The 284,370-nt window shown below is 40.0% G+C and overlaps 12 protein-coding genes and 2 long non-coding RNA genes across 39 annotated transcripts in view; 5 read left to right on the forward strand and 9 right to left on the reverse strand.

Moving 5' to 3' along the window:
- dmd (dystrophin) overlaps nt 1–54,677 on the forward strand; it is a 217,626-nt gene extending 162,949 nt beyond the window's left edge. For 2 of the 5 annotated variants that reach the window (XM_014998044.2, XM_088014602.1), the window contains 46 exons: nt 4–159; nt 283–453; nt 527–706; nt 813–935; nt 1,583–1,753; nt 1,862–1,984; nt 2,060–2,194; nt 3,506–3,658; nt 4,939–5,109; nt 11,385–11,507; nt 13,536–13,708; nt 13,889–14,024; nt 14,233–14,408; nt 14,502–14,649; nt 15,058–15,186; nt 16,069–16,218; nt 16,308–16,406; nt 16,810–16,909; nt 17,573–17,742; nt 17,880–17,997; nt 18,544–18,755; nt 18,859–19,013; nt 19,405–19,594; nt 23,034–23,206; nt 23,322–23,478; nt 23,982–24,093; nt 25,196–25,464; nt 25,595–25,741; nt 30,303–30,366; nt 30,868–30,928; nt 37,844–37,905; nt 37,995–38,069; nt 39,523–39,724; nt 39,807–39,892; nt 40,727–40,884; nt 41,906–42,072; nt 42,949–43,060; nt 43,858–43,994; nt 44,907–44,945; nt 45,583–45,648; nt 46,926–46,991; nt 48,638–48,796; nt 49,528–49,771; nt 50,749–50,863; nt 50,958–51,047; nt 53,107–54,677. In XM_014998044.2, coding sequence (XP_014853530.2) covers nt 4–159; nt 283–453; nt 527–706; nt 813–935; nt 1,583–1,753; nt 1,862–1,984; nt 2,060–2,194; nt 3,506–3,658; nt 4,939–5,109; nt 11,385–11,507; nt 13,536–13,708; nt 13,889–14,024; nt 14,233–14,408; nt 14,502–14,649; nt 15,058–15,186; nt 16,069–16,218; nt 16,308–16,406; nt 16,810–16,909; nt 17,573–17,742; nt 17,880–17,997; nt 18,544–18,755; nt 18,859–19,013; nt 19,405–19,594; nt 23,034–23,206; nt 23,322–23,478; nt 23,982–24,093; nt 25,196–25,464; nt 25,595–25,741; nt 30,303–30,366; nt 30,868–30,928; nt 37,844–37,905; nt 37,995–38,069; nt 39,523–39,724; nt 39,807–39,892; nt 40,727–40,884; nt 41,906–42,072; nt 42,949–43,060; nt 43,858–43,994; nt 44,907–44,945; nt 45,583–45,648; nt 46,926–46,991; nt 48,638–48,796; nt 49,528–49,771; nt 50,749–50,863; nt 50,958–51,047; nt 53,107–53,219 — 6,336 coding nt within the window. In that variant the 3' untranslated portion in view covers nt 53,220–54,677. Of the gene's footprint in view, nt 1–3; nt 160–282; nt 454–526; nt 707–812; nt 936–1,582; nt 1,754–1,861; nt 1,985–2,059; nt 2,195–3,505; nt 3,659–4,938; nt 5,110–11,384; nt 11,508–13,535; nt 13,709–13,888; nt 14,025–14,232; nt 14,409–14,501; nt 14,650–15,057; nt 15,187–16,068; nt 16,219–16,307; nt 16,407–16,809; nt 16,910–17,572; nt 17,743–17,879; nt 17,998–18,543; nt 18,756–18,858; nt 19,014–19,404; nt 19,595–23,033; nt 23,207–23,321; nt 23,479–23,981; nt 24,094–25,195; nt 25,465–25,594; nt 25,742–30,302; nt 30,367–30,867; nt 30,929–37,843; nt 37,906–37,994; nt 38,070–39,522; nt 39,725–39,806; nt 39,893–40,726; nt 40,885–41,905; nt 42,073–42,948; nt 43,061–43,857; nt 43,995–44,906; nt 44,946–45,582; nt 45,649–46,925; nt 46,992–48,637; nt 48,797–49,527; nt 49,772–50,748; nt 50,864–50,957; nt 51,048–51,336; nt 51,363–53,106 lie in introns of all 5 variants that reach the window. The other 3 variants (XM_088014614.1, XM_088014605.1, XM_088014608.1) reach the window with 3 other exon arrangements.
- Nucleotides 54,678–60,566: 5,889 nt separating this feature from the next.
- On the forward strand, nt 60,567–61,698 carry LOC148160769 (uncharacterized). The gene is made up of 2 exons (XR_015765812.1): nt 60,567–60,935; nt 61,167–61,698. It is a non-coding gene; the product is annotated as an uncharacterized LOC148160769 (long non-coding RNA).
- A 9,912-nt stretch (nt 61,699–71,610) lies between these two features.
- LOC148160770 (uncharacterized) lies at nt 71,611–72,414 on the reverse strand. Its single transcript, XR_015762396.1, has 2 exons — nt 72,141–72,414; nt 71,611–71,725 (listed from the first exon to the last, which is right to left on the reverse strand). It is a non-coding gene; the product is annotated as an uncharacterized LOC148160770 (long non-coding RNA).
- Nucleotides 72,415–73,505: 1,091 nt separating this feature from the next.
- Nucleotides 73,506–89,512, reverse strand: abi2b (abl-interactor 2b). 11 transcript variants are annotated; one of them, XM_014977933.2, is made up of 12 exons: nt 89,300–89,512; nt 85,855–86,022; nt 85,590–85,766; nt 84,615–84,632; nt 83,621–83,724; nt 80,620–80,766; nt 78,897–79,024; nt 78,523–78,729; nt 77,053–77,223; nt 76,293–76,379; nt 75,682–75,864; nt 73,506–75,401 (listed from the first exon to the last, which is right to left on the reverse strand). In XM_014977933.2, exons 1-12 carry the CDS (start codon nt 89,414–89,416, stop codon nt 75,226–75,228), a joined length of 1,683 nt encoding a protein of 560 aa, XP_014833419.2. In that variant the 5' UTR covers nt 89,417–89,512; the 3' UTR covers nt 73,506–75,225. The 11 variants fall into 11 exon arrangements, with proteins under 11 accessions (XP_014833419.2, XP_014833420.2, XP_087870763.1 ...); XM_014977934.2 differs by having other exon boundaries at nt 78,897–79,021; nt 89,300–89,511; XM_088014637.1 differs by lacking the exon at nt 78,523–78,729 and having other exon boundaries at nt 76,293–76,376; nt 89,300–89,508.
- A 294-nt stretch (nt 89,513–89,806) lies between these two features.
- On the reverse strand, nt 89,807–95,196 carry cyp20a1 (cytochrome P450, family 20, subfamily A, polypeptide 1). The gene is made up of 13 exons (XM_014977951.2): nt 94,886–95,196; nt 94,372–94,421; nt 93,944–94,110; nt 93,721–93,866; nt 93,480–93,647; nt 93,322–93,400; nt 92,524–92,636; nt 92,383–92,437; nt 92,167–92,287; nt 91,958–92,069; nt 91,814–91,878; nt 90,764–90,853; nt 89,807–90,679 (listed from the first exon to the last, which is right to left on the reverse strand). The coding sequence occupies exons 1-13, from the start codon at nt 94,955–94,957 to the stop codon at nt 90,526–90,528; spliced, it is 1,392 nt and encodes a 463-aa protein (XP_014833437.1). The 5' UTR covers nt 94,958–95,196; the 3' UTR covers nt 89,807–90,525.
- Nucleotides 95,197–95,508: 312 nt separating this feature from the next.
- On the reverse strand, nt 95,509–101,566 carry LOC106920557 (transmembrane protein 237B-like). Of its 2 annotated transcripts, XM_014991643.2 has the most exons (14): nt 101,373–101,565; nt 101,057–101,092; nt 98,838–98,869; nt 98,736–98,749; nt 98,592–98,660; nt 98,399–98,527; nt 98,229–98,322; nt 97,990–98,147; nt 97,190–97,322; nt 96,907–97,098; nt 96,243–96,316; nt 96,068–96,155; nt 95,860–95,981; nt 95,571–95,766 (listed from the first exon to the last, which is right to left on the reverse strand). In XM_014991643.2, the coding sequence occupies exons 1-14, from the start codon at nt 101,391–101,393 to the stop codon at nt 95,702–95,704; spliced, it is 1,227 nt and encodes a 408-aa protein (XP_014847129.1). In that variant the 5' UTR covers nt 101,394–101,565; the 3' UTR covers nt 95,571–95,701. The 2 variants fall into 2 exon arrangements, with proteins under 2 accessions (XP_014847127.1, XP_014847129.1); XM_014991641.2 differs by having other exon boundaries at nt 95,509–95,766; nt 96,068–96,316; nt 101,373–101,566.
- A 366-nt stretch (nt 101,567–101,932) lies between these two features.
- On the reverse strand, nt 101,933–114,210 carry mpp4b (MAGUK p55 scaffold protein 4b). Its single transcript, XM_088014677.1, has 21 exons — nt 111,763–114,210; nt 111,564–111,685; nt 111,399–111,476; nt 111,236–111,319; nt 110,477–110,608; nt 108,568–108,649; nt 108,064–108,149; nt 107,855–107,929; nt 107,574–107,770; nt 105,438–105,496; nt 105,324–105,341; nt 105,204–105,245; nt 105,059–105,079; nt 104,915–104,929; nt 104,696–104,737; nt 104,045–104,218; nt 103,849–103,929; nt 103,661–103,754; nt 103,472–103,580; nt 103,257–103,391; nt 101,933–102,576 (listed from the first exon to the last, which is right to left on the reverse strand). Exons 1-21 carry the CDS (start codon nt 111,818–111,820, stop codon nt 102,385–102,387), a joined length of 1,896 nt encoding a protein of 631 aa, XP_087870803.1. The 5' UTR covers nt 111,821–114,210; the 3' UTR covers nt 101,933–102,384.
- Nucleotides 114,211–114,344: 134 nt separating this feature from the next.
- On the reverse strand, nt 114,345–131,310 carry als2b (alsin Rho guanine nucleotide exchange factor ALS2 b). 3 transcript variants are annotated; one of them, XM_088014623.1, is made up of 34 exons: nt 131,131–131,310; nt 130,693–130,762; nt 130,272–130,417; nt 128,360–129,297; nt 127,473–127,815; nt 126,325–126,499; nt 125,639–125,735; nt 125,473–125,550; nt 125,182–125,388; nt 124,486–124,657; nt 124,225–124,414; nt 124,082–124,147; nt 123,825–123,987; nt 123,078–123,209; nt 122,872–123,000; nt 120,307–120,377; nt 119,846–119,912; nt 119,555–119,745; nt 119,411–119,476; nt 119,222–119,320; nt 118,808–118,972; nt 118,619–118,730; nt 118,459–118,536; nt 118,235–118,368; nt 117,985–118,149; nt 117,785–117,902; nt 117,045–117,202; nt 116,862–116,957; nt 116,570–116,746; nt 116,421–116,478; nt 116,277–116,338; nt 116,047–116,196; nt 115,601–115,697; nt 114,345–115,514 (listed from the first exon to the last, which is right to left on the reverse strand). In XM_088014623.1, exons 2-34 carry the CDS (start codon nt 130,710–130,712, stop codon nt 115,476–115,478), a joined length of 4,959 nt encoding a protein of 1,652 aa, XP_087870749.1. In that variant the 5' UTR covers nt 130,713–130,762; nt 131,131–131,310; the 3' UTR covers nt 114,345–115,475. The 3 variants fall into 3 exon arrangements, with proteins under 3 accessions (XP_087870749.1, XP_014847122.2, XP_014847125.2); XM_014991636.2 differs by having other exon boundaries at nt 116,841–116,957; nt 131,131–131,309; XM_014991639.2 differs by having other exon boundaries at nt 116,841–116,957; nt 127,518–127,815; nt 131,131–131,308.
- Nucleotides 131,311–132,203: 893 nt separating this feature from the next.
- On the reverse strand, nt 132,204–161,455 carry inpp4ab (inositol polyphosphate-4-phosphatase type I Ab). 7 transcript variants are annotated; one of them, XM_088014685.1, is made up of 28 exons: nt 161,302–161,444; nt 154,866–154,961; nt 152,004–152,134; nt 151,194–151,431; nt 151,032–151,076; nt 150,824–150,942; nt 149,550–149,666; nt 149,387–149,466; nt 149,139–149,250; nt 148,648–148,738; nt 148,242–148,389; nt 147,202–147,332; nt 147,016–147,120; nt 146,827–146,935; nt 146,555–146,572; nt 145,096–145,282; nt 144,796–145,011; nt 144,543–144,684; nt 144,226–144,381; nt 143,618–143,650; nt 143,184–143,356; nt 142,973–143,096; nt 142,822–142,889; nt 142,227–142,426; nt 142,044–142,141; nt 141,803–141,915; nt 141,569–141,723; nt 132,204–133,546 (listed from the first exon to the last, which is right to left on the reverse strand). In XM_088014685.1, the coding sequence occupies exons 4-28, from the start codon at nt 151,297–151,299 to the stop codon at nt 133,414–133,416; spliced, it is 2,979 nt and encodes a 992-aa protein (XP_087870811.1). In that variant the 5' UTR covers nt 151,300–151,431; nt 152,004–152,134; nt 154,866–154,961; nt 161,302–161,444; the 3' UTR covers nt 132,204–133,413. The 7 variants fall into 7 exon arrangements, with proteins under 7 accessions (XP_087870811.1, XP_087870813.1, XP_014847113.2 ...); XM_088014687.1 differs by lacking the exon at nt 152,004–152,134 and having other exon boundaries at nt 145,096–145,279; XM_014991627.2 differs by lacking the exon at nt 152,004–152,134.
- Nucleotides 161,456–163,037: 1,582 nt separating this feature from the next.
- LOC106920553 (sodium/hydrogen exchanger 2-like) lies at nt 163,038–170,936 on the forward strand. The gene is made up of 13 exons (XM_014991621.2): nt 163,038–163,574; nt 163,653–163,978; nt 164,082–164,219; nt 165,476–165,726; nt 167,435–167,652; nt 167,739–167,938; nt 168,142–168,231; nt 168,322–168,392; nt 168,468–168,635; nt 169,025–169,130; nt 169,858–169,974; nt 170,094–170,187; nt 170,279–170,936. The coding sequence occupies exons 1-13, from the start codon at nt 163,286–163,288 to the stop codon at nt 170,689–170,691; spliced, it is 2,481 nt and encodes an 826-aa protein (XP_014847107.2). The 5' UTR covers nt 163,038–163,285; the 3' UTR covers nt 170,692–170,936.
- A 16,923-nt stretch (nt 170,937–187,859) lies between these two features.
- LOC106920552 (inactive dipeptidyl peptidase 10) lies at nt 187,860–237,788 on the forward strand. The gene is made up of 27 exons (XM_014991619.2): nt 187,860–188,370; nt 194,956–195,070; nt 195,162–195,257; nt 204,327–204,421; nt 206,013–206,087; nt 219,118–219,170; nt 219,241–219,322; nt 220,543–220,663; nt 221,707–221,861; nt 222,429–222,526; nt 222,610–222,733; nt 223,714–223,752; nt 224,091–224,198; nt 225,083–225,174; nt 225,339–225,386; nt 225,473–225,591; nt 226,112–226,159; nt 226,807–226,905; nt 227,083–227,152; nt 227,882–228,010; nt 228,093–228,158; nt 228,566–228,620; nt 229,326–229,422; nt 229,666–229,724; nt 235,400–235,472; nt 235,633–235,706; nt 236,170–237,788. Exons 1-27 carry the CDS (start codon nt 188,125–188,127, stop codon nt 236,296–236,298), a joined length of 2,565 nt encoding a protein of 854 aa, XP_014847105.2. The 5' UTR covers nt 187,860–188,124; the 3' UTR covers nt 236,299–237,788.
- Nucleotides 237,789–242,043: 4,255 nt separating this feature from the next.
- Nucleotides 242,044–247,783, reverse strand: LOC106920551 (tubulin alpha chain-like). The gene is made up of 4 exons (XM_014991616.2): nt 247,642–247,783; nt 245,109–245,331; nt 243,894–244,042; nt 242,044–243,206 (listed from the first exon to the last, which is right to left on the reverse strand). Exons 1-4 carry the CDS (start codon nt 247,642–247,644, stop codon nt 242,232–242,234), a joined length of 1,350 nt encoding a protein of 449 aa, XP_014847102.2. The 5' UTR covers nt 247,645–247,783; the 3' UTR covers nt 242,044–242,231.
- An 8,535-nt stretch (nt 247,784–256,318) lies between these two features.
- LOC106920550 (nuclear receptor subfamily 4 group A member 2-like) lies at nt 256,319–261,314 on the reverse strand. The gene is made up of 6 exons (XM_088003959.1): nt 260,556–261,314; nt 259,664–259,793; nt 259,242–259,399; nt 258,950–259,149; nt 258,605–258,783; nt 256,319–257,012 (listed from the first exon to the last, which is right to left on the reverse strand). The coding sequence occupies exons 1-6, from the start codon at nt 261,312–261,314 to the stop codon at nt 256,747–256,749; spliced, it is 1,692 nt and encodes a 563-aa protein (XP_087860085.1). The 3' UTR covers nt 256,319–256,746.
- Nucleotides 261,315–263,672: 2,358 nt separating this feature from the next.
- Nucleotides 263,673–281,001, forward strand: gpd2 (glycerol-3-phosphate dehydrogenase 2 (mitochondrial)). 3 transcript variants are annotated; one of them, XM_088014709.1, is made up of 18 exons: nt 263,673–263,790; nt 266,927–267,033; nt 270,779–270,950; nt 271,032–271,156; nt 271,243–271,340; nt 271,417–271,580; nt 273,107–273,271; nt 273,357–273,501; nt 273,942–274,135; nt 274,213–274,347; nt 274,427–274,602; nt 276,273–276,404; nt 276,482–276,640; nt 276,733–276,845; nt 276,929–277,007; nt 277,091–277,189; nt 278,577–278,712; nt 280,179–281,001. In XM_088014709.1, the coding sequence occupies exons 2-17, from the start codon at nt 266,932–266,934 to the stop codon at nt 278,700–278,702; spliced, it is 2,184 nt and encodes a 727-aa protein (XP_087870835.1). In that variant the 5' UTR covers nt 263,673–263,790; nt 266,927–266,931; the 3' UTR covers nt 278,703–278,712; nt 280,179–281,001. The 3 variants fall into 3 exon arrangements, with proteins under 3 accessions (XP_087870835.1, XP_087870836.1, XP_087870833.1); XM_088014710.1 differs by having other exon boundaries at nt 278,577–278,708; XM_088014707.1 differs by having other exon boundaries at nt 278,577–281,001.
- Nucleotides 281,002–284,370: the final 3,369 nt, after the last annotated feature.

Here is a 284,370-nt window from a genome sequence, read left to right on the forward strand (position 1 = left end):
CAGAAACTGTACAAGACCCTGAGCGAAGTGAAGGGGGAGGTGGAGACGGTGATTAAAACAGGGAGACAGATCGTCCAGAGGCAGCAGACGGAGCAACCCAAAGAGCTGGACGACAGGGTGACCGCCCTGAAACTGCTTTACAACCAGCTGGGATCGCAGGTCTGCACACACACACTTTCAAAGAGAAACACAGTCCAGGAACTCTGAAGAAGAACATTTCACCTGAGCGACGTCACAACTTCACTCTGGTCAATACCGTCCCTTTTTTTCCTGACTTTTCAGGTGACTGAGAGCAAACTGGAGCTGGAGAAGAGTCTGAAGTTGTCCAGGAAGTTGCGTAAGGAGCTGAACGGGCTGACGGAGTGGCTCGCCGCTACCGACGCCGAGCTGACCAAGCGCTCTGCCGTGGAGGGAATGCCCGGTGACCTGGAGGCTGAGGTCGCCTGGGCGCAGGTACGCTAGACGCAGAGCAGCGTTACGGAAACGAAAACGGACGCTGACTCTCTCCTTCATCTCGCCCTCTCAGTCCGTCCACAGTGACATCGAGAGGCATCAGCCCCAGCTGCAGGCGGTGGTGGACCTCGCAGAGGCCCTCAAGGCGGTGTTGAAGGGCAACGGAGGCTTAGTGGACGACAAAGTCAGCCTGTTGCACTGCAACTGGATCGCTGTAACATCCAGGGCAGAGGAATGGCTCAACCTGCTGCTGGTCAGATATAAAACACATAATCCACAACATTATTGTCATTATTGTTGTGACACTGATGGGCAAGTCAAAAGTTCCCATATGTTTTCCTGTTTTTTCATCTCTTCAGGATTACCAGCAGCAGATGCAAAAGTTAGACGGAGAGATTAAGGAAGTGAATGAATGGATTGACGGAGCAGAGAAAAAGATGGACGAAATAGACAATCAGGGTCCCAATGATGCTGTGCTGAAGGTTGTAATCTTTAAATCCCGCCCCCATCCATCCTACACCCCATTCTTTATGCCATATGTAGTCTTGGAAAACGTTTAGGACTGAAAGAAATCTTATTTTTACAAATCCTACTTTATCTTCCATTTGGGACATTTGGATTGAGTGTGGGTTATGAAACGTGATCAGCTAAAATGCAGCTAATTGCATAATTCGTAAAGATTACTGAAAATTACAGTAATAAAAAAACTCATTTGCATCTTCTACTAGAAAATGACCTGCAAGGGTCATTTTAATGATCTTAATATTAACTCAGGGGAAAGTTGGGAAGATGATTGAATTGAAGGGGAGTGGTGACCACGGTTACCCCCAAGGGAAACCATCTTTGTGTCAAAAGATGGCGTTTTTGCCATCGAGCAAATGATATTTGCTGAAAACAATCCAAATCAGCCTTTTATTGAATCATCAAGAACTTTAAGACCAGAGGTTTGATAATTGTGAAGAAAGCAAAGAAAGTCTACGTGTCTCCTGAAGATGTCCTAGCTATGAAATTAGGTCGATGTCAGTGTAGAACTTGTTCAGGCAATGACAGCATGAACTAAAGTGGAAGTCATTTCCGTGACCAGCTAATGTCTTGTGTGGAAGGGTGACCGGCTGTTTGCCTCCTGCAGATGTTGCGTGCTGAGCTGGAGCTGACCAAAGGGAAGATGGAAGAAGTTAGAGAACTGGCACAGGAACTCATGTCCACCAGAGGAGAGAACTGCCAGGCTCAAGTAAGACCCAGAATGGAGCAGCTCAACCAGAGGTTCGACATCATCTCTCAACGGATCACCTCTGGTTTGGTACGGACTATTGTGCGGTCCTTTAAAAAGCACCGCTGACCTTAAAGATTCCCAGCAATGTTCATATCAGTTGATTTTACTTCAAACTCACTACATCTGCTTCTACAGACGGCAGTGTCAGCCAGGGAGCTTGAACAGTACCACAGCGAAGTAAGGGTCTGGCTTGAACTGCTGGAGGAGGAAGCCAAACAGGGAGAGAACCTAAAGGAGGAGGACTTCCAGGAGGACAAGGTTCCTTTCTGCCACTTTCAGCCGCTGCCAATGTGTTGTATGTTCACATTAAAGGCAACATGTGTTTGTGTGTAGAATTGCGAAGAGGGAGCAGTGCAAGAGTTGCTGTTGAAAGGAGAGAACCTGCAAAAGAGAGCCCCAGATCGAGACAAGCGAGAGCAGATAAGACAGAAACACAACCAGCTCAACAGCAAATACAACACTGTAAAGGTAACACACCCCTTAAAACATGTGACACCACCTGTGCTTTGCCTGCAATTAGAGATTGATTTTCAGAATTTACCAAATATTTGTCAAAATTATGAAGCCTTCTAATGGAATTTTCATAGAACTTACCGGATCTTTCTCTGAACTAAAAAGTTGCTTTACTGGAATGTGGAGGTTACTTCCCCCGAACTCACCAGGTTGTTTCTCTGAACTTGGAATTTTTTATTAACTGTGATTTACCAGAACCTTTAAACCCTTTCCAATAATACTTTCCAGTTCCTTCCCAGAACTTAGAGGCTACCATACCACAACTCAATTACTCTTTGTAACTTACCTGGTGTTTTTTGGAATTAATAAAGTAATTTTTTAAATCTTATCAGGATCTTTCCCTCAAACCGAGAAGTTACTTTTCTAGAACTTGAGATCCAGTTTCAGAACTTACAATGTACTTTCCTGAACTGCAAAGATACTTTTATGGAGATTACATTCTCATAACTAGAGGATACTTTTCTGGAACATAGCAGATACATTCCCAGAACTCAGTGGTTGCATTCCAGAACGTTTCTCCAATTCACCTGTACTTTTGAGACCTTTTTGTAGCCACAGAAATTTCTGGTATGTAACCTCTTAAATCCAGGAAACTACCTAATAAGATTTGAGAAAGTAGTAGTAATAGCTGCATAAGATTTCAAGTCAAGTGCCTGAAATTGCTTAGGTATTTTCTGGAACCTAGGTGGTATATAACAGAATTACTCATTTTGAAGGCTACAGCTTAAGAGGAAATGCTAAGCTACAAGTACTGCTTGCAGGTGCAGATGGCTGCCAGTAAATAAAATCAACCGTCAAGAGTTGCTAGTGTTTACCAAAGCAGTTGACTTGGACCAAAGGCTGCCCTCTGGTGTGCTATTGGTGTCCCATTAACTCTTGATCTTTGAGTCTGATCCGTCGCTATAGGCCCGTATGGATGACCATTAAAGTTTGCCTTAAACTGAAGGCATTTCCTCAAGTTTATCGATGGTTAGTGTGGCAGCTCTAATAAAAGTAGAAGGGACCCTTGAGGTTGGTGTCACTGACAAATGACTCTTTCAGAAAAGGCTCCGGGTAAAGACTCCGGTGTTGCAAAGCTCTGAGAGGCATTTCAATTAAATGTCTTTCAGCTGGTTGACTTGTAGTTTTTCATTGTAAAGACACATTTCTGAGGCCAGAGTTGTATAAAACTGTTCCTAATGAAAAGGCTGGTGTTTTTCTGTGTGCGTGTGTGTGTGTGGGTGTGGGTGTGTGTGTGTGTGTGTGTGTGTGTGTGTGTGTGTTTAGGACCTGCGTATCCTGAGGAATAGAAAGGCTCTGGCCATCGCTCCCCAGTGGTACCAGTACAGAAGGAAATCCCATGACCTGATGGCCTGGCTGGACGACATCCAGCGCAGTGTGGACCAACTTCCTGACCCACCCAAGGGAGAGCGGGTCAAGGTGAAAGCACGTTCAGAACCGTACACACACTTGTACACCTTGTAGATTTTTGTTCGTTTCAACATTTTTCTTTTATCATAAAGCTTCACCTTGAGTTTGGTTCTTCCTCCAACTCTTCTTCTCATGTCCTGTCCCAAATTTCTTTAACATTTTATCACTAATCTATCAAAAGTATACAACTGTTTTCTTTTCCTGTTTCTCTCCATTCTACTCTTTTTCAGCTTTGTGATGAAGTCTTTATACAGCTACAGCCACGAGAAAAGATGAACTGAGAATTAAAAACTACTCTTTAAAGTTCTTCTAATTAGATCATTGTTTCTGGTTGCTTATAAGTCAAACCAGTTTGTTACTTTGATAAATTCTTATTTCAGATTCTGTTATCGTAGCATGAGAATTTAATAAGACTCATGTCTAACATGCTGATGTTAAAAAGTGGTGGCATTTGGCTGATTTAAATAGTTTCGATCCGCTTTTGATCTGGGAAAGTTTATGTACTGCAAGCCATTTTTTTCCTCACAACTGATTGTTTTTTCTCAAAATTCAGGCCAATGCCGTTCACAGCAATGTCTGAGTTGCTTTGCTGCTAAATCAGTTTAAATGTTTTTAAATCAAACCCAGGCGCTTCGTGAGAGACGAAGCTTGGACTTAGCCGGTTTTCCAGCGCCTTCCTTCATCTGACTCTGTATATGTCTTTCCCTTTCAGACGATCACTATGACATTTCGCTAAGCGGAAGTGTCACCCGCTTGCCGTAGACTCACCTGTCATTTCCACAACTGAGATTTCCCTCAATGCCTGTCTGTGTGTCTGGCCATCTATCTGTTCTTCAGACCTGTCCATACAGCTTCTTGCTTCTGCTGAGCCGCTCATACAGCACTCATCCCCGATCTGTACTGGCCAGCGATTGTACTTTCTTTGTGAAAATAAAGACTTAAGGCAGCGTTTTTGTTTTTAATCGATAATTATCAATTTTTCTGGATCTATATTACATTTCTATTTATGTTTGATGCTGGCAAACATGATATTTTCTCCTTTTATTTAATGTGTTGTGAGTTTGTGCTAGTGGCTAAATAAATGTACTTCCTTTTTCTACGAAGGTTTTATTTTCCAATTCTGTAATGTCGCTTTGTGAGTCGGTGTTTGTGCGTAAATGTGTGTTTTGGTCTTTTTTTTTTTTTTCTTTTTTTTTTTTTTTTTGAGCACATCCACATGCCTCTTTGTGCTTAACCCAACCGGGTCCTAGCCAATGGCCAGTGACCTTTCGGTTGATTCTGTCCAATAGGAAATTGGCTCAGAGTTCGACAAGAAGAAGGAGGAGCTTAAGGAGGTGCAGGGCTTAGCCAATCAGCTCTCACAGGCTGGAGCCGCCAATCTAGTGGAGCCCCGCCAACTCCAGCTCAACACCCGCTGGGTTGAGGTGGAGGGCAAGTTCATACCCTTCAAAAGACGATGTGTGAGTCTCAATAGGCACTACTTGTACATTTGTAATACTAACAAAACTTACTGATGAGATAAGCTCAGAAAACTAACTCTTTAAGGATGCAACCTTTTAAAAACCAGTGTGTTTTCAGTGAAAGCATGAATCTAGAGTTTTTTTTTAAAAGAAGCTTGAAAACTTAGTCAAACATGACTAAACATGTTCTGTTGAGTCCCAGTGTAGAATGACTGTCGTGTATTTTCTAGATAGTTCAACCTTAAACCATTTAAAATACTGATTTAGTTAGGATTAACTAGTTAGGATTAAGTTTAAATGTCACCATGCCTCCCAAACTCACTTTTAACAACAAAAAATTAACACACTTAAAATTAAATTCAACATGGATGTCCTGCAGGTCTTTAAGAAATTATAAAGGGTTAATTTGATTAGGGTAAGTTGAGTCTTACTCCTGTTATCTAATTCATATCTGTAAACTTATTGCTAGTTTCTTTACTATGGCAAAAAGAAAGCTACAGCCCGACATGTTGATAGTTTTTGTTGCTATGCTAGCATGTCTAGTCGGTGAGCAGAACAATTGCTAATTTCTGATGGCTTATTGGTTAGTTTGTAATTTTCAGCAGTTTTCCAATCTCTGAGGTCCCTAAACCAGATGTCTGCAGACTGTATAATCATTTTTATTTGTTTTATTTACTGTGGTAAAAAGGAAGCTACAGCTTGTGCTAGCTTGTGTTACTATGCTAGCAAAACTAGTCTGTGAGCAGAACAAATGCTAATTCAAGAGTGGCTTATTGGTATTTAACTGTTTTCAGCAGTTTTCCAATTTCTAGATGTCTGTAGACAATGAATGGCTTACTTGAAATGAACAGTTCTAAAATTCTGCCTATGTCTCATGTAGCCTTCTTACTCTCTTTTCAACAAAATTTTACTTTTGCAGGGTATGCAGTGACACACAATAAATAAAAAGACATTTTCTTTGTCCTGACCCAGATAGATAATTCTCGAGAATATTGGTGAGCCATAAATAGGATTTGAAGCTCGACTTATGCAAACGACTTTCTAAGAAACAAACAAAGAAGATTAAAGCTTAAAAAGTGTTGTATAAAGTAACACAAGCACAGTTTCATTATCTCAGTTCTTTGGAAAGCAGGACAGCCTTGAGCCAAAGGGAAAAAGGTGTTCTGCAGCTTTAATAGAAAAAAGGGGCAAAGTCTAATAATCTATACTAAACTAATAAGAGGTCTTATGAAATACTGCTTGTAATAAAAATCAAACTATATCCAATGAAAGTCTTCAGAAAAACATTATCCTAAAATTGATACTAAACAACTACTATCAGAGCATTAGTTCAAATAATGAACTTCCAGTTTGCTTTTCTTGTGTTTCTTTGCTGCCATTCTTATTTACGTGTCTTGCGTGTGTCTGAGAGGAACACTCGCATGTCTCACTCAGTGGTTGCTGTGTCTGGCTTTGTGTCACGCATGCCCGCCTTCCCCTCCACTAATCATGTCACCGGCAGTCCGGCGATCTCCCAGCCACCGAAGATGTATGCTTTTTCGTGAGACACAAACACCCATCCATCCTCCACATGCCCTTCGCCCCCACTGGTTGTGGGGGGGTTTTGTATTTGGACTAAAACCCAACTGAATGGGAAGATTCCATGTATTCTCTGAGTTCAGGGTTCCTACACTGCATGTGGGAAAATGATTTTCCAAGTCTGGATAAGTATGGGAAGGATAACAGAGTTTGGAAATATATTTGTATTCCCAAACTGAGCGTATCATCTGTTCATGTATACATCCATCCGTCCAGACATCTTTTTTTCCAGCTTCCATTTTTCTAATCTGACCATTTTAGAAATGTCTACCATTAGTCCAAATTGAACTTGCATAACTTTGCTCTACAAAAAGATGACAAATTACCTCACACTGAGAAAAATAAAGTAAAAGTAAAAGTATGAAATTCGACTAATGTGTAGGAACCCTGTGAGAAGCACAATTGTAGATATTTTCTTACCTAAATGCTTGAGGACACTTGGACAGTAACTGTAAAGGAAGATCAGTGTGCTTCATTTTATTTAAGACACTAAGAAATGTGTAGAAAATAAGTGTTTCTGATTCTAGACCTGACTCGATGGGGGAAAAAAACAACAAAATATTAGCATTTATAGCAAGCTGAGAAGCAAATGCTAACTTAAGTGTGCTTTTTAGCTAACAGTTAACAAGTAGCAGTATTCATACGGTGCCTACAGCCCATTTATGTAATCAAACATTTTTTAAAAACTTTTGTAACCAAGAGTTGTCAACCAACCTGAAGAGAAGTCTTTTAGTCGAGTTCGTTAACACATCAGGGCGACTCTAGAACTTCCTCTCTTACTTCAAAATTTGAGTTTCAAACATAGTGATTGCAGGGTGTCAAGTTTAATGTTCACACCTTTCTAAGAAGGGCCGAGAGCGCTTCACTCTTTAGCAACCGGGGGGTTAGCATTACAACACAGACCTCACTTTGACGAAAAATAGAAAACTTTAGGAGGTTTATTGCAAACTTTTGCAAATAAATGTGACAACTCACACCTGGTTCCATGCTAACGTGACAAGGAAAACAGGAGCTACCAATGTGGAATTCAAACAATGAGAAAATCTTGAGGATGGCTAAAGCAGTACTAAGCTAGCAAGTCTCCCTAACATTATTAGCTTCTGTTTTCTTGTCATGTTAACATGGAACCGGGTGTGAGTTGTCACTTTTATTCACAACCATGGAGCCAAGTGTAATGTCTCACTCCAATTGGTCCACAGTCATCAGAAATGGAGACATGCAACTGCTACAGCAAGATACAAAACTGCTCTGCCTGCTTCAAAACAGCCTTAGAGTCCAAACGTTATCGGATACCATTTGTTTTACTCATGAATCACACTCTTCTTCTACTGTCCATTTTCCTGCAGTGGTTTTGATGCAAATAAATTCAGCCCAGGTGTGTTTTCAGTCCAAGTTACCAAAAAAAAAAAAAAAAAAAATTATTTTTACAAAAACAATAGGCCTTTGCAGCGCTTTCGCTGCTCGGGCCTAAGAAAAGGAGCAAAACTGGTCAAATGATGAGTTGGAACCAGGAGGTTGAGATTTACTGAGTAAAATTGAGTTTGCTGTATATTTATAAAGATATATCCTGAAGAATGAAGGATTATAATTTAATCTACACAACGGCCTGCTTCCTCCACTCATCATCACCTCCTGCTCTGCTCTTTCATCATCACAAACACTGTTAGAGAAAAATAATACAAGAAAAACCATGTTGTAGTGTGCTGCTGGCCTGAATTATTTTGGGCCTTTGGTACTGATCCATAAACTCTGGTGCATCGTAATGAATCAGCATACTGATGAATTTACTTCATTAATTTGATTTAAAAAGTGAAAGACAAAGTCAGTTGAGTAAACTGATTTCTTCTCAATCCATTTCTGATTGGATGGTGACTGAAAACGAGGAACGGCCCAGTTCCAGTTTTTGTCTACATGCTTTAGTTCACTTCCATTCCATTTTGTCTTCCATGTTTAATTCTGCACCATCTTTCCTTCAACTCAACTTTCCATCATTTGGGGGTTTCCATTGGCTGTAGTAAATATTTGGATGATATTCTGGTTTATTAAGGTGCACCTGCAAGTACTAGACATTTGTGCGTCTGTCACAATGATTTCAATCATTTTAAAACTTCACAAAGGGTGAAATTAGCAAAAACGTTGATTTATTTTGATCAAAAACTGAATAACACAACAATACTAATGATTAAAAAAAACTTTTAAAAAGTTAAAGTTAAACATTATTCATCTTCATCCTTAATTGTTTTAATTTCAGAGGAGCATTAGATGCCGATCTAAGTCAATTTTATGTGTGTTGACGATAATTTAGAAGTTAAAAGTGAATTTTGAACCATATTGAAACCAAATGTGACAGAAGCTTTCAGCAGAAACATGTTCTAGCAAACAGAGAATCTGAGGATGTGAACTCTCGTCATTCACTTCACCTCTCTCAATAAAACCTAGATTACATTTACCTGAGTGACAAAGAATGCTACATTATTATTTGCTGCATAAATTTTATAGTCAGTGTTGTAGATACCTTGAGTAACAATAATGTTCAGAACCCGTTCTAATAAGAATCATTTTTCTGTAAAACTCTGATTTAACTGCACAGACTACGACAGCAAGTTAAATCCCACTGAATTTGCAGTCGAAACTACAAATTTTACATACGTTGAATATAAAGACACATTCAACTTTATTTCTCACTTTATTTCTAAAGTTCAATAAAACCAAATGTCTCTTGTTTTACGTCAGACAGGATTACCAAAAGTAATTTGCTGATTCACCCCATCACCGATGAATCAGCTTTATTTTCCTACTTTTTGTTTAAGTTCATCAAGTAACATTTATAGGTGCATTTAAATTTTAGTATAATTGAAAAGTACATTTATTTCTACAATTCAATTTAACTTATTAAACCTCAGAAGCCGTTAGTGGTTGTACTTGACTGGTATATAATTTTTCCCTGTCGAGATAACGATTTAATTTCCTGATAGTTTTTTATTTTTTATTTTTTGGAGATAAGCTAATTTCCCATTTTCTCTAGAAAATGTGATTATTACCTGATGGTTTTCTCGGGGCGACTTATTTTTCCAATGGTTTTCTCGATGAGTTAATTTTCCATTTTCTCATGGTTTCTTTGAGATAACGAGCTAATTACCTGTTTTCTCGAGATGACGAGTTAATTTCATGGTTTTCTTTAGAGAACGAGTTAATCTTGAAAAAAATGAGATTGACTTGTTATCTTGAGAAATCCATCAGGAAATGAACTCATTATGTTAAGAAAACAAAGGGGAAAAGCATGGAGACAGTACAGATTTATTCCACAGAAGATGCTACTTCAAGTATGTTAACAACTATACATTATACTGTGCAGTAAAAAGTGACACACTTTTTACTGCTTTCATCTTGTACAAATATTTCACTCTCACTACTTTGATATAATCTAAAAACTTTCTGAGAAACGATGTCTTGTTTTGTTTAGTAGCCAAAGTTGTCAACAGTAGTGGGTGGAAGTCAATAAATGAGTTTCACTTTTTGCATTCCTTTTTCAATTTGAGGATACTCAAGTTTTTGTTTGTTTGAAATGCAGTTGTATTCTGTGTTGCAATAAACCTCAGAAATCAAATTTTTCCCAGTCAAATTTCCCAGTCTGACTGCATCATTTGAAAAACAGACAGACATAAACACAAATATGAAAAGAAAAAAAAAAAGAAATTAGTCTTGTTCTTGAAAAGTATGTTTGATGATTGGGACTGATCCGTCTGCTCAGTCTCACACGTTCGCAGTCGGCAGCAATCAACTCAGTGCGAGGTCGCTAATAACGCCATTATGACTGTTTCATCTGGGCCTGATTAAAAAGTCTCCTTTAATTGGAGGGCAACTGCTTGGCCTGCGATGAGAGCATAACAATGAGGTGAGACGAACACAGGCGAGTGTTTACATCCCAGTTTCTCTTTGCTGTAGCAACAAGCTTTGTGTGTCTTTCTGGGAAAAAAAAAAGATAAAAGTAGATTTCCATTTTAGTTGTAGTAATTTGAATACATTAAAGGTGTGATAAACTATATAAAACAGAAAAATGATGACATCTCAATCTAGGGCTTCACATTCAGTTCCTATAAAACTTCCTTCCTCTTATGAACAGTGGTAGTTTTTGATATGGGCCATTTGGGCAGTTGCCCAGGGTGGCAATAGAAAGAAGGGGTGTGCAAGAGCAACTAAAAAAAAAAAAATTCTCCTTTGAAATATCAACAAGTTTCCTATTGACTTTATTCCTGTGTTTTCAATGGAGAGTGGGCGCCCTCGTGTGTTGAGCGTGGTCCCTGCCTGCTTCTGAAACAGGAAGACAAGTTTTGTTTGAGATCAGTTCCTGGATTCTGATTGGTCTGGAAAGATTGCAGAAGGAGGGGCTCCCCAAGCACCAATGATTATTAGTAAACTTCTATTATAAGCAATAAAAATATGCATTCTGGTAGCTCCACATGTGATTAAATGTGGACTGAATGAGGTCCCAGATGAAAATGTCAGCCGTTACCTGCCCAGAGAATACCAAACATGACGTAACATATTTATCTATTTTTGGAGTCGTAACATTTCTGTGCTGTGTGTACTGTTGCCTGTGTGTGTGTGTGTGTGTGTGTGTGTGTGTGTGTGTGCGTGTGTGTGTGTGTGTGTGTGTGTGTGTGTGTGTGTGTGTGTGTGTGTGTGTGTGGAATCAGGAGTACCTGACAGAGCTCCAGGCGCTGCTGCGTTCGGTGTCAGAGACGGACTTCAAGCTGAACTCTCCTGAATACTGGCCTGCAGCGTATTATAACCTGCCGCAGCAAGAGCACTGCCTGAAGGTCAGCACTGCCACCGAGTTGGGGAAAAATAAAATATCAGCTGCATTTTTCAGAGGGTTAACAATACACATTCACTTTCTTTTTTTTTTTTTCTTTTTTTTTCTTTTAATAAAAGGCCTGCATTAAATGCTTCGTCTATCCGATTGTGTTCTTCCATCTACTAAAACGGCCTTGGAAAAGTTTTAATTTCCCTTTGGATCTTTTAAAAAAATTACATATTTGTTTCAGACTAAAGATCAAGTCAAAAAATATTCAACGATTTCAACAAATGTTTTATTTTCTCTCCAGGTATAGTTTAGGAGGTTTAAAAACTTTTTTTTTTAATTCTTTAAAATTAACCCTTTTGACTAAAAACACATATTTGTAATATTTGAAATGTGTTCCAACATAGCTTTGAGATTTTAGAATAGCATACTTATTGTTTATAGCAGTGAAAAAAACATGACATTTCTAACATATTCTGAGGTTCTATATCAAAATTCTAAAATCTTTTAGATATTCATCTACTAATACTTTTCTAACCCACCACAAAAATGGGATTTGTTTTGTCTGTTTTTCATTTGACCTCGCGATAAGAGTGTATTTTCTGCTACATAGTTTTCACAATGACTCTTTGTTGCTTTTTGCGATATCATATCTCATCTGTAACAGTGCGCCGTATTGTTCAAAGTCAACACATTCAATTTTAACATCATCCTTCTGGCTTCCCACAAAAAGGCTGATTCTGCTCAAGAGATAAAGGAAAAAAATGCTTTTGTTTAATGTTTAATTCAATCATGTCCTTGAGGTATCCACTCATTTATTCTTCCATACTCACTTCTAGATACTGATTTTGAGTCCAACATATTTTTGGGCCAAAAAACAGTAAATTGGCAACAATATAGCCAACTTGATCATTATAAAACAGAAACCTTGCACATCTGAAAAATAAACTTTGAAATTCAGATCCTAATTCATGATTTTTGTACCTGGATGGGTGCATATGTCGATTTTTCCTCTAATCGCGGCAGAGTTCAAAACCTGTCAAAATACAATACGTTGTTTTCTGCCTCTCAACCTCAAGGCAAGCATTCTCACAAACCGTAAGTGATGTTTATGGATTTTTTTTTATTTACTAGATTGAAGCTTAGACTGACTGTCAGGTTTCTAGTAGAAGGCCCCCAATGTTATCAGTCCCAACCAATCCCAGATCGCCTGTGGCTAAATATTTGCCATCACACCCTGAATCTGAACCTGAACCTGAACCTGGCCTGTTGAGGCAACATTGAAATAAATCGGTAAAGAAAATATGTTTTTCTTTCTGCAGTGAATGCCAACAGTAAAAAATGGCATAGAAAGAAAACTTTATGCATACACTTGTCCTTCAAATAAATCATATCTGGAAGTATTTCAGGTCTAGTTGAATTGTTAACTCTAGAAATTCTCCATTTCTCACTTTTGGTGCCTCTGGGAGGAGAGTGAAAGTGTGAACAGTTCCTGCTGTGGGAGTGTGGAGTCCTTGAGGTAGTTCTCCTGTGAACTCTGCGGTTGTAGAGGCTATGCAGAGAGATTTGGATTATGCTCTCATTACACGGCCACGGTGTTGCTCAACCACACGGTGACGCACCTTTGGCACGTTACCTCTTTTTTTGAACATTTAAACTCAAATTCTGAAGATTGTTTTGACAGAAGGTATTAGAAAACAGAATATGTAGGGTACCTTATCTAACTTAAGCTAAACAGCAAATCATTTTCTTCTCCTTGGCCATTGTGTCCAGGGCTGAAATTGTGGGAAATAAAAAAAAAATTGGCAGAGACAATGGATGCATGCCTTAATATGTGGAAGCCTTAATCCTTTTTTTAAAACCATAGTTTTATTTACCTTGACTGTGATACAAGACATGCTTATGTTATCCTCAAAGGTTGCCAATAACATCAGGTTTTGACTATAAACAGATATTCTTTGAATTCTTAAGACCTTTATTTGTTCGTTGGCTTTAGTTTTCCTGATTCTGAACTATTGTCTTTTGTGCGCTTCCTCGCATGCAGGACGTAAAGGAGAACATAGACAAGCTGCAGGGCCCGGTGGAAGGAGCTCTGGCCCGGAGAGAAGAGATGGTGACGGGTTCTCGACCTTTGGAAGGTCACAGGGTTCAGGAGACGGCTTCCCTACTCAACAACAACTGGGACAAACTAAACAAGCTCTACAAAGACAGACTGAAGTAAAAGAATTGGAGAGGAACATTCAGAAGATTTCTTTATATTTTGGTTGTTGTGGTTCTAGAAGCTACAAAACGGCTTTGGGATTTCTGTTACGTCCCAGGGTGTTAAACCTTATAGCTGATTGATTTTTGTACCCATTGTTTGCCACATGTAGAAATATCTGATCTGTCTTTGTCAAGGCGTTGGAAGGACTGTAACTCCAAGTGGCAGAGGTTTGTCTCGGACCAGAGGGAAGTGGAGGAGTGGCTGAGCAACGCCGAGAGCACTTTGAAACTGTCTGAGAGTGAGCCGGCAGCACACAGACAGCAACTCAGGGTAACGCCCGATCCTCCTCTTCCCTATTTGTCAATTACATCAAAACAAAAACATATTAAGATGTACCTCTACAGGATAACAATGTATTTTAATATTGAGCATCCTTTCTGTGACGATGAAACCTACGAAAACAATATTACCCATGAAGACCTGTCCGTGTACAAATAGTGAGGCAGGTGTGTGTGTGTGTCTGTGTGTGTCTGCACAGGACCTGGTGGACGACATACCTCACCAGGAGGTGGTGTTGGGCAGAGTGAACTCTGCAGGAGAAGTCACCAGCCAGATGAGCACACCAGATGATGCCTTACGCCTCCGGTCGCAGCTTAAACTACTCAACACTCGCTGGGCCAACGTCTGCCAGGAGCTCAGGGAGCGTAAGAGGAGGTGGGCGGGCCCCCATCCAACCTCACAGCTGTGATTTGACGATCACCATGTCCAACAACGTGCCACTACTAAGAGGAGACCTTGTGTCTGCAGGTCTGCCGAGGCGCGAACAGCTGGAGCAGAGTTTGAGGAGGACATGGGCTCGATGCTGGGCTGGCTGGATAAAGCGGAGGGTGTGCTGGCCATCCCTCTGCACCCCCCAGAACCACAGCACATCAGGGACACTTTGAGCAAAGTCCAGGTGTGGTAAAAAAAAAAATGGGGATGATATAAAGAATGATTATTTGCTCCCTTGTTTGAAGGTTATTATGGTCAACAAAGCTTTAGCCCTTCTTCTTAAGAGATGGAATCATTTATACTTCACAAGTTTTTTACCCTGTGCGGGTTGCACTGACCCCGTATGCGCTTTTAAGAGGATTTTTTGTGTGTGTAGTTTCGGGAACTGACTGTCTGACGGGATAACACCTAAAACCCTTTCCGCTTTTCAAAGTCCAACTCACAGCAGAAACCTTCTTTTACAGAGTACTGACACACTGGACTGTTCAGTAGAATGAGGCATAAATCTCTATTGCCTTGCAGAGGCAAACATTCTGGCCATTAGGAGCTGGTAAAGTCACATTAAATGAATATTTTCTGTTATCTGTCTAAGACGCGTGTGGAGGAGCTTCCCGCGAAGAAGTCTGCAGTGGAGAATCTGAACGCCAAGCAGAAGATGCTAACCCTTCTTCCTGCTGACAAGCACAAAGACATCAGGGGCATCAACACTCGCTGGGCTCAGGTAAGCAACTACCACTACTGATGTCACTGAGCTGTGGGGATGTGGAGTTACAAACCATCAGTTCAATTCAGAATACTAAATGTTGTGTGATCTGTTGCTGTATGATCATCATGCTAACGACTCAGTTTTCAGGCAGCAGAGACAATAATCCATACTAGCATGTTCTGGATGACTCCTTCAGTTGCTGCCGGCAAATGCTAATCCACCTCACTTGCTTTTGCTAATCCACTATAAACCAGGCAGAGAGATGTTGGAGTAGGGGATGCAAGCCTTGCTAATTTTGATCAATGGTTGAGACGGTTTTAACTTCATCCTTCTCTCTGATCTTTGGCCTCCTTTTCAAGTCCTCTGGGATTTGGGACGATGTCATGGTTACACATCATGACAACCCGAACATAAGAGAGAGAAGAAAAAAATCCTTCCAGTTCCCCTGCGTCTAAAGCCAGAGGAAATAATTCAACCTCAACCAAATAATTTTGAACAAAAGTCAACGCTGGGAACGAATGAGAACACGAGAATTTATTGAGCTTAGCAGGGCTCTCTGTATGTAGAACTACAGCATTTCAAGGAGGTTGAAATGCTGTAGACCAAGCTGCTTCAATGGTCCAGTCTTTGACTGGACCATTGAAGCCAGTCATTGACCAGTCAATGGTCAATGACTGGACCAATGAAGCAGCTTGATTATTTTCTATCACAGCCAGTCTCTTGTAAAGTCGTTGCTGTGTATGGGTTAATTGACCCATTAATGACGTTGGTTGGACAGAAGACAGAGCTGTTGTGGTCGAATCTTAACAAGCCCACATCATTACCCCTCCACTCCCATGCTTGCGCTTCTACTTTCATTAAAAGGGGGAGTACCTTTTCTTTATTTCTTTCCTTTAGGTGTCTAGGGCTCTGCCTGAGCGTCAGCTGGAGATCGAGGGTCTGCTGAAGGAGCTCCTGAAGATCCAGGGTGAGCTGGACGACCTGTCAGCCTGGGCGTCGAGCACGAGGGCCAAGCTGGAGCAGAGTCCCCAGGAGCCACCACCCAGAGTACAGCAACTTTTGTTTTCTTACTCATAATAACCGTATATTTAATTCTCTTACTTAAACGATGAATACTAAAGCATCGTGTCCAACAGCTAATTGAGGACGTTCAGCAGAAGAAGCCAGAAGTGGAGTTTGTTTTGGAGCGAGCCAATCAGATGTACAGGGAGACTCCCCCAGGACGGCTGGACAAGGTGAGCAGCAGCTGAACTTTAACTACACACTGACGTTTTCACAGCACGCTTCGTCTCTGTATAGATGATGTGAAGAAAAGTCTTCTGTTCCAACATCACGCTCACGTCTTTCATCTCACCACCAGGTTTTCTTCAACGATTTCATCACATTTTAGATCACCTTCTTCATTAATATAGGTCTCAGATCAAAGGCACGCTCTCCTGCTGAACTAACTGAACTCTTTTGATTGTATTTGTACGAGCTGAACTTGAACCCTTTGTTAGCCGAAATGTGAGTTGTGTGTGTGTGCGTGTGTGTGTGTGTGTGTGTGTGTGTGTGTGTGTGTGTGTGTGTGTGCGTGTGTGTGTGTGTGTGTTTGTGTGTGTGTGTGTGTGTGTGTTTTCCATGTGTTGATGACGGCAGGGGAAACACGGGAAGCTAAGAGAAGACTGGACGGTGATTCTGGAGCTGCTGCAGCAGCACAAAGAAAGGACGGCTGCTGCTCTCGTCTCCAAAAAAACCCGTAAGTTTTCTTTTGCAGAAACATCGTAACACTTCATATACAGTCATCACTAGAAAAACATCTGATGCAAGAAAAGATGCTAATGAGGCAACTAAATATGACGACAGAGCTGTTTCTGTCTTTAGTTAGTGGTGGGTTGAATGAAGCACAAGTAATTTATTGCTGTACATTTTCACATATCTGTATCATGTAAACCAACTTTTTTGAGTTTTGTTATAATGTTATTCACTAAGCAAAAACAGACCTGGAGTGCTGCCTAGATTTTTTTAAATACATTTTTGAGAAATCCTTTAATCGCCCATGGCAACCATTCAGCTGTACAAAACGCTGAGTTATTTGAATAGAGGGATTTTTTTATTTTTTTATTTATTTATTTTTTTTGTGTGTGTTTTGTTCTCAGACTAATTGGGTGTAAAGGATGTGTGAGAGAATTTTCAAAACATAAAACATTTTTATAGTTTAGTTTGTCCGCACTATGTTGAAAACCATCACAAGTCTTAATTAATAACAGGGATAAATAATGCCATATAATATTGAATTTATTATTTTTTTTAGTTCATTTGTCTTGTTTTTTTATCTTCAAAGTGTGACGCTGAACATGTTTGGAAAATTTCTGGAATTTTCCATTTCCTAGAACGTTTTCTAACATCGTGTGCTTCCCAGATGAAGGCCTGACAGGAAGTTCCCAGCCTGAATCTGCCGCGCTCCAGCAGTTCAACAAATCCTGGGCCGAGCTCACCGATTGGCTGAAGATGCTGGATAACATGGTGCAAAACAAGCAGGTGGTGGTCGCCGACCTGGACGACATCAACGAAAACATAAACCAGCTCAAGGTGACGATCTTAGCGCAGCTCAAACACAAACTTATGATCCAGCTAAGTGATGGTGACCACATGTGTGCACGATTTAGGCTTTGAATAATAATAATATTGCATGAATGGGAAGTTGAGTGTGCATTGCTTGCGTTCAGGGATCTCTACAGGAGCTCGACAAGCGGCGCCCCCTCTTGGAGAAACAAGTAACAGCAGCACAGAACCTGAAGAACAAGACCAGCAACCAGGACACACGCAACGCCATCACAGAGCGCAGTAAGCCACACACATCCTCACAAGCTGCACTTCCATTACAAATATACACAAAACTTGTGTTACATATATTCTAATAAGTTTTATATGGTCACCTTGAAAGGCACCCCATCCTAGTGGCAAAACGTTTTAACGAAATACGCCAATTTTTTTAAGAACTAAAGTGTTTAGTCTCCCGTGGCAACCAATCAGCTGTGCAAAACGCTTGGTGGAACTGGGCGTCACCTTCGAGGACGAAGCTCCTCCTCAGAACTGCAGCTTCCAAGTCTCACAGAGCACTTCACCCCTTCAGACTAGCTGGCAGTAATTAGCAAACATCTCATTATATGAAGTACTTCTCAGGAATTTGCTGGTAAAAATGTGAAAGGTTTAAAAGAGGAGCAGTGACCAATTTTTAAGGCATTAAACTATGAAGTCAAACATCTTTTAAGTCATATTCGATGTATCTGGTATTTTTATAACAACTGGAGACAATATAGCTACTTGACTGCTATAAAATGGCACTATGTACCTGGAAAACACACAGTTTTGTTTTTTCCTCCTCCACAGTCGACAAGCTTCAGACCCACTGGGAAGACTCTCAGACCAAACTCTCCGACAGGCTCAAGCAAATCCTCAACATGCTGCAGGACTCCACAAACTGGCTGGACGCAAAGCGGGAGGTGGACTGCCTCATCAAACAGGCCAGTGGGAGGCTGGAATCGTGGCAGGAGATCACGTACACAGCGGACGCACTGAAGAAGCAACACGCAGATCTGAGGGTGGGCACCAGAGATCCGTCTGCATGGCTGCATGACGACTGGCACTCCCAGATCTGTTGGCATGGCAACGAGAGCGAGCCCTTTGGTTTCTGATCCCCTGCAGGTCTTCATGAAGGACCTGAAGCAGTGGCAGGGACAGGTGGCTGAAACCAACGCGCTGGCCAACAAGCTGCTGACGCTGTACGCCAACGACGACACGCACAAGGTCACCCAGGTCAATGACAACATGCTGGCGACGTGGGCGCACATCAACAAACGGTAACCGCACACGCGACAATACCAACGTCCTTCGTTCAGGAATACAAGTCGCATTAGTCCAAAAAAATGGCATTAAACAGGAATAAAACGGGATAGTGCGACCGGGGCCTGGTATCGAGAAATAACAAATCACGTAATTTTTGTGACGACTTTCCATCAACGAGGTGCTAACATGAAATATATTAGCACCGTTCTGTAAGTCAGGACAGTCGTTTGGCACACAAGAGAAATTGTTGTTCAGAATATTAATGTGCATCTATTAATTCGTGAAAATCTAAAATAATTGGTGAAAGTGCCATGTGTCCAGGGTTCATTTTGGTTCAACTTGATAATAAAGCCTGAGTTTGGAGGCAAGTCCTTGGTTTCCCTCATCTCTCTCGCCCGTCTGCAGAGTTTCAGACCGAGAGGCGGCGGTGGAAGCCGGCCTGAAGCTGCTCCACCAGTTCTACCTGGACCTGGAGAAGTTCCTGAGCTGGCTGACGGAGGCAGAGACCACCTGCAATGTTTTAATAGATGCCACCAACAAGGAGAGGCTGCAGGATCAGCCTGAGGCGGCCAAGAGGCTGCTGGCCCAGTGGAAGGTAGGACACGGTTTAACACACACACATCCTCTTCATTAAGGCATGTAATCTGGCTCGTTTGAGGTGTAACTGCATGACCTGGTTATTTACCAGGGACAGAAAGTGCTGGATCTTAACAGGGAGCTCAGAAAAAAAAAAAAACTAAATTAGTTTCAGCTCTCCTGCCATCACAGTTCTTGTTTGATCCGTCCCCCCTTCCCTCACCAGGTACCAGTGGAACAGGATTATCCGTGTTTCTCACTCCACCTGTCAGACGTCATTAGACGATGACTGATTCCCTCATGTTTCCTCGCTCGCCGAGTCAGGATATTAATGCAACAGATTTCCTGTGTTTATATATAAAACACTGGCCCCTGCATGAATAATGGAGGAGCACTCAGCTTTGGAGCTGTGTGGGCAGAGAGTAAATTGTTTTCACAAGGACAGCAGGGCATAAGGGCAGAGCAGGTTTAGCAGAGAGACTTTCTTCTGCATCTTTCCTCATTTCGTTTCATTTTTTTTTCTATATTCATACAGAGTGATAGATTTTTAATGTTTATGTCTGCCTGTTTGAACGATTATGGCTCACGGCAGATGAAAACCCTAACTCTGTCTCTCAGGAATATTGAAATATTAAGTATTTTATTTGGGCCGAGATTTTTAAAACAAGCAGTGATGGCCTCCCGAAAAGTATGTCCATCTGCCGTGCAGTGTGTCGTCGTTTTCGGTGTCGACCACATGATTCATATGATGCAAAAAAAAAAAAAAGTGTCTCCATTGCAGTTTTGCGAAATACATCCATTTTGTTACAGCTGAAAATCTGCCATTTTTCAATTCAGCGAGTTTATTTTTGAAATTTCAGTTTGCACAAAACAACACAGCTATTTAAACCCAACTTTTTTGACAATTTTTGCGTAAATTTCGCAATAAATTTGCTCGACGATAAGTTGTCCCAGATATCATGATAAACAATATTACTGTGACGTGACGGTTCAGACTGCAGACAGCAATCAGATATATACCCAAATTAGTACCACACATCGGATTTTTTTTTCTTTTTCTTTTACGGGGGTAAAACGATCAGAATTGCGTCACTCAGACTGTGGTGAAAAAGTCGTCCGTAGGTCGCATGAGGCCATTTGAAGGTGAATGTTGTGGAGAATACCAAACCAAAATCTAATCAACATCCTGTAGCGAGACTTTAAACTTTCCGTCTCACTCCAGCCTTTTTAGATCTACAGTGTTTTTAATTGAGCTCACTTCAGTTTTTGTAAAGCTGACATCAAACGCCATCCCAGAAGATAACGTCCTCCTGGCTCAGCCCAGTGTTTGATTAACAAGTCGAAAATATAAAGAAAAAAAAAAAAAGAAAACACTAGCACAATTCCCTCCCCTGCTTGGAATGACAACAATGCTGATACGGCAGCATGAAGAGAGCTCATTGGCCGCTCCCGGTCTGGCGGACATATGGAAAAATGCCCCCCGCTGCATTGTGGGTGTTGAATGGTGGCCTCTGTCTGTGGCGAGGACACACTCTGACCCTCATCCTGCTCCCACTCGCTCTCTGTGTCGAAGCTCGGACACACTCGCATGTTGGAAACGGAATCTCAAATGCAAATTTCAGCTTTTATTCCCTCTTCTCACACACGCACGCACGCACACACACACACATGCGTTAAGAGTTGTGTCAGTCCAACAGGCAGTGCTGTGTGCAGCGCTGAGATAGTCTTCTGTGTCCAATTATTATGGCAGCTGTAGCACCCAGAGAAGTGCGCACACTCTCTCCGGGGCGACAACGCCACACGCAGATAAGGTTTAATTGGAAAACGAGCTCACTCATCGTTTTCCTCTTGCTTTCATGTCCTCTTTGCCTCTTTCCTCCTCCTATCTCTTCCTCGCCCCCCTCTTGTGTTTCCACCAACTTACCCGGCCCAACTTTGTCTCCTTGCCCTCCCCGTCCGTCTCGTCTCCAGTATCTGCCTCGCGTTTTAAACGGAGGGCATTTCTGTGCGGCCGCTGTGCGCGGGGAGCTCGTTTGAACAGAACAGAGGAAAAACATGATGGCGCTTCCTCTGCGACTTAGCATCTAGTTTCTTCTTTGGAGGATGCTGCGTAGGAAGGTCTACCAAGTTCAGGTTGGAACGTAAAATTCAAGCTTCGTTCTTTTGTAAAGCGGAAAAAAATCCTGTTATAAAAACAGAAAATACATGTACTGTCATTGTGTGTTTTACATGTTGTGGACGTCGTCGTTTTTAGAGTTTTGTCGTTAAAGTTCAGATGGATAAAGAACTTCTTTGTTTCACCGATGATCGTTGAGCCCATTGGATTCATGTGAAACTCTTCTCTTGTCATATTCATGTCTGACCTAATCTTTGGTTAAAGAGGCAGTGTTATGTGCTTTCTAGTCACAGAGTATCATTTACAGCACAGTCAAGTAATTATGTCAACTTCAGTGAAAATTTGACTTTGCGAGAAATTGGGCATTTGTGTCTTTAAGAAACTCCTGTTCTTTCTGAGACTCTGCCTTGAGGAAGTCATCACAACATGGCTCCTCTATTAACCCTTTAACAACATTTTACCAGTGTTACACTGAGAAGTAGCTCCTATAATGAGCTACCAGTTCCACCAGTTTTGCTAATTGCTAGTGGCTAGTCTGAAGGAGCTGCATGGTTGCCATGGGAGATTAAAGAATTTCTCAAACATGCATGAAAGAATCAAAGCAACACTCCAGTTATGTTTTTTGATGACATGGCGGCAATTTGTTTTGTAAAGTTCCTTGATACATTTGTTGAGAATTGGTGCTATATACATAAACTTAACTGAGTTGAATTAAAGCTCACAACAGTCCAATTTGCATAATACTTTTATCCCTTAAAATACAGATTTCTGTTGTCAAATTTTAATATAACACATGCACATACAAAAAGCAGTTTTCAAATGAGGATTTTATTAGCAGAAAAAGCCATCAAGATTTTGTTGCATTAAAGGGGCAACTTTCTTGAGCTTTACACCATGTTATAATGCTACTAAATTATCAAAAAAAAATAAAAAAATACCTGAGTGTTACTTTGATTCTGTCACGCATGTTTGAGTAAAGCATTTACTTTAATCCCCATAGCAACCATACAGCTGTGCAAAACTCCTGGGTACACCGAAGTGCAGATCTCCCCCAGGACGCCACTCGGCTCCTTCAGACTAGCCAGCAGCAATTAGCAAACACCTGGTGGAACTGCAGAGCTCATTATAGGAGCTATTTCTCAGTGCAACACTGGTAAAAATGTTGTTAAAGGGTTAATAGAGGAGCCATGTTGTGATGACTTCCTGGAGGCGGAGTTTCAGAAAGAACAGGAGTTTCTTAAAGAGACAGGCCCAATTTCAAGGCATTAAAATTACAAAACTAAATTTCTCTCAAGTCATATAGCATTTTTATTATAAATCCTTCCTGTTTGTGTTAAACTAGGACCTCCAGGCAGAGGTGGACGGCCATGAAGAGCTGTATCACTCCCTGGATGAGAACGGCCAGAGGATCCTGACCTCTCTGAGGGACCCTGAGGACAGGGTTCTGCTCCAGAGGCGTCTGGACAACATGAGGCAGCGCTGGAACGACCTGCGCAGCAAGACTCTCAGCATGAGGTGAGACACACCTGGACTGCAGACGGTCCAAAGAGGGAGAAATGCTTCAGTTTGGATCCAGATGATTTAAAAAAAAAAAAAAGGTGGGAGGAAAAAGCTTGTGCTTCTTTGGTAGGTCACAGCTGGACTCCGAGATGGCTCCCTGGAAGAGGCTCCACATGTCACTGCAGGAGCTGCTGAACTGGCTAAGGCTCAAGAGTCAGCAGCTGGAGCAGGAGAAGCCTGTAGGGGGCGATGTTCCCACCGTGCAGTCCCAGCTGGATACACACAGAGTAAGGGGGAAACATGACACAAGCTTATGTCTAAGATTAATAAGGAAATATGTGATGTTTTTTTCTGGCATAAAATTGTTTTAATTAAACTTTATTGGATTAAAAAAAAAGAAAATTGCTGTGTTTAGGGACAATAATAAAAGCCTAAAATGAGAAGAATCAGACTGGAAGAATCCATGACCTCCTGAAACTCACACTAGCATCATAATTTAATGTCTACATGCAGGGTTTGCCACCAAAAAATACAAAAAAACAAAATAAGTAAAGATTAAATATAATGTTCTGTCATGGTAAATGGTAAAACAGCCAATGAAATCGAAGAAAACCTTCAGTGTAGCTGACACTCGATTCCAAGCATCGTTTGTTCTGAGATCAAAGATAAGTGGAATGAGAGCTACCTCTGGTGTAAGTAGATAAGAGACTTGAACATGTGCGTGTGCATGTGTGTGTGTGTGCACGCGTGTGCGCGTGCGTGCGTGCGTGCGTCTGTGTGTCTGTCATAGGGGTTCAAAATGGAGCTCAGAGCCAAGGATCCGGTGGTGACCAAGGCTCTTGATGATGTGGGATTCTTCCTGTCCGAACTGCCTAGAGAGTCGCCATCACCTGAACTGAGAGGTAATACACAGACGCACACACACACACAAACTTCATTTATGTCTAAAACAGATTCGCTGACATAAATAACGCATTTATTCCTGCTTTATAATGTTTTTGTTTTGAGATCGTTCCTTCAAAGAACCATTTGACATTTATTTATTTATTTATTTGGTTATTTTATTCACTTAGAGCTTAAGATGAACATGCCACATGTTGACTTTAACAAAAGTTTTGACTTTTCCTCAAAGGTCAATTAACTACACCTTGAGTAGTCAAAGAAGTCTTCATGAAAATGTTGTTTACTACATTGTTTAATCATAAATTAAACGGTGATCTCCCACGTTTTAGGTTCAGTTTCACACACCCTGTACACTACCCGACCTGTAGAATGATGAACTTTTGGATTTGGAGGATGTAAACTCCTTCAGTTCTCAAATCTGACATAAAGGAAGGAGAATTAGCTTTCCCTCTCTCTTTGCTCATAAATTAAAAACATGCCTAGTGACAGCCTAGCGACGACTGCTTGTGGAGGTCGACATGGAAACGCAGTGCCAGATGCTTTACTGGCCATGCTGTTTGCACCATGGCAGCAACTTGGACTACAAAACAAGCCAAGCCTAAAGTGTGGTCTAATAAATCTGACAGGCTGCCAAATTGAGCAGGTTCAGAGAGGAAGAGGGGAATTCCAGCGTCTGCTCAGTCAGTGCTTCAGGCAGTAGCTCTATCGCCCTCATGTGGCTCTCAGAGTTTGGCCAAGTTTAATGGCCAAAATTCAACAACTTGAGGGACAGACACAAGGGTGTAAATACCTTTCTAAGGCACAAATATTTCTATGGTCTAGTCAAAATTTTGACCTAAATCCTATTGAGAATATGTGGCAAGGCTTGGAAATTGGGGCTTACAAGAGCTTTTTATCCAACCAGACTGAACTTGAGCTATTATGTGAAGAATAGGTGAAAGTTTCTAGAAACATACTAGTTGTACTAGAAACATACTAGTTGTACTAGAAACATACTAGTTGTACCTTCACAGAGGCACAACTGATCAAATATAGCTTAATAAATGAGGCTGTTGCTATGAGTTACTCATTTTGCCAGACCTGACTTATCCCAAACGTCAGACATCAGCCCGGAGGAGCGTGCTCAGAATGTGGGCCGAGTGTTGCGCAAAGAGGCGGACGACGTGGTGAGCAGGTGGGACCGGCTCAACGTCGACTCGGCCGACTGGCAGAGGAGGTTGGAGTTGGCCCTGGACAGACTGATGGAGCTCCAGGAAGCAGAAGACCTGCTGGACAAGCAGCTGAAGCAGGCAGAGATGGTGAAGCAGGGCTGGGAACCCGTAGGGGAACTGTTGATTGACTCCTTACCTGAGCACATCAGCAGAGTCAAGGTAACTCCAGAATAAACCAACAGAGAATAAACCAAGACTCTTTCTTCATAAGAGTAATTATCTGCATTGTCATTTTAATCTGAGTGTTTACAAATGTTTATATATATGTGTGTGTTTCCCTTTGGCTCAGGAGTTCCAGGAAGAAATAGCTCTGATTAAGGACGATGTGACACACATGAACCATTTGGCATCAACGTTCGATCCATCCGACATCCAGTTGTCTCCTAGCAACCTGGAACGCATTGAAGATCTCAACACGCGCTGGAGACTGCTGCAAGTATGTACCCTTAAACATTCTCGCGCACACACACGCACACACACACACGCACACACACACACACACACACACACACACACACACACACACACACACACACACACACACACACACACACACACACACAAAACTGTCTCCAACCTAAACCAGGGTACTAACCCTCCAATCTGGTTAGCTCCTGGTTCCCTAACCTTGCCGTTTTTAGTTATTTAACTACAATTTTACCTACTAAAATGCTCTCATTTGCAATCATGACCAGTGGATGACTAAATTCAGCTGTTTGAAGACATTTTACCTGTCATCGTAAAGGTCTCTTAACTTAATTTATATGTTCATGGATTGAGAGGTCATAGCTTTTACCTTATTAGCCTGAGTGCCTTCCATCAAAATGTTAAGGTGGCTGAAAAGCTGAAGCACTGAAAACACATGTAGGCAAAGCTTTTAAGGACGTTAGAGCAATGTTTGCACTCTATTAACCAACCAAGGCTGACATTGCTTTGACTAAATTTAGCCAAGACCTCAGCCCCAAACCGTGTTAAGTTTTCTTGCAAATACATTTGGTGAAGTGAATGACAATCCCAACTTTGGTGGTGTCATGGTTCATTAGGTACAGAGGTCACACACACACACACACACTTGCGGTTCCGTATTGGTGGAAAACCTGCCTCTTCACAGATTTATATTATAATCCATATCTGAAATATTTAAAACAAAATGCAGCTTGAGAAGCTGGACTCGCTAAGCGCAATGCTAATTCACACGCTATTGGTTGGTGTTTGCAAAACAGCCAATCGAGGAATGCCATTCGTTTTCCTTTATGTTGATTGGTTGTATCCCCCAAGAGCGGAGAAAAGGAAAATCATGGACGCTAGTTTCTGCGGTAGATGGTTTCTGCTTGGCACTACTGCTTTGTGAATTAATTCATATTAATTAACATTAGGAAGCTAATGAGCTATGCCTTGTTAGCAAGATTGAATTTAGCCTTAATGCTATCACTAAGCTAACTAAGGTTGGATACAAACACATTTGTTTCCAATCATAAAACTTATTTACTGTTCAAAATGTGTTCTTTATACAGCCGATAAAGAACACAAAGTTTGCACACAATGAATAAATTCTAGAACTGCAGTGCTAAAATCATGTGGAAGTAGCTGCGTTAAGTTAGTTCTGATTTGTTCCTTTGTGTATCTGCTGGTAAATCCTTCTGAAAGCTTTTCAGAAGGATTTGTGGCCAAGATAAATTAGATAATGTTAGAATCTAACCGAGTATTACCCCCAAAAAACTACTTTAATGGCTCAAACTTGAGCAAATTTTCATTTTTTAACACATTAATTAGTTGCATATTCAGTATGTAAAGCAAAATAAAATGTTGAAATGGTGAGTAATTACATGTATTTAATATGTAATAAAAGAATATATCATCAGGTTGTAGTAGCAGTAGCTGGCTGAACTAACATTTAGATTATAGACTGTACTCCTGAGACTACACCAAGTCTTTTATCACAACCAGCTTTTATGATCTGAGGGCTCTTCTAAATATTTTAGACATTTTGACTACTACTAAGATTACTATGATTAAACTGAGCTAGCTCAGCCTTCATGGTAGAATCCTTTCATAATGACGAGGTGCCAGTGATCAGAGGCAGTTCAGCCTCGGTTTGTGTCAGCAACAATAAACACCACCCTTTGTGTACTGGAAGTCAACCGGTGATCATAACAGGGTGTGACGGATAGAGCCAATCAGCCGGATGAAATGGACGCCTGGATGCAACAGCAGTGACAGGACCAGAAGGCTGGTCTTTCTGAAGTTCGGACCGGAGCAGATGCTTTGGCACCGACACAAACATCTGGCTTTCTTTTTTGCAACAATAAACCAAGGTGTTTCTTTGCTCGGCTTTAGCCATAACACACAGTTCACTACTGTGTGTTATGGCACCATGGGAACATCCTGTAATATCAGCTGGGTCTGCAAAAAAATGTATTTGATGCAAAAAAAACAAAAAAACAGTGAATAATAAAATGTCCATCAAAGAAGTTGGACCCTATCACAATAGAATCAGGACTCATCTCTACGGATGTATTAAATGTTTGCATATGGTTTAAGTGAGGCATCTCAAGACGTTTCTTATGTCTCAAACATACGGTTAAACCTTCAAGAACTTTTCAAGAGCATTGACCTGAGCTGAAATCCAGTGTTGGCCAGTGATGCAGTAGTTTGTTCAGTCATCACGGCAATCGTGGAACTGTACATTTTGAAGAATGCACTTCTGAAAGAAGGGGTGAACAACAAAACCTGCCGAACCAATGTGGAGTGTTTGACTGTTTTACTGATCTGATACCGAAAGCTAAAGTTGTAATTACTTTGGCTTCTCCTGTTTGTTTTTCATTGTCCTTTGAATGTTGCCTTTTAGAGTTTAAACTGGTTCTTAAAAACTTTTTTTAAGTCTTCAATCTAGGTATTAATGATTTGTTTAGATGGGATTATGCCTAAACTTAATTTTGTACATCTAATATATGTGTATGTCTGTGTTGGGAGGAGGGGAATAGCTCGAGATTCAGCTCTTTCAAGCGAGTTCACATTGTTCTTTTATGCCTAAAGGGTCGCAGGTGATGGTCAACATAGGCACAAAGTGCACTCTCGGTAATAGCAGCAGATTCTGCCTCAACAATCCTACACCGTCTCTTGTACAATTCTAATCAGGTTACCGTGGATACGGGAAAAAGCAACTCGGGCAGCAATGGACTGGATGAGGTGGACTCAAAGGTAATTTCAGTCCCTGGCTGCATAGAAGCAGAAAAACTGGGACGGGCCATCACTGTCACATCTTCTTCATCTCACATCGCGGCTCTCCTCCTCTCACTTCCTCTTTCCCATGCTGTGTCATCAGCTGCTTTGTCATTTGGGTAGCAGATGAAAGGTTGGATGTTTAATGAGCCAGTCTGTCCACAAAGATGGACTCTAACCCATCTCAGTCCAGCAGCTTGAGGACTTCAACACCCAAGCTCACACACATACCATGGTGCTTCCCCTGGGGATTTTAAAGATGTAGCTTCCTGGCAGGCGTTGACAAAGCAGCAAGAATCAGCTGAATTTCCATCATTTTCTATTAAGGAATGATATTTTGCCATGCATTTAATCTTCACAGACACTACTTTACTAAAAATAGTAAAGTATGTCTGTCTCGTGGCTCCAGGACTATTCACCCCTCCACAAATGTGTTCCTTCTGCTGGTAGATATTATTTATGGAAGTCATAAAACCACAAATTGAAATACAGACTATAGAAAATTATATTTAAGAACCATTTTTGACATTAGTCTTTTTAATTCTACTAAAAATAACATTGATAGGAAACCAATAGCAGTGTTGGCAAGGAAACAATCCACATTAACAACTAAAATTAATTACTGAAATAAATTAACTTTATGGTGATGTTCAAACCTATTGAAATGCCTGTGGGAAAGTCTCAACCTCATCAGGTTTTGATCCAACACAAACTTTTAGCAATCAGGCTAAACTTGTGCTTTTGTCAAGTTATCCAATATTGGGGGGCTACCAGATCATCCACAAGGACAACCCAGCTAGTTAAAGGACTTTAGCTGAAATTTTAGCAGAAATACTGGAACACTTTAGAATATTTTATTTCTATTTATCAAACAATGATCTTGTTGTCAGTCCTGTCCTTTAAAATCTAATTTAGAAAGTGTTTGTTTGTTTTTTTTTTGGCAGAAATGAACCTAACCCAAATGGTTCATAGATCCTGGTGGTATTTATAATAGTTTGAGTTAAGGAGGAAGTGAGTTGACAGGAGAGTGGGACTCCTGTTGTTTTGATACTTTTTACATTTCAGATAACATTTGTAAATGAAGCATGTAGACATGCCTCATTCAGACTGCATCACCCTGCAGGTCCTCGACTTCACATTCAGTCATCCTGTCCATGTTCATCTTTGTTTTCTTCACTCAGGCCACCAATGTGTTCTTATGTACACTTTATAATTATTTACAAGTGTCGATTTAAATGTATATAATTTAGATTTATTTTTGTTGATATATTTGGCTAAAATAACTTTTTTTCTTTTTACACACAAACCAAACGATGCAACTAAAACAAGTGGACGTAGCTTGTTAGTTGGTGATTAAAAATAACATCAAAGTGGAGGGAAAAACATACATCTGGAAAATGTAAAGTTGATCTATTCCATTACTTTTTTACACGCTGCAACCGAAGAAACTAAAGGCATAGTTCAGATTTTGCTGAAGTTGGCAAAATCTCGATAAATTAGTAGATAATTGGCAAGATTTAATTTATTCAAAATGAAGGGATATAACACAGAATAATACTCTGGAAAATCACTTTGATCAAATACATTTTAATTGTATGTATTGTATGAGAACAGCTCTTCTAAAACTCTAAACTATTCTTGTTAGCTTTTAGAATTATTGAATTGATTTGTGTTTTGGTCATAAAATGTATCTAAATGAACATCAGAGGGTCAGGCAATGAATAAAAATGTTTATTTTATTTTTCTTAGAATGGCTCCTGCTTTCTGTCTAACAGATATCTGTCAAAGAACATCTGAAGCAGCTGACAGACGCTCACACAGACTTCTGCCTTTCTCAAGGTGAGGCCCCGCCCCTCTCATATTCATTTCTATATGGCCAATAAAATAAAATGATGCTAAACTTTATGATTTTGCCAGGTTTTACTCTGTTGATTTTGGTAGCTGTGTGTTTTTTTTTTTGTTTTTTTTATCTAATGTAAACCCCTAAAATACACAAAAATAAATAAATGATACAGGAAAGTATTCAACCATAAGCCATAAAAGGTTATTAATGGAAAGTTAAGTGAAAGGAGGAAGTGTGTTAGGAAAAAAGAACAAGAAGCTGGGACAATTTTTTTTATATCTACTGAAAAACAGAATAGTTTACATATCAGGGTAAATTAAAGAGCAGGCTCGCTTTGCAACATCCTATCTTTGTAAAGGTCAAGTAACAAAAAGAAGATTAAAAAGAAGAGTATCTTGGGATTTGTTGCACCTTTTTCCCCCAGATAATGCATAAACTGTGTGAAAGTTCAGGTCTTTTGTTGTGACACTCCTCATCTGTCCCTGTGTCTTCTCCAGGATCGGTAGAAAGACCGTTCGAGCAGGGCATCTCTCCAAACAATGTGCCCTATTATATCAAGTAAGTGCAGATCTCTGGGTGGTGGGCCAGCTGATCCTCACATTCTCCTGCCCTTTGTGAAAGCAGCTCTGTTTCTTCTGTTCTGAGATAAACGGATTTCCCTTGGGAACTTTAACTCAACTTCATGTTTGTTTTTAACATATTTACCGCCTTTACTTCTTCTGTTTTGTTTTACATATATATGACGTATGTTTCAGAAACGACTAAAGCTTAGTGGTTTTGATCGATGTCAAGAGAAGGACAGTATATAGATAAATTCCTACATTTTGTGGTTCAATGATGTTAAAGGCTGATTTGGGACAAACTTATGAACCACTGTACATCAACCATAAGGGAACATTGTGACAAAGAGCTTTTGGAAGAATTGCAAGTCAGTTGTTCGTGCTTACTTCAAGTCCTTAACGCAGATTTCAGACCGCAAGCACGTCGCCGTCTGAAAACAGACCATAAGATGCTTAAGAGTCTAAAAAACCCTTAAACGTCACCATGGAAAGGTCAACGTTCTTGCTAGTGTTGTACAATCAGAAAGAGGCTGCTGAAGTTACAAAAAGAAGAATTGGAAGAATCTGATATAAATTATTTGGACACCAAAGCGGAGAACATGTTTGAACTTTTCCTTAAGAGGTCAACCTACGCCGCAGGGATCACGCGCTGCTGTAAAGTCTTGGACAAATTGTCAGCTTACCAGGAAAAAAGATGAGATGCTACAACTGAACACATGCTTCTGCATTTTAAATCAGCTGGAAGCTTTTCAGTAGCAGCTGTTCATGTTTAAATACCGGCGAGGATCTCCTGATGGATCCACATGTTTTCACTCTACAGTTGGTACTCATCAGTAATTGGGGGCATAAAATCCAGAGTGGATCGTCCGAATTTCTGCAGCTGTACTCGCATGGGCACAAACGGCTTTTGTTTCACTGCACACACACACACACACACACTCACACACCTCCACACTGTTCCAGAGTTAATGTAACAGTTGAGACTTGTCTGCACTTTTCTCCTCAATCCTGCAACACTGACTCCCAAAGCAGAGCTACTCCCCCCCACCTCCCCTCACCCTTCCTCCTCCATCTCAGCTTATCTCTCCTTTCTCACAAGTAAAAGACACTTTGCTCTCCTTCCCTCCTCTAGCTCTCTCCCAGCCGGCCTTTATCGTTCTCCCTCTGCTTCACGATGCCGAGTGCGAGTGGTGTTTAGCTCTCGCTGTCCGTCCTTCTTGTCAGGGAGGTGAAAACCCCCCTCAGATGATGTTCAGGCTCTTTTGCTCCCTGAAACAGCAGGAAGGGGGGGAAGGGATTCAGAGGCAGGGAGCCTGATCTCTGCCTGGTCTAGCAGAGCTGTGGGCCGATGCTGAGCGGCAGGCCAGGCTAGACAGGAAGTAAGCAGGTTTAATTTCAAAATAAAGATCTTCATAAAAAAAATTGTGGCTAAGTGTAAAAGAATACTTCAATCTTAGTAGCTAAGATCAAAACAGACCTCTAGAGTTTCAGAGCAACTCTCACCTGAAGTGACATTTTATACAATATTTTATACTGCTAATTGAAGAAGGAAATAAGAGGTTGGAGGTTGTGCGCCACCAATAATCTTCCTATGTCAAACACAAACTGAACGGGACACTTATATTTGTCAGTATAAATTAACGACAGACATATGAAATATAGAAATGGAAATGAAATCTACATTTATTTGAAACTATTTTAAAAGTTAGAATAGGTAATTATTTAGAATGAATACAAGTAAAAATAGAACTAAAGCAAAGGTAAATTCGACTACAAAAAATTTTTTTGATTTTGTTACGACAATGTATCTTACCAATTTACTGTATGAATACTGTAGAAAACCCTGTTTCTTTTCCTTAAGTGGTGCCGCATCATCAGAGTTGAGTATGTGGACTCTTCCCATTTAAAAAATAAATAAATAAAATCCTCTCTTCAAACAGCCCAACCTATGAAATTCTGGTGGCGTACCTGATTAACCCTGCTCTGTGGAGGCGGACATTGATGTCTGACATAGTTTGTTTCCTAAGAGAAGAGAAAGAATTCAGCTGCTGGTTGCTGAATCCCATCTGAACATCTGTCTGGATTTAAGTTAACCTTCAGTCACCACAGGCTTTGTTTTCCCACAGATGCTGCTTGTAAATGGTTTATATTGTTACTGCTTCATCCCCCCCCCCCCCCCAACACATTTTTATTTGCAAAACATAAGTTGTTTGGCATTGAAAAACACATACCAAATTTTGCTGCTCAAGCCACAAATGCATTTTTTTAAACAAATATGACAGAATTTAAGGGGATAGAAACAGGCTTTCCAACTGTAGGTGGGTGAAGTGTCTTAACCAAGGACATGACAGGAGAGGGGATTGGACTGGAACAACCCATTTGTCCCTCATCACCCCCTCAGCATGACAGTTGAAGCCAGATTCTTTTACTCTGTGTAAAAACACAGCAATGTTTTCCACTGCCTAACATTAAATCAGACTAAGTGTTTCCTTCCCAGACGATGATGTCACATTTGAGCTATTGGGAGGCACACCTTAAATATATCGCTTTATTGTATGATGTCACTGGACATTCCTAATGAATACTTAAAAATATAATTATAAAAATAGATTGTTAGGAATAATAGTTTATTTAAGAACACAAATGGTTACATAAAAATAACATAAAATAACCACATGGATTTACATATTGTCACCTTCTTAAACTAATGGTCTAATTTATTTTTGCCAAAAGTGATTTTGACTTTAAGACAAAAAATCAGCCCCTCAAAATTTTAGGAAGGTGACAATATTTAAGACATTGCAATCTAAGAACATTTTTAAATTAATCCCGATAATCTTAAATATGAATACAATGTTGCATGTGCACAAGTTTTACTAGTTAAATTGAATTACTCATATTAACTTTTGATGTTCTTATAATTTATTAAGACCCCCGGCCCCCTCCTGAGCCCAGTGTTTCAGAATCCTAGCTACGCCTCTGGGAGCATTGTTGACGACCTGAGTTAAACGCCTGTTATGCTGCTCGAAAGTAAGAGGAATTTGTTTCAGAGTGATGCCGAAGCCATAAAATAAGTGGTGAAACAAGTGGTTGCCGCTTTTATTTTGTCTGACCCAGCGGAAGTGTTCCTCCGCTGTATTCCCGCGACGTGTTAGCCTCCGCAGCCCCGTCGCTGCCGCTTGCAGAGAGGAACACACACCGACTCGCTTAGGCCCTTCACGGTAACCTCGGACGCCTCTCGCCGGTGTCAGGAGACGCTCCGTCCGCCTTGTCCTCCTCCTCTCTCCTCGCTGAGTCGAGCCATCACCTCTGGACTCGCAGGGCTGTGATTTGCGGGCGATGCGGGAGCAGTTTCGGAAGTGAGTAGCTGCAGAGGGGCTGGGGAATGTTTGTGGTGCTGATAAATAATGGGGATGGTGGTAATGCAGGGGAGCTTTTCACGCCGCTCGCACATCGACCGTGCGCTTTGACTGTCAGTCAATTATAACAGAATATTAAAGCGAATTGTCGGTTTTGCTGAGAAATGAGCGAGAAGCGCTTTTCCCTTTCTCCGCTAATGAAGTGGGAGGTAAATGGTTCTCTTTGGGAGTGATTTAACCCTTCCTGCGGTTGTTACCGGGGGAGCGAGGCGAGGTGTGCGGCCACTCGCGCCTCCTCGAGCCGCTCTCCTCCCCGCTCCTCTGCTGCCATATTGGAACATGAATCTGTATATATTCAGCCCGGAGCTGCGCCTGCATGTCAGCAGTATGTGATTGAATTTTGCCCACTGGGGAATACGTGGTAATCTCAACGCGTGTAATAGACAGACCCCCGCCGTCAGTGCAGCAGTGTTTGAATTCCTTCACACTCCACACACGGTCACCTTCCTGGCAAATCGGCGCTGAATTGTTGCACATTTAGTGCTGTTTTGCACCGATCCGATGATCCACTTATCGGTTTTCAGCATGGCTGGATAGGATGTAGTCTTTATGGGAATGGCTGCTTCCCATTTTTGGCACCCATGTGATTGCAGGTGTGTGTGTGTGTGTGTGTGTGGGGGGGGGGTGCTCCGACCAATTCACTTTTTAGTCCATGACTATTTGATTGACATGAAAAAAAGTCATGAAACAAATGTCAATTTTTAGAAAAGCATCAGCACTTGAATGAATACCAACATATCGAAACCAACCTAGTTTAGACCTTCTTAGCATTTCTTTTTAAATTAAGCAGCATCGTGGGGCATTTTGGACAGAGAATGGCTGTTTAAGGTCATGCCAAAGAATTTAATTAGTTTCTCAGCCTGCACTTTGACTAGACCACTCCAAAACCTGCTTTTATATATTTTTGTTGGCAAAACTGCTGGTTTGCTTCAGATTATTACCCTGCTGCATAACAGCAAACACGTGTTTAAGCCTAAAGTTCTTCTTCAGGATTTATCTCTGTTAGATTATGTCAATATTGTTAGCAACTAGTGCCTAGCTCATTGCTGTGCTTTCAAATTCTGTTATTCTCTCACCTTTTTTGAATAAGTACACATAGTCACTTAAATGTGCTAGAAGCTTAGAAAAAAGTTGCAATTTATTAATCAATTCCTCTCATTGCTACTCAAGAGCTACTTCTCTATAAGAAGAGTCTTAGTCATGCAGGGCATCGAGTGTGAAGCTCTCTCTGTCCTATCCAAGGGATAGAATAGCTTCTTTTTGAATGATACAGCAGCAAGAATAGCCCTTAGACTGTAGTGTGTTGAGAAGTACTGCGCTGCTTTACAATTATATTTCATGCCACAGATCCATGTGGTTTTACATTAGTTTTACTCTTTAAAACATCTCCCTTAGCCCTGCTGTGCCCCTCAGCTGTGACATCGGACCACCGTCTTTGTGCATTTTTTACTAGTCCTAGTCAAATACATTTGTAATTCAGTGCATTTACATATGTGTTTAAAAAAAAAAAAAAAAGGCCAATATTAAACCTCAGATATCGAAAGTGGGGAAAAAGTGGATCGGTCGATCTTTCAACCAGTACCAATGTTCTGGTTGAAACGCCAAAAATGAGATGAGGAATGTATATTGATAGCAAACATTTAACATTAGTATAATATTTAAATTTAACATTAATTTTCTTGACATTTTTCTCATATCTAGGTCTGATCCAGCCTCATACCTTGAATTATCTCTTTGATTTCCTTTTACAACTTTGTAATCAAAGTGTCGTTTTCAGCTGGTTGCTGAAAAAACGACAGCTGTTCACTGTTACATGAGTCAACGCTCCACGTTGGACAAACACCTCGCTTGACCTGCAGCCATTCTCGGTCCCGATGCGTTGCCGTGTTGCCGGTGAAAGCAGCTGCTGCGCGTTCATTCGGGGGCGTTTGTGTGAGCGGCGCTCTCATGACGAGCTGCTGTTTATCCACACTTTGAGGCTGAGGATTTTAGAGTAGCTCTTCACCAGGGGACCCCTCTCCTCATTATCGGGAGTGTGAGTGTGGGAGAGAGGCAAAACAAGCCTGCGGGCCGATTATTGTTTGTGCGTGCTTCAGAGACGGAGGTTAACTGCGGGTGTGCTCTCGTACAACCAGCTGGACCCACGTTGACCGCTTCCCAGCTGGACCGGGTTGCGTTTGTGCACTGCCGTGGCCCCAGGTAGAAACCGGACAGCTTGAAAAAGTCCGAGCTGCACTGCGTTCTTCTTCTCTTCTTTGTTTTGCTCGATGCAGTGGTTGAGCCACACCGCCCACTGTGTTCAGCAGTCACCCACTTTGCACACCTACTATTAAAGCCTGACCTGAAACATCCACCTGCACAGAGGAGAACACCAAGATATCATTTCACCTTTATCCCTGGCTTTATTTACTTCGAATACTAAAGTATGGCTGGAAAGGTTTTAAACTAGTAATGTGAAAAATAGCTTTTCATATTTGGACATTGTAACAGTGGTGAAAAATCCAAATAATATATAAAAAAATGTGCATCATATCTGGGGCCAGTTGAAAAAATAAGAATAAAGCTGAAGCAGAACTGGACATTGACCCAATATGTACCAGTATGTCAGCCAATCAGGGTCTGAGAGTGAAGAAATTAAGCTATAGGCCTAGTCAAAGCCCAGATTTTTCCTTATTCAGCAGCAATATCACATGAGAGAGAGATAGCAGTTGCTATAAAGCAGGTTTTAATTAATATTTAAATGTATTATTCATTTTGTGGCATTATTTCAAGATACCCTTAGCATCTCATATTAGCAATTAGCCCTTAATGAAGCTTACTGGAAAATGAGTTCAATACCAATACAAACAACCATGTAGGGAGTGGGATCTCTGTCAACAGTATGACGTCTTAAGTATTCCTCTTGCTCCAACTACAATTCTTAAACAGCAAAATGTCTGTGTCAAATCAGTGTCATCGTTCACAACTCCTGATTGGCCCAGTTTAAATCTCACTGGAGAAATCAGGGGGAATTGGATAGGAAGGCAAATGGCCGATCAAACTTCAGCGAGAAAATGGTTAATTATTTGCTTTCTGTAAAAACTGGATATGACATTCCTAAAACCACAAAAGTCATGACCAGGTTTCTAAAAACACCTAACTCCCCCCTCCATAACATGTTATGTATTATAAGCCTGGCGGGCCACCAGGCTGACCTTGCCAAAGGTAAAGCCTTGGAATTTGCGTTTACTTTGTTTTAAATACAGTGCGAAAAAGTAATGTAAGCTAGTTGATGCATTTATGGTGACCCCTGCCACCAGACGGGTCTGGGAGAAACCAGTCTCCACAACATTTTATTGCTGTTGGTTCCATTAGTTTGTCGATCAGATAATTGAGTTTCCAACCAGCAGGTCAAGCTAAGAACCCTCCAACTTCTGTTGCAAGCTGGACTTGAAAATACTCTTGAACTTACCAACAAAATATTTTAATCTTCCTCTGTTTTTGTCCCTTTGCAGCCACCAGACCCAGACGACATGCTGGGACCATCCCAAGATGACGGAGCTCTACCAGTCTCTGGGTAAGCGTCACCTCGGCGCCTTTTAAGGTGTTTTTAATGTTTTTTTATTGGAGGGTTTAAAACTTACAACGTAACATTTTACTCCTCAGCCGACCTGAACAACGTTCGGTTCTCGGCCTACCGCACCGCCATGAAGCTCAGGCGCCTGCAGAAAGCTCTCTGCTGTGAGTACGGTCGCGGTGGCTCCTCGCCCCGTCGCGACGCTGCGCCTCGTCCTCCCCATTCGCTGCTTTTCTCTTTCCCTCGTCTTCGTCCCGCCTCTCCTGCCTCCTCTGTACTATTAACCATCTGTCCCGTTCTGTTTCTGTTTCTGACGCATCATGGTGTCCATATGTGTGTTTACTCATCCCTCTCATCTTTTGCCTGTGGATCTGCAAAGTGGGAGCTGCCTACGTCTTTCTGTCAGGCTGCTGCGGCAGCACAGAGCAGAGGAATTATTTGTGACGCCAAAGCTTTTTATAAATAAAAGCAAAATCCCCCAGGAGTGGAGTTCTGGAGTTGAACTCCAGCCCTAAATTCAATCGCAATTGAATTTAGGGCTGGACTTTGACTGGGCCATGCTTGCTACCTTGGTAGCTCTTAGTGCATGTTTCAGGTGTTTTTCTGCTCTAGTCTCAAGTATTTGTATGCTGCATCCCCTACATGGCCTTCGGACAACTTTGACTAGGACTTTCTGTGGATTTGAATTAATGATATCAACAGTTTTATTTGTAATAGGATTAATTGTATGTCATGAAATCATTCCTTCTGAGGTTTGGAGGAATGGATGGCTCTACAGAGCTATGACGGTAAATTTAGCAAATATACTAAAAATACATTTATGATTATTCTTTTCTCCTTTATTTAGGATGGTTTGTTACAGTGGAATATCTTTCAAGTTACGCAGGAGAACCTTGGTAAAATTTCCTAACTTTTGCTTCAAGTACGCAGCTCTGAATTAAACAAAAAAAAAAAAAAGAAATTTACATTTTTTGTCTAATGCCAACAAGGAAGTAACTACTTCTGGAGGCAGTTCCTTACACTGAGCTCAACACAAATGTACTGTTTTCAGATGGCTGTTACACCATCTACGTCACTAAATAAAATATTTTAATCCGTTTAAAACTTTTGTGCCTGCTAAGGCTCAGAAACTTAAATGTTTCAAGACTTTTTGCAAATAACTAACAGGCTGTAGCTGATGATTGACCAGCGCCTTCGTCCTTCGGTTGTTGGGTGGCTTCAGTAGTGGTGTTCTCTGAGGCAACGTTGCTTAAAACTGTAACCTACTCAAGTGAATGTCACATGTAATTATCAACCAATTTTCTATTCCACCTGGTCCGTCTCAAGGCCTTGGAAAAACTTGAACGCAACTGAGACCAATCAACACCAATTTTGTTTTTCTTTGGACTGTAGAAGATGAGGTTTGCAGTCAACAAAATTTGTAGAACATTATTTTTGGCGTTCCACAAGGACCCATTCTTGCCTCTTTTCTCTTTGTTGAGGAAAAACTCACCAAAACCTCTAAAAGATGTTCCAAAAAGCCTGGAGAGCTGCTGATTCAAACCGCTTTTTAGGGATTTCAAGAATGTCTGGTGACTTGGAAGCAAAGCTCATCTGTGGTGGTGTTTCTTTTCTTAGTGGACCTGCTGAGCATGCAGACGGCGTGCGAGGTGTTCGAGCAGCACACCCTGAAGCAGAACGAGCAGCTGCTGGACATCTCCCAGCTGGTGGCCTGCCTTACCAGCCTGTACCAGCGGCTGGAGCAGAGCCACTCCCACCTGGTCAACGTCCAGCTGAGTGTGGACATGTGCCTCAACTGGCTGCTCAACGTCTACGACACGTACGTGAAAGCACGCCCCGACACGACCCCAGGAGTGTTTTCCCCCCAGAGCTAACCAGGTTCTGAAATGTTGCTTTGGCAGCGGGCGCACTGGGAAGATTCGGACTCTGTCGTTCAAAACTGGAATCATCTCGCTTTGCAAAGCCCACCTAGAGGATAAATACCGATGTAAGTCCAACCAGCTCGTACATAAAACTAGAGGTTAAAATTTAAGTTGATATCGATCTGATATTAAAACCTGTATTGGTCCTGATTCTGAAAACAATTCTAGATCTATTAAGTTCAATTCCATGCTTTGTGCTCTATGCAACATCATTATTATTTATTCTACAGTATATTTAGAATTCCTAATTATACTTTCTGTAGCATTTTAAAGGTTTGTTGCTGTTAATTGTTACATATTTGACCAATACAGTCAACCTATTGTTTTGTCAGTTTCAGGTTTTTTATTATTTATTTTACATGTGCTGTTACGCTGCTAATTGCACTGAGTGGCTAAATTAAAGTTGTTTTTACTTGTTAGCTTGTGAAGCTATGTGTGTATTTAAGTGTGATATACTTAAATTTGTAATTCAGTGCATTTATGTTTAAAAGAAGAAATGGTTTAAGTCAATTCAGCTGTTTTTCTGTATCAGCCGATACGAGACATCAGATATCGGTTTGGGAAGTGAAAACACAAAACATGATTAAAATCCATGCCTTGCACATTTTTGATTAATATTTGTTACTTAATGTTTGCTTTGTTTGAAAAATTATGAAAAATACATAAAAATAATTTTTAGAAGAAGAAATTTATATTTTGTAATAAGGATATATGATCAAAGTGAAAAATTAGAATTCATTGTAATCTTTTATAATTTTTTAGTGACACTATTATTTTGAGTCACAGTTTATTTTGTACAAGCTATCAAACTATTTTATGAGTTGAGTTATGAGTTATGATATTTATCCTTTTTTTAAGTTTTCATTTCTTTCTCTCTCTCTTCCCCTCTGCATCTCCAGTTTTGTTCAGACAGGTCGCCAGCGCCACGGGTTTCTGTGACCAGCGCCGCTTGGGCCTCCTCCTCCACGACTCCATCCAGATCCCCCGGCAGCTCGGCGAGGTGGCGTCCTTCGGCGGCTCCAACATCGAGCCGTCCGTCCGCAGCTGCTTCCAGTTTGTACGTGCCTCAGTCAGAACCGGTCGGAATAGACCTGGATGCAGACACAAGCAGTGGCTAATTCTGCGGGGTTACATGTGATTACTTGCCTTCTCATTTCCCCGCTGCCTGCCAGCCTGGCGGTGTGAAGGCAGCTTATCATTATCCAGATCAGTAGCTGGAGTCAACTTTGTAGTCTTGACTCTGCTGTCCTGCTTCTGTAGAGAGACGAAATGAAAGGGGAACATTTTCCTGCCTAACTCTTCTCTGTTTTTGTCGGGATTTTTAGTTGGTTTCTCCTCCCTGAAAAGACACTTTGAAAAATATGATGTTGTAAAATCGACTTTTTGAGCTTTACATCATGTTATAATGTTGTTCCCTCAACAAAAACACACCTGGAGTGTTTCCTTTGTTCTTTCATGCATGTTTTGAAATCCTTTAATCTCCCGTGGCAACCACCTTGGGGCAACTCAGTTCCTGCTTCGAGGTGATGCATTTGCAGTTTTCAAGATTTTAAGCTTCCGCCTCACAGAACAGAATCCTCCCCCAAATCCTCCACTCGGCTCCTTCAGACTAGACAGCAGCAATTAGCAAACACCTACTAACTTGTATTCATTATAGGAGCTACTTCTCAGTGCAACGCTGGTAAAAAACGTAGTTAAAGGGTTAATAGAGGAGCCATGTTGTGATGACTTGTTGAAGGCAGCGCAGTTTCAGAAAGAGTCAGGAGCTTCTTAAAGAGACAGAGACCCAATTTTAGGACGTTTTATTACAAAGTCAAATTTCTTTTAAGTTATATTTGATATATGTAGCATTTTTATAACAACTGATGGTAATTTATTTACTTTACTTTTAACAGCAATACATTGAATGATGCATCTGAATAAGTTCTGAACCTAAAATTTCTTTATTACTCCCAAATCTAAGTTTCTAAGAAAATTTCAGAAATGTGAGCATAGATGCGCTGATGCGCTCAGTACCTGGTTTGGGTTTCTGTCGCATTCATCTGAAGTTCTGTTTCTCTCTCTCTCTCTCTTTGCAGGCCAACAACAAACCTGAGCTGGAGGCCTCCATGTTCCTGGACTGGATGCGTCTGGAGCCTCAGTCTATGGTTTGGCTCCCGGTGCTGCATCGGGTCGCGGCTGCAGAAACCGCCAAGCACCAAGCCAAGTGCAACATCTGCAAGGAGTGTCCCATCATCGGGTTCAGGTGGGTGAATTGGTTGAAATCAAAACCGATCCAATATTAATATCTGTGCCTCGACCAGCCGATACTGTATCGTATTGGATGCAAAATAATGGATCGGAGCATCCCCAGTGATGCCATCCCATGTGATGAATTGGTCCTGATTTCCTTAAGTTTGGGATCAACTGATATCAAGGAAAATCAGAATCAGTAGGCCAGGCTTTTCAAAGATCAGTGATCGGCCAGAAAACTGCAATCACTGCCTCCATAATTCATTCCTCTTATTTCATATTTTGTTTTGTTAGATGTGTTATGTCGACAGTATGGGGCAGGAAAAAATCTTTCCTTTGCTCACAGCTGACTTCAACTGCTTTGTGTGCTGCCAGATGCCATGGTAACCGTAACGTGATGTAAACATGCCTCCATAATAGGACTGAGATCATAACTGACCCTGGTTATGACTCAGCTTATTTCTAAGAACAGTTAAGAGGCTTTTTCAGAATAAAGCCTCAGTCAGGTTTATGTCAGAGTGGTAGCCTGATGCATAAACAAAAATACTCTGTGAGCAACAAATGTCCTACATTTATTCATCTATTTTCTTTAGAGGTTTTTTGTCATGTACAGCTGACTTTAAAAGATAAAATCAAATAAACTGAAGTCGCCAGGTTACATGGATCCAGAAAAATAGAGAGGGGACACAAAGGAAAGAAAAGAAAAACACAAAGAAGGCAGAAGAGACAAAGGAGGGAAGGAAAAGTAAAGAAGAGAAGGAAAGGAGAAAACCAGAAGAAAACCCTTTTAGATAATGGATAACTGAGACTGGAAAAGATGGCTGGTGATCCTCTCCTCTCTTCTCATTTTTTCCTCTTATTAATCATGTAGTCTACTTTTCTTCTTCAGATATCGGAGCCTGAAACATTTCAACTATGACATTTGCCAAAGCTGCTTCTTCTCCGGCCGCGTTGCCAAGGGACACAAGATGCAATACCCCATGGTGGAATACTGCACTCCGGTACGTTTGGGCCGGATCTGAAAAACAATCCTGCAGCGTTTAAGAATCCAGCTGCCGTCTCTCCATCCAGCTAATAAGCCAACTGATTGTGCTTTGAATTATTTTCTGTTAGTGATGGTTACCATGTAAGACAAAGTGTGTTCTTTATTGCTTTTCATTAAAACGAATCTCAGTGGATTACAAGGTGGTGCTCCGCTCCATCTAGTTTAGAAATTTGAAGCTTAAATCTTGACACAGTGACCATAAACTTAATCGAATATATTCTAGTCCAGATTTTCTCCATGATTGCAACAAAAACTTGCCACCTTAAAAATTTCTTGATTTTATTTTTATTTTTTTGTACTTTTTCTTCAGTTACGTTTCAGATCATCAAAGTGAATTTTATATCAGAGAAAGAGAATCCAGTTTTCAAAGGATTTCATGGATTAAAGGGGAAACAAATCTAAACCAGTCTGTGTTTAAGCTTGTCCTCCATGTTAAAGGATGAAATAACTCCAGTGAAAATATATTTTGGTCAAATTTTACCATCTGTTGTTAAATAGGACCAGTCTGACAACATGAAGTAGGGTGCAGTGACACATCTGAGGAAATTCTCCAAAAGATGAGATTTTAGATTCCTCTTTAAGGAAGCACAAAGCATGACTTCTTACCATTACATTTATATTACTGAGTAATATAAATGTAAATGACTTTGAAAAACATAAGTCACCAACTCATTGTTTAAATTTAACATTTTGTTTTGATTTTTCCATTAAAAAGTGTCTTTTCTGAGCCTCTTCTTTGCTCCGTCTCTGCAGACCACATCAGGGGAGGATGTGCGTGATTTTGCCAAGGTGCTGAAGAACAAATTCAGGACCAAGCGCTACTTTGCCAAACACCCACGCATGGGCTACCTGCCCGTCCAGACCATCCTGGAGGGGGACAACATGGAAACGTGGGGCTCACACACAAACATACACACAAATACAGACAAGAGACACAAGTAATATTCTGACCTACAGAAGAAGTCTATACAACTTCTAAATTCGCGAAATTCGTTTAAAGCGGATTTGTGGAAAAAAAATAAGTGATGTGAAGGGGAGACCCTGTGGAACTCCCTTTTTAATAAGTCATCTGTGAAAAACGGCCAAAACGACCAAACGGGACATGAGGCCCTGAAATCATTTCCACATCGCTCCCAGTTTACCTGAATGAAAACAAAGATTTAGCATCATTTAATAAATGTAACATTAGCATGTTGGAATCCAAAATAAATGCATCTAAAATTTAATTTGTTGAATTTGTGTCAGCAGAACCAAATGAAGGCTGAAGGTCTCTAAAATATACCAAGAACAACAGCGGCATGTTTTCTATATTTGAAATATACTGCTCAAAAAAATAAAGGGAACATTTCACTTTAATTTTGTGTGTGGCTCCAAACCCAGGCCTCCATTGGTTAATAAATTTGATTTCCATTGATGATTTTTGTGTGATTTTGTTGTCGGCACATTCAACTTTGTACAGAACAAAGTATTCAATGAGAATATTTCATTCATTCAGATATAGGATGTGTTATTTGAGTGTTCCCTTTATTTTTTTGAGCAGTGTATATAACTATATAAAAACTCTCTGAAGCTGAATGTGTGCAATGGAATCTGGAGCTGGATTAATGTGTAACTGGACTATTTTCTTCTACCATGCTAAACAAACACATTATCACACCTTCCTTATGTTTAGCTTTTGTGTGGATGTTTAACTTCCTTTTACTCAATAAAACTCAGCTAAAGGTGCATCTCTGAACTTTGGAGCTTGCAGAATATTAGTAGAAAGATCCATTTGTAATGATGGTATGCTGTTTCTCTTCCAGTCCCGTCACCCTGATCAACTTCTGGCCTGTAGACCATGCGTGAGTATCTGACACACAGTCTCAGTCTGCAGCTTGTTTTGTTCTTCTGATGCTTATATAAACCTCTGTTTTTTTATCAAACCAAAAAAAAAAAACATGGCACCAAGCAAGTAGATTTTTCTTGTGCAGTAATTCATGTTGGAAAAGAAAATCTCATAAGACATAAATTAACACAGCAATCAGACCAGAAGTCTGTGAGCAGGAACCACAAAGATTTATCCTTAAAGCTGGTTGCAAAGAGTTTTAAAAATTAAGGGTTAAAATAACTTCCTTTTTTTTTATAGACATCAGTAAAAAATGATGGGCAACAAAAAGGTCTAGCTTAACCTCTGCCATCTAAGCAGATGGATGTTTGTGTCTGATGTTTAAAACTTTCTGAAAACTGGATTCCAGGTTTTCACTTGAGTCAATTTTCTATTTTAAATAAGAAAATAAGTACAATGCTGTGTGTAATCAGTCTATATTAGTCACATGGCAAATCACTGCAACTATTCAAGAATATTCAAACTTTTGAATAAATCACAGTATCATCAACGTAAAGCAGGATAAACCACTTTATCCGATGTCTGGGATTTCCAGCTGCGACTGTCCTTTCCTGTTTGACTCATGCCGTCTCATTGTCCTTTCTCTCTTTCAGGCCTGGATCGTCTCCTCAACTCTCTCACGACGACACACATTCTCGGATCGAGCACTACGCCAACCGGTAACACACACACACTCTGTATCCTTGCTTTCCTGGCATTAGGTGTTGCTAACATGACGTGGTGCAGCAGTCTTTACCACCCCCTACTTCTGTTTTTATTCCACTCACATTCCATGCTGCTGTCCTCAACCCTGGAAGTGTCCCAGCTAACGGCCAACAATTGCTAATTATTTTTAGTAATCTATGTCATATTTTGAGTTTTCCCTACTCGTTGTGTTGCATCTGGACACGAGGGGCTGAGAACATGCGTTGAAGGGGGCAGCAGGAGCAGGTCAAGGGGGGTTGTGTTTTTGGCAGTTGTGTCCGCTAAGTAACTCCACCAACTTCTGTTTTTATTGGCTGATATGATGATTTATTTGTTGTTTGCATAACCGCACACTCTAAGAATACTGACAAAGTTTGGAAAAATGGCCTCAATGTTGTTGTTTCTTTGTTCAAAATCTAGTTTTGAGGAGGTTGAGCAATGACTGTGATGGAGCCCAACACTAAGGGCTCAGCATAAATGTTTGATTCCCATTCCTAAAGGGGAGAGAGCAGGACCTTCCACACCATGTGATACAGAATTGGAAATCGGAAGGAAGATGATAAATGGTTTCCAACATAACTTCAGATCTGTCCTTTTCTGGAGGAGTGGCAAGAAGAAAGACACTAGACACCAATTGTAAGCTAACATGTTCTGGTCAGATGAGACTAAATTTTGTGGCTCTTTGCAACAAAATAGGCAAAGAGCAACACAGTTTGTCGACTCAAAAAAAACCCTGCTGGGCTTCTTTGGAACACACCGAAGAAGACATGACTGACCACTGGAACAGGAAGTCTTTGAACAAGAGTATTGTTGGTGTACAAAAGCCTTCAGATCTTCTGGTACACTGGGACACGCTAGCCGTCTTTACAACATATGCTAGCAGCCTGGAAGCTAAGCTTAAAGCTTCCAGTGTGGCTCAGCACTGACTAGTATTATCGTCTGTTCTATTTCCAAATTTAAAAAAAATCCCCAAAATAATTCCAATAAAATGTTTGACTTGTAAACTTATAAAGATCCAGAGCAGTTGTTGTATATTATGTCAAAGATAAAACAAGACTCAATAAGTGGTTCACTAAATGGGGGGAAAAAAAAAAAAAAGAAGCAGCAGTCAGTGGTCGGATCTCACTGAATGATCCAACCAGAACTTGACTTGTTCTGGACCTGATGGAAGCCCCTGAAGCTGACAGCCAGCTGTCGGTCTCTGGTCTCTTTGGTTTAAAGACTGACTGCTCTGTTTCTTCCCCCTCCACAGGTTAGCTGAAATGGAGAACCGTAATGGCTCTTATCTGAATGACAGTATCTCACCCAATGAGAGCATGTGAGAACAGCTTCTTGTTTTTTTTGTTTTGTTCTACCCTGTCCTCCTAACTCACTGACTGGCTTTCTGCGTGTCGGCTGCTTCTGTCCTCCTTGTTTCCACTGGCTGCCTGTGTTACTCGTCTGTAAATGTGTATTCTGGATTTAAGGTCAAATCTTTGACTTCTTTTCTTTTTCTTTTTAAATTCCCCCCTTGACTATCTGTTGTTCAGTTTTATTGTCCTCCTTCAATATTCTGTTGGATTAATTAACAAAACCCCAGAAATGTACATAAGAATACATATTTAAACTCATGACATGACCATGTTTTAAATAACTTTCTCTTACTTCCCTTCTAAAAAACAATTGTTTTTGTAGTTTTATCTACAAAGTCTTGAGTTTCATCTAGTCAAAGAATCGATAGCGAGGTTCAGAGAGAGGACAGTTGATGCTGCCCAATATAAACTCAACTATTAAAACTCACTTATCATAAACTTAATAAGTTTGTAGGAGTAAAACGAGCGTATTTGTTTGATTGTAGTCGATCTTTCTGAGACTTTGTTTTAGCACTCCTGTTGCTCTGTCTTCCTTACTCGACTTTATCAGAGAACAAGTAGAGGAAGTCCAATCACTGAATGTGAGTATGACTATCAACTGAGCAGAGCCAGTCCACAGAGTAAACATGTCTTCTAGATTGTTTAAGAAGCAAAAAAAAAAAAGAATTATTTTCTTGTTTTGTTTTGTTGTTCTGATAGGACAACAAAACAATTCAGGCAACATTTCCAGGACAGTGGTTGGCTGTCCTGATGGTGATGTTTTGGCCTGAGCCAGCTCTGTAGCCTCACCAAGTCAAAGTTCTGAGTTTTTGGCTTCAAAAACTAATTTTTGTTGCGGTTATGACGAGAAAAATGCATCATCAGTATACATTTGATAAGTGATGTTGCATCACTGAGCTATTTAATAAAAGTGTCCCGAGAACGGCGCCTTGAGGAACCCCAAAAGTTACGCAAGATCTGAGTCATGTAAAAATGATCAGAGCTTTCCATTTAGGATGGAATGTTTTTGAATCAGGTTAGAACAAATCTTTTTGTCTCTTAGTGTTGTGAGAAGTGATGCATAGTTTTATTTTTTTGTGTACAAAATGAAGGCATACAGGACAGACTTTCAGATGATGGCAGAAGTTTTTCCCAACCTGTGGGCCAGCAGAACAGATCCTGTTTGTGTTCCTTATCGTTCTTATTTTATTCTTCTTCTGTGCCAACATTTGGTTACATTTACAAATCTTAATGATGAATGATCCAGTTTAAGATTCAGAGAACTCTTCATGAATAGATTTTAGGTTGGACAGAAATCAAGTCAAAGATAAAGCAGCTCAGAGGCTGATCATTTATTGATAATGAACAAAAACAATGTTAATATTTTCAGCCAAACATTTTTCTGTTCCTCTCTCTGAGCTTCAGATTCTCCATCTGTGTTCAGTCCCGTTCTGCTGCTCCTTCATTCACCTTCTGCTTTTCTTTTTCTCCATTTTTTCCTGTGTGTGTGTGTGTGCGTGTGTGTGTGTTCACACATGCACGTCCATGCCACGGTGTCTCTGTGACCTTATGAATGTGTGTGTCAATCATTGGTGGGTATGTTTGATGTGTGTGTGTGTGTGTGTATCTGCAGCGATGACGAGCACATGTTGATCCAGCACTACTGCCAGTCTCTGAACCAAGGCTCTCCTCTCAGTCAGCCCCGCAGCCCCGCCCAGATCCTCATCTCCATGGAAACAGAGGAGAAGGGAGAGCTGGAGAGGGTCCTGGGTGACCTGGAGCAGGAGAACAGGTCAGAGGAGGAAAGCCATGTTTAATGGTCATTTGATTTGGAACACAAAGTAGCACATCATGGAAGGAGGTTTCAAAAACCTTTTATGATTTATGGAAAAGTTGATAGTCATAAATATCACGGTCACTGATTTATTTATTTTTTGTTACTTTTTAGAATTTCCATGTCCAAATAGTAAAAAATTCTGAGAAAAAAAATAATTTTTAGATTAAAGCAAGAATTTAATAAATTTTTTTAATCCCCCTTCTGTAATTACTTTTTAAGTGTGCTGTGAATTTTTATTCTGAAATCACTAAATAAAATCCGATGCATTCGCCTCCAGATATAACCAACACTTAAAATCACAAGTTAGAAAAATGAACAAAATGTAAAAAATGTCTTTATCTAACGGGCCTTTTTTTAATTCCAAATCAAAAAAGAATGAAAATCTTGTTGGTTTTTCTTATTTGTCTTGTCTCAGGTTAGATGTTTCTGTGATTGGGTTGGCCTTGGAATGAGGAAAAATTTAAGTAGGAGCAAAACTCACTTCCACATCCTAAACAAAATGTTTTCAGAACCACAAAGTAACTTTGCAACCCCAACAGTTAAAATAAAGCCTAAAATACGTAAAATCCAGTAGCCTTTTTTCCCCCCTGCATATGAAGGTACTATGAATAAAAAAACTGTCCCTGATTGTAACTAAAATACGCTTCTGCGAGCTCTGAGTGAAAACTCTGCGGTTCTCCCTACAGGAAGCTGCAGGCCGAGTACGACCGTCTGAAAAAAGCCCACGACAGGAAGGGTCTGTCTCCGCTGCCTTCGCCGCCCGAGATGCTGCCGGTGTCGCCGCAGAGCGCTCGAGACGCCGAGCTCATCGCCGAGGCCAAGCTGCTGCGGCAGCACAAAGGCCGCCTGGAGGCCCGCATGCAGATACTGGAGGACCACAACAAACAGCTGGAGTCCCAGCTGCACAGGCTGAGGCAGCTTCTGGAGCAGGTGATCATCTCGTCTCTTTAACTACACCAAACGCTGTGAGCTGGGCCAGAGAAAAGAGCTGACTCATCAAGACAAACTGAATATGGCCACCACGTTTAGAACTGGTTCTGCTTTTGATTTGCTAAATAAGCAACTTGGTTGTAAAACCAGCAGCAGTTTTTCCATATTAGATGTAAATAATTAGATAAATTAGACCATAATGAAAAAGTCCCGAGAAGAATGCCTTGAGGAACTCCATACGCAATTAACAAGTTTAAATGCCTTTTACTGAGGTAACAGTACCTCAGTAGTGGGACTGCTTTTTCTTTGTTGGTATCAAACTTTGTTGACAATTAGTCTTATAGCCAAAATTGCTACTTATGGAAGGTAGCCATTTTGAATCATGTCAATTATCATATCCTGTTTGAGTAATCAAACGTTTTGTCACTGATCATGTTGACAGACATTTTAAAACATCAGTACATGTGAATGAAACAAAAATATATATATTTTTTAAGGTTTAACGTTCCAAACTTGAGCTTGATGTCCAAATGGCTACATTCCAAAAAAAAATTATTTAGTCTTTCTAAACAAAAAATGCTCAGAAACACTAAATTTAGCCCAAGTTCAGTGAAACTCCGTAGACATCCAAACTATGTTGCCCGTCAAGCTCAAGTTTGGAAAGTCAAATATTCCAAATTTAAACCTGGAAATCTCAACATTTGATGCAAAAAAAACATTATTTTAGTTTCATTTAGTTTGAATAAAGTGAAAAATAGTCAGAAGTGTTGATGTTTTAAAATGTCTGTCAACATGATCGGTGACAAAACGTCTGAGGACTCAAATAGAATATGATAATTAACATGATCATTAATGTGAACTTCAGTATTTCTATGCAATGAACTGAGGCATCTGGCCAGTCATGGTCAGTTATCTCTGGTTCAGCAATGGTGGCAGTCGACGACTCACTCGTGTGTGTGTGTGTGTGTGTTTATCAGACGGATTCCAAGGTGAACGGCACGGCCCTCTCCTCCCCCTCCACCTCCTCCCAGCGCTCCGACTCGTCCCTGCCGCTGCTGCGTGTGGCAGCCAGCCAGACTACTGACACAATGGGTAAAGAGCCTTCACCCTGCAGCCAGTAGAGCAGGAAACGGTCGGTTACCTCCATTGATGTTTATAAACCATCAAACGATTTGTCGGTTTTTAGGCGATGATGAGTTTTCCAGTCCTTCCCAAGATGCATCTGGCCTGGAGGAAGTGGTGGAGCAGCTCAACAACACTTTCCCTCACAGCCAGGGTACAACAGACTTCACTTCCTGTACACAAATGTTCAATGTCGACTGGAACATCTTGATATGTGTCCGTTTTGTCCCTTTTCTAATCTCAGTTGTGAGGTTTAGTTTCAGGTCTGAAAATATTCCAAACTTTATTTCCTGTTTGTTACGTCTCATTCTTCTTTGTGCTCTCGTTCCTCCAAAACTTAGTTTGGAAACATTAATTTCAGTGTAACTCCTTCGACATCCAAACAGAAGGATGACTTTTCCCTCTTTCTTCATGTCTTTTCTTCCTTTTCCTCGTTGAGCCAGGCGGGAGAAGGGGACATCCATGAGAGGTCAGTCGCTCAGTGTTCCCTCTCCCCACCTCTTCGTCTCTAGAGCTTGTTTGCACCATGAAATAACCAAACTGGTAGCATGTCGTTTGCTCTGATCTTATTTGTAAGTTTGAAGAAAATATTTATTGTTAAATATTCTTCCTGAGGACATGGGATTTATTTTGCTAATTGACCGTTACTATAAAACAGCTGAAAGTAGACTGCAGTTACTATTTTCTGTCAGTAGGAGGCAGAGTTTCACCATTAAAGAGGTTTAACTGGAGGTTTGGTTGGATCAGTTCCGTCTACCAGAGTAAACATCCAGACTAATTCCTCTTATCTGCAAGAAAACACTTTGATATTCCGTTGAAAATTTGTACATTTGCAAAGATGAAATCAAAACTAAAATATTCTCTGACATTGTAAAGTCTTGCATCTATAAGAAAGAAAGCAAAACTCAAGTTTTCTGTGACATCTGCCATGTTGGAGCTGCTTCTTCATGGTGATTTGTCGATCTGATGAGAGGAAAGAAAACTCCTAGAAAAGATATCATGTCACTTCTCACAAATGTACAACTTTTTGACAGCACAGAATATCTAAGCTTTTAGGCAGAAATGTAGACGTCTGTCATACAACAATAGACCAAATGATTGTTCTATTGTTGTATTTGCCTCTGGAACTTCACCACAATTTACCTGATGATGCTTAAACTTTCTAATTATTGTTCACTTAAAATGCTATATAGTTTTAAAAATTAAAAAAATCTGAAAAGTGTGTCATGCAGTGCATCCTTAAATAAAAATAATCAAGTTTTGGCACTGATTTGCAACATGCTTTAGCTTTGTCCACTGCAAACATCAAACAGAACAGCCCAAAATGCCGATTTTACTCCTCCTCCCCTGTAAGAGGCGCTAAACACGGTGCCATACTCCAGTAAACACAAGAACAGCAAACAGCCTTTTCAGTCAGCTTATAGAAGATTTCTTAGTCTTCTATGCATGGCTAAAGCATATTGTTAATGATTAAAATACATTAAAATTCTCAGACAAAAGCGAGAGCTACTAAATTGAAAGAAAATTTGTTTTACATTTCACAAATGAAGAAACAAAGTTTTATCGCATTAAGGATACAATAACACCAGTTTTTTTGCTTTCCACTATCAATTTTGCCTGAAGACAAAATGCATGCCACACTTTTCAGTCCACACTAAACATTTTAAAACCAAGTTTTGCTTTTGCTATTTTCTGCTTTTTTATTGTGACAAGATCTGGAAAGTTCAAGCGGTCATGCATGGATGGTTCCACATCAAGGGTCAGAGGTCAGCAACCTTCAGCTTCCAAAATTAATATTTTTTGGAAATTGGGTCTCTAACAGTTGACTATGCTGTAAAATGTGCCTGGAAAATACATTGGGTCTATAAAGTGTGAAAGTTGCTGACCTCTGGTCAATATGCAGCTACTGAACTAACAAACTGACTGTAAAAAAACCCCACAAAGTTCTTAAAATTTAAAGACAAAAATAATGAAACATTCTAAGAAATACATTTTCATATGCCAACATATTTTGTCTATTATGTTAGCATATGAAAACATTTTTCTTCTTTGTGATGGGATTTATCCCCGAGTTTAACCCCTTAACTGGCACGATGACATCGACCTATAAACCAGCATTTTGAGGGTGACAGTTAAGAGGTTAAAGAATTGGGATTCTGGAGGACAAAGTCACTCACCTTTTATTTTTAGTGATCCTGATCCTCTCCCTGCAGGTCCCAGCATCGGCAGCCTGTTCCACATGGCGGACGATCTGGGCCGCGCCATGGAGTCGCTGGTCAGCGCCATGACCGCGGAGCGCAGCGTGGAACTGCCGCGTCCTTTTTGATCCCCCTATCATACCGCATGCTTTTCTAGTCGAAACAACTGGATTGGAAACTGTTTACACAGAGAATATAATGTCTATTTTTGTGAAGGATTGCAGTTAAAGCAACAAGTACAAAAAAACACTAAGATTTGAGTAGTTTCTTAAAACATCCTGTTTTATTGTCAAAAGAAGCTGGTTTTTAAACTTCTATGCAATTGTATAAAACGAGAAGCGGGGTTGAGAAACAGAGACGGCGTCTTCAGTGTCCTCGTATATTTGCTATCTCTTTCTAACTGGGGAAACGAGCTGAAGCATTTCTCACTAGTTTCAAACGATTGTAACAATGAGGGTGTTTTCTAAGAGGCAGTTCTCTGTGTGTGTGTGAGTGAGTGAGTGTGGTGCCTAAAATTTCATAATTTTTTTTTTTTCCTGGAGTGGAGGGATGCTACTTTTTAAAAACTGGATGGATATTAATACCCAATACAAGCTCTGATGATCCTAATAACAGTAAAGCAAAGTAAAAAAAAAAAAAAAAAAGAAAAAGGCCTCGCACGCCATCGTTGCATCAAGAAGAGTTTTCAGAAAGTTACTAGGGGGCGCTGTTGAGTTCGTTCCCCTTGTCTGAACAAAGTTTTTTTTACTTTTTACTTGGTAGACCAATTTGACACGTTAATTTGCAGCTGATCACTTGGCTTTCACAAATCTAACATCTGTCTGTCTTGTTGCAACTACAAATTTGTCATTTCCCTAAAAGGTCAGATTTCTGACTTGCTTTTTAACATGTTAACTCAAACCATTCATTCTCCAAAGGCCAAAGTGTTCAAGTGCAAACCAAGTTTTGATCAGATGTATTTTTTCTATCAGCTAAAGCAGAAGAATGAATCTGCTCCCGTTTCGCACAGAGAAAGAAAAGTCTTCCTCAGTAGAGAAACTTTAACAGTCAATGCCTTGATCCATGCGGCACAGGAACATTTAAACTGTTTGATTTCCACTACCTGTTATTAACTCAACAACCTCATGTGAAGTTTGGATGTTAGTTTGACCTCTAATCAGTTCCACACTCCGAGATTAGTAAAAATCAAAAAGATATTTCTAATTGAGCACTGGTGGACGTTGAATGTTCTGTCGAGCCTAATCTGGTTTTTCGTGTTACATTTTGTCTTTGGTTCAAAGCAGGTTGGTTTCGTTCTGTGTGAGGAGCTCTGATATTAACGTGTGACTAAGAGAAAAAAAAAAATCTTAATTTGTAATAATCAGTTGTTTCATCAGATTCCTGCAGCATGACCCAGTGAGTTTGAAATTTTGACCCAAGTTGATTTCTTTAATTTTCTATTTCAAAGAATGTCATTTTCACCTAATTTTTTCAAATAACCCGTCGGTACTTCACAACATATCAGAGTCCATCAAATGTATGCCTTACTACTGTACTATAAAATGCTTTACTGTATATCAATAAAGCATGCCGTTATGTTGACTGCCTCCCTGCTTTATTTCTGATATTTGTGTATACTGTTGACCTTTTCTATGACGTGCTGACCAGCTGCAATTTTAGATTGTACTCAATTCAGACGAGACAATTTGTGCACAAACCCAGTAACTCCGAGATGAACTAAAATATAAACAAAGACTCCGCCGCAGCGGTCAAAAACTGCGGCGGAGGAGTCAACACCAGGCTGTCGGCCCACGGCTCATATACGTGAGGCCTCAGCGCCATCTAGTGACCAAACCCAAAAACTACACATTTGGCGCCTATAGACCCTTTTCACATGACGTCACACAACCTCCGTTTTGGCTCGAAGCTGTGTATCCTTAGTTCCGGTGTACATAGTAAGTAACGATAAAGTTGTCTATTTTATATATATGTGTAAAATGGACACATATATATCTATATAGAGACATATATATATAGAAAGAGAGATTCAAATATTTATATATATATGTATATATCTGACAGCATATGTTGATCAGACAGAACACCGGAGCATGGAGTTTACACAGTCTCTAAAACATTTGCCTAAAATAAGATTTGAAGATAGATCACGATATGTTTCCTAACTGTGGCTAAAGCTGCTGCTAGCTGGTTTACTCATGATCGGAGGCTGGTTGGAGAATGGTAAATTGACAATGACTAATAACGGTTATCCAACACGTAAACACTGTTTTATAAAATACAGAAAGTGAACCTCTAAACGTTACAGCACTGACAGAGAGTATATTTTTTTCCTAAATGTGGCTAAAGCTGCTGCTAGGTGGTTTACTCTCCGATCGGAGGCTGTTTATTTTATACACAGTTAGAGAATGGTGATTTTACAATAATTAATAACAGCTATCTAACACTTAAATGCTGTTATTATTAAACTTACCTTTTATTATATCCTTAAGATTATGAGAATGCGGGAATTTTTCAGCTTGGTTCCCAAGGCAAAATCACACCGGAAGTAAAGATACCCAGGTTTGAGTTATGGCGGCCATTGTCTGACGTCACTGTGAAAAGTACACCTGACTGCAGCAAACCGGAAAGGGCGGGACAGCCCACATGGCAGTCTTATTCCTTATTTGGAAATGAAGGGGGGGCTATTCCCCTATATTAGAGGCAGCCTCCCGATTTTATTTTCTTTTTAAATCTGAAATATATCTTCACCTTTAGGATGGAGTTCCTCTGTCAGCAAGAACTGTGGAGCTTTATCGCAGCTCACAGTTCTTAAATTCTGTAGCCTTCACTACTTTTAATTCTGCTCCTTAGTTGCATCTTTTCGGGTCTGCTACTGCCTCTAGTGGTGTGGGGGTACTAGTAACATAACTACGTCACTAAATCAAAATATAAAGTCTTTACTATTAGTTCCGACATTACTGGCACCATAAAAGGGTAAATTCTCTAACACCATACTTTTTCATTTTCTTAGGGATGTAGGGCTAATTAAATGACCTAAACAAGACCTTTACATGTAAGACCTCCTATAATGTGAAGGTCCTTTACATTATAGAAGGAAGAAAAGAAATGAGACATGAGAAGCAACATGATCAACTATAAAAACCATTTGCAATGTATACGTAAGAAACTTAATTGAGCCAAAGTCAATATCGAAGAAATTAGCCAACACAGATTGACAGCCTTTGTTCACTGCAGTCAGTGAACGAAGCTACAAGCAGGTTATAACCCTCAAGGAACCCAGAGCCCAGAAAATCGATCTCATTGTTCACAACTTTTTCTGTTTGCCGATTGTCCCAGTTGAAATCCTGCCGGAGAAACCGAGGTCAATGGGAGAAACCTCAGACAGAGCAACTGAAGGGAGATAAGAATCAAGCTGAACTGCATGGAAAGGCATTTGCCCAGCTAATCTTCCACATCGGGTTGATGGGGTAACAGGCCCAGAAGGGAACCGCAGACATCTCTCCCCGGCCAGATTAGACACATAGACCATCTTCATCAGTTAATTTTAAATCCTGCATCGTATTCAAAAACAATCTAATTATTATTAATAATAATGTCACCAAAAGCTGCTAACGCTGCTCATCTGACGGAGACATAAGAGAGAAGCTACTATCCTTTTAAAAACAGACATAAACATTTGTTTACCAGTCGGTTTAATGGTTAAAATACAAGAAAAGTGAAAAACCAACAAACTCATAACCAGTTTACAGCAAAGCATAGAAATGGACTCATTTGTCTCCTTCCCGGCTATCAGCAATGTGGGCTGCTGACGCTGTGCTGCTGTTGGTGTCAAGCTCTCAGTTACATAGAAAAAGGTGGAAGACATTACGTTCTGTCTATTGTTTACGTTTCTGCACCGTACAGAACAAATGTATTCAAGTGGGTCGTTTACAACCCATCAAATATGGAGCGGCAGTACCATTTCTTTGGGATCTTTCTTTATTCTATTTTTATGCTAACGTGTAAAATTATTAAACCAAAATTATTTATTTGTAGCACTTCTCCAATCAAGCAAAGTTTCTTGTCACATTTTACAACAGCAGCATCAGCAAATGTTTTTAAGTTAAATTTCAGTTTACTTTTAAGATATTTAAGTCAAGTATGATTCAACATTTTAAAGTTGATAGAATGATGAAAAATTCTACTTAAATTAATGGTATTAATATACCATTGTCATTCTAAACTTAATATTTAACCATTAAAATCCCTGTTTTAATCCCTAGACTCCTGAAATATACCCTTCTGAAGTCTGTCATGGCGCCTCGAATGATTAAGTGACGCATAACAGTTCAAAACAGGTTATATACAAGTAGCTCTTGGACAATTACCACTAAATTACCACTTTTCAAGGACTTTAAGAATGGCAGAAATTGCAGCCACCATGTTTTTTCCTCTGACGTTTGCCACAGGCTATCTGATAACTACAGGAGTGAGGAAAGTCTTAAACAAAGTACTCCCTGGAATTACTTTTGATATTAATAGTCACAAGGACAAGATCGAGTATGATGAGTTTGATTCATACCTTTTCCTTCCTTCCCCGGCTGGGGAAGTGTACTCGGAGAAGAAACTGATCTCTCAAGACGAGTGTCCTGACTCAGAATATGATGATTTTGATGAATATCTTTTCAACCCTTCCAAGAGTAGGAAGCAAACTTCAAACCTCAAAAGCAAACTGACCAGGAAAAACTCCCCGGATGGGGAAGTTTGCTCTGAGTTTTCAGACCGTAAAAAGGCGTTGGAAGACAATATCCCTGGATCGAACACTGCAGAAGGGAACAATATCTCCAGTCTTTCCAAAAAGCAAACTTCCTCATCTTGGGGAGTTTATTATTATGATTCAACAGGGTATTGTGTGAGTCTTCAGACAGATAAATCTGAAATGAGTCTTCAGACAGATCCGTCTGAAGACTCATTTCAGACGGATCTGTCTGAAGACTTTACCCTGGGAGAGTCCGTCATAGAAGAAAACGGAAGTGAAGAAAAGAGATGTAATGCCGAAAAGGGCAAATATCCACCCAAACGTCGAACTTACAATTCTTGCTGTCCACCTTCTTGACTGACAGTGGTAACAGCTTAAGAAGGGAGGTCCAGACTTCCCTCTCCCCAGCAACTTGTACCATGTCCTCTGGGGGAATCCCAAGGTGTTCACAGGCCGGCCAAGAGACTTAGTCCAGCGTGTCCTGGGTTTCCCCGGGGAAGACTCAGGGGCTGGACATACTTCCACTCTGGAGTTGCCCATGATGATAGGCGCCAGGCAAGAGTGGGCATACTTTGTTGCCCCCTGTCTCGGCGCCTGTACGTTGTTGGGGTTTACCCTGGTGAACAAGAGGGTAGCCTCCCTCCATTACGGGTGGGGGAACGGGTTCTGACTGTTTGTGCTGACGGACCGAACAACGGTTCAGATTACCTACCCTTCTTGAAGTCCTTGGAGGGGGTACCGGATAGTGCCCCTCCTGGGGACTCCCTTGTTCTGCTGGGGGCGCTTCAATGCTCACGTGGGCAATGACAGTAAGACCTGGAGGGGCGTGGTTGGGAGGAACGGCTCCCCCGATCTGAACTCGAGTGGTGCTCTGTCGTTGGACTTCTGTGCTCGTCATGGACTGTCCATAACAGACACCATGTTCAGGCATAAGGGTGTACATATGTGGACTTGGCACTGGGACACCCTAGGCCACAGTTCGATGATCGACGTTGTCATCGTTTCATCGGATCTGTGGCCGTATGTCTTGGACACTCGGGTGAGGAGAGGTGCGGAGTTGTCCACTGACGCTTCACTGTTGTGTCTCGGTCCAGTCTGTTGTCCAGATGAACACTGAAGTGTTTATATTCTTCAACCACATCCACTTCTTCTCCCATGATGGAAATGGGGTTTGATTTAATCCTCCTGTTCGTCCTGAAATCAACAATCATCTCCTTTGTTCTCTGATGCTCCGGCTTCCTGGCCACAGTCTGAATTCATGACTCTAAATTCTGAAATCTAAATTCTCCTTGGGTGTCAATAAAATATCAAAAATAAAACATCAGGGCTGCACAGTGGGTAGCACTGTTGCTTTGCAGCAGTAAAGTCTTGGGTTTGTATCAAAGCCTGGGTTCTTTATGCATGGGGTTTGCATGTTCTCCATGTGCATGAGTGGGTTCTCTCCGGGTGCTCCGGCTTCCTCCCACAGTACAAAAAGATTTTGTGCACATTAGATAATAGATGGATGATAGAAGAAAATGTTAACTTGTTTATAATAATTATTATTGTTCTTAGTAATAATAATAGCAATCCTAATATGAATATTAATATATTAGTATGTTAATCAATGTAATAAATAATAATAATCAAATAATAATTATTATTATTTATTATATTGATAATTATTAGTAGTATTGCTAATGATAGTAATAACAATAATAACAAAGTTATAATTTAATATTTTTATTGCTATTGTTTTTAATAATAGTATTATTGTTATTATTATTGTTATTATTATTATTAAAAAACAATAGCAATAATAATATAAAATTATAACAAAGTCATTATAATTAAAAACAATAGCAAGGGTTAGATTAATTATTCTACAGAAATGAATAAATTATAATGACAAAGTTATAGTTTAATATTATTATTGCTATTGTTTTTAATAATTGTAATAATAATAATAATAGTACTAATAATATCCCCACAAAAAACTGAATATTCAGTTCATCACAGTTTTATGTTTTTATGGCTTGATGTTTATTTTGCGATTATTAATGAGTGATCAATGTGGTAGATTAGCTACCGCTGCTATTAGCTCATTAAACACCTGCTGTACTGATGATCTGTCAGAGTTGGTGTTTAACTCGCCTTTTATTTTCTAACTGAACTCAAACAGAATTCCACACCACATCTACATGTTTAGGTTGTCAAAGACAAGCTAGCATAACTGAACTACTTTCCTCTCCCTCCATATTTTTTTCTTAATTAACTTTTTCCTGACCTGTTTATCTAGTGATACTGTAGCAAGGAAAGGCATCCCTTTCTCTTTTATCACGTATATTGACAATGTACGTATATAGACAATCTAATACCCAAGTACTTCATTAAAGCTTTGCATTTTACATATTTTATAATATGGTTGGTAAAATACCGAGTTATTTTGTCCTCTAATTTTTGATGAATGAATTAGAGAATTATAATAGTTGTCAGGCGTCAAGCACAATTAGGGGAATGAACAGTCACATAAGGCTTCTGCATGTTGGTGTTCCCGCTATAGCCTGAATATACCCAATTTGGGTTGTCTTTGCCCTTTTATCACAGCCTGTGTGGTTTTCCCTGACTGGGAACGAGAATATAACCTGTTGAATGTGACAGGTAGCCAATCAGAAAGCGCGGCGACGTAAAAACAGAGGGGAATCCCAAACAGCTGACATATCGCGCAACGGGCTCTTTGCACAATAGAGCTTTGGAGCGTGACGTCACTGCTGTAGTCGGAGGGGTATCAGCGCCATCTTAGGGGTCCATAGACAACAGTCTGGCAGTATAAAAAAAAACAGTCTCGCAGATTTTTTCAATCCAAGTTACTTAAAATAATTTAGCTATGGTACGAACTTGCTACGTTATTGTCTGTAATGTCCGATCACACGACTGAAACGGTAAAAGGATATAAGACGGACTTTGGTTTCACTATTATCCTGCTTGGAAACAACGTGAGGAGGCTAAGCTATCGGTGCTAACGAAAAGAAGACGAATGTCCTGGTATCAGCGGTGACACGTCTTGATATCACGTTCTCCAAAATCCCCAGATACCTACAAGTTTCCTCCAGACATTTCCTTTCTGGTGAGTGTCTAAATTTGCTTTGTTGGTTTTGTGTCATAATGTTGTTCTATGTCCGAGTGTTCTTACGTTCAGTTTCTGTTGTTTAGCTCGGGCTAATATTGTTTATGTAGCATAGTCCGAGTTTTGTCAGTGGACATCGAGGTTATTACATTATTGTGAAGTAAACTATTTTACTAGTGTTATCAAATGTACAGCTTTAATAGCGATGTGTTCTGATATGTCCTCTTAAAGGCAAACCGACGTATGAAATGGATGAGCTCAATCCTGACTGGGGTCCAGTGCTGAATGTGGGTCACTGCGAGGTAAACGCCACAACATCGGACCGACATGGGCGTCAATTAAAGAGGCGATACAGCAAAACCATCAACAGGTTACTGAGACTGATTTCATTATTTACCACAAAAGAGGTAAATAATGAAAACACAGTAGCAGAGGCAACAGAAGAGGAGCAAGTTGGAGAGGCTGAGGAGGAAGGAACCCCAGGAGAGGAGCTCAGCAAGGCTGCAGACTGAAGAGGAACAGGAACCATTTGTGTTGAAATACAGTTGGAAGTGGCTGTTCTCTCATTTAATAATTTAATGTATTAAACATTCATGAATCGTTTGATTCAAGCACTTCAAGTTGCATGTAAACGTGAAGAAAAGAATCACATTTTAAGTAACAATTTGATATTTAAATATTCAGGTAATAAACATACATGTAATGAGATTATATTTTTAAATAAATATTTTATGTGATTAAAGTAAACAATTATATAATCAGACATCTGTCAAGACACTGGGTTTTTGGGTTTGTTTTGCTTTTCATTTTATTAACTTTGTGTTTCAATTCACTTAAGTGGTTCATGGTATTTAGTGTAGTTAGAATAATATTATTGCTTTTCCTTGTTTGTCTGAGTCCATGTCAAGCCTTCTTTAATGACTATTCTATTTTATCCTTCTAGTTATTTCTTATTTCAGCCTCCCTGCAGGGTTTCTAGTAATGTTTATTTCTTAATTTGATCACCATAGGTTCAGTTATTGTTCTATGTCTGAGTCTGTATCTTTCTGTGTCATTCTAGTTGGGTCATTTCTTTGTTTAGATCTTCTAGTTTCTCTTGCTCTGTGTTCCTTAGTTCTTATTGTTAGATCAGCCTTGTTTCTACATCCACATAAAGTAAGTCCACTGCCTGCTGCATTTGTGTCCACCGCCACATCATGACACAAACCAGATGAAAGAGCCCATCTTTAAACATTTAATGTGTAATTAAACAATAAAGGTGACAAATTTTATGAAATAGACCACACTTTAATAAATATTTGTTGTATTTAACATATTTCAGGTAAGTGAACATGTAATGACATAGATCCTGGCCTAGAATTTTATGCAATTGAACATTACGGGTAACAAGTGATGATCATCTGAGGTAATACATTTTATGAATTTTCTTTTTTTTAAAAATATAATTCTGGTTAAAAAAGGGGTCAAAATGGAATAAAAATATGCCTAATCTATAGTTTAATAGAATAATTGTACACAGATTTTGAGTTAATAGGTTACATGACCTACAAGCTAAGAAAAATAAAAAAATTTGACTGCAGAAATAGCTAAAAAATATATAAAAGGTGTTCAAATGTAATAAAGGTGAGTGTGCCTCATCTATACAATCTAGTAGAACAATTTCAAGCAGATTGAGTTAATGGGACACAATTTGGAAGCTACTGAAGAAAACATTTAATATTAAAATTATTGAATATGACTTAAAATTTTAATAGAAGATAGTGTGCCTCGTGTAATAGCATGAATGTCCACTTTTTGGTATCAGTTGGTCACAAGACAAAGCATCTATGCACAGGAGTGTTCGGAAATTGACAGCAGCAATGTGAAACTCCGAGCGCTTGTGGAGAGACTTAAGAACAGCTGGCCGAAATTAGCGTTCATAAATCGGATCAACCTTGAGCTGAACGTCTCTTACTCCGTGGAGCTCGGTTTATCCAGTATCCAACTTGAAAACAACTTTACTGCGGTTGGTAACACAATGAAAACACCGGTGTTCTGAATAGTTTGTTTTGGTCTGTGGACCCCAGACATGGCGCCGAGCGACGAAAACGTCATATCCTGTGACGTCAACTCCAAAGCTCTTTTGCACCTCAGCTTCCGCGTTCGGGGTAAAGCGGCTCGATTGTTTCCGATCCAATACAAATATAATTTACATTAGGTGCTTGCAATGCTTGGCCAAGGTTTGTACATCGATCCGAAGCCCCAACAAGTCAGCTGGAGAAAGGTTTTAAGATGTTCGCCTCGTTATATATTCACTGACACAAAGGTGAGTTTTACTTAAACTTTGTGGCTAACATTAACGTTAGCTTATGCTAGTAGGCAATATTCTCGGACATTGTTCTTGTAAAATGTGCTATTTAAGTATCTAAACATTCTAACGGACAATGTATTTATCTTATTTTCAATATTATGTGTGTTTATTGTCGTTAGTGTCACAGACTAACGGGGAGGTTACGGTTCGGGCTTTTAGCTTCCGAAGCCTGACGGAGCTCAACAAGCCTCATAGCTTGACAGTAGCGCAGCTCTGGTGTCAGAGATCTGGTTCAGCTGTTCAGGTTCAAAGTTGCTGCTTTTAGAAAAATATGACCGCGTTGTTTCATGTCTCTGTGTTATTTCGTTTTATTACCTTAGCGTGTTTCTTGTGAAGAGCTCAGATAGGACGGTGTTTACAGCAGTGTGTACAGGCGGATCAGTTGCTCGGCTGTCTGGCTCTGGTCTGCTCTCTCGTTCCCATAAACTCACTCTTTCAGGCTGAATATAGAAGTGATTCCATGGAAATAACTCGGGGAGGCTCCTTTATTTACCATCCGTATCCCCGGTAGATTTAGGCTGATCCGGAGTGAAGTGAAGGCTGCAAACTTTGCTGTGCGGCGTTAGCTGGTAGCGACAGATATTTACAAGCCATCTTCTTAATTCAGGATCGCTTGGAAATTAACGAAAACTTAAAAGCCCATTATATTAGGAAGACAACAATGTTAATAGTATTGTTTTTTTGCATCTGAAATACAACTTAGTCTTTTCTACCAGTCATGGTAACTCAAAGCGGAAAAAGTGAGCCGCATTAGCTCCTGGAGATGTGACGTCAATGCCGTAGGTGCAAAGAGCCCACTGAGAGTCCGGGAACACCGGTGGATATCGGAGATTATATGTGGAAATGTTTATTATTATATGTAAAGGTCATTATTATATATGTTTATTATGTTTATGAAGTTAAAAATGTTAACTATGAAAAAACATATTCACCTCCAAATCATATTGCAGCAAATAAAGCGGCTGCTCCCGTTGTCTTTTATCCACCGCCATTTCTTTATATTATGTCTTTTATCTCTTAAAATGAGTCCAAAAACTATCACTATTGCTTCTACATCGTCATCCGTGTTTGGTTATTCTAAATTCCCGTATGCTATGTTGGGGGTTTTACTGGATTATCATCTGGAATCGGGATGTTCGTGACTGGAATCGGTTCGTGTGGTGTGGAGAATCAGCCGACAATTCTTAAATCTTTCCGTCTAAACCAGACTTAAGAATCACAAGCTCTACTCATCTCCTCCCGACCACTGCCCTGACTCTGGTCGCTATGGTAACGGTTATATATCCCTTCAAAATAAGATACAGATCCGCCACAAAAACGAACATTTACTATCATGAAATTTTTAACTCACGATAATGACCAGCAGGAGCCCTGAGCTTGTTTCTCTCCAACCAGACGGTTCCATCTGGGAGTGATGAGAGACAATAACACCAGAGTTGTGTTGCTTATATTCACAGCCTGCTTGGTCTCTACGTGGCGAAGCAGTTTGAAGCTTCATTCCCTCATTAGCAGCCAGTCGCCGCATGTTACGCAGAGCGGGCTTGTAATGTGGGACTCACCTACCGGTCGGGGATAAATCCATTCTCCTGTCTCTTCTTTTGGGCCTTTTCCCTTTACAAATAAACTTTCCAAAGACATCTGATCCGTTTCTTACTCAATGGACTCTTTGCACTTCAGCTTCCGTGTTTGGGGAAAAGCGGCTCCATTGTTTCCGATGTATTGAAAATGGCCTTCTACATTAGGTGCTTGCAGGGCTTGGCTAAGGTTTGTACATCGATCCGAAGCCCCAACAAGTAAGCTGGAGAAAGGTTTTAAGATGTATGCCTCGTTATACATTTACTTAGGCTAACATTAATCTTAGCTTATGCTAGTAGGCAATATTCTCGGACATTGTTCTTGTAAAAATTTGCTATTTAAGTATCTAAACATTCTAACGGACAATGTTTTTACCTAATTTTGTTTATTGTCGTTAGTGTCACAGACTAACGGGGTTCGGTTACGGTTCGGGCTTTTTTCTTACGAAGTACAACGAAGCACAACAAAGCTTAACAGTAGTGCAGCTCAGGTGTCAGAGATCTGGTTCAGCTGTTCAGGTTCAAAGTTGCTACTTTTATTAAAATATGACCGTGTTGCTTAATGTCTCCGTATTATTTCGTTTTATTACCTTTGCATGTTTCTTGTGAAGAGCTCAGATAGGACGGTGTTTACAGCAGTATGTACAGGCGGATCAGTTGTTCGGCTGTCTGGCTCTGGTCTGCTCTCTCGTTCCCATACACTCGCTCTTTCAGGCTGAATACAGAAGTGATTCCATGGAAATAACTCAGGGAGGCTCCTTTATTTACCATCCGTCTCCCCCGGTAGTTTTAGGCTGATCCGGAGTGAAGTGAAGGCTGCAAACTTTGTGTTGTGCAGCCTTAGCTTTAACTGGTAGTGACAAATATTTACAAGCCACCATCTTCTTAATTCAGGATCGCTTGGAAATTAATGAAAACTTAAAAGCTCATTATATTAGGAAGACAACAACGTTCATAGTATTGCGTCTTTTGCATCTGAAATACGACTTAGTCTTTTCTACTTAGTCATGGTAACTCAAAGCAGAAACAAGTGAACCGCATTAGCTCCTGGAGATGTGACGTCAACGCCGTAGGTGCAAAGAGGCGCGCGCAAGTAACCGAGAGAATCCGGTTAAAGGATTTTCAAAATAAAAGATCCCCCAGACTCAAACAATACATAAAACGGAAATATTTAATTATTTCTTGCGCGGTGGGTACTAATTGGTCCACGGACCGGTACCGGGGATTGGGGACCACTGCTTTAAATGATCATTTGTATTATTTTTGCTGATATTATTATACATTAAATAAGCAAATAATCAAATCAATATAGTCTACTAAAAGCACAATAAAAAACTTAATCATAGCAAAAATGTTACTATATCAGGGTCTGCTGTGTTCCTCTCCTGATCTATTCTGTCTAGTATCACACTGCGCCACGATGGACACTTTTTTTTTAATTGCCTGTGTTCATCCTCACTGACATTATTCAGCCTGGGATTTGCGTCGTCCTTCTCACGTCTGTATCTTTACGAGAGTTTTGCTTCTAAGGACGGTGGAGAATCGGGTCGAGAATGTTTTAAAAAGAGGCGGTTGACAGCACCTCACTGCGGCTGCGTAGTGCCCGTCTCTAGGCAACCGTGAAAACGGCGTCGGTTCGAATCGTTCAGGGGTCCTTTACCTCCCGCCACGAGAATTTAGCTGACCTTAATATTTCCTGTGTTTTATTTTGGTCATTATTGTTACACTTAGTGTTGATATGTGTGTATTAGGCGTGTATATCGGACTTTTATAGAAATACGGGACGATTCCGTATTTTAAGGGACGGGTGGCAACCCTACTTGTCACCAACTAAGTTCGGAACACGAAATCAATCAATCAAATTTTATTTGTATAGCACATTTCAGCAGCAAGGCATTTCAAAAGGCAATTAAAATAAAAACAGCATGTGACACTGAAAAAACTGAGAAAGCAAAAGACATTTTGAAAAAGATTAAAAAAGATAAAACCATTAAAACCCGCACCCCTTTTAGGACTTCAGTTAAATATCGTTTAACTGTCGTTTAACTGGGGCTCTAACCCTCTGGGACTTTAGTCAAAAACACCGTTTGACAAGGACTCCAACCTCTAGGTTTTTAGTTGAAACGCCATTTATCTTTCTATTAGAACAAGTGGAACAACCGTACACGACGCTTTTACACAACATAGACTTTCTGCCCCTTGAAGCTGGATCAACAAAAGTAAACGGGGTGCATTTACTTTTTGACCGCCATCGGCATTGCGTGACGTTTGCACTTACGTCATCTGAAATCCACCAATACTTTGGGCCACATCTAGTGACCAAACCCAAAAAATACACATTAGTGACTATTAAGTGCCTGAAACCATAGACATTAATACGTAGACGCCTCATGGAGCGGGTCGGCCCGTTGCAGCGATACGTAATCGCGTCCGCCATATTGAATGTGGCATCTCTGCCAGTAAGCTAATACAAATGAATGGACCGAACTTCAGAAAATGCCATTCCACAAAGTATTTTTAGCTAATGTTCGTCGTGACCCACTCACATATAAACGTGAATATATTTGGAAATTAAACAATCACCAAAGACAACATTTATGACTTTTCATTATATTTTAATTGTAATTTCTCAATAAAGAAAATAAATGTGAATTGATTTTGATAAATCGTTTTTATATATACAGTAATCAACATTTATGAACATATGTACACAGATGTCAATATATTAAATAATAAAATATATGTATATATAAAATATATATATAATTTATTAGTTAAAACAATTATTCAAATAACAAATATATGAATAATATATAAGAAATTATATATATATATATATATATATATATATATATATATATATATATATATAGCTGACTGTATAGCTCAGTGGGTAAGACACCAGTCTACCACCCGGGAGACCGGGGTTCGAATCCAGGCTGGTGCAAGTTACAACAGTGCAATTGAGCTATGCAGTGTGGGTCCCTAGGCAAGACCCTTGGAGCTATATAGCCTACCTCATACCATGAGAGACATTGATAAGCATAACATGCCGGCTCAGACGTCGCCCGGCCAAACAAGGTCTGCGTCAGGTGCTGGGGAACCAGAGCACCTTGATGAAAAATGGGCTACTGGAACAAGACGGAAATGGGCGAGAGACGAAAACATGGATCTGTTGGAATGCTACTACTCAAGTAACCCTAGTCAGAGGGGTTACATGCAAAGACTGAGGGTGGCAAGTCCTATTGATGTACAACATCAATAGGACTCTAAGAGCCTTCATTGCAAACTCGATGGGGCTGTGGAAAACCACCCTTGAAGCCAACTGCAAACCACTTGCACAAGTGTCCATCAAATGTGGCATATACCAAGGAGATGCTCTGTCCCCACTGCTGTTCTGCATAGGCCTGAACCCCCTCAGCCAAATCATCAACAAGACTGGCTACGGATACCGACTTAAGAATCGGGGCCACAATCAGTCACCTCCTCTACATGGATGACATCAAGCTGTACGCCAAGAGCGAGCGAGACATCGACTCACTGATCCACACCACCAGACTAGAGAAGTGTGGCCGGATGGTTACAAAGAGAGGGAAGGTCGTCCGCACAGAAGGGGTCTCACTCCCAGAGGGAACGATAGCAGACATAGAGCACAGCTACAAGTACCTGGGAATACCACAAGCAAATGGCAACCTCGATGAGGTCACAAGGAAAGGAGCCACAGCCAAATACCTCCAACGAATAAGGCAAGTCCTGAGAAGCCAGCTCAATGGCAAGAACAAGATCCGTGCAATAAACAGCTATGCCTTACCAGTAATCAGATACCCTGCCGGAATAATTAGCTGGCCAATGGAAGAGATGAAGGCCACGGATGTTAAGACTCGGAAGCTACTAACCATGCATGGAGGGTTCCACCCCAAATCCCGCACCCTGAGACTGTACACGAGCCGTAAGGAAGGAGGCAGAGGACTAGTGAGTGTGAGAGCCACTGTCCAGGATGAAACATCTAAGATCCATAAATACATCAAGGACAAAGCCTCAACGGACGATGTGCTCAGCGAATGTCTCAGGCAATGGGGAACAGAGGACGAGGTGCTGGAGGAACCATCATGGGAAGACAAGCCCCTACATGGGATGTACCACCGACAAATAACTGAAGTGGCTGATATCAGGAAATCCTACCAATGGCTGGAGAAAGCTGGACTCAAGGACAGCACGGAGGCCCTCATCCTGGCCGCCCAGGAACAGGCCCTAAACACCAGAGTAATAGAAGCTCAGATCTACCACACCAGACAAGACCCAAGGTGTAGGTTGTGCAAGGAGGCCTCTGAGACAGTCCAGCACATAACAGCAGGGTGCAAGATGCTGGCAGGGAAAGCGTACATGGAACGACATAACCAAGTGGCGGGCATAGTGTACAGGAACATCTGTGCAGAATATGGACTGGAAGCCCCGAGGTCAAAATGGGGGACACCCCCAAAGGTGGTGGAGAATGACCGAGTTAAGATCCTGTGGGACTTCCAGATCCAGACAGACAAGATGGTAATGGCGAACCAACCGGACATTGTGGTGGTGGATAAAGAATAGAGGAAAGCCGTTGTGGTGGATGTAGCAATACCAAGTGACCACAACATCAGGAAAAAGGAGCATGAGAAACTGGAGAAATACCAGGGCCTCAGAGAGGAACTGGAGAAGGCCTGGAAGGTGAAGACCACAGTGGTGCCTGTGGTCATCGGGGCCCTCGGGGCAGTCACCCCCAAACTGGAGCAGTGGCTCAAACAGATCCCAGGAACAACATCAGACATCTCAGTCCAGAAATGTGCAGTTCTAGGCACAGCCAAGATACTGCGCAGAACCCTCAAGCTCCCAGGCCTCTGGTAGAGGACCCGAGCTCAGAGGATGAAAGAGACCACCCACGGAGGGTGAGAGGGGAATTTATATATATATATATATATAATGTGTGTGTGCATCTTTACTGAATGTGGAATATGTGCCAGTAAGGTAATACTGAACTTGATAAAGTGCCGTTCTACAAAGTATTTTAAGTTAATACCTGCCATTGACACATTTTCTCACACACATTAATATATTTGGCAATCAAAGAAATTACTAAAGAGAGCCTTTCTAACTTTAAAGAGCACAATTAAATTAAAGAGCACAATGTTTTATTTGATAGAAACGATTCTGAAAATTTTTATGAGATAGATGAACAGACACACTTTTGCAGTGTTTTATTGAATAATATATTTACATAATTCCATAGTTTAATGTACATTTCACATTTCAAGACAAGAAACAAATAATTTTCCTGTATTTATTTTTTATACGTTATTGAGAAATGACTTTTGATTTATAAATCAGTCATTGTCAAACATTAAACTGCATATTTTTCTTACTTTTTTCCAGAGAATTTACAGAATGTCAACTCTGCTATTGACAGCAGAGTGAAAATAATTCCAACAGAGTAAATTATTTTTTATTTCATTATATAAGCTACATTAATACACTAATTAGAGGTGTGCCGATCGATCGGTCACCGATCACAATCGGGCCGATTTTCGTGAAAAAGTGCATGATCGGTGATCGGCGATCATTGTCTCTTTTACCGATACCGATCACCTGCTTCTCATTTCCAACCTGCCTGTGCAGCTGGTCTCCTCTTTCTTTCACTCTGCGCAAACGCGCAGCAACAAATCCTAAGCGATGTGGAACTACAACGCACTGAGTGAATGGGGAAGTTTGCGTGTTGCGGCGGAAAATTGAAGCAGGTCAAAATGCATCAACATGACGAATCTAGTATGGAATAAAAACAAAGCCATACTTGACGGAGATTGGCTACATCGAGGCTCACTGCAGTAAAAAAGACATACGGAGCGATCAGATAGCAGGTAAAGCAGCGCACAGCTACAAACACTCACCCGGATTAGCATGACGGTCAGAAAGCTAAACAAATAACCCGCGAAATTATTTAAGTCTTCGAGCTGCGATGTAAGACGCTGGTTCTGCTCTCGCTGTTGAACCGCTGCTACAGGTAGTAATATTTGACAGACGGAGCTTCGCTTCTGCTCCACCTGGTAGTGACTCTCACACCGAACCTGCTTAAAGCTGCAGCATCTAACTTAAAAAACAAATTTTACATATGTATTAAAACTTTCGCTGTCCTAACATGAGACAGATAATCTCTGAAAAAATAATCGATCTCCTCCCTGTTCTGCATAATTACTCCGCTCAGTCAGAAACAGCCAATCAGAGCTAGCAGTAATCAGCTAGCCGCCATGCTATCAGGAAGTTTTCATTCAGTAACTCTGGATTGTTTATTGTAATGGATCCTGTTTTTGCCTTTGAATGTTAAGTTTTATACTTGAATTTTTTTGGCAATGTTGAGAGGTTTTATTTGGGCTCTTTGCATTATTTAGCCTCTTCAGAGCCTTCATATGTTATCAGTCTGTTAAAGATAGTTTTATCAATAGCAGTACAATTTGCACAATGCCTGTTTTGTTTAGTTTTCTTCTTGGAAAAAGTTATTAAAAACAAGTTTTTGTCTAAATTAAGGTGAATTCATGGTTCCTTTTTCCACATAATGTAACCAGTAGTGTTTATGATAATAATAATTATATGATCGGTATCGGTGATCGGTATCGGTGTATCGGCCCTCATGGGTGATCGGTATCGGTATCGGGAGGAAAAAACCTGATCGGCACATCCCTAACACTAATACTTAAGATTGAGATATTTAAAAATACACAAAAAGTGAAAGAATAAAACATTTATTTATTATACTGGGAACACTGGTCACAGGCAGGGCTTCAGTCTGCTGGTCACACTGGGAGAACTCCAATGACTTCTGAGACGTCCTGGTTCATAGGCTAAAGCCAAGGATAAAAGAGAAATTATCCAAAAGTGTAATAGAAAATACATACGATATGTTTCTTTCACATTCAGAAAAATACATTTTCAGCATGTTGGGCTCTGACTCGTAGGATCTTTATAGCTAAATACCGACATGGTGAAGCTGAGCTGGGAAACAGACTGAAGAACAGCAGCTCCAGCTCTGATCCTGACTGATCTTTCCTCACTAAATCCTCTGGTTTTTAATTAAATTCTCCTCTAACAGTGGTTTTTCCATCAGCTCTCTCATTAGAAAAGTGCGAAAACGTTAGCTGCTAAGCTAACAATCAGCGGTTATTTCGGGCCAATTTAGCTACATAGGAAATATTTTTCTGTTGTTTAAAAGCGAATTTCTGGCTGCAAAGTCAAGTAATTTTGATCTTTCATCCTTACCTGGGGAAGGTAATCCTAATGAATCCAGTTTGTTTCGTAAAACGGTTGAAACAGCACAGGACTTAAGGAGCTCCGATCGCTCTGCTGCCACATAGAAGATGGCGGACGCAGTTACTTTCGACTCAGCGCTCCAGGGCTCTTTGCACCTAAGGCGTTGACGTCACATCTCCAGGAGCTAATGCGGCTCACTTTTTTCCGCTTTGAGTTACCATGACTGGTAGAAAAGACTAAGTCGTATTTCAGATGCAAAAAAACAATACTATTAACATTGTTGTCTTCCTAATATAATGGGCTTTTAAGTTTTCGTTAATTTCCAAGCGATCCTGAATTAAGAAGATGGCTTGTAAATCTGTTGCTACCAGCTAACGCCGCACAGCAAAGTTTGCAGCCTTCACTTCACTCCGGATCAGCCTAAAACTACCGGGGATACGGATGGTAAATAAAGGAGCCTCCCTGAGTTATTTCCATGGAATCACCTCTATATTCAGCCTGAAAGAGTTTATGGGAACGACAGAGCAGACCAGAGCCAGACAGCCGAGCTACTGATCCGCCTGTACATACAGCTGTAAACACCGTCATATCTGAGCTCTTCACAAGAAACATGCAAAGGTAATAAAACGAAATAATACGGAGACATGAAGCAACACGGTTATATTTTTCTAAAAGCAGCAACTTTGAACCTGAACAGCTGAACCAGATCTCTGACACCAGAGCTGCGCTACTGTCAAGCTACGAGGCTTGTTGAGCTCCGTCAGGCTTCGGAAGTAAAAAGCCCGAACCGTAACCTCCCCGTTAGTCTGTGACACCAACTACAATAAACACATAATATACTTGAAAATAAGATAAATACATTGTCCGTTAGAATGTTTAGATACTTAAATAGCACATTTTTACAAGAACAATGTCCGAGAATATTGCCTACTAGCATAAGCTAACGTTAATGTTAACCACAAAGTTTAAGTAAAACTCACCTTCGTATCAGTGAATGTAAAACGAGGCGAACATCTTAAAACCTTTCTCCAGCTGACTTGTTGGGGCTTCGGATCGATGTACAAACCTTGGCCAAGCCCTGAAAGCACCTAATGTAAATGATATTTGTATTGGATCGGAAACAATCGAGCCGCTTTACCCCGAACGCGGAAGCTGAGGTGCAGAGATGTCTGTGCCTGAAACAGTCAAACCTCTCTCACAGGAGATTAGACGGTGATTGATTTTTAAACCTGCTTCGCATGCAGAGGAAATGCGATGTAGAAAGCTAAAGCTGCTCAGCCTTAATTAGCCAAACAAGCTAACATTCACCCCAGAACCATGTCTACAACCAACCTCCTTAAATGTGAGCCACAAAAATAGACACGTGTGCACCAGTAAATCTTAATAACTTTATTGTCTTTGTTCTCATGATTTTACAAATATGATACTTCTGCAATTCAACTTTGACTGTGCAACACAATGGCATTATGGACTGTTAACCTGACGTCCCAAGGGACATCCGTGATTCCAGAAGGTTGTGAATCCTGCAGGCCAAAGGTCTTACAATGTAAGTTTTGACCGTGTTAGTGTCATCTATGTAGGGTTACGTAAATATCCCGCCTGCTGGATTCACTAGCAGCTTGCACATAATGGTCCACGGGTGACGTAATGACGGCTACTTTCAGGTCGGAGAGCGACTCCTCGGACGTGGGCTTGAAGTTAGACAGTCTCTTTGGATGAGGCTGGTTGTTACTGGTCAGGGCGGCTCGTCTTTTTCTTAGAAATGGGTGATCTCGCCATGTAGGTTTACAGATAAGAACAATGGCATGCAAGACTCACATACAGACCCACTTATTTCTTTTATTTTTTTTCTCCATTTAAAATAAAAAATAAAGATTCCGACATGGTGGAAACACCCAACGGCCAAGCGTATTGAACTATACGGAGGACAAGTGAATTTTATTTCTTTTTTTTTTTTACTTGGTATGGCCGCTAAAACCATTTCAACACGACAGCTGGCTTCTTTTCATATTCAACAAGTCCCTTTGTGAGGACATAATACATCTCACAGTTATATTATTTCTTCTTCTACACTTTTTTTTATTACAAACGTATGTGCTTTTGATTTGAAACGACTCGGGGGGAGAAGCTGAGAAAGTTTTGCATTTCAGTACCAGTCCCACCCTCGAACCGCCACCGGCGAGTTTTATTGCAAATGAAGTGATAGATAACCTCTGAACAGCAACACACACTTCAATATGGCACAAGCGTCTGAGAGATGACCGAGAGATGACCGAGATATGACGTCGTCTGAGTAAGAGGGCGAATATAGAAAAACCAAACCACACCAAATCTGAAAATATTAAGACGGTAATCAATAGGAAAGAAAACATGCAGTCTGACGCTCTGCAAGCAAAACCATAAAAAGAAAAGAGGGGAAAAAAATAATAAAAGAAAAATAAATGCTGCGCTTCCAAAAAAACTCGTGTTATTCCAGGGCTGGATGAGGATTCCTTCTCTTCAGAAATCGCACGCCGGCTTGCGAAGTGAAGCACGAATCGACCCGACTGCCTGAAACGTTGCATTTCGTCAAATAAAACTTTGCAGAAAATAATCTGAACTCTCACCTTAAAGCACTCGTTTGCCTACAGATGTCGCGCTGAGACATCCTGTGTGCTTGTCTTGCTCAGCTTTGGCACCGTCCCTGAGGTACCCGACTGGAAATCTGGAAACCCAGCCCCCTCCCCCCCACTTATTGAGGATCTTGTTGTCTCTGGAGTGTTGAGGAGAAATCTACACATGAAGGCATTTTCCTCCAGCCCTTTCTTCGACTACAAATAAATATTGTTTAAAGTAAGGGCGACTTGGTAAACGACAACAAAACAAAACAAAAAATGTAGTGGCTTCATAACTTAACAACACTCCTGCTTGGTCAAATAAAGAAAGAAACATTACAAGGAAGGATATATCTAGAGCAGTGGTTGTTTTACAATGGCGACAACTATGTCGAAAGAATGACCTCAGTTTGTCGTGTCCTTTAGAACAGCTGCGCTCAGATGGAGGTCATGCTCCGTCTGATCCACGTCTCCGCCCGCTCCCGTCAGAGGAGGGCTGCTCAATCGGCGTAGTGCATGATGGACTCCACATAGTTACCGGGGAAGAGACCCGTGGTCCCGTTCATCACGCCCTCAAACCAGCCGTCGTCGTTCTTCTTGATCACGTAGATGATGGCGCCCTCCTGGAAGGACAGCTCGTCTTCTTTGTCGCGGGTGTAGTCGTAAATGGCCACCACTGAGGCAAGGAAAGAGGGAAAGGACGTACGTGAAGTGTTCCTTTGCCATTTGAACATCAAAAAACATCTTCAGGACATTAGGAAGCTTCTGGGGAAGTTGAGACATTTTACTGCTGAACGTGACAAAACAGGCAGAGTTCATTTAAACTGGTTGGTTTTCCAGCTTTGAAGCAAATTCAGATTGAGAAGAAAAACAAACTGTGTCCAAAACAAATAAACACATGATTTTTAAGTAAATGTATGAATACAGTTTATGTGATTTGTCCTTTCTGAACAAACCTTTCTCCAGATAGCTGCGTGGGGCCCATGGTGGGTCTTCCTCGGCGTAGGGGTCGGTGTACTCCACCACCGCCGACTCTTCTTCTTCCTCGTCATCCTCATAGTCCTCGGGCGGAGGCGGTGGGGTGGGCTCCTCAAACACCGGCTCGTCGGCGGGCGGAGGTGGCAGCGGCACGTCTGAAACTACAGGTAGCCATGAAAACGCGAGATGACTCATTATGAAGGAAAGAGGCAATCAAGAAAACGTTGAAGGGTTTAGGACGTAAAGGTGCCACACGGGTTCAGAGAAAGACGTGCTGACGTAAAAACAAATAAGTAAAAAAATATCCCACAGTAACATGCTTTAGTAATATGAACCACCAACATCTGCTGCCATGGAAACCTGCAGTTATCCCACATTCACTTTTAATGATGGCATCATCTCAGACAAAATTCCTGCAGGTTTAGTTTAAACGGTCTGAATGTGGAGCAGCAGCAGCTCATGTTGGTGGACAGGACAGCAAGATCAACCAAACATTGAAACAAAAAGAGACACCATCTGATGAGGAAGGTGGGAGTTCACACAAGCCAAGGTCATGCAGAGGGAAGCAAGGTGCTAAAACACTACTTACTAGTCTCCTGAACTCGGGCCACAAAGCCCATGAGAGGCAGCTGGGGGGTGATCTGCATGGATGGGGGAGGGGGCGCGTGTGGGCCTGCTAGCACCAGTACACACAATCAGACACCAGCATGAGGTTAGAGAGTACAAGAGAAGCACAACAGAGTTAAAGGTCAGAAAAAGAGGAGCAGAGACTTCAAAGAAAAAGTTCAGTCTCTGAATATTCATTTGATTTTTGCCATTTTATTTTGATTTAAGTGTTGGTAAATATTTGAAAGGAGGACATAAGAAGCTCTTTATCAAGTTGAAGTTATACAAGCAGACAATTTCTGGCAGAGAAACAGGACAAAATATTGCAATAAGACAAAAAGTGAAAGAGCGAAGTGTCCTGATGTCGATACGAAGCGTCAGAGTCGGACAGGAAATGATTTAATAAAAAAGAAACAAGCCAAAGATCAGTTTTTGCTACAACCTAAAAAGTTCAGAGACAAAAGCTTCGTTTTTGTCGAGCAGCAGAAATGAAAATGAAAAGTGTCTGACCAGCCCCTCCTACAAAGTCTTGTATTTTAAATAGTTCACCTCACAAAGTAGCTCATAAATGTTAAGTAGAAGGAAAAGGACAGATGATTTTCTAAATGTTCTAAAGACTGAAAAGTAATATTCAACAATATTTAATCATCTACCGCAGTTATGTGCTGCTTTGTCCCATAAAACCCTAATAAAAACACCCAGGGAGTTTGTGACAAAGTGAGTCTGGACCCGCTCTGCGTTACCTTGGTTCTGGGCAAAGTGTGGCCCGCCGTTCAGCTGGCTCTGGTTGTGGTGGGCCGTGTTGGGCTGGCCTGTGACCGACGAGGGCCGGCGGAACGGCAGGGACCCCCCGACCTGGGGGTTCTGGGGCTGCTGCTGCGCCGGGCGGTTCATGCTGTAGAACTGAGGCGCACCTATCGACAGAAGACAGCAGGGGGCAGCAGAGACTCCTCAGTTGGTGAAAGAAACTACAAACATTAACATTTAATAATAGATGGAATGAATAATATTGGGCTAATTCTGCAACACTTAAGCAGCTTACAAATAAAATGCTAGGTGCTAATTAATTATGATTAAGTTCCGTTAAATTAAATGTACACCATCTGTTATTTATCTTAGTTGCTACTAACATAAATAGACAGAAATTCAAATGACTGAAGGAAAACATAAATGATTCATGATGTTCAAGATGAGAAAAGTCAAGAAACTGCCTTTTAGGGCAGGAATCTGACACCAGCAGGGAAGAAAAAGCTGAAAACAACAAATAGAAAAAAAAAAACAGAGACAAAGAGAAAACAAACGGTTCGTGCATTTTACATCAGAACAACACAACGTCTCACCAGACGCCAACGACCTCTGTGTGAGACGCGGGGAGGAGCATGATGACAAACGCTCAAAAATGAAGTGACTAGACTGAGCCACAACTTCTTTGCATATTTCTAGGTGTATTTCAACACTCTTCTGTGTGGAAGTCGTTACCATCATATTGGATATATGGAATATTTTTATAGCTGAAGATAACATGAATGGCAATATGCGTCTGTAAACTACATGATACTGCCCCTTTAAAAGACATTTGATTTCATGATTTAATGGTTTGAAATCGGGTCTCTGTCTCTTTAAGAAGCTCCTGCTCTTTCTGAAACTCCGCCTTCAGGAAGTCGTCACAACATGGCTCTATTAAACATTCATCAAAATTTTTCTCAACGTTTCACTGAGAAGTAGCTCCTATAATGAGCTCAGCAGATGGTCAGTTCCACCAGCTGTTTGCTAATTGCTGCTGGCTAGTCTGAAGGAGCTGAGTGGGGGAGTCACAGCTTGGAAACTGAAGCTCTCAGGAGGAGCTTGGTTCCCCCAGGCGTTTTATACAGCTGAATGTTTGCCATGGGAGACTAAAGGATTTCTCAAACATGCATGAAAAAAAACACTCCAGGTATGTTTTTATGGGGCAATAACATTATAACATGATGTAAAGCTAAAAAAAAAAGACAATATTACATAATAAAGAGGATGGAGGGCCTTAACAAGCAAGTTGCATCTTGGTGTGTTTGTTTCTGACCTCTAGACACAAACACACCGGACACCATCCAGAGAAAACCCAACGACTCTTTGACTGCAGTGAGGAACGTTTACAAGCCAGACATGGATAAACCAAGCAGGGGGCAGTGGGATGAAGGGTGGGGGGGCGTGCAGGGTGAGCATCTCCCACTCACCTTGTGCGGGGTTGCCATAAGAAGCGGGGCCGGTGCCTGAGGGGGCCATGGACGCGGGGAGCTGAGGAGGGGGAGGGGGCACAGGCGGGATCTCTACAGAGGGGTTAGGGGCCTGTTGTGGGCCGTCTAGGACAGAAGGAGGTGGCCCGGGGGTGGTGGCAGTGTTAGGGGGAGATTTGGCTGTGTTGGGTGGGAGAGGGGCTGAACCTGATGGGTAAAAGTGAGGGGGTTAAAGGTCAGGAAGGAAGGAAACAAACAAACAAAATAAAAGACAGGTGAAGGAGGGGAAGAACAGCAGATCCCAAGTACAACTCAACGCTCGGATTAGTTTAGTTAGTTTCCGGCTGTGGAGGATAAAGGAAACCTAGGGTTACCTGGGAATACTGTGGGCGGGGCAGGCGTCGGCACGGCGATGGGCACGCCCACGCTGCCACTGCCGCTGTTCTCTCGGCTGCTGCTGCGACTGCTGCTGGGGTGGCTTCCTCCGCTGCTCCCACTGCTGCTGACGGGGCGGCAAGGCGCGTCAGAACACACACACACACACACACACACACACACACACACACACACACACACACACACACACACACACACACACACACACACACACACACACACACACACACACACACACACACACACACACACACAATGCGATGCACACTCCGGCTTGTTTTCTTCTTCACGCAAACATATTTGTGATGAATTAAATCATCATTTAATCAGCTAATTGTGTAATTATTCAACTCGTATTTAGCCATTTCAACAGAACAATAAGAGGCAAAAAGTTTTTCCACATTCTCTTAAAGTGGCACCCTCAAGAAGCATCGATGTGTCAGTGAGCCTCTGAAATGACTGACAAGTTAAATTAAAAAATAAAGCAGCCTGAATAAGGACAGACAACACAGGAGACGCTGTAGCAACAGAACACACACACCCACACACACAAACATGAGAGTGTGAAAGCAGGAAGACGGTGAAGAGCTGCGTTTCCATTACAAATGTACGCAAAACTCTTGATAACATTAACGTGAATATATAAAAAAAAACACACAATTTTGTCGTCGTGGTGTTTCTAACAGTTAAAAATCACACGTGAATAAGTTAGTTCATGCAGTAAGTCATTAAAAACCATCATAATTTATTTCCTGTTGTATTCTGCATGTTCTGCGCCAGTGGCAACATGCAGCTGTAGATCATGTGACTTGCAGTGTTGCGACATAAACCCGCCTGCCAAAACGTTTCACCTAAAAGTGAGATTTTTTTTTTCAAATTGGCATGTTTCCATTAAGAAAATTTATTTTAGAAATGTCCAATTGCGCAATTATTTGCTCAGTAGCTGCGTCTCCGTCAGCCAACAGATTACAGAAATAAGGTTGCTTAATAAAAACACGAAGATTAAAAATAAACGAAAAAAAACAAAAAAAAAACAACTTGTTTTTCTGTAAAAAAGTTTTTGGTGGTTTTTGGATGTATGGAAACAGATGTCGGTTACAAAACTGCAACATTAACACTTTTTTTCACATCACATGACTCATGATCAGCAGCTGGATGTTTCTACTGGTGGAAACGACAGGCGACAACAGGAAGTGGAAGGAAGATGGTTTGTTTTTGTTTCGTTGCCGTGGTTTTTAATGACTTATCGCGTAAAGAAACTTCCTGGCGTGATATTCATTTACTTATTTAATGGACACACCTCAATTGCAAAATTGTGTCGGTTTTTTAGACATTTGCGCACATTTACAACGGAAAAGCAGCTGCTGAGAGATGAAGAGATGTAGATGGAGAGAAATTCAGAGGAAAGTCGGGGGAAGATTTTCTCGTCTTTACAGACTGGAATAGTTTGTGAGCAACAGATGGGGGCACAGATTCAAACTGGGTTTGTGTTTCTCCCCAGAGCGGACAGGAGTTTCACAGAGAGCGACTGGAAGGACAAAAGCTCGTCAAAAAGATTTCTGCGGAGAGTCGCTTCAGAGAAGAAGAAGAAAGGTTTTCAGAAGCTGGCAGCGGGGGTGGGGGGTAGAAAGGGGGCTTGTTTAAAGAGTACAGAGGCATGCTGGGAAGCAGAAGGAGGGGCGAGGGGGAGTGAGGGGGTACCTGTACGTGCGGTTCCTCTGATTAACGGATGCAGTGCGTGCGGGGCTCTGCTGGGGGGGCGCCGTGTTGCGCGTCGGGCTCGAGACGTAGTCGTTAGGGACAACGGGAGGACGCACCGGCTCGAGCGTCCGGAAGGGGGAGTGGCGCCTGTGAGGGGTTAGGAGGAATCCAGGAGTGGGTGAAGGAGGGTGGGGGGATGCATTCAAGGGTGAGTGTTGGGGGGGGAGGGGGAGGGAAGGAGGGGGAGGAAGAAACAAAGTGCAAACTTAAAAAAAATGACATGACAGATGGTAAACAGGTGAGGTGACTGCTGTTGGTGGAGAAACATGGAGCAGTTTTTCCTTCTTGTCGTGATCAGATTGAGACGGTTTTGATAAACTAAATATTCTCTGGTGAGTGTTGGAAACAACATGGAGCAACTTAAACATCTGGAAGAGTTGGCTTCCTGGTCTGTGAATGAAGCGTTGAAACGGGGGAGTTAATGGTAGTTTGAGTCAGTATATTGTTATTATTGTTAATCTTATTGTTTTTAACACAAATAATTTTTTGTGTGAACCTTTAGATCCGTTTCTGCTGTTACACCTGACTTTCCGCTTTGCGGGACAATATTCTATTTATTTTCTTGCATTTCCTGCCTTAATTATCGTGTTTTCCAGTTTTTCTTTAAATGAAATTCACCTTTATGAAGGCATAAAGGAAGCTAAAATGAAACCTGTTTTTACGTTACATAATTTGTCAGAGGAGACAATAATTGTTGGTGATTTTTATTTTCTATTTTACGCATCTTTCAAATAGACAATGAGAGGGCCAATGATTTGGAGCGGCCATCAAAACGTAGGCATGGGCATTTATTGTATTGTTTATCATATATTGAGATAATTTTCTTATGATAAGAATCTTGATTTACTATCACAATAAATTACACTTAATAATAATGTTTAAAATCCCCTAAAACTGTCTGTGCCGTTAGTTTTACTGTTACCTCCCCTGTATATTCAATGAAACTATCAATTAATTTGAAAATATGATTAAATGCAGTCACTATGATACAAATCACACCTCCTTATGTAATGTAATACGCGTAAAAAAGCACAATATAAACGGCTGTTTCTCAAAAGCAGAATTTGTGGTTGTGGTGCTACGAGCTAAAAATGTAGCAATAAATAGTTCCTATTGTCGCTTTTATCGTTATCAAAACATTATCCCAAAATATCGTGATACAACTTTAAGGTCATATTGTCCACTCATATCAAAAAGCCTTGGAGGAAATCTCTGAGCAGATCTGGAAAGGTGTGTGTGAGCAGGGCGGCCTACAAACCCGACCCAGTTCCACCGGTTCTGTCAGAGCAAACGCTCCAAAACTCAACTAAACTATTGGGTCAAATATTTGGGCGTCCTTCAATAAGCTGCTCCCAAGTCGTATCCAACTCGACTTCTGAAGAGTGTACAAGTTGTAGTTTATTTTCTCTTAAATAACTTTGACAATTATTAAAGCTAATTCTTAAGTGCACTCTTCCTTCTAATCAGAAATATTTCAAAATGCTGGAACAGTGAATGAGTTACTCTCTCACCACGTTTTTTATTTATTTTTATTATTTAAAAGATGCAACCAAATTACATCTTTTTGCATCGCTTGTGAGCAAAACCAGTTTCATCTTTAGTCCAACAGCAGCTCTGATGAGTTTTAAACATGAGGAAACAAAGATTCAGTGATCAGAGCTTCTCTCTGCGTTTGGATGGCAAGAACATTTTTTATGAGGAATGCGTAGCAGCTTGGAGTAGTCACACAAACGAAAAGGCGGAAAATAAATTTTTAAAGAAAATCCGAGGAGATTTTTCACAAGCTTTAATGCATCATGGATGATTGATATGCATCTCGAAGGGACAAACACACACCTCTATGGGTCGATATGAAGGTGTGGACACACTGGACCTCTCAACAAACAACTGCAGGGTACAAATACAAGCTTCTTTTTCACACGCAGAGACAAAACAAACAAAGTTACGAGCAGCGCAGGTCGAACCCCTGAGGGATAAACACGCCTTGGATGAGTTAGGACACAGAACAGAGCATGTGCAACCTTCAGCCGCTGTGAGAAACTCAAAACAAGTTTAACTTCTGATGGCTTTTTCCCCCCCAAGAAAGAAGGAATTTTCATTCAAAAATATCAATCATTTCACAAAAATATTCTCTAAGAGAAGAAATGTTTGATTAGGCTCATAACATAAGAACTGATCTCTTCCTACACTTGTTTAATAACTTAATATGAAGCCAAAATGCAAAAAAGCAAAGAGAGAAATATTTTCCATTTGTTCATGACCCAACACAGCTTCCGTACTTCCAGATGTCTTGGCTTCAAAATCTGCAAAAATCATTTACCAATAAATTAAGAGCAGGTTCAAATGTTATGAACCGTTCTAACCACCCAGCATTTCTACTGTTTTTGTCTCAAGTTACACCAAAAGAAAAAAAAAACATTTCAGGACTTGATGCCATCAAGTCCTGAAATGTTGATGAAAAGCCAGCAGCAGGTTTTTTGTCAAAAGACAAAGATCCCAAGTAAGAATCTATCCAACATCACAAAGGAATATTTGACTTTTCTGATACAAGACTGATCACAGAGAGAAGCTACTACTCTACTGTTAGACTCATTTCTGTGTACAAAAAGAGAGATAAAATGTCTGAATATACATTTCCATATCATACAGATGCAGTTTGAGTATTTGGTTCAAAACCATCCTAAAGTCAACAGTGAAATTTTAGTTCACCAAGTCTCCACAAGGTAACATGCAGCTATTATTAATGCATGAACTGACATTGATGTTTTATTAATGATGACCTGAGAAAGGCCAATAATGTCAGCCGAGCTTATGTATTGTTAATCCCGGCTCACACACGGTCCAACCTGCTCTGAAAGTAAAACACAGATCAACTCTGGGGGTCTGCACGCCCCAAAGAAGTGATTAAAGAACCAAAACAAACCCCCTATAGCTTACATACCCAAGGGTCCCTTTCCCTGACATAGGCGGGCTGGGAGGCTTCTGTGTGGGGGGGTTGGTGCGAGGCAGGGCGCCTCCTCCGGTTTTCATGTTTTGAGCGCTGGCCTGTGAGGGAGGACAGAGGTGTGAACACCTGTTGGTTGGCTATAGCATCTAAAAACATAACACAGCAATGACATTAACAACTGATTTTCATAACAGTACAAGTGGCATGCTTCTCTGGTTTTCTACTGAGAACAGATCAGAAAATCAGCAGCTAAATAGCCGAAGAAGAGGAGACAACGAGATGATCGACGATGGAGGACTTTCGGTTGGAATCAACGAAGTTTTTGTAGGCTGTCCTAAGGAGCTATGTTCATGTTCCCAGCCCACACTAGTTCCCAGAGTGGGATCCTGTTTGTAGTGTCCATGGACAGCATCTCATGCTGTGGTCAAGCAGAGGAAGACTTTCTGGATGGGGAATCTCAAGATCTCCTCTTTTGTTTCAGATTCAAAAGGTATGTTGACATCTTCAGGCCATGATGTTGACTGAACACTGAAGGGTTTGACGATTGAGGTTGAAGTTGCTGAAATTAATCCATCGTGGTTCTCAACCAGAAGATTTCTTTCTTTTTCTATCCTGGTTTCCTGTTACCCCAGCAACCAATAGTAGCTGGATGTTTTTGCTATAGTATTAAAAAAAACTCTTTAACTAAGGATTTTTAAAGAATTTTAAGGCTTGAAAGAGTTTAACACATCAAACGACAGATGCACTGAAATTTTAGCAGATTTGTCACAGATTGAATTCATGTCGTTTTGTGACAAATTAACAGTTTCCACTTTCTAATGTCATCTTATCTGATTATGAATAGATACTCAACAGTAAACAGATTAAAAACAGAAAAAAAGAGAAACAGAAACAAAAGCCACTCCATTGCAGTTCAACCCAATCCACCGACACCCGGAAAGCAAAACAATCCCAACCTCATTTCAGGCTTTTACTTTGAAATTCTTACCTTAAACCTTTGCAACCACTAGAGTTGACAACAAAGAGGCATTTTGGCAAGCATTAAGAGAGAAACAGAGAGAGAGAGACAGGAAGAAATCAGGGGGTTAGCTGGAGAAAGAACAGTAAAGCTGGTTTTCTGAAATCTGCTAACAATAGTTTATTGTTCAGATCTGAGGAATTTGATCTTCGGTGCTTTTGTTTCCCCACTTCTGGGAAACAAAGACACAACCAGAACAAACCACTTTTAATATGTTATTATTTGAGAAAATAGCAGGACAGAAATCTGCAGCCAGCAGCAGGTGACAGACTTTCCTGGCGAAAAAGACAGACTTATTGATTTTTTCTTCCATTACTTCACTCTGAAATGCAGTGAAACCCGAGAGCTCTCTCATGTTTGACCTTTTTATGTCCTCTACATTAGATTTATTCTTTTTTTTGTTTTGTTTTGCATCAACAAAAACACAATCTTATAGATGGACAAAATAGTGTGAATGTGTTTGTGTCACTGGGATTCCAGTCAGTAATTTAAAAAGTCAAAAGTAGATTTTGACAGAATTATGTTAGATGAATTGTTTATCTCGTTATTATGATATGAAAGTTGAAACATTGGGAAATGTCTTGTTATAAGTGAAATAATTGACAATGGACCTGGAACCATTTCATAAATATTAAGAAATTATCATCTTAAAATAAGATCCTATGTCTTGCTGAAAAGTTACTTCTGAGTTAGTTTTGCTTTATTTCAAGTGTACCAAAAATATTTGCACTAGAAAAACAGACCAAAAATACTTAGTAAGTTTTGTATTTTTTGCACTGTATCCTATTCATACGTCACATTTTTCAAGACTAATAAAGTAAAAGCATAAACAAAAAACTTAAAGTCACCCCAAAACATATTTGATTGAACGATTCGAGTTCCTTTTAGTTAGGAATACTTTTTCAAGCATTCTGAACATTACAGAAGTAAAAAACAAAGGCGCACCTTGACTCCGTGGCCCATGTCGTCCAGCAAGCTGTAGTCGATGGGTTTGCGGATGTAGCGGACGGGCCTCTCGGGGTTGGCCGGGGCGATGATCTTGTGTGTGCGGGAGGTGTTCTTGTTGGTGGTGAGGATGCCGATCTCTCGCCGTGCTACTTTCTCTTTGTGGATGTCCACCGTCTGAGGGACGTGAGGCAGTAATTAAACCACTGAACCCGAACTCTAACTGTGAACGGCGGCGCGTTTTGTCCCACGGATCCGCCGGTACCTGCGAGATGTGATTGATGGAGGACTCCATGCGGCGCAGCTGCGACGCCTGGATGTCAAGCATTTGCAGCACATTGTTGGCCAGCGTGTTGATCAGGTAGGCCACGCTGGCCAGGGACTGGGTAGTGTAGTTCTTGGTCTCCTCCAGCGCCCTCTGCTTGTCTGGAGACTGAAAAAACATGCATTCAGAGGTGATGGCGAGCTTTAACAATTGTGTTAAATTTCCATACAAATCGGTATAATAACAACGAATCAGATGAGTTTATGTTTACGGTACGACTGTCTGAGTGTTACGTTTTGAGCAAGAGCTGAAGAAATGTTTGATTTTATATAAAATGTGGAAACTTAAAGTGGCCTGTATAAACATTTCTGGACGAACTTCAACAGAAACGTGTGAAATGACGACTTGTCGAAATGCAAGGTTTAAATGTCAACAGGGGGTTCAAAGTTACACCTCTTAGTCTTATTTCTAAATTGACTTAAAAAATCTGATGCCAAGAAAATTACTTGATAGTATTTCTGATATAATTTTTTATGAAGGTACGCGGTTCTTTCTTAAAATAAAAATAATAAAAAAAACTTGGTAATATGTTAATTAATGGTAATGTTATATTCTATAGTTAGCTGTTAAATAAAAAGAAACTAAAAAATACATCATTTCTGCACTTTAGACGAACTGTAGCATTTGTTTTTTTTATTTCATTTAAGGTTTAAGTAGCAGTTAAAATTAAAGTGACTGATTGCAGTTTCCTGGCCAATCACCAATCTTTAAAAAGCCTTGGCTGCTTATTCTGATACAGATTTTTTTGGTCTGAATACTTACTAAATATCACTATTATAATATCGACTGGCATACATACTTAAAAAATGAAGAGAATTTGGACTCAATTATTGGTGCTCCACCTCATTATCATCACTTTCACTTTTAAATACAGGAAATCATACAGATTTTTTTATTTTAATTTTTGTCTTATTGCATTCATCATCACAATGACATATTTTTGTAGAAATAAATTAGGCTTTAGTTACTTAGACGGTGTTCAGTCAAGAACACGTGTGACAACGTGTGGATAAAAACGAATCACCTGAGAAATAAATGGTATGCGAGCAGAAACGAGCTGAGAGCGTAGAAATAACAAAAACAGAGGTCAAGTAAACCCAAATCAAGTCGCATAAAGCACCTAAAACAGACGGATTTGGTCTGAAAGGAGTTGCTGGAGGCAGGCTGATGAGAACATGGAAGTGAACGTTTCTGACACGGCACCTATCAGAGCTGATTCAAACACATTCAGTCAAAAGAAATAAAGCCGTCTTTCACTTCTAATTCAAACAACAAATGCAAAAAAATCTGCCAGTATAACGAAGACTTTTCCCTTCCAGGACAGAGCTCTGAAAAAGGGGCCACCTCAGGAGCTAATCTTAGCTTCCATGTTTTAATTACTTTGGGAAACATTTTTCTGCTAAACTGGGAGCATAAAATCAGTTGGTCTCAGTCACATCTGTTCACATAAATCCACTGGATGCCACTAGACAGCTGTTGCAAGAACCAAATGTTACTTCTAGTAAGACACACACTCCTTATAATGAGACACATTTACCAGGAATCACATCATAAAGTAGCACTGGAAGAGCAAACAAGAGCATGTTGGAGTATGAAGACTAACTGGTTAGAAAGGAGTTTTATTTTTATCAAAGAAAAACATGCTTCTTTATAATAATAGAAAATTGAATCAATCGTTTAATTAAAAAAAAAAGAAGGTTAGCACCCATGTTCATACCAATAACAGGGTTTCCACCAAAAAACTTGCCAACTGAAAATATAGAATTAGTTAATATCAAAATTTTAAAAAAGTAGAGGAAAATCTACAGGTTTTGGTTTGCTAAACTAACTGGAACTGTTTGCCACAGTGGGAAGAGACTGTGCGAATCTGGCATGAAACAAGGCATAAATATAACAACCATTAAATAAAACAGAAATAAAACCCCACACAACTGAAATCACAAATAAAACAGAAATCATCGAGCTCATTTCATTGTGACAGGCTTAGGTCAAAACGTTGTAGGGGAAGTCTTCTCCACCGTCAAAGCTGACAGAAAAAAAAGGCAATGCCCCTACTAACAATAATAATAATAATAATAATGTGATAATAAAGAAAAATGGGTTTGGATCATTTAAATGACATCTTACGCAAGTAGGTCAAAAAGAACTGCAGACAATTTCTAAGGGTTAATGTTATGAGATATACGTCAAAGCAAAACACCACAATAAGTACAAATAGTGAAAACAGTATTTTTGACGTTAATCTAAAAATGTGTGAATGTGTTCAGAATCTGGATGTCATTTCTGCATCCTCTCTCTACAGACTTGAGCTCACAAGTTCCATGACTACATTCCCTGGTGATGATGATGTTACTAGAAACCTGGCCCACATCCAGAGGAAGCTGTGACACATCCTAATAGTATTCTACTGACTAACACTCCTGTCACAGCAATGTGAGAGCGATACAGGCTGCCTGACGGGGCAGTGTGGACAAACAGCTGGATACCACGCCCCTTGTCTCCAGGACGACCGGTCAGACCTGATCAGGTCAGGATTTCACTATCACACCTTGTCAAATCTTTCTGCCCGGCTCAAGCAGATATAAATGCTGGAAAGTTGTGGTTAAATCGGCAATATTAGACTTGAATTCCTGCGTCTTTAATTTAAAGTAAGCTTAGACGTGTAGCAGTCCTCGGAATGATGCAATTGGGAGGCCAAACCATGATAAACAACCAAAAAAATAATAATCGGCCTCTGTGTCAGCTGTCGGTCTCTCCCCCCTCAATCGGTTCACTTCCATAACTGTGATGGATATCTGCTGCAATATTTGAGTACACTAATAAAGCAACAGCCATATGAGCATTGAGACATAGAGGGCAGGGGGGAATTAGGAGCCTTTTAAAGACTCATCTGAATACATTTTAAGGTTGTGCATTGCATTAAATCAGCGGTGTATTCGTGTGATCACAGCGGTTTATCTGCTGCCAAACACAGCTCAGCAGAGATTAGTCAGACTAGATATCCTTCATCAATAGCTGACTAATCTGCCTGATCGCGACGATTGATTTCACGGCCCATTTATCGCTCTTATTGTTTTATTCCAACCTTTATTGATGAGGGAAAGTGGCTAGCTAGCGACCTGCGGAGCTACAGCACACACACCCACCATAACGTTGTTGAAAATGTAAAGCTAATAGTTGTGCATGTTAATAAGGTCAATAACACTTAAATAAACCTGCCACTTGTTGATTTAGTTTCAAACCAGACGCCCTGAGAGTACCTCATTTTCGCTATAGCAGAGGAAAGCAATAAAACAGCGCTAGCAACAGTTAGCCTAGCATCAGCTCGCCCAGTCAGGGATGCCCGTCTTAAACCTGAACCAAAAATTGCATTACAATAACATACCTGGACATAGTTGCTTTCGCAGTATTCTGCTACTCTTTCCAAGTTGGTGAAACTGTCTAGGAGAGCGCCTCGTCCTGCTGGAATCTCCTCTTCCAGAAGCATTTGTAGCTCCGCCATTTTCACATCTTTTAGCAGAGCGGGATGCAGGGCTCGGCAGCGCCGCCAGCGGCCGCGTGTGGTACTGGAAGGGCTGTCCCAGGAGCAGGGCTTCCCACGATGATGTATGTTCAAAATACAAGTTTCCACTGACACACGGAGATGGACTATGCAAAATTAATCGTTTTCAATTCTATTTCTTTCTTATAAAATTCCATTGATGTTTAAAAATTGGATAATACGTTTGAGTTGCAACGCAGTTCCCCAACTTGTAAAAATGTGCAGTTCACTTCATATTAGTTTATGCTTGTAATAATCAAGCAGCAAGTAGGCGGAGTCATGTAAATTTACAAATCCATTAATAGACGAATATTTTGTAAAATTAAATAAAAGACAACAGCAAAAACAATATTTCCTGTTCAAGTTTATTAAACGAGAGACCTTAAAAAGTGAAATGAAATATCCAAATGCTGTAAGGCTCTAATATTTGGCCTAAAGCAGCGATGGAAATTAAGATTACCAATATTATAAACATCTGCCAAAAATAAATCATGTTTAAAAAAATGTTCAGGTAGTTTCTACTGATTTAAAAAAATATTTTGTATTCATTTTGGCAAAATTAAATAGTTACAAATTAGGACAATGGTGGAAAGTCATATTTCTACAACTAAAAAAAGATGTAAAATGATTACAGTAAAAAAAATAAAATAAAAAAAACAGAAAGAAAGAAAAGAAAAGTGGCTCATTTTGTGGATCCAGAAACAGGAAGAGCTGAAAAAGTAAAGTTATTTTTCTTCTCCACAGATGCTTTACATAATCGTTAATAAAGATATAATTTCTTGCTCACAAACAGATCAACCAAATTTTGGAAAGCCACTAGATGGCAGTGTTTGTTACAGTATGCTCCTTTAAAAATAAAACTCTTGCCTTTACAGCTTTGCCCATTTATGAAGTAGAAATTTATTTGGCTGCAGGTTAGAAATGTCCTGAAAGTCTCTGGTCCTTACAACCGATTCAATTAAGAGCTTCATTTTAAACCCCATCTGTAATACTTTGCTGGTAAATTCTCACTCAAATTGATTGTTTTCTAAGAGCATGATGCTTTAGTTGTTGGGCACTGTAGACTATTTTCAGCTTTTTCTATTGCTGACGGTGATCCAGGTTTCGTCCTTGGGTGTGGACACCAGCTCAGATTTGACTTCTGCCACTTGATCTTCCAGCTGGTGAAGCTTCAGCTGTCGCACCAACGTGCTGAGCAGGACGGTAGCTACAGTGTAAGCAAACCTAACAAAAATAAATAAATAAATTTAACCAATTATTAAACCACAATCTTCTGACAAAAGCTTAGTCATAAAAATGTGAAACTACCTGAGTTCTGGGCACGTTTGATTCCCTGAGAAGCCAAGTAGGCAGAAACTCTTCCTTGCAGATTCTTCCTCAAATCGATCTGGATCAAACCTGATAAATATAAGAATAATGTTTGAATTGCGCAATATTATCTCCAGTAGTGAAGCTAATTTGTAGCTACTACCAATGGAATAAACCAAGTACACTTTGAGCAAACAGCTTATAGAACCACCTCTGAAAAAGAATTTGCCAGAGTAAGAATCCTTGAGGCATACTTGGCAATGAACATTTGTTCATCAAATAGTCAGAAAAAATAAAGTATACCCCATGAACTCTCAGTAGTTGTCTCTTCTTTGCCATATTGCCTCTGTTTGTTGAGGATTAAACACCTTCCTTTTTCTGCAATGCCGCATTTCACGTTTAAATCACCTTGAATCTTCTTCAACCACTACCGTAGATCTGCTGCCATGTTTGAGATAAACCTTCCAGTTGATGACCCAGTTAGGAACAAACTTCTAAATGGAGCCTTTCCTAAAACATTTCCACTTAGGACTCTTCTCTGCTATAATATGATAGACTTCAAATTTGGAAATTATCCCTGAATTTCTAACAGATTGACAAGCATCAAGAGTTGTTTCTCTAAGATCATTACTGATGTCTTTCTGCCTTGTGTTAGCACACACACACGTGGTATTCCAGATCAAAAATAACAGTGTTTCTGTTGGAAACACACCACTTTTTTGGGGGTGATCACAAAGTTTCATATCACACGATCAACAACTGGATGTTAGTGATGGCAGAAAAGACAAAGACGACGTTTTTTAAACGACTTATCGCATGAGCAAACTTATTCACATGTGATTTTAACTGCGTTTCTTATTTACTGGAAATAAGAAACGTAGTTGCGGCGACACTCAGTGAATACGAAACGTTTTTTGCACATTTGTAATGGAAACGCAGCTAGTAAAGACTCATGGTGGTCACTTAGATGCAGCAAAGTTGTACTTTGTTTTTCCATATTAAGAATCAGAATCAGAGTTTAGTTAGTTCTTCCAATAACTAAAGGTGAACCTGTAGGGGGCGCTCCATGTGTCTGCATCCTGAAGGACTACTCCCAGGGCGTAGATTACCAAAGTCTGAAAGTGAATAAATTAAACGTTACTTTTACTTCCTCCTATTGTGGCCACAAGCTGGACACCTGAGCAGAGTTGATACCTCTTTAGGGATCACATGTTGATCGACTTTGCCCTCCACTGCCTGAAGTCGAGCCGCTACGGGGGTCAGCTTGGCGGTCCTTACTGTCTCATTGAGAACCTGCTGGCAGTATCTTCCCAAAGAGAGACAAGATTAAACTCAGCAGCTGCTTCTCTTAAGCAGCCTACATACGAAGGATGATACTAAAAGTGGATCGGAACGGGTCTCACCTGAGCTGAGGAATCTTGTCTAGGGAAACAGGATCAGAACCCAGAACATCTTGTAACTCCTGGTAGAGTTTGTCTTGGACTTCTTTGGAAGTGGACAGGAAGTGAAGCGCCCAGATGCACACTGCCGAAACAGCATTTTTCATTTTGGATACTTTTTTATGAGGCAAAGCAGTCATTTCTGCTAAGAGTTTACTTTCAGGCTAACTCCTCGCTTACAGTTAGCAGTGATGATGCATCCAGCCAGAGTGAAGACCATGCAGTCCTCCATGACCTAAAACACAGAAATACAAAAAAAAGTATAATTTCATAAGGTTCTCCATCAGTTTAAGTTTTTTCTAAAGCTATCAAAGACTCCACCTGTCGTTCTGTGAGACTGGACTGAAGAAGAGCATCCACAAACGCCGTCTGTTTCCTCTGTGCCTTCCTCTCCTTCACCACTGACAGCAGCATGGATTCCATCTCTGATAAAGCTGAACAAAGGTTTTAAAAAAATCATTTATGGTTCAAACAAAAAGAAAAAGATCCAAAACAACAACAATAAAATGTAAAATCCTGCGAACTAAGAAAAAGATTAACAGATCCAATCTTGTGTCTAAGTCCTCCTCCTGGTTTTGAAGATGAGTAAAGAATATACATAGTTGTAGTTCCCAACTCTGTCACTAGATGTATCCAAACCTCTCATTTGCACGGATGGACAATAAAGTGAATGAGATTCTCCATGATGAATTTAGATTCAAACCCATCAAAAATTACCAGAAGATGATTAAATTTTGATACGTTTTCACATTTTTCTTAAACATAAAGTCTCGTCTTAGGAGAATGTGGCTCCTAAAATGCAACCACTATGAACAACATGTTGCTGTTTTGGCTGTTTGTTCAGTTTTTTTGTGAATTTTATCAACAATGCAAGACTGCCAAATGTCACAGCACTCAAACAGTGTGTTTTAATTCATTTTTCTGTTCAAGTTAACAGGAATGTGGGTGAAGAACCAAAGTAATAAGGGTTTAAATAAACCAATCAGGAAGCTCCAAACCTATAGAGAATTAAAAGATGTTGGCTTCCTGATTTTTGTACAAGGAGTCAATCAAAAGTTTTGTCAAAACAGCATCACAGATTGAAAGTAGATTCCAACAAAGTTCAATGATTGAACTCACCCTTCTCATAATGAGCTTTTCTACTGGAGCTCTTCTCCATGGAGCCGTCCATGTAGCCCTTCCCAATTTCAGACCAGATCTGGCAGAATCAGAACAAACACTTAAGTAATTTTGATGCCAGCTTAAAAAATGAAAAAACAAATCCAACAGATTCTCACCGCGTCGTGGTTCTTGCGGAAGGAGATGATTTCGGCGTCATCTTTGAAGCGCTCGCCCAGACCCAACTGGGTGACGGTCTTCAGGGCCAAACCCAGCAGGTGGGCACACAGCGGGATGTGCTGAGCCTCTGGGAACGACTTCCACTTTCCCACAAGTTCCTCCACCACCTAGACAAAACTTCCTGATCAGTGGGTCTCTTTTGACTTGAGGCGAGCCTCGTTTAAAGTGATCCAGACGAACCTTGAGCATGACTGGGAAGTTGTTCTTCAGGCTGTTATTGATGGCCCCCTCATATAATTTCTTCCTAACCACTGACTCACTGGGCCCACCTCCCATCCCCGGGGGGTATCCGAGCAACGATTTCAACATGGTCTCAAAGGAGTCGGCTGAAAATCAGAAAAATGTGAAGAGTTTAGGTATTCACATGGACAAAAGATTCTCAGTTTGAGTGTGACGTCCTTACTGGTGTGATTGGGGTTGATATGCTGCTTGAGCTGGGTCACAGAGCCCAGGCTGACCACCGGCCGCCCGCCGAACCAGAACGACGCCACTGATCCAAACTCCTGATGCAGGTTAACAAGGAACTCATGCAGACTGCCTTGGTTGATGATGTCCTGCAAGTTTCCATCCCTAAAGAGTGGAAAGAAGAAGCAAAACAACAAAGATAGAACATTTTTCTGTTTATGCAGCTCCCTTCAGAATTGTCAACTCGATAAATAAGTAAACATACATTTAAATGCACCCTTTCATACAGTTAAGTAGTTGTCCATGTCTTATTGTGTCATATGATTATGTAGCAAATTAGCAAAATGGAAAAGACAAAAATACACTTTTCAACTTGTTTAAGTAGAACAGGAATTACTAATATGTACAAAACTAAATATAACTTACTTCTCATCTGTGGGGTACAGACCAGGGACACCAGAGGCCCTTCTGGAAGACTAAAAACATGTTTATAAGAATCAAGTGAACACATCATGGCGATTTCCATTTGAATGTTGTCAATTTTAAGCCTATTATTTCCCGTTTAAGGGAGTCCAAGCTTTTTAAGACAGACAATTTATCATACGAACAGATATTTGTGCTTTCTAAAAAATCGGCTAATAAATTATACACTTTCAAGTTTGAAAATGTTCATATCTACGCGTGTTTCACCTTTTTTGCGCAAACCATAACTCATAAAACTGTGGCTTTATGCACTAAATTTGTAGCGAGTTGAATAAAATGAATGCCGATTATGAGATAACATTACACGATATCTGGATTTGTAAAACTGTTACACATTAGCCATCGCAATTTGCAAAAATCTGTAGATGTTTTAAAATCGAGTGTTTTGTGTTTGCAGCCTGCCCTAAGGATAGCAGCCTGCTAAATGCTAACTAACTTTGACCTATCTGGGGCTTACCGGGTACAAATAGAGAACAGCTCCGACCAAAATGATGACAAACGTGACAGCGAAAATGGCAAAGTCCAACATGACCGCGCTGTTACGTTCTATTCGTATATCTTTGGAAGTTTGCGTCCAAATGTTGGCAGTTACCACGTCAACATTGCATATCTGTGTGCGACTACGCTGCCTAGCCACGGCAAGAAGACCAAAGTAATCGATGGATTTATGGAAGTTTACGTTTTTTTTTTAATCTTGACATTTGAACAATTTTTTTTCAATTTACTTTTTACTAATTATACTTTTATCTTAATAAAAATAATCGAAAACTCATAATTTTATTTGTACAAATTAAAATATTTCAATTTAAAAACTTGTTTTAATATCTTGATGTCTTGGAGTGAAATGAGTATTTGATCCCAATACGATGGCGTATTAGGGCGACACACACACACACACACACACACACACACACACACACACACATATATATATATAAATCTTTAAATATTGTAATTTTTGTCTGTTTTCACTATGATAGAGCTTTTTTTCTTATAGTGAGTAAATAAATAGTAATAATAATTTTAAAAAACGTTACTAGTTGTTTGTATTTCAATGATCCCAGAAAATGCATCTGGACATCTGTTCAGTGGATTTTATTTAATAAATGTCATATTTTATCAGACATAAAGAAGAGTCATCGTTGGATTACTTTAAACTCTATATTTTAAGAGACAAGCACATTTGAAAATACAAAAAATAATAATCTCTACTACAATCACAGATGTCAACAAAGGCTGCAGCAGAAGAGATTAACAGTTGCTCCTTTTTTTTTCAGCTGGTAATTTCTGATTTGTCCTCTGGCCTTGCCGGCTCAACCTCCATCGCCCTCAGATAACCTAAAGGAAACAGAAAACACAACATAATCTGTGATTTCACAGTGGATTTCACTGGAATTCTAACAGTTTGCCAGCGTCATCTGTCTTTCTCACCCTCGGTGTAGTCCGTCTCCGGCCTGGTGGCAATAAAGATCCACGCCAAGCCCACCAGCAGAGCCACCACCAGGTTGATGGTCACCCACGGGTGGAGGATCTGGTGCTCTGACCCCTGAGGCCTGCAGCAGGAACAGATGAAACCAAGGAATGTAATCCTGGCCTTACGTTTTGCTTCGTAACGTCAGGATTATCTGCGTCGTCCCACCATATCGTTGTGTTGGAGGACGCATAGAGGTTGATCCGATCACTGGTCATCTGCTGACTCAGAGAAAGAATCAAAGCAGAGAAATACACTGAGTGGGGAAAAAAAACACAGAGTGTGGGATTAAAGCAAACAGAAACAACAGGGATCAATAATCTCTGAACGGATGTGGATTTACAGAACGAAGCCAGAGCCACTGGATCCAGAGTGATGAACTGCCGCAGAGCCACCGGACCTTTAGCCAGGTTCACCCTGACAACAAAAAGGCAAAAACAAAAAATAAATCATTAATTCTGAGGAGTAGGTTCATATTTTGCTGTAGATCAGATAGATTGTTCCTGATCTGATCAAAACATGTGGTTCATGCTTGTACGACGGCGAATCAGGACCATTGTAGACAGAAAACAGGAGGAGTGAATTTTTGCTGAAAAAATTCTGAAATTTTGAGATTAATCTTTGAAAATTTCTAGTAAAAACAAAGACATTTATGAGTCCCAAAAGTCATAAGACTTCAGAAAACTAAGAAAGGTAAAAAAAAAAAAAAAAAAAAAAACATGTTTCATGAGATATGACCGTAAAGTGAAGTTGGTTTTTTCAAATAAAAAGATAAGAAAAAAAAAGAAACTGAGAAGGTTTTGAAAAATTATTTCCAAATATTTTATTTTTATTCCTCTAAAAAAGGAACATTCCTGCATTTTTCTGTATAAATACAGTCAGCACAGCAAGAAACCTCATATCTTCGGAATAAATGCACTTTTATGATAAAGATATTTTCTTAAGTGACTCGTGACTTTTTGTAAAGTGTAGGCTTTTATTTTGAAAGGGATTTCTCCTGGTTCAACCTGTCAAAGGAGGCCACGGTGCAGATGGCCAGCAGCATGTAGAGCAGGGCCTGTGAGGGGTAGGCCAGGCTGTGGTACTGCTCCAGCAAGTTGCGCAGAGCGGTGAGGTGCTGGCCGGCCAGCATGTAGACCACCACCACGTTCCACACGGCGTAGCCGGCCAGGAAGCCGTGACAGAACAGACCAAACACCCTAACAAAAAAAAAAAAAAAAAAAATGGAGGAGAAACATTGAGGAGAATACAGGAGAGGTGAAGGCTGAGTTCTCAGGTTCCCCCCCTCACCTGAAGCCTTCATGCACTCGGACAGAAACGTCTCTGGTGGTCCAGAGCGGCGGCATGTGCTGCAGCTCGGCCACGCCGTCCATCTGCTCGCCCGTCGTCCTCCAGTCAGAACGCTCGGCGGCCTGGAACCGCTCTGCGCATCAACATGACCGTAATAAAAAGAAAAAACATTTTTTTTAAATCTCAAAGCCATCAACCTTTCCACAGAGACATCTCTGATTTGACCTGTAAAGTGTTGTTTTGGTCGGAAGCTAGAGATTCTCGATTCGTTTAGAAAAAAAACTATTGAATCTATTTCTTTCTCCATTTGCTGTCCTAGTGTACGACACAGGATCAGGTCAGGCTGAGTTTTTTTTAATTAGGAAAATAAAAAATGTCACAAGGATAACGTCTTTTTTCTGTTTTTATTATGACTTTAATCTCGTATTATTTCACCTTAATGTGGCACAACTTTATTCTAGTAATAAAATGTCCGTAGTTTCATTTTTGTCCCTGAGCCTGGTCCTAGTATTTGTGAATGCAGAGGAGAATAGAAGAACATTAAAAAAAGAATAACTTATGTTATTTTTATACATAAATTCAGGCAGTAAAAAGTTAAAATAGGCCTTCCTTTAGCATAAAAAAACAAGTTTATTGAATAAACTTCAATTTAATCTCTATTGTAGATTTAATGGAGTATCTAGTATAGTTTTAATTATATATATATAAATATATATATATATATATATATATATATATATTAACCTGTAAAGTTAAGTTCATTGCTTTCCTTTAGATAACTGTCGGTGTAATGAACTCACTGGTTCTCTCTACAAACAGCTTCCCGACCGGCTGGCTCTGGCCCTGCGGCGCTGAGAACAGAGCCTGCTGGGGGATCGGTGAGCAGCTGTCGTTGATGATGTCGTCCTCTTCGACGCAAAACTCGTCGGGAAGCGGCGAGTCTGCCACCTTCGACTTCCTGAACATGAGAAACACCTTTTTTGTTGTTGTTGTCTTCTTAACTATAATTTCGTTAATGTTTCTTTGTTTTTTTTCTTACTTTTTCTTTTTGGTTTTCTTCACCACTTCTTCCCCGTCGGTGGTCTGATCTCCGGTGTCTCCGTTGACCAGGTCGGCTTGGTTGTCTTCCAGATCTGAATCGAGACGGATAAGCTTAAAACCGCCAGCGTACTTTTGAAAAACATAAAAGAAAAGCGGAGTGGTTTCCACCTGTGGACATGGCTTTCTTCTTCTTCCGTTTCCTCTGCGTTGGAGCATCTGTTGAGGCTTCGAGTGTCAGGTGATCTCCGACCTCTGACGCCCTCCGGCTGCCGAGCCCTCCCATCTCCATTTCCTGATCTGAGGAAACACAATTATTCAAACAAAGAACGCCGTTTCTTTTGGCTCCTCCTCATCTCCTTACCTTCCACGTCTCCTTCTCCATTTGCGTCTTTTCTTGGCTTTTTCTTTTTCCGTTTCGGGGCTGGAAAATCTGTCGACGTTTTTCATTTGAATTTAGAAACGGAAATAAATCGACATTGTGGATTCTGAAAAAATTTGGACCCACCTGCTGTGTCTTGGCTTTTATGAAACAACAACAAAAAAAGAGAGTTTTATTATTATTCTCATTTTTAGCAAAGAAGTTGTTAAAGAGGAGAAGTTTTCCTACCTGGACATGGTGGGAAGGGCTCGCTGCCCTCGCTATGGAGACAAAAAAGCAAGCATAAAAATAATTATCTCTAATCATTTAGTCATTTTCTACCAATGTAATGTTACTCATAATCAAACAAAGCGGGCCTTGAAGAGAGTTCAGACTTTTAAGGACTTTTACACGTTTATCCACGTCTTCAAGAAAAAAAAACCAATATCTCCACCACATTTATTGTCTACTTTTTAAAAAAATATCATTGTTTAAAAAAATAAATAAAATAATGTGTTTTCATACACATGAACCTGCACAATAGAATTGGAGGAGTTTTGCCAAATCCTCAAAATATTCCATAAGTAGTTTACCTTTTAAAGAGCTTTGCACGTTTTTCGCAAACGTATCAGTTACTGTTTCTGTCAAATAGTACTTCTGAAACTAAAACCAGCAAACTGACCACGACATTAGTTCTACTTGTGCCAGAACTTTGTCCTTTTTCCCCCCCAAACAAAGTATTTAAAACACAATAACTATGTTTTCTTATAATAAAAAACCCTGATCCAAATAAGAAACTCTTACTGAACAGAACAACCACATGATAAGTAGTTTGTTTAATCCCGGACGTTTACATAACATCTGATCCGTTGTGGTTTTTACACTCGTATAGCAGAACTTCTTGGACACAGCTAAGCCTGAAACAAACGGCTGAGATAACAAAAACCTTACCGTGGTTTTTCTGGCCATTTCGGTCAAGAATGCAACTCAGAGCAAAGCGAAGCCACACATGACATCCTGACAGATAAATCCTGAGCTAAATCTGCCAAGACGGAGGATTAGTTTGGGAGCAGAGGTCAAACGATTTAAACCTTTTACAAAAGACTTGGAGCATCATAAGAGTGGCTGTTTGTGAGGATGGAGAAGCGAAGCTTTGGTGGGATTTGGTTTGTTTTTATTGACGGCACTGCAGCGCTTTGTTGTTTGGGAAAACAGCAACTTTTAAAGAGTTTTTGCAGGATTTATTCTTTTTTTGGCTTTGTTCTATGTCAATAAATACACATTTTTAAAGCTGAGTTTTCACCTTTTTGCATTTTATTCTGGTTGTGAACATGCAAATTGTGATGTGATAAATAAATATCAAACTTGCCAAAATATCGACTTGCCACGATCCAATAAATAAGATGTTTCAACAATTTTTTTGTTTATCTGGTATTAGTAAAAAAAAAAAGATATCTGACAGAGATCTGCAATTATATGGATGTGTCAATAATTCATTAAATACAGAATTGAATATCAACATCATTAATTAATACTTGATATCAATAGAATTATTTCTATATTTAACCATTTAAGATTTCCTGCACTCAGGTTCTCAATAGTCCCCAGCATCTGATTGGATAACCTGCAGTCTTAGCTCCACCCACTGCCTTTTATGGGTACAATTAATTCAAATGAATTAATTGTACCCATAAATATTTTGTAGTCCTATGTTGCTTTACCTCACTATTTTATAGTGAGGTAAAGCAACATAGGACTATAAAATATTTAAATTATTAATGATAATGCCAAAACAACTATGCATTCTTTACATCTATATAATAAATGCACATTTATTGTTTATATGTATTTTGTATATTTCTTATTTGTGCATTTATAAGTTTATCTAAATGATCACATAAATACATATTTACTAAATTGCAAAAAAAAACAAAGAACTTGTTGATTGGTACACAATAAAAAATGTAACCCAATAATAAAATCAACTTTTTTTTTTTTTGGTTGAAATTTTAACTTTTAATTTGCTAGATAACAGAACAAAGACTAAAAATCTGGACATTTTAACTTGGAAGTTTTTAACTTCCACATTAAAGATGTATTTAAACTCGTTTTTTTTTGTCTACATAGTTTAAAATAAAAATCGACTGAAATAAATAATTTCTGAACTCTACCAGAACTCCAACATCCTGCCTTAATAGACACTGCCAGCACTTTTAAAAAGAAACGGATAAATTAAAAAGCAACTAAATTAAAATTGTCCTGTTATTACTAGTTAAATTGTATTTAAAGGTCCAATTATAAAAATATTAACTTTAAAGTTTTATGGACTTTATTGAATCCTACGGAACCGTAGCTTTAGAGTTAGTCCCTTATGTCATCCCACTCCACGTCCCTGTATTTAAATCAGCTCAGACTTTCTATAGACGGTAATAATAATGAAACCCTAACAAATAAGTGAGTTCACTTACCTTAGGGAGAGGCGGCAGCTCCCTAAACCTTATATTCTGCAAAGTAACAAAAAAATACAATAAGTTATAGGAGATTAAAAAAAAAAAAAAAAAAACAGCAAAGAAAATGGATGGAGTGTGTGCCTGGATACAAGGATGCATGGGTGGCTCCTTGTGCTATGATACTGAATAAAATGCAAAATGATACATTTTGCCAAATAGATAATTTTATTCTGAATAAACTGCATAATTTCATTCTGTATCTTACAGACATTGAGACGTGAGAACATTTCGACAAAAGAACCGTTATTCATCTTGTATATAGATAAGTACTTACTTTACCATCTCCCCCGTCCATTCTCGGTCTTTTCACCTAAAACCCTTCAGCGAAATGAATTTCTGGTCACATTCTCATCAATGTAACCAGACTTTTTCAACACCAAGACGGTTAAAAACCGAGTTATCGCTGTGTTGTTTACACTCACCGAGCTACCTTACTTAACCGGATGTTACGAACTGCTAGGAAGTAGTACGTATAATTTGAAAAATAAAAGCATACATTAAAAAAGTTCAAATAAGAAACGCACAATAAAGTGTCTAAGTTAATACATTTCTTCACCGATACAAATACACTTTAATCAGTCACAAAAGTATTTACATATTTAACTCTTTTTCTCAAGTTGCAGTTATAAAACATTTTATTTTGAAAACGGTTTTTACGTTGCTTTATTAAATTACGAAGTAAATTTCTAAGTCGCATTTGACATATATGGCATTTTTAACAACTTACGTGTATTTCGTTACTTGGTTGTGCAATAAAATGGCAGCCTGAACCATGAACCCAGTTAATTATTCACCTTCTATTTAAGATTTTTGTCATGAAACACACACAAAAACGAGAGCAAACACAAAAATATTTTATTTCTATACTGTAAACATTCAGAAAAAAATATTTCAAGTTTGTGAGTACAGATCTGATCTTAAATCAGTTTTTTGTGTTTTTTTTTTCTTTTTTGAAAATGGAGCTGCATGCAAAGTACAAAACGGATTTATTTTAATCTAAACACCTTCCAATCCAGTACACAAAGCACATCTAAATAAACTGCTAAGTTGAGCAGAGTTTAAAAAAAAAAGAAATTGTGACACAGTTTATGGGATTTCTTGGGGCTTTGTGTCCTCCTCTGGGATTTAAAGAGATTTAAAGACCAGAACAAGCTTTCCACACATATACATACAGATCAAAGGATTTACATATTTCCTGGCTTGCTTCCCCCCAAACATCCAGGCAAGGATTTTACATTTCAACATTTGTATCTTCCCGGCGAAGAGTGCTCTAATCCCTCTCTCTCTCATGATTCGGCCGTGGGTCGGATCCAGCAGGCGGGGACCCACTGTGGTTCATCCTGTGCCTTCCTGACGGCTGTCAGCAGCTGGACGCAGGAGTCCTGCAGCTCATCGTTGACGATCACCTGATCAAAGAACTGCCAGTACTGGGCCTCGATCTTCCGGGCTGACTCCTCCATCTCGTGGAAGTCTTCATCCTGTTGAAAATCAAAGTCAGGTTGGATTTCAGCCTTTGGGGATTTTTGTGGGTCAATGACCAACAATGTCCATAAAAAAAGAATAAAAAAATTGATACTCAAATCTTTAGCTTACATTTTTGTCTGACCTACTTAATCACTGTGTTGTTCAGCTTTTAAGCCCAGCACTGAGTTTTGTAATAGCCACATAGGAAAATATATAGTTTTTGAGTGACATAGAGAATACATTGGGATAACTGTTTTTGGATTTAAAAAAATTAAAATTAAGGATCTAAAAAAATTGCAAAAAGTTTGAATTGTATTATATAAATGAATCCAAGGTGGAAAAGAAAAGAAGTGGCTCCAGTACAATTCCTTGGGGTTCACCTCATGATAATCTGAGCACTAAAACCACCAAACACACAACAGCAGAAATAACTCTTGGTAGTCATTTTCTGTCATCGTGTTTGACAGTTTGCATGAAATCTTTGTGCTGATGCTGATTTTTGATGTCGTTCAAACATCTCTACTTTGGCCTCATCTTTCAAAACTTCATTTCGGATCAATTTTGAAGTTGACCCTCTAAGACCTAGTGCTGGTTCCCCAGTGACATCATCTTACACCTACTACTGATCCTACTGCTGTCTGTCACTAAGAGAAACTAGATGTAAACAGTAAAACCCAGCCATCAGAGAGCATACTGTGAATGGACGGTTGACATAGTAGTTGGTGGTGATGTACGAGTCCTGTCTCGTCTCCCTGAGGCGCTCCAGAGGCGGGGGCTTCACGTAGACAACGTACGCTCTCAGCTCATGAGTCCTCACTGCCTGAACAACCTAAAGAATAAGGCAAAGTGCTTTTGTTTTACTCTGCATCATCAGTTCTGTCCTTAGAGCGGGCGCATGGCGAGGCTTACGTTTGGCTCTATGTCGACGACGCAGATCTTTCCACTGTTTAAGACGTCTTTCACAGCATCAATGCTGGTTCCGTAAAGGTTACCTTTGTACTCGCCAAACTCCAGAAACCTATCAAAAAATAACAGCGTTAAATTACAACATCACAATTTATTTGAAGGCGAAAAGCATGTGACAGATAGCAGCTTTACCGATTATTGTAGACCATATGATCAAAAATCTCTCGGCTGGTGAAGTAATATTCTCGCCCGGATTCCTCGTACCCTCTTGGACTTCTTGTTGTGTCTAGTGAAAGAGGAAAAACTAAATATATGACTTATACTGGCTAAAACAACAATGATTCAAAATATTTTTGTGACTCTGAAGGCTTTACACGTACGAGGTATAGCTCCCTGGAAGACGTTTGGGTTCATCTCGATCAAGCGCCGTCGGAGTTCATTCACACCGACACCAGATGAACCTGAGGAACAACAACAAGACAAAGTCTTTTTTCATCCAGACCCGTGATATTCTGAAATCAAACTGCATACTTCTCCGGATTGTACAGACGTCAAACCAAAGTTTTATTTCTGTACCTATGAGGGCGATGATGCGATGTGTGTCCTCTGGGTGGCGCTGGTAGCGGACCACCTCCTCGTAAGGGTTATTTAGGATGCTGCTGCAGCTGCTGGGACAGCGGATGTGGGAGGAAGGCTGAGTTGTGCTCTGGGAACGCCGGCGACACAGACGGATGCTGCGCCTGAACCCCGCTGACGGTCAAACACAAAGGATGTCAGAGGCTAAACCTTACAGATGCTTTTTGTACCTTAACAGAAGGTGCAGTGAACACGTATTTTATGCGCTGTTGAAGTTCACGTGTTAACTATATGTGGCACTTTCATGTGTTTTCGTCATGTAAACATCACGTCAGAGCAGGGGGCGTCACTAAGTTTCAAGGAATGGAGATGCCAAGATGTACCAAACAGCAACAAAAACAGAGAAGTTGCTTTAAGCAGTTAACTGATATAATAAAAGGCTTTCCTAGCAAATCTTAAGATAATTATAATTTTCTGCAGGTCTGCATATAAAATTTGTAAAATTTATAAAACTTACGTTGCCTCCTAAGGACAATAATACACTCACTGACTCTTGATTTGTTTCATGGAATTCATACAAATTATGTAGAAAGCACCTTTAAATATTAAATGTGCACTCTAATAAACAATTGCTTTGGGGTCAGTAGTTACCCAAGTAAACTCCTTCAATGTTGCTGCTGAAGTCATCCTCCTCTGATGGGGAGAAAAAGAGCAGAGAAGGAACATTTAGCAAACTTATTGATTAAGTGAAAACCTAATGGATGGAGAAATTATGACTGTAAACATGAAACATCTACAGAGGCTGAAATCTATTAAACTTTCCTTCTCTCAAATTAATTCAAAGATTCAGGAAACCACCAGTTTCCTCACCTTCTCTGAGCTCCTCTGACGTTTTGCGCATCAGGAATCACAAAGGTTTGGAAAAGGAAAAAAAAAGTTTTCCGTGAAGGGCAGGAAAACGCATCGAGTCGTTGACTTCAGGCTCCAAAACAAATTTATCAAAGACTTACCTACCAGATTCAAATGCCTCCTCATCTGTTTTGACCCAAAAACACACACAGAGAATTGAATACAAAAGAAGCAACAAAAAAAATAAAATAGTTCAGATGATAAAAAAAAAAAATAGTTCAGATGATAGTTCATCTGAACTATATCTTACCTGCTTCAACACATCTCTCATCAATGGCCATCAAATCCTCCTCTGTGAAGAAAAATAAAGATGTGGAAGGATTTTTGGGGAAAATAATTCAGCAGAAATCTGAACGTAACTTCTGTTTACCTTCGTCGACGGTGCTCACTGCAGGAAACATGGAGTGAAACAGATAAAACCAATCTGTGAGTATATGGACGATTGTATGGATGGCAACAGCAAAGTCAAGAGCAGGTCACTCACAGATTTGCATGCAGACGTGTGGTTGGTACGGCTGGGACCACCAGAACTCCCTCTGCTTCCTGCAACAGGAGCACAGTTCAGGGGAAAGTTCTTTATATTTCCAAGATGCAAATGTAATCAGTTTACTAAAGAAAAAAAAAGTCTTGCACATATAAAGCACAACATTCCAGATGAGAAACAGTTCTAATGTTGCTAAAGGTGTACAAGCTAACGGATCGTATAGTGTACTTTATTTCTAAGACTGGATTTAGCTGACAGATTTTTGGTAAAGTACCCCAAAGAATAATACCAGGATCACTTCTTTTTTTTTTTACCTGAAAAGTTTAGATATTGTGCACCTTGAAATTGGGAATCTGTCTCTTTAAGAAACTAAGTGAAATCCCACTAGGACTGAGCCCGTTTCCCTTCCTCCTAGGACTGTGGGAGAGTTTTAAAGGAAAATCAGATTTCCCAAAGAGCTCAGGATGAAAATACAGGTGCTGGTCGTAAAATTAGAATATTGTGATAAAGTTCATTATTTTCCATAATGTCATGATAAAAATTAAATTGTCATATATTTTAGATTCATTGCACACCAACTGAAATATTTCAGGTCTTTTATTGTTTTAATTTTGATGATTTTGGCAAACAGCTCTTGAAAACCCAAAATCCCTGTCTCAAAAAATTAGAATATTATGAAAAGGTTCTCTGAACGAGCAATAAAAATAATCATCTGAATCAACAAAGTAACTCTAAACACCTGAAAAAGATTCCTGAGGCCTTTAAAAACTCCCAGCCTGGTTCATTACTCAAAACCGCAATCATGGGTCAGATTGCTGACCTGACTGCTGTCCAGAAGGCCATCACTGACATCCTCAAGCAAGAGGGTGAGAAACAGAAAGACATTTCTGAACGAATCGGCTGTTTGCAGAGTGTTATATCAAGGCACCTCAGTGGGAAGTCAGTAGGAAGGAAAAAGTGTGGCAGAAAACGCTGCACAACGAGAAGAGGTGACCGGACCCTGAGGAAGATTGTGGAGAAGGGCCGATTCCAGACCTTGGGGGAAGCAGTGGACTGAGTCTGGAGTAGAAACATCCAGAGCCACTGTGCACAGGCGTGTGCAGGAAATGGGCTACAGGTGCCGCATTCCCCAGGTCAAAGGTCAAGCCACTTTTGAACCAGAAACAGCGGCAGAAGCGCCTGACCTGGGCTACAGAGAAGCAGCACTTTGGACCACTGTTGTTCAGTGGTCCAAAGTACTTTTTTCGGATGAAAGCAAACTTTGCATGTCATTCGGAAATCAAAGTGCCAGACTCTGGAGGAAGACTGGGGAGAAGGAAATGCCAAAATGCCAGAAGTCCAGTGTCAAGTACCCACAGTCAGTGATGGTCTGGGTGCCATGTCAGCTGCTGGTGTTGGTCCACTGGGTTTTATCAAGGGCAGGATCAACGCAGCAGCTATCAGAAGATTTTGGAGCACTTCATGCTTCCATCTGCTGAAAAGTTTTATGGAGATGAAAATTTAATTTGGTCTGGAATCGGCCCTTCTCCACAATCTTCCTCAGGGTCCGGTCACCTCTTCTCATTGTGTAGCGTTTTCTGCCACACTTTTTCCTTCCTACTGACTTCCCACTGAGGTGCCTTGATATAACACTCTGCAAACAGCCGATTCGTTCAGAAATTTCTTTCTGTTTCTCACCCTCTTGCTTGAGGATGTCAGTGATGGCCTTCTGGACAGCAGTCAGGTCAGCAGTCTGACCCATGATTGCGGTTTTGAGTAATGAACCAGGCTGGGAGTTTTTAAAGGCCTCAGGAATCTTTTTCAGGTGTTTAGAGTTACTTTGTTGATTCAGATGATTATTTTTATTGCTCGTTCAAAGAACCTTTTCATAATATTCTAATTTTTTGAGACAGGGATTTTGGGTTTTCATGAGCTGTTTGCCAAAATCATCAAAATTAAAACAATAAAAGACCTGAAATATTTCAGTTGGTGTGCAATGAATCTAAAATATATGACAATTTAATTTTTATCATGACATTATGGAAAATAATGAACTTTATCACAATATTCTAATTTAATGACCAGCACCTGTACACCTCCACACTGACCTAAAACACCTTCATGCAGAAGATGCAGGAGAGTTGGGTTCAGACTCACCGTTTGAGCAGGCTAGTGGAAGGGATGAGTCCGGCACAGGCCGAGCTGCAGGGCAGCTTCTTGGCTTGCCACCAGAGGGCGTCGGTCTGGTCCACGATCTCCAAGATGTCACCTTTCTTGAAGCTCATCCCGGCGTCGGCGCAGGGGATGGTTGGGTCCTGCTGAGGGCTGTAGTCGGTCATGGCCCGGACGTAGAGCTGAGCAACGATTTACACTCGTTTTTTTTTAGGCAGTTTTATGTCTAAAGCAAAGAAATGACAGAAGTGTGGTGGGAGACTCACCATGGTCTGGTTGTGGATCGGCCTCTCTGTGATGGGAATGACCTTAAACATGATGGTGCCATGTGGCCGAGCTTGCTGATTGGATGCAATTAAACAAACAATAACTTTATTATACCCTCTTTATCCAGTTAAGACTGCAACATCTTGCAGTAAGCATGAAGGGTATTAAACGACGGAAATAACCGATTTAATTTCTACTCTTGACCCACCACAACTTGGATGACTTGCTCAGGCTCCATTCCGTCCACAGGAAACCCGTTCACCTCTATAATCCTGTCTCCTGCATGAAGCAGGCCTGCATTCAGAGAAACAAATTCAAACTAAACCTGAGGATTTGGTTGAATTTTTTTTTTTTTTAAGTTATTTGGTTACTTTTTCTTAAAACATAACCAAAACACGAGAGTTTAGTAAATTGGTTTGAAGTTTCTTTGCAAAAATAAATGCGATGCTCATCTGCATAACATGAAAGCCAGTTTATTTACTAAAATAAATAGCCTTTGAGGAGCAATTCAAGGGGCAAATGTTTAAAAAAAAAGGGTTTCAGAGACTCAGACTCTTTCGGAATAGTTGAAGTATTTGTTGAGTCATTACAGGATGGAGTCAGAGATGAATAGATACATCTTTGGATGGCAGTATGCTATTTTCTTTGTAACTCCATGGTGTTTATGTTGTCATTTTGCCCTCACTCCACTGTTCACCATAAAGTGTCTCACCACTTCGATCGGCCAGCCCTCCGTGAATTACACGAGCCACGAAAATCTCTCCTGTGATGTCATTTCTCTTTATAGTCGCTCCCTGAAACAGAAAAGCAGAACACATTGTTAAGCGTGGAGGTTGAACAAACGACGTGACTGGGATGCTGATGAGGTCTGCTGAAGGTCATGAAGGGACAGAAGGAAGTGGATGAATTTGTAAAGACAAGAATGAAACAAGGGCACAAAAGGAGAGGAAATTCTTTTAATTTTCAAATGAAGCACGGAAAAATGATTGGAGGCATAGTGATCCAAAAGAAAACGCTCACTGTTTGGAACCCCTTCATTGTCACTCAAGTGGGTTTCTTCCTCTTCTTCTTCTTCTTCCTTTTCTGGCTGGTGTGATATCCCCTCACATTGTTGGCCGTCTTCATCAGTTCTAGTTCACCGTTTGTAAGTAAACCTCTGGACACATCCGGATCGCCGGGGCTACGTTTTCTTGTTTTGACGGCGGTGAGAAGGGGTCCTTGATGATTTGCGGCGATGGGAGAGGGTCCCTTTGAGGTGGAGGGAGCATCCAGAGAGCTGCCGCTGGACGAGGAGGAACATCTGGACTGCTCTGGGTGTGAAATCTTTATATCGGTCCCGGTGGTCGTGAGGAGTGTTTGTAGCCGGTCCACCACCTGAGTGAGGAGGACCAAAGACTGCACCGTCTCAGTCATGCGATCCGTTGCAGCTACCATCCTCTCTCCCAGGGCTCTGATGTCTTTATTGCTGCTTTCCATTGAGCTAGCTGCTTGTTGTACAGTCGTCCTCAACTTGTCCAGGCTCTCCTGATTGGACGTCTCCACGGGTGACTCCTCCAGCACCCGGCGAGGCTGCATGGGGCTCGATGGAGCTGTGCGGACGCAAGGGCTTTGGGCACGAAGCTTCTGAGGCAAGTCTGGATGAAGATAGGTGCCTTTGTTGAGGTAGCATGGTACGCCAAGACAGGGAGGATATGGAGCACAGGTGAACGGTCCCGACTCTTTAGCAGGGCGATCCCCAGAGAAAACAGACAAAATATTAATCCGTATGGCAATGAATAGATGGATGGATGGATGATGGATGAAGGCGGAGCAATGACGAGTTTTCAAGGCGTCATTTCTGGAAGCGTCTTTTCTTACCAAACCCAACTGGGTTGTAGACAGACGGCGCCGACTGGTTCAACTTTTGCTCCAGATCAGTGTAACAGACACTGCAGTGAATCGTCTGCTTGTGATAGCTCACTTCGTGTCGAGGCGTGCAGGTGAGCAGGTGCGGACGGACCGCCGCCGGGCGGCACGGCAGCTCAGCTGGGCGGCAGCAGGTCCGTCGGACCTCGCAACACGAGAAATGCCGCAGGCATTCTGGAGCGGGGCTTTGCCCTCCAAATGTCTCGTTGCTGTGAACGCTCCAGGTGCTTCCTGTCCCTGATCGGCACCTTCTTCTTGCACAAGCATGGGAGGAACCACTGAGCCCGCAAAGCTGTGACACAACACAGTCACTGAAAATATGCCGGGTTTTTCTAGTTTCGTATTTTCCCAATAAACAAAACTTGTTTTCTCTCATAGAAATTTAGTTAAGATTATTTAGGAAACTAATCAAAGACTTCATTAAATCTTTGAACCAACAAAATCTTTCATACAATCTTTTCATACCATCTAAATGCAATGTAATGCTGAAAATTAGATTTAAATGTGGGCGGACTAAGGATTCAGATCTCCAAAACATAATAAATATACATAATAAAATATTTTTATTAAGTTGTTATATTATTTTAGTATATTTATCATAATAGAGTCAGGCTAAAAACTACAGAATAGTCCAAATAAATGCTAATCTTATGTTTTAAAGTTGTCTTAAAGCTCTTAAACCTTTCAGAGCAGTCACTTTTAAATGAGCCGCTCACCAGAGGCTGCTTGTTCTTGACGAGGCAGACAATTCGAGTGGCCTCCTCTTCGTCCGGCAGCTCGTCCGGCATCGGCGGCAGCACCGGCTCGTAATCCTTCTGGGCCACGGTGTCATGAGCCGAGAGAAGAGCCTGAACGACAAATAAATAAATAAATAAATAAATAAAATCCTACATTTTCAAGATTTTATCACGGAAAATTATCGCCATCATTATCTGGGATTCTCCAAGTCTGGCCCAATAATTCTACACTTTTAAAGACTATTGTTATTAAAATGTTATACTAACTTAAATTATGAAAGAAGCATATTTATTAATGTAGTTGCTTTCCAATCAATAACTGAAGCAACTTAGATATTTGTCAGTTGATATTTGTTGACTTTAATGAGTCTAGCACTTTTCCACCGAGGCCACCAAACTTCAACATTGTTTCGATACACAGTGAACTTCATAGACCAGATTTTCAAGTCAAAACTTGCTAAATATATCATATTTTTATGAGCTACTAGTGGAAGAAAATGGGCATTTCACTGTAAACATATAATATAGCAAGCTCTGCTGAAAAAAAAGAAGCAACCAAATTAAATTTGAGAGCTATTGAGCTCTCAAATATGTTTTATTTATTTTTATTTATTTAAATAATGTGGCTAAAAACTACAAGGACTGTTGAAAACATCTGTTATCTTTTTTTTTGTCATTTTTAAATGTCCACATCCTAACAACAAATCTGAATAAAGCAGCAAGCAGCTGGTGTCTCACCTGCATGTGCGGCTGTCGGAGGAGACGGTACAACTCTTTGGCTTCATCAGAGCAGTATGGGAGCGATCTGATGTCTATCAACAACTACACCCAAACAGAATATATGTTCAACACGAGAAAAAAAAATACACACCGACTGTCCTAAAATGACTGCATAACAAACCTGAAGTGAGAGTCCTGAAGCAAAATCCAGAGCTGGAGCCGGGCAGTCTGTCAGATACCTTTGAAGACATTCGTACACCTGGGAATAGCATAAAAATAGCCTAAAAGATTGCAAGAAAACTTTTGCCAATTGAAAAGGTAAACACAGAAATGTCCGTTTTCCAACCTTAAGCAGCGACTGGAGCCAGGACGCGGTCAGCAGGCCGTGGAGGACCTCTGCTCCGTCAACGTCCTGACCAACACAGCGTCTCACTTCCTCAACCACGTCCGACAGGATCTGCCGCAGGCCTGCAGCAGAGAAACCGTCACATCAGACCGCAAAGCCGCACAACAGATTAAACCTGCAGGCCAGGACTCTGCTTCACCTTGCTCTCCGAGCTCAAAGGGCGGAGTTACAACCTGAGCCTCCACCGCCTGCCTCATGATCCCTGGACCCCCGACCACCTGTTAGCTGATCACCAGGACGGACGGTAAACCTGGGGATTAATGGATGTAAGTCAGAGAGCTGACAGAGAGCTTCTTTCATCCGTGTTATTTAACTTTTATGATATATGGTCAGCCTCTTTTTTTTAAGTCATAAAATGTTTAGACATAATGTGTGTTAAGCTATTCCTTTTAAAAAAATGGATGTGGGACATGACATCGCATTATAGTTCACCGTGAAAATTGTCCCATTTACAGTTTATAATGTGTTGTAGCTCTGAAAGAAAGATATACGAAATGGAAATGAAATTGAAATAACCTAATGCCAAAGTTATTGTTAGGATAATTACATTTAAAATAGCAATAAATAAATACAAGAAAGGTTTTGAACATTGCCTGCAGTTTTAAGTCATACAGTATTTATAAAAAAAGGTCTCCAGAACAGAGTCTTGAGGAACTCCACATGTGATTGAAGCCTGAGTAATATTATGATTTTGGTCAATCATTATTTAGGCATGTCTTTTGAACACTTTTTTTAAGGCTTTTTTTTTTCCAAAACTTGTTAGCCCAGATACAAACCTAACTACCTATAATTGAGAAATCCAGATCATACTTCTTGATTCTATATTGTGTTACAGCTAAGCTAAGGCTCACTCAATCTGCCTGGGAATCTAGAATAAAACAGAACCTGCAAAGGGAAATTTTGGGGCCCAGAATAATTACGGCATAAATCTGAAGGCCATATAGACCCAGTAACTTATTACATAAAGACAAAACATGTACTCAGTGATTGCAAGGGACTTTGGTCATGTGGAGACAGACATATAAACTTGAGTGTCATCCGGTCAGAGACGTTGTCATACTTGACAAAGTGGCCCAGAGGCAGAGCCTTGAGGGACTCCACATGACTGCAGCTCAAAAATCAATTAAAAACAAAACAGAGGTTTGCAACAAATATCAAATTTGGCATAAATAATTTGCTAGAGATGAACAATATAACTTATAACAAACCCTAAGCAGTCACCAGTTTGGAAATAGTACTTTAATATATAAGCAAACATAAAAAAATATATATAATTTGTTAATTTGGTAAATGTTAACGTAGACGACTCATACAAGATAATATTACTCCTTACTGATGCATACCAGTTTATTAGTGTGGCTTCAAAATGGCACCACACAGTCCCCTCCACTGGTGGCCCTGATAGCATCACTACCATATAAAGTCCATTTTAGGCTTACAGTACAATACAGAATTAAGTTAATTTTACAAGGTGGCAGATTTAGAATATTTCAAAAAACATGTAAGTTTGTCTACTTTAAAAAAGGGACCAATCCATGGTGCAGGCCAGCAGTGGAACATGCAGTCCCAGCTCTGCCAGTATGAATAGGGTCAAATGTTAATGGCACGCTTTATGACATCAGTGATGTGGAAACGGTTGATAATCTCTAATGAACAAAACACCAGAGTTCATCAGAAATCATGAGAAAACAAACCAGATTTGCACAATAGGCATCCACAACTCCAAGGAAGAATCAACTTTAGGGAGATGTTTCTGCTTCAACAGCTCCGACTGTCCTGAACACTGCAGCTCACATAGGATGATGGATCCGTCAGTGAAGTGTTGTGAAGTAGGTGGAGCTAGTAAAGGGGTAACTAGTACTGCACTGCGGCCTTCATCCGACTCTTCCTTCTTCAACTAACCAACATCATGTCTTACCTTACACCTGAGGTATCCGAGTCCTCTTCCACCCCGTCCTCCAATCGAAGAGGAAACTATAAATCAGTTTGAGAAATTATATTCCCCTGAGAGAGGACAGTCCTACGCTTTCATCGAGCAACAGGGGGGAACGTGTGTGTGAGAGAGAGAGAGAGGGCTGTAATCTCTCTCGATCCCACTTAATCCTGGGCAAGTGAGCTGCCTGCCTCTGGCCCCCGGGGGCCGGTTCCTCCCTCACCGGCTGGCTAGTTGCTGCTGAGCTGCCAAATCTTCTTAACCATTTCAGCTGTTAGCGGGTAGCCAGGAGACGCTGTGGGAAAAGGAAGCAAATGTGTCCCCCTTAAGGGATAAAGACATGATACATCAGAGTAATTACAGGAGAAAAAAAAAATCTGCTAATAGACTTCAGCAGTTGGAGCTAATTTGTCCCCTGCTTCGGTTCTCAAGGTAAAAACTAATTTTGCCTAAAATGAAGGTTAACCTTTTTTGTGCTCATCAAGTCCAACTTGTCAGTATTTATACCGTAACTTACACAGGAATAGGCTAGTTTGGATAGGTTTTTTATAAAGCTACTTTTTTATTATTATTTCAGGTTATTTTAGCTTATATAATTGTTGAAAAAGCAAAAAAAAAAAAAACCCCTGAAGATTTTAGTGTGGAGATTTTTTTTTTTCAAATTCACTCAAGCGTTTATCTTGAGTCAGTTGTATTCACTGCGACTTTTTTTCTTTTGTTTAAAAGTTCAGGATATTTGACAGCATGTAAAAACGTCATCAGGGGAAAAAAAACCACAGCGACTCTAGTTACCTTTTTTTAGTTCTTTGTTTAAACAAAAGCGTGAGGTACAGTCAGTTTGGCAGTCAGTTTTCATGCGCAACTTCAGGTTGAGTAAATCGTTTCGGACACAGGGAACCGTTGGAATGACACAAATAAATGAACTTTTTTTTTTTTTCCTTTTTACAAAACCCCGCAATTTCATCTCTTCATGCGATGAATCATGATATATTGTATTTTATTAAAAGAATCCTCTCTTAAGTTGGTTTTCCACACTGGAACAAGTTGACACGATGCACGAGTAAGAATGAGAAAAGTCGATATTAACAGATGGAGCAGAAATCCCACCTCTGAATGAAGATTTATGTAGATTTTTTTTAACTTTAGGAATTACAAACCTCCTAAATTCAGAATTTATACCCAAGGATAATTCAGATGACAAGGTTTTTGAGGCGTTTTGATTTTTACAGCGCTAAGGGTTTAAAGTCGGTACCGTTCAGGGATGTGTGGCATTTAGGCTCAGATTGTCTAGAAGGAAAAAATAAAACAATACACAAGTTAAACCTTCATAACTTCACAAAATCACATCTGTCTGAGGTCCAAAGGTCTTCCATTAAAAAAAGACACTTTTTTTTTAGTTTGACCAAGAGTCACAGTCAAAGCAGTTCAGATTTATACATATTTTTCTCCCTAATTTCTCATTTATCAAATTGGTTTTAGTATTAAGTAATCTCTCCTTCATCTCTCACATCTGTTTCTGTACAAACCTGCTGTTTCCACCAGAGGGCGCTACAGTTTTGAGTTGATGTCGACACCACTTGTAACCATGACACATGAAAATACTTCCACATCCGTATTTAAAAAAAAAAATATGTCCACATCGTCTTTGTAAGAAATGTAGGCTTCATCTCCTTGCAGCACAACTCCAAACTCCCTTTTCCCTTCAACAGTTGGTGATTTAATGTTTCCCCACTCCACCTGGATCAAAATGGAAGGAAGCAGCTCATCGTTTACACCTGCTCAGAGGTGAAAGGTCAGAATGGACCAGGTGATCCTCGTCTACGTGACAGCAGCTGAAGGACTTGCTTCCTGAGCAAGTCACACCGATTCTGATCGTCCGCTGCAGGGATAGATGAGGAAGTACAGGCGCTGCCGTCGTTCTATGTGACCTTCTCATGTTGGATCTGGTAGTAGCAGGCCTGCGGGGGTCAAGAGACATGAGTGCGTGACCCGAATATGGATGCAAAGACCCCAGCAAAGCTGAGAGTGCGCGGCTGTGCGTTACCTTCAGGGTGGTAAACATGATTCCGTGCTCGCCGTGCTGAACGCACGGATCCATCAGGTCTTCGATCAGGCTGACCTCTGAGCCGAGATTTCGGATTCTAACGGGAAAACACGAGATGGATTTTATTTAAACAACAACAGAGAAAGTGGTAAATAACTAAACAAACTGCAGACCAACAATGGACTAAATCAGCTGCCTAGAGATTGTTTAAGGACGCAATCTCGAGTAAATGGATAAATGGTTGGTTGGTTGGATGGTTGGTCAGATGATGATGGATGGATGGATGGATGGATGGATGGATGGATGGATGGATGGATGGATGGATGGATGGATGGATGGATGGATGGATGGATGGACTATCATGATCTCAAACTGAGTCGCCTGCACTGTTTTCTGAAACAACCGCTCTGCTTCCTCTCAGCCATCAGAGCCAGTCAGCGCCGTACCGGGCCCGCAGCACCACATACAGGAACACGGGGAACAGTTCATCCATGGACCACAGGAAGTCCTGCTTCAGCAGAGATTGCACTTCCTGCGTGATCTCCTCGAAGGTGAGCTGGATCACCTGCAGCTTGTCTGACGGGGTGAACGTTGTGCTGCAAAAACACAGGAAACAGGAAGCCTGACTGATCTGTCCTCATGTTAGATTTACCATAACTGTAGAGCTGACTTCTACCTGATCTGCTGTAGCGTTTCGACTGCCGAGGCAAAGCAGGCATCTTTAGTGCTTGAGATAACCTACAGAACATCATCGTTAAAGGAGGCTCTGTATCTAAAATGTAGAGAGTTCAATTTATTTCATAAGTTAAATAAATGATACCGGCTGCTTCTCTCCTGGAGCAGGCAAAGAGTTTGGGATTGAAACAGGCCAAAACTTTCTGCAACAGGAGAAGAAAAGCTAATAAAGTTACCAGGCCAGATTTCTCTTCCATGCGGTTATAAGTATTCAGACAGAGCGTGTGTTTTTACTGTTGGACACCCAGGAAGGCAAGCAGGGCGAGGTCGGGCTGCTTGTTGAGGCGCAGGACACATTCCCAGTACATGTCGTCCTCCTTCTCCTTCTCCAGAGCATAGAGAGTGAAGAGCGGTGGGTAGAGGCGAGGCAGCAGGACAGGCAGCAGCAGAGCCGAGCTACTCACCACGCGGCTGTAAATGATAAAAAAAAATAAAAAAAAAAACACAAGAAGAAGAAGTTCATCCTGATCTGTTCCAGCAGTGAGAGCAGCAGCTCAGTTCGTACCCTGGTTTGGGCGACTCTGACCGGGTGTCAGCGGACGTCTCCTGGTTTTTATCTGGAAGGTTTTCAGTTGGTTCGGGTATTAGACCGCCCTCTTCTGGTAGGTCAGGGAAGAGAAATCTGCAGAGAATTTAACACAAATAAGCCGGAAGATGAAGCACACAGAACAGCAGCGTCATTTTTGCTTGAAGATGCTCCTGCTTGTACCTGACAATCTGGAAGATGCGGAAGAGGTAAGACTTGATCTCGTTGACCGCCTGAGGCAGCAGGCGACGGTTCGCGCCCACGCCAACGTAGGTCATCCTGTAGACGGCCACAAGGGTTTCCACCAGCCGGCCCAGAGGATGGAGGGGGGTGTCACAAGCCTAAAACAGCAGAAGAGGATAATGATTTTCAGGTGTTTGCTTGTTTGACAACCTGAAGCCAAATTCCGATAGGGATGCAATCATACCAAAACTAACCAGGATCTACTGGCCAACATGTTTGTTTGAGACACAGGCCAGAAAAAAAGCACTTTTTTTTTTTAACACATCCTTCCCAGTAAAATGTGGCTCATACTGGACATGTTTATATTTCTTTAAAATGACGTCAGTCAGAAAATAAGTTCTTAAGAATCTTACTTTTAAAAATGTCAGAGCCATTCCTTTAGACACAGTTTAGGACGGAAATAAGACGGGAATCATAAACAACTGTACTATCTGAATGACAGAGGCATAAAATATATTAATATAACCAAAATAACTCATGCAAATTAAGAAAAAAAAAGGAGACTGATGACACGTCCTTGATGGACACCACAATGGATAGCTGCTGCTCTTCAATACTCTCTTCCATGGTTACGATTACATCAAGCAATTTTATTGTTGGAAAAAAAAACCCTGATAATTCATCAATGCTCATTCAAATATGTATACCTAAATGCAAAGATAAATGTCCGATGAACTCACCTTGAGTAGGTACATTCGGACGATGTGATATCTCTCAATTGTGATAGGCCCTTCATGTTGGGGGATGACCTCCAGGCCCTCTAGAGTTTTACTGTGACTCCGAGACAATATTTCTGGACTGAGAAACAAAAACCAGGAATGGAACCTCTCCTGTTCGGTAATGGTATTAAAAAGGGGTCAACTCTCATTCTTTTGGGTACCTGTCTTGTATCTGCTGCCTCCTGGAGGTCAGGGCCACAGCAATATTCTCCCAGGCCTTCAAGTGCTCCCCTTGCCCTGGTGCCTCGCAACCCAGTTGACTCCAGCACTCCTCAAACACTGCCTGCCACTTTTCCTCCGCCCTCACGCTCAGCCGACCCAGCTTCCTGGTTGGATGGATGGATAGATTGGTCTAAACCACAGCGAGGCATTTCATTTAAAGGGTTTTCAAAGATAAAAACAAGAGCTTACACGGCCCGGTTCTTGTCCTTTTCAGCATCAAACAGGTTTGGCTTGAAGTAGGAGCCCGTCACTTTGAGGCCAGACCCCCACTCGCCACTAAAGGAGCCCTCCAGGTAGTCACCATTCGGCATAGTAAGTACACCCTAAGTCAGAAAGAGACGGAGCGTTTAATCTCTAAATAGGGCTCATCTGATCCCTAGTGGGTGGCTTAGATCAGTTCACATTCAGTCCACCTTCCCACTGAGGGTCCAATCATCGGAGAACTCCCCCTCGTAGGTTGTGTCGTCCTCAGACAGAAGGATTCCTGTACCCTGAAGTATAAAAAACCGCCCCGGATTTAATCCCACCATCACAGCCGTTAGATTTTATAGCCTGTTTGCTAGAAATTCTCACCATCATCTTGTTGTCTTTGAAGGCACCTTCATAGTACAGACCAAACTGGGTGACGACGACCCCCGTGCCCTGCCGCTGGTGGTCCTGCCACATTCCCATGTACTTCTCCCCTCTTCAAAGATAAGAGGAACATCTGAGCAGACAATCCTTTGTCAAAATGAAACGATCTCGGGAAGTTCCGAGCGTTACTTTGTGATGTCGTCAAAGACTCCGTAGCCTGTTTTCTTGTCTTGTAGCCATTGTCCGATGAAAACGCTGGGGGACGAGGTGTTGTGCTTTCCGCTGCGCAGCATCCCGTGACCGTGCCGCATGCCGTCCTGGAAGGAGCCATCATAAACTTCGCCGCTTGCGTACCTTGAGCCAGACAGAGGAGGCTTAGGCTCTCACAACATCGTGACAAATGCAACCTGGAGTTTCTCTTTTTAGCAGCATAACATGGTTTGTTTGGCAGCTCTTATTGGCATGACCGAGGAAATCAGTAAAGATCCAAGACAGAGAATTGTAGATGTACTCAAGTTGGAAAAACCTTAAAATGTAATACATAGTGCTCAGGTAAAAAAAAAAAAAACAAAAGCTAACTTGTTATCTTCATAATAGATTTACCGGTATGTCCCAAGGCCATGCATCTTCCCTTCTTTCCAGTAACCTTGATAAAGATCATCTTTACTCAGCGCCTTATTGGGACAAGCAAACTCCCCAAAGCTGCACAAGAGACACACAAACAATGTTTGAAAAAATAAATCTTTCTGCTCGGTGATTCTGATACATTTAGAGGTTATTCTCATTGCTCACCCATCCTCCAACCCGCTTTTGAACGAGCCAGTATAAATCCTCCTATCAGGCCACTTTAGGATACCTCTGAAATTATAAAAAATATAAAATTACAGAAATCCTACTTTGGCTAAAAAGTTTTCTTAGTGTCAAACCGTGACCAACCTGCCATGAGGCTTGCCAGTCAGCCAGCGACCCTCGTAAGTCGCATCCTTCAGCCGTCCGTCTTTATAGAATGTGTACGAAGCCGTCCTGGAGATCGGAGGGTCCGACTTTGACGTCGAGCCGCCAGCGTCCTGCCCCACCCCGCTCAGAGCCTGATCCACAGCCTGGTTGATGGCGCGGAGCCACTTGGTCTAAAAAAAAAAAAAAAAAAAAAAAAAAAGGCAGAAAATCACAAATCCAGTAAAGTGAAAAAGTGTTTAGGAGGAGAGCCGTGTCCGTTTGTAGGTCTACCTTCTCGGCGGAAGACGAGGCCAGCAGAGTTAGCGTCTCCTCAGGCGTGACCACCTTCAAACCATGTCTGCACAGAAACCGATTCTGAAATCAGCCGCGACCAGCCCGACTCTGTCCACACGTATTCCAGGACAAAAATATTTCATTTCAAAGTATTTGTTAGTCAATACTGACGACATACGAAAAATAATTATCCAAAATGGATTCCAAAACATTACATATCAAGAGCAAATTTTATATTTTCTCTCAATATCCAAAAATGATTCCTCAGTGATGGATACTGAGCGAAATTTCGGATGACTTTTGCAGTCTCGCACCGTTTGTAAAAGCTAACCGCTACAATCTTGATCTGTAAAACGGTGGGTTCAAAAAGAGGACATTTGTATTTTAAAGTTATTTATGTCAATAATATTTTTTGGAAATCGTGTCTCCTTTATCGCTTTTGCTTTTAAACAACTTACAGTCCGGACTCGTCCTCTGGTGTCGGCTCCACCCACAGCGTGGCCAGAGCGAAGATGTGATGGGTGGAGAACTGGACGTAGGTGGAGGAAGGAGGAGCGGAAGAGCGAAGATAAAAGGAGAAAATCTCAGTTTATAAAATGTGTTTTTGAAAAATAAATTTGAGACAAACGTCTCCGTTTCCAACATTAAAGTCTAAAAGAATCCAGATGTTCAACAGTTTCCATTACTACAGCCATATACATTTCATAAAAAGCTTTAGAGAAGGAATTTAATGTAGGACTGTTTATTCTAAATATTCTAGTTTTCAACTTTTGATACTTTTTTTTTTTTATTCAACAAAAAATGATTCGCTATCAATGGGAAAATATTAAAGTTTCTCCATGGATAAAATAAAAAATGTTTCTAAAAATGTCTCAATAACGAACAAAAATATTTGCATTTTTGGGCTTTATGCTTCAGGCTTTACTTGTATTTAATGAAAAAAAAAAATCTCACATTTAAATAACAGATTTAAAACAATCATGCAAAACACACGATTTTTACATGCAGGTTCTAATGTCTGTCGACGCACCGCTTCTCAAATTCACACGGCAAAAAGACCTGCAAAGATGTTGCAGAAATAAAGGCCTGGCTTCCAGTCACGCATTTTACATTTAAAACCGATGACGGCTGCACGTCCAAACAGGTTTCACACCATCGGGACGATCACAGGACTCACTAAACGACTCGATATGAACATAAAGGAAGTGGGAGAAACGAATGAAACAGGAACCTGCTGTTGAGAAGGTAACAAAAACTGTTGGTGGTTTTAGTTTTCATATCCCAAACCAACAGCATGAACCAAGGCTTTCCCAGGAAATAAAAACTTTCATCACCTTTTCTTGGATGTAGGTCAATTATCACTGATCGTAATGTGGGAGAAGAAATAAACGAGCAAATGACAGAAATGGGTAAAATGTTGGAGCCTTGGTTGTGGAGAGTTTATCTTCCCATGCAGCGTCCTGGAGGTGGAGAGCAGGCAGAGGGTGGAGGTCAGGAGAGGGCTGAGCATCACTTAAAGGACCCAGATAGTAACGCACCCGGATTTAGATATTTGTGGTTGGAAACCATAAATAGAGGTAAGATGGTAAAACACAAGTTTTACTTAATTTTTCTTAAAAGTGGCCTTTCACGTTTCCTTGAACAGGTCAAGATAAGTCTACGGTCTATACAAAACATGTTCATTTCAGATTTTTTGAGCCCTTTTCGGGCGTCTTATCATTTTAAATCCAAATAAGCTGCTGCTGGCCACACACCCCCCAAATTCAACATTTATGTTCACAAGTGAAAATGGCTGAAAAATGATGCGCAACTACACAACCGTACGTCTTTGGAAAGCAGACGCGGAGCATCCTGGGCAACCAACAAGAACACAGCAAGTGTTTTCTGGAGGGCAAGCCCAAAATACTTGTGTTTTCCAGCAGCGGTTATTCGGCACAAACATGGTGGAGCTCCGCTTGGGTTGCTAGGTAACAGGTTGGGTTTTGGTAGAGTTACTAAGTGAGGGGCAGAGCCTGCTGGTTTGTGATGTTACATTCAGGAGGTTTTTTGAAATGACTCATTTTCCAGACACCATAAAACATGAAGTTATTATCAAAAAGTGGCTGAGTGGAACGCAGGACCCAAGTACAGAGGCAGTCACAGGTTCGAGTCCCGGCCCGTTGACTTTTGCCCTTTATCATAACTTGCTTTCTTGTCAATCTACTGTGAAAGAAAGGGCAACAGAGCCAAAAATATTTTTAAAAACGTCTGGGTGTTTTTGTACGAGCACTTGGGCTGTTTTTAGAGACCCAGATGGAAGTAGAAAAAAGTACAAAATGTGAGTATTGCATAATTGGTTCCCTTAAAGTTTTAAAACTTTTTTGTATATTTCAACCCAAAACATACATTGTACAGGCAAAGTTTCCTACATATCTATCAAGATGTGCCAATGAAATAAACTAGACTGCACAACAAAATTAATACAATCTACCATTCTGGAAAACCTGCCTCTTAATTTGGTGTTAACGGCTTGGCAAACTCGTGACAAACGTTTGAATATTTACGTGCAACATATTGTAAAAGTTCACTTTTATAACCCCTTAAAGGCCAACTGCAGTTTCTGTTTATTATTATTACTCCCTCGAATTAATTGGCTTTTTGGAGCCTTTAAACATATACAATAACTATTGAGATTGAATTTATCTAAAAACAGATAAATAGATGTATTGACTTCAGTTAATTTCAAAAATTTTAAATTGAATTCTGTGATATTAATAATAAATAAATAAATAAAGCTGATGACTCAAAGCCTTAAACACCTAAAACAAAGACAGACAAGAAAGAAGAAAAACAAAGAGGATGAAGAGGGGCTGGACAGGGGGAGATGAAATCGTCTCCTGGCTGGATACTTACAAGGTTTTTACAAGGCGCCACGCCCTGACAGCACAGAGGCAAGCACACACAGACTCTTGAAACACACCGGAGAGAGAAAAAGCAGAACAGCCAAAGATGTGATGCAGCAAGAGCACGCGTGAGGGTCTGACCTGCGCGTGCACCAGCGAGTCGTTGAAGAGGATGAACCAGTTGACGGAAAAGCGGCCGGCGTTCTGCACCGTGAGAGATTTGTTGCTGCTCTCGTAGATGAGTCGGCGGTGGGGCTTCCTCAGGGAGTCCTGGCCACAAACAGAGCTCACGTTTATCCTGCTGAAGCGCCACGAGACGCCGAGGACGCCCGAAACCGAAGGAGTACCGTCATTTTCCCCGGGAAGCTCTTCCAGAAGTGGAAGGTGTACTCGGCCTCTTTCCTTTTCCTCTTCAGCTGCAGAGTCAGAGCTTCGAACTTGGACCAGCTGTCCTGCAGCTTCTGGTAGTCACCGGAGCTCTGAATCGACGACAGACATAAAATAAACATGTTGCCGCCTGCTTTAGGTGGAATAATGACGGTCATTTCAGTCGACTTTACCACCAGCAAATCAACAATTTAAGCTGATTTCATTTCAGCATTTAAAAATTACTTCTGATACCGATATGTGAGGTTTAGCATCGGCCGATACCGATACGATACTGAGAAATAACGCTGGATTGACTTAAAATTGTTCTTTTTTTTTATATGGACATTAATGTACTGAATAACAAAATTATTTGATATCTCTGCACCAGTATAGCACATCTGATAGCTTCACACACTACAAACAAGCAAAAATTGAAACTGACACAAACAATAAGTTGACTACATTGGTCAAACATGTAGAAAATAAACTGCAACAAACCTTTAAAATGGTTCAGAAAGTACAATTAATTCTAAATATAATGTAAAATAAATAAATATCACTCATAGAAAAAAAAGCATAGAATTAGACTAAGTAGATTTGCTCTTGTGGAACAGACACGTTGTCACGATTCCTGATCCAGAATTGTTTTCAATATCAGGACCGATATCGACCGATATCCAATACCGATATCAGATTGGTGTTTCTCGATCATCTACTCTGCGTACCACTTCGAAGCAGGTGGCCAGTTTGAGCAGCAGCCGGCCGTATTCGTGCAAGTGTTGTGTTGGGAGGTAGAAGAGCGCCACCAAGAGGTCGGAAGTGGCGGTGTTCTCCTCGCTGCACTCCGACAGCCTCTGCAGCAACTCGGGACTTTTTCCGAAGATGTCCCTTAAAAAAAAAAAAAAAAAAAAACGAACAAAATAAATTAGCATTTAATATTGTGAAACACATGTTTTCAGGTTAAAGCTAACAGTAAACTCACAAGGACGGTTTTGTAAGAGCGTGGAAACCTCCCATCACAAAGAAGTTCCCCACAGTTGAACAGTAGCTTTAAAACAACAGAAGAGTTATTAAACAGAAAGCTGGAGCGCAGAATCAAAAAACGTCGCGTTTCTGGATACGAACTCGTTGTAGACGTCTAGGAAGATGCTGGCGTGCTCCAGCATGAGGAGGCTGCTGACGTCACGGCCGCGCCGCAGGTTGGCGGTGAGGCTGGCGGCGTGCTGCCCGGTCAGGTGGCTCAGCAGGCTGAATCTGCCCGCCAGCGTCTGCAGGAGCTCAGTGGCCGCCGGCCCCAACGCTGAGCTCAGAGACTCTGAAGAAGGAGCCAAATTAGTGAGGCATTTTACACACAAAGGTACCAATATCAGTTTAACTTGTTCTCACCGAGCTCCAGCAGGGGGCGCAGAACTTGGGATTTGACGTCGCACAGCTTGCAGTAGAACTTCCTCTCCGCGGACGCCAACTCGTGCAGACTGGAGATGAAGCCCATGACGTTCCTGTCGGACAGCGCGACGCACCGGCGCCCGCCGGCGACCACGCCGCTCACAAAGCCCAGCTGAAGAACGACACGCAACACGGAGAAAATTTAAAACAAGATTCTGAATAAAAAAAATATCAAGAACATTAACAAAAATAATAACTTTAGCGCAAAGCTGATTAATTTTACATCATAACACTCCACAGTTTGCAACTATAAACCACATTCTGGACTTATTGGTCAGCTCCAGTGGACGATAAAATTATGTCCACAAGTCTTTTAAAGACTACTGAAAAGACATAAAATTCAAGACAAAAAAGCTTATTGCTATATAATTGGATATTGTTTGCATACACAGAAATACTCCAGAAAATAATAGCCAGAAAAAAAAAAAAATTGAAAAAAATAAGATAAAATTTCTCAGAGTGCCCCATATGGTTTTCACTAACTCCAATTCAAAACCTTTGTAAGATTATCAATGAAATGCAAGACCTGGTTCATGACAAACATGTACAAATGTATATATTTCAGACATAATGCCAAGGGTTTTTTTTTTGCGCTGAACGAATGTAGCATTGAATGAGTTGGCAACGTAACCTTACGTTCATGCAGAATGGGAGCAGGACAGGCTGCTGGGTGTAGCCTCCCGGCCTCTCGTCTTCCTCCTCCACCTCCTCTTCCTCTCCTCCAGCCTCCTTCACCTGCTGCCCGCTGTAGTAAATGATGGGCTGGATGCAGTCTCCGTCAGCCAGCAGCAGAGTGTGTCTCTCCCCAGCGCTGGCGTCCCAAACCCGGATCCCCTCCGACAGCTGGAAGGGAGTAAAAAGAAAAAAACGAATAAAAACGCCAACGCGACTCCTGGGATGAACTTCAGCACCGGTTAGTTTACAGACTTTTGCAAGACGGGGGACGGTGCTGGGCGTGTCCATGTGTCCCAGCTGACCGGAGAGGTTACTGCCCCATGAATACACCTAGAGAGGAGATACACACATTTTTTTTTAAATATACTGTTAGCAATTCAAGATAAATACCATAAATGTTAAGTGCCGACAGGCGGACCTGAGACTGAGCCGTCAGAGCGATGGAGTGATGAGCGCCGGCTGAAACACGGATCACCTCCTTCTTGTTCAGGCTCTTGATGCAGAGCGGCTGCAGCCTGCAAACACACACCAAACACACACCGCCGCAGCGTTTCCACCGACCGTATGATAGACAATATTGAGAATTACTTCATGAAAACACACCAATTAAAAACAAACAAAGAAAACGTGTTTTGGTACAAGGATGAGTTGTTTTTTTTTCTATGACTGCATGTTGGAGATAGAGAAGTAAAATATGTGCTAAGAAACTTAGAAATGTAGAAATTTCAACTTTTTAAACTCAAATAATATCCAAGTTTCTTCCAGAAAATTTCTGAGATTCATCTCAAAATGTTATTTTTTTTTCTTACCAATTTTTGACTTTTGGAGCTCAGAACATTTCTGAAAAAAATCAAACATTATGGTTTTTTTTTTACTTTTGAAAGTTTTTTTTTTTTAAAGAGAAATTCTGAGATTAATCTAAAAATTTCTAATTGGTTTTGCGCTCATTCGTAACGCAAACACAGCAAGTTAGACTTAATAATCATTAAGCATCAACCAAAAACAGCTGCTAAAAATCGATGAAAAGACAGATAGATAAATAGCACTTTGGTTACTCAAACGCCTGTTTGAGGAAAACTGAAGCCCTTCATTTGGTCTGTCCACCTGTCCAGGTTGTCTCCGTGTCCCAGCTCCCCGTGCTCGCCGTGTCCCCAGCTCCACACTTCGGTCTGCAGGGTGGGAAACACCTCCTGGTCCTCGGGAACGCCCCCTCCCATGGGGGTGAGGGCGAAGGCCCGCGTCCTGGAGCGCCCCATCTTCCTCAGCAGCCGCGGCGACACTGCGGAGACGAAGAGCCGACACGTAAAAAAAAGTTCGTCTTTGGAAGATTTAAGGACATTGTGATTGATGGAGGTTAAAGTGACTCAAAGACGGGAGTGAACTCATGCCTGCGCACAGACGGAAACAATGGCTGCATTTAATCAGATGAAACGTGCAGATCAGTGAAGGTTAATAGAAACGAAGAGACAACCAAAGCAAAACCGACCCAAACTGTTAGTGAAGAAAACTGGATGTGCTTCGTGCACAAATAGCGACCTTCTTACTGCATGTCCTGCTAATTTAAATAAAGAGAAATCTGGTGCATTTTAGTCAGAAACCACCACTGCGACAAGCTCCACTTCCCTTTAGAAACCAATTCTTCAACTAAATGTTTCACTTCTTGTTATTGTTCACGACCTGCTGCAGGCCGTATCCAGATGAGCGGCTGCCGCATGTCGTCTATTGACCGGGAGATTTCGGAGGTTGACCTTTAGCCTTTCTGTGGCGAAGACTGAAAACAGGAATGGCTCAAGACAAACAGACGACTGAAAAAACAGCAGCAGAAAAACCAGCCAACACAGAAGCAGATGAGATAAACTGCGTTTCCATTACGAATGTGAGCAAAATTTGGTTTATATTCCGCTAATGTAGAAAAAATGAAAAACACAGTTTTGCAATAAATAAACGCAATGAAAATCAACACGTGAATACGTTTGTTCACAGCGCCATCTTCCTCCTGCCACTTCCTGTCGTCTTCTTCATCTTTTCCGCCAGTAGAAAAAAAAACAACACTGCCCCCTGGCGTAAAAACCTTTTATTGAAAAAAAACAGAGGTTTCTTTTGCCAAAATTGGTTGTTTCCATTAATACATATTTATTTTCCTAATCCAATTTCAATGTGCCTACACAATTTTACGGCTAATGGAAACGCAGCTATAGATGCTCCAGAGCGAAAGGCATGCATCCAGCTGCACACGCGCTTGCTGTACTTACGCAGCGGGCCATAGGAGGAGGATAAGAGGTGAACGGCGTATCTACCCTGAGAGAGGAGCCCCGGCAGCGAGAGGCGGCGCCGCAGACCCTCTGCCTCCTCCTCGTGAATGTCCCCTGTGCTGGAGCTCTTCTTGGCCTGGACCGACTCTTCCCGGCGGACGCGCTCCGCCCCGCCGTCGGCCGCCCCGCCGAGCGCCTCCAGCCGCGACGACGGCAAGTAGAAGTTCATCATCCTCTTCAGGGAGAGGGCCTCGTAGGTGGAGGCAACGCGCTCGCCCACCGCCGAGGCGCAGGACGCCACCAGGCTGTTGAGGGCCGACGAGCCGCGGCCCAACGATGGCGTCTGGTGGGGGCGGGGGGAAAACAAACACACACACACACACACACACACACACACACACACACACACACACACACACACACACACACACACACACACACACACACACACACACACAAAAAAAACCCTGAGCAGAAGCAGATTTCAGCAGAAATTCTGAAAACTTAGAGCTCCAGCATGTAACTTTTATAAAAACAAAAAATAAAACAAATCTTTGACTTATTTATTATAACTGTCACCATGTCATTACAGTTTGTTATGAGACAGATGATTTGTGAAAACATCAATCTCCCCGTCTCCTCCCTGAGCTGCTATTGACATCCGAAGAAATGCACCAAAAACAACCAATCAAAGCCCAGGGGGTCGGTCTTAGCGCTGTCAATTGAACTAATGTAGATGCTGCTAAATGTGCTAATGCTGGAGAAACAACTTGGTCATTTATGTATTAAGAAATGCTATGAATTATTAAATACAAGATATTCTAACTGTGCTTAACTAAAAGTTGCCAGATGAATTTTTCTGTTCGGTGACGGATCCAGATGCTCACCTGCAGCGCGTGCAGACCGCCGTTGGCCATCTTGGCTTCAGTCTGCGATGCGTCCGACAGCTTCCTCAGGTATTCCTTCACTTCCTGCTCGCCAGGATACGGGGAGCTCTTAGCGGAGGAGGTGGAAGCAGCAGCTTTAGGGGAAGGCAGGGGGTCCGAGTCAGAGGGCAGGTGCGCTGCGGTAGTTGTTCCTGCCTTCTGGGAGTCCTCGGGGTCAGGGGTGGGGTCAGGAGTGCGAGCTGCTGGGGTTGAAGTGGAGCTGCTGTGGGAGGGCAGGATGGGTTCAGATGGGGATGTTTTCAAGATTTGGGTAGGAGGGGGGTCCTCTCTGGCTTCCACTCCCATGGGGCAGTAATGGCCGTCGGAGATTATGACGTGGTCCTCTTTGTCCGTCATCGTGTACAGCAGCTGGTTACACTGGTTGCATTTGTCCACAGGGGGACGCTGGATACCGTCGGGTCCCACGCAGCGCACCAGAGCTAGGCTGTGCGAAGCACCGCAGGCCACCTGCAGCACCCACCTCCCAGCCAGCTGCTCCACCTTCTGAGGCTTCCAGACGGGGAAGACGGCCGCGTTCAGGCCCAGCTGACACCCACTGCCCCACGCCCACACCTCCCTCTGCGCCGACAGCGCAAGGCTGTGTTTCTCTCCGCAAGCTAGCTCCAGGATGGGGACCGACTGAGCGCCGCCGGGTTCCAGCAGGGCTACGGGCGTCGGGTTGGGCACGCAGCTGAGGCCCGACAGGCCGCACTGGCCCGCCGCGTTGTCCCCCCACATGTGGACGCTGCCGTCCTCCGTTACCGCCCCGCTGTGGAAGCTCCCGGCTGCGACCGCGACCACCCGCTGCCCGCTGAGCGCGTTCTCCAGGGTCGGCTTAGTAGGCTGGGAAGACTGAGTCTGCTTCCATGGCAACTCCCCGAAAGTATACACCTGTCCTCCTGTAAATAAAAAAAACAGAAACAAAACAACAGAGGAAACTTTTCTTTTAATATGAAGTCAGCTCTACATAAAAAAAAGTTAAATTAAGATTCAGAGTAGGACTGGGAAATAAAAATCCGATTTTAATCGATTTTTTTCACTCGCTTTCTTTCCTGAAAAAAACAAACAAAAAAAAACCAAATGGCAGAAAATATTTTCAAGAAGTGGTTTTTATTTCAATTATCCTTTGTGAGTTGTACGATGGAGTATTAGACATGAATTTTTGTTTAATTATGAGAATATAGTCACAATATTAGCAGAATAAAGTCAGGATTTTACCAGGAAAAATCCTTAAAATTTGATCTATTTTATTCTCCTAAAATTATGACTGCACTCTTGTACTTTTATGACTTAATTCTTTTCATTAAAATAAATAAATAAATAAATAAATAAATAAATAAAATAGAGAAATCTTAGTCTGACTCTAATACTCTGTCGTGGAGCTGACCTGAATTTAAAGCCCAAGTAAATAGAAGCTGTAAAACACGCTTTTCAAACAAGACGACTGACCTTGGGCATGCTGACATCACTCTGAACTATGGAAACCAAAACTATGAAGAGCTTTGTTGAAAAGAAAAAAAAAAGTTTTCCAAAATTTAAATATGCAGAAACCAAAGATTTGATAAATCAGTTTATCACCCACTTAGGAGGTTTGGCAGTAATTGTCAAACAAGGTACTCTCCTAATTGGGAAAGACTTTACAGTTATCTTATCATATTATACATGCAGATAACAGTCTAGCGTGGTTCCTTTACTACACATTATTAGCAATTGAAATGACTTTCTCTTTTTTCCCTCAGCAAGGGAGTCGTACCATGGACGGGAATCGAACTCGGTAACCTCTATCTGCGGTCCCGTGGCGCTCTAACCACTGCGCCACGGGACAACTCTAGCTTCATTTCTATGCTTTTGAATCACGGCAGCGCAGTTTCACCTTCCACCAGCAGAACCCCGTGCTGCGCTCCGAGGGCGACCTGCAGCACTGGCCGCGGGAGGAGCAGCCTCTCTGGGACCACGCTGTAGGAGTAGCCCCTCCAGGAGTGGAGGAGACCCCGCTCCCCTCCGTCGTCATCTTCAGAGCTGGAGGGAAAAAAGCACATTGATGTCAGTGCAAAAAAAAAAAAAAAAGCTTCGACCAGTTTTAAATAAAAGAAAGAGTGATTAAAAGAGGAATTGGAGATGTGTGGGTGGCTGCAGTAGCAGCTTTTCCAACAACAGTTGTTTTGTTGGTTAAAGCAGAAGTGAGCTCCGTCCGTAGGCGATGTCACATGGTGATCACATCCATCCAGGCTGCCTGGAGAAACAGCTGAGCAGGATTATATCAGCCCCAATCCTGAGGAGGTGGTGGGACCTACCTCTTCCCCTGGGCTTCCATCAGTGAGTGGGCTCTACTGCTCCATCAGGACCTGGCTGCTGCTCTCAGCCCTGTGTAACAAACCAAGCATTAACAGTCAGCTTCCTAATGAAGCCCATTTATAGGCTGTCAATCTGATTTTAACCAAACAGAAACCATACAACTGAGCCAACTGGTCTAGATCTTAAAACGAAAGCACGTTGTCGCCCTTCACATTTTTTCTGAGATAAAATTTACCATTTCATTAAAATACATTTATTCCATTATTTGCAGCACAAACTGCGGACGTAATAATTCTGAAAAACATCATAATACAGCTTCTGGCAGGTGTTTGCTAATCTTTGCTGTCTGATATCAGCTAACCTGGCAGCTAGCAGCAAAAACAAACCCAAACCTTAAAGGTAAACAAGATAAAAAATAAAAAACTTCTTTTTCTTACCAGCCGGTTCTGCTGACTGTTCTTCTGGTTGTTACTTTAGCCCAGAAGGTAAATCCTCCGTTAGTGGAGCTGTTGGCAGAGAAAAGCCGCTGCTTGTTGTTTTACTGTTGACATTAGCGGTTAGCTGCAAAGATGGTCTACAAAACAAGAGGCGCTACTCGGCATTGAAATTGAGGAAAAATGAGAAAGAAGCAGGTTTCTTAAAGTGACAGTACGAATACGCCGGAACTAGAATTTGGGACATTTAGAAATCCTTTAGTATCCAGCTTATGCGTAATTCTCCTCTAATGAATCACAGTGCGGTATAAATCAGGAGTGCCCAAAGTGCGGCTATTTTTAAACGGACCTGATGCATACATTTTATATAACATTTGAAGGGGGACCATTACAAACCCTAATTTATGCATTATTAAATGGAGAGTGTTTGGTAATGAACAACGTATTTCATTTTATTAGCCATGTGTTTGGGGGTGGATGGGAGGTTATTTGCTGTAATTTAATAACATAATAGGTAGGTCACAAAAGTCTATACTATTTCCTGAAAAAGAGACATGGCTGAATTCAACACGGGTTTTTGAACCAAGTTTTTGTATTATTTGCCAAGTATCAGCTAAAAACGTTTTTTGGACCCAGGAAGTATTAGGTTTATTCTTGGGTAGTTTCTTTGTCTTCCATCCAAAAATTTAAACTTTTTCTAATTATATTTATGCAGAAGGCCACACCAACAAGGTAATTTCAAAAGAAGTGATATTGGATATAATTTTGAATATATTAGAATGAAAAGGAATAGAGCAAATTGAAACTAAAAAAAGTTTACAATAATATTGTTAGAGATGTCTAATGTCAGAGTAATACGGTCACATTTCACAAATGTCTTGCGGATGGAGGTCTAGTTTTCTCTAAACATCAGAGTGAGATCTCTTAGGTTTTTCCTGCTTTGTTAAACTGAAGCTCAGCTGGATGGTGAGCAGATTCAAGAATGAAAAGGCATAAAGCAGTTAAAGATGCAATTCTAAAGAGATTAAGTGAAGACGTGTCCGTGTTCACGAGACAATGTTGGTGCTACGTTTGCATTTTTCTTTTTTTCTTTTTTGCATTAGGTTGTGTGCAAATAGGTTTCATGTTAATACATTTAATGAGACAAACCTTTAATCCCTCCTCATTGTTTCCAGGCAGCTTTGACCCATCAGCCTCAATTGAAGAATGGAGATTAAATTAAAATGAGTACAGAAATAGTCCAGTTTTATCTGCAACAAACTGGTCAGGAGCACAAAACATTACAGGAACATAAAAAGATGTCCATTTTCTCAGAATGCCACATCTATTATATTTTGTAACAAATGCGAAAAATCAGGAAAATAGATTCACTTAAACACCAATAAAACAAACAAAAAAGTACTTTATTTTAGCAACACTACAACATAAACACTTTCAAATATGGCCGTTTTTTAAAGAAAAGAGAAACGTTTGTGTCAGAGTAAAAAAAAGAAGAAGGAAGAAAAAAAAAACTTTCCATGAAGACTGAAATGTACATGGATTTGCACACATGGCAGCTGACTCAGACATTCTCTGTTGGTAGAAGCACAGTGGCGCCCTCTTGTGTCATAATACATGTCAAATCAGACTCTGTTCTGATATAAACCTCCTCATTTGGTGTTTCTAATAGTTTAATGGCAAAATATATGTTTTTTTTAACTTTTCATCAACTTTTCTGACCCGTCCAACTAACAAAACAAGAGGTATGACAGAATCCACATCCTGCTCAGGGGCACTTCAGACATTTTGAAGGCACTGCTTCTTATGCTACATAAGTGCACTAGGTGTGCTTCTATTCATATAAGCTATTCATATTCAAAGGCTTGATTTTACACAATTCGTTCTTCTAACCTACCAAGTATTTTGAGTTTTTTCTGCTAAAACTAAAAGCTTGGTTTTTATATATCAATTATCAGTGATTGAAAAGACTGAGGCAGTGAGGTAAAAACACTGTTTAGCAACTTATGAGGAACGCAACATACGCAAAATACTGTATATGTGCCAGAAAACAGTCTGTCATAGGATTTGCCTCAGCCTTTTCAGTGTGGTCATACAGTGTATGTTGGATCACAGACTCTACCTCCAGAAAAATAAAAAAAATATATCTAAAATATTTTAATATCTCACCTGGTGATATTAATGTCTGCAATGTATCATGACTCTACTCAGTCTAATCCTTCAAAAAAAAACCCAAAGAGGTCAAGTGATGCTGATGCTGTCCTGACAAGCACCTCCAGGGTGGTTCAATCAGGTTTCCACCTTCCCGTAGGTGCCGTCGGGTGGCCGGTAGTGCTTGGGGAAGGCCCTGAGTTGGAACGAGTTAAAGGCGTATTTTCTCGCGCCAACGTTCTTCACCGTGTTTTCTCGTCTGCAGCCCTCACTGTGAAGACAAAAGAAGTGGGAGGGGGAGACGAAAAGAGTTAAAACACAATCAAAACATACTGTGGGTAGGCATGACGACTGTTAACTTGCTACCTGATGGACGATCAAGTTGTTTTGTTAAGTTACGAAGCGACTACAAGTTAAATTACCTTTTTTTATGTATAACAATAAAATTGTAATATATAATATTATTTGGCAACCTAACTTGTTTAAAAAATGTAAATCAATTGATCAATCAATCAGGCAGTCTTTTCATGTAGAACTTTTCATACACAGTGAAAGCTGAATGTTTTATGAAAATGCTTCTTACAGAAAACAAACTACCTTATTTAACACTTCTCTCTAATCTGTACAGTTTGAATTATAAGAATTTTAAATGTCCCTTTTTAAATTGTTATCCAACTAACTTGTCTGTTATTAGGTTGAATAAACGAACTAGATTAAGATACAAAGGTTTACTACTTGTAAATATCAATCTAAATAATCTGCATAGCAGGCTTGTAGCGAGCAAACTAGTTAGCTAGAAGATACATATTTTACATTATAATAGCAAAATTTTAGTCCATAACTTCTAGTGTATCTCTTATTTTTGAACAAGCTTAAATATTTATAGGTTTTGATTATTGATTTGAGACTAGCTTTTTCTTAAACAACAGAGGTTTTAATGGCAAAGCTAACTTGCTATTTAGCTAGCAAGGCCTAAATTGAAATGTCCTTAAACTTTTTTAATTCTATTGCTTGTAACTTCAGTTCAGGTAAGCTAAACAAGTTAGCTAGGAAATATGACATTTAAATCCACATCTGTAAATAGAAAACAATGTGCTTTTAAATAAAAATGTAAAATTATCTGCTTAGAAGCTGATATAGTAAATGGCTGGCCAACCAGATGATCAATTACCAAGAAATTTATCAAATGAAATTTGCAATGGTGAGACTTTTTAAATTCAGCCATATAATGTAAAAGGAAAAAAAATACATGAAAAATATTACAAGAAAGAAACATATATGTATCATCAACTTAAAAAAAAGAAAGTAAAACCGACACAAGAAAAAAGAAAAAAAAAACAGAGTAACAATACTGACATATATATATTTTCCAAGTGGAGGCATAAAATATTTATTTGAGCAACATTATGACTGTAAGGGCACATAGACAGAGGGTTTTCTTGGATTTGTGTACACATTTAAAGCAGTGTGGGTGCTGGACAAAGCAAGAGTTTAAATATTAAAGTGACATTAATTTGAGGCATAGCTGAAAATACTTTTTTTTTCTTTTTTTTTTACCGTAATACATGTCTGGGTGCAGCTGGAATATGAAAGTTACCACTGGAATAAATTAACAAAACTGACACCTTAAAAGCAACAAAATCACTGTTCTCGCAATAACTTTCTGCACAAATCTCTGTAAGTCTTATTAGAAACAGAAATGCAGAACATTTTTCTGTTAATACAATGAGTAAATTTCAGCATATTAACAGTTTACAGTTAGGTGTGAGGATTGTAACACGATGATAATGTTACATTACAAGTCAAACATCTCCAAAAACAATATCTGACAATAAGGCTTAGAGTTTTGGACAGAACTTCAATCTGTGAAGAAATTTAGTCACACAAGAAAATGCATATTCAGTTTCAATAGGCAGTAAAACAGACATACACAGCAAAGAAATAAAGTGACTAGAGTAGGACAGTTATGGCACAAGCATAATATTCAGCATAGATGTACTGATTTCTGTATATACTCAATTCCTGATTCATAATAAATATCACAGACAACAATGTACTGAGACAATTCAAGCACTTAAATATAATTCTTACGAAAACATATTTCAAATATATCCTCTTATAGATCTGCAAAAACAAGAACAAATAGCTTCATGAAACAGCAACGTAACTGAACCCTTTAAGAAGAACTTCATCATCATGTATCTCTAAAGTTGGATAGCAAATAATTAACATATCTCTGAAACTGACATTTTTTCTCCAATAAACTGTAATTTCCACCTCATTGTCTAGCAGCTGTCACTTTATTTATCATTTTATATATATTTAAAATATTAAAAATAGTTATTGTTTTTGTTCAATAAATGCTAACTGTGGTAGGTCTGCAGATCAAGGAGAACTCAGTAATCTTGTAAAATCAACAAGTTATAAATTGCAAAAAAAAAAAGTGTAGTTTGCATTTAATTTTCCAATTGGTACTTTAAAACATAATTTAACTCATTAGTTGATTACTTAATGATCATTAACTGTTTTTAATTTTTTTTTTCTTAAGAAAAATATTATGCCCACTTGCTAATAAGCTAGCTACACAGAAAAATAGTGACTATGTAGCCTTTTTTTAAGACACTGGATCTTAAATTTGATTTGAAATTAGGGATTTTTTTTATAATTTTTTTTAATCCATTTTAAATATCTTGATAACACGGTAATTTGACTAGGGATAAATAATGGTAATCCTCATCTATTTTTTTATCTTTCTAGCCAAATAAAAAAAACAACAAAATAGTGAAGCTAATATGCTACTAGCAGCACAAAAATATAGAAAAAGTTAGAAACCAAAGAAGGCTTTTTTTACCAAATCTTTTCTAATGAAAACAATACAACTAAAAAGCACATAAACTCAAACTAAACTCATCCATAAGCATAATGTACAGAAAATAAGATTAGCATAATTCAGCTAGCTAGGAGCTGAATATGCTACCAGGATATATAATTATAAATCCTAGTGGATTTATAATTATATAAATTTATATAGGTTTATCAGGAACACGCGCCACTGTATCATTTCAATTCTTGTAAATGAAATAAAAATAATTCAACACTGTATCTGAACAAACGAAAAACTTCGCTAACATGCTAAAATGATAGAAGGTTTTTCTGTGTAGCGTGCTAGCTAGCATGGATCCACATCAACCGTGAAATCATGATTAAAATATTTGTTAAATCTATTTGAGAATACAGAGAAGCTTGTTATACACTGACAAGCTAACAAACTGATCACTGGTCAGTGTATGTGAATGCTGGCAGGACATGAGAGCCAATAAACTCCCAAGGGAGGCCAATTCGGTCTTATCTATTTCCTTACTGGGTCGATCTTAATGATACAGAGTCTGAATGCTCTGGGGAGGCAGCTGATGCTGCAGGCCAAGATATTGATTTTTAAATAGCATACTTCCAAGTGAAGCAGCATGAATGCTTTCAGTTCCCCAAAGTAATAAACACACTATTCATCCTTTTTCTTCCAGACACATCGAATTATGGTATAATTCTGTCTTGAGCATTTATTTGTTGCCTCGAAAATAAGACAGAGTCCAGATATGAGTGTATATTTTTTCCATAACAAACATATGCAATATATTTTAACAATGAAATCTATTATTGTATTTACTATTAATAATTTCTCTATAAAAAAACATAAATATATAGACACCAATTCGATAATAAGCTATCTTATTAAATTATTCCGTGATATTTTCTGCCTTCCATATACAGAACTGTTGTTCTAAATACGTTTGAGTTGCTACTCTTTTTGTATAATTAATTCAGATTTTAGTTTTGTTTTTAAACAATTTTGTCATTCGAGAAGCAGCAATGGTTGCTTAAACAAAACAGCAATTACATTACAGAAAACATGTTTCATTGGAAAAAAAGAAGGAAAATAAATAAACAAGAGACTTTATGCAAAACCGCTGCATCTAGGCCTGTCACGATGAGAAATTGTTCCAGAAATTACTGCAATCAATTATAAAACTGTTGTTTTGAGACCATTTTCAACTAATAAATTAATAATAATAGTGGTTTATAAGTGCAATTATGCCCACTCAAACATAATTCTGATTTCTGAATGCTGGAATTGAAAAATATTTTTAAAAATCCAAAATAAAAAAACAATAATTAAAATGGATTAAGAAGTCTTTGTAACCAAAATTCAAAACATACTAATCGTTCAGCGTCGACAGGGATAACAGGCCCCTGTTACCCATTTGTATTGGGTGTCAAATGTCTGCAGCGTTTTTCAACAATATTCAAGAGCAGCATCTCTTTAATGATTGTTGTCTAACTGGAAGTTATCAATCTTATTTGAATTTATTATGCAATGAATTGATTTATTGCTTTTTGTGACAGGCCTAGCTGCATCTAGCAAACCTCTGAAAACAGTCCCTGCAGTAAAAACCTGACTAGCATTTGGCTATCGATGGAGGACATCCATCAATAAATCAAAAATCTTGTTGCATAATAAACTAAATAGATTCTTTCGCTTTCATAACTGCCTCTAAAGCTTATGGACGCAAACGGTACACAACCGGCAGCGTCACTTTGCATAATCAAACACGTTTCACCTGGATATCCTACGATCTACAATATGCCACGGCTGCTTTGTCATGAAAGCAATATGGAGTTGAAGCAAAAAGCCTCACACTTTCTATAAAACTAGGAAGACCTGCTGAAAAGAAAAAAAAAAACAAGGCTGACAAAAATATAAATATACGCTAAGCTTAAGCATAGCTGCATAAAAAGCTTTAGGTTCGTCTACATTAGCTCAGAAGCTGAGCGCCGACACACCTGGAAGACTATGAACACATAAATGGAAGATGCTGTATATATATATTTATTAAAGCTATTCTCAGTTCTTCCAGAAACTATTTTAATACATTTTAAGTTTACTTTATATATATATATATCTCATAATATTCATGACAATGATGAATGTTAGAACTTCTGAATCCAACTGTGTTTTTTCTGGTGTTATTTGAGAGAAATAAGGCAGAGTGACATCAAGTTGTTTGCTAAAAATATCCATTAGATCCCTTTTAAAAATACTTTTTCTTCTATTGCATGTTCCCCAAAACACATCATTTATTGTTAAGCAACTTTGTTTTGAAGCCTTTCCTTTTTCTTTATGTGAGTAATCACTTAAAAAAAAAAAAGACAAAACACTGCACTTTAGTGACCAATCACAGGAATGGCAGCATTTAGGAGAAAAAATATGAAAATAAGACACAAAAATTAAACTTTAAAGCAGCAGTATGTAACTTTAACAAAATATAGTTTTTTCTATATTTGTTGCTCAGCAAATGTTAACTAGTGCTAAAGCTAGTTAGCACAGCTACCAATAATGGGGGATAAACGTTTTTTTCTGTAATGGTAAGTTGTTTCTCCATGGTTGGCATGTTTAGCTGTGCGCTCACAGGGTTGATTGACAGCGCTAAGACTCTCCTCCTGACTCTGATTGGTTGTTTGTGGTTGGGAAATGATGATAGATTTACATACTGCAGCTTTAAATGGTAAATCAGATGCCTGATGCCTCACTTTCAGCAAGAGGAGAAAGAAATGAAGGAAAATTTAGTTTTTGTTTTTTTTCCCATGAAGAAACTCCAGTGGGGGTTGTGGAAAGCCCTTCGTTCACGTGAAACAGTGTGTGACTGGACTGCAGTTTCAGGAAAAAAAAACAAAAAAAAAAAACCCTGACCAGGCCTGGCTCAGCTGCAGCGAACTTTAGCCAAGAAATACGCCACGCTGAGGAAGATCCACACCACCAGTAGGTTGGGGCTGAGCGCCAACAGTGGCAGGGAGTACATGAGGCTGGGGTCCAGCCGCAGGTCGCGCACTGGCAGCAAGCCACTCAGGTTCTTCTGGATCACAGCTTCTCTCGTCCCAACGCTGCACGGTGTAGGGGGAAGAAGAACAGGAAGGAGGTGGAGCCGCAAAAGAGGAGGAAGAGAGCGATGGATGAGGAGGAAGGGATATAAACAGATGGCACGCAGATATGCCAGCGGAGAGATGGCAAATTAATAAGTGGGATGTGAGAACAAAGGAAAAAAATGTGTTGACAGAAAGCAGCTCCCACAAGGCGACACCAAAACAATAACATCGATAAACAAAACACAATCCGGCGAAAATAAGGCAGTTACACGACAAGAACCATGAGACGGGAAGCAGAGGAAGAAAAGAGAGGAGAGAAAAAAAAGAGAAATTAGGAAAGATGTTCTTTAAAGAAAGGAAAGAAGAAACAGCAAAATGGTTCACCATGTTTATCTTCTCTTTAGACATGGATGGAGATGGAAGAGGAGGGAGAAGCGCAAAGCTCGGGGCATGCAAACATTACGGGGTATGGGGCAATTTGTTGCTGTCAAACATGCGCCCGGGGTCAAATCAAATCTGAGTTCATGCTGGCCGGCTGGGGAGGAGGAGGAGAGGAACACGTGCAGACATGAGGAGGAGAAGGAGAAAGATGGAGAGACTTTAAACAGAGTGGTGCGAGCGTCTCTGGGGTTTGTACCAAACAGAGACATTTGCAGCACAACCAGGCAAGACAAGCTGGGAATCGCATTTGCTGTGGATCAATATCAGTATCAATAACGACCAGCAGCAGCAGCAGCAGCAGCAGCAGCAGCTCAGTCGCTCTGTCTCCTGTCTCAGATCAGCATCGTATTTCTGCAAGCGGGGGGAAAAAAGCTCAGCTTGTTTCTTTTTTTTTCCTCTCCCTTTGTCGGAGGTAAACAGGACCGCTTTCACACTTACAATTTTTTGTATATTTTATTTTTTTGTATCTTATGATTGAACTCATTTTCATTTTCCTGAGTTTCAAATCGTATTTGTATACAGATCCATTTGATAAATTAGAATACATTTGAAAAGTCCATTTATTATAGGAAACTTATCACTAAGTGATTTTTATACATTATATAGAAAGTTTTGAAAGCCTTTATTTCTCTTAATTATAATAATTTCCATTTACAGCTGATGATAACTTGCCATTTAAATTGGAATATTACATCAGACCAATAAAAAACTATTTTCAGAAATGGTTAAAAATGTGTTATACTTGCATAAAGGTTATTTTCAAAATGTACTTTCAATCCGACACACAAGACTTCGATGTATTTTCTAATTTATTCAACATGTCTGTACATAAAGCTTGTAAATCCATTACCCTGACTTTGTTTTATTGGGGTTACATTCTAAAATATAAAAAAAATTACTCAAATTCTTTTGGAAATGTGCAGTAGTAATAGATTTTTCATATGTTTTCCACTAAGCTACCTTGGAGAATTGTTTTTGCTTCAGGTAGAAGAAAAAACTAATTTAAATTAATTACCACTATTACACATTCCTACTGAGTTTGGAGAGACTTTATTGATGCTTTAGAATGTAACTGCTATGATTCAACAACTTGTAAAATTGGCTAATTTCACAAATTTTAACTGAGTTTAGTCTGAAAATTTTCCCAAGTCATCAACATACAAGAATAGCAATGGGCCTGGTTCCACTAGGGGGCTCCACAGGTTGTTCTGGGAGATTAGCTTTAAGCTAACTAAAATGCTTGTAATTTTTATTGGTTATTTTGTACATTAGCGGCTAATTAACAAAATACTAGCTCTTGTTTATTGCACAGTATGGTTAATTCTGGTGTTATATACTGTAAGGTGCTCAAGAAACAAAATACATGCTTTGTAATTTACACAATTTGAATCTTGTATAACTGGTTCAACTGGCCTGGCCGTGTAATTCACCAGACAGTAAAGAACAACTAGCTTATGTTCTTTGTAATCCGTTATTCTTACACACTTCTGTGGAGTTTGGAGAAATTTTACAGTTGCTTTCGAGAAATGAGTTAAATGTGTTTGCAAATAAAATCAGTTTTAGTTGTTGTGCACCTCAAATGTCCAACGAAAAGTAACAGTAAAAGTATACTTTAGCAACATCTTGCTTCTATGATTTAATTTCAATCTGTGTAATCTAGTTGGCCCTCATTCCTGCAGTCAATACAAACCTAAAACAAAGTACAGTTCACTAGTCATTACTGGTAGCCGATGGACAAAAGGATGACAAAGGAAAAAATGATGATGATTGTGGCAAAAACAATAAATCTGCCAGTTAGAAACAAAGTTTACACATTTTTGTCTGAGATTTGTTTTGTTTTGTTTTTTCTATTAAATAAGGACAAATCAGATTCCAGCTTAGAGTTCAAGTGATACTGGAATTACGGCCCAACAGAACAGGTTGATTCTCCTACCTGCGCATGCAGTCGAGTGCCTGCGTGAAGACCTGCGGCGCCATGCCGTGTTCATGCTGCAGGATCAGGCACTGCTCCAGAGTGACCGACATTCCCGTCCGGTCTTTGGCGCTCTTGCAGCTGGTGAAACGGACACCGTTCAGTCGGCGGCAGATCTAAAGCAGAAAAGCGAAGAGGTTTGAGTATCAACAGGCACATTCCTCCTTCCTTTTGCAGTAAGAGGTTTTTCATCACCTCGGCCGCCTGCCAGAGGATGTCCACGTTCTTGTTCTTCCTGGCATTGACGTTCTGGCCCAGAAACCTCAGCAGCTCAGGGAGGCAAGTTTGGGAACGGGACCTGGGAAGGCCTGGGTGGAGAAAAGGAGGGTTGTAGGAGTTTTAACTCTTTCGTTTCTCATATTCTGAGACGATACAGGAGAAGGAGAAGAAGAAGGAGAAGAAGAAGAAGAAGAAGCAGAAGCTTTTCCGAACTCACAGTCCTCAGGAAGAACTTCTTTGAACTGTTCATAGTACGAGTTCAGCCTGGAGAGACTCTCCACGTTGATGATTTCCTGCAAGGATGTGTCACCAAACCTGAGCGGCACAAACACAAACTCAGGTTTCTTCCCCCCCCCTTCATTTCAATGCCTCTGGAGCACAAAATGTGAGTTTGTCTCACTTCTCGGCCAGCGTCTGCTGCTCGTTGATGCCCACGTTAAAGTGCACCGGCTGGACCCTCAGCAACATTCCGCTCTGGATCTCCCGCGGCAACGCGTCGAACATGCTGCCCGGCAGCGGGATGCGGACGTTGAAGCCATCTCTGTTGCCCGTGATGATTGGCAGCATGTCAGGGGCGGAGCTGCCGGTTGCCTGGGTGACCTGAGTCAAAATTAAAAAAAAAAATTATCTTCTCGTTTGATTTAGATTATTTGCATGCAAATTACACTGTAAAAATGCACAAATTTGTCAAGTATTTTTATATAGTTTCTAATGCAAATATCTTGAAATAAGACAAAACTAATGTACAAGTAACTTTTCAGCAAAATATACAAGCTTGTTTTAAGTAAATAATTCTTGAATTTAGATATAAAAAGTACTAGAACTGCTGCATTTCTTTTTTTAGAATTGTTGAAAAATTATTTACTTAGCTTATATATCTTGCTGAAAAGTTACTTTAAATGTTTTTTTTGCCCAAATTAAAATGTACTAAAATATATTAACTAGAAACTTCTTGGGTTTTTTGCTGTGCAAATATTATGTAGTATTATTTTTACCTTAAAGGTGACGTTCCGCAGATCCATGACGCCGACGCTCATGTCCTCCAACATGGCAACCTCCTCTCCTAGACGCACAAGGAGATGCTCGGTGAAGTAAATCCAGCTAAAAAAAAGTCATGAGTAAAACCTGATAGAGTCTGGTTCGTACCGTAGGTGCTGAGCAGGGACTCGTACTGAGCCAGCAGGCCGATTGTGTAGAGCTGCCGCAGGAAACCGTTGTCTCGAAGACAGTTCCTCAGTTTGATGATGAAGCCACAGATCAGGGCAGTGAGCTGCAAGGAACATAGGACAGACATCAGAACACGAGGAAAAAAAAGGTTTTTCAGTAGTCTCTCTTGAGTCATGTTCCGCATGCTGACCGTCTGGCAGAAGACGACATCCCGGCGATACTGCAGCGACACGTCCATGGCGATGGTGGGGGCGCTGTCCTGCATTAGCAGGAACACCATGGACTTCTTGGCCTTGTCGGTCATCATGGCGACGCACTCGGTGAGCGTGGTGAGGAGCGGGTACAGAGCCTCGCTCCACTCACCTAGGAGCAAAGATGGAACGGAGTCAAGAATAAAATCCAGAGGTTTTCGGCTGGAAGACTGAAACTGAAATGAATCTTAAATAGACTGCTAAGAGATGGAAACGGACTGGACAGAGAGACGGCAAGGAAAGCAGAAGCGCCGACAGAGGCCAAGTTACACAGTGTGTCTTTTTCACTTTTCAAATGACAGAACAAGTTATGGGAAGTGACTATTAAAAAACAAACCTACATTAATTCAGAGTTAGAGGCAGCAGCTCTTACCTGGGTACGCCTCCTCTGCACTTGGGCTTCCATCTGGAAGAAGGGGTGAAGGTGCAACATGCATGATTAGGAGACACACATAGAAAACACTGCAGACCAGGGTCAAACATCTAACAATAAAAATTCAACTATGCAGCTTCTTCTGCCTGAATACGATTAGATATCTCAAGCAAAGGCTTCCACTTTATTTCCACATTGGTTTAAAGGGGTAATTGGAGCAGATGTTTGACCATGGTCCAGAACATTTAAATTACTGACTGAAACACTGTAGACAACAACAAAGGTTAAACAACGAGACTCGATCAAATAGAAGAACATCATCCAGACGAGGAGGTGAGAGACGTTCGGTTTCAGTCTGAGGTTTACATACACTCATGTCATGTTAGTTTGTCTTTGAATGTTCAGATGCTTGAAACAAAAATAGGGTCGACGATTTTTAACTACCAGTGGTGACCCTAAGGGAGGTTAAAGGGGGCCTTGGTTTCTGGATGGTGAGTCAACAAAACACAGCAGAGTACTCTGAGTGGATGTAAACGTCTGACTGAGACCTCTATGCGGTTCTGTGGAAAAAAAAACGGAGCAACAAAGCAGAAGAAACAGAAACGTACAGTATTCCTGTTCGGGGCTGGGGGGTCGTGCAGATGAGGAGAGGGCAGGCGAAGAAGAAGAGTATGGTGGTGCTGATGAAGATGGTGGTTCTGATGATAATGAGTCCTGTGATAAACTTCCTGGGTTGATCCAGAAAGCCCGTCGTTTTTCCTCACCTTTTCGTAGTCACATACACAAGAGTAAATTTACACCAACATCTGAGCGATTCCTGTGTTTGTTTTTTTTTTCTTATAAAGTATGATGGTGAAAACTGATTCCAGCTGAGCAGATTAAGCAGAAATGTTAGAGCTAAAACTTAAATGGTGAACAGGAGCACCTTTTTTACTGTCGCCACCCTGCAGATCATGCTGGGTACTGTCCAGACTACTGCTACTTGGTCTCCTCTCTTTCTGCAACATCTTATCCACTCGCTGGATGATGCAGTCCAGAGACTTGTCCACATTGACCCAAACCTTCTCCTGGGCAGAAGACAAAAGCTTTTAAGTCAAAATATGGCGGATGTGAAGAGAAAACCAAAAAGAGCTGATAGTAATAACGAGAAAACGTTGAGGAATGTTGTTAAGACCTACCCACTCCTCTTCGTGCCAGTCCACATGCAGCGAAGATCGACTGTTGCAGCCGCTCCACTTGGCCAGCAAAGTGTCCTGATCGTTGCGGAGGACCACTTGTTCTGGTTCGGTGGTAGGCGATGCTTTGGAGGCAATGTATTCGGGCCGCGCCGCATTCAAAGCCTGGATGGCCGAAGCCAGCAGTTTGCAGTCGCACACAGTCACGAGCTGACGAGTCTGACATCATCCGATGAGAAAATATCGCTTTTAGTTTGTGGAATAAATGGAGGCAAACTCCTGAATCAAACTGCCCTGTGGTACCTTATCCGTCAGGATAGCCAGCGTCCTCTCCAGCCCACTAGCCGATCGGTCTTTGGCGGCTCGGGAAAGCCTCTCAGCGTAGTAGTTGACCTGAGTTTTGAGCGTGTTGACGTGGGCGATGATCTCTTTGGCTCGGACGATGTCCTGGGGTATGTAGACGATGGACTGTGAGCTGGAGAGAGCGCTGCTGCCGGGGAGAAAAGATCGTTACCAAACCATACGCTGACGACACTCTGCTCTACATTTCTAAAGAAAAGACGTCAGCTCCTGATTTTAAGAAGATCTGTTTCCAGAACAGGAGAGAGGGATGCCACTGACTTGTCAAACAAGACTTTATAGAATGATATAGCTTTTACATGCACATGCCTGCTGTAGATGGTGCCTTAACATGTTCTGAGAAGAGGGAAATACCGCTGACATTTCAACTTGAGAATTAGTTCTAAAAATGATCTTTTCCAAGTAACTTTTATTAGAAACTTGAACAAACAGCCGACTTACAACGTTGCGAACTGACATTTTCAGTCAATTTGATAAAGTGACGCCGTTTTATGTGATTTCTGGGTTTGACAACTTAAAAACATTAACAGTTTGTGTGGTGGCACAAGGCGGTGTTATTTGAAAATTGCAGTTCATAGCCTGTTAAATGAAGTAAATTAAGCACCGACCTTGTCATGACCAGCTGAACCATGCGTCTTAAAACCTTCAACAACTCAGTATCAAACCGATGTATATTTCTGCAATAACGCTGATTGGTCGTCCTTTGATCTTACCTTTCTGAATCTGATTTTGATCACAAATAAGAAAATCTACAGCAGTGGTAACTACCATTTGAAAAAATTACCTCCAGTACATCCAACTATAGCATTAGGAAGACTGCTTGTGTCCTAGCTTTAACCTTCATAATTACTATTCTGTAGCTTAGAAAATGCACCTATAATAGCTCATTTTTTTGTCCTCCTCAGACATTGTAACAGAGGAACTTTCTCTTTCCACAGACTTTTGATAATTTGTGTCAAGAAAATTATGCTTGCTATGTGCATGGCACACTTCGCAAACGGGACGAGAAGAAAGAAATTTAATGCGCAGTAGCGCTTTGTAAACATGCCTCGCAGCGCTGGAGCACAGCCAGATGCACTCTGTCACATTTACTTCAAAACCACCCAGGAGGCATGGACTTCTAATGAATGATTAAACTGGCTTCTCTTTTGCTTTTCAAAATAAGAGCAAAATATAAACATATCGGTGGAGATTGTAAATTCTCGGAAAGGATGTCTAAAGACACGTCAAAGTTGTGCGAGTTCAGTTTGACCTGTTGAAACTCACGTTTTAAGACAAATAGTTCAGTTTCTTTATTGCTTTCATGTTTTTTTGTAAACAAGCCATAACCTGGAATTTTCCATTGTAGCAGTGAGATACAAACTGTGAAATGAAAACAAGCAAAATTAAGGCAGCAACTCACCATCCCTCCTCACAAACGCTGATAAAAAAAAACAGTAACAGAAACAAAGTAAGAAGAATGCCAATAAATTATTACAAAGAAACAGTGCATTGAATGTAAAAATCAAAGCAGGTCAATGATTTGCTGATTGGAAGGATCTGAAATAAAAACTGAAGTATGAATGGAGTAAAAAAAAAAAAAAAAAGAAAAATTAACACAAGGTAAAAAAAACAAAAAAAAACTTATGTGGATTTTGCCTGTATGAAGTCTGTGTTACATTCACGTTAACTTACTGTTTCTTGGCCTCCTCAAACTTCTGGATGAGCTTCCTGAGGCCACCACTTTTAAATCCCTGGCAATGAGCAGCAGGAGCGCCGATTGTTATGACATCGTAGGTGTGCTCTGCGATGAAACAGATGACCGATTATAGAGGGAAGGACAGCACACCAAAGAATAAATGTTTTCAAGAACAGATGTTTTACTGAAGCCCAGCTCGTCCTGCACCCTCATCCTCTGCACATGGAGGTTGGTTGGCATGAATTCCAACTTTCTGTCTGCTTTCAGGTTGCTAGCTTTGAAGGAGGGACCTGATGCCAAGAGCACATGAAGGAGAAAGCTTAATGTTTTTACTTGTTGACCAACGTTTGGAGAGCCGCGAAGACACTGACCTCTGTAGCTGTTGAGGTCAGACAGCGTTTCCTGATATGTGAGTGTTATGGACTGGTACTGAGACACGATCTGCCGTCGCAAAGTCTCCCAGCAGGGTGATAACTCTCCCAGTTCCTCCAGCTCACACACCCTGCAGAGATATTTAAGGTGAATGAATGAATGAATAAATAAATAAATGAATAAATAAGAGACTCAATAGAAATTACGTGAAAGTGCATATTTCATCATATTTTGGTGCTGGAGAATATACATGGTGGCGCCTTATTTTTGCAACATTTAATGTTGCAGTAGTATCCCAGAACTGATTCAACTCCCCAAAATTGAAAAAATTTAAAGTTTGAAGCAAATTTATTAAATCAGTAAAAAATGCTGCATATTTCCTGCAGTTTATGCAAAGATAGGTTTCAATTTCTTAAGTTTGTGTTTGTTACGACTGTACTTCCTGATTTTAGACACTAGAAACCTCAGAACAAGAACGAAAATAAATAAAATGAAAGTCTGAGGAGCTTGAAACTGCGGATTTCTCAGGCATATGTTTAGTAGGGCTGAAATGGTTAATCGTATTAATTGTGATTAACTGATTATTGAAATAATCGTAAACTAATTTAGTAATCGATTAATCGTTAACTCGAGTATACAGACTCAAGTCAAAACTGAAAAACATACATACATTTAGCATGTAAGATAAAAAAAATCCTTTGTCTGCAAATATGAACCTTCTCAAGTCAATACGTCAGCTGTGTGCTATATTGATGTTAAGTCATGCAGAATGGGTTGAGCTTTTCATGTTTTTTAGCTGCAGATGCATCCTTTACTACAAATGATTAAGAGTTCGCTAAAGGAATGCTGTGTTATTGCATTTTAGGCAATAATGTTTCAATTAAAAATGTATATGTATCTTTTCATGTGTTTCTAGTATTGTATTAAAAAGGCTTAAATGAAAAGTCTAAAGAAAATGCCACTTTTTAAAAAATCTGATTAATCATCAGAATAATCAATAACTAAACTAATGGCTCGTCGCAGCGCTGGCGTTCAGTACTTGGTGAAGTCCTCCTCCAGCAGCAGCTTGACAAACTGCCGAGGAATGTTGAGGGACAGGACGCTCTCTGCCATCTGCTCCAGGACGCGCAGGTGCTTTCCGTCAGTGGTTGGGAAGCGGTACATCCTGGACATGGTTCCTCCAAACACTGTTTCACATGCACATCGTAATGCAGTTTAACAGGTTTTGCAAGTGTGTCAGCACCTATTCTTATTGCACAATAATTCTTACTAAATCAGTGCATGTAACTACAACACTAAGGAGCTTCCATTCCCTCACCTAGCAGCTCTCTGTGACTTGGTTACCTTGTTTCCTGTAGGTACTCTGTGCTCCTGGCCTAGCTTTTCCCTCACGCCGATGTGGTGTCTTATGCTTAAATCTGTCTGTGAAGTCAGTGAAGTCTCACCTGAGCGCAGTAGGCTGTCTTTAGACAGCGAGGCGTATTTAATTCGGGCTCCCATCGACTCAGTGAGGCTCTCATCAACGGGAAGAACCGTCTGCAGGCAAAACAAACACAAACTGAGTGCAAATTTGACCTGCTTTACACTGAATCAAGACAGAAATTTGACACTGGGTCTTTCTCATAGGCAGAGAGCAGTAATGTGCTGTCAGTGATGCAAAATATGTCAACATGAGTCACAAGGCGATTTGGAGATAGACTGGCAAGGAATGACGCAATAACTGTAACCGCATTCAGGTTCAGTTCTGCTGGTTGCTGGGAGACCAAAGGAAGCCATTTTTCCTCCAGGCTGCAATTTAAATGCAAATTGTACCCTATGTATATTATACTATATATATATATATATGTATATATATATATGTATATGTATGTATGTCTTACCATAGTGTGTAAGGAGAAAAAAATGACAACAAAAAGCTGATTATTTTGTTCCTTACTCGACCATTGATGCTCTCTGGCAGATTTCTAACAGACATCCTATGATCAGCCCTGTCCTCCATCTGCCACGCCGCGATGGTGACCTTCCCAACACGTTGGTTCTCTGCCGATCTGTCCATCCAAAAAGAAGGTTAGGTTATTTTACAGGAAAACAAACTTCTATCAAAACTGCTGAACAAATGACTGAAAATATCTTAGATGCTATGCATCTTCTACAGGATTTTAATTTCATGTGTAGGTGGTTTACCGCAGTTCAAGCTCTAATCTGTGGCCTTTCTCCTGCAGAAGTTCCTTCACAGCAAAAAGTGCAACCCCCAACATGTACATCTGAACATAAAGAGAGAGACAACAGCTCAGATTTATGTTTGGTTTTCTTAAGGTGCCACAGGTACATGACAGAAGACTCGTACCGTCCCCTGCGAGCGGTCCTTTACGTCGTACACGGCCAGCTTGACCTGCGTCTGGGGGTTGATGTTACAGTCCTGGAAAAAGGCGATGCTACTGAGGAACATGGGGTTACTGGTGCCCTGAGGGGAAACCAAGAGGACTTGTTACACAATGCTTTACAAAAAGCAATTTTTTGTTCAGCTTAGGACTCTTGACAAGCTGATTTTAATCACTAATGGTACATATTCTTAAGGCAGTATCCTCGTAAGTCCCTTCTCCATTGTCAAGTCTCACTCCATCTGGTTAATATCTGGTTTGGTTTTACCCAAGTTGGGTGGGTCTCCTGACTATGAGCAGGAACGTGGGCGGATACTCCAATGATGTCATTTTGCGTTTGTATATTTGTTTGTTGAGAGTTAACCCTGTCCAGCTGACGCTCTCTGCGCTGTTCTTCTACAGCTGATAAAAAGACTGAGATCTAAAGGTTTGACCATGTTGGAGACGGTGACATCCAACCTGGAACTCACCATCACGCCAACTACTACAGTCTTGTCACAGATTCTACAGGCCAATCAACTCGTTTGCACGCAAAACTCTGCGTCTGGCTTGTACCAGAGGTATTGTGATGACAGCTTTGCCGGAGTAAACGTTATATAGGATTGGTCCTATTCTTTTATAGATCCTGAAATGTAAGATGCTCATTTATTTCAGAGAATGACAGGAAGTCTGAAACACTGCATGGAGAAAACAGCTCCAATAGTTAGCTTTGTCTACACCTTAACATATTTTTCTACTCTCTCAAAAAGAAAAAAACAAACAGAGAAATTCTAACAAACCTGGTCAAACAGGGTCTGATTTTATCAGATGATTGGCTGGTGTAAAACACTAGAACTACATAACAATAGTTCGCTGTGACGTGCATTTTATTTTAATGCATGGATAATGATATACATCTTTTGACTGCATTACCTAAATCCAGCAGTTGAACGCTTAAAATATTAAAAATGAAACAACACAATCTAAATAAGCTGTCTAATTCAGATTACTTTGATATTAAATATCAAAATATTTAATTTTGATGGGACAAAATTAAATGTATGGATTTATTTAAGTCGACCAAAATCACAACCTCAAGGTTCTCCGTTGCAGAGTGTGGCTACAAACAAAATCATCAGTCGACCACGTTTGCACGTTCGTGTTTGTAGTGAGGAACAGACTAAATCCAGATATTAACCAGTTAGAGTGAGACGTGGTGATGGAGAAGCAGCTATAATCAGTTCCTCTGGACGGGACTGACCTCTATGACTTCGGTCTGGGCGTGTTTGGTCCAGAAGGCCTGTGGTGGGGTTGTGCAGCTCACTGCTACAAAGCTGTTTGGTTTTCGCTCCAAAGAGGGAGTGGCCAGCTCCGTGCAAGCTGGAATACACCGACAACACTTCTACAGTCACCAAGGCACAAACCGAGAGGTATTTAAGTAGTTCCTAGAAGACTGTGATAACGCTCACCGACACTGAACTCCAAAACAGGCTCGTCTGGATCCCCACTATTTCCTGGAAAATAGGAACACAGCGATATGTGACGAGGGTAAGCTGGAGTCAAACCTGCAACATTTAGACTCCAAGACAACCAATCCACAGAAGGTTTCCATAAATCCTTTGACTCCTCACCTGCGAGCGCCAGGCCAATCATCTCGCTGGAAAGCTCGAAGGTGTTGGCTCGGTACACCGACCATGGCCTCTGTGGTCGTTCTTTCCGCTCTCTGCCACCGGCCATGTCGGTCCAGCAAAAGTGGGCGACGGGACGGCGGGAGCCCCAAACACACACCCTTATGAGTGCGGAAGTCCACTCCCATGTGGCGAGGCCCTGTGAAGATCCACGGTTGATCCGCTGAATGCCTCACCACCTCTAATGGAACCCAGAGAGAGAAAAACAATCAGTTTTGGAGTTAACTGCTGATTCATAATGATATAACCATATATATTTGTTTACGTTTTCTGTAATTAATGTGTAAAAATGTGAGGCTCTCAATCGGACAACAGAAGCTTGGTTGAGTCTGGGTTGGCAACAGAACAATGTCTACAGAATGGCTGAAAAACAAAAATATTATGGTGTGGCAGTGGGTTAGTCAATGCCCACATTTCACTTATTTGAAATTCTTCCATAATGATGAGAAAAGCTGATAAAGTCATCCAGAAAGTGTAAACAATGCAGATAGAGAGTAATAGTTGCTGTCTCTCTCTAAACTAGTTTCATGGCCCTAATTAGTTTTTCCACCCACTGCTTACCCAATCTGTCGTACACTTGAGGGTTTTTATGAAGGAATTTCAGAACCCTAAAAAGATTTAACACAAAGACTATCACTTTTAACAGGCTTACTTTGGGGGGGAGGGGTTTCAGTGAGAACTTCTGTAAAAAAAGATAAATTTGTATTTCACAAGGCTTTTTTTGTCCATCCAGCACTAAATGCTCTACTCAACTTGTTTCTCATATTCCGTGTTTACATCCTTGTCGCCGTCTTTGCTTTTGGGGAAAGTTGGAAATTCTGAACTCCCTTTTGGGAATGAGGACGTCTCACTCTCACTGTGCCGTCTTCACTGCTTCTGTCCCACTTTAATAAAAGAGCAATTAGCCTATTTGGATGAAAGCTGTGAACACAGGGGACAGTAGGCGGCTCCAATGGAGAGATTCACTGGTCTACTTTAACATTGCACACAGAAAGAGAGACAAATTCAATTAAATCTACAGCCCAAACATTAATGATTCAGGTTTAAGTTAATATTAAAAATAAAATATATTAAATCAGCTTTCTGATACAAATGAGAAGTTCAACTTTCTGAAAAAGTTTCAAAGCGCTGATATACATATCTGATATCTGATAAACGTAGTCCGTACTGATTCAAAACAGAAGGTGGGTCTGGCCTACTTCCTGGCGTATGGGGTCCAGCACTCAAAGTGTCCCACTTTATGAACGACCCACATGTGTCAAACATCTGGAGCAGCTGGTGTCCTTCATGGACCAAAGCAAGTCAATCTGATTTCCATCCGAATTTGAATAGCGTTTGCATGAGATGTTTCACACGTTCTAGCACATAAACTGTGACGATCTGACAATCTACTGTTTACAAAACAAACAACAGTTTGTTGACTTGATTTAGAGGAAGCTGAATCAATCCGTTTTCAGGATTAAGTTGCCTGACCTGAAAACGGAGTGCAAACCTGCTCGAATTTTCACGTTTTGACATGCTAAAACCACAAAAAACTTCCAAGTATGTTATTGGGTTGTCGGGTTGTAAGTAAACAAATATTAATTTTCAGTATTTTTTACAAAGAAAAACTTGAAAAGTGGCATCCACGATCCATCCATCCATCCATTTTCTGTACACCCTTGTCCCTAGTGGGGTCGGGAGGGGTGTTGGTGCCCATCTCCAGCTAACGTTCCGGGCGAGAGGCGGGGTCACCCTGGACAGGTCGCCAGTCTGTCGCAGCATGCATTACTACTCCTGAAGAAAAGCAATAATTGAGCATGAAACTGCAAATGTCACTTCTTATAGTTTTCATTTAACAACTGGTTTGTCCAATTTTCCATAACGACCATATTTATGGAATGAACTGCAAAGAATTCAATGGTGTGAATGATTGAAATTCAGTAAAATAGACTTATTTTATCATACGAAAACTGTCTGAACTGATTTTTGTTGTCATTACATTTGTTGACAAAACTTGATTACGTTTCAGTTGAAACACAACTGAAGCACTGATGACCAGATGAGTGAGATCTACAGTCTGGAAGTGTTTTAGCTGGCACTGGCAGTTTTATTTCCCTGAAGTGGAACTGTGATCATGGATCAGAGGGACTGTTGGAATAAAAGCAGACGTAGCTGGAGAGTTTCCGAGGTCCTGCACTCTATCGAAAGTGTTTACAATTTAAAGAGAACAATGTGGGTAATGCTGGCAGAGGACAGGACATTAGTGTGCTTGTGTGTTACTGCAGAGATAGCTTGGCGATAAAGATAAACGCAAAAAAAAAAAAAAGCTAGAAAGGTAGCTAGCTAGCCAGGGAAACTCAGCAGAACACGATGAAGATGTTTTGAGGATGCGAAGATGCCCCGAAGCCTGATTTTTCTTTAAAGACAGAAAAATTGATTGAAACTCTTCATCTTTGCCAGCACTGATGCATTTGTACTCCTTTGTTTTAAAAACCTGTGAGAATTTTCCAGTCTCTCGTCCAGCTGAAGTCACTTTTTTTCCATTTGCAATGCCAAAAAACGTCTTGAGGGGCTTATTCGTCTCCCATTTTCGTCATCACATCATCCTAATCTATGTTTCTTCATAAATACCAACTCTATTCATTATTGCCTCTCCTCTGTATCTACAGACAGTCAAACATCTTTCTATGTTGATGTAAGGAAGGGATTAACTGCTACAGAGCAAGGATGAAGAATAGAAATGTTTATTGGTCATATCTGTAGATGACAGTCATTTACCAGTTTGAAATGTAGTCATACAAAAAATTTATGGTGTTGCTACAAGGAATGAGGAAAAGCAACCGTATAAGGCAGCTCCAAACTTAGCCAGCATGAGATCCAAGAGTGTGTACGTCTGTGAGTCACATAAACTGGGGCACACACTCACACACACTTTGTATAAACCTTAGAGAAGGCTTGTCAGAGCTCCTGACACTTACAACCAATGTCTGGGGTGTGTTGTGTGGATTTTGTTCTGGTAGGACCTGGTGGAACCAAGAGCAACACAAACTCAGGTCAACTATGATTATATTCACTTTGTCGTATTTCACTAAATACATTTCCTGTTACAAACTAAGCAGAGGTTATTCAAGTCTATCACTACTTTGCAAGAATCTGGCAGAAGACGCCAAGCTGCCACCCTCAGATTACAGGAAGTTGGTTAGGATACTTAAGATCACCCCAGCAAGCTTCAAGCCTGTCACAAACTCAGGCTTGTTCACAGCAGAGACAAAAGATGCTGACAGATCGTCTTTTTCCTGGACTGAAATTTGTAGGTGCCTGTATGAGGCACTAGTTCACTTCAATCCAAGTTGATTTTGATGGCTTTTCACATAAAAAAAAATTATTTAGTTTGATGATCTGAAAAAAGAAGTAGAAACAGAAGAAGGGGGCTTGTAATTTGCACGACACTTTTAGGAATTTGTTTAAGGATCCCAGCAGAAAGAAGCGCCAGGCTTGTCCTTGCACTGATTTGTATAAAAGAGCAACAGCCTCTGTGAGTGTTTACAGCTTCTGTCTTTGGTTTTAAACCTCAGGCACAAAAGCCAGATTCAGGGACAGACAGTGCAGTTGACCATACATGGCGAAACTCACGTTTCAATGCTTCCTCTCTCCAAGCAGCCCCGCTTTTTCTCACTCAGAGGACCGAGAACGGTTTAATAGGGCCAAATTTGGGTCTTTCCTCGATGCCTGTAAAACACAGCAGACGGAAAAATGAAAATGTGAAACAAATCGCAAACAGTTCAAAAGATTTTATTTTAAAAGAAAAGGGGAAGTAGTGATGTTGACACATGCTGTTTCACTTTTAACAAGCTGCGTGCAACTAGGTCTGATTTAGTCAGACTGCAAAAGACAGGGTTCCTGCAGGTTTCACCAACTCAAAATAAAGACTTTTAAAGATGTTTTTAAGACCATAATGAATGAAATTTAAGTCCTGCATCACACAAGACTGTCACATATTGTGTAGTACTCTCTACATCCTCTTAGTGATAAAACTAGTGGTGTTAACCAATGTCATCCAGCCAATTGGTGATACATTTGCACTTATCCATGACAGACACAGAAGAGCTAGCTAGTTAATTAACAGTTAAGCTAGCTATAATTGTTGACTGTGTGCTCTGTGACTTTGTATTTTTGTGTTTTTATGATGTAAAGCACCTTCAACCGCCTTGTTGCTTAAATGTGCTATAGAAATAAACTTGACTTAGCGAGAAGGCATGTACTAGCAGCTAGTCACCGGTAGCGCAACAACCTCAAGTCACAAAATGCAATAAAGATGTTTGCACGCTACTCAACTTTTGCCTGACAGAAAAGTCCCAGGAGAAAATAAATGTTAAAAAGCTAGATTAAATTGTCCTGTCGCAACAAAATTTAAGACCTGTGATTGACGTATCTAAAGTATCTAAACATGAATTTAAGACATTTTAAGGCTTTAAATTTAGATACACAAATGTAAAACTTTCTAAGGACAATATAAAATCATCCGATAGGTTGTAGCGGGAGAAAAAGTGTTCCTTCGACAAAAGCAGACAGGAAGTGCGGATTTCTTGGAGGAATTTTATCATGAGTGAAAAGTCTCTGAAAGGTTTTTCGACTGAAGCGTTTTAGCTTAAGAACAAATCTTTATGGACCTCCCTACCTTGTACATCATCAATATTTAACATGGCAGTTGATTTTGTTTTTTCTTTCGCATTGCAACACAAACTTCTATTAATTTAAGTTTGCTAAGTAAAAGAAAAAAGGAATTCCCACAACACAATGGTGCTATAACAGATGAAAAATAAATCAAAATTAGAATAAGAACTATGACAAAATTTTACATATTCATCTATAATTACACCTGAATCAAAATTACATTTGAAAAAAAAAAAACTAAATCCTTATATAGTAAAAATGGTTAAATCTGTATTTTGTAAACTTTAAGAAAAAAACCCCTAACAACATCCGTTTTCTTGTCTGTTCCTTTACCTGACTGTTAAAATGCCTGTCAGTGTGAAACAATGACTCATCAAAATCATCCAGGACATATAAATTAGCCAATAATAGACCCCTCTAGGATTTTCACATTGTTTTTGACGCTGGTTTTCACCACAGGACTAAAGCTGAACATAAACACTGTAAAACAAGGCTTGGCTTAGTCACCATCAGGCTGCAGGACTGAACCAAAATCAGAGATGCTCCCCCAACAGCACGCATCCACCCTCAGGGATGGGCATCAGAATGAGACATGAATAATTTCTTTTTGGGGACGGAGCAGCTGTGGCCCTTTCACATGAAAATGAGCACCGGCCTCGGCCACAGACACAAAAACACACACAGTGACGTAGCGAGCATCTCCCAGAGCCTCATCCAGTTCTCTGATTTTTTTACAGTTGCTTTCACTGTAAAAAGTGAACTGTGGATTTTCTCACCATGTGCCACCAGAACAACTTTAATATATCTCAGCATTATTCTGTAGACTGAGCAAAGAGTGAGATAACAGAAGCATCGCTAACCGAATGTAGACCATTAAATAAAGCAACCATAAGTTTCCAGGTAAATTTCCAGGTTGTTTCTGTGTCTTTGTTTAACCATTGAACAAGAAGTGCATTGAGCTTCCTGCCCTTTCTTACTTCACTGGTAAGAGGACTTGACGCAACACATATTAGCCTCTCAAAGTCAGATTGTAAAACTGTCAGGGACTCAAAGTAGAAAAAAGACACACGTCCCTTCTGTTGTTTGTGGAGGAGAACATTCAGTGTTTCTGACAGCAGTCACAGAGAACATGTTTAAGGGTGTGGCCCGAGGCATTAACCTCACATACGCATCTGAAGTTTATCATTAATGGGAGGTCATTTGGTTGGCAGCCAGCAAAAATATTAAAATACAAAAGTGAATATTATGACAGAGCCCAAGGAAAATGCCATATAATCATCTTCTTTAGGCTGGGTTTTCAATATCGAGACATTTCTGAATGGAATTAAGCCGTACCAAGTTTGGTACCAATATCTAAAAGAGAGCTGGGTCTTTAATGTTTTTTTTTTTTAACATACAAAAGGTTCCAGCTGGAACCTTTGTGTTCACACGTTTCTGGTACACCTCAAACCATGATGCGCAAGCGACATCCGCAACACAAAAATGGACGACAAAGCTGCTTCTCTCGGCCCACAGAGGCACATTTTTGCTTAAAAAATAACAAGCAGATTAGATGCTGGAGAATATTATTGTTGTGTTCAAGTTTTGCTAAAAGAATTTAGAATAACAGCAAAGCTATTCGAGTCTAAAATAGTATCATCAACTTCAAATTCTCCAGGTAGGACCTACTAATGAGCTAAAATGAAAATGAGCCCCAACATAAGACCGGATTAAATATGAACTGCCTGATCATCACCTGTAAGATCCTCAGTCACTGCTGATCATATGGGATCAAACACAACTTGTCAGTACAGAGGAAATAATGATAAACCCAATGACTACAGGGTCCATCTATTGTTCTGATATGAAATATTCCGAGAATTTTCTCTTTGTAAGATCGGCAGCCATCTTTAAAGTTTTGCACATATGCAGAAACTTTATTGTGTTGAGTAGATTGAAAATTACCTCATAACCTTTCCTAGATTGACAGGCAGCAACAATTGCTTCACAAGTCCAACGGAACATTGTGTTTGTATTGTGAGACTTCACTTAAGAGAGTAGAACTCAGAGCAGAACCTCCTTGAAAGCAGAAGTGAGCCAAGAGGGTCAAACTTACAAGACTCTTTGAAAGGACACCACACCAACTTCTTGCAGTGTCAGAAAAACAAGCAGTGGACGCACAAACAACAACAAAAAAAAGCTTTCAGATCCTAAAGAATGCATCGTCTATCCCCGTCTGTGCTTCCGTTTTGAGTCTGGTCACCATATGTATCACGTCTTTCCCAACAAGGCTGCATTGGTCTATTAGCAAACAGTGTGACGATGCATTTCCCCTCACATCTTCCTAACATTGCAGCACAAATCTGCAGCCAATGTACCCATGACATCAGCTTTCCAGTGCAGAACGGTCTGCAGCCTCGGGGTGTAAACAAACTCACGCTGCAGATGCTGTCACGAGGCGGCAGCCACAAGTGCACAGGCACTCATCCATTTCCTTTGCTGCACTTTTAATACTCACTCTGACTGCTTGATCCAGTTAACACTTTGTCGACTACAGCGGATGTCCCACATTTGGCGCCGTGACCAGATCAACAAGAAGTGCAAAGTGCAAAGAACAGAAATGACTGGAAAACACGGTTACCCACTTATCATTTCTGATATTTATGTGGATTAGAGGAGCAAGAGATATGTAGGGGACGGTTTTGGGCAATGGAGGTGTTCCAAACTGCAAACAAAGTTCAAGCCATGAACTGCAGACCGTACAACATGAACGACACTGTCCACACTGGAAAAAAGGTTTCAGAAAGAACAACCAAGGAATAAGTCTGTGCTCCAACTTCACCTTCAAGCGAAGGGCTCCACTCCAGGCCATGAAACCAACTGATTTAGATGAGCTTTACAATTCATACCAGAAAGAGCGGTCACATGTCCAGACAGAATAATCTATTTGACCCTGTACGTATAATTTTTGGAACTGTATCAATTGAAGAAAATCCACCTTAACTCCACCTACACTCCTACAGCTGCTCTTTCTCACCGCCTCAAGATGCTTTTCAAGAGTGCTCACTGTGCAGGAAACCCCGTCACGCCCCACATCACTCTGCGACAGCTGTTCAACATGAAGAAGCGCAGCGAGATGGCTGCTAAACCCGAGCTGCCGGCTACACGGCGGAGCGCTGATGTGTCTTTAACCTCCCCCGGAGTTCATCAATATTAAAGAGACCGTTACGTGAGAACAGCCGGTATCGGCAGCAGACCACATAGGCTCACAAATTAGAGGCGCTGATGTTCAGGAGGTTCTGCAGCTTTAAAGTGCTCAAAAGAAGAGCAATTCATTTTAAAATAGACGTAAAGCTGCTGTGGCTTTTAGCTCTGAGTCATGTTTGAATTTTTTTGTATTTTATCTTCCACTTTGCTTTTACTGAGCTAAAGAACAAGGACATTCACATTTCAGTGTTCCTAAGATAACTGAAATCAACTCCATTTTAGTTCATGTGAAGCAAATAAAAGGCTTAATTAATCTTGTTATGTGACCTTTACACGACATGTTTGATAAAGATTTGTCTCCTCGTTAGATAAGCCGTGTTCCCCCAGCTCCCAACCATCCAGACAACCAGCGGGCTGCAGGCATGCGCTGGTAACTACCCACACATGGGGGAAGATGATGCACAGAAACAGAGGAGCGTGGATCAACAGGCTCCCTGCTCACAGCTGATTGGACAGGTTTGATGAGTCACGATGAGCACATGGCGTCGACGAAAAAAACTAAGCTTAAACAAAACAAAAAAAGCATTACAGTCCACCAGAGATGCTCAGATGCAGTCGGTGATAAATTCTCAAGATAATCTCAAGGGACTCAAGGGAGATCAATTTTAAAATTGTTAGATAGAATTTTCTGACTCTAAGTAGGTTCTAAAGTGTAGTCGCTGCGACAGAATCATTGGTTGTAGAATTATTTAGCTGTCATTTGCTCCCAAAACAAGATTCAGGTCCAATTATTATCTAAGTAAGGCCAGATCCCAAAGGGAACAACAAAATTGTCCATAAAATAAATAATCTCCAGTCACTCATCAAATCAATTTCAAAATTGCTTGTTCATTCATCTTGATTTCTTTATTTTATTTTATTTTTTTTACCAGATATGATAGTTCTTAAAAGTGGTACAAGAAAAAAAAATCTAAGGGAAAAAAATTGTTTACACATTTTTTAAAAAGATTTTATGAAGTAGGAAAAAATTCTACATTTTTGTAATTTTTTCTAACCAAGTTAAAATTAAAATCTTTTGTTTTATTTTGTCTAGAAACTTCTATATATATATATATATATATATATATATATATATATATATATATATATATATATATATATATATATATATATATATATATATATATATTAAACAGAAAATGGAGTAAAGCCTGACAACCCAAACATTTTATACTTCACTATACACCTTTTTAGTCCATACTTATCCAGACCTGGACAACAAATTCTATACTTTTCATCTAAAATACTAAGATCCCTAAAATCCCTAAAATACTAAGATTCAACCTAAACATTTTATTTTTTTTTAATGAAGCTACTGAAAAGTTGGCTTCCGTGGTGCTCTTGTTCTCAGCAGTTCGCTTCAAGTAAATCAGATTGTTAAACCCCGAAAAATGGAAAACAGAAAACACTCTGGGTGCATATATGCTCTTCGACACTGGCTCTACATTTTCGAACCACCTAAACTCATCCCAGTCGCGGTAAAAGGCCTCGTTTTGAAGCCGAGGAGTATCCTCATCTCCTGCGCACCACTGACCTTGACTCCTTCGGAGTGAAACTAAAAAGCTGCAGGACCACAGTGAGCTGTCAGGAACACATGTGTTTACATTCCCCAGCCAGTCACCATCCACACAGGGTATACTGTAGCGCGCGCACACACACACGCGCGCGTTCTAAGCAGGTTTCCATTACATCTCATTAGATGCTAAGATGCAATGCAAAAAGCATGCACTGCAATGATACAGCCGAAAAATATGACTCATTTACAAACACAGCCTTGAAGATACATTGTTTCTTAATAAAGTTACATAACTACGCAGCTCAGACATAAATCACTTAAATTCAAAAGACTTCCCCCCTAAAGAAGGTTAGTAGTCCTCTGCCATATTCAAACAAAATTCCAGCTTCTTATACAGTCATACTGCGCATATTGCTAACCCGGTGTATTATTAGATTTTAGTAGATAAGACATATATGCAGAGTTTACGCCAAAAGAATACCAATGGGCAGAAATTAACTCCTTCCGTTAAAGAACTTATCCCCAGCATTATAAGCAGTATCGTCTGTGGGTAGTTCGCTTCCCACAGACGATAAAAAACCCACCTATTCCACAACTTCAGGTTAGAAAAACATACATGTAGCAGCAACATACCAGTTTGGTTCCGTTAACTGCATAGAAAAACCGGTTAGAGCCAAGAAACACGATAGCCGTCTGAAAGTGAGTGTCCGTAAACTGCAGCAGTTTCTCTATGTCTCCTTCTGCACGTCACCCAAGCCGCAGCAGTGACTGCCTTTAGCCACGCCCCTTGTGTCAAGAACAGCCAGACGTCATTGCGTATCTTACGCAGCGCGTTCAGATTTTACTGGATAAAAATAAAAATAAAACAAAATAAAACAAAATTTGGTCTTTTTTAGGCTTATAAAAAAATACTGCCTGTTTCAGGTATTTTGATTTAGAGAAGTCTGGTTAATAATTTTGAAATACTTTAAGACAAGGGGGAAAAAGAATAAACATGACATGTTAAAATGAAAGTGCACATACTTTGTCATTATCTTGTGACATTTGGTTAACTGTTCATTATAAAAGGCTAGTTTTGTAGTAATAATTTATCTATTTTAGTATTTCAACATAGGAAAACAGTCAAACAAATGACATAAGAAAGCATCTGTAGAAACTGTTCTTTGTAAATGCACATGTATTTTGAGCAGTATTTACCCACTTTTCAGTTTTTGTTTTTTGTCACATTTAAATTTTCAGATCACCAAACAAATGCTATCAGACAAAGGAAACATGACTTCACACAATAAACTGTTTTCAAACAATGATTTTAGTTATTATGAAGGAAATCCAAATTAAAATGTTGAAAAAGTAAAACATTCAACATCTGGGAACAAAACTGCCATTTTGTAACACCAGCAATAACTCTGTACACTCCTTTAGAGGAATTTTCCATTCTTCTACATAAAATTGTTTTAATTCTAGAGTTCCCAGGGATTGAAAGTCTGTTTAAGATCATGGCATCCCATCTCATATAGATGTATGGTATAGACTTTGATTAAGATGTTTCATTTCACGAGTCATTCAGAGCTAGACTTTTTGAATAGCTTTCCTCAACCCATTCCCATCATAAATACAATTGGCCCTTGAAAACAACGTTCTATTTGGGTTACATTTGGATAAAAAATTTTATTAACATATTATATTGATATTTTAGAAGACAATGCAAAGCAAAAGAAGAAGTCTGAAAGCAGCAAAATATTTTTCACATTGCTGTAGCTAGCTTGTATCAGTTTCCTAACTGGTTCTACCTGTTTAGGGAAGTCTAAGAAATTCAACAGGTAGTAAATCACCTGTTAGGTTGAATCAAGAAATCCAGCGAATATCTTTGTTAATTTTGTTAGTTATATCTTTTATCTGCCCAAGCTGTTTTTGGTACAACAGCTAGTATACTACAAACACTCAGAAACCTGCCACTTGTTTCTTAATCATTTTATTTACATTTTTGTGGTTTCATGTGAGGAAAGTGCTTTATCTATCACATAAAATATTGCTTTACATTAACTTGTAACAGTCACAATATCGTAGTACGTCATATTAACCTGTATCAGTCACATTAAAATCGGAAATCCATGTCAGCCAGTGAATCACAGAATTGTGCTCTGCTCCCATCATGTGGATTTTATAAGGTACTGCAGATCCCCCGCACAAGTTTTTGTTTAGGTGAGCCTTCTTTTCTGAGTCCCAGCCATTCATCCGTGGGAGTGTTTGTTAACCGAGACAGCAAAAGGGTTTGACCCGATGACATCATGCCAATAACAGTGATTCTTTTACCCCTTCATGTTATTTTCAACATGTAGCTCCACCCAGTAGGTGTAGTAGGGCAAACAGATGAAGCAGGTTTAGCAACAGTCGGAAACAGATTTCCACCTCAGTCCTGATGCTTGTGACACTATGGAAGAAGGGATTTTTTTCCGCCTTAGTTTTGAGCAAAACTCCCACACTTAATGAAACTAGGTCTGCACGGGAGTGATCCAAGACCTGCACAAGATCTAGGCCATCAAAAAGCTTCTTACCCCATTTTTAAGATTAATTTAAATGTTTTTGGAAGACTTTTGAGCCACTCTGACTTTTAAAAATGGAGAGATTTACTTTATTGAGGATGAGAACTAATAGTGGAGTCATCTGCATGATTTTTGTGCTCTTTCTTTGCTGCACTACTGGAAAATGCAAACTCCAGGAAACAAAACCAACAAACTCAGTAAGCCTTGACACTGTCAAACCTTATCCAAATGACATTGGGGAACCTCAGCCTTATCCAGAGGAGGAGAAGGGCAAACTTCCTGTGTTTACAATGAACTACAGTCGGATCCAAATCCCATTTGAATTTACCTTATGGGTACTGCTGGCTTCTTTTTCCAAAATTGGTAGGTAGAAAAACAGGTTTGTCTAATTGTGGATAATCTGGAAGTCTAACCTTGAATTGCTTCATCTATTCCATTCAGGTTTCCACATCTACCATAAAATCACGATCTGGATCCCAGAGTCATGTCTACTCATTGGCATCGGCCTCATAGTTGGGGGCATCATGTACTCTGTGAAGGAGAAACCCCCCGCCGTTCTCAGCTCCGATGTTTTCTTCCTCTACATGCTCCCACCCATTGTTTTGGAAAACGGCTATTTCATGCCCACAAGGCCGTTCTTTGAAAATGTTGGGACGGTGTTGTGGTACGCTGTGGTGGGAACGTTGTGGAACAGCATCGGCATAGGCCTCTCTCTCTTCGCCATCTGCCAATTTGAAGTGTTTGACCTTCAAGACATTAATCTGCAGGTCAGTCATGAAACCCTTCTGGTGTTTATCAGCGTCTAACATACTTAAAATAGTTGGTGCATATGTGCTTATGGGTCTTCTTTGTCTGCTCATATTACTGCAGGAGAACTTGCTTTTTGCCTCAATCATCTCTGCTGTGGACCCTGTGGCAGCTCTTAACGTGTTTGAAGATGTTGGAATCAATGAGCAGATCTACATAGTTATTTTTGGAGAGGGTCTCTTTAGTGATGCCGTCACGGTGGTGAGTAACGGTGCTGTGAGACGGTTTGAGTTGCTAATTTTCAGTCAGAGTGTAAACTTGTTGGGTCAGATGGTTCAGATTAATTTAGGACTATGACCCTGTGACAACCCAGCTTCCTTGTGAGGTCAACATGTACCAGTGTAGGTGTGTAAACTAAGGGATATTGACATCTAGAAGCTCACTTTACAGTTCACTGCAGAGTTTTTTTTAATCATAACTTTTTGTTTTTCTGTGGTAAAAACATGATGTTACACAAAGGCCCTCGTTTGAAATGGGAAAGGGGAGAGAACATGTAATGTAAATAAGGCTAATGTAACACATTTAAATAAGTTCAGTAGAGATACAAAGTTCTACAAGACCCCATTTTTTCTTTGCTACCACACAGTAACAGGAAGGTAAGGGAAGTAAAACAAAAAACAAGAAGCATACACTGCTGCAGGGTTTCTACAAATTTATTTCCAATTTTCAAACTGTAATTTTAAAGATTTTCTGGATCTTTGAGTGCAAAAGAAATAATTTAGTTGCATTTATAACTCATTGTAAAATTATATACATATAATCCCCTGACCCCCACAAAACTAAGGTTAGCTAGTTTCAAATCCAACTTTTTAGTAAATGACAATTATTAACACTAAAATTTAGTAGCCAAGGAGCGTTTTTTCCGTAAAACCCGAAAAAATACATGTAGAGGAGAGTGTTATCTAAAAAACCCACCAGTAAATGGAATAATTTTGTCCATAAAGAAAATTATTCAAATTTAGATGTGATTAAAAGAAAGAAACATTTGGCCAAATCAACACAGAATTGATTCTTTGGGCTTAAAAATCTAATTAGCAGGTTGTCCTGTAAGGCAAATAAAAACAAATAAATCCAAAACTGTTTTTATGCATGACATTTCCTCCAAAGTGACTCAGAGGGAAACCTCCTAATCTGCCTGACCGTCAGTTTCTTCTTTGTTGTGAAACCACCTCTGTAACAATACCGACTGTTTCAGTTGAGTTTCATTTGAAAGCCAAGTTTCATTCAAGCCCTCCTGGCACATTGTTTACAACTGTATGTGGGATAAATAAGAAGTTTGCACCACATTCTCAAGCAGACAAAATATGTTTATTTTTCTAATCAAAAGTTCTTTGATTAGAACACAAAGATTCAACATAATTAGGCTAATATCTCGTCTTGTTTGGCTTTTTGAAATCTTTCTTATGACAGTAAAACAGTAGTTTTCCAGTAATGTGCTTCGTTTTCTGCCGCTTCAGGTCCTCTACAGCATGTTTGCCTTTCTGGCCAACATGCCAGCCATTGACTCTGAAGATGTGTTCCTGGGCGTGGCCAGATTTTTTGTGGTGGGAATTGGAGGGGTCCTTTTCGGCCTCCTATTTGGCTTCATGGCGGCGTTCACCTCCCGCTTCACCAGCAGGGTGCGGGAGATCGAGCCCCTGTTCGTCTTCATGTTCAGCTACCTGGCCTACCTGGTGGCAGAGCTGTTTGCCATCTCCAGTGTCATGGCGTAAGTTCGCTGTTTAATCACTGCAAACCTGTCAAACCTGATGACAGTCAGATTAAAATTTTGTTTTTTTCCATCTCCAAAGCCAAAACTGAAACACTACTTTTGTTATATATTCTGGGGTTGTTTTTTTTTTTCACTCTTTAAGGCCTGAATATTCATTACTACCAGAGGAAATGGCATTTATCTTTGCATGCTGTGGATCTTGATCTGTAAATCTGACTGAACATAACATCTTTATGGATGTTGCCTTGTTTTTTTCCACTTACAGCCCTCTCACGAGGGCTTCCTCCCGCCTTCCTTCAGCATTACAAGACAAACTTGTTCTTCCACAAAACTTTCCAGCCTCAGGAGGCGATGGGTAGTCAAGATTTGACTACATTCTGGACAGACAGAAACTACTCTGGCTCCTAAAAGTTCATGCACCCTTCTAAAGCCATATAAAAAGAAGGCCATAATAAATGATTTCAAATTATTCATCTTGTACAGTTCAACTGAAAAACAAACAAATCTGCGAGAGGATGAGTCTTGTCCTATAGATATAAAGGCTTTTATGATCAATTTGCCACTAAAATGAGTTAGGTGCAACAAAATATAATCACTACAATGTATTTGTTTATGAATAATAATAAGAAACAATTCATATGATTAGAATTTAAAACAAATTTAAAATAGATGTATGACGATACGGCGTAACACAGACGTGCCAACTTATCAACTTGCACCCTCTACTGACCAAAAAGAAGAACATATCAAGTCGGTTTTTCACACCGCTCTAGCTGAGAGTTTTTGGCAGTAACTGATGAACAAACTGAAAATTATAGAGGTCTAGGGGTGACAAAATTAAATGAATTTACAAAGAAATACATCAGTGAAAATCTTGCATTAATTGATTATCATAAAACAATTAAAACATAATTTAATAGCATCATGAAATTATGACGTGTAATTAAATCTACCTATTGAATTTTTTTTAAGAAAATGTATTTAAAAATATATTTAATTATTTTACTGTATATTTATTTATTTCATGGCTCATAATGGTCCTTGCACAGAAATAAACACTCAGTGAAACAATGCATTTTGAGTGAAATGTATTTAATAACTTAAATTTAATTATGAGTTAAGACTTTATAGGTCTTCCTTAATTTTTAGCTTTGAGTATATGATCAGACAGAGGAGTGGCAAAAGCAAACGAGGTGGATTAGTAGTGCTCGCCAAAAATTTATGGCGGCATCCAGGGCATGTTAGATTGCCTCTGCTGGCCTGAAATTTAACTGTTAGCATATCATAACGGTCATGAGACTGTCAGGCAGTCTTCAGTCAGAGGTCTCTTTGGATTTGTTGATGGACTGCCTGCTACCGGAGATCCCTCCAGCCAGCCACAACGACTTATTGAAGATACTGAGATTATATGAGTTATAAAATTAAATTTCCTTTTATGAAGAATTTTTGAATTGAACTGAAATCAAAAAGCAAATTCAAGGAACTAAAACCTTATAATGGCTTTCAAAGTCATTACCATGTCCTTAACGTTAGATTTAAAATGTGCCAACATTGCAGGGACTTTTAAATTGAAGTAAGGGGAGATCTTTTTTGTTTTTGTCCTAATCTCTTCTGCAGCTTAGAAAAGAATGTGTGTGAACTGAAATTGAAATATTGGTCAAGATTTTTGATGTTGTAAACTGCTTTTCTTTTATCATTCATACAGCATCATCATATGCGCCATAACGATGAAGTACTACGTGGAGGAGAATGTTTCCCAGAGATCCTGCACCACCATTCGCCACGTTGTCAAGATGCTGGCTACCATCTCTGAGACGCTCATCTTCTTCTTCTTGGGTGTGGTTACCATAACAACTGTCCATGAGTGGAACTGGGCCTACATCCTGTTCACGCTGCTCTTTGCCTTCCTGTGGAGAGGACTCGGTGAGGAGCTTTCTCACTCTTTCCAGAACTTTGTCAAATTCAAAATAATCAGAGTGATTGATCGTTTGGTAACTCCTCCTTTGAAGGAATTCTGGTGCTGACCCAGATCATCAACCCGTTCCGGACTATCCAGTTCAATTTAAAGGACCAGTTTGGCTTGGCGTACGGAGGCCTGAGAGGAGCAATCTGCTTCGCTTTGGTCTTCACTCTGGGGGACACAATTAATAGAAGAAACCTGTTTGTCACGGCTTCAGTCGCCATCATCATATTCACAGTTTTCATCCAGGTAGGCACACTTGTTGTCAGTATTCTTCTAAGTCTTCCATGCATGTCTGACTTATTTTGTCATTATTTTCTTTAATTATATTTATTGACTTTTTTAGGCTTAAGCTCCTTCAGAGCTTCGCAAAAGTCTTCGTATTTCTTGAAACAAATCCACTTTTTGCAGATTCTTTCCGTTACTTTGGTTTTATCTCATGTCTCATGTAGGGCATCAGCATCCGCCCCATAATTGAGTATATAAAGATCAGAAAGACCAACAAAAATCTTAATACTATTAATGTGACGATTCATACCAGGGTGAGTAGCAGATTTCATCGTCTCTTATTGTTGTGTTTTTGTAAAATGGGACACCAATTATGAAACGTTATTTTTTCTATATTTTTCTAGACAATGGAGCACCTTCTTTGTGGCATTGACGACTTGTGTGGACAGTGGGGTCACTACTACTGGAAAGACAAGTAGGGATTCTTTTAAAATGTGAACCATCCAAAAATGTACCTGAAAAAGAATTGAACTATTTTTCTGTGTGAAAGATTTAAAAGGTTCAACGATCGCTTTTTGAGACGCATCCTGCTGCGAGACAGGAAAGCCGAGTCGAGTATAGTGTCTATGTACAAGAAGCTGGAGCTTCAAAATGCCATTGAGCTACTGGACACAATGATGGGAGACATCAGCGCAGCTCCATCTCTTCTTTCCCTACAGTACGTCAGTGTATTTTCAACTCATTTACTAAAGTGTAGTTTCTCCGGGGCATTCTTAATTGATAGCAAACGCACCTTTGTACCCAGAGAAAAGAGCTGATTAAGACAAATAATGACTGCAGATGTTGTTTTCCAGTAACAAGTTCAAAACTGGACAATACAGCGATGTCTAATTCAATAAAACAGTAGACAAAAACATTTAAGCAAGTCTTCGAAACGGTATAATCAATTTTCTAATGAGTCCATCAACTGAATGTTCATACCAAATCTGATTTCACTGCAAGCTTTTGTCCATCTAGAGGGAAGCTGCCATGCTCTTTGTCCATCTTGATAATAGTAATGATAAATCATGGCTTTCATGACTGTCTATTGTTTCATCTTGATCTTAGAGATGAGAAGAAGGAGGCATCTCGGCCAAAGAAGAAGTTCAAGGCTACTGACATTAAGAAAATGCATGACATCCTGTCTAAGAACATGTACAGAATTCGACAAAGGGTAACAATCATATTTCATAGATAAATGTTTCCACACTCTCAAAAATCCACTTCTGCGTTCTGGAATAATTAATTTTACACCAGTTTTATACAACTAACTTTATTTGTATGTGCCAGGGCATCCTCTGAAAGGATGTGAATATTTTCTTACAAAGGAAATAAAGCTGTAGTGGAACTGGGAAGGACAGATGTGTCCAGTGAAAATGAGGAAAAGTACTAGTGTAACCTTTGAAAAAAGGACAAGATTTGGACAAGGACTGGGGTATCCAGAAAAAGTGAGGATAAAAACCAGGATATCTGATGAAAATATGAACAAGGACTGGGGTATTTGGCAAAAAGAACTAGTGTATCTTTTGTACCAAGAAATTTGTGACAAGGGACAAGGACTGTAACATGTGGTAAAAGTACTAAGGTATCCTTTGTACTGGGGACAAGGAGTGGGGTATCTGATGAGAGGGACAAGTAAAAATAGGGACAAGGATGGGGTATTTATTTAAACTGAGAACAAATTACCAGGGTATCTGTTGAAAATTGGAAGAAAACAAATTTAAATCTCAGGAGTGGACGACGGTATCCAATTAGAAATTTTATGGATGGATCATCTCGTTTGATGATCCGTCAATAACTCAAAAGCCATTAAATTTTTAAACTTGTGCATTATTTTTTCTTAATGTCTAAATGTTAATCCCTGTCTTTATATTGAAAATATAACCAATTCTGTTTTCCAGACCACGGCTTTCACCAGCAAACACAGTCTACCAGATGACAGCCAAACCAGAGAGATTCTGATTCGCCGCCATGCAAGCATCCGACGCAGCCTCCGTGCTGAGAGTTTCCGTGAACAGGTTTAGGTCTTTTTCTTTGCTCCTTTTTAACTTTTGTATTTCTCTAAAGAGGAAAGTAGAGAAAACAAAATAGTAAATTATATTTTCTCCTTTATCCTTCTGTCTTGTGCCTCCTGTAGCCAGCACAGAACATCTCCAAGTCTCTGAGGTACTACTCCCTCCAACCTGGTGGTAATCTGGATTCTGCTTTACCTCTCAGAAGACGAAGTCATGGTGAGCAGGATCTCCTTTTGAATTCCTTTGATTAGCTATGGTACATAAGCATGCAAATTCTCCCACTTGCTGATTATTTGTTTGCCATTAGCTATTCCTGAGGTGGATCGCTTGCGGTCATCTGGTGTGTCTCCACGCTCCTCATCCCGCTCGCTAATTCCGATGAGCAAACTGAACACAATTGAAGAAAGAAGAAGTCCAGTGGAGGCATCAGTTGATTCCACACACCCTCTGGAACCATCTTCTACAGAAGACCACCTGGATGAGGTGTTTACAGGCTCGAGGGTAAGAGGACGTAGAGCCCCTGTTCCCGCAGCGAGGAGACGTGGCCCAAATCGGGTTGATGAAGATGAAGATGAGAATGTCTCTGAAGGTCAAGGGGAGGAACGGCATCTACCTCCTCGAGGCTGGGCCCCTGAAAACAGGGATCTTGGAGCAAATGAGGCTGGAAACTCATTACTTAGACCGTCATCACTAAGATCCCAACGCTCATGGAAAACATGACAAACTGACCTTGTATTTTGTACACAAAGAAGTTATTTCTTTCTGATGGATGTGAAATTTGAACCTAGAAATATAGAGTAGCAGGCTTCCAATAGAGAGTGTACTGTATAATGTTCACCAGGACCCAACAATCCGTTATTTTTTAAAACATTCTTGTATTTGAGGACTTAATTTGGATGTATTTATTTTTACGTTTCGACTGTCCTGAGCCAACAGTGATAAAATAAATGGAATTTGTAGGTAAAGCCATTATTAATTTTTTTTCCTTTTTAAAGTCTGCTGTTTTCTGCATTCGCACAGGATTAAAGGTTGACTAACTGAGCTCCCACACACAACAGTCCCTTATCTTAGCAAAACGTGTTCTCCCAGCCAATTCAACAGATGGCTGCATGATGTGTTTAAAGATGAGAGTGTTGGCTAAAATTAGCGAGATGCTGAAGTCGAAATTAATTTCATGAAATGAAAACGTAAAGCAGTCTTTGTCAAAGCAAAAAAAAGGGCCATTTGCTGAATGTTTTGCCAAGCTTCAGTTCTCTGCACATATTAAAATGGTATCAGAACAGTCAAAATAATATAGGCAGAACCAGGAAGTATGAAAAAACGACAACAAAAATTTGAAGTAATACATGGTTAACAAATTTGCTGTCTATTAATGTGGATAATTTAGCTATAAAATGAGGATTATACTCAGGAAACTGTTCTCCCGCTATGTTTTGATTAAAAAAAACAACAACATTTTATCCTTACAGTGGTATTTGAATTGTAGCAACAAATAAGGCATAAACATTTAAAATTAACTTTTGTTATCTGAACTAAAAACCAAATAGAATTTTGATGCCCATGATGTATATTTCTGACAACATACAGATTCAGTTATCTAATCTGATGGAGTTTTTATACTACACTGCTGTATATTCCACCATTTAACCAGTACATCTGAAACCAGGAAGAGGACCCACAGGTACTATTAAACTCAGGAAAGAGGAGTTCGAGCATTAGATGTCTTAATGTTCCCTTTTATTAGTCCACTCAACTCTTTTACGGCCCTCTGTTCTCATAAACCTCCAGAGGTAAAGCTGTACGTCTGCCCGGCAAAGCTTTAAACGTTGGGATGAATTGTTTTTACAGTTAGCAGAGGAAGCTAACTCTTACTTTTAGGGGAATCAAAGAAATTCAGCTGTATATCACAATGCGAAAAAACAGTGTCCCTTTGATATTACATTAGTAAAGCTCTGCAATAATAGAGTTTCCACCTGAAACTGTGTGCAGTGATTTAATGTCATAACAGAGAAGAGACAGCGTGGATTTGTTGTGGGAGGAAGCCTTGAACAGGAGACAGACGGTATCTCCTCATCTCCTGTAGGAGGCAAAACTCTAAGCTCAGCTCAGGTTTAGTGACCAATATTTCATAGGTAAAAACACACAATGACAACTGAAGATAAAAAAAATGACATAAACATGATGAAAACAGGCAAAAAGTTGGACAGAAATGGGGACATTGTTAGATCGGTTGAAAGGAGCAGGATGTGGGTCAACATGCAAGGTTGGCATCTAACATTTTTAACACAACTCCAAATGACAACAAACGGCAAAAATGAAGAGGCAGAATGTTAAGAACTATTTAAAATCTCAAACTATGCCATTTTGTATGCACACAACAGGCTCAGAAACATTGTTCACATAATAACTGACTGCTCAGCTTTCGCGTGTTTGTCCTGATTGCTTTTGCTTCTGCACGGCTGCTTTAATTAAACATGTGCCACAGCGATTATGGCGTTTCATTATTTCATAAGAAGCAGTGCAGTATGAAATTAACTGTTTCATTGAGAAAAATCAAAGGCGGGACTTCAAATAAATGGTTTATTGAGGAACATTTTAGGCCTAAACGCGGAATAATTATGTGCTTTAGCTTTTTAAATCAATTTCTCTCTGAAGATTTTTTTCTTTTTTTTTTTTTTAACTTCAGCCAGCAAATTAAAAATTATGCATCATGTTAAGATTTGCTTCACACCAAATATCTTCTGGAAGCTTCAGCAGGTTTAATGATGGTGAACCTTTAATGGCATTTTCTCAAACAAACACAGCAACAGAACTGAATGCAATCAATAAAATATGATCCATACACTGACAAGCATAACAACAATAACTGGCTCGAATGAGGTGGAACATAAATGCTCTCAAGCAGTCAAGACATTAAAAATATTACTGATATAGCAGTTGGATTATTTAAAAAGGATGCTTACTAAAGGTTTAAACTTTAGTGAGAAATAGGAAATATAGAAGATTAACATATATTATCTTTATTAACAAAGTACATGGTTTTTCATAGCAAAATTTGAGATGAGAGAATGAGTGTAAAAGTGTTTTGAGTGCTTTGCATCATAAAATCTCATAAGTACGTTCACACCATAAATGAAAATCTATTTCTTAATTTCATCAGAAATATTATCCACATCTGCTTGTGTAAAAAAAAACAACAACAAAAAACAATAATAATAATTGAAAATCCCAGCCTAGCTCACGTTTGAATTGGGAGTCTCTGACAGACTGAAGGGTTGAATTCAACACAATTTTTTTTTATCAGTGACAGTCTGTCAAAGTAAATATCTACACGAGGAGCGTTGGATGTAAGAGCTCAAACCAAACGCCTGCAAAGTCTTCGCCTGGAGCAAATTTGCATTCTGATCAAGAAATGTCTTTGAATGTGGGAGGCGCTGGCAAACATCCTAGTTTATGAGCTGCCCGTCAGCTGAATGTGAAGCAGCGCATCGTTGCTATAGAAGGGGTAGTAGGCGTGCAGAGAGGAGAAAAAGAAAGAGCAGAGAAGACCGGATGTAAACGCACTGGAAACCATTCAGAGACGGAGAGAGAGAGAAACAAAAGGAAGAAAACGGATTGTTGATGGAAATGTGTTCCGTCTGGTGACACTTCCAGGGGCTGCTCCGGTGGATAAGGAAGTCAGGGGAAACTTTGGTTCTGTCCAGGATATTATTGTTTTCTGGTCCTGCTGTCAGACTGAGGAGCCAAGATGAACCAAACTGCATCGGTGGCGCATCAGATAGACTCTCAGCCCCTAAGAGATAGCAAGGTACGGTGCGTCTGCTCGTGTTGCACCTCTTAACTTGAACTAAAAGTCAGAATTTTCACGTTTGGGTTGCTGAGCTGGAAGTACTTTTTTTTGCCTTGGCTTTTGATTTAAAATTTCCCTTCCAGCGATTTAATACTACGTTATTAAAGGGTTTTTAAATGGTCATGATTCTTAGGGATATTGCTATTTACTGTTTATTTTTGCAACTTTTTAAGTTCCTTGCTTTCTCGTACACTTTTGTCATGCAATTAAAGGGGCGATATTGTGCAAAATCAACTATTTTTGAGCTTTACATCTTGTTGTAATGTTACCTTCTCATCAAAAATATACCTGGAGGGTTGCTTTGATTCTTACGTGCAGGTTTGAGAAATTCTTTAATCTTCCGTGGGAAAACATCTGGGTGGGCGTAGCTCCGCCTCCCAGGCACAGCTCCTCCTTGGAGCCCCTTCAGACTAGCCAGCAGCAATTAGCCAACAGCTGGTGGAAAACATTTTTCAAGGGTTAACAGAGGAGCGATGTCAGGACTTCCTGAAGCCAGAGTTTCAGAAATAGCAGGATTTATTAAAGAGACAGAGGCCAATTTTAAGGCATTAAATTTTGAAGTATTTTTTTATATATATATAACAACTGAAATTAACAGTTGATTGTGCTATAAAATGGCACTGTATACCTAGAAAATACATAATACTGCCTCTTTAAGAAAATCATTTTCAATAAATTAATAAAATGGTGTCAGAGGTATGGAAAAATTCTCTGAAAATTTAAAGCAAGAAGAACTGAGGTCTGGAGAAAACATTTGGCAATAGTAAAAAATAAATTGCACTTGTACAAATTGTAATTGTACTCTTGTTCGGGAAAAACAGAAGAGGATTGGTTGGAGGCTAATCTTCGACTTTTCCATTACCTCAAATCTCACGTTTCTTCCTAGATTCCTGATTTTATCAACACCGTGTAAAACAAGACCAACTACTTGCAACATTTCATATCTAAATTACAGAGCTTTCTCAAACGCGTACATTTTAAAACCGGTGAATCCCAAATTATTCAAAGCTACAGTTTGAACAAAAAGCTTAGTAGCGCATAAAGCTCCTCCTTTAAATCTGACGTATGCAAATTAAAGTTCTGTGAAAAGAAATGTAAGGCTCAAAGTATAACCGGTTTAAGATATATGTTGGTGTGAAACATACCCTGACAAACACATTTTAGCAACAAAACCTGAATTCAATGTCATTTTTAAACAGTAAAATGACCTTATGTTTTGTCATTGAGGCAGAGACCTCGACAGAAAAGTCTTTCAGACTAAAGTACTTTACTGCAGCTTGCAGTTTATGCAAAGTGGTTCTTCAGTGTAAGCATATCCCTAAGAAGTGAGGACTGACAGTGAGGCAAAGTCTAATCCTGTGTGCTGCTGCAGTCCCTCATCCGGACTAGTGTAATCTGACAGAAGGGAGCCTTGATAAGGGAGGGAACATATACGAAACCCTTTAAAAAAAGACCCGTCACTTTACTGAGTAGTTCTTGTGATACAAGTGGGTTCTGATAGTGTATGCAAGGCTTACATGCTGTATAATGATGGGAACATTTTGATTTGAACTGTCCTACTGTAGCCGCTTGTTCCAGTGGTTCATTGGATGCTCCAATTGTACGTATTTCCTTTGGTTCACTGTAGTTTGAAATATTGACTACAAAAATGTCCACGATAGACGCTTTGCTACGTGACGTCTCATGCAAAAAAACAGCTCGCCGATGATGACTGCCACTGGGTTTAGCTGTCCAGTTGTCAACATGACACACTAAATCGTAAATATGATATAAAAAAGGAAAACAAAGACAGTGCTTTGCTACTAATTGTTGACACTATGACAACCAATGTAAAAGAAGGGTATCACATTTCACAGGCCAGGAAAAAGTTTTAATAAAAAAAATTATAGTGAGGGAGACAGAAGTAGGTCAGCTATGCTAGCTTGACTTTGACAATCTTAACATGTGACCATGCTGTGGAATTTGGTGCTTTTCGGTTCAGTTGGAAAAAACAAATTCGACTCACAAACAACTCTCTGACAGATCATTAGCAGAGCAGGTTTCTAAATTAGCTAATCAACCACTGCTGCGTTCAGACGATCACTTATTAACCGTAAAACAAACATCAATCCTGAAAACATAATACTGTAACAGATTGAATGTCCTGTTCTGTGTGTGGGAAATGTTTGTGTGTGTTTTTGGTGTTGAATTCTGATACACTAGTGGAGCTCTGGTTAGCCAGTTGCCATAGCAACAAAGTCTGTGTGTGGCGTTGCTGACACAGAGTGAGAAAAAAGAATACAAATGGTTTTGAGATATTCTTCAATGAGTTTCCTGTGTAATTCTCCCTTAGACGAGGCGCATTGCACTAAATCCAATTGTTCTGCTGCAGCAAGTAAAAGAATCGTCTTTTTGCACTCCAGCGTATGTGAAATTTCCGGATGTAAATATTACGTGAAACGTGTCTACACAGCTGAAAGTGTTTACATGCATTAAATTTGGCTGATCCAGTCACTTCTATAAAAGTCTATAACATCTTGGAATGAAGCAATTGATTCCTTCAGGATCAACAAAGTAAACTATCAGTTCATTTTGTTGATAATAAAAGTTGTGTGACGTGGTCGCAATAGGACTTTGAGTGGGCAATGGTATATTGTGGTTGTTTACTGTTCTCATCAGAATAAGCAGAAAGACAAACTGCGCCAAGGCACAAACTTCACTTATAACCAGCACAATGGTGAACAGATCTGGTTGCATGTATACAAGAGGATAAAGACATGGGCAGTTGAGTTTATGCATTAATTAGAGTGCAGACTGCAAAATTGACCTTGTTGTCCAACATCAGTGTCTGACCTCACAAATGGTCAAAAAGTCCCTTGAGCGCACACAACTTCAATTGGTGGAATGAAACAAGAACTGTAGTGGAAAGGAATAAAAATGTTACAGATGCTAAAAAAATGGGGCCGACATCATTTTAAATCTACTGGATAAAGAATAAGATGTATTTATGTGCATACGTAAGTAAACAAGTGAATACTTTGGATAATATTGTGTATTTCCAAAGTTAAAAATAAATAAGAATATCAGAAGAAGGGAGCTTTGATTAGAGAATGTCAGTCCGTCGAGTGTTGCAAAGCCAACAGGTTCAGAGCAGACATCGGGTTTAGGGCTGGTCTGTGTTAATGCCTGGGTAACAATAAAACACAAAGAAAGGTTTATCATCTTCTCTGTGCCATTTGTTCTCCTCGTCTGCTTCCTTATTCTCAGTTGCTGCTATGATCATGTCGGCTGTTGCTAAGTAACTTGTTATTCTGGGACATTTTTTATCATATATATCTCAGTTAAATCCCGCTCGCTCAGGGTCAGAGGAGTGGGTGTGCTTGTTCAATGGAATTCGCTGTGAGTCAGTTGTCGGAAATCCTTTAAGAATGAAAAGACACTGAAATGTTTCTTTCATTTGGAGAGCTCGAGTTTGAAAGACAACGACCTGCTGACAAAGTCTCCTTTAGAATATTTTTTGAATATACAAAAACATGTTTAAAATACGTCCTTGAGCTCAAAGCTTTGACAAGAATGCTGAATACCTACGAAGGAAGACGATGTCAGGATAAACGGAAAGATTCAGAACATTTTGTCCACCTGCTGAGGTTCATTTGAGACTTAAAGAGTGTAAGAAACTCCATTTTGCAGTCAATTTTTATCAAAGCTGTAATAAAAAGCAGACAAGAATCCAACACTTCTTGTTGGCTTAAGATCAATTCCCTACTGAGACCAGAAGTTGTGTTGCTATGATTCTGCAGCAGTTTTTAGATCCCTGTAACCATCAAAATGAGTGAAGGAGTAATATTTGTTTATTTACAGAAATTCTGGATCAGCAGGTTATCCCCATGGACCAGAATCCAACTTCTGTTTGCTGATTTGTCAACTACAGACTTAGAGAACCAACTTGGACGGAACATAGACAAGAAGTTAGTGAGGTTTAGGAGTGATTAAGAGAAGCATCGGGTTCAATTTTTGATATTTTTCTGGTAAGACTCTGACAACGGGCGAAAGTGAGCAGATTGCCGTCCTGCCGGGGTTCAGCCACCTCTGCTGTGCCTAACAACCGTCACAGCCACTGAATATTAACACTAACCCCACGTTGTCAACACCATCTGTTGCCGTGGAGACGGGCGTTGAAGGAAAACAGGTCGTTAGCGTCAGAAATGGAGAGAAATGACAAATAAATCTTTATCTTTATTAAACTCAACTGATATTTGACTTAAAGGCAAGAGAGCTGTTATTTAGACATCTTAAAAGTATATTTTTACTTTTCAAAAACTGCGTGTGACTCATAACCTCACACAGTTTTTTGACCAACTTCCAAACGATGTGATGCAATGTGTGATTTTAACACTAGAAACCAAAGGAAAGTGTCAAAAAGGGAATCTGTGAACGGCTCACTGATGCTGGCAACATTTGGGCAGATTTATGAGAAACTGGATCAAGATGGAAATCACCAGTAATACAACTGGAAGAAGAAGAAAGGAAGGACACAAAAAAGATAAAGGAAGTTTACAAGAAAAGGGCTAGATGCAACAAAGAAGCAAAGAGAGGACATAATTGAGGTAGTACACAAGTCATGTGAGGAAGGATAGGAAGAAAAGGATAGAAAGAAAGGAAAGACACATAAATAACAAATAAATAAGCGTATGAGAAAGAAAATGGATGGGTGGAGATCAAAATAATGAAAGGAGGAAGAAACAAAGGAGACAACCAGTAAGAAGGTAAGACATTTGGAATAAAATAATTAAACAAGGAAACAACAACACAAAAAAGGTGTTTGACTTCTGACCTGCACTGTCAGCTGTGTGACCTGATGTAGACAGGTGTGTGTTTCCAAATCAAGTCCAATAAACTGAAATGTCCAGAGCTGGACCCCATTTAAGTTATAGAAACATCTCAAGGATTTTCAGCTTCACGTGAAAGGCTGTAATTTCTTAAATATAATTTGTTTTCTACTTTTAGTACATTTGTTGGAAATTTTTTTCAACACCATCATAATGCAATATTTGTGTGTATTATTTTGAGGAAAGAAAATAATACACACACTTACTATTTGGAATAGGGTCGTAACATAGCAAATATGGATTCAGTGTATATATTCCCTCTTATTTTTCTTATTTCAGTTATTCAGCTTGGAAAATACAGAACCTGATTACCAGAACCAAAGATGGATGTATTTGGGTTTACATGAGGCATCAAATTTCACTTCCAGGATTCCTTCGATGTTTGGAAAAGTATCAAATTTGATGAAATATTTCGTAGATTATGATTAACATGTAACAAGAAAAGAGAGTACAGAAAAGTATATATTTTTTAATTTACATCTTGATACATTCATCGTAATGTAAGAGATATATAAATAATGGTGCACATGTAAAACTATAATGTTGCTAATAATTTAGCACCTGGTAATTATGCACACTGAGAGACCAAATAATTCAAGATTATTGAAATGTAACATATTTCATTGTGCATATTGCTATGTTTTGGTTTTGTCAGCAGAGGGCAGCATTGCACAAGTGTTTGTCTTCTTACTTTGCTGTCAAATCAACAAAGTGGATATGAAACATAAACAAGCAGGACCTAAAATTAAAGCAAAAACAGTTTTCTTTCAAAAACTATGAAACATAGAAACTAAAGGCATTTAATCTCTAACATGTCCCGCTCATCTCTTTTCATTCTAGCGTTTGCTGATGAAAGCGTCCACATCGGTCCAGTCTCAGGCTGCTTGTTTACTCAGACACGTTTTTATTTTTGTTTCAGTGAGTCACAGGGTGGCCCACTTGGCGCCAAGCACCTCAGGAATCATCTCAGGTTAGAGGCGGCTCTCAAACACAATTGCCCAGATGAAGGTCATTGCTACGGAGGCTGCAGGCCGCAGGCTGCTCTGTGCCTGTGCATCCCAGCACAGTGATGGGAGGCAGCATAGCTAAACAGCACACGTAGCATATGGAAGACTCAAGGAGAGATCTGGCTGCGTTTGCATACCGGAGCTGAAATACAGGGAAGGTACCCGACAGTATGCTAACATTTACTGGCAGGAGAGAGCCTTCACACAAGTTAAGCTGTGTGACGTCACATTCCTGATCCAAAGAGTTTGATGTGATATTGGCCTGACCTTTGCAGCCATAGCAGCTCATCATCTACTGAAGATAAACATCACAAAGACACATGAAGCTTTCAGAGACGGACTTGATGAAAGGATGGATGGATGTAATGTTTCTAAACATTTAGTCTCTGGTGATTACGCAAATTAAGATGACCAATCCATCCATCATCCATTCATGATGGATGGATGGATGGATGGATGGATGGATGGATGGATGGATGGATGGATGGATGGATGGATGGATGGATGGATGGATGGATGGATGGATGGATGGATGGATGGATGGATGGATGCTGCCTCAGAATAACATATCCCATCATATAAAGTTGAGAAGTTGACAGGTTGCTGTAGAAACCAGTAAAGTTGTCCAGCATCGTGGAAATCAGGTAAATTTGTCACAAAGCCCCAACAAACAAACTCAGTACCAGTCCATTCTTTCACTCCAATTAGCAAAACCTTAAAATAAAACATAACTGCACTACAAACATGCCTAAAACCATAACTGTCCAATTAACACTGACGTATGTTAACCTGATGTTAACCTGGAGTCTGTTTTGGAACATAACATTTAAGAAGACGGTCTTTAAGGGATTTAGATTCATGCATAACACCTAAAACTGGCTGGTGAGCTTTTTAATGTTCGTTATATTGCATTTCTGTGAGCAATTCTGCAGATCATTTACACTTTTCCCAATCATTTCAGAACACAGAAAGTTTTGCCCTTGATGAGATGCCTTGAGTATCATGAGTTACAACAATTACGTTCCATCTGGGATTAGAAAAGTATTTTTTGAACGGAATTAAATTATTATAACTAAACACACTGATCCCTAATTGTGCCATTTTGAAACTGCTGGCAATCGGATCATCTCTCCTCTAATACAGATTTGGCATTATTAATTGCATTTTATCTGTTTGAAGATTTTGATTGTCTAAAAGGAAAAAGGTGGCGCATTGGACTTATTCAGTTAATCACCAGCAGTTGTGTTGGTCCAGGATGGAGCAGAATAACCTCAATAAGCCTCTAACTAGCAGACGCTGATTTCTTAATGATCCCCATGCTGGTTCTCAACAGAAGTTTGGAAAAAGTCAAGTTTAAACAAAGGAATCTGTTTCAAGAACTTCTACTGTCAAAAAGACTGTGAAGGAAATGCTTAAAGGGACAGTATTATTGTTTTCCATGCACATAGTGCCAATTTATATCACAATCAAGTGATTATTTTACCTCCAGCTCTTGTAAAAATTGTGTATGGATGCCTTGAAATTGGGCCTCTGTCTCTTTAAGAAACTCCTGCATTTCTGAAGCTCCGCTTTCAGGAAGTCATCACGACACTTTTTACATTTGTTGCACTGAGAAGTAGCTCCTATAATGAGCTCAGCAAATGTACAGTTCCACTAGGTGTTTGCTAATTGTGGCTGGCTAGTCTGAAGGAGCTGAGGGGATTGTCAGAAAAATGCAGCTCTGAGGAGGAGCTCGGTCCTCAAAGGCGGCGCTAAGTCCACCCAGCTTTTTTGCACAACTGAATGGATGTGAAGGAAGATTAAAAGATTTCTCAAACATGCATGGCAATCAAGGCAACACTCCATATGTATTTTAGATGAGGGAATAATACTATGACATGAAGTAAAGCTCAAAAAAGTTGTATTTTACAGGATACTGCCCCTTTAAAGTTTTTGAGTCAAACAAGGTTGTCCTGGTCCAGGACTTTCTAATGTTCTTCTCTGGGTACTTCTGCTTCGTCCCACAGTCCAAAAAGCATGGCTGTTAGATCAGCTGGTCTCTTAAATTGTCCCTAGTCTTCTGTTGCCTCTGTCACAACTTTTTTGGAACGTGTTGCAGGCATCAAATCCCAAAATGAGTGGATGCTTACAAAACCACACAAAACATTAAACATCTTGTCTTGATTCAAATGAATTTAGGTCGGAAGGGATCTCCAAATTCTGTTGTTTTCCACAACGTCCTAATTTTATTGGACTTGGAGTTGTAGTACATGTCGACAGTTGTGCTGTTACAAAGCAAAATATGGAAAAGTAAAAGCAATAAATATCTGTACCTGAACTCCTCTGTTGCCTTTTAGCACAGAAAAGGAAGTTAATTCATTACAATGCCAACCATAATCCCCTTGACACAGATTAGACTATCAGACTGATGTGAAGTGAAACTGGGTTGACTGATTTTACGTGTGAATGACACCATTTTTTATTTTTGGTGCACACACGTGTGTGCTAAGCTTCTGTTTATCCTGAAGACAAAAAGACACGCGTCCTTTTGACGAGAACAAGACAAAAGTCAAAAGTCCGTCTTCGGTTGGACCCAAGTGGAAAGAACGCCAGGCACTTTTGGGCAAAGTTACGTGGAATCAGGTGGCAGGAGGCGGTGATCTGCCTGGATTTCAGGATAAACCATGGATCAAGAGCTCAGGTTCATAGAGGTGAGATTTTAGGGTGGCTCTACTGTTTCACTTAAGGCATTGTGCGTGCTTACAACATATTGTACGCATCGACTCTAGTCTATTAAGCGTTGTTGGTTTTGAATTCAACAAACATGTCGAGAATGGACTCCTTTGGGTTGGAAATTCCCAGCAGGACTTACTACGTCCAGGGAGACGGGAAGCTTGAAAAAGCTGAAGCGGTTTCCTGTGGGACTCAAAGTGTGTCAGGCTGTGTTTGTTTGAGATACGAGCGGAGAATCTTAGGACACAAAGAGGAAGGAAATGAGGGAAGGAACACTGAAGGATGGAAAGGAAGGTTGGTAGGACACAAGAAAGGAGGGTGGACATCAGGAAGGAAGGACACAAGGTAAGAGGTAGGACAAGTACAAGGATGGCAGGCAAGAAGGGAAAGGGTAGGGGAAAAATCTACAAACACTAATATTTATTCATTTTATTAATCATCATTAACCAAGTAATAAGTGCAAAGGTTTTAAGTGGTTTCTCTGTAAAGCATTATTGGTTGGAAGCGATTTTTGTTACCTGCCATTTGTGATGCAAGAATGATAGTGGTTCATATTTCAGTTTGAGTGGTTTTCACTAAAATAAGACTAAGAAAAAAAAACAAAACTTGTATTTCCCTATTTTCTCCCCTCATTCTTTATGCCTGAAATTTGAATCTAGGATTTGGAATTTGACTGAGCTTTTTGCCAGTAGTTGTGATATTTGTATCTGTAATATGGATACAAAAAAAAAAAAAAGACTCCTGCAGTTAGAGCTGGATATTGAAGGAAGGAGTCTTTGTTTGAATGTGAAAATTGCAGATGATTTTCCCTTCAGTTAATTGTCTCCCTCGGTGATTAGCCGAGCAGAGCGTCAGACCAGTTAATGGGTCAATAAATCAACACTGACCCACTTTTTCCAAGGTTAAGGTTCCGCTTCATCACCCAAATAGCAGCTATTTATTCCATCACTGGCAAAGTTTGAAATTTTGCTTCAGTTAATCAATGAGAAAAACTGTAAAAATGTATTTTTTGATGGTTTAAATTGTAAATAAACAAAATACACTAAAAGCTCAACTGTCTATAGAAGAGAAAGGAAACAATTTTTTATGTAGGCTTTTCATGATGTTCTGAAAAGGAAAATATATATATTTTTAACCAAATTTGAGCAGTAAATATTGTGTCATCTGTGTGCATAAATTAAAATATAAATGCACCTCATTTCTGTTTTGAGCTACACTCGCCCTCATGGTGTGTAATTTTCATTTGAGTTGGAACAAAGAAGCTTTAAAATAAGTATGAATACTTTTAGAGGAAGATTACACAATCTATAAATTATAAAATCTACTTTGTGTTGGCCAAGCGATACAATCCCACTAAGATATAATGAAGTTTCTGACTGCAACTTGGAAAAAAATGCCAGCGCATGCCTGCACAATTATGTGAATTACCTAAAATATTCAAAATCAACTTTCATGCATTTTAAATCTTATACATTTATTGATGCTTTACACAGAAATAAGACTTTCGGGGGTCTTTTAGGTGCATCTTAACCAAAGAAAAGCTAAGAAAAAAAAAAGAGTCACAAATGTGAAATATATTTTAGGACTCTTTATAAACTTCCTACGCTTATAATATTTTGTGCTTAAACAGCTAAGCTCCCCCCACCCCATTTTTCAAATAAATTAAAGCAAACCCCTCAGTAGCCAGCAAAGTCTTCACATCCTCAGAAAAGGACCGGAAGGTCAAGAATCTTTTGAGTTAATTAACCTGCTTCCTTATCACAAAAACAGTACTCAGCTGGCCCAAGACCAGAGCCCTGTGGGTTTCCACCCAGACAGCAGGTTAATTGCCTTCACCTCATGCCCAGGTGTACATCAGCTTTGATTAGACAGCAGCTCCTTTAAGTTCTGTGTTTCTATCTTATGTATGTCATTGATGTTTCTTAGCTCTTTCTTGAAAGTCCAGACTGTAAGGAAAACAGGCACAGAAGGTTTAAAGGTTTCAAATCAGGAGGCTATAAAGCTCTTAAGTTGTTCATTATTAATAAGAAAAGCAACATGTAGCGCTGATAAACTACACAGAGCTTCATGATAACAGCTGAAGTAAAGATGCGAAAGTAAAGCCTTTGGTGCGACGGCTGCTGGGGGATCGGATGCCTTTGGGATGCGGTGAACTTCCAAATCACCACGAAAGGTCATTGAAAGAGAGATAGAGATCATTTCCATCTGGTTTCTTATTCCGTCTGTTGAATATTTAATGACGAAGGGAAGAAAGTCCAACATAAGCTTTGAGGATATCTTCCTCCTACACTTTTTTCTTTCTTTTTTTCTTCTTCTATCACCTTCACTTTCTGTTACTGTTTGCTTTCTTTCTCTTGAATTTTTTGAAGCGTCTTTACATTCTCCCTCTTCATCTGACTATGCTGCTCATTCGATTTCCAGACTCATCTGAGTTGCAGAAAAAGGTTACTTCCAATGGAAGCATTCATGTTGAGAAAACTTTTGAGTAAATTTACACTCCTAGTCCAGTAGTAGTAGTAAAGTAGTTTGTCAACCATCTATTTCTAAATGTTAGCTTTTACCGTATGCGATTTGACAAGTTGTATTTCCCCCCGTGGTTTCGGGAACTTAGAGTTGATGGGACACCCTCATCAATTCCCCAGTGTCTGACCGTGACATTTGCTGCGGTCTTCTTGGGCGTAGCGCCACAACCGCTCAGGTTAAAGTTTAAGCTAGCTGTTTTATCCTGCTCTCATTCCCTTATCTTCCTGTTTTTTTGGCCTGCTTGTGTCATTAGTGGCATGTTTGTTGGTGGCTCACACTGTTCAATTTCTAGCATAATGGTGGGCAACACAAAACTGATAGACGCCAAGATGGTACTCATGCATTGGTTGTGAAGTTTGGGCTGTGTGAATAGAGAGGTGAATTCCTTCGCTAGTAAACAAAATTCAGACTGGTAAGACATTTTTTTTCAAGTGGGAAGTGTTATGAAAAAAAAAAACAGACCAGGCAACTTCAAAATAAGAAAATTATCAAAGCATGACCATTTCAAACACTTTATTGGGAATTCCTGAAAGCGAGAGCAATGAGATTCTGAATATGGAGCTGTTCTGCCAGACCGACCTCAAGCACTCATATTTATAACCGAGTTGTTTAGAGAATGTGGTTTCTTCTCACTCAAGGCAATTGTTAGTCATGAGATCGGTGTGGCGTGAGTCTCTTACTGGAGTATTCTGTTTTAAGAAAGAGGCAGAAACTTATTTTCAATGAGCTCGTTTTACAAAAGCAGAAACATTTTCCACAACAGAAGTACTCGCATAAGTGAAATTTGTATGTGAACAAAAATTCTGACTTAATATTGTTTTGCTTTGCCGACTAAGATCAGATGTTGGCAACAACTATTTACAAGTGCGGGCAGCACTGTTTGCAAGAAGGTTGTCGGTTCAAGTTCCTGCCCGTGAAGACTTCTATAGTTTATCGTTTGCAATTCTAGATTAGTAAAGTCAGTCTTTAAGTTTTAAAGGTCCTTCTCTGTCTGAAGTTAGACAACAACGCTCTAAATCGTTCTGTTTGGATGGATTAATTACTCCTGCTGTCCAAAACTCTTCATCCTTTTATCACTCTTTCATACCTCGTCTGACAACCAAACCTGGCCTTGACATCAGCTAATCGATGGAACGTCCCCGTCATGATCGGTCATGTCTGGAAAAACTGAACCTGCTAGATTTAATTTCCAGTAGAGACTGTCTGATGTGTGTAAAAGACACTCAATATTGTGACACATATTTAATAAGGATAAGTATGCTTGTGAATGAGAGCAGACACTGAACTACGTTTACTTTGTGCAACTCGATCAATCATCAGGCTGCACAACGGGAGAGTAGAATAACCTTACTGGTTGGGTTTTGGGTTTTATCCAAAGATCAAAATAAGATCGTTCACATAAGAGGCAGGTCTTCATAGGCCAAAGAAGACTTCATTTGATCACAACAGGCAAGGTCATAAAAATATTGAATATTAGGATATTATTGACTTAGGATACCTTCTGTATGAGAGATTCTTTTGACTGATCTAAAAATAAATTTCAAAGGTAATAGAAGGACGTGAAGTGGGTTATATAAATCCTTCTGCCCATAAATTCATGGTGCACTGTGTGGAATCCTAAAATTAAAAAAATGTTTGTACATCTTGGCATCGGAAGCTGAAATACGTCATTTTCTTGTCAGATACAGAAAACCCCCTCAGGATAGTTTGTGTTCTCCATTGACTCCCCCATCTTCATTTGTCTGGTTTTCCATTTCCCTCCCTCATGCTATGATCGTTATTTTTAGATGGGGTGTTGGGGAAGAGTCTGCGTTCTTCCTTCAGGGCGTTCTCGGTGACACCTATCTATTTGCATTCAGCCACTTGGCAGCTGTAAAGACCAGCTGGTCACTGATCTGCTGCACAGTCTTGCCTTATTGTCATCCAGGGGGATTTCGGATGGAGTCTTGGACCTGTTCCTTCTCCGGTGACATGCAGAGATGTAATCCCATCATTTAGAAGATGAGATGCTTTACCGGCAGATATCACAGAAGGATTCCTGGTCCCTGAAGTGATACAGTAGAAATAGCGACGTGACGTGAGGTAAAAATAACAAGTCGTCCCACAGACTCACTGCAGTTCTCTGTGGGGATGTTATAGTTATCAAAAATGTTGATTACAAACAAATATACCAGAGGACTGTCTGAGTGGTAGAGAAAAAACAGCTGTGATGAACGAAGGTTAGTAGTTTAAATTGAACTGGTGGTTTTTTGTTGGTTTTCAAGTAGGTATTCCAATTCCAAGATCATCCTTTTTGATCAACAATAGTCCCTGAAATCAATACTCAATAAGCATTGAGTATTGATTTCATATACTGTATAATGTAACATTGGTTGTTAGTTTTAAATTGTGTTATATTGCTGTCTATGAAAAGAACTTATGCAGAGAAATATTAAGGTGAATCTTAAATCATTTCGGTAATGACTGGTTTCTTTCTCAGTCATTGTATTAACTATTTATCATCTGATAATCATTTTAGACAGGGGCGCAACTACATATTATTCAGGTGAAACATAAATCGCCCCCCCCCCCCAAAAGGAAGGTACGTAAGGGTGAAGGAGCGTAGAAAACATACGGTCGCTCTTATCCGTATGAGCGACCGTATGTTTGCCCCTTGCACTCGTTAATGCGAGAAAGTTTCCCGTAACGAGATTAGTTTTATATTTCGTTTCATGTTAATGAGGAGCTTATAATTCATTATGACGATAAAATTTCTCATTTTAAACGCGATAAAACATCACAGATAGGCCACGACTTAAAAAGGAATGAAAGGGCTCGTTGATTCTCTCCATTCAGTTTCACTGTTGCTACCCTCATTTTATTATTTTGGTTTAAATGATAAAAATGTTATGAGTTTTTAAAATCTCAGTTTCCTTGTTTTAAAGTGTTTTGCATGTCGTTATAATGAGAAAGCTTTCTCATTTAAACAAATAATGCTCTTTAACTAATATTCAAGCTCTGGCTGTCTAACGCTGCTGTAACTTGGTTTCGAAGCGCCTCAAATATTTCAAATATTTTCACATTTCCGCCGATATAATTTTGATTTTACTTTGAAACCGTAACCAGATGTACTTGTTGGTTGTATTTTGCGATAACTTATGTCGCTGGTTTCAGGCAGTGCTTCGTATTAAAAAAAAAAAAAAATGACCGCAAGATGCGGGCGGTCACTCGCGCGTCTTCCACAACTTTTATTGTGAAGCTCAAACCGGATGTAGTCGCTGTTGCAGAGCAAGAGCTTGACGCCCCGCTGCTTAATAATCCTCCAACGGGGTCTGTGGATGTTATTATCACCGGGAGAACGGCTGAATTGAGGCTGCGGATTGAGACAGAAGCAGCGGGAGAAATGACAGCGTCTAAAGATCCGGTCAGGAAAAAGCCGAAGGACTCTCAACAGGACGAGGTAGACCCACTAATACCCGCTTTATTTTTATGAAAATCACGTTCAGACAGGCGTTACAGCAGTCACCTTAGAGCACTGATACAGCAACACTATCGGGTCAGTTAGATTATTTATGAGCATTCTACATGTTTATAAATCACTGCATAGCTATTTGAAAATGAGAAAAAAAAAAAAAAAAAAAAACGCGTATTCTTTATATGTAGAGTTTTAATATGCAACACCATGCTGTTAGAAAGAGTGTTCTCCACTTGTACGAGTGGAGTTGGGATTTGATATTGACAGTTTTAAAATCCCAGGTGAAAGCTGCAGCTGCTGCATCACACCCAGTCGTTTTCTATCTCACAGGAAGATCTGTCTGCAGCTGCAAAGCCTTAAAGTCTGTCAGCACACAGCTATCAGCCTTCTTCAAGCTCAACCAGAATGAGATTTTAGGAATATGCTGTCAACGGTGTCTTCAACAGGTTCCAAAAAAAAAAAACAGAAAAGAGAAAAGAAAAAATGAGTTATTCTAGACAGGCAGGAGAAAAAAGAGGTATTTTCTTGGTGTTACTGTTTGGTATAATTGTGACTGTCAGTTTACTACAGTTGATCTTTGAGGCGTTTCTTCCTTAATTGTTCATTGACTAAAGCTTCAGTTTAGCTCCTGGTTGTGTTTGTTCACGACTTTAAACCTTTGAAAATTCATTTATGTGACTTTGTGCTCAATTTCAGCGTATTGTATCATTCTTTTATAAGTACACAGACAGGTACTTACATGATTTGGAAGTGGAGGGAAAATTATGCATCCTTTTTAATATATGTACATAATTATGAATAAAGTAATGGCCTAAGTAAATGCATAAATCAACAAATTACCCCCTTCTTATTGCCATAGAATGATTAAAGCAAATTTAAAAAAAAATCACTTTTGAGAAATAACGACTTAGGTCATTATTTTAGGAATGTGACAGTATAATATGTAAATACAAAATGCTTTTACATACCTTCTTCCCACTTGTTTTGCCAAATGTCTTTCTGCCTTTTATTCCAAAAGCAAATATTGAGTTTTAGTTCTGTCCTCCAAGTCAACATTTGTTCAGTTTTGGTGAGAGGGCTGCTGGGTTTTTTAAAAATAATTATTATTTTTTATTTTTGAAAGACTGACTCCGTGAAACTACAGAGAACATTATGAGTTAATTAGTATTTTTTTTAATCACTGCCCAATCTTTAGATTTATAAAACAGTTATAAGTTTCCACATTTTGTTTTCCTCAAACTTGAAATGTTTTGTATTAGTTGTGCTGTTCTAATGGGGAAAAAAAACTCATTTTGAAATTAATTACCTTTTACTATACTTATTCCTTACACTTTTATTACAGTTAAATGTTAGGTCCTCTAGACCAGCAGGGGGCACTCAACAGCAACTGTGGTTGCTGTTGAAACTCAACAGAAACTCTGGTTGTTAGTTTTGAGCAACAACTTGTATTTCAGACCTCTAACTAGTGATTGTCTCACTTCTGATTCATAGCTTTGGTTCTTAAACTTAAACCCAATAGTTTTTTGTTTTAATAGATAATAGATATAGGCTTGTGAGTGAAGTGGAAGCTTTTATTTTGAAATTTTTCATAGTTACACATGTAAATTCTGAATCTCTAATCAGAGGTTGTTGTCAGTTTAAGAAATAGCTTTTATTTTGAAACTAACTGGAGCCAGTTACTAGTTTGTAGCAGTATCGTTAAACCTGAACATTTAACCTGGTTAAATTGTTGGATTTAAAGTGCAGCTTTTATTTTGGAAATTCTAACAAAATTCTAGATAACCATAAATTTTTTTTAACTTGGTCGTCAACAGGAAAATACAGTTTCTTCCAATAACAGCACTTTTAACTTGCTCGTCAAAATTGTCAAGAAGAGACATAATGGTGGCAAAACTAAGAAAATAATCTATTAAGTCTATAAAATAATAAAACAGAAATTCATCAAACTTAGTAATAAAGATGTTAAATGTCAAAATGAAACTTGGGGTTTCATTAGAAACAAAATATGTTTTCTTTCTAGATTAATGTCGAAATGAAGTAGAGATATTTGGTCACTATACAGCACCATGTTTACAGGAAGTGGTGGCCCCAGAACAAATTCTGCTCAGGGCCACGGTAATGTTTTGACTGGCCCTGCTTGCAGCATCAATCTGCATTACATTTGCTTTTAGTCATCACAGTTACTATGATAATAATCTGCCACTCTGCTTTGTTAAGCTGGACATCCATGGCTGATTTATTCTGTAGTCTATGTCCAGTTAGGAACATCTCTGTCCGTTTCCAGCTTCCCATCATCCAATCTTGAGGTGAGGTTTACATCTTCGCTGTGTTTTTGTGTCCTCACACACACGGCAGTCACCCCAAAACACCGACACGCACACTTGCCTTCCTCGTCTGCTTTGCTTTCCGCCGATTTGAGGCCAACGAGGACACTTTTGCAGCGGACCGTGTCTGATGGCGCGCACAGGGGGCGCGGCGGGAATTAGCTCCGAGGTGTTGAATTAATGCTTACAGAGGAGTCGATGACTGCTCAGCGAGTGTGTCCAGAAAAACTCCACTGACCGCAGAGCGTGTCGGTAGGAATCACTTCCTTTTGCTTCATTGATTAAACGCTGTGCGCCTCGGCAGCTGCGCGTGTGATACGGATTGCTCTGTGCCTCGTTATCCTCACGATGTGGATTCTGCTGGTGTACTTTGATTGGAAACAAAAAGAGCTACATCAATGTTGAAAATGTTTCATTCAATGTTTCACTGAAAACAAATTGTTTCTTACTACGTCAAAAATGACTAAGTGATAATTTTAGTGATATTGTGAAAGATTCTAAACTTTAATACTCCTTGTAATTCTCATTGGCTGTGTTTCCGCTACAAATCTGAGTAAAACTTTGTAAATATTGTACTGTCAAATTTTGCAATTGCGGTTCCCCCATTGAATGAACATGAATAAAATATGCGAATATGTTTGTTGACACAATAAATCATAAAAAACTAGCCGCGTCATGATCCTCCAACAACTTCCTATTTTCTTCTTCTTCGTGGTTTCCGGCAGTGACAACATCCGGTTGTTGATTATGTGACTTATGTGATAAGAAACAAGTGCTTCCTTTGCTGTTTTGTGAGGTAAAACTATTTCTATACCACTAAAAAAACTTACCTCATCGTAGCGGCAAAACTTTTTATAGACAAAAGAGTTTTTTCAAAATTGCCATATTTCCTTCGAGTGAATTTATATCTGTAGCTGTGAATGGAAATGCAGCTACAGATAAATATTCCAACACCTTAAGCACATTGTGTATATGAAAGGAGAGCATCCCAGCTGTGAAGTGTGGAGGTTGCAGCAACAGATGGCATTATGAGGAAAAAAACCAATATATGGACGTTGATCCTAAACATACCGCCAAATTGGCAACAAGGTGGATGAGAAACAACCAAAAGCCAAGGAAATGTGTGTAAATATCTGAATGTTAAGAACAGAATAGAACATTTGTTATTATTCCTGAATTTACCTTTGCTGAGACAAACTGACCTTAATCAGAGTCAGACTGAATGACAGTGAAAAACCATTACAACTGTCCAAACTTACTCAGGTACCCACGAATGACATTGTGGATCTCTTTGCGTTCTGTTACACACCTTAAAATATTCAGAAATACCAATGTCATATCAGTTGCCCGTAAAGGTCGTTGCAGATGTCAGACTCTCTGCTACTTAGTTTTTTTTGGTCCTGCATTTCCTCTTTTTAAGGCAGTGTTGCCTTATTCTTTCTGCCCTGAGGCTGTGAAATTTTCTCACTCTTAGGATTTCTGCCTGTAATACAGAACCAGCTGTCTTGGGGGGGGAACCCTCAGCATTGTGCCTCACTTTTCCATTTTCAGTGTTTAAAAGCATTATTTTCAACTACAAAACAACAGATTCACCACTCAGATATGTTTTCCACAAAAACAAAAATGACCAAAAATAAATATGTATTTATTTATTTATGCCTAAATAAATATTTATTTATGCCTAAATAAATATTTATTTATAAATAAATATGTATTTATTTATTTATAAATAAATATTTATTTATAAATAAATATTTATTTATAAATAAATAAATATTTATTTATGCCTCACTTTTCCATTTTCAGTGTTTAAAAGCATTATTTTCAACTACAAAACAACAGATTCACCACTCAGATATGTTTTCCACAAAAACAAAAATGACTAAAAATAAATATGTATCTTGAGTGCAGAAAGCAGATGCCTAAAAAAATGACCACTTTTTAAAAAAAAAGCACTTTCATCAATTGAACTCCCACCTTTGCCTCAAATTGCACGCGCATGAGTAACACCTGTAACACCCACCAGGATTCCTGTTTTTGGTCGTAAAATGCGCCATATTTCCTGACATGTTAAATAAAATAGCTAGTGTTCATGTTTACAGCTGTGACTCCAGGCTCTTGGAGATGGAAATAAAAGGCAAAAAAACAATTACTGTGATGTTGTATTGTCGCAACACCAAGCGCTGTTAGAAGAGCCTCAATTACCCTCAGCATGGGGAAGAGAGACTCTTCTGCTCTCAACTCCATAATCACTCTTAATGCATGAGCATGTCCGTCATCGAATAACCACTTTAGACATCAATTTCCATCTTTTTTCTCAGATTTTCCCCCTTACATTAGTACTTCTCAAATAGTGGAGTGTTGGTAGGATGGTCGGACTTTTAAGTATTAGTGTCTGTGTTCATGCTTGACTGATAAACAAGCCTCCAGTCACAATCAGTGGCAGCAGTGCTCAAACTAATCAACAGATGGCCTCTTCGACACACAGCTACACCGGAGTATAAAGCTGACAGAGGAGAACGGATAGAGAAAAGAAAAATGGCAACTCCATTGTTTTTTTGTTTCCATTTTGTTAAGGAAGTCGTCTTTGGATGTTTTCGTGTCATTTCCGTCAGCAGTTCTTGCTGCAGCGCCATCACAGGCGAGGAGGTCAACAGGATTTTGAATTGGTTTGGATCGTTTGATACGCATTTCGGACCTCAGTCAAACCTGACTGACTATGCACGTCCTAGTGAATCATTTTTTGAGCAGTCTTAATTAAATGTTACAAATCGAGTTAAAGATCTGAAGTTGGAAGTCATCAAATAATCAGGTGACTAAATGCAGAATACTGGTGGCAGAGACTCGTACAGAGGGTTTGTACATATAAATACGATTAGAATCTCCACAGTATTTCAATTAAAAAAATATCCTGGGGTGCATGGGAATAAAAAAAAAAAAAAGATAATTGAGAACCGACGTCGCTTTAGCTGCTGTTTGTACTGAAATGGTGGCCTGGAGCAGTCTGTGGCTGGAGCGGCAGCCAGCTGTGGTCTAACCTCACTTCTTCCTTTTCATTGTGAAGCTAATTTAACTGGGTGTGCAGTCGACTGGATGAGATCTGTTTATTGTATGGAATGGGACATATTTAGAAGAGGTAAAACAGCTGAATGTATTTTCATCACGGTTAACGGAGAACGCTTTTGGGTCACATTTGAATCTGCGATTGATAAATAGAGGAGTTCACGGCCGACTCATTTACAACAAAGTGCTCAGCCCACATCATGATCCCTCCACCACCGTGCTCGACCACCAGGGTCAGGCGTTTGTGTGGATTTGCTGTGTAGCATTTCTTTGACGTTGATCCAGACGGAGAAATGTTCATCTTTATTTCCTGATGAAACCTGGAAGCATTTGGACATTTTGCATCTTTCTTACCAAGTTTGATGAATTTGTATTTGTTATTTTATACTTTTGAGAATTCCTTTCATTTTACCACCATTATATCTCTTCCAGACTATTTTGACACTATTTTTTTCCCTTTTGAGGGAAAACAATAATTAAAAATGTGCTGCAGTTTTCTTGATGTTCCTGAAACAAACCTAAGAGTCCACTAGTAGTTAATACTTAACATGTTGCCATAAGACAGCTACATACTTTCAAGCATAACAAACTTCCCTTCCTTCCTCGGCATCCGTGTGTCAGGTGCCGGTTACGGCCCCCTGCCGAACGCGCCTGACCTCACGTCTTCGCTCAGTTTCCGCTTCAGAATGTGAGGTTAAACTGAAAGCCTGCATCCTTTTGTCCATTTTTCTTTCTTTTTTTTTCCTTTTAGGAGTTGTGACTGCAGGTTAAATCTTCCTTGTGGAAGATTGCTACGGCTTTTTTTCTTCAAATAAGAGTTGAAAGCATTCATTCAAAATCTTAGGTTATATAATTTAAAGCAAGAAAAGAAAAACAATCTTTTGTCTAGACATGATGATTACGCAGCATTTGCTTTTATCTTGTGGTTTAATGGTTCCAAAGCAATACCCGGTCTTCCATCTGGAAGTTGTTTTTTTTTCCGTAAATTATATAAAATAACTGATTTATTCACAGGGTGATATTTAAACACAACAGCTCTTCAGGTATAATAAACCGAAAATGAAGAAAACTCTCATAGCCAGACAGTTGGATGTTTCTGACCGTTGGGGTTTTGATGCCATTGATATAAAGATTAGTTTTCTGTTGATTTTTATTTGTTTTGTTTTTTTAACTGGGTTTGCAGGAGTTTGTGGACGTCAGCCCCCCACAGAGGAACTGGAAGGGCATCGCCATCTCTCTCCTGGTCATAGTGGTGGTCTGCTCGCTCATCACCTTGTCTGTAGTCGTCCTCACACCCAGTACGTTAAAATTCATCTTATTCAGATTGCCTGGTCAGCAGTTAAGTGTTTTTACATAAAGCTGAAACACAGCGTTTTATTTTCCTCCCAGCTGAGCCTCCAGAAAGCAGCAAGTCCAAGCTGACCGTGGCAGATCTGTTCAAACCCGAGTTCCAGATTCACGACCCGGAAGCCCGGTGGATCAGTGGTGAGTTTTAGGCTTCAAGCCAACTCTGAAAATTGGAATTAAAATGTTCAGCCCCGATTGTGGTTCTGATGGACCTTCCTGTAGTTTCTCTCGCATTTTCCAGATGCAGACTTTGGCCTTCTTGTGTTTTTAAGTCAATTTTGCCTTTTAAAAAATTTTTTTTCCTTTGTTCCAAATTACCTTGGAGATTTTATCTCTACATAATTCAAGTATTTATTTAAAAGCCTCAAATTTTAATATTAACAACAGAATTACAAGTTTAAACCAGAAAGTTATGTTGCTGTTAATTTCACAATTAAGTGTAAAGCTGTAAAATAAACTGTGATTATGGCAAATATCTGTAATTATTGGTTCTGTCTTGGAATCTACGACTTTTTGAGGTTCTCAAACTTCAATAAGAGCTAGTTAGTAGCTTCATCTCTATAGACAACATAGTTGTGAAATTTGACATTTCAAACATAAATTCACTTAAAGGAAACACACCATTTCCCACAAAACTCTCGTTTTTTGGTGCTAAGATGAGGTGTTTATTTTTAGCCGTGTTTTAATTGTTTTATTTTGCAAAACCGCAATGGTAACACTTTTTTCTAATCGCACAAGTCTCATGATCAACAACTGGATGTTGCTGCTGGCGCAAACCACAATGACGATGGCGACAGGAAGTGGTTGGAGGATGATGACGTGAACAAACGTATTCACGTGTGAATTCAGTTGTGTTTCTTATTAAATGGAAACAACACAACTGCAAAATTTTTGCTTTTTTTGACATTCGTGGAATACTGACAAAGTTTTGCGTACATTTGTAATAGAAATATCGCCAGTTCTTGGGACTAAAGTGAATGAAATTTGCAGAAAATTGACAATTTTAATAGCAAAAAACTGGCTTTTAAGGGGTTAAAATGTAAGTTATGCTAGCTTGACTTTGACGATCTTAACATGTAGATGTGCTGTGGAATTCAGTGTGTTTTGGTTCAGTTGACAAATATTGTTTTTTTTTTTGTATGAGAACTATTAACGTAATGTGTTTTTTGTGTTGAATCCTGATACATCAGTTGGTTGCCATGGCAACTGATCTGTGCGTAGTATAATTGACACAGAGCAATGACAAACGATGAAGGCGAATGTTTTTAAGTTGCTCAACTGGTTTTATGTGTTATTTTGCCTTTGCTGTGGCGCACTGCACCAAATTAATAATACCTACATCTCCAGTTCTACTGCGGCAGTTTGTTTATTTAATTTTTTTATTTTTTTATTAAGGGGCACTGCAAGTTTAAAAAGAATAGTCTTCTTGCCCTTCAGCTTTGTGTGAATGCATGAAATTTCTGAATGCAAACAATAACACAAAGCACATCTATTTGAGCTTTTTAAGGCTGTTTCATCCCAATGAACAAGTGTGTAGGCGAATTAACTTACAGTTTTTTAGACTGAATAAGATTCCATATAAGTAGACTTGTCCAGCTTGTTTAGTAAAGTGCCTTTACATGAGTTATTTTCTTTACAAATTGCATTAATATAAACTGAATATGAACTGAACAAAGTCAAGTCAAATGTGCCACATAAAACCACAATTTTAAATACAAATAGAGGGACAATTTTAAATCAACAATAGAGTTGGCAACAGACAAAATATTGATAAACAGCAGCGAGAGCTTCAGAAACCCTACAATGAGCAGAGAGATGATGAAAAGTTTACATCCCAGGCTGCAACTGGTTGAATTCGGTCAGTCGTGACATTAAAATGTAGATCCACAGGAAATCAGCCCTCATAAATATATTTACCAACACACCAGAGTGTGTCAGAGGCTCAACCATCCAATAACAAGAAGCCACAGGCTACAGAACTAGTCATTAGTATTATCTCCCTGTGAAAGGGAAGGACTCAGCAGGCGCTGGATCTTTTGTTTCCCTTTCAGAGCAACAAGGCAATCTTTCCCCACTGTCCTGCGCTTTCCACCTTCCCCTCACCTTCTGTCACCTTAGCCAGTCTTCACAGAGGTGCGACGGATATATTTAGCCATCAACATGTCTGAACTCGCCACAAAGACAATAATTTAGCTGTCAAGTTGTCAAAGGAAAAAAAAAATCCTGCTGCCATTCCTTAAATTGTCCTCTTTCTCCAGTAGTTTATTGTCCGTTTCCCCTTTTCTTAAACGTGATTTTTTTTTTTTTTTAGACATTAACAAAATTTCTCAGTGCTGTAGGGGGAGCCAGTTAAATAAAATGTTGGAAATTCATCCCCAATATGAGCGAGGGGAGGAGGACTTGATATGGATCAAGGTCGAAAATATGTTCTTGAGGCTTCGGCAACGTGGCCTGGAGGCAGGCTGAGGTAAGGAGGGTTCATTGTGATGCAAACCAGAAACGTGTTTGCAGCATTTCTACTGATCCCTGACAGTCTGGATCCCTTTGTTCTGAGCTTCACCTGGATGCTTAGGGCACCAAGAATGCTCTTTTGCACACTGTCATAGAAATATCGTGCATCAATAGATTCTTTTTTTTTATTTTATGAATGTCATTATTAACTTAGGTCAAAACTTTTTCCTGACCTGCTACCCTTGGACCTTGAAATCCAGCAATGGTAGTGTTGACAATTAGTAGAAAATAATAACTACATCCCTTTTTCTTTTATACATCACGTGTACATTTAAGATTTAGCTCATTATGTTGACATCTTGACAGCTAAAACCAAAATACTAAATATCGCATCAGACAAATAAAAAGAGCATGCTTCATCCAGAAATTTTATATTTCAGAGATGTTGTAATCTAAAGAGTCATTGATTAAAAACAGCTTGCTGTTCACGGCATGCTGTATCCAAGCATATTGATGGAAAATTAAGTGGAAGAAAAAACTGGTAGAAAACGTGATAACAAAAACCAACAATCGAATTTCTATAAAACTGTAAATATTTTTTTTAAAAATGAAAAAACTCTTGTTGTCGATGGTCTGTACCCAAACATACTGGTGGAAAGTTAAGTGGAAGGAAAAAGTGTGGTAGAAAAATGTGCACAAGCTTTCCACAATTAAAAATAGGGTAACTTTTCTATCAAAACTCCAAACTTATTACCCTTTATGATAACAAAGCAGACAAATCTCAAAGTGACCACCTGGCTACATGCAGCTGTAAAAGTTGATCTCTATAAATGTTTGATAATGTCTATGCTGAATCCAAACATCTAGCTTCTTTTAAGGCAAAACATTTAGCAGTTTGCATGCAGACCAGTCCATCAAGGAGTTCACTTGTTTAAGTAAGAAAAGTATGTCTACCACTAACACAAAAGTCTTTTTTTTCCCTAGACTTCAGACATGCGTTCTTATTTCATCAGAAATAACATCAACATGAATGAATTAGGTTTTTTTTTTTTTTTTGAGTTCGCCTTCCATCCAAACTGCAGGAAGCCCGACTGGAGCTGTTTGCACCACTGTGATGATTTGTTTTCAGCCCCACAGGGTCAGCTGTCCCATTAGCTGCGTTATTGAGATTGATGATGAAATGGGGGGAATTGCAGCCTGACGCGCCGCATGCTGTAAAAGTAGTTTCCATCAGGTGTGATGAAAGCCGAGAGGCGGTGCAGACGACGCGGCTCCGGCTCCGACTTCACTGCAGCTCTAATTCCGAGCCTCCGATGGAAATTGCATTTCTTGACAACCTCAGACTTATTTTCGCCATCAGAGTTGGGTCTCAGCGGTGGCCGCGCCGACATTTAACAGAACAGGGGGACGCGTATGAAATGATTTCTTACGTTTCTTCAAATGGCTGTTCATAAATTGCAGGAAACCAAGCGTAAAGCATCTCCAGTGTGGAGGCGTCCAAGCCAGGCTTTGAAAACGTAATCATAGAAAGAGAGTCAAGCTGGGAGATTGAAGCTTGCAGAGTTCAGTCTTAATAAAAAAATAAAAAAAAATTAAAGAGTTGAACATTATTGGAATTAATGTTTCACATCAGTGCTGCTTGGAAACAAGAGCAAAACTAAGATTTGGTTTGCAGAAAACCTTCTGAGGCAATACAACACATAAATGTTGTCATCAACATCATACAAGTAGTGTTAATATTGTATAGCATTTTTATTCATATTAATTATTCGTAAAGGGTAGTTGCCAAATATATTATTGGATTTAACAACCGTCCTTTATTAAATTCATCAAATGATTTGATGAATTTGATAAATTCTTCAGTCTGAACCCAGGACAATTATCAGTTTACAGTTTATTTACATGTAAGGCTCTTATTGTGAAGGTTTGCAGGAAGTTCTGCCTTCTTATTTGCTGATTTTATACTGTCAACAAGACTGTCCTTGCTCTTGGTCGCAGTTGGGATTATTGATGCGCTCCTCCACATTATTCTAATAAGAAAATAGTTTCTACAAATAATGGTGTTTGTAGAAACCTGGTTTTATATAGGATTAAAGTGGGAAAAGGGGAAAAAAGGTGCTGCTTGTGAAAACAGTGTTATCACTCCTGTGAAAATTGGCGTTTTGGTAACATGATTACAGAGTGGACACACAAAAGCAATGACTGTTATAGCTGAACAACCAGGGAAGGTTTTTAAAGTTCAAAAAAATCAGCAGAGAGAAGGATTATTCACAAGCGGGAAGCAGCCGCGAGGAGTTGATATTGGAGGAAATTCAACTCGAACACGCAGCAGCTTCATCTCATACTCTACTGGCTTTGGTGATAAAGTTCAAAACAGAACAATTTGTTTTGAGTGAGCAAATGCAGCTTATTGTGAAGGTTAGAATGAAAAACCCTCTTCTCGGTTTGCATTTGAATCTGATTCAACACCTGTTAGACAGATCAAACTAAAGCAGAGTTGAAAATGTACGCTTTGTTTCCCTGCTTATCAGCATTATGGATGCTACGGTGATCTGACGTTTCCACGGGAACGGTATAATCGCTGTGTGATGTGCATTTTCAGACTAACCCCTGAATTGTGTATGAGTGATTTATTCATGAAGTTTACACTGTTTGCTCTGAATAGATTACATTGGATTTAGCCAAGAACAAGGAGGGGGGAGGGGGGGAATCCAGACGCTTATGCAGGACAACAAACAGGAAACTAACTCCACTAGAAAAACCTCAACAAACGCAGAAATAGTGAGTCCTATAATTATCAAACTACCTGAGCAGAGTTTACTGAGCCCGAAACCTTCATCACTCTAGCTGGACATCTCACTTTAAAGTACTTAATGTGAGATGTTTACATCTCACATTATATTGTAATGTGAGATGTACTATAAGGGACAAAACATCTTATAGTACATTCTTTCAGGTGCAATTTTGTGCAATTTTGCGCAATTTTATGCAAATATTTTGAGGCAAGCTCTCAGTTGGTAACCACTGCTAATATGAAAAGCCAACACTAGCCAACATGTTTTGGGGAGTGTCAGAGGTTGACCATGATGCAGCAGAGAATTGTGGGATGTTTCGCTGATACACTATTGTTAACGGTGCTAAAAGGCTGAAAGGGTAAGGAAATATAAATATTATCGGTAAATAACCAACTTTCCTCTGTTTTTATATCAGTCTGCAGTTAAATTGCTTGAACAGCTCCACCTGCTGATAATACGCTAAAAGCTAACCTTTCCAAAAAAAAGTGAAAATAGTTATTTTCACACTAAAAGCTTCTTGCAACACAGCAATAAACATGATTTCTGCAGGTTTATTGTTGCACAAAAATCTATTAAGTATGTTGTCCTACATAAATTACTCCAACTGCACATCAACAACTTATACAAAAGCTTCATGTTAGCTAGTTAGCATGGCCACCGATGGTGATGGAGAAACAGTTTTCCTTTAATGGTAACTTTTTTCTCCACCATTAGTTTGACTAGAGCTTACACGAGCATGATTGACAGCACTAAGACCCTCCTCCTTTGTCTGATTGGCTGTTTCTGACCAAGCAGTGCATTTCTGCATATGGCTGTAGGACTACAGGGAAGAGACGGAGGATTTAGATTATTATTATTATTTTTATTTCATGTTATACTGTCACAAAATGGGGACAATTTTCACAAATATGTAAAAATAACCATTGCTTCTAAAAGTTTCATCCTTCACCTTTAAGTTTGAGATATTACTGCAAGAACCTAAACAGGTGATTATGCCAGGGAGCCTCTCTGATACTATTATTGTTTTTGATAATCTGATTAATTTTAGTGTGACAAATGTTAGCAGAAGAAGTCTGTAAGAGACAAAACACCTTATAGTGCGAACAAATTAAGGACGCCTTAATTCCTGTTCCAGTTTGGAGCAGAAACACGCCGCCTTAAAGGATTTGCTGAAAAAGCTCAATTACCAAGGATAATGGATCTGTCAACACAACTCAAACAGGCTCATCAACAGGGCAACAAAGTTGAATGCAGACACAAAGCTTGCTTGATTTACAAGAGAAAATGCACCACTTAGGATTTCGTAAAAACGATGCACAGCTAGCCTAAAAACACTCTAATTTCCCTGCGCATTTAAATTTGAGGCGCCTTCACATAACCCTTGCTGCCAGTCGACTTACTGAGAAATGTGGATCCACATTTGGATTTCTTTTTCCAACTGCATTAGCGCACACGCCCAGCCTGAACCCGTTGAGCGGCAGGAGAGTGATTTCTCTCAGCCGCAATCAGCTACAAATTCATTCCGAAATGAGATCCGAGATTCCAAAAGGAGGCAAGGCGAAGAAAGGCCTGGCTGCAGCTGCTTCTGGATTAGAATGACAGAAAATGACTCGGGGAATTTAAAAACTAATCTCCGTTTCAGTGTGTATTAAACGGTTCAGTGTGAAATATGAGTGGAAGAATGCATGTTGGGATTTTGGGCACTAGAAGACGTTTGTAAAAATGATGTAAAGCTAGCTTAAAAACACTTTTTAAAATTTCCCTTTGTATTTAAATGCACAGGTGATAAGGTGGGCATATTTAGAAAATATATAAAAAAACAAATGTAAAGGCTTTTTATTGACCTAAACTGACTTTATGAAGATATACATTGTCGGGATTCAATGGAACCGTTATGAAAAACTCAGAGACTTTGGACTTTCAGCTCTTGTGTTTTGTAAATTAAACAGACTGATTTAAAAAAAAAAAAAACTGCTGTTTTTTTCTTTCTCAAAAAGACATGAACATGACCTATGCAGCTGTATGAAGCAGCCGTTCTTTATTCCCTGCATATCATTAGCCTCTCGCTGCTGGCTGCAGCCAGGACCGGACCGTAATGAGACAGATCCAGGACATTGTGTGTGTGTGTGTGTGTGTGTGTGTGTGTGTGTGTGTGTGTGTGTGTGTGTCGCTGTTTGAACCTATAATGGACAGAGCGGCCAGTCCAAGCAGAAGGTAAAAAAAAATAAAAAAGCTCTGAATCAACACTTCAATGTGAAATCAGAGTGGTGGACTCTTTGTAGTGAATAACTCCTATTATCTGGTGGGCGCTCATTTTCATAATGTGTTTTTAATTATTCTTGCTGATTTTTATTATTAAATTATTATTGCAAATTGTTCATAAAATTAAGGTGAGCATTTTGCACTTTTGATGTCAGTTTTTTGGAAGCACTGATTGGTTACCTTTGTCAGACGCAACAAAACGTTTCGGGATCTGGAAACAGTGAAGTGTGAAAAAAACACACACACAAAAAACAAAAATTATATTGGAACCAAATTATGCCAGGACAGAAAGATATATGCACCTGAGGACATAAAAAATAGATAAGGAAAGTCAAAAACATACTTTGATACACAACAAACCCTTTTAAGAGGAAAACTAACAGCAATGCGCCTCAGGAAGAACTTATGATGTAAATAATGGGGGATTAAAATCAGAAAGTTACAGGTGAGTATTAACAATGCCAAAATGGAAAAACCTTAACAATTAAATGGAAGAAGCAACTGTTGTAATCTGAGAAGGGTTGTCCGGTGCAACAATTTGAAGTACCGTATTTTCCGCACTATAAGACGCACCTAAAAACCTTCAATTTCCTCAAAAGCCGACAGTGCGCCTTATAATCCGGTGCGCCTTATATATGGACCAATATTGAGCCACAACAGGTCCAGCAACGGACCTTACCACAGGGGCCGCGTTTCATTGGCTAATGCCCATTTTAGGTCACAGTGCAACTACCACGTGCGTGACCGTCTCACAAACACAAGCTACAGTAGTAAACATATGCTAATGTACATTGTGGACCATCAAAACCACGAATGCCGACTTACCCAGCCTTGCAAGAACAATAGGCATCAGTGATCTTGTCCACAGCTATATTTATGCTGAGGGTGTGAGGATCTGCCGTTTTCCTCATCTATCGGTAGCTTTTAGCTGTGACGCGCACAATGTTGGAGGCATCCGTGGCTGAAACACCTTGATGTCGTCCAAAAAAGATGACATGAACTTGTTGGTTCCCCTGTCCATTGTCGTGGCTGATATGTTGTAAAAATCCGGCAGAAATGCTAGCTAATTAACTCAGATCGAAATGAAAGACGTCATGTTTACACAGACATGCAGTAGGCTGCTTACGTAGTTGGTCCACTACGGTAAGCAGCCGCCAACTTCTTTTTCCCCCATAGAAGAAGTAGTGCGCGGTGCATGCTGGGATAGTTGTCAGAACGCTGGTTTGTTAATAAAGTTTGATAATACATTTAAAGGGGGGGAGGGGCAGGGGAAGAGAGACAGAGACTGCAGCGGCAGCGTGTCGGTTGGTCTGTGTTACCCAGAAAGCAGTTGGGCATAATATCGCAACACCAACACCGTGAGTGAAACAACGGCTGGGCCAGCCTACTATATAAAGTACTCGGGGACCATTTCTTTATTAACGTGGATGTGTAATAATAGAGTATGAAGCGTCTATTCTATGCGCCTTATAATGCGGTGCGCCTAATGTATGAAAAAAAGTCCTAAAATGGGCCATTCATTGAAGGTGTGCCTTATAATCCGGTGCGCCTTATAGTGCGGAAAATACGGTATATTACTCCTGTATATAGAGACTATAAGACGATTCAAAGCACAAATTTAGGCTACTTTGTTTTATTTGGATTTAAACGCTCCTTTTGTATTTTTTTTCCTGATATATTTCTTTGCTTTTGCTCTCAGACTCGGAGGTGGTGTACAGAAACAGAGATGGTGACGTCGTCAGGTTCAACTTTGCCCTGAATGAGACAGAGGTCATCTTGAAGAACACCACGTTTGTAAGTTATTCTTACCTCTTTTATTGCTCATTTCTTCACATTTTCACGACTAAAAAAATGCTCTTTAGCCGCTGTCGTGCATAAACTTCAACTGGGATCAATAACACTTTGCGTTTTAACTACCGAAAAGTTGATTTCATGCAGGCTGGAGCAGTTTTGTAACAGTTTTACTGTATTAAGAAATTAGAGATTGCATTAAATCTTGGAGTAATAGTGGCAAAAACACAAATGGAGGATGAAAGATATTGATTTATGTACATTATTAGTTTAACTAATTGTATGGCTTTAAAATTAGATTTATTTAGCATATTCACGAGAATGAAACCAAGAAAACTTTTAACAATCTCACCTCAAACTTTGCCAGATATTCCACAATGGTTGCAGCTGCGTTACCTTCAAGAATATACATTCACATCCTGAGTTGCAGCTCAAGTGAATAATTGACGTTTCCTGTTAAATTTAGCCATTTTCTGCTGGCATCGTGTTAATCCTGTTGCTGTTCCATAATCCTTGTGCGCTGAAACAAATCAGTCCATTTTTGTCATCGTCTCACCCACGTTTCACTGAGAATCACTGGAAAGCTTTAAAGCCCGCTTTGATGACAACTGGAGGTTAGGATTTGAGCCAGTGTTGCAGCTTGCTTCCGTTTCCTCAAAGCTGTGGGACTTTTCGAGAAAAGATGACGTTTTGTTTCAGAATCTGACGCAACAGATGGAAATGTGTCTGAACTTTTTCCTCTTGATTTATATAAACTAAGAACTAAACCTCAGAAACACATCAGGATCTCTCTGAACACATCATAAATATGTATCCTGTCTTTAGGTACAGATCTATTTGTCACCACTGGGATATAACGCTGTGTATTGTTGATGAAACAACAAAAACATTGTCGATGACCAAAAAAAAAATACAATAGATGGTATATCAATACCATTGTTATCGGTACGATGGTATCAAGTGTCATTGTTAAAAATGATCAATACACATCAAAAATGGCCGACAATACTTCTCTCTTTCCTTCCATCATTTTCCCTTGTTTCCCATCTACCATTCCTTCGGGTTTTTTGTTTTTTTGCTTATGTGTTTTCATCTGCCTTTTCTTCCCATCTTTTCCATGTCTGTACTTTACTTCCACCCACATTATCTTCTCTCCTCTTTGTGCCTCTATTTGGTTGCCTACTTTATTCCCTAAAGTCCTTTCATTCTTCATCCTACCTGCCTTTGTTCAGGTCTTCCATCCTTGTCTACCATCTTATTTTCCTTTTTTATTCCTGTCAGGAAATGAGATGGACATCTCTCCAAAATTGTCAATTTTGAAAAGCTTGCATGATTTTATTTAGATTTATTAAAAGAATGGCATGTCTAAAAGCTAATATTTCTACCTTTCCCAATAGTCAACCCCACTGTATGACGTTTGTGAATCTTATTTTTATTTTTTTTGCCTATTTCCACAATTCATCTTTAAGATTGAGATCCAAGTCTTTGAAGTTTGATGAATAGTTTTGAGCATTTCAAGTGAAATCTTTTTTGTGAGTCTGACATAATTCATCCCATTTAAACCTATTTTTAATGATCGCCTCTTTACCTCTAGGTGTCTTTCAAGGTGGCAAAATATTCACTCTCTCCAGATCTGAAGTATGCACTCTTCGCATATGATGTCAAACAGGTGAGCTTCAAATTAAAGCTGATTTCTATAAATAAAAGGTTCCAAGCATAACAGCTGGTGTTTAGTTGTTTTTTTTTTCCGTTATAATCACACCAGCTTTGATTGCAATTCATCCTGGGTGTCAGCCATTCTTCTCACCTTTTGTTTTATATCCTGCCAGATTTCCATTGTACTCCCTTGAAATACCCAGTGCTGCCATCACTCATATGCATACACACACACACACACACACACACGCACACACACACACACACACACAAACACACGCGCGCGCGCGCACACAGACAGACTGGTTTCCATGGGGAATGAGGACCACATTTTTTCATCATTTGTGGGGACCACACTTTCTAGTGGTTCTATAGACACATAAATAATATTGTACAATATTTATGGTTGTATTACCTTAGGGTACACGGCTTCAAATAACTCAATTTCAAAAATAGGGTCATCAACCTGTCTGGACACTACTTCATGAGGACTCATTAAGTTTCTAAGAAACACATGAGATGCACTGGACAATCCAGTGCACACCGCACTGCAAAATCCAGTACGCATTGCACTGGACTATGCAGTGTGCACTCCCGCTGTGCTGCATTGTCCAGTACATTTTGCACTGGATGATACACTTTATCCATTGTCCATGTGTATAATGCATAATGTCCAGTGACACTATGCATTGGAAATTCATAATGTCACCAAATTTGGGTTGTTGGTATCCCTGGGACCTGGAATGAGGGATACACTGATGATTTTAGTGCTGATTCCTCTGCATCCTTAGTCATCCAAGTACAACTTATGGTTCCTGAGGTAAGATCTATTTTGGGGGATCAAAAGGTCCCCCAAAATAGGACTTTTTGGGGGACCTATTTTGCCTCATGAATACAGCAGCCTATGTTCATGAGGCTGCTGTGTGTCAACCGACAGTCTGAATGTTGTAAAATTGGGGATGGCTGAAGCCCAAGGGGTTCTCTATGAGAATTCATCATCTGATCAAACCCAGAACCCCCAGGAAAAATCTTTATTTTCCATAGAAAATTTCCAGAGTTTGAAGAAATTTCTCCATCGTGCTTGCTGCTAGCATGTGCTTGTTCTAAATGAAAATTAGTGCATTCCTCGATTTCCAATTTTGACGTCCAATGAGTCACTTCCTGTGAAAGAGCCCCTTGGTGGTTGAATGATTTTTTATTACAAAATAAGTGTAGTTGAAAAAGTTGGATAAACAAATATAGAGAGCGGTCTTATAACTGTTCCAAAACTGTAGTGTTAAATATTAGTCAACTAAATATTTGTACAAATGTTTACACTTTTAAAGTCTTTTATGCACTCTGTTCCATACTCCGTTATTTATAAATTCAAACAATGAAACACATTTTTGTCTTTTTTTAAAATTAATCTGTTTACACAGTCATGTCATGGGGTCCTAAAAGTTGGTCCCCTTAAGGAGGTCCCCATGACATGATAAAAACAAGAACATACACACACCACCCACCTGTGATGTCTCTATTCATATTTGCCAGCTCCTTTTCTATGACAAGTGATTTTTCTGCTTTGGCAAAGGGCTGCTCTGATAATTTGGATTTTTGAGGGCTGAATAAATCCGTTGCTCCTCTCATGAGTTCTTGCAGTTCCCTCTGAGAACAAATTGTACCACCTGCACCCGAGCAGGTGCTGATTTGTTTTGCATAATTTCGGGGGGGGGGGGGGGGGGGGGGGTTAAACACTGGGTTCCCAGTAATGTTTGTGCCATCAGTCAACCTGCAGGAGGGCTTTCCTTTCTCCCCACAGTGAAGGGGAGTTATCTGGAAATACGGCTGCAGCTGATAGAGCAAAGGATGTGTGTTCTACATTATGCTCTCCAGTGATTGCTTTGCCAATATAATTTCTTAGCTTGTCAGCCTCTCATTTGAAAGGAAGAGTGCACCTTAAAATTCACCTTAATTAATTAAATTCCACTTTCATTTGTTGCTCTGGCAACAGAGAATCACCTCTTAGTGAAGCTTTCAGTTCCTTCTGAAATAAAAAATGCTCTTTTCTAAAGGAAGATTCCCAACAATCCGAACCGACTGTGGCCCTAATCATAGATGTTACTAACGCTTGTGCAGGCTCTGGCAGTAAGATCTGCTTTTCCCTCTTTTACATCACTATGTTGGAATGTTGGCCCACTCTTTGCAGAATTATTTTTATTCAGCCACATGGACGGGCTTTCAAGAATTAATGCCTCTGGCCTTGGTGGGTACTATATTGTTAGACAACTCCCCAATTCCCAGAATATTTTCCGGTATTTTAAAAGTATGACTGAAAACAGCTGAAAGCTATCTGTCATTTTGACATTTGGTGCAGACTCGAACACGTTTTCAACTTCATAGACAGAGTTCACTGGAGGAAACTAAATCATCTGACCTGCCTACTGAATCAGTGCATATCACTAACTAGGTGCTCTGCGTGTTGAGGAGTTATGGAAAAGAGGCTTTTGAGCATTTCTGTGCAGAAGCAATGGCTTTCAGGGTCAATAAATTCCTTCTGGATTGGAGAAATGTTCCCCGATTTTAAAACTTTGACTGGTGGTGCTTGTGATTCCAGTGTCCAGCGTTTTAGCCAAGCATGAATGCAGGAGTTTACAAAATATATATATATATATATATATATATATATAAAATTCAGCTTTACAGTTGAATACTTTAATCAACAAATTCACAAAGCAAGAAATGTCATAGTAATGTTTTATCATTACTTTGGTTGTGGATTTTCTCTTTTGTCTCATACTAAAGAATTCAACCATGAACTCTGCTACATCTATGTAGCTACATCTAAGTACCAACCTAAAAATGTCAAGATTGTATTTGTTGCAATTACCAGACGGACAATTGGTGCCAACAGTCCCATTTTGACAAAATGTAGTTTTAGGATTTTTAAAATATATGTACTATGCCTTTTTTTGTTTAGCTAAAGTTTCTCTGAAGTTCTGATAAATTAACTTCCATTTTACCTGGAGTATAAATGTAATATGACATGGAGGCTTCTTAATCTTTAATCTATAAATGTTGATGAAAAACAGTTAGTTTATTACAGATCTCTGTTTTGTTGTTTTTCCTTTGGTCCTGTTTTTAAAAGATGATATTGGGACAAACTGTCACAGGTTACACGTTTATTTACATTTCTACTCAAAGAAGATTTGCTCAACAATATTTTTTAAAGGAAATAGGTATTAAATTATTTATTTATGCCAAATAAGGCAAACAAACTATAATTTACTTACATAATGGAAGGATTAAAAGATTTTACTTTCAGTGGATTCAGTTTAAAATATAAGATTTGAATGCAGCATTTTCACTGTGTCATATACTTTATTACTTCCCTGGATGTCTCAGGGTCATTAGCTTTTGCCGTTTTATTTACTCAGAGTGGCTAATATCAAAAAGCCTCAACGCTATCAGTGTTTGTGTAACACTCGCTATGTGTTTACAGTTAATAAATTTGTAATAAGACCAGAGCTAGGTTCGGCTACAGGAGTAGTGAGAAGTGTAGTTTGAATTAATGACCACAGACCAAAGAAAGTTAAGTTAAAACAGCCGGCTTATTATTAGTTTAAAGAACAATAAAAGAATAAACAACAACAATGTTACACAATTAACACACAATGACACAAATTCAAAAAAAGAAAAATAGTTTCCAGTTCCTTTCAGAGTATTTTATAAATCTAAATTAAGGATACTATTTATTTTACCTAGGTTATAGTTCTATTTAGGTTCTAGTTAATACTATTTAGTTCTATTTAAGTTCTAGTTAATACTATTTATCTATTTTAATTTACAGTTTGTTTTAATCTGTTTAATCTGTTTTTAATTCTTTGGTGTTTCCCTTAAGGAGTTAAAAGAGAAAAAAAAAAAAACAATAACAGCAAAACGACAACACAGCAGAACAATTCAGAAAGGACAGATCAACTGTGCTTCAGATTGATGTCTTGTTTCTTCCGATGATCCAACAGTTAATTCTGTTTCAGTGACCCACTGCTAATACGCATGACAACATGGGCAGGTCATACCAAGTTGCAGGGTTGGCAATGTCCAGCAGAAGGCGTAGCTCCTACTTGATGGTCTTTAGCTCCAGGGTTGGCTCGCCATCTCGTTCTCCTTAGGAAGATCCAATTCAGCGATGATCCGAGACTCTTTAGGAAGATCCGATTCAGTGATGATCCGAGACTCTTTAGGAAGATCCAATTCAGCGATGATCCGAGACTCCTTAGTCCAAATCCCAGCCGAACGAAAACAAAACAAAACAACAACAAAAAAAAAAAAAAAAAAAAAGCCTGTTGCCAACAAAGAGCGACAGTTAGCAACAGTTAGCTCCTCTGCTGATAAGCCGTTGAATTTCTGTTGACAAGAGCAGCTGTTAGCTTCAGCGGATCAGCTGTTACTCCTGTTGACTTTCAGTTGGCTTGCTGTTAGCACCAAGAGCAACAGCCAACGCCTCCGCTGATCAGCCTCTGCTTCAGCTTTCCATTTAAGTTAAATAAATGTTTAACAAATACATTATCTTAAAAAAAAAAGAAAACAAAAGAAACAAAATACACTTTCAACTCACCAAGTCCAGTTCCACAACACAAAAAATGATCCCGAACGCAGTCAGGGTGAGAGAAAAAAATATGCGAAAAGCTCCTTCTCCAGAAATAAAAAACAAACTCGTCTTAGACAGCAAATCAGCTACGAGTGGTCAATTTCTCTTATCTGTCTTTTCTTTTCAGCACAATCCCGTTTGCTTCTGCGCTCTCTGCTTGCTTTACGCTCTCTGCTTGCTTTCTCTCACGTCAGAGAACGTAGCAACCCGATTGGCTGAAACTAGTCACGTGGGTTACACATAAATGCGACCCTTCAGAATAAGAGAATAACAATTTTAAGATCGATTAATTCCCTATTTATTTTCCTATTTATTTCTTTCCTATTTATCTAATTTACTATTATTTTTATGAAGAGGCTATTTTAACCTGGGTTACACCCTCCCCACTTAAATCTATGCAAGTCCCTTTGCATACTATCCAAGTTAAACTAACTGGATCTCAGGGATTTCAATAGAACTTGTGACAGCTTCACTTAAACTTTGGAACAGGGATTGAACTACACTGACAAGAGGGTTCCCTAATTTCGGGTAGGTTAAGAATTTTGGTTTTGTTCTCTGTCGAGAAGGTCTTTTAGCAGCTTGCTCTGTCTCAGGGTCATGTCCTTTGTCCTCATTGGTCATAGGTTCAATCTCATTCACTTCAGTCTGAGTCATTTCCACAGCATTAGCTTGACTAAGGTCTGAAGCATTGTCCATCTCATCAAGGTGAGTTTCCGGTAACCTGACTATTTTAGGTTCAGATACACTCAGTGTTTCCACCGAGTTGTCCATTTCAGGTAAGTTGTCCATTTTCTTTATATTGTTGTCCGCTGGAACATCATCAGGTAATGTATTATGTTCTGGGACATGAGTATGGTCTGATTTAGGCTGCTCAACAACAGGTTTCAGATAAGTTTTAGAAGGAAAGACAACCTTGTATTCCTCAACCACTCTAGAAATTTCTTGCAGAGGGCCGGGAGTGTTATACAAAGGATAGTTGTCTTCCTCCTCTGAGTTGCACTCAATTTCAGGTTCATCATGATCAGTGGTGTGGTATTGGCGTGTGTTTGGGCGGCTGGGTTTCTCCCAGACCACAGCAGGATTTTCAGGGACAGCTGGCAAGAACCCGCAAGGTAACAAAAGGTCTCTGTGGAGAGTTCTGATCGGACCATCCTGGTTCTCAGGTTTAACTGTATATACAGGTAAGTTGTCCTTTTGATTTACAACTACATGGACAACGGATTCCCACCTGTCTGATAACTTGTGTTTACCCCTAATCCTAACATTCCTTACCAACACACGATCACCAACATTCAAGACAGATTCGGTTACATGTCGGTCATATCTGATTTTGTTCCGTTCAGCCACTTTAGCAGCATTTTTACTAGCCAGTTGGTAACTCTCTTGAAGGTGAGATTTTAGAGCTTGGACATACTGCGAGTGGGACTGTTGCTGGCGATGACTCAAAGTAACATTAAAAGCAAGGTCTATGGGTAATCTAGGCTGCCTACCAAACATTAACTCGTATGGTGTAAACCCAGTACTTTCATGTTTGGTACAGTTGTACGCATGTACAAGGGGCTTCACAAAGTCACGCCAATGTTTTTTGTTCTCATCGCTGAGTGTACCTAGCATATTTAATAAGGTTCTATTAAACCTCTCTACTGGGTTTCCCCTGGGGTGGTAGGGTGATGTTCTGACTTTCTGTATTCCGGCTAGGTTACATAGCTCTTTAATAGTTTTTGATTCAAAGTCTGCACCTTGATCGCTGTGCAATTTTTCTGGGAAGCCATAGTGGATGATAAAGTTTTCCCACAGGGCTTTGGCTACAGTACGAGCCTTTTGATTCGGTGTAGGAATTGCTACAGCATACTTTGTAAAGAAATCAGTGATAACAAGGACATCTTTAGTATTGCTGCGATCTGGTTCGATTGTCAAAAAGTCAATGCACAGTAACTCGAGAGGTCTGGTTACTTGAATGTTTACTAGAGGCGCTGCCTTCTCTGGCAGGGTCTTTCTGCAAACACACCGGCTACAGGTTTTGATTTTTTGATCAATATCTGAGGCCATTTTTGGCCAGAAAAATCTGGTTCGGATCAAATCAAGGGTTCGGTCAAAGCCAAGATGACCCATGTCATCATGGAGGCTTTTCAACACAATAGATCTGAGGCTTTCAGGGAGAATAAGTTGATACTGGATTTCTTCACCTACTTGCCTTTTTCTGTACAAAATCCCATTCTGCAGCTCAAGTTTGTTCAGCTCACGCAGAAAGATGGAAAGTTGTGGAATTTCTTTTCGCACCACAGGAGATGGTGTTTCACCTGTTTCCAGCTGATGTATGATTTCATTGATAGCAGGATCGCTTCTTTGACTTTGACTCAATTCTTCTTCTGACATGCTTGGGATGACAGGAAAGACGCTGCACTGATCAAAACTGTCAGGGACCGCGTTAGCAGTCATAGACAGAGATGTTACAAGGGGACAGGTAAGATCATAAAGATCTGCATCAAAAGACTGAAATACTAGATGTTTTTCACAGATTGCATTTACAGCATGAGAAGGAATATGAGTGAAAGGATCTGTGCCAGGTAAGTGATGTTGTACAAATTGGCGGATTCGCTCCTGTTCCTTGAGGGAGACAAGATCATTTACTGGTTCAGGATGTGGACGGCGAGACAAACCATCTGCATCCGTATTCTGTTTTCCAGCTCTATACCGGAGCTGAAACTCAAATGACGATAAAGCAGATAACCAGCGATAACTTGTTGCATCTAACTTAGCGGTGGTTAAAATATAAGTTAGAGGATTGCTGTCAGTTATCACTGTGAAAGGATTGCCATACAAGTAGTCACAAAACTTTTCTGTTACCGCCCACTTGAGGGCAAGAAATTCAAGTTTGTGAGCAGGGTACCGGCTTTCGCTTCTTGATAAGCCTCTGCTCGCATATGCAATAACACGCATCTCTCCCTCTTGCTCCTGATACAGAGCTGCCCCTAGTCCAGTCGTACTGGCATCTGTATGTAACACATACTGCAACTTGGGATCGGCAAAGCCCAACACCGGAGCAGTAGTTAGTTTGTGTATTATTGTTTCAAATGCTCGTTGACAGCTCTCTGTCCATCTCTCCCCAAAAGGAGATTTTGGCTGAAAATACTGGTCACGGTTTAGCCGAAAGCTACTTTTCTTCCGCAGAGGGGGATATCCTGCAGTTAAGTTAGTAAGGGGTTTAACGATTTTAGAGAAATCTTTAATAAACCGTCTATAATACCCTGCAAAACCTAGGAAGGAACGGAGTTCTTTTAGGTTTGTAGGACTTGGCCAAGTTGTTAAAGCAGCAACCTTTTCAGGGTCTGTTTCAACACCGCGCTGAGAGACTATGTGCCCCAAATACCTCACAGATGTCTGGAAAAACTTACACTTCTCAAGTGATAGTTTTAGACCATATTCTTGGAGACGATTGAGCACATTGAGAAGACGTGTTTCATGTTGTTCAAGGGTTTCTGAAAAAACTATAAGGTCGTCCAAAAAGACCAAGACTTCCTTAAGGTTTATATCGCCCATACACCTCTCCATCAGCCGTTGAAACGTGCTGGGAGCATTAGTTACACCCTGCGGCATACGGTTGAACTCGAAAAATCCCAGTGGGCACACAAAAGCTGTCTTGTGCTTATCTGCCTCCTCAACTTCCACCTGGTAATAACCACTTTTGAGGTCCAGGACCGAAAACCATTTCGACCCACTAAGGGCTGAAAAAGTTTCTTCCAGGTTAGGAAGTGCATAAGCATCTTTGATTGTGTTCTGGTTTAGCTTTCGATAATCGACGCAAAGTCGTACATCTCCATTTTTCTTCCTTACTACCACAATGGGTGAGGAAAAAGCTGACTCAGATTCACGGATTACCCCTGCCTCTAACAGTTCCTGCAAATGACGTCGTACAGCATCGACGTCTTGCGGTCGTATTGGGCGAGGCCTGTGTTTAAAAGAGGTCTGATCGCTCAGTTTGATCTGGTGCTTTACTTTATTAGTACATCCAAAATCAGTATCATGCTGCGCAAAAACCTCTGGCATAGCATTCAACTTCTGCATAATTCGCTCTTTCCATTCAGCAGGGACTGGGGAATCTGCAAAGTTTAAATTAAGCTCAGCAGGCTGTGGACTAGAAATTTGGTTTGAGTCATCAGAGATATGAAAATGGGACAAAATCTCCTGCATAGCATGAATTTCAGCAATGACGCTGTTTCTAGGAATTGCTATGTCATGTTTACTTTCATTTCGCAGGACCACAGGAAGTTTTTGCGATCGGTTCTCAGGAAGGGTTAGTAAACAGTTAGTGACCAAAACACCACCTGGTAAGGAAGATGTATTGGGGGACTCAACTACAATCCACTTATCTGGAGTGTCAACATTCACATGAACTGACCCCTCCAAGACTTTACTTTGGCCTGCAGAAATGATTTCAGGCTCATTTCCTGACAGTCTGACAAGACCAAGATTGCTGGTCTCTTTCTGCCTGTGTCTCTTTTGTAACACGCTCAGCACCACTCTGTAATTATAAGGAAGGGTACTGGAATCTGTGTTAGTGAGAGAAAAACTTTCAAAGAGAAGATCAAGAGTATTAGTACCAATCAAGAGAGAAGATTGGACATTGGAGCGCGTGTTGGGAACAACCAACGCAAGAGAAGACACGATAAATTCATGTCCAAAACTGTTTTTTGGAAATGTGATATCAATACAAATATAGCCTGAATATGGAATATTCTGACCATTTGCGGCTTCAACTTCAAGAAGGTCGTGTATGGAATGGATCTCTAAATGTGAGAGATAGCTGTCATAAAACGACTGTGATACGGTTGTCACTTGTGAGCCGGTGTCAAGAAGGCAATTACAAGCCTGTCCATTAATTAGCACCTCAGCAGTGTATTTGGCTCCAACTAGGCCTTTGGGTAACTTCACTTTGGCTGATTTGTTGTGATGGAACCGTTTTCTGTTTTTTCTTGAATGCTTAGTGGGACTGGTTTCGCTAACAGCACTCATTTGTCCCGCAATGAGAGCCTCCTCTAGTTTAAAGACTGTGTTTGTTTGTTCTGTTCGTCCCAAAGTAACTGCTTTGCTTTTAACTGCTTCCTCTTATCAGCTACAAGGGACGGATTTGATTCATTGGAGCAAGCTGAAACAATATGGCCATCTTCGCCACATCGAAAGCAATACCAAGGCTTCGGTCTACTCTTTACAGTTTGGACTGTCGTGGTTTGTTCAGGTGTTCTAGGCTTAGTTTGTGTCTTAGCTTTAGGTGCACTAGCATTTTTCTTAATGGAATTTGGTGTTTTTAGTTTAGTCAAATGACTTTGCAGCTCAGTAATTTGTGCTTTTAGTTCTGCGATCAGATCACTTTGGGGAACCACAGGTTGAACTACCTTTTGGGGTTTCAATCTTGTCAGCTGACTCTGCATCTGGGTTATCTGGGTTTGCATCTCAGTGAGATTGTCTTGCACTGTGGGTTCAAAAAGGTCAGAAGTTGCAGTAATAGTGTGGGAGGCTACTTTTGGTCTAGTAGCCGCAAAGTGTTTTTTCATTCTACTCTCTTTTGCACTATGTTTGTCTTCTTCAATTCTCAACTGCAACAGCAGCTCAGTGAATGAAGGGGGGTCATTTCTTTTTCTTTCAAGCTGGAGCTCTGCTAGTAAGGCATTGTCCCAACATCCACGGCAGAACTGACGCAGAAGGTGTCGGTCTGCTTCAGTGGGGACTGCTCCGCCTCTGCTCAAAGCTTTAGAGAGGACTGTCTGCAAGCGATGAAGGTAATGTGATGCTTTTTCACCAGGGTCTTGGAAGGTGTTAAGAAATTTGGCAAAAAGCTCATCACCATCTTCTACTGTGCCAAAAGCTGAATTTAACAGTTCAAGATAAGCTGATGGTAATGCTGTAGGGCCCAAGGGTTTTACTACATTGGATGCAGGTGGCATCAGACTGTCTAAAATCTTTCTTGAGCATTGCAAGACAGATACATCTGGATCCTTAAGTAGGAGCTCAACACTGTTGCGCCATGTATCAAAATCAGCCTCGTGACTAGGACAAGGTAATTTGCCTGAAAACTGCCTCAGACGAAAAGAGGCACTCACCTGTGAGAATGGGGCTTCACTTCGTACTATATGCTCTACAATTACTTTTTGCACCTCAGGGTGAGTGACAAGGTTCTGTGATAAGTTGGAGGCTAGATTGAGTCGAGGTTGATTAACTGAGTCAGAGTCAGAGCTGCTTAGAGTAGTTTTAGACTGCTCTACATTTTTACTTTGAAAAGGTTGGTAATTTTCTTGGTTTGGTCTGGCAACTGGGTTCATTAAGTCACTTTGTGTTTCGAGAGTAAAACTCTCAGTTTCAGGTGTCTCAGAGCTGCCTGTGATTGATTGAGAGCATTTGGACAGATGCTCATGCAGGACAGCTTCAAAAGATTTTCCACCTAATTTAGCAATTTCTTGCAACTCACAGAAAAAACGGTGGGTGGCTCTGTCTGTGACGTCAGACACGTACTCACTGGACAGGGCTCTGATTTGATGAGAGACTTTGGTTGAGCTCTCAAACATGTAAGGGAGTAGGGGTTCAAGTGCTGTCAAGGCAGTTCCACTCTCATATTCCACAATTGCATTTTGGTGGTAAGAGGACTGTGAGTCATCTAATTTTAGGATTCTCCTTATCTTCCCATACCTGTTCAGGAAATCTAAGACATCCTCGTCAGCCTCCGTATCGGCAATACCGCTGACAATGACAGAGTTTGGGACCTTAACGTTTTCTCTGTTGACTATTTCCATATTTTCTATTCTTGCTGAACTTGGCTTTTTTTAATTATAATTATTATTGCTTTTGATCAGGGTCAGAAATAAATTTTATGCTTCTATTTCCTACTCCTGGCTGGCTCGCCACTTTCTGTCTCACTCGCTATGTGTTTACAGTTAATAAATTTGTAATAAGACCAGAGCTAGGTTCGGCTACAGGAGTAGTGAGAAGTGTAGTTTGAATTAATGACCACAGACCAAAGAAAGTTAAGTTAAAACAGCCGGCTTATTATTAGTTTAAAGAACAATAAAAGAATAAACAACAACAATGTTACACAATTAACACACAATGACACAAATTCAAAAAAAGAAAAATAGTTTCCAGTTCCTTTCAGAGTATTTTATAAATCTAAATTAAGGATACTATTTATTTTACCTAGGTTATAGTTCTATTTAGGTTCTAGTTAATACTATTTAGTTCTATTTAAGTTCTAGTTAATACTATTTATCTATTTTAATTTACAGTTTGTTTTAATCTGTTTAATCTGTTTTTAATTCTTTGGTGTTTCCCTTAAGGAGTTAAAAGAGAAAAAAAAAAAAACAATAACAGCAAAACGACAACACAGCAGAACAATTCAGAAAGGACAGATCAACTGTGCTTCAGATTGATGTCTTGTTTCTTCCGATGATCCAACAGTTAATTCTGTTTCAGTGACCCACTGCTAATACGCATGACAACATGGGCAGGTCATACCAAGTTGCAGGGTTGGCAATGTCCAGCAGAAGGCGTAGCTCCTACTTGATGGTCTTTAGCTCCAGGGTTGGCTCGCCATCTCGTTCTCCTTAGGAAGATCCAATTCAGCGATGATCCGAGACTCCTTAGTCCAAATCCCAGCCGAACGAAAACAAAACAAAACAACAACAAAAAAAAAAAAAAAAAAAAAAGCCTGTTGCCAACAAAGAGCGACAGTTAGCAACAGTTAGCTCCTCTGCTGATAAGCCGTTGAATTTCTGTTGACAAGAGCAGCTGTTAGCTTCAGCGGATCAGCTGTTACTCCTGTTGACTTTCAGTTGGCTTGCTGTTAGCACCAAGAGCAACAGCCAACGCCTCCGCTGATCAGCCTCTGCTTCAGCTTTCCATTTAAGTTAAATAAATGTTTAACAAATACATTATCTTAAAAAAAAAAGAAAACAAAAGAAACAAAATACACTTTCAACTCACCAAGTCCAGTTCCACAACACAAAAAATGATCCCGAACGCAGTCAGGGTGAGAGAAAAAAATATGCGAAAAGCTCCTTCTCCAGAAATAAAAAACAAACTCGTCTTAGACAGCAAATCAGCTACGAGTGGTCAATTTCTCTTATCTGTCTTTTCTTTTCAGCACAATCCCGTTTGCTTCTGCGCTCTCTGCTTGCTTTACGCTCTCTGCTTGCTTTCTCTCACGTCAGAGAACGTAGCAACCCGATTGGCTGAAACTAGTCACGTGGGTTACACATAAATGCGACCCTTCAGAATAAGAGAATAACAATTTTAAGATCGATTAATTCCCTATTTATTTTCCTATTTATTTCTTTCCTATTTATCTAATTTACTATTATTTTTATGAAGAGGCTATTTTAACCTGGGTTACATTTGCTTTTGGTGATTGTCTCTGCTGTCGTTGCAGGTGTACAGACACTCATACACGGCATCGTACATTGTGTACAACATCAATACGAGGTAAGGAATGGCTTTAGCTCCTCTGTCGCTGAAACAGATGGCGGTTGTTGATGTTGTCGTGTTTCATCAGGGAGGTATGGGAGCTGAACCCACCTGAGGTTCAAAACTCTGTTCTCCAACATGCAGCCTGGGGAAGGCAGGGACGGCAGCTGGTAAGACATTTTCCCTAGTTTTCCTTCGTTTTCCCTCTTCCTTCGCTTGAGTTATTGCCATAAATTCTTCATCTCTTCAGAGGGAGCCTCTTCGATGTATATGAACAATATATTGCTTGTTTACCTTCTCTGTCTGAGTGCGTTTGTGTTCATGTCTACGTTTTGTCCTGCTCAGGCAGCTTATTGAGAGGAATTAGGTGGGCGAAACAAGTTGTTTTTTCTTACACTTTTTGTGGAGCATAAAAAAACTTACTTTAAAACTTATTTCAATATACTGCTTTATGATCACGTCAACACACTTTATACTGAAACTATCACATTTTGTAAACAGTAAAATTAACTGTTTTAGGGTTTGCATTTATTACTAAGAGCACAAAGCACCAGACCTTATATAGAAACTTAGATTAATTGACAGCAGTTACATTTCAGCAGTTTCACTAAAGTCACTCCTGTGGAAATGTGCAAGAACCAGTATCTGTAATAGAAAGGTAATAAGTCAAAACTATATTGTACAGTCTCAAATTGTTATACAGCTGTTACTTTCCGATACATGAATAAAGGACTAGATTTTTATCATGAAAATACTGCAACACATTTCTGAGGGTTTTTTTTATATTGCTAATTGATAGGGTCCTGCTGTGTTAACTTTTCAACAGAAAAAGAAAGAAATCTCTCTTAAAATAATCTCTCGATTTGAAGTATCTACCAGTATTATAAACTTCTTGTCAACAGTGAGATATTTTGTAGTTTTTAGCTGTAAATCACTGCTTTGTAGCCCTTTCCGTTCTTATTTTACATTGTTACAGTTTTTAATGATGACTTTACTTAAGTTTTAGATGACTACTGCTATTTAGGAAGTTTCTTTTCTCTTCTTTGGGATGTTTTAGAGTGCAACCACTGTCAAAGAATCAGAACTTGTTTCAATTATTGGTTGGAATCCAAACTGTTGGTTTTAATCATCTTAAATTTACATAGTTAGTAATCTGAAGTAACCCACTTTGACCTAAAGGCTAAAATTCTGAGGGATCTGCTTTTGTGCAGAGTTGAGATGTTGTTCAGGGGCATTGGCAAATCTGCCAGACAATCTGATGAGTACAGTTTTTAGTTTTCTGTCAATGATCCAAACCAGACCAGCTGCATCAATGTTCCATAAAAATCCTACCAAAGTGAACAAATACCTTTTTGTAGCGATAAAGATATTGTCCACTCTTCCTCCTCAGATCTACATATTTGAGAACAACATCTACTATCAGTCAGATGTGAAGAGCAGCTCTCTGAGGATCACCTCCTCTGGGATGGAGGGCGTTATCTTCAACGGGATAGCCGACTGGCTGTATGAAGGTGGGTTTATTTAGAACAGTTCTCTGGATGTTTGATGCAGATTCATTCTTGGAGAAATCGCCACACTTATCCTTCCCTCAGATGTTTAAAGGGGCAACGTTATACATTGTCCATCCACATAATGACATTTTGTAGCACAATCAAGTAACTAAAATGCTACCTATATAAAATATTATTTGACTTTGTAATATAACGCCTTCAAATTGGGCCTCTGTCTCTTTAAGAACTCCTGCTCTTTCGGAAACTCTGCCTCCAGGAAGTTACCACAACATTGGTCCTCTATTTACCCTTTAACAACGTCTTTACCGGTGTTTCACGAAAATTAGTTTGCATAATGAGCTCAGCAGATGCCCACTTCTACCAGGTGTTTGCTAATTGCTCCTGGCTAGCCTGAAGGAGCTGAGTTGGAGAGTCAGTGAGGTGAAAGCTCAGAAGCTTAGAAACTTAGAAACTACAGCTCGGAGGAGAAGCTTCATCCGCAAAGGCGGTGCTAGCTCCACCCGGGCGTTTTGCACAACTGAGTGTTTGCCACAGGAGATTAAAGAATTTCTCAAACATTCATGAAAAAAATTATAAATAAATAAATATCAAGGCAACATCCCAGATGTGTTTTGATGAGTAAGTAACAAAGTAAAGCTGAAAAAAAAATCTATTTTACATAATACTGAGGGAAATTTGTCACAGTCACAATTGGTGGATACAGTTTACTGTGAAAAATCAGTTTTTCCAAAGCTTTGTTTTTGGCATTCAGACTGCAGGAGAGCAGATGAGACAAACTAAAGAGATTTAGTTGTGAAAAACAAGCAAGCCTCTGCAATCCTTGAAGTGTCTGGGAAAGCTTTGGAGAAGCAGCAGCACAAAAAAAAAAAAAACCTGGCAGATGAAGGACATTTGGTGATTCAGCTTTCATGTTAGTCTTAGCAAAGTATAATCAGTTGGTTATTATTCTCGACTAATTTTGAGACTTCTCGCAGGGGCAGCTTATGTAATTAACCAGACAATTAAAGAACAAGGAGGATTTTAAATGAGTTTTGTTCTGTCAGAGGAGATACTCCACTCACACCTGGCTCACTGGTGGTCGCCTGACGGAGAGCGACTGGCCTTCCTGAGGATCGACAACACCCTGGTGCCCAACATGGCTCTGCCGCAGTTCACTGGCAGCACTTACCCCCGAGGAATCCAGTACCCCTACCCAATGGTAAGGGTTTGTAGAATCTGATGAGTGCCCGAGCTGTTTTTGAAAAAAACATGCTAATCTTTTTGTGGAATTTTCAAATTAAATGATGTTTTCTTGTTTCTTGATAAATTTGTGATGAAAAATAGAATTTTGATGGGAGGCATTATGCATTTTTTTGGGCACAAATAGTGCTGTGAAATGGCACTATGTGTCACTTTCCTTCATAAAAATGCTATGTATGTATATCATACATGACTTGATTTTGATACATACATATCAAAATGCTATGTATGTATATCAAACATGACTTCAAAGAAATTTCTCTTCGCAATTTAAAGCCTTGAAATTGGGCCTCTGTCTCTTTAAGAAGCGCCTACTCTTTCCAACACATCATTTGCAGCACGTCATCACAAATTTTTACAATTGACAAAAATAGAAAAATAACTTAAGTACATACATATGGAACTGGTCAAAGTCAGACTGCTTGGAATAAAAATGGGAAGAAATAAGGAAAGACTTAAGACATTTGCACCATTAATTTTTTTTGTTCCTTATATGCCTCATCTGTTTTTATGCTTTCTACTTCAGGCCGGTCAGAGGAACCCAACTGTCAAGCTGTTTGTGGTCAACCTGTTTGGCATTACGAACACTCAGGAGCTCCATCCCCCAGATCAGATCAGACTCAGGTGAAGACAAGTAATCATCTGCACAGTGTTGGGAGCTTCAAAATGTCCAATCATTTTGTCTTATTGTTCTATCTGATTATCAGAGAGTTCTACATTACCATGGTGAAGTGGATAAACAACACCCGCCTTGTTGTGCGGTGGGTCAACCGTCCTCAGAACACCTCACTTCTGACTGTCTGTGACGCAACAACTGGAGTCTGTCACCAGGTCTGAGCGTTTTCTTTTCATGCTTTTGAAAATGTGGAAATTTCTCTTTGGAACTCTTCAGCACAGAAGCTAAAACTAGCCAACCTTAGCTTTTGCATTCATTTAGCCATTACATGTTTTGTTTTTTTTGTCACATTGCGAAGCATATGGTACCATAGGTCAACATGCTAGTGCTAGCCTAGATGCTGTCATTGGTAATTTGGCTAGCTTTATCATTTTAGCTCATTTCAGCTTTATGGGTTTTTCACTCTGCTTGGGTTATTTTACTGTAGGTCAACTTGCTACTTGCATGCATTAGTATTTCAGCTAGCTTTAGCTTTTAAGCTCATTTTATCATATAAACTGCTATGACCTTACAGTTTAGCTTTTAAAGCAGTGAGTGTTCTGATTTCTAAGACTTTAGGTGGGAATTTTGAATTTACTGTAAGTTTTCACTCCTTTCAAACTGTTTTTCTTTAGGCATTTTTCCCATTTCTTACATTTCTGCAATCGACTTAAAATTATTCTGTAGTCAGTATCCACAAGGCGATTTCGCAGGGAATGCTAATTTTTCTACAAAAATAAAAGTTAGCACAATAAAACTTACAAAATGAAACCTGTAATAATTTCATTTACATTTAATGTGCTAACTTTCCTGTATTTTCTTGTTTGTGTACTCCAATACATATATTTCTGAAAAAATGCAAATACTTTTAAAGATATGCGCTTTTCTTTTTTGTATTATCCTCATATTTCTAGCTAATTTTATAGATCTTCTGAAAAAAACAAAAAAAAAACAAAATCATGTCAGTGTAATTTTAATACATTCAAGCACAATACAAACAATACATGAGAATAAATTGGATTCAATTTATGTATTATGCTGTTTTTCTTTACTTTTGTATTGTATTTTATTATTATAATATTTTTGCTTGTAAAAATGAACTTTATTTATTTAAATCTTTTATGTATGTCAATAAAAGCTGCTTTTTCTTCCTCAGAGACATGAAGAGTCTTCAGACACATGGCTCACCAGGCAGGTAAATAAAGAAATTAAAATAATTTAATAGTTTTATGTAAGTATACAGTTTCAAGGGAGAAACAGTTTTTATTAGAAATAGCTCCCCAAAACTGAAGAAGCTCATGTGTATCTAAATTTGAGCAGAAGACAATCTCTTTTACCTGAGAAATTATTAAAAGGTTGCAGAAAGATGACGCGAAAACTAAAGATGTTTGTGTTAAACCTCGTCCGCAAGCAAAAATAAACGCAAATATTTTGGCAAATGATAAGAATCACCCAAAAACATTGACAGACAGATATGAAGCCAGGAAGCATTCATGCTGAAAATGTTTCGCCTCCCCGTTTCTCCCCCCACAGAGTCAGGAGCCGCTCTTCTCGGAGGACCTGAGCAGGATTTTCCTCACAATGCCCGTCAGACATGGAGGTCACAGAGACTTCCACCACGTTGCCATGTTCTCCAAAAAGGTGACTGAAATCAGACTTTGTTTCCTCTTTCTCTGCGTGTCTCTCTTGTTCCATTTCTGTCCTCCAGCAGCAGAAAATATCCAGGCAATAAGACTCAGAGCAAAGAAAGGATTTATTTCCAGGGAGATCTTATCATGGGGAGCTTTGATTTTAATCCCAGCCATGCTGCTTTTCCAACGAATGCTGCTGTAATTTAAAATCAAATCCCTTCAAGGAAACATTGTTCATGTCTTAACCCTGTATTCTGCTGCAGGTTGGATTCCACATTTTAACATTTGATTCACAACCAATAGAACTGAACCAACTATTTATTCCAGCTGAAGCTTCATTGTAATTTCAGAACAAAATTTCTCAACAACAGAGAAATTGGACAATAGTTGTCGACCCATTTAACGCTGGGCAATAAATCAACAACAATATACATCACGATAGACACGTGATCAATATTAATAAATAATACAGCTGGTAGAATAATGAGAGATGTAGCAAGCTAAGCTAGGCTGGTGGTATCAACTAACTCACTCTTTGGTTACCTAGCAACAACCCGTTGAGTAACTTGCGCAGCAGCAGTTTCAGGTTTTTCCACCGTGTCTCATAAGTGCTTAAAAATAAAAAAACAGCGTGGAGTGAGAACTGTGGGATAAAACAGGAAAGGTCACGCCACCAGCTTGGCAGTATTTCTGATATTTGAAGCAAAAGACCAATCAATAATTATTGATAGACTGATACCTTGTTAGGTTTTACAGCCGTATCGTCCAGTCCTACCAGAAAATATGAACCTTATTTCTTTCCTACAGAATATATAGTGATTAGTTACAGAATATAACTCCCTTGGTCTGTCGAACTCTGAAACGCAAACAAAAGCTACTTTTTTTCTATTTCAGTCGAGAAGCGACCCAGTTGAAGTTCGTCACTTGACATCTGGAAACTGGGAGGTGATCAGAATCGTAGCCTACGATGAAACCAAAAACATCATGCAAGTGTCTTTTTTTTTTTTTTTTTTACTAAATGTTGGGACATCTATTGCAATTCTCCCAATAAATCCCACTCAAACCGATGTTTTATTGAGTTAGTAGCCAGAAAAATGCAGTAGATCTGTGACCTTGTCCTAGTTTAACAGCCCTGCTTTCCTTCCCACAGATACTTTCTGAGCTCTGAGAAGGCGCCACAACAGAGACATTTATACAGGTGAAAACCATCGAGTCGGCTTTATGTTTGTTTCCCCGTTTTCAGAAAGGATAACGGGAACATTTTGGTCCCCATTTCCTCCGCAGTTTATCGACCAGTGGCTCATTTTCAAAGGAATGCCTCACCTGTGACCTGAAGAAAGACTGCTTGTTCTTCGACGCCGACGTCAGTCCAAACGCTCAGAGCGCCATACTGCACTGTCAAGGTCTCCGGCTTTCACCTCTCCCTGCAAACATGACAAACCGAATGAACGCAGATGTTTCTGAAACAAAAGTTTCTTGATCAAGATTAAGAAAAGAATCATTCTGAAAGTAGACAAAGTAGTCTTTGCTTACTTTCGTTCTGAAAGTAAGCAAAGACTTACTCTAAGCCAGGGGTCTCAAACTCCAGTCCTCGAGGGCCGCTGTCCTGCAGTTTTTAGATGTTGCACAGGTACAAAACACTGGAAGGAAATGGCTTAATTACCTCCTCCTTGTGTAGATCAGTTCTCCAGAGCCTTGCTAATGACCTAATTATTCTATTCAGGTGTGGCGCAGGACAGTGGCCCTCGAGGACTGGAGTTTGAGACCCCTGCTCTAAGCCCAAACTAGAACCAACAGCAACTCTAAATTTCTGATAATGTGTTAGGTATCACAGTTAAATGTTTGAGCTTTATTGAAATAAAATTGAGTTGGGTTTACTTTTCATTTTTGCAAACTGCCTGATCTGTTGCGTTTACGTTCCAGGTCCTGGTATTCCAGCTGTGCTGCTTCTCAGTTTCAGCAACATGGACTGTAAGTATTTTTTACTTTAGTGGTTTGGAACTACTCTTTTTAATTTTTCTTGCAGCTGTTGTGAAACAGAAAACAGCTTTGCAGCATTTATTTAATTAATTCTTTTTTTTTATGCCAACTGAATGTGATGCAGCACCGATGTGTTGATTTTAAGATGGAAAGATGCGTTGAAAATTCATTTAAAAATAAAGTGATTTCTAAGTGGTTTGATGAGTGAATTGGAGAACAGAAGAATATAAATCCATTATGATGCAGGTCAAAAAAATTAGAACAACCAGTGAAAAATCAGACATTTTGAGAGAAATCATGATACCTCTGGAAAAGGTTGAAAATAATTTACACATTAGTACAAGTAATGTACGAGATATAAAGAATGACATCACTCAGAGTACAAGGCATAGAATTAGACTAAATAGATCTGCCCTTATGGATCTGGTCACCAATATCCAATATAGTTTTTGTTTCAATATCAAGACCGATACGGGTATTGATATTGGATCGGTGCATTTTGTTCGCTTTACATTATGTTTTTGCAGTCGCTATTTGTTTCAAAATGTAACCATCTTGTTCTTTAAAAATAAAAAACACCAGTTATATTTCCTGGTTATATGAATGACCGTTATTCTGTAATTATTCCTCATTGGCAGCGTACTTCATCCTGGAGAGCAACGTTCCCCTACGATCCGCGCTGGACGCCAGAAGGACGTCTAAGACGGATTTCCTGAATGTCACTCAGGACAACTTTGGTACAAATGATCCCTCAACAGTTTGAGCTCCATGAGATAGTCGAGCCACACGTGTCATGAGAGCGCATCCTGTGTGTATGTGTGTGTGCCTGGCGTCTGTCCCGACCTACTTTACATTTTTTTTAACCTTCTGTGGGTCACCTCTGCACCGGGTAATGTTTCTGTCTCTTCCCGCAGAGCTGCCTCTGAAGCTCATTTATCCTCCTGACTTCTCAGACTCCTACCTCTACGGCCTTCTCCTCGTCATGTGAGCCCCTCCGTACTTTATTACATTTGCATTTTCGCGACGTTGCATTGATCCTGGGCTCAGTTTGACAAGGACAACAGAACACTTCTTTCCCGGTTTGCTAGATACCGTCTTTACGGCAACTAATCTAAGATGAAAGGCAATTTACTCAGGCTTCACGCTGATTAGATCTGTAAAAACACATTACTGTGAATAATTTCCTTTACTGCACCAGCTTAATCTAAATTTGAAGATGTTGGAAAATCCAACCTAATTGAAGAACATTTTCCCAGAGGAAATTGTTCAATTATTGTTTTTAACCTGTGCCACAATTGTTTGCACCCATAACAAAGTCTTTACAGAAGATGATTACACACACACACACACACACACACACACACACACACACACACACACACACACACACACACACACACACACACACACACACATATATAAATTACATGTATTAGCCTGTTTTAGGAGTTCCTTCTTTCCTATGGAGAACTGATCCTGCAAACATTGGCAATAAAAATAGAAATGGATTGATGAAGTAATTATTGTGGCAAATATTGCATGTAAAAAATTAAAATAAGAGCTTTCCCAACTTAGAGTTTGGATCTTGATGTTGAGCAGTAGGAGAGAAGTTGACTCTAAATCAATCCACCCTCTACCTCTGTCACTTTACCTCCAAGATAGAGTCTAGAGTCAGAGTCAAGCAGTGAGTAAATCAGAAATGTTTCTTGGCAGAGGCAGCTCTCCAGGCGAACAGGCGGTGACGGAGAAATTTGGGTTGAATTGGGACTTGGTGCTTGCCGTATCAGAGCAAGTCATAGTGGCTCAGCTCGACGGCAGAGGACCTGGGTTTAGAGGTCAAAGGTGCGTCGATATTTTGTCAGTTTTTTTAATAGCACTACTGATCTATATTTTTATTCCTGACAGTTTTCTTTTGTATTTCCAGGTTGCCTGATCAGGTTTACCACAGACTTAGGACGGTGGATGTCGAGGACCAGATAGCGGCTCTGGAGTACGTTGAAAACATCTGCATTGTCTTCATGAAGTTATTACTGAAATCAAAATTAGCTCAAAGAAAATTATTATTTTAAGTGTCTCGTTGACACAGGAACAATTTTTTGTGCCGCACAGAAGCAGCACTTTAGGAGACTAAACATTTTCTTTCCAATGGGGTTTCAGTGAAGATTCCTCTTTTGTCAAAATGCTAACATATTAGCGCAACCTTTAACCCCAGGCAGGTCAAAAATGGTGGTTTACATTTTTGTTTTGTAGTTTATAGAGTTTATAATCCAACGTGACATGAAGAAGAAAGTTGACTCTGCCAATATATTGCTTATAATTTTTATTTTCATTCTGACCCTGATCTGAGTTAAATATGCCAAATGATATTGTAATACAACTTTTTTGTTTTTTGTCCAGATTCCTCGTGAAGCTGCCATATGTTGATCGGACTCGTATTGGAGTTTATGGACAGGTCAGTCTCGTCTGTCCGGCTATAGTTCAATAAATCAGTCCATAGGAGACGTCTGCAGCCTTTATAATTCTAAGAGCCATGTCTGCCTTCAGACCAGCTAAACAATGCTTCTTCAGAGGTGCAAATGTTAGTTTTTTTTCTGTAAAAAGAAAAAACTTATAAATATTTACTGTAGAAACACTTATTATTTGTGTTTTTAGGGTTTAAGACAAAAACCCTAAGAACATTTGCAGAAAAGAGGATAGATGTTTCCTTCAGTGGGATTTGTAAATTTATGAAAAACGAAAAAACTTAATGACAAAAAAATTGATCTAGAACAGTATGACTGGTATTTTACTATTCTTCTGCTAAGGAAAATCTGCTTAGTGCATGAAAAGACGGCCTTAATCCACATTTGTTATTAAATTTAAGTCAGATTGTTCAATTCCATTATAGAAGGGAAAGAACCACTTGTGACTTCAGAGCTGCAGTTTGCAGACTCTTGGTCTATAGTACCTGGTAATGAAAGCAACATTTGTTTTTATAACAGGGAAGAATTATATAGATTTTTATTTAACTCCTACAAAGTACTGAATGGTGCATTACAGGTTAGGAAAGCCTATTAATTCTATAATTTGTCATTTTACAAATGCTGATTTGAACTCAAGGTTTCAGGATAAAATCTGTTTTCAGTGATTTTTCCTCATAACTGACTTTCCTCTGCAGGGTTATGGGGGTTACATCACTCTGATGATGCTGGATTCAGGAAGGTTGATAAGATGTGCAGCTGCTCAGGCTCCCATCATTGACTGGACCATGTACGGTAGGTAAACCACTGCAAACATTGAGGAAAAAATACATATTTAATACCTGTGCTGCTGAACCACCAGCTCTGTGAATGTAGACTCTCTCATTTGTCTCATCAGGGTAGGGGGACTTTAATTATACTTTGGCTCTGCGTTTAGGGATTTAGGCTCAGAGAAATTCTAAGATGAAAAGCTCCTGCATTTATTAAAAGTGTGTCGTTGAGTCGCCTTTAATCAACCTCTCCCTGCTTCAATTTCAGCCTCAGCCTTCTCAGAGAGATACTTCGGCTTGCCTTCAACAGAGGACAGCAGATACCATGTAAGCTTTTTGCTAATTATAATCCTGCTGCTTATTACTGTATGTCCCAGTAGAGATTTATTCAAATCTGGGGTTCGAGCTACAAATACCTACTTCGTCTCCCCTCAGGTTTATAAACCGCTAAAGCAAACAAACCAAAACACTGAATTAATCATCCCATAAATCGAATGATGCATACTAAAAAGAGAGCTGTCACTGGAGCTTTTGGTAAAGTGTCAAAGGTGAAACACTGTCCAGAGCTCCCTTTTACACAGCTCGCATACACTCAAAACAGGGCCTGAAACCTGTGTAGGTTGTGATGCTTAAAGTACAAACTTGAAGGGAAAATATGCAGTGACTCATGCCACTTTGAGGCTTATTTTGGAAAGAGGGGGGAAATGTGCCACAGATGATGAGGTGGGGACATGAACAGTTTGGGGGCCGGAAGCTGCAGTTGGACGAACTCCTACCACCGTACCACCATACATAGTTAGCAAGCTAGCTAGGTATTTCTGGATTATAAGATGGCTAACGTGCAACAGACTGGCGACCTGTCCAGGGTGGCCCCGCCTCTCACCTGGAACGTTAGCTGGAGATAGACACCAGCACCCCTCCTGACCCCACTAGGGATAAGGGTGTAAAAAAAAATGGATGGATGGATGAAGATGGCTAACGAGAGCTACTAAGATAGCATGATAACGCGCTAGCTACTATCTTATGAATTACTTGCATCATTCTGAAGTGTGTGTGTATATATATATATATATATATATATATATATATATATGTGTGTGTGTGTGTTTATTTTTTTTAATAAACTTTATCTCTTATTGTTAAATTTTTATTATTTATCACCATAGCTTTTCAACAATTTTCCCTTGGGGATCAATAAAGGATATTCTACTCTAGCTAGTTATTTCTGGACTTTAAGATAGCTAGCAGTAGTGACGCAGATAGGTAGATAGCTAACTAGCTAGATAGATTGTTAGATATTTCTGTCCTATAAGATATCTACTAACTAGATAATAATAATAATTGCTTTTATTTATAATGTCCTTTATATCAAATTGAGATCTCAAAGAGCACATATACAGGCTGATGATGCCAAGCTACTGGATTGTAGCCACAGCTGCCCTGAGGCAGTCTGAAGGAAGTGAGGCTGGCATTTCGTACCATTTCCTTCATCCGCCTTCCAGGCAAGGCGGATGAAGTGTCTTGACCAAAGACACAATGAAAGAGGCGGGTGGAGTGAGAATTGAGTTGGCGATATCCACCGACCCAAAAAAAAAAAGAGAGACTGAGGAAGTGTGAAAGAGGTGGAAAAACCATCACCTGAAACACACAAACACAACCACATCCCCATGTGCACGACAAAACCAACATGCATCTGACCCAAACGCAAAGATCATTTTTCTGTCTTTTTTTCCCCACATTCTAGTAAAGCAATAAATACACCTCAGGATACACACATTGTGGACACCTTACACACCTAATTTGTGTAATTCTCCTTTTCAAAAGTTCACAAATTATTAGTAGTTATTAGATAATATTATGACTCTCCCGTGTCCAGCAGAGGCACATTTTTTTACTGGAATTAATCATAATGTCAGTGTCATCCTAACACCTGACAGCTGACCTCTTTACATTTTTCATTCTATAGTTTTATTCATGGTTCTGGTCGTCATTGTCTTTTGAATCCTTTGTCCCACCTTTAGCCCAAAAACAATAACGATCAGCATTTTATGCATCTTTTCATCCACAGATTCTCTTTAGTAAAACAGTGTTGTGTGTTTGTTATGTTTCATCTTCAGAAGCTCCCGTGGAAATGCCAGGCGTTTAAACCTAAAAACCTTTCCCTCGGCTGCCCTCTATATGAAGGTTGCGGTGTATTTTTCCTGCTAAGTGGGTTGCTTATATCTGGGCCAGACTGCTCTATTTTTGTGTCTTTCACAGCAGGAGGTGGGAGATCTGCTTTAAATGAAATCCAGAAAAAAAAAGGGGGGGGGGGGGGCAGGGGGAAATGTTACACTGATCTGATCAGATGAAACTCGTTTTACTAAGAGTGACAGAGTATGAAAAAAGTCAGGTTGTGGATGACTTATTCATGATGTCTTCAGGTCCAAATCCCAGCAGGGAGTAAGTGAATAATGGGAGTGAGAAGTTGGGAATTCCTCTAGCTCTACAACTAATCATGAGGAAGGAATCCTAAATAGTGTCTGGCTTTTTGTTTCAAGGAGTCTACGTGATGTCTCAAAGGTGTAAACTAAAAAAAATTAAAAAATTTCTTTGGTTTCAGCCAGATAAGAAACCCAATTTCTGGATGCCAACTAATTTATATCTGTGAGCAAATTTTATGCTTCTGATGTAAATTTAATAACAATTATGAGCAAATTCATCAGTTATTTATATCAAGGTTTTGCTACATGTACAACAATATGCAAACATTATTACAATTGTATAAGTATAATTCAGGAGTATTAATAATAATAAAAATGATAACATATATTATACATATTTACAAGGTTGAGCCCTCATACACCAAGACTTTTGAATTTTTACAAGTAAGAAAAAAATGTTTTAAGTAATTTAATTGTCATGAATTGCTTTTTTCAAATTTTGGAATGTGTACTATTTGAAGCTCTTATTCTGAAGGTTTGCAGGAAGTTCTGGTCCAGTTCGTCCGTCGTTTTACAAAAGAAACAAAACATCAGATATATTTGATGATTATAAGCAGATATTTTGGTTCAGTGCTGCTAGTCCAAGGAATCTGAAAGTTGGAAAGAAAAACACCACCAGTCTGAATGTCGTGAGGTGGGGTTGTCGGTGGTGAGGAGAGACGCTGAGACCCAGGTTATGGTGATGATGATGATGATTTAATGATGATAAAGCACACAAACAGTCCGAGGCAGGCAGCACGGCAGGAACACGCACGCAGCTAGATACCGGTAGCAACTGTCAAAAACAGACTAGACGAAACAAACACAAACCAGGACTAAACAGTTCTACTGGCGAGAACACTAGACGTGAGAACAAACGACAAGGACCCGACGAAGAACACAGACAACAGGTGGGTTAAAATACACACGGGGTAATTAAGGGAATGAGACACACCTGGGGAGCAATCAACGGGGAGGACAGGACAGAGACTCACAGGAAACAGGGCTGAACACAGAAAAACTCAAAAATAAACACACAGAAACACGGAACCTAACAGTACCCCCCCCTCAAGGGCGGATACCAGACGCCCACAAAAAACAGTTCAACAAAAAACAACCCAACTGGGTGGGCGGAGGGGCGGATCCGGCGGGCGTCGCCGGCGCAGGAAGCGGAGTCCCGGAGGCGGGTCCGGCGGGCGTCGCCAGCGCAGGAAGCGGAGTCCCAGAGGCGGGTCCGGCGGGCGTCGCCAGCGCAGGAAGCGGAGTCCCGGAGGCGGGTCCGGCGGGCGTCGCCGGCGCAGAAGGCGGAGTCCCAGAGGCGGGTCCGGCGGGCGTCGCCGGCGCAGGAACCAGAGACGTGGAGCCGGGTCCGGTGGTCTCTTCCGCCGGCGCAGGAACCAGAGACGTGGAGCCGGGTCCGGCGGTCGTTCCCGCCACCGCAGCAGGAGGCCCTCGGGCCCGTGGGGCCGGCTGGAGGCCCTAGAAGGCCGGCAGAGGGGCCAGCCGGCAGGAGGCTCGGACGGAGCTGGCTCGAGGAGCTCGGGAAGCTCGGGGTGCTGCGCAGCGGGCTGCGCACATGCAGGCTCAGGAAACTCGGGCGGAGCAGGCTCTGGAAACTCGGGCGGAGCAGGCTCTGGAAACTCGGGCGGAGCAGGCTCTGGAAACTCGGGCGGAGCAGGCTCTGGAAACTCGGGCGGAGCAGGCTCTGGAAACTCGGGGGGAGCAGACTCTGGAAACTCGGGCGGAGCAGACTCTGGAAACTCGGGGGGAGCAGACTCTGGAAACTCGGGGGGAGCAGACTCTGGAAACTCGGGGGGAGCAGACTCTGGAAACTCGGGGGGAGCAGACTCTGGAAACTCGGGGGGAGGAGACTCGGGGAGCTCGGGCGGCTGCGCTCCGGCAGGAGACTCGGGGAGCTCGGGCGGCTGCGCTCCGGCAGGAGACTCGGGGAGCTCGGGCGGCTGCGCTCCGGCAGGAGACTCGGGGAGCTCGGGCGGCTGCGCTCCGGCAGGAGACTCGGGGAGCTCGGGCGGCTGCGCTCCGGCAGCAGACTCGGGGAGCTCGGGCGGCTGCGCTCCGGCAGCAGACTCGGGGAGCTCGGGCGGCTGCGCTTCGGCAGCAGACTCGGGGAGCTCGGGCGGCTGCGCTCCGGCAGCAGACTCGGGGAGCTCGGGCGGCTGCGCTCCGGCAGCAGACTCGGGGAGCTCGGGCGGCTGCGCTCCGGCAGCAGACTCGGGGAGCTCGGGCGGCTGCGCTCCGGCAGCAGCGGGCTCGGGGAGCTCGGGCGGCTGCGCTCCGGCAGCAGCGGGCTCGGGGAGCTCGGGCGGCTGCGCTCCGGCAGCAGCGTGCTCGGGGAGCTCGGGCGGCTGCGCTCCGGCAGCAGCGGGCTCGGGGAGCTCGGGCGGCTGCGCTCCGGCAGCAGCGGGCTCGGGGAGCGGGAACGCAGCTGGAGACGGGCAGACTTGTGCCGTAGCTGGAGCTGGCTTAAGTCTTGCAGCCAGCTCCGCCTTTACCGTCTGCAACTCCCGCTCCACCTCTCTAAAAAAGTCCACCAAGCCCAGTTGAGGCAGAAGCGGGATCCACCTGTCCAACTGAATGGCCATACGGGTGGCGGCGTTTAGCCGGCTGAACGGCGCGTCGGGCTTGGCCATTTCCACGTCGTACCTCCTGATCTCCCTCAGGAGGGAACGACGGTCTGCTGGGTCCATGATGTTGCGGTCCTCACCGGTCGTGGTCGGGTCCTTCTGTCGTGAGGTGGGGTTGTCGGTGGTGAGGAGAGACGCTGAGACCCAGGTTATGGTGATGATGATGATGATTTAATGATGATAAAGCACACAAACAGTCCGAGGCAGGCAGCACGGCAGGAACACGCACGCAGCTAGATACCGGTAGCAACTGTCAAAAACAGACTAGACGAAACAAACACAAACCAGGACTAAACAGTTCTACTGGCGAGAACACTAGACGTGAGAACAAACGACAAGGACCCGACGAAGAACACAGACAACAGGTGGGTTAAAATACACACGGGTAATTAAGGGAATGAGACACACCTGGGGAGCAATCAACGGGGAGGACAGGACAGAGACTCACAGGAAACAGGGCTGAACACAGAAAAACTCAAAAATAAACACACAGAAACACGGAACCTAACACTGAATCCCACAAACAGTTACCTGACAAAGCATTAGCAAGAAAACAAAATCGTCTTTACACTTTTAAGGTTTAAATTACTACTAGATGTAACATGTTAAAAAGTAAAATTATTAAAACCCGTAATCATATCGTTTCCATTTATAGTCGCATTCATAGATTCCCAGTTTAAGCTGATATATCTTTAAATTTTAACCTACATACTTATTTCCAATCAGTAGAATGGTTAAGGGATCCCTACAATTGACATAACATCGATATTCATTCTGAGGTGATGTAAAAGGTCACGCTCTCCACAATTTCTATAAGTTTATCCAGGTTTATCTGGATTTTCAGTGTTATTTTTAATATACAGTTTCAATAATCTTACTTGCATTTCATTTTCAGGCATCCAAAGTGCTGCCCGGCATGAAAGGTCTTGAGGGAGGAACTCTGTTTCTGGCCCACGGCACCGCTGACGGTACCCACATCTCTGACCTCTTCATGCTAAAAAGACAGATTTCAAAAGTCTTGTTATTGGTGTAATGTGTGTTATAAAATGCACTTGAATGGCAAAATGTTGTTTTTTTTCCTTGTCAAATATTATTTAACATGGAAGTTTGTTGTGTTTTCGTCCACAGCGAACGTTCACTTCCAACACTCGGCCGAGCTCATTAAACATTTAATAAAGATTGGAGCCAACTACACTATGCAGGTAATTACCGCCCCTTTTTAATGCAAAATTGATTAAAGGGGAGAACATACAAGGAGATTTTAAACACCTTGCGTCAACGTAACTTACAATAAAACAGGGTTGAAAGTAGAGGAGCTAACTACTTGTCTACGGTCGTGCTAGCACCTCTAAAAGATTTACATTTGTACGGCAGGGAAAATTGTAGCTTTATATTTATGCATCTCACTCAGTAGCAGTTATGCACTTTCAGCAAAAAGCGAAAAGAACGTAATAAGTAAATGTGTTTCACCTGAGTTCCCCACGTCGATAATGCAGTACTTTTGAAAACAGAACATTCTGTGAAGATCTCCAGATAATAAACCTTGAACAGAATAATAGAAGAAGAAACCCCTCGTGTTTGTAGTTTTGAACTGGGCAGAAAAGGCTGCGACTGAATTTGTTTGTTTTGTTTTTTTTCCTTTTCTCCATCTCTTGCCGAACTCAGATCTACCCGGACGAAGGCCATTTCCTGTCGACACGCAGCCGGATTCAGCTGACTCACTCTCTAATTGGATATTTCAGGGGCTGCTTGCTTGACACGTCATTGTTGCTCGAACAGCGGGATGACGAGTAAAAGGAGGACGGGGTTTATTAACGTGTGCGGAAGACCAAATGTGTCTGTTCTAAGCCAGTAGCGCCACGTTTGATGGACAAAATCAGCGTCTGTATGACATATCAGACATATCCAATATGCTCTCACAGTCCAGCAGCTGTACAGTCAGTGTTGTTAGCCAGACTGTTGTTATCAAACCCGACTGGGAATTTTAAGGCCGAAGTTGCTCTAATTCAACAAAAACATTGTCCCCTTCAAGCTAATTCATCGATTTAGTAAGATTTTCCTGATTTATTTAGTTTAAAAATCCAATACCAAAGTATTTTTTTACAGTAGAATAAAAAGTCTTCAGGTCCCTTTTTCAAAGAAGAGGAACCAAAAGACTAAAATTGGAATGAAATGTTAATCTACTAATCTGAAAGTACAAGAATCGGGCCTTTTTCTCTTGAGATCACTTCCTTAAGTTTCCTTGCGGGGGCGCTGTGCACATGATTGAAGACAACTTTAGAAGCAGAAGAAGAGTAAGATGACCAAAACTAAAAAAAAAAAAAAAAAAAGTAATCTCTGTAAACTTTTGGATTGCCCTGGCACTTTTTATTAGCATTTTGGAATTTTTTTTAATTTCATTTTTAAACATAAGAGATGTATAAGTTTATGATTGTTTTGCAGTTTGTTCATTTATGGTCACAGAGTAGCTATGCTGAGATAGTATTTGTACGGTGGAACATCACTGGGTGTTGTATTTTAGCGTCAAGTTTACTCAAAATTAGTCAAAATTTGCTGAATTTAAATACATGAAACTGGCTGTATTATATAATTTTTAAAAACAGTTTTTATGATTTGATTTTTTTAACATCCACAAATTAAAATGGAAACAAATTTGAACTGTATAAAACTTAAGAAATATGTTTTCACTGAAATAGGACATTACACCTTTTGACTCTTTTTTTATCCCAAATTGAAATTAAATATCACTTATATTAGTAGCTTTCAAGAATCATTGTGAACTGTCGGCTGAAAGCTCCTCTGATAGCAGTCAGTCTTGCATCAAATCTGGAGAGGCCTCTGACTAAAGACTACTACATGCTATTTCTAGAATATGTTTTCTACATTCAGTTATGCTAAATCACTGACATTCCAATCCAATTGTTTATAATTCCAATTCCATATCTTCACTTTCAAACGTATAATTTAAAAATCTATTGTCTTAAAAAGAAAACAGTTGTTTGGATACTTTTTATTCCAAATAGATGCATTCCAATTTATTACAAATTCAATTCAGCTTTAAAATCAAGTTACAATCAGTCCAATGTTAATTTCTACGACGCAAAATTCCTTCTGAAATTTAGGAACATAGTTCAATGTTCAATGATTATTAAATGTTTGACAACAGGTCATTTTTATTATTCTTATGTATCAGCAGACATTTGAAAACTAAATTGTCATGGCAGTATTTTTTTCTACAGACATTTAAATATTTTTTGTAATGCAAAATACTGAGTAAACAACATTTTAATCTAGTTATATTTTACCATGTAAAAAAAAAAGCTATACTTTAAACACCGTCCACCTCAAAAACATTCACTTTCCAACAAAAAGTGTGAAACATTTAAAGCTTTACGCTAATGTGAGTTTTGATCCCCTTTAAATTTAAATCTTACATTTAAAAAAAAACATGTCTTAAACCTGGCTCACTAGTGGAAAGTTTCATTCTTTTTTTTAACATTATTTTTATTATTACATTATTATGGGGCAATTCAGCCAGCTTGTACACAGCATCAGCGCAAACTAAATGTGTAATCCTTGAGGTTAATGTGTGTTTTCTTAACAGTCTTCTGGATGTTTGTACAGATTTATTACTTCTAAGAGTAGATATTTATTAATGTCACACCAGTTTTGTGGTGTTTTCGTTTGAGTCCAGGTGACAATCTTACATATTTTGCTGTAAAACTCAACTTTTTTTTATAGTTCATGTAAGCTCTTTTGTTATTTTTGAGTCCCCCAATGTCCCTTTAATTACTCCAACGTCAAAACTCAAGCAGTGTTTTGCTTTTGAACCCAATTTCCTTGTTTGTGCAGTGAAAATTTCCTGCAGAGTTGGCGCACATACTCGAGGGCTTCGTTCTTTTCCTAGTTACAGCGCAAGCCCATGAAGCTCTGCAATTAAAAGCACCGTGAGTGTCCACAGCAGCAGAGTGAACCGCTCCGTGCGATTGTGGCTAAGAGAGCAAGTCGCACAATTACCGACCGCCTCACAGGAGAGCCATTAATCACAGGATGAGTGTCCTCGACAACGTCCGCTCGGCGTTCAGAGCTTCATTTCTATATGAAAAACACCAGGAAGTAACCAACCAGGCTGCAGTTACAGCCATGACTGGAGCGGAGGCGAGGGTCCTGACCAGTTACATGTGGACACTCAATATGGGGACGGAAATATTAAGTCTAGAAACTGCTGTAGGTTTTGGATGAATGATAAGATTGTTGTTTGGTTGTTTTTTTTAATTATTTTGTCTTGCTGTTTATTAAAGATTGACAAAAGTTTCATATTTTCATTTTTACTTAAATCAGTGCCAATAAAGAACCTAAAAATCTAATTTTTTCCACGGTTACACCTCTCCTCACGGCCATGCTAATTAAAATTAGACATTTATTTCAGAAATTCAAATCAGAAAGGGTTATGGTTCACTTCTAATGAAAACCAAAAATTATATAACTCTTTAAAAAAAATTATATATATATATATATATATATATAAAAATTCCCTTCTCACTCTCCATGGGTGCTCTCTCTCTCTCTCTCTCTTTCATCCTCTGACCTCTGGTCCTCTACCAGAGGCCTTGGAGCTTGAGGGTTTTGTTTTCCAGTATCTTGGCTGTGCCTAGAACTGCACATTTCTGGACTGAGATGTCTGATGTTGTTCCTGGGATCTGTTTTAGCCACTGCTCTAGTTTGGGGGTGACTGCCCTGAGGACCCCAATGACCACAGGCACCACAGTGGTCTTCACCTTCCAGGCCTTCTCCAGTTCCTCTCTGAGGCCCTCTCCAGTTTCTCGTGCTCCTTTTTCCTGATGTTGTCACTTGGTATTGCTACATCCACCACAACGGCTTTCCTCTGTTCTTTATCCACCACCACAATGTCCGGTTGGTTCTCCATTACCATCTTGTCTGTCTGGATCTGGAAGTCCCACAGGATCTTAGCTCGGTCATTCTCCACCACCTTTGGGGGTGTTCCCCACTTTGACCTCGGGGCTTCCAGTCCATATTCTGCACAGATGTTCCTGTACACTATGCCCGCCACTTGGTTATGTCGTTCCATGTACGCTTTCCCTGCCAGCATCTTGCACCCTGCTGTTATGTGCTGGACTGTCTCAGGGGCCTCCTTGCACAACCTACACCTTGGGTCTTGTCTGGTGTGGTAGATCTGAGCCTCTATTGCTCTGGTGTTTAGGGCCTGTTCCTGGGTGGCAAGGATGAGGGACTCTGTGCTGTCCTTGAGTCCAGCTTTTTCCAGCCATTGGTAGGATTTCCTGATGTCAGCCACTTCAGTTATTTGTCGGTGGTACATCCCATGTAGGGGCTTGTCCTCCCATGATGGTTCCTCCAGCACCTCGTCCTCTGTTCCCCATTGTCTGAGACATTCGTTGAGCACATCGTCCGTTGAGGCTTTGTCCCTGATGTATTTATGGATCTTGGATGTTTCATCCTGGACAGTGGCTCTCACACTCACTAGTCCTCTGCCTCCTTCCTTACGGCTTGTGTACAGGCTCAGGGTGCTGGATTTGGGGTGAAACCCTCCATGCATGGTTAGTAGCTTCCGAGTCTTAACATCCGTGGCCTTCATCTCTTCCATTGGCCAGCTAATTATTCCGGCAGGGTATCTGATTACTGGTAAGGCATAGCTGTTTATTGCACGGATCTTGTTCTTGCCATTGAGCTGGCTTCTCAGGACTAGCCTTATTCGTTGGAGGTATTTGGCTGTGGCTCCTTTCCTTGTGACCTCATCGAGGTTGCCATTTGCTTGTGGTATTCCCAGGTACTTGTAACTGTGCTCTATGTCTGCTATTGTTCCTTCTGGGAGTGAGACCCCTTCTGTGCGGACGAGCTTCCCTCTCTTTGTAACCATATATATATATATATATATATATATATATATATATATATATATATATATATATATATATATATATATATATATATATATATATATATAAATCCAGCTGTTCTCAGGGTGCTGTATCCAAGAATTATTTATGGAAAGTTGACTGTAAGGAGAAAGTGTGGTTGAAAATAATGTTGCTTATAGCTTGTTGAAAACTAAATCTATGAGAACAATCAGAATATTATCCATGTCCAATAAGGCAGCGTTTTGTCATGGTAATTTTAGAACCAACATAGTCAGTTGTTATAAAAATGCTGCATATGTCAAATATGACTTAATATAATTTTTTCTGATGAGGGAATAACATTATAACATATGACTCAATAAAGATTAATTTATATAACACTGCGCCTCAAATGTTTCTAAGAATGTTAACTACATCACCAACTAGCTCTGATAGCAGCAATATCGGAAGTATCTGTTAAGCATCAAAGATACAGTAAATAGTTATTTTTAGTATTCCAGATACTATTTTATGTGGCTAAAGATTCTATGCTAGCTGTCAGCAAGAGCTAGAATTTGTTCCATGAAAAATTAGGATGGCTTTTTGTAGAAAATGCTTTAACTAACTTGTTCTAGACTGTACCAACCTTAAGTTGAGATTCAAAGCTGTCTGGCAGTAGACTGTAGCTCAATTTATCTTTCTTTCTGTCCTTCGCGACCTTTCTCTAAATCCCACGTCCAACACTAGCGAGACTCCGCTCCAACTGAACCATAATTACACCGAGGCAATTACAGAACCAATATGAAGGCCTCGTCTACAGAGGAGGGAAAGAAAGGCCAGCAGCTCAAAGTTTCGGAAATTATAACGGGGAACAGGAAAAACGTGCATTTCTGTTGGTTTTAGAGAAACTCTAGAAAGAAAATCTACTCTAGCAGAGTCTTCAGGTGGTTGGCATGAAAAGGCAGAAAAGTACAAAGCCGCACTAATAATTTCCCAATAAAAAGTGGTACTTTTATGTGGCACCACAAGATGTCACACCCTCTTTATGACCTAAGCTTCCATTAAATCGATTGTTTTAATAATTTAACGTGTTTATATGCAGAGCCACACAATTAGTGACGTTCCGGTAGTAGCATTGCTTGGGCATGTGGCTATTCGACGCCGCAGACAGACTTTATACACTTAACTTTATTCTAGTTGTTGATTATTACCTTTCAACTCGGTGAGCCATAACAAATGTGACACATTTTAAGGCGTATAATTGTAAGAACACTCTCATCCGTTCATAATATTTGGTTATTTCTTAAGAGTACTATTGAAATTATATGGAATGAAAATTAAATTTACATAATTTAATACTTATGTAGCATTTTGATGGCATCAGTAATGCTTTGCATGCAATTAATTCTATGTTTGGTCTTTAATTTTGTGGATTTTACATCTCTATCATACTGCAATCGCCTTCTCATAGTAATAGTATGCTGCCATCCTGTGGCCAAATACCCTCTTCTCATCCAGAGAGCTGTTACGTAATTATTTTTCCTCACTATACTAATAAGATCCTCATATTATAGTTTGCTCATTCTTAAAAGTAGTTTTCTGTCTTATAAAGATAAATTAAGTCATTTTAGTTTTAAAGTCAAGAAATGCTTGACACATGTGATGTTGGTGTAAACAGCTTTATTAGAAAAGACATTTTCTGTTTGGGTTTTTGACACAACCCAACACCATGGGATTTAGCTCGTTTAAACTGCCATTTTACAGTGTTTAACCAATTGTCTGCAAACGACCACTAACGACAGGTCAGCACTCGTTCAGGCTATGGATGAGGATTCTCCAATGCATCTCATTTTAATACTCTTCCCCCTCTTCATCCTCTTCGTAGGAGTCAATGCCAACCTCTTCGTAATCCTTCTCCAGGGCGGCCATGTCCTCCCTGGCCTCTGAGAACTCTCCTTCCTCCATCCCCTCACCGACGTACCAGTGGACGAAGGCCCTCTTGGCATACATCAGGTCGAACTTGTGGTCGAGTCGGGCCCAGGCCTCTGCGATGGCCGTAGTGTTGCTGAGCATGCACACGGCTCTCTGCACCTTGGCCAGGTCGCCACCTGGAACCACAGTCGGAGGCTGGTAATTAATGCCCACTTTGAAGCCAGTGGGGCACCAGTCCACGAATTGGATGCTGCGCTTGGTTTTGATGTTGCTGATGGCCACGTTGACATCCTTCGGCACGACGTCGCCACGGTACAGAAGGCAGCAGGCCATGTACTTCCCATGACGGGGATCACATTTCACCATCTGATTGGCTGGTTCAAAGCAGGCGTTGGTTATCTCCGCCACAGTGAGTTGCTCATGATAGGCTTTCTCTGCAGAGATGACTGGGGCATAGGTGGCCAAAGGGAAGTGGATTCGAGGGTAGGGCACCAGGTTGGTCTGGAACTCTGTCAGATCTACGTTCAGCGCTCCATCAAAGCGCAGGGAGGCGGTGATGGAGGAGACGATCTGGCTGATGAGGCGATTCAAGTTGGTGTACGACGGGCGGTCGATGTCAAGGTTCCTACGACAGATGTCGTAGATGGCCTCGTTGTCCACCATGAAGGCGCAGTCGGAGTGCTCCAGAGTGGTGTGGGTGGTCAGGATGGAGTTGTAGGGCTCAACCACAGCTGTGGAGACCTGAGGAGCTGGGTAGATGGCAAACTCCAGCTTGGACTTCTTGCCAAAATCTACCGACAGCCGCTCCATGAGCAGAGAGGTAAAGCCGGAGCCGGTTCCTCCTCCGAAGGAGTGGAAGACCAGGAACCCCTGGAGTCCAGTGCACTGGTCAGACTGAACAAGAAAGTCACAAGTTACAATGAAAGACTTGGAAAATGTGTTTATAAATGAACATAATTTTAATCAGAATTAAAAAAAAGTTGTGCTTTTTAAAAAAAAATGAATATGAAAGTCCCTTTAAAAGTGACTTCTACTCTTATACCTCCTACCTTGAGATTAACCCATTTTTTGTGAAGAATTTGTCAAGAAGTAACACCATTACAAAAAAAGTCAAATTAAAGGTTTTACCAGAACTAGATTAAGCAGAAAATGTCTTACAACATGAAGTAGGCTAAAAGATTGCAGTGTCCTAGTGGCACAGCAGCTGGGCCTAAACCAAGTGCAGATTTTCAGATGATTTAATTCCCTAAGAAGTTATCCAAATCAACAAGGTTCAATGTGGTAAAATTATTGCCTCAAACTCTTTGAGGCAAGCAAGCATTGTCAAGTAGTAATGAAAATTGCTAAGGAATAATTTTTGCCCACTTCTCATTCCAGAATTGTTCTTAATTTACCTACATTGGAGGGTTTTCAAGACTTAACAGCCTATCAAAAGTCAAGTCTGGTCTTTGACTTCAAAATCTACATTTTTAGGTCATTTCAAATTGCTGGTGTGCTAACCCACCTCCATCTTGGCTGAAAGCATCTTTTGTGTTTTTTTTTTACCCCTTGATAAATTGCGTTAGCTTTTATTCTCCTTACCAGTTTGCGGATTCTGTCCAGGACAGAATCTATGTGTTCCTTCCCGACGGTGTAGTGGCCTCGGGCGTAGTTGTTGGCAGCATCCTCCTTTCCTGAAATCAGCTGCTCAGGATGGAACAGCTGCCGATAGGTTCCAGTTCGGACCTCGTCTGAAAAAAAAAAGCAAACAAAAAAAACAACAACATAGAAACAGGGTTAGTACTGTGTCAAACTGCCTTTCAATGCTGTTTCAAATGCTTCTTTAACCATGTGACTGAAACATGACCAGCACGTTGTACGCTGTGGGGGAGTGGAAGAGAGAAGTTCTGAAGCAAGTAAATTCAATCGGTTTAATATAAAGTGAAATGTGTGGAGATAATGCAAAATTATTTGGAGAGTCTGGTAGTTCTTTTGGGTTTGAGCTCATTTAAATGGCTTTGAAGCTTTTTGGTTGTCATGGTAACATTACATTGATAGTGGGTGGAGCTATTTTTTTATATAATTTTTTTTAACTATACTGTCAGAATTGTTGTCTGAGTCACAACGCTTCACAAGTGGAGCATTATGGTTTTTGCTACAATGCTCCAGTTGATTTCTATGAAGAAAATCTTTATTAGAAATTGTTAAATTCTTGTCTCTCGGAAAAGAAACGTAAAAAGAGAAAAAAGGAAAGGGAGAGAGTGTAGAAGAGAAAGAAGGAGAAAGAGAAAACAAGACAACATCCTAGAGTGAAGATATTTTAAGGTAAGATGGTTAGAGCTGAAGTGGGAGGTGCTAGTCAATGAGGAAAAAGAACATTTCTCAAGGTCGTTTTGAGTTTCAAAAGTGGAACATTTTCTACCCCGGAAATTCAGAAATCTCAAACATCTTCTGGAAAACCTCTGATGGAAATCCCAAAATGTCTCAAGTGTTTCCCTTTCAAATTTTTGACTTTTCAAACTCAGAAATCTCCTGTGTTTGTTGCTTTTCCTTTTTAATGATGGAAAATGTTCAGGCCGACTTGTGTACATCCTGGTGTATCTCTGAGGTTAATTCCCGACACCAAAGGAAAAAAAAACAAACAGAAAAAAAAACAGCTTCTTGAAGGTTCCACCCTCTACCTTTTGTTTCACTCAATAACAAACAATTGTTCCTTTACACCTTGGGATAGTTCACCAGAAAAGCTGGTTTCAGTCACAATAGAAGGGAACGTTTTGTGGCTATAAACACGCCTTGTGTGGCGGTGAAAGTCCTCACCAATGACGGTAGGCTCCAGGTCCACAAAGATGGCTCTGGGAACGTACTTCCCGGTGCCGGTCTCGCTGAAGAAGGTGGTAAAGGAGTCGTCATAGCCGCCGGTGGGCTTATCGCTGGGCATGTGGCCGTCGGGCTGGATGCCGTGCTCCAGGCAGTACAGCTCCCAGCACGTGTTGCCCATCTGGACGCCGGCCTGGCCGACATGGATGGAGATGCACTCTCTCTGAGGGAAGACAACGGGGGGAGTTAGAATCCAGTATAAACAGATGAGCGCTTCAGGTTCTAGTGCAAACTAAAAGCCAAAATGCTGAATTTTTAATTAGATTTTATCCAAACATGTCTGAACTCGATTAAACTGTCGATTGAGTGCTTAAAAAAATAATAATAAAAAAAAAATCATAAAAGAGGGTGGAGTTTACACTGTGGCCAAACGAGTTCTTTGCTAAAGTATTTATACCAACTGAAGATTTTTTTTAAGACGATGAAAGCTATGAGAATCTCTTTTTGAAGTCTGAAAATGCATGTGAGAACATGCTATGATAAGAGCAGATCGAAATCAAACCTTTCAGACCGCGTGTGATACAAACTGTGTGGCAGAAAACTAACTCACTGTGAAGCATGGTGGTGGCAGCACCATGCTGTGTGGACACTCATGATGCAGAAAAAAAAGAAGGTCAAACTGGGTCACAATTTTCCTTTCCACCAGCACAGGGACTGTAAATATACAACCAGAGCTATGATATTCATATTTTAAAGTAGCCTAGTCAAAGTCCAGACCTAAATCCAATGATAGTTTCAATGTAATCTTGAGTAAAAAAAAAAAAAAGAAATGAAAGTACTCCACAGAATGATATTGCCACCACCATTTTTCTTTTTGTTTTTTTGATGTAGAAATGATGTTTCCAAGACAACGCGCTGCATCTAAGCACAAAAATAAAACCAACCTAGATATTTCCAACAAGAATCCCAGAGAATTATACTGCCACCACCATTTTATTCATGGAAAATGCAGTGCTCACTTTCTGCCACATAGTTCACATCCAAATAAAACACACTGCGGCTTGTGTGTGTTATGAAAAGGTCTCCAAACAATGGCCTCTAGTATGTGCCGTACCTGCACGGATATGACGCCAAAGTCAAAACAAGCGCCACTAATCACCAGATCATCATCAACATGTCTGCAGGGGCCAAAGTGCCTCCACACCCTGCTGAAGTATTTTTCGAGCCGGTTGTAAAGGTGTAGCAGTGGGGAGGGTGAGGACGAGGGTGGAGCAGAACAGCTTGAAATGGGTTTGAAAGGAAAGTTCGTTCTGAGGCAGATCAAGGCCTCGATGATCCGACCGCTTGTGGAAATGCAATCAAAATGCCACTCATACCTCCCAGCTCAAGGCATCCCAAACCTCGGCGTTAAAGGTGTACAATCAATGACTCAGGCTGCTGTTTTTAGCCTCTGTTCTAAACAGTGACACAATGAGGTGAAATTCTTTTCGATGTCTCCTTGCTGATGGGAATCGTTTCCTATTTCAGTTTGAGAAACAATAAAAACATGTTTAAAGCTGTCGCTTTGAGCGCCAGTCCCCTTTAAAACAGGGGAGGGGTTCTCAGCTGCTAAGTTTGGCAATAGCAGCCAGCTATTTTGAGTCCGGTGTCACACAGAGCTCTGCTTTAACCCACTAACCTCTAATCACATGTTCCAGCAAGCTCAGTGCGTCACAGAGAGTTTCTGTGCCGATTTTTTTTTTTTTTTTTTTTGAAATCATTAGTGGTGATTCCTGAGCAGATTTAAGTGAGATGTGGGTGTGGCTGCCTGTTACAACACGCTGCGCTGAATCAGCCTTTAAGCAAAGAGAAGTGGAGGGGGGGGGGAGGAATCATCTGCTACGTCTATCTGGTCCCGCCTGAAACGAGGTCACACATGGAGGGCAAACACAGTGGGGCATTGTGCAACACAGGAAGGGAAAAAGAGCTACAGGGGGTTATTGATGAGTTTCCCACAGAACATAACTGTAAAAATAATCCTAATAATACAAAGAATCAGAGTAAGTTTGTGCTTCATTTGCCAGGAAATGAGGTTGTTTAAGCTCCACGGTCCTGTTGGTTAAGACCAGAGAGAAACAGCGTTGTGTAAACTCCAAACACTAGATCGGTTTGCCCTCATGCCGCAGAGTCAAAGTCCGGCTTTGTGGATTTCATTGAGAGGAAAGCTGCTGTGTGTACCGAGCTGATTTTCAGCAACGTTGTGTAAACAGCAGCAGCAGCAGCAGCATTCCCGGGCCGACAAGCAGTCCACATATGGAAACAGTTAACCTTTGCAGGCTGGCAGCCTGCTGAACTGCCTGTAATGCTGCATTTCGAGGCAACAGAGAAGCTCAGACGAGAGGCTAAATTTGGGAAGGAAGTGTAAAAGCAGGAAACGGTGAGTCACATTTCAAACTTTCGATAAAAAAAAAAAAGAAAAAAAGAGCACTGAACACGGTCCCCTTTTGTCGATTTGAAGATAAGACTTCTTTATCGACGATGAGGAAATACTCACCATTTTCTTGTCCTTTTCTGAGGGGAGGGAGAAGGAGAAGTTCAGACAGGCTGGTTCTCACAGTGCAACCTTAAGGAGATCTCTGTGAGTGAAGTCCTGTCAGAGTGGGATGGTGAAACCTTTATATAGCCGGAGAGGAAGGAGGGCGGAGGAGGTGGAGCCGGCGACAGCTGAAACTTTCTTCCACTCTTCAAATCTTCCTGGTGGCTTTTCATAATAAAATGGGCAGTAAAAACGTTCACATTTTAAAGTCAAATGTGGTTTTATGTGATCAAAGGTTTAACAAAATTAAACTCTGAACACAATGAAGAAAGTTTTAAAAATTGCCTGAATAAAATCCTCTCTCTCTCTCTCTCTCTCTCTCTCTCTCTCTTTCTCTCTCTCTCATTAATCTGGCAAATGCCAGAAAAAAAGTTGGTAGTCCTAATTCTGATTTTACGTTAGTTTTTACATTTTCTAAAAAACATACCAGTAGGAAATAATTTTTAAAGAACTTGCAAAGATAAACACATAACCTAGTAAGTAGAGATGAAACAAACATGCTTCATGATCAGAAAAAAAGAAATCTTAAACATTAAAACCAAAAATAAGAAACTACATAAGGCAATGCTGAAATGCTATTTTGCTCTCTGCCTTATTAAAATGAGGGGCTGATCTATTTTAACTACTAAATTAAATATTTTTTATGTTTGTTCCCAAACAGTCAAAGTAATATAAAACTATAAATCTTTATAGCTAAATACGAGCCATGGTGACGCCTAATCTTTGAAAATGCAAATATAATAAAAAAATGACCGTTTTTTTTTTTGGTCCTGTAATTCACGTTATAACCACTAGATGGAGCCCTAATCATTTACGTTTGTGTCTCGTGTTCTTCATGCGGTTCCCTCCTGACTGCTTCTGTTTACAAGCGCATTAATTACGATCCATAAGTTATAGTTCGGGCCCCTGAAATATATTTTATGTCAAAGCCGCATAACCAAATTCCCATACTTCATAAGAAATTTGCATTTTAGCCAATTTTCGGAAGGATAAGAAAAAAGGTTCGACATGAATTTATGAGGGAGTTCTAGAATGGGAGGGAGAAATGAGAAAGCAGCTGGAAAATTAACCACATAGCCTGTGTACATCCCCTTTAAGAGAAAAGTTAATAAAATCAGGATTAAAGAGAAGAGAAGTTCATCTCTCTTCTCTATCTTCTATCTCTGAGGCTTTTCTTGTAATCGTTAAAGGGGGTTCTGATCAGTAACACTATAGGAAGCTGATTTATCACTGATTTTCAATCCATTTTTTTTAATGTCGCTTATTAAACAGCATCCAGGTCCAACTCAGAAGAGAAAGCTTCATACATCTCCGTGTTTATAACGGCAGAAGTGCTCTGTTTTCTGCTGGTGCCACAGCGAAAGTGAAGTCTTTGTGAACTTTTCCTGTCCATCACGATCGACTGAAATTCACGGCAGACATCTCACCAGGCCATCGTCTCTGATGGTCGACGTGGTCATAATCCTCAAACCAGCCTCCAGAGTCCTCCTGAGCCTTTAGCTCCTCTTCAAATACCACCAATCATCTTTTTAAGGAGAGAAGAGAGATGGATTGTGATCAACAGATAGCAGAGGTCTTTTTTATGGCATGCTGGAGGTCCACAGATTGTTTTTTCTCCTGAATCTCTCTCAGGCTGTAGACCAAGTATTTCTTATCGGAGCTTTTCTTGAGTTTGTGTGTAATTAGAAGTCTAAGTTTCCAGGGGATTATATTTACTCAGTTTATTTTTAATAAACAAATATATTTAAAGGTGCAGTATTATGTAGAATATATATATATATATATATATATATATATAATATTTACATCATGTCATGTTGTCAAAAAACAAATACCTGGAGTGTTGCTTTGACTATTTCAAGCATGTTTGAGAAATCACTGAGTGTGACTCCCCTTCTCAGATCCTTCAGACTATCCAGCAGCAATTAGCAAAAACCTGGTGGAGTTGTGCATCTGCAGAGCTCATTATAGAAGCTACTTCTCAGTGCAACGCTGGTAAAGATGCTACTAAAGGGTTAATAGAGGAGCCATGTTGAAATGACTTCCAGAAGGCGGAATGTTGGAAAGAGGAGTTTCTTCAGGAGACACAAGCAACTTTCAAGATATTAAATTACAAAGTCAAATTTCTTTTAAGTAATATTTGATATATACAACAATTGTATAACAACTGCAGGTTGCGTAGTTACTTGATCTTGTAGCTGCAAAATAACCACACAGTATCACAGTAGCACAAAGCCTGCCAACATGGTTGACAGGCTTTGTGCAGATATAGTCCCGCCTACCTCCCAAAATATATCTACTTTGCTCTCATCTGGACATTGTCTCCAAACTCAGGGATTCAGCTGGGGTTCCATTACATCCATCCATCCATTTTCTGTACACTCTTGTCCCAGTGGGATCGGGAGGGGTGCTGGTGCCTATCTCCCGCTAACGTTCCGGGCGAGAGGCGGGGTCACCCTGGACAGGTCGCCAGTCTGTCGCAGGGCAGGTTCCATTACAAATATGCGTAAATCTTTGACTATTAAAAAAATTAATTCTCTTTAAATTGATAAAGTATCTCAATATAATGAAATAGTTATCTCATAAGGAGATACGTATCTCATTATGTTGAGATATTTTTTTATTGTCTTTAGAGTGACAGAAACGGGCTTTCAAATTGCGATGTTTCCATTAAATTACAATCACACGTAAATATGCTTGTTCACGCGATAAGTCGATAAAATCATGGCAGTGACCGATGTAAACATTTACATGAGATATATTCATAATTCAACCATGGTGCTTGCTATAGTGCTCACCATCTATCAGCCACCAGAGGAGACGTCGGCGTTTCATTCAGGCGTTGGGGCGTCAAGCTCCGCCTACTTCTGGCGACGTGTGCGCCGTTTTAGACAAATTGTAGTCGGCCATTTTACAGAAGAATTATGGATTCAACACGTTCGAATGACACACAACTTTTTATGAACTGCGCGATGCTATGGAGCTAGTAGGACATTGTCCGCTAAAACCAACAAACAAAAAAATCCCAAACACAAACCATTGCCTTCGTCCGTGTTGTGACATCCCGCTGTTGATCACGTGACTTCTGTGACGCGAAGGAAGAGCTTTGATATCTGGAAAACCAACCTCATTCAAGCGCAGAAATCATTTTACCGAAATATATGTACTATAAAGTACCTATTTTTCATTTAATTGAATCAAATCTGATGATTTTTTTTTCTTCAAAATGGCTGAATTTTCGCATTTTTCCATTCAAATACCTGGAAGCGAATCCGGTGAAGCAGCAGTGAGCTGAGCCTCACCTGGGATTGCGCAACCTCTCGCTAACTGCACCGGTTGCCATTCTATGAGAGCATGTACGTCGCCAATAAAATGGTTAAAAACATGTAATGTATGATCTGATTTTCCATAATTTAGCTTATGTATTTAATGTACTGTGTTTTTATTGTCACCAACTGTGTGTAACATGTTTCGTGTGCTGAGGAGCGATCATAAACGGCAGAGAACAGATTCGAGGTGAGGCAGGGAGTTCTCGTGCCTCATCGCTGGGGGCGCTCATGAACCCAGACATTGTGACTCCACAACTGCAACTAGCCATACAATAGCTGCGCTGATACAGAGAGCGAGAAAGACGTGGTTTTGAGTTGTACTTTAACGGTTTCTCCCTTTGCTGTTAAGCACAGCACGAAATTAATAATATCTACATGTCTAAGTTTGATTGAGATAACGGAATTATTCTGCGCCGACACGGCTATGGATGGCATGTAAAGGAATAGCCTTTTTACCCTCCAGCATTGTACGCATGCGCGAAATTTCCTTACGTAAAGTAACAGCAGCTGGTCTAGATTCATAAATCCGATTGCCTCACCAGCTATGAACCTCACCGCACATCACTGATATATACTGCTCAAAAAAATAAAGGGAACATTTCACTTTAATTTTGTGTGTGGCTCCAAACCCAGGCCTCCATTGGTTAATAAATTTGATTTCCATTGATGATTTTTGTGTGATTTTGTTGTCAGCACATTCAACTTTGTACAGAACAAAGTATTCAATGAGAATATTTCATTCATTCAGATATAGGATGTGTTATTTGAGTGTTAGTGAGATGCATCTTTCCACCTGTTGCAAACAAGACAAAATTCTGTACTAAGCTAATCCCTTAACTTCCTCTTAGTTTGTGATACTCCATTAAACACCTTTCAAGGGATATAGTCAATAATTGATGCGTTGTTCAGGTTTGTCTCCCTTATTTTGTGTCTGTCCTATAAAAACAGAATGTTAATTTCAGATGAAGCACTCCCTGAAGGTTTCCACGCAGAAACAATCCATTTCATTTACTGTCGGTTTAAAGAGAGTTGCTAAGTGGGCGCTAAGAGGAGACCACTGATTGCTTTTCCAAAACAAAGAAACTGTTTAAAGGATTTCTGTTCTTGCTTATGTTTTTACAAGGCTTTGTAGAATTATATGGAGCAAATGACAGAGGTGTGATTTGAATACAAATCTTCTTGTCGATCTTTGGGAATGATAGAAATATTCAGAAGAAATTACAGCATATGCAGTGACACGGAAATTAAATTTTTTTGTTTGTTTTTACAATCATGTCACAATAAAGTTTTGGTTCATTTCACAGTATTAATTTAAAACTATGATTACCTGAATAGACACAAAAATAGTTTTAAAATTGATTTCATTACTTAAGATGGAAAACTATCCAAACCAACCTGACTTTTGTTTCAAATTAAAACAAATTGTTCGAACATGATTAATTTTAAGTAATAACATTTAACGGGATGCTAGCTCCATCCTAGCCCTAACCTGTGGAATTACCTGTGACAACATGAAATAGGTTAAAAGATTTTAAAAATCAGCACATCGTGCTCCAACACCAAATCTACCAGTTTGGGAAGGGTTACAAAGAAATAAAAAAGAGAAAATCAGCTTGATTTAAGTTTCTTTTATTTTCTTACCCATTAGTCCTTTGACAATTTTGGCCCAAGTGACAAAAAGTTTGGACACCCCTACTCTAACACATGGGGACAATCGGAAGTAAATCAAAAAGTCCATCTCTGAATGGCTCAAAAGACAAAATGAAGGTTTTGAAGACGTCTAGTTAAATCAGACTGAACGTTGACCTTAAAGGAAACAACCATAATGAGGCGGATTGAAAACAATTCTGCAAAGAAGAGTGGGTCGGGATTTCTTCACATACAAAAATGTAAATCATTTTTTGCCATCTGTTTGAAAGTCACATTTTCTGATAATCTTTGATATAAAAATGTGTTTGATCTGAAACATTTAATCTGTGACGGAACAAATACTTCTTTTTTTCTTACATTGATAAGACTTCTGCATTTTGGATAAAACATGTCAAAAGGCTCATTTGGGAAATGAAACCGTCTTAATCTGCAAAAAATTATGGACATTCAGGTGCTGAAGAGTTAAATGTCAAGCACGTCTTCGAAGGATTAAAAAGGTCTCTGGGCACAATTCTTTGCATTACCTGCGCACCATCATCAATCCACTCTTCAAATGTGAACCCCTACATAAGGAAGAGACGACCCCATTCAGGAAGATCTATAACCCTCATAACTCAACATGAAACAAGCAAATTAGGTGACGTTTTTGTGAAATAAGGACAAAAGGACAAAGAGTTCAGGGTTGGGAGCACAACATTATCTGTATTCTGTAAATGTCTTTTTTTTTTTTTAATATATAGACAAGGATTTGTCGTTCTCCAGATTTCTAAGATAACGGATTTGTCTCCTTTACTCTATTATTATGTTGAAAGCATATCATGCCTGTGTTTCCTCAGCATGCAGATTCTCCTAATGGGCATTTTTCTTTCATATAAACAACGACTGAAATGTCCAATGAGCTAATCTGTAATAATCTACAATGGATTACATGATGAAAATATCCGGGGGGAAACGGAGCCTGCCTATAAATCCCTCAGCGGTTGGCCCCGGTGCTTGTGGGCTCTGGCCTGAAAGCGATAAGGGTTAAGCTGTCTTGAAGCTGGACGGCTGCAGAGATCAAAGTCTGCGGGAAAACCCAAACGGCAGGCCACTTGAGATCAAATACGAGATGCTGCTGTGTGGTCACAGCCAGCCCCCAGGGCTTTCCAGATCCCCCAGAACAAGCGCTCGCAATTTCCTCCGTTTAACGATCTCGAGCAGGACTTTGAATCTGGAGCGTGTTGTTGTGGGGCAAAGATACCAAACCACAAACTTCAGGTTTGCGGTTTAGAGTCCTGATACACAGTGAATCCCAAAAATATTCATTAAAAACAAGGACTGCTCAATTGTATTTGCGCAAGTATTCACAGACTTTACTGAATGCTTTTTTGGTCCACCTTTGGCAGCAATTTCAGCCTCAATTCTTTGAATATAATGCCACAAGTTCAGCACACTTAAAGTATTAAGCAAAGCTGTGAATATTTATGTAGAAATTATTATTTTTCCCCCCACATCCTCATAATGGTGTATGGGTGTGTACAATTTTGAGGAAAGAGATTAATTTTGTCCAATTTGGAATAAAATATTGTAAACATTTTCCAGATGGACTGTATTTAAATGTGGACTTACAAAAAAAAGTGTCGAATAATTTTTAAATTCAACACAGATAGGAATTAATTATTACAAGATTTTAAAAAAAAAACATGGATTTTTTTTTTTAAATCAAGATTTGGTATTTACATTTTTTCCTTCTTTTTGGCAGTTTCAGACCTCCTTACAGGAGGTCGGATATTTCTTTAAAGCAAATGAGCTGGTGAGCATTTTTTTAATATAATTACAGTAATTACAGCGAGGTCATAGATGGATTGTGTTAACATTCAAGCAGTGACTTCATAAAATAAGAAAGAAAAAAAACAAATAGAATATACAAATCCTTAACCATACTTTCTACAATCTACTAAGTGTACTTCCCCCAGCAAGGTGTTTCATTTTGCCGTCTTTAAAGCAAATGCTTGTAAGTGATACTTTGAGTGAAAGAAACTCCCAGCGGCAACATTCACTTCATGGTTTAATACAGTTTGTAAGAAACACTGAGACAAAAACTTCTTTGAGTTCCTGAAATTGAAGAGTACTTTCATTCAGAAACTTGAGCAGAGCTCGAAAAGTATAGAGGTTCCCTAATCGGGAGTTCCATCGCTGCCTCTCACACTCCTACGAGAATCGGTGTATATTTGTGGCGTTGTAGAGGAATACATGTGTTTTGTTGCAGACTAAATGTCTTTAAACATCCAATGTTAAAATTCACCCCATCATCACCAAGATAAATTGGACGTATCCCAGGTAAAGTTATTGATTCATTTCCATCTCTACGCACCAAATTGGTACTGAATAGAATATTGATCTCTTAAAACCTTCATAGGAGCATCAGACTTTTTTTTCCCCCTCAGGCAGAGAAGACAACAGAGATAGATTATTTCTAATCTGCAGATCTACATCACAACAAGTTTAGGTTGATGTTTGAGTATTTCTATTTTTATTTTTTATTAAAGTTTTTGTTTTCCCATTTTTGAAGAGACAGATCAGCAGCAGATGAAACGATTCGTTTCGCCTGCGTTGGTTTTCATCTCATTGCCGAATTCGGGGACTTTATCTCTGAGGACGGCAGCAGAAACTGATGTCTTTAATGTCACATCTGACCACGGGGCTGCAGAAAGGTCAGCCAGCCAACGGCTCTAAAAACACGTTATGGAGTAAAGAAAAATCCATGCTTTGAGGACGCACGTGGCTATTCATATGTCTTTAGCTTTTTTCTTTTCATATATAGAAACAAAAAAGAATGCAAACACATTTAAAAAAATAGATTTGATTTTCCTTATTGTGTAATCTTTTAATTTCTGTGCACAGTAGTCGTTCCTATCAACTGAAAATCATTTTAAAATGCTGTAGATTTAAAGTACCCACACAAAACAATGGGGGGAGGGGCAATTCTGTATTGACTGCACATATAGTAAAGCAACAGAAAACTTGTTCAGAGTAATTTTTTCTTTTTGCTTTATATTTTTGCATCCCCTTACTAATATCACCCTGAGCAAATGCCCATATGCACCCTACAAAAATGACGACTTAAAAATATTATCTGAAAATTGCCTCTGTATGTATTTTGTGATTTCAAAATTTTCATTTGACATACAAGTCTATTTTATACTTTGTCTGGGAAGTTCAATATGGAAGAAAATTTGACACTGAACGTTACACTGAATATGCCCACACAGTTAATTGTGGTAGTGGCAGCATCATGCTGGAACATGTAGGATGGATGGAGTTAGATAAAGGGCTGGAAGCAAAACTTGTTAGAGGCTTAGAAAGCCTCGGAACCTGGAAAAACAGCCACAGTTCCATTGGAACAGTTTAGATCACAATATTTTCATGCTTTAAAATGGCCTAATCAAAGTCCAGGCGTAAATCCAGTTGAGAATATGTGGCAGGATTTAAAAACTCTAGCCAAGCTGTTTTGCAGTGAAAAAAAAATTAAAATCTGCCTACAGTATGACGCTTGTTATTTTAAAAACATTATTGTTTATCTCCCACTTTACATTTATGCTCCACTCATGTGAAATCTCAACAAAATACACTGAGGTTTGAATAAAAGTAGGTCAATCAGAAAAAAAACCATAATGTGATCTTTGTCTTTTATTAAATCATGGAGACGACTGACAGACTGAACACAGTGAACCATTTTGTATCTAATATTACTTAACAATTCACTAATAAATAGAAGCATGAAAAAAGAAGCTTTTGTTTTGTATCAAAATGCTTTTATACAAGCTGAACAGGCAGGAAAATGTGTTCACACATGTAGATGTGCTCACTTTACAATTACTGTATGAAGAGTTGCAAATTTCCTGCAGGCAAAACTCATCAGCTTTGTGCAAATTGTTTGGCCCAAATACTCACCCAGCAACTTGAATTGAAATTCTTAACCGTATTCATGCTAAGCAAAGACTTCCGACTGCCAGGAATCACTGATGATTTCAGAAGGAAGAAGTCAAAGTCCTTCATCTGTTGTTTTTTTTTAAAAAAAAAAAAGGAAAAGAAAAAAAAAGGTCTAAAATGGCAGCGTGTCCAGGAATAACTTATCTATCACAGCAGGCGGCGGCACCAGGTCCTCCAGCTTCAGGTAGAAAATCCTCTGCAGGCCTTGGATGCACAAAGTGCGAAGTTCTGGCAGTTTCTCCAGAAGTTTGGACAGGTGGTTGGACCAGCGGTTCGGGCCGCCTCCGTCTGGACTGGCGGCTTCGTTGTCTTTTAAGCACCTGACCACGTTGTTCTGCAGCTCCTCGACCCGCTTTGGCTCCTTCAGCCCGTGGCGCTCTGAGTGTTTCATATTTAGCATTAGCAATAAACACAAGGAGATCTGAAATTATTTTGTAGACTGCTGAGAAAATATTAAAATTATTTTTTCTGGAAACATATGCTACAAGAATATAATTCTACTCGTTTGGTGGAATTTTCAGTGGTTTTTGACACCTAAAAAAGCCGTGTTTGGAAACGCAAGGTGGGCTACGTCATTGGTTTCATTTTAGCTAACAATTGTAATGGTTCATCGAAAATAAACTGTTTTAAAGACTCAGAAAGCCCTTATCCTTTAACCTGAGTTCCTCAACCTTCTATGTTGCTATTATAAACAAGTGTCTAAAAAAAGGCCAGGTTATTTTCACATTTTCTCCTTTAGCTAACTTTTGTTAGCCAAATCTTGTTTAAGCTAACCATATTTTTACTACGCTAAGGATGATTTAATTTGTTAAGTAACTTCTTAATTTCACATCTTCGCACATATCGTATATGTGTATATTTTGATCAAATTTTTAATAAAAGTATGCATACACTAGCCATATTTAGGCATGTTCAAACTGTAAAAATTAGCTTAAACTTGGTTACATCACTGATATCTACTCACTATTGATGTCATCCCACATTAACCAATTTGATCTTCATTCTAATTTATCTGAAGTAAACATTAATGTCAAATGTCATTCATTTTATTTTAACTTCTCCTTTGGGTTCGTGACAAGTGTTATTCTTGATAGGATGCATCACTGAGAAATGTGGTAGTTTTACTGATAAATGTTTTGATATTTTAAACCTAAATATGTTTTTTTATTTACATCTAGAAGGTTAATTATATGCCCTTTTACTATTCATTATCCATATTCACAACCATTAAGTTGTAACTGAGAATTTATAATTCACTCCAAATATCCAGATAATTAAAATATAATAATTAAAATACTTTCTACCCTTTTTACCATGTTAGATTTTTTTGTCTATATAAAGCTAAGTAGGCCATGTATTCTGGACATGAACAATAATACTTAATACTGAAAACAAAATCAAGTTTCAGGTTTGAATCAATCTATTATGTTTTTTTTCTGTTGTTATTATATCAATATTGGATTTCTTTTAGTTGATTTAAAGTGTTTGTGTAAACATCAGTTTTTCCTTTTAGTCAAATGGTTTTAAGTTTACTTTTAGCTATTTATTTAACCAGTTTAACCCCCATTATTACTAAAACCCATCAACCTGAAGGATTCAGGTTGATGGGTTTCCATTGAATGATAACAAACCCTTCAACAATTTAATGACTTTACCAACCATTTTCCTGAATTGTTTATCCAGCCTTGCCTAAAGGAATAATCCCATACATGTAATCCCATATTACATGTTGAATCAATATATCTATAAAATAAGGTGATAACTTGCTGTTGATTTTTCATACTACTCGGCTAATCATGCTCCTGCAAATCTTATTTTTTGGCTATTAATCATCACTCATCTTTATACCGGGGTGAAATTGCATCTTGTGCCTGAACATTTCAAACAAAACATACTTTAAAAAGGATCAAATCACAAAAAAAAAGACTGATAGATTGAAGCAACTGAATGTGCACAAACTGTTTGCCCACCAGTGAGTAAAGCCAGGGTACAGATGCAGGAGAAGGTGGAAACGTCCAGGTTCATCCTCTGCAGGTTGGCGGAGAACTCAACAATGCTGTCAATCCACTCCCCGAAGCCTCGGAGGCACTGTAGCCGATGCCACACCGACCCATCACAGAAGATCAGCTTCCCCTCCTCTGGGTTGGATCTGAAATGACAGGAAATCGTGTTTGTGAATGCGAACCATGCCGGGCTGTTGCACAATTAGGCCCGTCCTTCCAGTTGTTGGGCAAACACTTCAAATCAGTGACATAGACTCAAATCGAAGGCAACATGGAAACCAGCTTAGGGTTTTAAAAGTGTGTATTTGTTACCTGTACGACAGCCGCAAGACGAACAGCTCCAGGAAGGCTGAATAGAAGAGGAGGTCTTGGTCGTGTTTAGGTAGGGTGGCAAAACCTGGGATCCTCTGCGCCCAACTCCGAATGACTTCCATCGATCTCATCAAGAGGTCGTAGAACTGTCGGACGTGTTGAGCATCGTCACCCAGCAGGTCCTCTGGACTCTCCTTGAACTTGTGGGTCAGAAGGAACAACAACTGCGACTTTATTATGCGTTTAATTGACAACGCAAGACATTAAGACTGGTTGGTGAGGAGCAACTTACTTTGGAGTAGTCCAGGCGAGATGCTGAAGGATTTGACTCTATATGTGCCCTAACCACAGCACTCAGAAGGGTGCTGCCATGTAAAAACGACTCTGGCAAAGCTCGAGGTTTGGACGGCAGACGACCTCTTCTGCCTTTAAGACCGTCTGTCCTCACCACTGTAGAAAAAAAAAAGTAATTTCTAACATTTTTAAGTTGCAGATTCTTACAGCGGTCTCCAATTCCAGTCACAAAGCTTCACTGTCTTGCAACTTTTAGATGAATCCCCAGTCCAACAGAGCTGAATCTTAGAAATGGCTAATAATCAGACCTCACTGAACTCAATAGGCTGAAGAGGTCATTTAGACGGGGATACCTCTAAAATGTTTGTGGGACGGTGTCATTTGAGGACTGGAGAAGGAATTCTGTTGCCATGGGAATACCTTCTTTGACCATTCCCACCGCCAGGCATTTCTGGAAGCGACAATACTGACATCGGTTCCTCCGTCGCTTGTCCACAGGGCAGCTTTTTGCAGCCAGGCACACATATTTGGCATTTTTTTGCACTGTTCGCTGGACCAATAAAAAAAGGAAACAGATAAATAACATGAGACAGAAAGTTCTTTCATACTCTCAAGGCACAAGTCTACCAAACCCCAAGCATAGACTTGGAAATCGACACCTTCCTAAAAGAGTGATTTTGATTTTGATTTATTTTGTTGTTGTTGCCAAAATCACTTTTGGCAAAACAATGCCTTGGGCCATTATTTTAGGAAGGTGACAATGCGGTGCTGTGAACACCTTTACTTACTGAATGTGGTGCATTTTTTTTGGAAACAGAATGTTTCATTTCTGAACCCAAATTGCACGAGCATGAACGTGAACGTACAAAAGGTCTAAGCTGCCCTTTGGAACTCATCAGCAGGACCTTTCTGCTCCTTTGGGCCGTCTGAGGCGATGGAAAATAGATTCAACAGGCAGACAGGGCAGTCTGGGTAAACACCAGGTCGTGGTCATTCATAATTTTGAGAATCGCCCTGGGATTATGTTTCTAGCAGATGAAAGAGGGAGTGGGGGGGTTGCACTTTGCAATTCATGGCACGTTGGCGCCCACTTTCATACAGAATGTATCATCTGTCAGAAGCATTTTGAAAATAATATCCAATTTCAAATGGAAATTAAGAAGTCCTCTGGGTATTTTTCTTTCTTTTTTGTTCAGTTATTTCAAATCAACAGCATCATCATTTCTGGGAATTTTTGAACTTTGCTTGAATAAAACTACATTTTGATAAAATAATAATAGAAATAATAATTCAAGATTGGAAGTCCATAGACCTTGAAGAAGCCCTTGCAGCCCTCGCAGGTGCGGACTCCATAGTGTTGACAGGCTGCGTTGTCCCCGCACACCGCGCACAGCCCCTCCGAGCTCAGCGCTCCTCGCGCGGCTCCGGCAGAGCTCTGGTATTCCATAAAGTGGTGGCTGTGGGAGAACTGGAGGGGGCGAGGGAAGCCCATTCCGAGGGCTTTCCCTTGTTGGTGGTGGTGCGACCCGCACCCGCCCGCGTCCAAGTTCATGGAGACGTCAAATTTCACCTGGCAGGTGGGGAAGCTCTGGGTACCGTGCGGCGTGTGCTTCAGAGAAAACAGGGAAAACCTGGAAAGCGCGTTTTTGTACAGAGAGCCGGAATCCTCCCAGATGTGTCCATGTGGCGGGTGGAAGCCGTGCGGCGAGGGGGCGCGGTAGTAATACACGGAGCTCTGGGAGGAGAGCAAGTCATCCGAGGAGTGCAGGGAGTTCTGATAGCGCGGACATCCGTGCGCATCCTCCACTTTGACGCACGGCAGCTCTGCCTGGACCGCGGGCATCTGGAAGACGCACGGCGGCTTCGCGTCATAGCCGGCGCCGTAGCCGTCCGCGGAGTTGCCGAAACCGGGTCCGGATGAGGCAGCCGAGAGCTCGCTGTTCGTCAGGTCCATGCTGAACTTGACAAACTCCGGCGTGAGGAAGTCGCAGCTGCACTCCGCGCCGGCGCTCTGAGACGCGGGGCTGGCGCCTTGCGGCGAGGAGCTGCACTGGGTCTGGACGCACGGCATGACCCCTGAAAAACACACACGTTCAACTTTACCGAGGGTAAACCTGACAAGGTGTGTGAACTATTTCATCATCGGCTAATTTTACTATATTTTTGTTGATTTCAAAATGCTTGAAACGACCAAGCAACTTAAAAATGGAAGACATTAGGCGAGAATTTACCTTTAAGTCCCGTTTTACAAAATATTTAATTCCTTTCTTGATTCTCCAGCTTGAAGGAAGAACAAAAGTCTGTTTGTAACCTTTAAATGAAAACGTTTCAGCTAAATTGGCTATTAAAAGGTTGAATTTGCTCTTGTCCACGCGAGGCTTCCGAATCATAAAAAGAATCTAATCCGAGTGAAGTCCGCTGTCTGTTCAGACCAGTGGGAATGACCGCTCACTTCATCTGGGCAGACTGGGCAGCAGCGGCGCTGACAATGTGCTTTTGTTTACGCGCTGCGGCGTCTTGTGCCAAACCCTCTTTACGCACAAGTCCAGAGACGGAGACGGAGTGGGAGGGTGGTCTGTGTGCGCACAGTGAGCGTCTCTGTGATGGAGGAGGATGGGTATAGTTTATGTTATAGATTCTGAAGCAGCTAAGTAGCAATCAAGCAGAGTTTGCATCTTGGACTGTTTATTACACATTGTGTCAGTAAAATAATAGATTTCGTGATGCGTTCCGGACAAATTTGATATGCGTATTTCTAATATTACTCATCAGTCAGACTATACCTGTGGACAGTTTTTATGTCTATCCATAGATCCTCAATTAGAATGAGTCCGTCTGTACTTTGACTAGGCCAGTAATGAACATGCTTGATCTAATTCAGCGGTGTCCAAACTTGTCAAATTAGATGTATTCACGGCGCAAAAATACTAAAATATAACATTGTGATTTTTTTCAGCTGCTTATAAATTATGTATATATATATATATATATATATATATATATATATATATATATATATATATATATATATATATATATATCCTCTATTGCTCTAAACACCAGAGCAATAGAGGCTCAGATCTACCACACCAGACAAGACCCAAGGTGTAGTTTGTGCAAGGAGGCCCCTGAGACAGTCCAGCACATAACAGCAGGGTACAAGATGCTGACAGGGAAAGCGTACATGGAACGACATAACCAAGTGGCGGGCATAGTGTACAGGAACATCTGTGCAGAATATGGACTGGAAGCCCCGAGGTCAAAGTGGGGAACACCCCCAAAGGTGGTGGAGAATGACCGAGCTAAGATCCTGTGGGACTTCCAGATCCAGACAGACAAGATGGTAATGGAGAACCAACCGGACATTGTGGTGGTGGATAAAGAACAGAGGAAAGCCGTTGTGGTGGATGTAGCAATACCAAGTGACAACATCAGGAAAAAGGAGCACGAGAAACTGGAGAAATACCAGGGCCTCAGAGAGGAACTGGAAAAGGCCTGGAAGGTGAAGACCACAGTGGTGCCTGTGGTCATCGGGGTCCTCAGGGCAGTCACCCCCAAACTGGAGCAGTGGCTAAAACAGATCCCAGGAACATCAGACATCTCAGTCCAGAAATGTGCAGTTCTAGGCTCAACCAAGATACTGGAAAACAAAACCCTCAAGCTCCAAGGCCTCTGGTAGAGGACCAGAGCTCAGAGGATGAGAGAGAGAGAGAGAGAGAGAGAGAGAGAGAGAGAGAGAGAGAGAGAGAGAGAGAGACCACCCATGTAGAGTGAGAAGGGAATTTTTGAATTTATATATATATATATATATATATATATATATATATATATATATATATATATATATATTCCCGTTCACATAAGTGAAATTCCTGTTCACTTATTATATATAATAAGTAAACAGGATTTGGGCCAATCTTTGCTTGAATATTAATTAATTAGCAAAACAACATTACAGTACGTTAATAATATATTAGCAATAATTACATTGGTTAAATTAGATAACACCCATTATGCTTTTTGTTCGTCTCTTCTGCGAGGTTACGTTTGATGATAGTGAATTTTTAAATCTCCTGAGCTTCAACTTTGCCTTTACTTAGATTTTGTTTTTAATCTGCGGTTACAATGTAACAGGAATCTGGATCCCAGGGATTTGAGAGATTTGTTGACATATACAAGTTCCCACACAATCTAAAACAATCCCAGCACGTAACAGTGAGGGCTTTTCCTTTCCCCTTCGTGCCTCCTGCCGTCAGAGAAAGCGACAGCTGGCGTCTCCTCTCATCTCTTCCTCATTATCCAAGAGAGGAAGATCAGAGCTACGCATTCTTTCCCTATACGTCACCGTCTGGGCCCCTCCTCTCCTCATATCTCATTGGAGGAGATCCTGGAAGCGCTGCGCTCTGATTGGCTGGGGCGAAACGTCTCTGCAGTAACGCAGGTAGCTTCCTGGGTTGTATTCGTCTTGACAGTAACGGCGACAGTTTTATTAGCAGCCGTCTAGAAGGACACCGAGCGTCATTTTCAGCCGGAACACTAGAATTCCTGTAAGTGGAGACTGTCTGTTGGGTTTTTTTCCCCGGAGTTTTATACTCGGACTTAGGATACGTTTAAACCCGTCTTGTTTGGAATGGAGCCAAAATGAGAGCAACACCTCTTTCTTCTTCTTTTTAGAGCTGTGTGACTTCAACGGTTATTCAGTCTTTTATTCCCTAATATACAGCTTGTTCTGTTAAAACCATGTATGTAAAGTCTTTAGTTGAGAGTTACTGCTGGTTCTCCTTTAAATAAAACCATGATGGGGTAATAGTATAAGCCATAGCAGCAGGTTACAGTTTAACAACTTCCTCATGTGTGGCCATGATACAGATATATCAGTGTAGTACAACGCCGAATGTTACCTGCAGCTGTTATAAGTCAGTTAAAGTTATTAACACACATTAAGCTCCTAAACAGACATAATAAACTCACGTTTCTCTCTAAAAGTGGTTAAAACTAAACAGAGTTCGCCATGAGCTCACTGCTTAATCCAGGAATCCCCCTCCTCTGGTGACTAATAATTACTGCAAATGCATTGCCTTTAAAACTATTCATACCCACTTCTTTAACCACACTGAAACAAATGTTCTGTCTCTTGAATGAAACAGGATCCCTGCTGCATGATGCTACCACCACCATGTCTCACCATTTTTGTAGGATGGTGTGTTTCAGGTGGTTTCAGATTTCATCCCATCTGAGCTTCTTCAAAATACTTGCTGCATCCAAGAAGATGGCAAACAGCTAATAAGACTTATGTGCTTTTTAAAATATTTATTGTTCTTATACCATTTTATAGTTTCTTTAAATATCACAAGCTACATAGTTGAAAAATATTCACTGTTTTCACGGCCTTCGTTTTTAACCGATTCCTTTCAGTTTGTGCATTATTAATTGTAGTCTACAGCTGTCTATATGTGGCATTTAGAGTTATGTTGTAAAGTCTTTTAAAAATATAAAAACATATATTCTAGTGGTCATTTTGAGTTAAAATGTGCCACAAATCTCCAAATGAATCTTCTGCCATTGTTTCTAAACCTGAATCTGATTAAATCAAATACTCTGTTTATGCTGCTCCCAGCTCTCCGTTTAGTTTTATTTCTTTTTTATTTTTCTTAAGACATCTCACATTCGATTATGTTTTAATATGTTCCTATAAACAGTGACACTTTTAACAGAGTATGGACTTGCATAATTGTTTCCAGGGTTTGTTAATTAACTAGTTATCAGCAGGAATATATAAATTTTTTTCTATTGAGAGCGGCTTATCTGTTTACTTAGCTGGATCCAGGTTGTGACTGTTTATTTTATCAACTACATTGACCTTTAAATGAAAACAAAAGGGTTTAACAAAGTTTGTAGTCTGCATTCTGCTTCAAATGGGTTTTAATGTGATGTCTGGACATAGCTGTAGAAGAAGAAAGTTAAGAAGTTGAGTTTCTTATGAGCTTGAGGGTTTCTGACATTGGCTGGATCAAAATGAGAATGCACTTCAGTTCAGTATTTTAAGGAAAGGCTGAATAAGAATGGCACATCCATCCATCTTTAAAGCCTAACAGTTGAAATATCTGCCACCATAAATTTTCATTTTTGTGTATTCGAATCAGAAAGTACAGAGAGGTGGGGGGAGTGTGAGATTACATTTAGGAAAACTTAATCTTTTGAATTAGGGCTGAAACAATTAATCGTGATTAATTGATTATTGAATTAATTGTCAACTAATTTAGTAATCAACTAATTGTTAACTGGACTACGCAGAGCCAAAAACAGGCTGTTTGCTGAGAGAACAATACAGTCAAAGCAGCAAATAAAGCAAAACAGACATAAAAAATGTATAAAAAGGCCTTAGCTGAAAAAATCTTAGTCTGCCCTACACTGATGTGTCACTGGGATGTGAAAGGACTGAGCTTTTCACCTGCTGACAGTAGCATTACTGTAGTGAATGCTTGATCATTTGCAGCAAAGGATGCACCTGCAGCAAACAATAAAAAAAAACTTCTATCTTATTGCATTTTAGGCTATAAAATGTTTGTTTTCTTATTTAAAATGTGTTTATTTGTATCTTTTAGTGTATGTCTAATACACTAAAAGGGCTTAGCTGAAAAATCTCCAGAATCTTCCAAAGTTTAATGCAATTAATCAATTAATCATCCGAAAATTGATGAAACAATAACTAAATTGATCATTAGTTGCCTACTTGGAATTAGTCAGGCCAAGACGTTACCCAGAATCCTTCTTTTGTATGGAGATAATTTCACTTTCAGATATTCAAATGTGTTGAGGCTTTAAAAGTCTACCCTAACCCTAACCCTAACCCTACCCTACAGTCACCATGAGTACAAACACGTTGAAGAACAGTTTCATATCTGATCCGTTTCAAAAGAAGGTGCATGAAAACTTTTTTGTGCTTACTAATCAGTTTATGGGACTGTAAAAAACAAAAAAACAAAAACCAAAATCTCTTCTTTTCTCAAAAGTTGGATGCATAAGAAGCTTAAAATTACCTCATTACACGTTGAGAAGTGGCACGGAGATTCTTTTTGCTTGTACCAAGTCATACATTTCTCCAGACTGCTCCCTGACATTTTGAGCCATCTGCGGCTGTGTTTATTAAAATGCATCAGAATCTGCCTCTGTGTGTGGCGTTCCCTGGAAACCTGCATCCTAACTGCATTACAGCAGCTATGCAAATTATTTCATACCAACCCCCCTGCTGGGAGTTGAGGTCCAGCAGCTCCACCATCATCCTCTGCTTGTTAAGGTTCACGTATGAAAATATGGAAAGTGACTCCCTGGTTTCTGTGTCCAGTTTCAGGGAAGATTTATTTATTTATTTATTTTTAACTCTTTTTTTTTGTTTTGTTTTGTCTTTTTTGGTGACTACATAAAGTAGTGGTTCTTTAAAAATGACAGCAAATTTCATACTTTCATTTTTTTTAAAAACTATTAATTGTCTTTTTTTTGTTCAAAGAGCTGTATAACACTTGTAGCATTCAACCATCAGTTAAACACCAGGAGAACATCTGCATACTACTAAAATAATGAATGTTTGGCATGGTTTTTCTTGCTTTTACTTCATAAGTGGAGTCAGACCTGATGAACACAAAGGTGATACATCTGATTTGGTTTCTGCTTCTTCCACTGCAGGGCTCATGGCGTTCAGAAGAGCCTTGAAACAGGCGGCGGTGGTGGGAGGTGTGGCGGTCACGACGGTCTTCGGCCTGTCACAGCTGATCGAGTACAGGAGGACGCAGGTAAGCCTCTGTTCTGATTGGCTCTTCTCATCAGAGAGGAATGTTCTCCTTCTATAAAGGCGCCTTTCTGCCAGCAGGGCAAGTACAGTCTGGATTATGGAATGTGTTAACTTGATTCTAGGTTTGTTGCTGTAAGAATTTATCACCAGGTCATCGGACCTGTGGGAGTCTCAACCTCCATTCAGCTTCTTTCCCAGATGTAGATGAATATGTCATCCTATGGAGCTTCCTGATCCTGATTAAACCTCAGTGTGAATCTGTCTAAACCCAAATTCTCCTCGCTTTCTTGTTTTTGATTGGCTGGTGAAAATCAGAGGAAATAACAGAAGAGCGCAAAGAAACAGTGCACATGTGTTTTGGTAGCAACAAGCTACGCTTCCTTAGTATTTGTATTCCTTCAACTTTTCCACATTTTGTCGCAGTGCAACCACAAACTCCAGCACATTTCAGTTGAACTTTACTGTTGGAACCAGTTATCTTACATCCTCAAAATAGAAATTTTTTTACTCTTGTTTTCTTTTTTTTTACACTAAACCGGTCCTGCTATGGTTTTCATAAAGTAAATAGGAGATCGGGAGGGACACAAACGAGACTCTGTCGTCTCTACAGCACCGTACTGTGGGGATGATTTTCTACCACAGGGTCAGAAAAACAGGTTGGTTTACTTTCCAGCAGGACAGTGACCCTAAACTTACACCCAAAGCTACAATAGAATGGTTTAGATCCACACAAATTTACGAGTTAGAATGGCCAAGTCAAAGTTTAGACCTAAATCTAAATGATAAATTGTGGCAGCTGTTAAAGCAAAAACATATTTTTCAAGGTGCACAGATTTCAGTTGATTCAACTGAATGCAAATCACAAATAAATTTAAAACGTATCACAAAATGTGTCACTCATGACGCTGCCATCACCACGTCTCAAACTAGAAACATTGTGTTCAGGTTGACAAAAAATCATGTATTACAATACATTGAAGGTTTGTGGTTATAATTTGACAAAATGTGAAAAAAGGTCAAGCGGTATCAATACTTTTGGAAGACAGTTTAGGTTTATAAGGCCTGGCGATCCTTGAAGACAACAACGTCTTCGTAGGTATACATAACTCCACACAGAGAGCTCCAGCAGCTTAGTTTAGATGAGACATATCTTTAGATTCCTGACCTTATTGGTCGCCTCAAACCTAACCTGAACTTCTGTTTTGTGTCCTGGTGGGATAATATCCTCTCTTTGCCATCGCCATCCTCTCCACCCAAGCATGGATTGGTAAGCAAGAAGTCCACCCTGATGAAATCCGACCATCTTATAAATAGTTTGTAATCACGCATGCCTTCTAATTCCTGCAATTGCACTGCTGATGAGCTGAATGTCCGTCTTGTCTCCTTCAATCGGGGCATGTGGCTCACGGAAGTTTTCAAAGCGGTCCGATTGGCCATTAGCTTCGACACGCCGTCCTCCGACTTAACCTGATTATCGGTGCGGGCGCTTCATTCTGTGACCGAGCATCAGCGAAAAGAGACAATGATTATATCATAGGCGAGACCTAAATTACAAACGCCCGTCGTTATTTGCAAGTCAAATCGCGCGCTGGCTTCAAAGCAGTTTGATGCAATCATTTAGCCTGAGCTGCTAAACGGAAAGGTGAATAAATATTTCATTAGATATGAAATTCTTCTACTGTAGCTGTGATTATTTCTTTAAATTAAGTATCTGGCTAATCAAACAGTGGTGTTTAGTCTGGAATGTGTGAAAGCGAGCAGCATGGTGGAGCAGCCACAAAGTAACCCCTCCGCACTTTCCTAACTTTTCTTTGTCACTAATCTAATCCTGAATGTGGCGGGCTTTTCTTCAGCAACACTTCACTTGCTCACTGAATCTAATGGAAAACATTATAAGCACAGAAAATGGGCCTTTGAACCAATCATAGCTTCTTAGAAACATGTTCACTGAAGCCTTTGAGGTCTGCATGATTTTTGTTTTCTCCTTCCATCTAGAAATTCATCAGAATTTACTCACTTATTTCATTTTTATACCTTTTTACACCTTTATTTAGCCAAGTATAATCATAAACATCTAATTATAAAGAGCAATGTGTTTGTCTAAATAAGCTATATCTCATTGATAAAAGTATGTGAACCTCCAGAATCATCCAACCATCCATCAATAGTTCATCCATCCATCAGATTTGTAAAGTACCTTGAGACGACCTTTGTTGTTAATCGGCACTATAGAAATAAATAAATAAAGTCCATCAATATTTCCATCCAACCATAGATGCATCAAATCCATCCATTCAACCATCTAAGTGGGACATGCTAAACAAGCTTCAAAGGAAGACATCCAGTAAGCATCCTGCTTACATCCACCTCAACTGAATCCTTACTACATGAAGGAGAAGTTGCACTATTCTTATAAACTAATGTCCATGTCTTTGCTAATTAAAGCAGAGTTTTGTTTCTTAGCTTAGCTCTTTATGCACAACAGAGCAATGTATTCCTCTCTTTACTGTAGGTAAGACAATCCATCTACCACACCATACACCTGTGACTCATGAGCAATACAAGAAGATACTTAAAGACTTTGAGATAACAATCCGCCTTTCTTCCTGTTGAGATCCATGACCTCAGATTTAGAGGAATCTTACTAGTTCATTCACACTCAGCTGCAAACTGCTCCAACATAAATAGAACCACAAGCTTTAAATAAAGTATATTTGAGGCCCTGAGGCACCTGAATTAGACACCGTGGTTACAGCCGTGGTTACACATCTTGTTCATGAACAACGTGAACAGCCTGCCTTATAAACAAAACCAATCTGTAATATACCAAGTCAGGCATGGTAGTGTTAGGTATCTACCTTGGCACCAGATTTCCCCCAACACATCCCACAAATCTTCTTGAGCCACTGATCTAAAAAATACATGCCAACAATGAAAGTCTTTGAACCTCCACTAGAATAAAATAGGGTCCAGTGTTTTATGGCCAGGATAAAAACTACAGACTTTAGTCCAAAATTCTCAAAAGTGTGATGTTTAACTGAGAAGGCTGAAGAAAGCTCTATTTCCAAGCAATGTAGCTAGATTCAGCCTGTAAAACATGGTGGTGGTGTCATGGTTTGCGCCTGTTTCTCTTATTTGGTACAATGAATTCTTCATTACTGAATGTGTTCTGCATCACTGGAGTGTATTAGGACTGGACCATTCTGTAATCCCTAGTGGTGGTGAGACCATGATACAGCCTGTTTTGCAGCTTCTTGGTTTACTTGGTAAATGGAAAAAAGCATCATGGCAAAAGCCCTGAAGATGATCTTAAATTTATGTTTTGGAAATCAACAACTTCAATTGAAAAGAGATCTGGAAGGTAAAAGATTTTTAGCATTGAGCCAAAGTTCCTGAACCTATTTAGCAGAGGTTACGACTAAACTCAAAGGTTCACAAACTTTTGCCACTCGCTAATAATTCAAATTTGTGGAGCTCAGAAGCCGAGTAGTCTCAATGCACAACCAAAACAAATTCATAATGTATGAAAATGATTGCAAGTCATTATGCATTACATCACGTCAACTCAAGGGCTGATTATGCCACAATAATGTACCTGCAGTGTGCTTATAATGTTTCAGAGCATCTCAAGCAAAGTGTTGCTCTCTCTTCTTCTGTACCATCTTTAGAATAGAGACCACTATTAAAGATAAAAGGTATCAATGTGGTTGCACTTACAAACGGTTGGACTTGTGTGTCCCATCCAGGCTCAGTTGGCGCGCGTGGCAGCCGAAGCAGAACTGAAGGTCCTTTTTGCGAATGAGCTTCCCTCCAGGGAGGCCCAACTCGCAGCGTTGCAAGACACTCCGGAGTTTGACGTTCTGATTGTCGGAGGAGGAGCCACAGGAGCCGGATGTGCCTTAGACGCCGTCACCCGGAGTAACATTCTTCTTTGCTTTTGGACCTCTTCTGCCTGGCCTACCAAACATGACTTTGATGAAGTCTTTCTTTACCTTGCAGACCTCAGAACTGCCCTTGTAGAGCGAAGCGACTTCTCTTCGGGGACGAGCAGCCGGAGTACGAAGCTCATCCACGGCGGAGTGCGTTACCTACAGAAGGCCATCATGAAGCTAGACTACGAACAGGTTCGTTCACATCTTGCTTGCTCTTGGTTTTGTTGCTCCTCTTTTATGCATCGTCTCACTTTGCTTGTTATGTACGGACACCTCAGTACATGATGGTGAAGGAGGCGCTGCACGAGCGAGCCAACCTGCTACAGATTGCCCCTCATCTTTCAGCGCCATTACCCATCATGCTTCCAGTGTACAAGTAAGAGTCCAAATCCGAAACAACAAACCACTTGTTTATGTCTATCATCTTTACTAGAACGGGATTTAATTTCCAGATGGTGGCAGTTGCCTTACTATTGGGCAGGAATAAAGATGTATGACGTGGTGGCTGGGATCCACTGCCTAAAGAGCAGCTATCTCCTGAGTAAGTCCAAAGCTCTGGAGTATTTCCCCATGCTGAACAAGGACAAGTTGGTAGGAGCCATCGTCTATTACGATGGTGAGTAAAGGCTCCTTTTCCCATTGTCACCTTTTGTAGTTTAATGTAAACATAAAAAAGCAGCTGAATCTGACTCAACAGGGTTAATATGGGTTTGATAGTTTACATATCTTATTGTTTATATCAACATTCCCTACCTGCATCCATGCCTTTTGTTTTTCTGAACTACCTTCAGCTCTTATTGATGACCTGAAATACTGCAACTGGTCAGAACTGAACAAAATTATTCATAGCTAGACAAAATACTCTAAAAATTGTGTTCTGTCATACCTTTGTTTATTGAGTGTATCCTTTATGGAATGTGTGAAGAATTAGACCTATGTTGAAATAAAGTGGAGCATTTTTTTTTAATCATTATAGCATAAATCCTGGGCCAGTATTTATGTTATATATGGGAACAAAACTAAAATGAGACTTAATTCTTTTTGTCAAATGGTAAATTTGTCAAGAGATATTAAAATGAACAGAGATTTTCTGAATAAAGCCATAAAGGAGGTTAAAGACGAAAACATCCTGATTTACCATCTCCACTGGCTCTGAAAAAAATGTTGACAGGTTGGTGGGAGGCAACAAAGGTTGCATGTTCCTTTTTTGGGGGGGACAAAGAGGACCAAGCACATGTTGTGCATCTAACGCAACATAAGAAAACTCCTGCGCTGAAAACAAAGTCACATTTATTCTGTTAGAATCTTTTTATTTTACCTGTTAGTCAGCTTTTAGAAGAGAACAGAGACAGAAGTACTGATTCCTCGTTGAGGTTATGTTTGATTTCCATATTCTTCCCCCCTCCATCAAATGCTCTGAGGAAAGGGGAGGGGGTAGCGCAGGATGGTGGAGGATCGGAGCGTCTTTTCTCCAATTATTCCGTCTGGAACAATCACGCCCGTGACATTTAGAAACCTGACCTTCTCTTCCGGCGCTGAGGAGAAGCGTCGTGGTGGTCTGGCAGAACGACAAGCTCTCTCTCTCTCCCTCCTGCTGCCGCCGACAACGGAGCTTCGTTTTGCTCTCGCAGAAACTGGACAGCAAACATGTAATCCTCTCACTGAATTACCTTTGGTGTGTGTCTACATTTGCCTTTATAATGCCAATGTAGTGTGTTAAGTCTGCTGAAGGTACACCTGGTCTGAAGACCCAAGCAATTCAATAGTTTGTTTCTTTCGGCGCGTTGGTTATTATTCTTACAAATCTTTCTAAAGTAAACATGTTCACAATGAATCTGATGTCTTATGGCATGTCTTGTTCTCCAACAAAGTGCAAAACAAAACTTCATTATTAAAGACTGTGTACAGGACAAAAAAAAAAAACAACACGTTTGTCATCAGTGTGAAACCGTACCACTAAGAAACCAGTAATCTCTGAAGAACCAAGAGAAAAGATCTTCCTGCTTGTGGGTCTTCACTTCCTGGACCTCAGTTCTGCCCTTTGTACAATCAGACTATTACCAATAAAGCATCTGTCTTCCATTAGGGTCTTGAGTTTTTGACACTTGGCCACATTCAGCATCATCATTCTGTCCTCATCAGGTCAACACAATGACGCCCGGATGAACCTGGCCATCGCGCTGACAGCCGCCCGCCACGGTGCGGCCATTGCCAACTACACTGAGGTGGTTCACCTTCTGAAGACCAAAAACCAGAAGACTGGCAGGGAGCAGTTGTGCGGCGCCCACTGCAGAGACGTCCTCACAGGTGAGGGCTCCTAAGTCGGTCCTAGAACTGATTTCTCATTAGGGTTTTCACTAAGATGTTTGGAAATGATGGCTTTGTTTTCCAGGGAAGGAGTTTGACGTGAGGGCCAAATGTGTGATCAACGCCACCGGACCCTTCACCGACTCTCTGAGGCAGATGGACAAGCAGGAGACTGCCAAGATCTGCCAGCCAAGTGCAGGTGTCCACATCGTCATGCCGGGATACTACAGGTACCATGGAAACGCAACTCAACGCCTGGTGTAAAAACTAAGGTTTTGATGCTGTTTCATATTCATTAACCTGTTCATTGTTTGTTCCTCTGTGTTTTCCCATTCCCCGTCTGCAAATAGTGAGCTAGCTAAACTATAATCTGACCTTCACTTACAGGTGTAGGACAATCTTCTCAGGTTGAGAAGCAGCTCAGCAATAGAGTGGTTTTGTTGAAGTGGGAGGCTTTAAAGTTCAGCTCAGCTTATTGAGCAAAACCTGAGGGAGTGCGAGCCCTTTGAACACAAATGCCAACCACCTAATTTTCTTCTTCATCTTTGGCGCTCACCTCACTCTGCCCCCTCATATACGTTCCTTCCTCCTTCCCTCATCCTTTATGCTACATTGTCTTCTCTTTCACAAGCTCTAGCTTTAAAAAATATTCAAACCTTCTTCCATTCAGCCCCGACAGTATGGGCCTTTTGGATCCGGCTACGAGCGACGGCCGCGTCATCTTCTTCCTGCCCTGGGAGAAAATGACCATCGCTGGGACCACCGACACCCCCACTGATGTGACAGCCCACCCCATACCGAGGGAGGATGACATTGACTTCATCCTGAGGGAGGTGCGCAACTACCTCAGCCCAGATGTGGAAGGTACCGGACTCGGCTCATGTTTCTGATGCCTCCTTGGTTGTCCACTGAATAAAAACGCAGCTGCGCTTTGTGTTCAGTGCGGAGAGGAGATGTGCTCGCGGCTTGGAGTGGCATCCGCCCACTGGTGACTGATCCCAACTCCAAAGACACCCAGTCCATCTGCAGGAACCACGTTGTCAGCATCAGTGACACCGGACTGATCACCATCGCAGGTCAGCTCGGCCCACCACGCAGCTTCAAAACCCTTCAAGACACAATCAGTTGCTCTGATGCAGCATTCTGTGTGTACAGGTGGGAAGTGGACAACCTACCGCGCTATGGCCCAGGAGACAATAGATGCAGCAGTAAAATTCCTCCACCTCCCAGCCAGACCATGCAGGACGGTGGGACTGATGCTGGAGGGGGCGAAGGGCTGGACACCAACTCTCTACATCCGACTGGTACAGGACTACGGCCTGGAGGAGGAGGTACATCTCCTTTTCATTTAATGATTTGGCAAACCTTCGAAGAGTTGACTTTAATGTCAGAATTCAGAGAAAAAAAGCAACTAGCACCTGGTGGAACTGCGCCTATCGTAGGAACTACTCAGTACAGCGCTCTTAAAAACGTTAAAGGGTTATTGGAGAAACATTATGAAGTTGAAGGTGGAGCTTCAGAAAGAGCACAAGCTTCTTAAAGAGACAGAGGCCCAATTTCAAGCCTTTAAATTGCAAAGTCAAACTGAGATTGCTCTGATTGTTTTCCAGGGGTAAAATCCCCACCGCTCCTAAAGATGCTCATTAGAAAACAGTCATGCCAAGAGTTTGAGTGAGACTGAAGACATTTCTCCAGCAGCAGTCCTGGAGCTGACATTAAAGCTTCTTTTGACATTTGTTCCACATGCAGAAATGCAATGAAAGATGCCCAATTCATCAATACCTTCATATAAGGATACATTGATTGGAGTCGCATCTGCAATAATTAGCCAGTTGTTTTGATTAAAGGCATCAGACCATAGTTTCATGAAGAAAAAGAGCCTGCAGTAAACTTCCCCCTCATTAAAAGCTCCTGTAGCAGCTGCTGTGTTCTCAGGAAAATTCCTAAAGGTCACCAGATATTTGGACAGGGTTTGACCTTTCACATGATCGGCAAGTCAGCCATCTCAGTAGCAAATAGGCCCCTGTGTTCTGTAAATATACGACACCTCACTGATAAAGCGGCGCCGTCATTTATTGTTCATTTGCAAAGATGTGAAATTGATCAGCTGAATACGGCAAACTATAAAATGCATTAATTTGGCGTTAGCATTAGTAGCAGGAGGATCCCATCTTTGACGAATTTATAAAAGATGAACTTTGATTTAGAGTCCTGCCAGAACGCATTCGCTCATTGAAACATGCCACTTCAGCCAAAATCCAAACGTACTGCCAACTGATCATCTTACAAAAAACAAATCTACCGATGTTGCCAATAAAATGGATTAAGCTCGTTAAGGTTTCATTTTGTTATTAAGGGATATTTTGTATGTTTTTAAAGAAAATTTCCAAGTGCTTTAAGAAAAAGTTGGAATTTTTGGAACTGGAAGCTTTCCAGAAGAGCTGTACGTAAGCAATATGCATACAAGAACAACAATGTAGCGTTAGCATATTCAAAAATATCCTGATCTTAAGAGGTTTAGACAACTCCTTCTGCATAATCATAAAAATCAACATAAAAAGGGATGTTGTTATTTGTTCAATTATCAAAAGGATTGTTTATGTAGAAAGTGAAGAGCAGGGGTCTTAAGACAGAGCCCAGAGGAACTCTTTTATGTAGAGTTCCTATAGAAAGAGCAAAAGCAACCAGTGTAATAGACATTATGTTTGAGATTATCAATAATTTAAAAACAAACTTACAGCTCTTGCAAATTTCTTGAGTTTGTAACTTATAGGCTTTTCAAGAACTTTGAAGAAAGTTCTTGAAAAGCCTTAAATAAAGGGTGTGCCTTTATTTAATAACATATAGGCGATCTTTCTTGTAAGGGAGACCAAATAGTATATTAAATATAAAAACATATTATATGGATTCTACATTAAATTCTGGAGCTAGCTTAATGAAATGCATGTCAGGGTGTGATAAATGATGAATTTCTGTGTATAATTCTAATTATTTGCCACAGGTTGCTCAACATTTGGCTACAGCATATGGTGGCAAAGCATTTGATGTTGCCAAAATGGCTCAGGTTACCGGCCAAAGGTGGCCGATTGTTGGGAAACGTCTGGTGTCTGAATTTCCCTACATCGAAGCAGAGGTAAAACCGTCGCTCAGACTGGGATCCTTCCGGTTCCACGTCCTGGGAATGTCTGAGACCTTGTCGTCCTTTCCCAGGTCCTGTACGCCATCAAGGAGTACGCCTGCACCGCCATCGACGTCATGGCGCGACGGACACGGCTTGGCTTCCTGAATGTGCAGGCGGCAGACGAAGCTCTCCCGAGGATTGTCCAAATCATGGGCAAAGAGCTTAACTGGAGTCAGGAGAAGAGGACGGTATGGGCCATGTGACGGAGAGGTGCTGTCCCTTTTGAACGATTGATTTCATTTAGACTGAAGGAAGTTCTGTCTCTGATGTGAAAATCCAGGAGGAACTTGAAGCAGCAAAAATGTTTCTGTACCACGAGATGGGCTACAGATCTCGATCGGAGCGGCTCATAAAGTCATCCGAGATCCACCTGGACTACCAGGACGTGATGAGGTAACCGCTGTCGTCCATTTTCTTTCATTTTCTAAAGCCCGATTGTTTTTATGTGCTTTCATAAATTAAGAGCTGTTTCACAGGTACAAGAACCGCTTCCACAAGTTTGACAAAGAGTCCAAAGGCTTCATCACCACCGTCGATGTCCAGCGAGTGTTAGAGGTGAGTTTCCCCTCAGTCTTTTTTTTTTGTCCTCTCTTCCTTATGACATGCCATTGATCAATCTGTTTTCCTCTGGTCTGTAGAGCATCAACGTCCACATTGACGAGAACGCGCTCCATGAAATCCTTAACGAGGTGGACCTCAATAAGAATGGACAAGTTGAATTCAACGAGTTCCTGAGGGTATTGTATCACTCAGATTCTGGTTCTCAACCTTTTAGAAACAAGATCCAAACCGTTAAACTGGGCTGTAGCTCAGACGCCTGCAGGTGGAGGAGGCAAATTAAAATAAACCCGAGATAATTAATAGATTAGAAATTGTTTTAATTAAGCTGTTCTCCTGATTTTTTAAAATAGTGGCTTCTGTGATTAAAGGTTTGTACAAAGCCTCAAAGTAAAAATATCTTCTGTTACAGCAACATAATCTCTCACGCAAAACAATTTAGAACAATCCGACCTTTGATTTATTTATCACTATGGACCAAGGGTCTTGTATGTTTTGGATCAGTGTCCAGTTTTTAGTTTAATGTTCACCCAACCTTTATGAAAATGTCAAAATGAGTTTATGAGCCAATGTGCAATTATTAATACAAAACTGTACTTAAAATCTCAGCGAAACAGTCCCTCAGCGTCACCCATCCTCCACCGTGTTTCTAGTTTTACATTTCCCCATGTTGGCAAATTTTGATTTCCAAATAGTCTGGATCATGATTCAACCAAGAGTCCCACTGATAACTCATTTTTAACTTTCTGACTGTCGACACTCAATTTATTTATTTATTTATTTTTAATCTCTTGATACGTCATCTTGTTGTGGGCAGAGAAACAGGCCCACAGCATCACAGATGTACTTTAAAAGTAGGCATGAGGTGGTTTTGATTTCACATTTTTTCTATCTGTGAGAGTTCATGAGAGAGGAAATGAATCTCCAGAGAACAGGAAGTCATAAGCTGCTTTCCATTACAAATGTATTCAGCTAATGTCAAAAAAACACAATTTCACAGTTGTAGTGCTTCCATTAAATAATAATTTTAAAAAAAAAACGCAATTGAGTACATTTGTTGGTGAGATATTTTCCTCCAGCTACTTCCTGTCGTCGTCTTCCACGTAGCTTGTGTTGATGGTGGATTTTACCACCACCGGTTGTTGATCATGCAACTCTTGTGACGCGAAAAAAAAAGACTTTCCACTTCAGTTTTGTGAAATAAACCAATTTTGATAGCGGCAAAAGTTTTCATCGAAAAACAAGATTTTTTTTTTTTTTTAATTGTCTTGTTTCCATTAAACTAATTTGTTTTCAAAGTGCAGCGATAAATTATTCATTAAAGTCCCTCTGATCAACTTCTCAAGTTTTTTAAATAAGTTTTTTATTGTAAATAATAAATAAATTATTTTTACATCTGATTGTTAAACATAGCGATGTAATAATAATCAAAGAAAATGTATAGCCTGCGTTATGGTGTTAAATTCACCATAACGCAGTAATCATTTCTTTTTTAGCAGAGCACCATCTGGCCTCAGGTTGCCAGGTTACCCCGTCTGACCCGGCTTTCTGCTCTTCCCTCCGCAGCTGATGAGCGCCGTGAAGAAGGGACAAGTGTCTGACAGCCGCCTGGCCATCCTCTTGAAGTCGGCCGAGGCCACGCTGGACACGAGAGAGGCGGTGACGGTGGACCGCAGTGGTGGAGGAGTCTGAGCCTCAGCGGGTATATGCAAATGGTTCCATTTGAATCACAATAACGCAATCAGGCTCGCAGCGGGATGAGCTTGACCAAATCAGACGCTGCATTTTTAGGGGAAATCTGATCTAATGATTGAAGTTCGGGAGATAAATCTTTTGCCTGCGATTTCACAAAAATGTTTCCCATTTAACACAAAACCTTTTTGACATTTGGTGTCTCTAGAATCACTCCGTATCTCACTGAATCAACACTGATTGTGGATTAAAGATGTGCTTTCGGGCTTTGTTTTGTGCAGCAAACTGAATGTTCGCTACCAAGAAAAGGAAGGATTTCAAAAGTTGACGTTAACACGTGCAAATTATTTACACTAACGGGCAAAGGCTTCGCTTAATTGAAATATTAAAGTAAATGAAATGTGTGTCATCTTAGAATAAACCTTGTACTGAATCCATTTGTGGAGTTTCACACTGCAGCTAGTTATAAATAAACATCCACTAATCATGGGCAGGAACGTCAGTCAGCCTTTGTTTTTAATGATACGTCCAACAGATAAAAATTATAAAACGTAGAGAGAAAAAATATATATGAGTAGACTTCAAGAAAACGATATATGTTCAGTCAGATTTGTGTTCTAAGGCAAGAGGAATTAGGAATTTTAGCCATAAAAACATCTAAAATCAATTTCATGTTAAGGTTAGACCCTACAGAGGCTCATCAGTATTTTATATGTTCTTTAAATGTATTATCTTATTATCTTATAAGGTCTTATTGTTCCGACACTAAAACAGCTTTAAGTACATTTTTAATGTGTGCAGTATCTTCATTTATACCAAAAATGATACAGTTCTTCTGCTTGACTTGTTTTCAGATGAACGAAGTTGTTGCAGACATTAAAATGAGCAGTTTGTAGTATTCAGCGATTATTTTACATGCAAAGAGACACATTTGCTTCATATCTAAAGTTTTGCACTCTTCCCAGTCTTCATCCGTTATACGCTAATACTTCCTACCAATGTTTCAGGAGCTTATTTCTGATTGGTCAGTAGAGATTCGAGTCATGACTCGTGACCAATGAGTGATTAATTTGGTTTTTCAAATCAATAAGAAACATAATCAACTCTATTGAGCCCCGTCATTTGCATCTCAAAAGGACCGAAATGTGTCCCGTGTTGATTTAATACAGACTTGATCTTTCAACTTTAAAAAATCTGAGACGCAAATGCTGAAATTTAATAAACAAAAATACCTTTCAACGAGCCTCTGCTGTTATTCTGGATCGGATATTTGAGGAAAAAAGAAAAAAACACTCCCTAAAGCATGATGCTGCCATCAGTGTGGGAATTATGTTTTACTGTATAAATGACATATTTAGACAAATATTGCTTAGTAATAATCATCACATTCAGCCACATCAGAAGCACAATGCACCTTTTTTTAAAGGTTCCTCAAGCACTCCTGCTGCCCTAATTTTATTTTCATTTTGTTTTCAGGTGATCACACTGTCTACAAGCTGTAGTCACTGATGTTTACAAGCTTTCAGCTTTTTGATTTGATCTTTTTTTTTTTAACTGATTATTCTTTTATTCACTACGCTTGTTTGCAGTTCACCTACGGAGGTTTTATTAAGGTATATAAATAAAATATACTTGGTGAAAGTTGTTTCTTAAAGCGAACAATTATTCTTAACATTCGAAATTCTGTGCTACTCTATGGGGTATCAAAGGTGTCAAGATTTAATAAAATAAAACAGTAAGTGCTTAAAGAAAATACAGAATTTATGAAATTAGTATTTGAAGAAGGGTTAAAATCCTGTTAAATTATTTAATTTAATTTTTTTTAAATAATAATACTGTTAGTCCCACCCACAAGTGTAATTTCAAAATGTGTTGCAGCACCTCATTTGGAAATGTTATTAATTTATTAAGGAATTTTATTGTTTATTTTTTAAGTAAATGATTTCTAAAAATTGTTTATGAATTGACCAAGTAATGTTTAATTATTTATATTTTTAGCGAATTGTGGCATGTTTGGACCTCCATACAAACATTTAAAAATTATAGAATAAACGTGAAGTTTTACTTTATTTTATTTTTTCCATTTTCTTTTCATGCTTCTGTTGGAGAACATTATTTCTACATGCTGGCTGATGCTCTTCAACGTTTTTCAGGTGTAAATGTTTTATGCTGTGATGAATGTATGCCATGTGCCTTCACTATGATTTTATTGTCTCTCAAAGCGCACAAAGTCTATAAATTGTTTGTATTTAAACATTTGTTACATAAATGACATTTATAAAACATATTGTACTTTGAATTTTCTGTGTCTGATATTTTACCTGCTAATTTTAAGGATATTTTAAGAATTAAAAGGATAATTTTAAAAAGTGTCTCAATTCAAGAATAAAAATAAGTATTTTATATGTGGAAATAACATAAAATTGCACACAGGAGTTCATTTTATATCTTCAACACCTTAGAAAACCATGATCCAATAATACCTAATTGAGAAAATTCAGTTAAAGATGAGGGGGGGGGTTTGCTTTAAATTTGCACTTAACTTTATAAATCACGCAATATGTATTCATTTATGTCATCATGGGACATTTTTGCAACAAGTCGGAACATTTTGGTTATAAAAATTTTCCACCGCAGATCAAATCCTTTTGACTTTTTAACCACATTTTTAAGTTTTGTCTTACGTTTTTTTTATGGAAATTGATTTAAAGTCTTTGTACAAACCTCATTGTGAGTGATAAACGAAGACATTATGCAGAACAAATATTAGTAACCAATGTGTGTTCGGTCAAACTTATAACATAAAAAAAAATATGTAAAAATGCTCTGAAGGCACTTCTTTTTGAAAAAGGGGATCTGGTTTCTATCCACTAAAACAGCGAGGTGAAATAGGTGAAACATAAATAAAACACCTGCCTTAACAGCGTCCGGCTCCTGGTGGTGCTTCGTACCGTTTTTGTGAACATCGGTGAAGGCTGGTGTCATGATATCGACAAAAAGGAATCAGCCTGAGAAGGAAAAAAACAGATACTGGATAACAACACTTGTTTTAAATGATTTAAAATTTAACTCCAAAGGTAAACATTGCAAAAAAAATATAATAATAATTTGAAGTGGACACTACTGTCATTTAATTGATTATTCAATCAATTGACAGCACTAGTTTAAATATAGTATCAGAAAAAGTCTTTAGCATCAGCAAAATAAATCCCAATCTTTGGTTATTTTATTAGCTCAATATGGCGTCAAGTTGCACCAAGTCAAAACATCTTTTTCTAGACCCGGTCCTCACAGGCATAGAAGCACACTCACACATTAACCTTCGTTTCATTGGCTGGCTGAAAAACATCCTTTTCTCCAGGAAAAGGTCACACTGAGGTTTGAGTGACAGCTTTACGTCCACTGCTCGTGCTACAATCTGCGGCGGAGACGTCTTCCTGGGAAAAGGCCGGGAGCGCCGGGAAGCAATTAGCGAGCATGAATAACGGGGCAAATCTGCCTGCCATACAACCGCTAACGTGCCTCGGTTTCCCCTGGAGGATTCCCCCCTTGGCTAAAGCGGGGCTTCTGCTAGCTCACGAATAAAACAATGCAGGGAGGAGGGGAGGCCGGAAAGATTGTTCACTCATATCTTCTTTAGTATGGAAGGAATTCCAGATGCTAATTGTCATCCATTATTTTGTTGGGAAAATATCATGATTGCGCAATCCACAGAGCGAAGGCATGGTGGTGGCAGCATTATGAGGAGGGAATGCATGGCATGGTTTTAAAAAATATGTTATTTTTTTTAGCAAATAAAAATAATATTTTTTTAGTTAGATAATTTCTCATGCCAGTTGGTTACACTCGATTTTAATTGAGTATCGGAGTAACCTTGGCTAAATGGGGGGGAAAATGGTACATTTTCATGCTTAAAGCTATAAGGGAAGTATTTTCTGCTTGCCGTTTTTTTTTTTTTTCAGGGTTCAGTTTAATCTCACGACTTTTTCAAACCAATGTTTCTCCAAGGACCACGAACTCGAGAGCCTTTCTGTAATTAGAAAGGCAGAAGTGGGAGTTAATAACCATTCTGATGGTTTTCACAAACAAGTTGTCCGTAAATAATGCCAGGCTTTAATTAGAAGTGTGAATACAAGTGCCGAGACCAGACAGACAAGAAGCTCTCCATCCTTCAGCCAATAATTATGGTAAATAAGATGATAATTAACTGACAGCTCTTATCGACCTCGTTACCAAGCAAAGAAGCGTTCAAATATTGATCTGAGAGCGGACCGGTCTCGCGGGTTTTCTCAGTGTTTCGTGTTAGTTTCTTGTTCGCCTGATTAAACGTCACTAAATCGGATTGTATTTGAAGTCTTTAAGAATTTGACAGTCACACAGCAGTGTGACAGCAGGTATTTTCTTGGACTAAAACTGAAAAGAAATTTCAGTTCTCTAGGTGGGAATAATGGTTCAGCCCTTTCCGGAACACTCTGGAACCTCGTCGCGGTGGAACAAAATGGCATTCTGCCAGGTGTCCTGACATTTACCTGGGTCATTCATGGCCTTTGTGCCCGTCAGCGGCCACACAGGAAGCTCTTTTAGGTGGAGTTCTGTGGACACCTGTCAATCAACCTCGCAGCGCCACACTCATACTCGAAGAAAAAAAGAAAAGTGCAGGGGACGGACAAGGATTATTTATTAAAAAAAAAAAGAACCCACCAAATTATTTTTAATTTTAGTTTATCTGAGTTTAACGGATAGTGGAGATAGCGACTCCACCATCTGGTTTATCATTCCGCAAAATGTCGCTGGTTTGGCGAGACGTGATACAGAATACGCAGGAAAAATATGTCCGTCTTTGGAAAGTTTAAGTTGATTTAGCCAGAAAAACGCAGCATCATAACCAATATACGGCAGGTATATTTTTGGTGCACAAAAGTATTAAGGCATCACAATTAAAGATGCGTATTATGAAAATTTTACCTTTTTGAGCTTTACATCAATGTTATGTTATTTACTCATCAAAAGCATACCTGGAGTGTCGTCTTGATTCTTTCGTGCATTTTTGAGAAATCCTTTATCACCCGTGGCAACCATTCAGCAGTACAAGACACCTCCGTGAACTTAGCGCCATCTTGAGACAGCAATTAGCAAACATCTGGTGGAGCTTCCGTCGTCATCTCAGTGCAAAGCTGGTAAAAAGTTGTTGCAGGATTAAAAGAGGAGCGATGTTGTGATGACTTCCTGAAGGCGGAGTTTCAGAAAGAGCAGGAGTTTCTTGTAGAGACAGAGACCCAATTTCAAGACGTCGAATTATAAAGTCAAATTTCTTTAAAGTCATATTTGACAACTGAATGTAAGTTACTTGATTGTGTTATAAAATAATAAAACACATAATACCACCCCTTTAAAGAAATTGATTTTTCAAAGCTCTCTGTCCATTTCCGGATATATGAGGATATTTAAAGGATGCTTAAAAGTTTTGAGGTCCAAAAATACTGGTGGGTCAATAATTTAAGAGGGCTTCCTTGAAGGTTTAGAAGCTTACAAATAGGGTTTACAGGTTGACTTTGTAAGGAATATGTTGAATTTTACAAAGCTATATTTGCTGACAAATACCAATATATCTAAAATTTTCAGAACATTTGCATGTTGTGGATGTTGGGATGAGTTGAAAATTAAATTA

This window comes from Poecilia mexicana, unplaced genomic scaffold (assembly GCF_051168715.1).
Source record: "Poecilia mexicana isolate PSO_F unplaced genomic scaffold, ASM5116871v1 scaffold_2, whole genome shotgun sequence".
Classification (NCBI taxonomy): Eukaryota; Metazoa; Chordata; class Actinopteri; order Cyprinodontiformes; family Poeciliidae; genus Poecilia; species Poecilia mexicana.

Bases quoted from the DNA above. Each gene is read 5' to 3' on its own strand.
- LOC106920557 (XM_014991641.2), bottom strand. From the start codon at position 101,393: ATGGACGGGGGAGATGGTAAA. The intron at 98,870-101,056 runs GTAAGTGAACTC...TTGTCTCCATAG, and splicing joins AGCTGCCGCCTCTCCCTAAG to CGAGGGCAGCGAGCCCTTCC. The intron at 95,767-95,859 runs GTGAGAAAGACA...TGTTTCCTTTAG, and splicing joins GGAGACGGACTACACCGAGG to GTTATCTGAGGGCGATGGAG.
- gpd2 (XM_088014707.1), top strand. From the start codon at position 266,932: ATGGCGTTCAGAAGAGCCTTGAAACAGGCGGCGGTGGTGGGAGGTGTG. The intron at 267,034-270,778 runs GTAAGCCTCTGT...TGTCCCATCCAG, and splicing joins TCGAGTACAGGAGGACGCAG to GCTCAGTTGGCGCGCGTGGC. The intron at 276,846-276,928 runs GTAACCGCTGTC...GCTGTTTCACAG, and splicing joins GACTACCAGGACGTGATGAG to GTACAAGAACCGCTTCCACA.
- abi2b (XM_014977933.2), bottom strand. From the start codon at position 89,416: ATGGCGGAGCTACAAATGCTTCTGGAAGAGGAGATTCCAGCAGGACGA. The intron at 86,023-89,299 runs GTATGTTATTGT...ATGTTTTTTCAG, and splicing joins GCGAAAGCAACTATGTCCAG to TCTCCAGACAAGCAGAGGGC. The intron at 76,380-77,052 runs GTAACGCAGAGC...TACTGGTGCTAG, and splicing joins ACACTTTGCCCAGAACCAAG to CAGGCCCACACGCGCCCCCT.
- LOC106920550 (XM_088003959.1), bottom strand. From the start codon at position 261,314: ATGCCGTGCGTCCAGACCCAGTGCAGCTCCTCGCCGCAAGGCGCCAGC. The intron at 259,400-259,663 runs GTATTCCCATGG...TTTTTTCTACAG, and splicing joins GGTGGGAATGGTCAAAGAAG to TGGTGAGGACAGACGGTCTT. The intron at 258,784-258,949 runs GTAACAAATACA...CTGTCATTTCAG, and splicing joins GTCTTGCGGCTGTCGTACAG to ATCCAACCCAGAGGAGGGGA.
- mpp4b (XM_088014677.1), bottom strand. From the start codon at position 111,820: ATGAGGCAGGCGGTGGAGGCTCAGGTTGTAACTCCGCCCTTTGAGCTC. The intron at 110,609-111,235 runs GTGAGACACCAG...TTTGTCGTTCAG, and splicing joins TCCGACAGCCGCACATGCAG to GCTCTTCTCTCGGCTCATGA. The intron at 105,080-105,203 runs GTAAGATATAGT...GGGTCAAAACAG, and splicing joins TGAGAGATGTGTTGAAGCAG to ATGAGGAGGCATTTGAATCT.
- inpp4ab (XM_014991622.2), bottom strand. From the start codon at position 151,299: ATGGCCGGTGGCAGAGAGCGGAAAGAACGACCACAGAGGCCATGGTCG. The intron at 143,097-143,183 runs GTCAGCATGCGG...TGTTCCTTGCAG, and splicing joins ATGTCGTCTTCTGCCAGACG to CTCACTGCCCTGATCTGTGG. The intron at 141,724-141,802 runs GTGATGAAAAAC...TTTCTGCTTTAG, and splicing joins TCCTCTGGCAGGCGGCCGAG to ATCTGCCGCCGACTGAACGG.
- LOC106920551 (XM_014991616.2), bottom strand. The intron at 244,043-245,108 runs GTGAGGACTTTC...TTTTTTTTTCAG, and splicing joins CCTGGAGCCTACCGTCATTG to ACGAGGTCCGAACTGGAACC. The intron at 243,207-243,893 runs GTAAGGAGAATA...TTTCTTGTTCAG, and splicing joins TGGACAGAATCCGCAAACTG to TCTGACCAGTGCACTGGACT.
- LOC106920552 (XM_014991619.2), top strand. From the start codon at position 188,125: ATGCGGGCGGTCACTCGCGCGTCTTCCACAACTTTTATTGTGAAGCTC. The intron at 222,734-223,713 runs GTCTGAGCGTTT...TTTCTTCCTCAG, and splicing joins CAACTGGAGTCTGTCACCAG to AGACATGAAGAGTCTTCAGA. The intron at 228,621-229,325 runs GTCAGTCTCGTC...TTTCCTCTGCAG, and splicing joins GTATTGGAGTTTATGGACAG to GGTTATGGGGGTTACATCAC.
- als2b (XM_014991636.2), bottom strand. From the start codon at position 130,712: ATGGAAGCCCAGGGGAAGAG. The intron at 117,203-117,784 runs GTGAGTTCATCG...CTGCTGTTTTAG, and splicing joins TCCGAATGTACCTACTCAAG to GCTTGTGACACCCCCCTCCA. The intron at 116,479-116,569 runs GTAAAAACACAC...CTCCTGTTGCAG, and splicing joins GCCTTCCTGGGTGTCCAACA to AAAGTTTTGGCCTGTTTCAA.
- LOC106920553 (XM_014991621.2), top strand. From the start codon at position 163,286: ATGGAGAGATTTACTTTATTGAGGATGAGAACTAATAGTGGAGTCATC. The intron at 167,653-167,738 runs GTGAGGAGCTTT...CCTCCTTTGAAG, and splicing joins CTTCCTGTGGAGAGGACTCG to GAATTCTGGTGCTGACCCAG. The intron at 168,393-168,467 runs GTAGGGATTCTT...TCTGTGTGAAAG, and splicing joins CACTACTACTGGAAAGACAA to ATTTAAAAGGTTCAACGATC.
- cyp20a1 (XM_014977951.2), bottom strand. From the start codon at position 94,957: ATGTTGGACTTTGCCATTTTCGCTGTCACGTTTGTCATCATTTTGGTC. The intron at 93,648-93,720 runs GTTCGTCTGGAT...AGTTTTGTCTAG, and splicing joins ACTTCCCAGTCATGCTCAAG to GTGGTGGAGGAACTTGTGGG. The intron at 90,854-91,813 runs GTTCACCTTTAG...TATATTTATCAG, and splicing joins ACATGGAGCGCCCCCTACAG to GTTTGATCCAGATCGATTTG.